At 40.8% G+C, this 247,385-nt stretch overlaps 5 protein-coding genes across 10 annotated transcripts; 3 read left to right on the top strand and 2 right to left on the bottom strand.

The window, feature by feature from the left end:
• Positions 1-16,486: 16,486 nt before the first annotated feature.
• LOC127434237 (uncharacterized) lies at positions 16,487-25,110 on the bottom strand. Of its 2 annotated transcripts, none has more exons than XM_051686815.1 (5): positions 25,001-25,110; positions 24,199-24,800; positions 19,735-20,288; positions 19,245-19,311; positions 16,487-19,148 (listed from the first exon to the last, which is right to left on the bottom strand). In XM_051686815.1, the coding sequence occupies exons 2-5, from the start codon at positions 24,779-24,781 to the stop codon at positions 17,629-17,631; spliced, it is 2,724 nt and encodes a 907-aa protein (XP_051542775.1). In that variant the 5' UTR covers positions 24,782-24,800; positions 25,001-25,110; the 3' UTR covers positions 16,487-17,628. The 2 variants fall into 2 exon arrangements, with proteins under 2 accessions (XP_051542775.1, XP_051542776.1); XM_051686816.1 differs by having other exon boundaries at positions 24,934-25,099.
• A 5,991-nt stretch (positions 25,111-31,101) lies between these two features.
• LOC127434242 (amyloid beta A4 precursor protein-binding family B member 1-interacting protein-like) lies at positions 31,102-99,159 on the top strand. Of its 2 annotated transcripts, none has more exons than XM_051686831.1 (14): positions 31,102-31,264; positions 64,769-64,828; positions 65,583-65,679; positions 67,790-68,040; positions 72,127-72,204; positions 83,928-84,087; positions 85,983-86,104; positions 86,602-86,676; positions 86,922-87,065; positions 87,801-87,911; positions 94,416-94,514; positions 94,802-94,934; positions 95,061-95,107; positions 98,034-99,159. In XM_051686831.1, exons 2-14 carry the CDS (start codon positions 64,769-64,771, stop codon positions 98,565-98,567), a joined length of 1,911 nt encoding a protein of 636 aa, XP_051542791.1. In that variant the 5' UTR covers positions 31,102-31,264; the 3' UTR covers positions 98,568-99,159. The 2 variants fall into 2 exon arrangements, with proteins under 2 accessions (XP_051542791.1, XP_051542790.1); XM_051686830.1 differs by lacking the exon at positions 31,102-31,264 and adding an exon at positions 57,370-57,411.
• A 17,865-nt stretch (positions 99,160-117,024) lies between these two features.
• Positions 117,025-162,962, bottom strand: syt5b (synaptotagmin Vb). Of its 2 annotated transcripts, none has more exons than XM_051686855.1 (9): positions 162,845-162,962; positions 158,978-159,137; positions 132,772-132,953; positions 130,364-130,462; positions 127,191-127,358; positions 126,583-126,750; positions 126,334-126,448; positions 118,233-118,366; positions 117,025-118,076 (listed from the first exon to the last, which is right to left on the bottom strand). In XM_051686855.1, the coding sequence occupies exons 2-9, from the start codon at positions 159,126-159,128 to the stop codon at positions 117,867-117,869; spliced, it is 1,227 nt and encodes a 408-aa protein (XP_051542815.1). In that variant the 5' UTR covers positions 159,129-159,137; positions 162,845-162,962; the 3' UTR covers positions 117,025-117,866. The 2 variants fall into 2 exon arrangements, with proteins under 2 accessions (XP_051542815.1, XP_051542816.1); XM_051686856.1 differs by having other exon boundaries at positions 127,242-127,358.
• Positions 162,963-167,149: 4,187 nt separating this feature from the next.
• btr33 (bloodthirsty-related gene family, member 33) lies at positions 167,150-182,733 on the top strand. 3 transcript variants are annotated; one of them, XM_051686844.1, is made up of 7 exons: positions 167,150-167,202; positions 170,387-170,961; positions 175,213-175,257; positions 175,684-175,917; positions 176,192-176,339; positions 177,365-177,391; positions 181,143-182,733. In XM_051686844.1, exons 2-7 carry the CDS (start codon positions 170,389-170,391, stop codon positions 181,703-181,705), a joined length of 1,590 nt encoding a protein of 529 aa, XP_051542804.1. In that variant the 5' UTR covers positions 167,150-167,202; positions 170,387-170,388; the 3' UTR covers positions 181,706-182,733. The 3 variants fall into 3 exon arrangements, with proteins under 3 accessions (XP_051542804.1, XP_051542803.1, XP_051542805.1); XM_051686843.1 differs by having other exon boundaries at positions 175,213-175,308; XM_051686845.1 differs by lacking the exon at positions 175,213-175,257.
• A 521-nt stretch (positions 182,734-183,254) lies between these two features.
• rpgrip1 (RPGR interacting protein 1) lies at positions 183,255-241,380 on the top strand. Its single transcript, XM_051686813.1, has 27 exons — positions 183,255-183,370; positions 184,198-184,416; positions 184,554-184,610; positions 184,795-184,912; positions 192,441-192,640; positions 192,919-193,024; positions 193,546-193,689; positions 194,747-194,852; positions 197,104-197,127; positions 197,321-197,467; positions 197,548-197,621; positions 198,888-199,099; positions 199,632-199,738; positions 205,712-205,762; positions 206,429-206,608; positions 206,719-206,836; positions 218,806-219,306; positions 229,337-229,485; positions 230,250-230,598; positions 232,233-232,414; positions 233,889-234,215; positions 235,416-235,476; positions 235,565-235,662; positions 236,628-236,817; positions 237,084-237,168; positions 240,687-240,814; positions 240,923-241,380. Exons 2-27 carry the CDS (start codon positions 184,332-184,334, stop codon positions 241,129-241,131), a joined length of 4,008 nt encoding a protein of 1,335 aa, XP_051542773.1. The 5' UTR covers positions 183,255-183,370; positions 184,198-184,331; the 3' UTR covers positions 241,132-241,380.
• The last annotated feature ends 6,005 nt before the right edge of the window (positions 241,381-247,385 follow it).

The following is a 247,385-nucleotide window of genomic DNA, read 5'->3' as shown; positions in this document are numbered from 1 at the left end:
CGGGTCCTCGTGCTGGCCCATGAGGCAGGGTGCGTCAGCTTCCTGTGGGGGGCTCTACGCTGGGGCCGAGAACTGGGCTCGGGCTGAGGCAGAGCTGCCTGGGCTTTCGCTGCTGCTGGGGGACGCCCTCGGCGAGCAGACAGGATACAGGATCTTGAGCCGCACCGGGGCAAGATGTTTTGTATAGCCTCCGTCTGCTCGACGGTGTCACCGAATAGGCCAATCTGGGAGATGGGGGCATTGAGAAAGCGAACCTTGTCCGTGTTCCTCATCTCGACCAGATTCAGCCACAGGTGGCGTTCCTGGACCACGAGGGTGGACATCGCCTGCCCAAGTGCTCGCGCCGTGACCTTCGTCACCCGGAGGGTGAGGTCGGTCGCCGAGCACACCTCCTGCATCACATCAGAACTACCCATGTACAGTTCCTATAGTGCCTTGGCCTGGTATACTTGCAGGAGGGCCATGGCATGCAGAGGCGGCTTGACCAGCAGCGCTGTAGGCTTTGGCCGTCAGAGACGACGTTGTCCTACAGGCCTTGGAAGGGAGTGCCAGGTGGTCCCGCCAGGTGGCTGTGCTTTGCGGGCACAGGTGCACCGCAACCACCTTATCCACCTGAGGGACCTCCATATACCCGTGGGCCACCCCGCCATCAAGGGTAGTGAGAGCGGACATGCTGGGAAGTCGGTGTCCTCCACGACATCGTCAGCTCATCGTGCACTTCCGGGAAGAAAGGGACCGTGGGGGAGGGGGGTGTGGCTGTGAGCACCGCCCTGAACCCAGGAACCAATCATCTAGCCATGAGGGCTCAAGGGAGGGTGAAAGGTTCCACTCCGACCCAACACACGCGGCGGTCCAGGCAAGCATGGCGGTCATCTTGCCGTCAGCCTCAGACTGGGCGGGCCGACCCGAAGGTGGCAGCCCAGTCGAGTCCTCGGCATCTGACATCGCCAGTACGCTCTCCGATGCAGCGATCGATCACTCATCCCACTCCGGAGCTCCGAAAGGGACACTAAGCTGGCCCTGGGGTGAGCTGGTCTCCTCTCGAAAATTGCCGAGGGCAAACAAGCGTGCTGGGGAATGGGAGGTCCATGAGGATTTACCCGGTGGAGCCGCGCCCATTAAAGCCCCCAAATCGCCTCCAGCGCCAGCCGGGCTGGCCTTGTACCCGGAGGTAAAAGGCGAGGTGCAGGGTGCGGCTAGAGTGGCTTTCCCCCGGAAGAAGGAAAGCCGCGACCGCAACTTTGCCATGGTCATATTTTCGCAATGAGAACATGAACCATCCACGAATGCTGCCTCAGTGTGATCGCTGCCCAGACACGTGAGGCAGCGCCCGTGGCCATCAGAAGCGGAGAGATAGCAACCGCATCCAGGAATCACACAAAGACAGAAAGGCATCTTTATAAAGACGCATCTTTAAAAAGACGTTCAGCATCAATGTGTGTGCTCTAATAGAGAAAATATACTCTTTAGCTGGAATATACACTCTTTTAGCGCTGTCGAAGCTCCTAGGGTCGAATTCTGCACTCGTCGTGCAGAAGGAGAGAAAGCCGCTGGAAATGCATCATATATCCAACAGCATACGCTTCTTAAGAGGTGAATGGAACAGCAGTAGTATTCAGCTCGCTGATAGTACAACCTCTCGGCTCCGAAGAAAAAATCTGAATGAGTGGTTGCGAGCCAGCTCCTTTTATACCCGTATGTCCGGGGGAGTGGCATGGAAATTCCACTCGCCAATTTTCATTGGCCTTTTCTCAAAGATCTGAGGTGTTCGGGTCTCTCAAGAGCGACCCCTTGGGTCACTAAATCGACACAACGTCGAGTGAGTGACAGAAGGGGAATGTGATCTTAGAGGGAAAATGCAACCACCGAGACATGCCTGTGTCCCCCCACTCTGAACCTCCAAGCAAACACCTAGTAGTGCCCAAGAAACAACCCACAATACATTAGCAACCACATCATAATGTATTTAAAACCACTCTGAACACCTTGACAACACCCTGGTTACCACCAAAAACACTTTAGCATCATGGTGGCAAGTTTTGAACACGTTGGAGCAAATCACATTTTCACATTGTATATAAAAAAAATATATGTTTTTCCATACATACTTTAGTTTCAGTAATATTCAAAAATTTAATATATAAATGACACCCCATAGATGTAACATTAAACTTTTTTTATTATGAAGTGAATTATATTCCAATATTTTATCAAAAGATGGCCTCATATGCATTAACAGGGGTCTGGGATAAGCCCCGAATAGCCACTGACCCTAGAACCGCCCCTGCTGAAAGTCGTGTGGCATTCTGTGATGTTTGAAAACACTAATACATTTACCCAACGCAAGAGTTATATAATACCATGTAAAATGAATTTGCATGAATGTGAAGTAGTTTTCCAGAAAATTCTCTGAGCACAGGGAGAGCTGAGATTTTAAAAGGGCCTATAGTCAGAGATCTCATGTCTATGAAAAATTCTGTAGTGCATTTTAATGGAGAAGAGCATTTTCTACGGCCAGTATGAAAAGCACTTCAAACATGCCTCTACAGAAACACGTTTGCCTTATTGTGGCATATATTCTGTTTTTTTTAACTGCTTAATGTACTGTCCTCTTCACTTTTACTTGTCCGTGTCTACCTGCATCAGTAGAATCTATCTATCCTTGTTATCTATTCATCCATCCATCCACCCATCTTACATAATTTGGTTGTGCCTGATAATATCTTGTGGTAAAAGTCTATTTATAAACTAGAAACAGAAAATTAGATTGCCATGATTATTTGAGTCATTGGGGATGTAATTTCACATTTAATGAGTCGTGTTGTGATGTACTGTGTCTCCCAGGGGATGTGCCATGAATAATGAATTCTTCTGAGTGTACAAACAGTGACTGATATCAGCCTACAGGGGGCACTGTTACCTTAAAAGTGCTTTCCAAAGACCCATTCGTGTTTAACAGTTCACTTTTGCAGAACATCACTCAGTCGACCACTGATTCTTTGGTTCTTTTGTGCTAGTAAAATTGTGAGTGCTTATTTTGTTAATGTAGACATCCTCTCACCAGTCAGACCTCATTTCCCCAACAGAATGAAACACTTCCAGATGGCATGTCTCACTGTCTGCTTTAAATCCGGAAGTCATGTCTGCAACAGAGATTCATTTCCAAAGTTTTTTTTTTTTTTTTTTTTCTTAGCTGCTTACTTTTCTTGCAAAGGCAATCTTTCTCCTTATATAGCCTTGGACTTTAAGATATCTGCCTCAGCTATACATAGAAAACCATCAGCTCCCCTGTTATCTGTTAAGACCCATTTCTTATCACGTCACAGCAGATTAAACACATCAGCTGTGTGCATGATGTGATCGGCAACCATTCTGTCTCTGTTTCCTCTATATAAGTGATTGAACAGTGATTCATGTTTATTTCAGTATATAGTTTAAAAGGTTTATAGTCAGGGCCGGCCCGTGGGTTTGTGGGGCCCTAGGCGAAATCATAAAAATGGGCCCCCCAGTGTGAAAATTATCATAACTTTAAAACATCCATAGAACCACTGCAAACGTGATGAGCAGATTTTTTAAATAGAAAGCACTAAAAAAAGAAGCACTATACTTCATAGCTTGGTAGATGACAAATAACATGTCCAATAGCTTTTTTTCCCAACATGAAGATGAAGGTTAACAAGCATGCATAAGGGAAAATGTGTATTTTAGGTGCTGTGACAAGTCACCATTTTATCACCTTATTTTGATCGCCTTTCAACTTTTTTCTAGAAGTACAAATAAACCAGTGTCTCAATTAATATGAGGTCATGGAAACTGCAAGTATAATAATTACTGGGTAACATTGTACAATAAGGTTTGCATTAGGTATCATTATCCATGTATAATACAGTTTTCCAGCATTTATTAATCTTGGCTAATGTCAATTTATAAAAATACAATTGTTTATTGTTTGTTCATGTTTATTCATATTGTATTAACTAATGTTAACTATTACAACCATTAGTGTTACCCATTAAAGTTACACAAAATAAGAAAATGCTGTTTTAAATAGTTTTAGATAGTTTTAATTGTATAGGACATTGCTGACAATGCTTGAAATTCCATGTCAACCCACATAACTGTGTAAAAGTTTATTTAGCGCAACAAAATCAATGAAAACAAAAAGCTGGCCAGAATGTGTGCAAAAGTGAATAAAAGTTAAAACAATTACATATTTTAAATAGGGCCTATAAACACAACTTCTTGAAATATACACTGGCAGTCAAAAGTTTGGAATAATGTACAGATTTTGCTGTTTCTGAAGGAAATTGGTACTTTAATTCACCAAAGTGGCATTCAACTGATCACAAAGTATAGTCAGGACATTATTGATGTAAAAAACAGCACCATCACTATTTGAAAAAAGTATTTAAAAAAATAAAATATATAAATAAATAAATAAATTATCCCCTTTTCTCCCCAATTTTGAATGCACAATTCCCAATGAGCTCTAAGTCCTCATGGTGGCGTAGTGACTCGCCTCAATGCGGGTGGCGGAGGACGAATCTCATTTGCCTCCGCGTCTGAGACTGAAAATCCACGCATCTTATCACGTGGCTTGTTGAGCACGTTACCGCGGAGACATAGTGCTTGTGGAGGCTTTACGCTATTCTCCGTGGCATCCACGCACAACTCACCACACACCCCACCGAGAGAGAGAACCGCATTATAGCGGCCACGAGGAGGTTACCCCATGTGACTCTACCCTCCCTAGCAACCGGGCCAATTTGGTTGCTTAGGAGACCTGGCTGGAGTCACTCAGCACGCCCTGGATTTGAACTTGCAACTCTAGGGGTGGTAGTCAGCCCTTTACTCGCTGAGCTACCCAGGCCCCCCAAGAAAATAGTAATTTTTGATAAAGTCTGGATAGGCCCCGTTTCCAGCAGCCATCACTCCAACACCTTATCCTTGAGTAATCATGCTAAATTGCTAATTTGGTACTAGAAAATCACTTGCCATTATATCAACCACAGTTGAAAGCTATTTGGTTTGTTAAATGAAACTTAACATTGTCTTTGTGTTTGTTTTTGAGTTGCCACAGTATGCAATAGACTGGCATTTCTTAAGGTCAATATTAGGTCAAAAATGGCAAAAAAGAAACAGCTTTCTCTAGAAACTCATCAGTCAATCATTGTTTTGAGGAATGAAGGCTATACAATGCTTGAAATTGCCAAAAACTGAAGATTTCATACAAAGGTGTACACTACAATCTCCAAAGACAAAGAACAACTGGCTCTAACAAGGACAGAAAGAGATGTGGAAGGCCAGATGTACAACTAAACAAGAGGATAAGTACATCAGAGTCTCTAGTTTGAGAAATAGACACCTCACATGTCCTCAGCTGACAGCTTCATTGAATTCTACCCGCTCAACACCAGTTTCATGTACAACAGTAAAGAGAAGACTCAGGGGTGCAGGCCTTATGGGAAGAATTGCAAAGAAAAAGCCACTTTTGAAACAGAAAAACAAAAAGAAAAGGTTAGAGTGGGCAAAGAAACACAGACATTGAACTCTTTGAAGTAGTTAAGGAAGTACTGGTAAAAGTACCAATTTCTTTCCATAAGAGCAAAATCTGTACATTATTCCAAACTTTTGGCTGCCAGTGTATATCTGTATACAAATGTAAAGAATAAACACATACCTCTTTGAGAGCAGAGATCTTTGCAGATAGTATGGTTTTGTTATTTTCCAGATTAATTGCTCATATGTTTACTCTATGTGATTTTTTTGCGTGTTTATATCCATAGTGTCCGAATTCCTTCCCCAGCAGATTATTTTTGAGAAGACGTGAAAAGCCCTAATGATTTATCAAGCACCGTTTCTGCTATCCTTTACACAAAATAAGCCTCAAAGACTCAAATAGCCACAAAGCAATATTTTTTATTACTTATTTCCTGTGTTTCTGTCAGGCGTGGGCATTATTCAGCAAGATATGCGATCTGTGTCTAATGATACTGTTATAAGAAGCCATGCTCCAGTTCCCAGCAATGCTTTGCATTATAAATAATCTATGCAGATTAGTGTGCACTGCTTAGCTTTACTTCTTGACGATTTTAGATATATTCTGTTATTTTATTTGTTGTTTTCATTGTGAATTGTATGTTAAATGATCACGTCATTTTACAATGTCTGAAGAGTGGCGATTGCCTGTGCACACATTCTGTCAAACATCTCCTTATGTGTTCCATGGAAGTAAGGAAGTCATATGGGGTTGGAATGACATAAGGGTGAGTAAACAATGACAGAATTTTCATATTTGGGTGTTTACTATCAGGTTTAATGTATACTCTAAATCCTAGCATTTCAATGTGGACTTTGAATGGCACTGTCTCAAGTCCCTCCTGTAATGTAAGTCTTCTTCAATAGGAGAGACATCTTCTGGAGTGGCCAGGTTTCAAAAGCTTTCAGTAGTGCTATATGGCAGTTTTTGCCTGTTTTGCTGTAAGGGCCAGTCAATTCAAACCAGATGTACAAGTACAAGTTTTTCACAGGACTATCTAACAACATTCTGACACACAGACCTCTGCATGGCAGCAGTATATCTGATGTGGTGTCACCCCTGGAGTTCCTGAGGTATCGTTTGACATGCACAAAGTCTAGCCATGTGTTTAAGAGGCCAGATTTCAGAGGATACATGGAAAGCAGAGGTTATGACCTTGAGTTAGAGTGAATAGAGAGATCATGGGATATATAAATGTCAAATAACCTGTCCTCAAAGTTGATTTGAACAAAGCACTAACCATCTATATTAAACTTCGGTGTCCCACACTGTTTGTGCTATGGGCATGAATGATACCTCAAATTGTTCAGCTTAATGAGGAGAGGTGTGATTTAACTTTTTTTTAAAGTGATCAGACGTACGATTTTCACTTGGTGGAAAAAAAAAATGTCAAAACTTACATTGAAGGAGGGACCCAAGTCATATCTAGAGACTGGAATATCATAGAGACTTAATTAAGGGACGACTCTTTTGACTTGCCTGTAAGCAAGAATCCTGTAACCACCCAGAACATACTGCAAAAAATAAATAAAAATAAAAATAAAAATAATAATAATAATAATAATAATAATAATAATTTTATTACTGAGATGTTTCTTATTTTCCAATAAAAATATCTAAACATCCTTAAAACAACAACAAATTATGTGAAAAGCAGAATGACATAAGATATTAAGTCTTGTTTTCAGAGAAATCTGACAAAATTTAGTGAATTTTATGCCTTAAAAAACATAAGCATATGTAGGGTAAGTTTTTTTTTCATACCACATTGGCAAACAGCTTTTTTTTTCTTGTACATGCAGAAACTTTACTAAATGAAACAAGACAAAATATCTTGTCATTATTCATCTTTAAAGAATGTTTAGATATTTGTACTGGAAAACAAGACAAAAATACTACTGGCGGGGCCCGGGGCTGTGATCAGTTTGTCGTTTTCATGAGCCCGACTGAACAGGGTAACACCATGACTAGGTGAATTCAGTTTGTTTTCTTTCTCACCCAACATTGTTTGAAAGAAATATGATTCTTTGAGGAACTGAAGTTAAGAAGATTAAGTTATAAAATAGTGTGTGGAAATTATACATATATAGAGAGGCAGACAACAGACCCTCTTTAAAAATCCAGTTCTCTTGAAATGTGTTTTACTTTCATGGGACAATACCAATAAATGTTACTGACAAACACTTGTGTCTGGGGATTTACATAATAACATCATTGACTCTTTGACCAGCATAATATTCTCATTTCCTCTTTCAGTATTAATTTCTTCAAGATTCTGTTCAATGTTCAGTTCCTCGTTTTTCCGCTTGTGATAAGAAACATAACCTTGTTTTACCTTTGAATTAAGTTTTTGTTTTTTCTTTTCATATCACATTGGCAAACAGCTTTTTTTTTTTTTTTTTTGTTCATGCATAAACTTCATTAAATTAAAACAAGACAAAATATCTTGACATTATTCATCTTGTTTAAATAATGTTTAGATATTTGTACTGGAAAACAAGACAAAAATACTCAATTAGAAAATAGTTTTCCCCTGGTGCACCATAGCAACCACCTAAAAATGCCTTTACAACCACCCAGAACACTCAAGCATCAACAACTACTTAGAACACTTTAGTAAATGCATAGCAATGCCCTGGCAACCAGCCACAACACCCTAGCACCACTTACATTTTCTTAAGAAAATCTAATATTCTAGCTATATTGTACCTATATATACTTTATTTATACATTATTTACAGACAGACAGACAGACAGATAGATAGATAGATAGATAGATAGATAGATAGATAGATAGATAGATAGATAATTAAATGGTAAAGCAATAAATAAATGATGAAAGAATTTTCAAATCTTTTATTTTATAAATAAAGCCTTAGGTAAAGTAATAGAATGCATGAGAGTGACATCTACCATACGGACCAACAGCAACATTTTGGTGATGCAGGCAAAAGGTCCCCTCAATGACGTTTCTTGATGAGATTGTGTTGTCCAGGCCACTGATTTGTTGCTAAGATTTTCTGAGTGGTTTTAGCACATTGCAATGCGGTTGGTAAGGTGTTCAGGCTGCTTACTGGCACAAGTCAAAAGAGCCCACCCCTTAGTCTCTATGATATTCTGGGATGCGTTCCACTTCAAATTTTTACCCCCTCCCCTCGCTAACTTCCCTCCATCTCGTTGACTTGGATGGACGTCATTGCTTACGTTGCGCAAGTGCCCACTACTGCCGGAACCCGTGCAGTGGATTGAAATGGAACAGCCTAATCCCTTGATCACTTGGAGCTTGTTATCGCCCTTGCAATAGGGCTTATTTTATTTTGTGGAATTATTTGGTGAATTTTGCTCCTAAGAATACAATGTCTTCAGAGATTGATACAATCCCAGATTCAGGTAAAGTTTAGTTGTGATTTCAAAGTCTTATATATCAAATTTTGTCATGTACAGTATAAATTAACTTTTTATTAGAGTTATTGTTAGAAATTATTAATCATGTTTTACACAAATGAAAATGGTAACATTACAATGAACACAGGTTATGACTGTATCGGTTTAAGGTAGCTGCAAGTATTTTGCTGTTAAATCTCAATATAACTCCTCCAAACTGCTTATTTGACCTAACTTCACTTACATCATAATTAGAGTTGAGTGGGGATTGGGTTGGTGAGGCATGATCTGCTGTGATGTCACAATCATGTTGCATTGTGGGATGTGGAGCTGCCTAAAGCGTACATCTGTGTAGGCTCGCTCCATCGGTCAGTCAGCAGAAACTTCCCTCGCCCACTTAACGAAGTGGACCAGACTTCAAAAATGGCGGTGGGGATTCCCCTGAGGGAAGTGCTTAGGGAAGTTAGCGAGGGGATTTGTGCAGAGATCTTGTGCAGAGAAGATCACAAGATCCTCGGCCAACTTTATTGAAGATCCAGGACACGGCACCAGTGTGACCTGCTTTATTGTACATGGTCTGTCCCACACTTCGTCAGCACACACCGACTCAAATTGTGGATGATGTTGATATTTATTTAGGACCTGCACACAGGGTCAGGGAAACTCAAAGCTTGTAAGTTCAGGTATACAACTGGTGCACCCACAGCAGTTCTCCGTGACTCTGCTCAAATGGATAGAGTGGTGGACATTACTGGTCAACATGACATGTGTGAATAACACAATTTAAAAAAGTGTATAAAACATGAATCAAGTGTGCACTATTCTTCGGGTAAGTTAGAAAGACCTTGAAACAATTCAATGTGTTTACGTAAGTACATTAAAAGTATGAAATTGTTATAATTATTGTGATCATATAGTATTTTTTTCATTAACTAGGTCAGATATGAATAAATATGACATAAATGTGAAATAATATATTGACAGTGGAATGACAGGAAGAAATGTATAGACTACGCCATCCATTTTATTTGTATGTGAACTCATTTGCAAATAATATATGAATCTTTAAAAAAAAAAAGGGAATATGATAAACATCATGAAATTACCTGCACACAGGGTCAATGAAACACAAGGTACAGTGGCTATGGTGGCAGCGCCACATACAGTACAAAGCAAAAATCCATTTATGCAGGATTTAACTTTAGAAAATGTTAGGGAAAGAGAGAGTGTGCAAGTTGATTGGCTTCCTGATTATATATAAAATGACCTATCACACCATGTGTTCCGACTGGCTTGACATGTCACATTTAAGATTGGCTAACAGACAACAAGTTCAAGAACCTATCAGCTTGAGCCATTCAGAGTTTCATGCCTGAACTTAGTAATTTCAGTCATGACAACTCTCTGAAAGATTTAGCATGTTAATGTAGGTATGACATATTGATAGTATATTGGTCTTGGCGGACTAGATCTGCAATGCTGCTGCTGCTTCTGCTGCTGCAGAGCAGGTATGGAGACTTGCTACTGCTAGAACATATAAAGTCATACTGAGTTAAGCATGTGGACATGCTGCTGCTGCTGCACAGTTAGAAAAACACAAAACATGCTGCATCGAGCATGTATGGCATGCTGCTGCTGCTTAATTTGACTTGCAAACAATCCCCAAACAAAGCAGGAAAGCTGCACAAATTCATAACACAAAACACAACCCCCCAAATAAGCAGTTCTATCCCCAAGACTTGTGCTGTGCTGCTGCTCTGAAGAGCAATGTGTACCAAGTGTATGCAAGCTAGTTACTGTATGCCTTTGCCTGCTTGGCAGAATGGCATCATGCTAATTAACTAAATCTGTATGTGTGCCATGGCCTGCTTGCTAGAAACGCTTAAACGGCTAGTGACCTGACTCATAATGTGTACCTGGACCTGGAAAGCCCATAGCTTACTTAACTAGTAACTTAACCTAGCTATGTGAGGATTTCTTTAAACTAATGACCTAAGATAGCGATGTGTGCCAGTGTCTGATTTGCTATGGCTGACCTTGATTAAGATGTGCTTCTACAGTATGTGTCACAGCCAAATGCAGACCTTACCATGCAAGCTAATAGAAGAAAAAGACCGAGGAACCACCTGAGCAAACAGCATTTTCAGAGAAAACTCTTACAGCATGCTGCAATGTAACTGGCTTGCAAACTGAACACATTTAAATGTTAGGCAAAGAGAGAGTATGCAAGTTGATTGGCTACCCAATAACACGTTGAGCAGAGATTATTTTAATTACTGAGATTACAACCTCCGCGGCTTTATCATAGGAGAGAGCATAACTGCCAACTAAGGTGTTACGATAGTATGTCACCATTTGCGGATACCATTCAGATAAATGGGAGAGCCGTAAACTGACACCTACAGTACCTATCGCCGAATTGTTTGTGTCTTCTCTTATAAAACAGCAATGTTACCATAGTAAACTCCACATATAATTCATTCCAAAAGGATTGTTTAGTGTAAAACATGTTGAAGATTAGCGGACAGGCAGTCAATTCATTAAGTGATGAGCTGTTTCTTCATAAAAGCAGTTTATTTAGCACACTGAAGCATCTCCTCCATAGACATCCATAAAAAAAGGCCTCTTGTCTCCTTTGCAGTTTACCTCCCATAGAATGTCTATGGGACTGCCGGGTTATGCTATTTTATGCTGAGCTTGTAGGCTCCCCTTAGAAGGGCTCTGAAGTCGAAGGACCTATCAGCTTACACCATGTGAGCCGATTGGCTTGACATATCACATGTGAGCGAGCTGATTAGCCAACAGATAACAAGTTCAAGAACCTATAAGCTTGCACCATTCAGAGTATCATGCCTGAACTTAGTCATTTAGGCTTAAAACATTTCTTGGAACAAATCACTAAGTTTAAGCAATAGTAATATTAACTCTTGCCTTAGCAAACACTACTAAAAATCAGCCAAGAAATGTGAAGTCACAGTCGTGGCAGTGACAATAATTGCAGCTTATCAAACTCACTTATTAACCCTTAACCTCATTCCACCCCCTGTACCTCATCCATTTTTTTTTTTAAGTTGTGCCCACACCTCTTTAGTATTCCTCAATCTACAGTATCTCTTATAAATAGTGTAACACACACACACACACACACACACACACACACACACACACAAAGCCAAACTTGCAACAAAAATAAATAAATTAATAATTATAATAATAATTATAATGCTTAAGTACCAAAAGTGTATAGGGTCATTAGAGACCCTTGTTATGTAAGAGAGTTTTTTTGTTAAATTATTTTTTTTAATTTTCTATTTTTTTTATTTTTATGTTTTCTACTTTTATTATAATTTCATATCTATATAAGTTTACTATCACATAATATCTATTTCTTTATTTAAAACACAAGAAATGAGTACTATATTCATAAAAATAAATACTATATCACAATGATTTTCTGTGCAACAAGGAATTATCAACAATGGTGAATTATCATTTATATTTACATTTAGTCATTTAGCAGACACTTTTGTCCAAAGCGACTTACAAATGAGACACATAGCAAGCAATTTGTCATACAAATTTTAACAACATTTGCAGTATAGGACTGCCAAGTTTTCACAGTGGCTGGAGTAGTAAAGATGCTAGCACAGAAGAAAAAGACAGAAGAGTATTTTATTTTTATTTTTTAAAAATTTGTGTACATTACGCGCATGTTAAGTGCAGTAGTAAGTGCAATTAGTGTTGGTTGGTTAAGTGTTAGCGGAACAGATGTGTTTTCAGCTGGTTTTTGAATTTCGGAAGGTAACAGCAGATTGTGTGGAGGTTGGAAGCTCATTCCACTACCGAGGAGCAGAGAAAGTAAATGATCGTGAAATAGACTTTGAGCCTCTTTGTGATGGAACCACCAGGCGTCGCTCGTTCATAGACCGCAGAGTGCGAGTTGGAGCATAGACCTGAAGAAGTGAATTTAAGTAAGAGGGTGTGGTTCCATTGGCTGTCTTGAAAGCCAGAGTCAAAGCCTTGAATTTGATGCGGGCAGCTACTGGCAGCCAGTGGAGTGAAATCAAGAGTGGGGTAACGTGAGCTTTTTGGCTGATTGAAGACCAGATGCACTGCAGCATTCTGGACCATCTGCAGTGGCTTAATTGTGTTAGCTGGAAGGCCAGCCAACAGAGCATTGCAGTAGTCCAGTCTTGAAATTACCAGAGCTTAGACCAGGAGCTGTGTAGCATATTCAGACAGGAAAGGTCTGATTTTCCTGATGTTGTAAAGCACGAATCTGCAAGACCAGGAGGTTGATGAGATGCGGGCAGTGAAATTAAGCAGGTCATCTACCACCACTCCCAGGTTCCAGGCTGTTCTTGTTGGTGTTAGTGTAGAATAACCAAGATGAATAGTGAGGTTGCTGGGATCATGAGGAGTTCTGTCATTGCAAGGTTGAGCTGAAGGTGTCATTCCTTCGTCCAGGCTGAAATGTTTGAGTATTCCAGTTATCAGTATTCTGTATGCGTGTAAGCATACATGCTGTTTGCTGATGTTTCAGTGACTGATTTATTTACATTTGACATTGTTATCTGATGAAGAAACAACAAAGAAGAAAACTCATGAATAGGATGATGTCTATTGTCATTTAGTTGTACTATTGAAATGATGTAAATTGTGCATATATTTGGACTCAAGAAGTGCCTGACAAATATACATACATACTGACTACATATGTGTAACCTATGTGTGACTTATGTGTATCTTATGTGCAGATTGTTTGTTATGTGTAACTCAACACGTGTTTGACAGCCAGTTGCATCTCATGAAATTTGAGAGTGAAAATAATGAATCCTGTTCTAGATTTGTTCTGAGTTGCATTATCTCTTTAATTTATGAAAATTAAAACATCAAAATATTTCAATATATATTTTATTTTATTATTTTATTATTGACTTGAAAGTATTTTGAAAATGTTACACTATCTGGGCATTTTGTACATTAATTTTTTTTATAGATAAGTGCCGGGTCTCTAAAGACCCAAATAAGTAAGAGTGTTTGGGAAAAATACCATGCATTTAAGGGCTAATCTAGACTAAATTAATTGTATAAACTTTTGCCAATGTTCTAAAAGTAAGACAAACATGGCATGAAAGACATGCTATGACATTATATCTGAGTAGTGATTATAGGACTACATATGGACACATGATGCATCATAGGAAACATGATTCATCTCTGTGAGTTTATTGGGAAATGTTGAGGAAAATGTCTTTATGGTTGGTTGAGATTGAAAATGCTTTTATGAGCCGTGGACTGTGAAGTTCTCTGTGTTTGTGTGTAGTGACCTGATGACCTTCATTAACAGGCCTCAGTAAACAGCTTAATGAGCAAACACAGAGGGGGATGGAGGAGAGGAGAGAAACTGAGGATGAAAAGAAAGATATGCAAGAGAAAGAGATACAACAGTGACAAGAAAACTCAAAGCAAAGCTTGTCACGTGATATTTCTGAGAAGTGGACATGTCCCTCTTACACAGTCTCAGCCAGAGGGATCCTTCTAAAATGTATTAGAAAATCTGAATCGCATTTGTTAATTTAACAAATTTTTGCCACAAAATTAAACGCATGAGAACAAACCAATGTCATGCAAGTTGTTTTAATTAAATGGGTTTTCTTTTAAAGGAATTATCCAGATTGAATAGGTCAATATCACAGAATCTGTTAAGAACCTGGTAAATGTGCCATTTTTTTGCACATGCACATGGAATGTGTCAGGAATGAGGACCCAATTGCAGGAATGAGGCAAAATAAAGACTGTATTAAATAAAACAATACAAACAGGGAAAACAAACTCTCACCTGAAAAGCAAAACAATAACAAACTTCTAAACTGAAACACAAAATGACAAACTGGACTGGAGGCTTAGCAAACAAACCACAGACTTAACATGCAAAACAACAACCTGACAAACACAAGAGGAAAGGGAGCACAATATATACAGACTGAGCAAATGAGGAACAGGTGAAGATAATCAACATATCAAGGACTAGACTAGAGAGTGAGGCCAGAGGGAATGAGGAGGCGTGGTCGGGATAGCACATGGCAAACCACAACACTGACTAAGACACGTGCAAATGCACAACACAAACACACACAGAAAATAAACAGACAAAGAACATAGGGCAGACTGAGTGGGACTGTGACAGTACCCCCCCATCAACACCAGGCCGGACGTGGGGTCAGGCTGGGCGATGGCCGCTGGCGTGGGGTCAGACTGGGCAACAGCCACTGTTGTGAGGTCAGACTGGGTGGTGGCCACTGGCGTGGAGTCAGTGTGGGCTTCAGCTGGAATGGGGTCAGGCTGGGTGGTAGACCCTGGCGTGGGATCAGTTTGGGCAGTGGCCGCTGGTGTGGGGTCAGCTTGGGTGACTGCAGAAAACTGGACTGACTGACCAGTGGCCACTGGGTAGGGGTCAGTCTGGGTGGCAGCCGCTGGACAGGGGTAAGGTAGGACGGTGGCAGCTGGACATGCGTCAGGTAGGGCGGAGGCCACTGGACAGGGGTCAGGTAGGGTGGCGGCTGCTGAACAGGTGTCAGGTAGGGTGCTGGACAGACTGGACTTACAGACTGAGTGGGACCGTGACACGCTGTCTGCGCTGGTTTAGCACCCGATTCACTAAAGGAATTATGCAGATCAGACAACAGCACAAACATGCCAAAAAAAAATTTAAGCGCAGATTGTGTCTGCTTAAACTAGATTGCGGGTGGTTAGTGAATAAGACCCAGCTTTTTGCGTTAAATTAACACGTGCAAAAGTGTCACAACTGTTCAGAGAATTCACACACACACACACACACAACCTGCTGAAATATTTTTGTATTTCTCATAATCACTAGAGTTTCCATGCTAATTTAAGCAATATTAGTCATGTTTAGACAGACGCTTAATTGTTTATTACTTTTGTTAAATTACATAAATGTTAATGTTTGCTAGAGCTTACAATAAATCTCAGACACTATTACATCTCTGACATTTGTTCTGATGAAAGTGGTGTTCTTAATAATCTTTTGTCACAATTTGTTAAGACATTGTAAAGAAACATTTACTTTTACTTACTCTACACATTTACATTTACTTTCTCATGTGAGCCATATGAGGTTTCACCAAAATGCTGCGCTCTTGAGGTTAGTGCCCAATAGGAAGTGGTCTGCTGCCCACCTGGAACCAACTATGGTTGGACTCCTCAATCTGGAATGTATGGATGAGCAAAAATATCTAATCTTCTGGTTAATATGTTTAAATTAGTTTACTTTCCAGGTAAAAAAATACTTTTCGGATAAAATTTCTACAGAGTTGTATTTTTAGATGTAAATTATGTTCTTCATTCAACAGCAACAAATATTTTATTAACTCTACCCCATAAACCAAACCCCAACCCTAAACCTAAAATGCAATCTATGAGTCACGCTCACCATTGTTTAAGTGAATGCAATATACTTCCTCCTTTCCATGGGACCGAAACCCATATCTCAGTGGTTGTTGTTTTACAGTAAAACTATTACAAACATTTTGTTATCTGGTAAAATAGATATGACTTTTATTTGCGATTTAAGATTACAATGATTTAAAGATTACAATGTATTATTTAGACAGTACTTGGGTAAGTGAATAACCAGTTAATGTATCAAAAGTACAAAGCCAAGGATTTTGAATGACATTAATGCTGCCAAATATTTGTTCTCTTCACTGTTTGTAATTTGTAGTTCAAGGCAGCATTTTCCCATGGCAACAGTATTTCGAGTAATACAAGACATATGACACACTTTATAGATGTTACACTAAGCATGAATGAGCAAATGTTGTGCCTTATGTGGTCTATGTATTTTTCCATATAAAATACAATGGGAGAACATTATGGTCAGCAGTATTCATTCATACAGTAATTGTACTGAATATAAATATTCATAACCTGAAAGCTGTATAAGGATTTCATTAATTGTTTCCCAAAAAAGTGTAAAACAAAAATACAGTTCAATAATGTTAACACTTTATCTTTCATATAGATTAATTTCCAAAATTATTTGAATCCCAGTTGTCTTCATAAAACAAACTCAGTTATTTACTATACAACACTGCACTTCAATGTGATAAAGTGCAAGACACACACACATAAAAAAAATATCACATCAGCGCACCAATACACACAAAAAAAAAACCTCATACTTCCTCAGTCTCTCTCTCTCTCTCTCTCTCTCTCTCTCTCTCTCTCTCACACACACACACACACACACACACACACACGTAAATACAGTTTACACACATTTTAATTGATTCTAAAGCAAAGAGAGATGGAAAACATTTCCTCCCTTGGGAAAAATTGGTCGCTGCTCAACCAGCCAAAGTACTTAAAAGTACTTTTTTAAAAGTTTGTTCATTGTTCCAGCCAAGAAAAATAACATGTATTTTTATTTCTATCACTGGATTGTTACACCACAATATATCACCCCACCCCCTTTGTAAAATTCCAATGAACACAGAATATGAGCACCAGAAAATATTAATATCGCCTGTGCAATTGGGTCATTATAAAAGAAACAAAGTTGATCAGTACTTAGCAAATGTTTTCTCAGATGTGTGACTGAATCTTATGGAAGCACCAGTTCCATTAAAGCAATCTGTTAAAGCAATCATTAAAGCAATTGCCGAAAGATATATTTGAGATCATGAAGCCAGCCAGAGAATGGAGATGTTGGTTCCGCCTTCATGGGTGATCTGATTGATTCGCCCACGAATGCAGTCCAGAGAAACATAGATAGCAGTGCCATTCAGGACATCAAATGAAGTTCTCAGCCCAATGCTGGCCCACTCACTTCCTTCAGGCATATGTCCACCAACCTGCTGGGCCAGAGCATGACCTCCTTTACCTTGCCGGTGAAGGGTCAACTTCACCACATTACATGAGTGAATCAGCTTTAGGTTGATGGCTACACTGGCCATCCCAGCCTCAGAAAACACAAAGTTCCTCTGGGCATGTGGCTCACTTGAACCAGCAATCCGTATCTGGTCTGTGTTTGGACTCATCTGCCTGAAGAGCAGGGGTTTATTCCTTACAGCCCCAGAGGGTAGGCCTGTCCTGGAGACAGTGGCCATGAGAGTTGAGGAAACAGCAGTAGGGATCCAGATCAAACTCAGCATACTAATTCCAGAACTATCGCCAAAGTAGCGGACACTACACTGAGAAGGTGCAACAATCTCGAAATTCAGCCAGTCTCCATTGTCCACCCTTGTGGCCCCAGAAAGGGTGATGGAGGTATCCCTGTAGTTGACACCAGACTTGAAGGAGCGCATCACCTCCTGGTTGGTGCCATTTCGGTTGACGTACGCAATCAGAAAGAAACCCTCACGAACGCAGGGGTGGCCCATGGAATAGATGGCCTGCTGGAGCACAAATTTCACCACACCATTCTCCATGAAACGCACCCCACGGCTGTCATGGGTCAGTGCCACTATGTAGGGGTCAGAGACAGTAGCCATTCGGAAGGTCGGGCGATAGTTACTCTGGTAGTGGGCTGCTGTAGACATCTGAGCTGTCATGGCCACAGCACCAGTGTCATGGGACAGCCAGAGCAAGCTGAAGGAAGAATCTCCAAGATCATACATTTGCAGATCTTTACTCTGGTTGCAGTGTTGGTTGGGACTCTTTAAAACAATTGCCAGAGTATGATTGGGCTCCACCTCAACTGCAGCACTAACAGTCACACCCTGGAAGAACTTCCTCTCAGGTTGATCTATGCGAACACCGCTCAGGTCATGGCCCTCCTCTTCACTGCCGTTGAGCCGCATCCCAACCTGGAGAAAGTTCCTGCAGCTGTGCTTCAGAGCAAAGTTATGGTCTATCCAGAGCAGTCCATGTAGTTGGAGGTTAAGGTAACCATCATGGTTGGTCAGCAAGTTGCTTCTTTCTTTGCCACGGATATTGAGCTGTATTCCCGGGTAGATGGACATACTCTTCAGTTTTGTTGGCATTACAGCAATCGAAGCAGCCCAAGACCTTGTGAGCGTGTTCTCAGACAGGGTACCGCATACACTATCACTGCTGACAGTGCAGGGGATGGCAACAGGTTCGCCATCACAGCCTGAACAAGCCTGGCACTCCTGAAGTTCCAGATTGTAGAAGTACTCAAGGCCACACAGCCCTGCGGAAATCTCCCTCTCAGACACACCCAGACAACGAAACCCTCCTGATCAACAAAATAAAAAGAAGCTTGTGAATCCAAAGTGATCAGTCTAGAGGCCAAATTTTGGATTGGTCAAGTTTCTTCTTGTATTTCGCTTACCTGGTGTATTGAGACATTTAACTCGCTCTCCGCACAGGCTCGGTAATTCCAGGCATTCATCCCTGTCCTGTTGACAGATATTTATTATTCAATGACATGTTATACATTGGGAAATATAACTTTGTCTGCTTTGTTGTGAAAGGAGAAGCGAGTAATTTTTTGCTCTGCCATTAACATCTCTAAACAAAAGTACAAAAAGTTTTCAAAGATTGTTTCCCATACAATCCTCTTGTCTTAACACAGGGCTGATCAGGTCACTCAAACAAATAGAGCAATGTGATGATAGTACCACATTGTTTACACACTTTTTGGAGAAATCAACATACAGACAGTTGACTCTGCATATTAAACTGGGACAGGAGAATGTATTTCAACATCAACAAATACTAGAGATGTTAAATCTAGAATTGTGCGTGAATTACATAATGTAATTGGTGTGATAAATATTTTATCTTCAGTTTAACAGATAAAGCAAATGCCACACTGTCACCTGGCACATCCTATCAGCGGTGGGGGAGCACTGTGACACAAGAAAGAATCCAGGGGGACACATGGTGCACCTCTCGCACTGCAGTGGATCCTTCTGGAAGTTACAGTATTCTTCAGGTCCACAAGCAACCTGGCATCCTAGCAATGGGTGCCCAGCATCCCCAACCACATCCATCAATTTGGCGTCCACATCCACCTTATGCACAGCATAAGACTTTTGCAGGTGGCTACGTGCCTGATTCTGAAGCCCAGCCAGGTGGCTTTCAAAATAGTTCTGCAGCTCTCCCTGCAGGCCTTGGAAGGAGACCTGCTTGACAGTCTCTGAAAGCAGACCATACTGAGCCTTCACCACATCCATCTGCTCATACATGCGGTGCTGCTGGTCGAGTATCTCACGCTGCTGGGACAGAAGCGCCCCCTGCTGTTCCACCAGTCTCTGCTGCAGATCACGGATCACCACCTGTTGAGCTCTCAAGGTCTCCACCAGCTTCTCTTGACCCTTTGTCAGCTGCAGGTGTAAGATAAGTGCATCTTCTGCAGGGACCTCATTCTCTCCTGCGAAAAGACCCATACAGAAGAAAAAATAGCTTCTTATATATATAAAATGTTTCCCCTAGAAATAAATTAGATTGAATGGAAAGCAAATGGAGACTTTGGTGAAGTATGTTTCTCCAATAAAAGATAATCGAATAATTGCACATGTGAGCATCAGAGTCTGCCCTGGAGTTTCCAAAGGGATCTCAACAATGTCTCAAACTGTGCTTTGATTTGCCAAGACCACAAAGTTTTCAGTCAAAACTCCAAAATCTGAATATGAACTCAATAAGTGTGGACAGCATAGCTCAGATAATTTGGTCTCAGAAGAATTTGATAAGAAATGTTTATTGCAACTAACAATTGACTAATTTGTGTATATTTATATTTCTCCCAAGCAATTTTAAGAGAAACATCTGAGACAAAGTTGAAACTTAAAATAAGTATAAATAAGAACTCTAAGTCTTCTGAGCTATGAAAGAGCAATATTTGAGCAACAGATTTTTCATCTGTGGAAGGAAACAGACAGTACTAAGTGGCTAAGGCCAAACAAGCCTTTAATTAGCTCTAACAAGGCAATTAACATTTCAATTAATGGGAAAACAGATCCCACCAATTTTACTAAGAATGTTCAAAGATGGATAATTTGGGAGTTAATCATTTGCATCAAGATGAATAGTTCAACATGCCCTAGCTGTTATGTATGTTGCTCAAACTGAGGAAATGATTATCCAAATCAGTAATGCTTTTACTGGTAAGTTGTACAGGTTTACACAGCACTCTGACATGTGAAGGTCAAAGAGGTTGAATCACATATTTTTAAAACCTACAGCTATTTTTCTTTTAAGTTCATGTGCTAGGACTATTTCAGTGGTATGGAAATGGGACAAATTAGTCTGTAATTTCTAGACATTGACTGCAAGGGGTTCTGCAGCTCTATAGCCCTCTGTGCAGCCAAGCAGATGTGTATAATTGTAGTAATAGTTCTTGGGCCAGCTGTCAAGATCCTCTACTATTTTATGTATGGAGATTCCAGTACTGATGTGAAAGAGCTTTAGAAGCCTGACAGTTTGTGTACACTCCCCTCCCTGTGACATGCATCTTAAATTGTTAAAGGGATAGTTCACCCAAAAATGAAAATTATCTTATTTACTCATTCTTATGCCATCCCAGATGTGTATGACTTTCTCCAAGAACAAAAATGAAGATTTTTTTTTAGAAGATTATCTCGGCTCTGTTGGTCCTCACAATGCAATGAAGTCCTTTTTCACTTTCAGTCTCCACTAGGGCTGCAACTAATGATTATTTTGATAAGACTAATCTAATGATTATTAGAACTTGCGATTTATAATGATTTCTTGACTATTTGGGTGATTATTGCAACAATTAATCATTAGCTCTTAACCGACTATTCAGCTTGTGCCCCGACTTAAAAGGTTGTATTAAATGTGCTTACTAACAACAAAGAGGACAAAATTATCTTTTAAAAATACCTCTAAATGACATTCACTGAATTAAAGGAAAAAAATACTATTATTAAGTTTAATTCAGTAAAAAATTCACTGCAAAAAATCCTGTCATCAAGTGTTTTTGTCTTGTTTTCCATTTAAAATTGTCTAAAAATTATTAACAAGATGCATTTACTTGAGAAGCAACGTATAATATATTTAGACTTGCTTTAAGAGAATGCATCTTAAATATAAGTGTATTTTGTATATAAGTGTATTTTTTTACTTGGTTATACTTCTGTGAGTGCAGTAAAGACAAAATATACTTATTCAAGATCTATTCTCTAAAAGCAAATCTAAATATCTTATATGCTGCTTCTCAGGTGAATGCATCTTTTAAGGATTTTTAGGTATTTTAAAATATTTGTATTTTTAATATTATATTCAACACTCTCAGATATTTTTTTTTCTTCTGCAGTATAGCTGCTAAAGAAAATTAATGTTGTTTTAAAGGAGTTTTAGATATTTATATTGGAAAACAAGCCAAAACAAAAACAAAATCAAAAACATATTTTGTTTCAGTGTATAATGGGGCGAAGACTACCCTCTCTCACCATTCTGTTCACTTCAATCCATCTTTAACTCAATCCATCTTTTTTAACTCCGTCCATTGGTGTATTGCCAATTTTCTTCATGATAAGAAATGCACAGTGACATATTATGATTCAATAAGTCGCGAGCCATCACATTATAATCTAGCTGCAGCAAGCGCGCCGGGTGCAGTTTCAATCTCTCCCCCTTAGATCGGGACACTTCGTGCAACTCATAGAAGAGGTGCTGACCACACAGAGAAATGCCAGTTTTGGAGTTTGTAGTAATTTATATGATCTGCTTATTATTTTAAATGTAATAAAGCTATAACGCATAAATATAACTGCATTAAAGATGTATCACCGGGGTGTTTCCTTTAAAGACGCTCGACATGCAAGTTATGCTTCAGCGGAGTGGCAGCTCCGGCTCCGCTTATTCCACAACTAGAGTGCTTCTGTATCATTCCATTATTAGAGTTTTGTAAGATCTCATGTTACGTTAAATGATATAAAACGACTATTTGACAATGAAAATTTCTGTAGACAATAAAAAAAATTGTCAATAACGGCGACTAATCGTTTCAGCCCTAATCTCTACCTTTGACCAGCCTCGACCAGTGGGTGACTGGATGTGAAAGTGTGTAGATTTTCAGTAGAAAAGGACTTAAATATTGATCTGTTTCTCAACCACACTTATCAAATAGCTTCAGGAGATATGGATTTAACCTGGAGTCTTATGGGATACTTTTATACTGCCTTTATGTCCTTTTTGGGCCTTCTTAGTTGTGTTCACCATTCACTTGCATTATGAGGACCAACAGAGCTGAAATATTCTTCCAAAAATCTTTGTGTTCAGCAGAAGAAAGTCATACTTTTCATTTTTTTGGTAAACTATCCCTTGAAGGGCCACAGTGAGAATTCCTCTTTGATGTCTGTAAATTTAGATAAATATCTTGCACAGGCAAAACTGGGTACTGCATACCTGAAATAATTTTTAATCAAAAGTAGTGTAATAGATTACATTTTCAATTCTTGTAATCAGATTAGTTACTAATTTTAGATTAAGTTAATTACTTGGGTAACAAATAATGTTATTTATGTAGAATACATGTAAAACATGAATTGTTAACTTTACGTCTGTTTGCATTTCTGTGACAGCTGAAGGGTATGCATTCCCTAATGAGTTATTGTAAGGGAGAAATGCAAGGTTATTATATGACTTGCGTGCAGTTTTAAACTAGGAAATATAGACATTATTTTGAAATTTGTTGAGCGGAAAAAACTTGTGTGAAAAGTGTTTTAGAAAACAACTTTTAAGTAAAGTAATTAGTATATGATTACTTTTTTTTTTTTTTTTTTGGTTGAGTAATCAGTAAAGTACTATGATTACAATGTTAGAGAAGTAATTATTTATTTGTATTGGATTACTTTTTTTGGAGTAACTTACCAACACTGGCCATGGCAATGTATAACTACCATAGTCTTTTACCACAGCATTGACATATTTCAAATGTGGACATTTTTTTTAACTTTCCACACTTCAGACTTACAAATGACACTATCACATGACAGTGCAGCTAAAATATGGTAAGGTTAGCATAGACTTGCTTGTGATCCCCAATGTCCCAGATTACTTTAATTTATCATACTTCAACATATACCATTACCGACATGGAAATGTCCAAAAAAAAACATGACATTGGCACAGTACCATGTCTGAAATACCATGGCAATACCATTATACTGTTTATAGGTGGAATATGTAATATAATAATTTGTTTTGCATGCCCCTTTTTAAAATAAACACTGGTAATTATATAGCCTACTCTGTACTCGGTTTGCTGAAGTGTTGCACCCGTCTTAAAATGAGCTAGAACCACTGTTTCAACTCGCCTGGTTTGATGTCACATGTGAGCTGCACTCCCAAAGGAGCCCCCTGCTCCGATGCAGGATATCCAATGTCCGGAAATTCCCCCAGAAACTGAGCGGCTCTGTCGGCCACATGCATGAGGGGAGGCTGGCTGGTCCCTGGAACACACCCGTCTCCCGCACAGGGTCTCGGCGGGGGCTTCGGACGTATCCTAAGAGGCAGGCGGCACTCAATTCCTTTACATTCTCTGGTGTCGTTAGTAATTTGAGCTGCTCTTTGAGGCGTAACGCAATCGGCGCAGACAGAGCCAAAGACTTCAGCGACGCGCGTCTGGAGCGTTTCTCTCGCCTGGTCTCCAGACCGCCCGCGCTGGGATGATGGTGAAAGCGCTGCGTGATGTTCAGAATGAAAGCTGGAGTGAGCATGCTGATTTATTGATCTGCTCTGTGTTGTCGGGTTGTATTGCCGCGGTGGTCTTGAAGTTCTGCTCCCCAGGCAGTGTGATCCAGAGCAGGGTCTGGCGTCTCCAATGTCGCCCGAGCACGCAGAGGGGAACGCGCATAAAACGTAAACCAGAGGCAATAGCGTCCTTATAGATGATGGCATTGTTTAATCAACTATCCACCTAAACAACGAAAGAAAAACCATTAAGACACATGCAAAACACTATTATCCGCACGGACAACCAGTTTAAGGACCCTGCCAACCATTTTATTTGTAAAAAAAAAAAAAAAAAAAAAAAATCAGTCCAGACATACCCAGAACATGATGTTTTGATCGTGTTCTTGTCTGTTTAAATCCGCTGATAAATGTTGAGTATTTTACCTGCAGTTCTCTTCTGTTGGAATGTCAGTGAAAATATATACAGCAGGAGGTGAGCATCTCAACTCCACTGATTGTGAGTGTGAGCCACTCGGAACACTTCTGAAGAAGAATGTCAAGGGCTGTGTTTCAAAACCTAGTGAGCTGTCCTTATATACAGCATTTTTTTTTGGGGGGGGGGGGGGGATCACTAGCACGTGCAGCTAAGATTCCCAAAACTGTTGTATATGTATTGATGCTGCATGTGTCTATGATGCCAAAAATTCTGTATGCACATGTGATGCAAAAAACTGCTGAACGTGACTTTGGTGCCAAAACACCTATGATGCACAAATATTATTGCTCATATAAACTGTTGCATGTGCACCTATGATGCCCAAAGATGCTAAATGTACAACTGATGCCCAAAAATGCTACACACACTTTTAATGCCCAGAAATGCTGCACTCACATTTGATACCTAAACGTTTTCATGTGCACATATGATGCCTAAAAATGTTGAGTGCCCCTAAAATGTAAAAAATACTGCACATACCTACAATGGCAAAACATGTGCATGTGCCTATCATTTCCAAAAATGTTGCATGTATGCCTATGGTGTCCAAAAAATACAAAATAAAAGCAGCAGGCGCTTATGACACAGAAAAACGCTGTCTAGGTAGCGAACTCACTAGGTTTTGAGACACAGCCAGTATGTGGCATTCCAAAGACTTAATTAGCATCAGGTTTCCCCAGCCTGAGTTTAACCCCTCACTTTCCCCCTCTCATCTGTTGTTTCTCCTCTTCTGTTAATGTGCAATATTGAGCCAGACATAAATATATATATATATATACTTTTTTTTTTCTTTTTTTTTTTTTTTTTTTTGCAGAATTGTCCAACACACTGAGTTAAACATAAGGGGCTATTACTAAAAAGGGCAGTCCAGACCAAAAAAAAAAAAAAAAACGTTTAATTTATCCTCCAGTATAAGAATTTGAACACAGACAAAAATTCAGTGCCATCTTAATGGGTGTTGGAAAGTTGACAAGCAGTGTCACCCTTGTTTTTTTATGTTTTTTGTTTTGTTTTTTTCTACAGACAGACAGGTTTTTGATTTGTTTAAACAGCTGTTGTCTCTGATTCAGAAGCTGTCACGCAGAAGAAAAAGTCTTAAAGGGTCAAAGTTTATTTGTTAGAGTTCAGTCGGCCATCCTAGACACACATTTGAGCCAGAGACCTCTGAAGAGAGGAATCTGAAGGTTGTTTGATGATTGAAGAGCTTTTATTTGAAGCTGCAGTACTACATGGCTTTACAATCCTCTGCGGGTTGTTTGCTTTTCAAAGTAATTATTTAAAGGCAAGATGAGTTTTTTCATTTTTTTTTTCATTCTTTAATCTTGACTATAACGACGTGTGCAATATATCTGTTCAGCAATTTAAATAATCTACAAATAAGATTTGTAATGGTAACAAATAATATACCTACATTTTTTACTTTAAGATGTTTAAATGGGCTGTTCAAAGACAATAACTGACAATCTACGTCATAAAGGTTTATTATTATTTTTTTACTCATTGTGATGACGAGGAGGAGGGCGGGGTCGTGAGGACAGCCCTGGATCGGGCTAATCAGCCGGGAGGGGGATAAATATGAGCCGGAGGCGCCAGTTCGAGAGAGAGAGAGAGACGCACGCAGCCACATTGCATGTGTAACTGTGTTTGTTTATTTTTGTTTTATTTTGGTTTAAGTTTACCATTAAACATTGTTTACTGTTCAGCCAGTTCCCGCCTCCTCCTTACCCATCCATTATACTGTTACAGTGGTACCAAAATCCGGGAGAGAGGAGGGATGCGCTGTCGCGGAGTCCTCACCGCTGCCATCCGACAGTCTACCTGGGGATGGAGGGGTCGCTGCCGGGCGCCGTGGGAGGAGCAAGCTGGAATTGGGGACCGGGCGACAGCTCATCAGGGAGCTGGCAAGCAAGTTCTTCTCTCTCTCCTCTCCTCTCCTCTCCTCTCTCTTTCTCAAATGTCAAGTCAAGAAAGCAGTAGTGGAGTCTACGGCAGTGGTTCTCAACCAGGGGGCCGGGACCCACTATGGGGGCCTCAGCACACTTCCAAGGGGGCCTCAAGATGACTTAAAATTAATATAAAATAAGAAATATTAAAATAATTAAAATTATCCAACTTAATTAAAATGCTAAAAAATACTTTAAGATGTATGCCCACAAATTATAAACAGACTCTTTGTGAAACTTCTAGAATCAAAAATTATCCATGATTAATTATTTTAATCAGACACGTCTAGTTTCTGGTGAGGGGGCCGTCAAATATTGTCTTGGACAGTTAAAAAGGTTGTGAACCACTGGTCTAGGGCATATGCTGGCATATCCCGTATGCCCACCTATCTTTCAAAGGATTTTGCATATGCAGCGCTGGAGTCACCATAATTATTTTGCGCTGTATATTCACCTCACTGTTAAAAGTGAAAGTATTAATGCATTTAAATAAAAACGTATGCTATTAAACATTGGGAAAATACTGAGAGTCACTGCACCTGTGCTAGTTTTGTATGCTCTTCTTCGCAGATGACGAGTTGTCCTGTAATTGTATCAAATGCAATTTTTTTTCCTGTCTTTTACTGCTGTCAATGGTGCATTTTATTCCTCGTGATATCAAATCATCTTAATTTATATTTCTTAATAGGAAAGCTATTTCACTATACACAGAAAATTGAATTTTTGTACACAAATAAAACAAATAACCTGATCATTAATTCTTATGTACTGTAGGCCTATATCGTAACATGTTAACGTGAACATTACTACACTCATTAGTCATTACCTATACAATGGCTATCAGTTTATTATGCATAAGGTAATGTATGTATTAGTTTATTAAAGTATAAAGTGCTACCCATTTTACTGTTAATTAAAAGAACACTTATCAAACCTATTAATTTAAATACATATTAATATCAAGTTTTAGTAGTGTACTGTACACCATGCCAGCAAGAAACTGTCTTCCCCTGAAGTTCAAATGAGACTATGAACCAACGGACCATAAATTGTTATTATTTAAGTAATGAAAAATCTAAATATCCCTGAAATAAGACACATTTATGCTTACAATTTAGAAGAAAAATTACAAGATATTATGTCTTGTTTAGCAAGACATCTAACAAAGTTTTGTAAGGTATATATTTGAACAAAAATTGCTTATGGGGAAAGAAAACACACACACACACACACAGGGTAAAAGGAATAACATGTTTGATTGGCTAAGACATTTTAATTAGGCTAAAATTATGGTTTAAGCTGTGAAAAGCTGTTTTTTCCATTTTAATGGCTGCCATGAAAGGCCAAAGTGTTTGACAGTCTTGTGTAGTTCAGACCCGTGTAAAACCAGAATAATGAGTCACCTGTGCACTAATGGTTTTTAAAGACTGTATCCCCTCACACCTCACCATATGGGCTTTTGAGCCAATTGAGACAGAATGTATTTTCTTTGAGAAGAGCTGAATGCCTGTTCATCGTCAGACCAGGCCGTGACCCTGATATGAGCTAAGCCTTCACTTTGTGCCAAATGTGCTCACTTCTAAAGCTGTTTTGGTAAAAGTCTGCTTATAAACATATTCAGTGATTGTATCAGAGAGGATATTGTCTGTTAGATGAACATGTGTGCCTTTGTGATTGGAGTCACACAATCAGTAAGAACAGTTTATTCTAAAGGAAATGACAGAGATTTAAGCCAGAGCTCAACAGCTGAAAATGTCCATGCCTTTGGCAGACAGATATCTCCATCAGTTCCACACATTACAGAAATGAACAGATATTAAATGTGCATACAGTACTTGCTGAATTGCACTGGATTAACATATTCAACACTGTAACTGTCATCATTGTTTTCATGTTTTCATTTTCAGAATTGACCCTATTTCTCTCATAGTGGACATTCGTGGTCTTGTGAATGACTAATGCATGTTATGCCAAAGAAAACTAATGTTTGAAACATCATAATCTTTCAGTAAATTGTAATAACTTGTGGAGTAGTGGCGTTTACAATATACTGCAAACTCACAACGTCTGGTATGAAATGCACACTTTTCACAATTTAATCAATTCCAGATAAAATCAAGTCCTGTCCAACATTTTTTTTTTTTTTTTCCTCTCATCGAATATCCTGTTTCAGGAAATCAACAGTTTCAGTTACCAATGTCAGTACAAAGTAGAATTAAACTTGTGTAAATGTACATGATTTCTGAAAATATCATTAAAATGACTAAGTACAGCACATACTTTAAAATGGGTCACCAAAATGTGTATGATCATAAAATATGTGTGATTAAAAAGTGTATGTTCTGTATCTTGTCAGTGTAAACGGTGTTTGGTTGTAATGGATTATGCTACATGTAATCTGGATTATGTAATGGATAATGTACATTTTTCATTTTATTTTAAAATATGCCTCATCAGATTATGGGTACTTTTTAAGGATTACAAGGTTAGATTTTTGATTACATTGCTAATCAGACAACGTGAATAACTATTGCATAATTTACTGATTACTGCATGTTGCAAAAAAAAAAAAAACACATTTTAAAAGTGTTGGTCACATGCAATTTAGTTATTTTTCACCATGCAAATGCACTTGCAAAACTGTATACTTGACAGCTGTCTCACTTCCAGGCAAACAATGTGTTCGTTTCATGTCTCATATCACTCTGCAGTCTCTTTCTTTATTATAACACAAATGAATATTTCATGTCCATTTATGTATATATTTGTCAAGAAGCTGTGTAATAAGCAATATAATGTACAGTTTGGTGCCTACAAAGCAAGGTCTTTTTCTATTATTATTCTTTTTAATTATTTATACTAAAAGCTGCAAGACTCAGGCAGCTGTGATGACTCAATTAGACAGTTATTGGGGTCCCCCTTGTGGCCCGAGAGGGAAGGGAGAATGTAACTGCAAGGAGAGCATTGTAGCTAGATGTGACAGGCACACGCATGCTCAAAGGGTTTTTCATCCTCTGAATTGCACCTACAAAAAAAAACAAAGGAAGAGGAGGAGAAACGCAGCCAGACCACTGGTAAGGAATGATGTTGCCTTCATGTGCTATCGTAATTATCCTACTTCCCACTTCTGAAGTGGTAATTGAGAGTGCGTTGTCAGAAAGGACAGGAAACACGACGCCATGTTCATTCATGTATATTTCTTGAGGAACTTTTGTTTTGACATCATAACACATATTACTCAGTTAGCTTACTGACGATAATTTTTTCATGGTGTTAAAATCTACAACATGGTTGCTGATATATGGCCAAAACGGCAAGCACCAACAATTAGCCGCATTTAGAAAAATGAACAAAACCTGTCATTCAGTACAGACACTGTACCCTTCTCCGCATTATTTAAAGTTTAGGACTCCTCCCATCTCGGAAACTTAGGTATCAAAATTATCTCAAAGTTTCCCAGTTGTAATTACGACTTGTGCAACTTCTGTGCGGGAAACTCGTATTTACGATAATTCCAATAGCACGTGAAGGCAGCATGAATGAAAGCTAGCTACCTGGCTAGATGGAATTTGTTTGTTGTCATGAAACATGCAACTTAAATGGCAACAGTTAGTTAGTTGGGGGTTCATTTAGGGCCCCCATATGCTTAAAAATGGCCCTGGTTACAACCTTATGCAACATATAAACCAAAACCAAATCAGCAGAGTCCATTGGTAGGTTTGATGTGTGACTGATTGCCTCCAAACAGTCAAATATCCTGTCACTCTTTATCCCCCATCTCAACATTAATGATTTTCATATTCTTTCTGCCAATTGTTTTCACAAGAAAGGCATCAATTTGCTCTAAAAACAGCCCAGCTTTGTAAAATGCTTTTAACTTTTACTTTCATTCTGATTTGAAGCATGTACCATCGATGATACATTAACAGACATTACTAATCATTGACCAATATTTATTCAAAGGAGAAATAATCAACTATCCTGGGTTGGCGTGTCATATATGTTCAATCTCAGTTGTGCACTTGAGCACTGCATGCTTTCATTGTCAGCTGTGGAATGCACAGAACAGGTTGAGACCTGAACTTCCGCATCAGGCAGGAAGTAAGCGAACTGTTAGTGACAAATGCTCAGCATTACAGCGCAGCACCCTGCTACATGTGGGTTGGGTGGTGTCCACCGTTAGACAGGAAAGAGGCATTTTACATAAAAATATTTATGACGCGATCACCTAGTAATTAAACCTTGGACCTTTTTTAAAAAAAAAAAAAGGTAAGTGATGTTTCTCCTCAAACAAACAGTGTGATTATAAGTATCAGTACAGTGTGAAAATAAGTATTTTGTGGTATTATTATGTCTAAGGCATATACCTCCAGAGTTTTACTTAATAATTTCATTAATTGTTAATTTGACTGACTTTATTGATTGCTTTTCATGAGAAACAGAAGTAAACACCATGTCAGGATGTTGTACCTGTATTCATCTGTACTGATATGTTAGCGTCACTACATTGTGTTTTTGAATCAAGAGACATTAATATGAAATGGATAGATTTGGTGGTGGATGTTGTCTTAATGGGGATGGATACTGATTTGTAATGCCTTAGGAATAAGTTTTCCCTTCATTCTGCAGAAATGCAGAAATGCGGATTAATGGTGTTGTCTGAACGGATGTAATGGTGTATACACACTTTATTAGGCAAGCACAGTAACACAACAAATGACGCAACACACAGCTCATATAAGCACTGATATTATCACTGAATAAATTAGACACTACTGGCTAGTTTTCAACCAGTTTGAAAGCTGGCGATAGTTTAATTATACTTTCATTTATGATTAACAACAAAAAAATATAACAAGCATTTAATCCACAAAAGTTTTAAGTGATGCACAGGTTGTTTTGCCCAAAAAGGAATTATTATATCAACTTATTTATCAGTGATATTTATAATTTATAAGTTAGTTTATAAGTTTTTAATTGTATTTTTTGGATTTTTGACTACTGTATATTTTCTAATACAGTAGAGTGTTGATAGGAAAGTAGGTAATTATGGCCTAGGTAACTTTATACCTAAAAAAGTAGAAAAAAGTAAAAAGCATTTGGAAATGACACATGTGGGTGATTCTCACGAAACCTGTCAAGGAAATGTCCTGGTCATGTTTAACCCCAGATCAATACAAAAAACAAATAATAATAATAATAAAATAAAGTATAAAATCCTATGATGTCTACATTTCGAACCATTTACATTTTTGCATTGTGACATCACGAACATTAATATATCTCAACAAACTGACTTTTACGTGCCGCATTCTACGTTTCACCACAGTTTCCTGGTGAAATTAACTCTAGAAGAGCTACAACAACTGTGTGCTTTATTCACTTTCACACAAATCACGACTACAGTGGCTGATTATGACTTTATAATCACTTGTTTTTTGCACTATTACTCACACACTGCTATGTTATGATATCAAAACACTTTTACTATAACACATCATTTAAAAAACAACACATTTTAACACTTTTATTACAGACTGACCTACATTAACACTTATTCCAACATGATTAACTTGCTTGGCCGCTCCCCTGATAGAGTGCTGGACTTTAGACTTGAAGACTGTGGTTTGAGCCCAGCCAAGAATGTGAGTTGACACGTGAGATGAAAGTGTCACTGAAGTGTCACAAAATTATGTCGTTGCTTCAGAAAATATGCTTTTCATTTCGCATTTGCTCTTAGGACACTATCGGTTAGGTTTAGGGTAGGGAGGTACATTTTACTCATTAAAACCTCCATCTAATAAAAAAAAAAAAAAAAAAAAAACTTCTGACTGATTACGACACCATTTCACTCACTTTTACTTTTTCTATTGTTCTCAATGATGATTCTTATTACCGCAACATAGACATGTCTTTTACTTTATTGCAGTTAAAAGATGTTATTGTACAATCATTTTTGTTTTTATAATTTAAAATCGGCATAAGAGAAAGGCAGTATTAAGCAAGTACTATGATGTATAAATACTTTACAGTTTAAACAATGTGTTATTTTTGCACATGGTAATGAGAACTGGGGAGAAAACGTCATGGTTACTGGTGTAACCTCTGTTCCCTGATGGAGGGTACGAGACGTTGGTGTCGATGTAGTGACACTAGGGGTCACTCTTGGGAGCCCGAGACACCTCTGATCTTTTATAAAAGGCCAATGAAAATTGGCAAGTGGTATTTGCATGCCACTCCCCTGGACATACGGGTATAAAAGGAGCTGGTATGCAACCACTCATTCAGGTTTTACGCTGAGGAGCCGATATAAGGTCCGGCCATTTCAGTGGGTAGTTCAGCGTTGAGGCAGGAGGGACCAACGTCTCGTTCCCTCCATCAGGGAACGGAGGTTACACCAGTAACCATGACGTTCCCTATCTGTCACTCACTCGACGTTGGTGTCGATGTAGTGACTCTAGGGGTCCCTATACAAAACACCACAAGGCTGAACGGTGTTACGTGAACTGGCGGTGTGTGGTGGGCAGACTTGCTGTGTGCCTCATAGCCAGCACACCAGGTTGACACGTAACTTCCCCCAACACAGTTACGAGTGTCGAACGGCCCTTTTTGGGGACAAATCGACTACCCAAAGATAGAGACAGGCTTAACCCAGTCGTAGCCTCTTTTCCCCTTCTCGTTTTCCACTCCCTAAAAAAGAAGGGGGATTATCCGACTGGGCCGCCAGGTCTAGTCGGGGGGTGTCCCTCCCAAGGGGAGGACACCACGGAGACCACACCTCACCCCAAGAGAGGGGGGGATATTTAAGTGGAAAAATACGTCACATGGTCTTTCCAACCATGTGGAGAGCCTTCAAGGTAGATCCTGCCCAATGGGGGAGTTACTACAAACATGGAGACGGGCTTTGCCCAAGGAAGATGCAGATTGCCAGCAGGGAAACGAACTAGCGGAAGATATAGATCGCATGGGGTTTAGCCTTACAGGGAACCACCACATGCGGAGCACCTACCCCAGAACAGGGCTCTTAGTTAGCGCGTGTACTGGGCCGGCAGTGAGTCTCTCCGAAAACTCGAATGCCACAGGGCTCGGAGGAAGTCAACCAGGGAACAAATTTTTTGAACACTACTGGGAATTAACGGCGGGCGAGTTGTGATAAACAGTGAGAGCGCAGACCACCTTGGCGGTTGACATATGCTACCGCTGCCATGCTGTCCGTTTGAACTAGCACATGCTTGCCCTGGATCAACGGCCGTAACCTCTGCAGGGCGAGCAGAATTGCCAGTAACTCGAGGCAGTTGATGTGCCAACGCAGTCGCGGACCCGTCCAGAGGCCGGCGGCTGTGTGCCCATTGCTAACAGCGCCCCAGCCCGTTTTGGAGGCATCTGTCGTGACCACGATGCGCCTGGAGACCAGTTCTAGGGGAACACCTGCTCGTAGAAATGAGAGGTCGGTCCAAGGGCTGAAAAGACGGTGACAGACCGACGTAATGGCCATGCGGTGTGTCCCGTGGCACCATGCCCGTCTCGGGACTCGAGTCTGGAGCCAGTGCTGAAGCGGCCTCATATGCATCAACCCGAGCGGGGTGGCCACCGCCGAGGATGCCATATGCCCCAGGAGCCTCTGAAAAAGTTTCAGTGGAACCGCTGTTTTCTGTTTGAATGCCTTCAAACAGGCCAGCACTGACTGGGCATGCTCGTTCATAAGGCACGCCGTCAAGGAGACTGAGTCCAACTCCAAACCGAGAAAAGAGATGCTCTGAACCGGGAGGAGCTTGCTCTTTTCCCAGTTGACCCGAAGCCCTAGTCGGCTGAGGTATGAGAGCACCAGGTCCCTGTGTGCGCATAACACATCTCGAGAGTGAGCTAAGATTAGCCAGTCGTCGAGATAGTTGAGAATGCGAATGCCCACCTCCCTTAACGGGGCAAGGGCAGCCTCTGCGATCTTCGTAAAGACGCGAGGAGACAGGGACAGGCCGAAAGGGAGGACTTTGTACTGATACGCCTGACCCTCGAACACAAACCGCAGGAAGGGTCTGTGTCGAGGAAGGATCGAGACGTGAAGAACGCATCCTTCAGGTCTACCGCCACGAACCAATCTTGATGCCGGACGCTCGCTAGAATGCGTCTTTGTGTCAGCATCTTGAACAGGAGTCTGTGTAAAGCCCGGTTCAGTACTCGCAGGTCCAAGATTGGCCGCAACCCACCGTCTTTTTTCGGTACGATGAAGTTGGGGCTGTAAAACCCTTTCTTCATCTCAGCTGGAGGGACAGGTTCTATCACACCCTTCCGTAGGAGGGTAGCGATCTCCGCGCGCAGGGTGACAGCGTTTTCGCCCTTGACCAAGGTGAAGTGAATACCGCTGAACCTGGGCGGGCGCCTGGCGAACTGAATCGTGTAGCCGAGTCGGACGGTCCGGACCAGTCACCGCGCTGGATTGGAAAGCGCAAGCCATGCATCCAAATTCCGTGTGAGGGGGACCAAGGGGACAACATCGTCGGACGTACTGGCAGGTGGGGCCTCGCGGCGGGGTGGAGCGCGAGGTGCCACAGCACGTCGTGGCCGTGCTGAGTCTAGGGACATCGAAGTACTTACCTGGCTCCTTGTGATCACCCCCGGAACAGCCTGAGACGGGGGAGGAAGAGGCCTGTCCTCGTAACCCGTGGAGGCTGCCACATCGGGGGTGGCTGTGTGCCACAGCTGGGTGCTCAGGGGTGGAAAGGGCACTGCTGGAGCGCCAATCCTGCAAGAAAAAGCCCGTGGACAGTAGTCGTGGTGACGACCGTACACACCGGGTATGTGACCCAGGGAGGAAGGAAGCCACTCTTTTGCTGAACTGTTGGGTACCGCAGCCACTTGGGCGTGCGGTGAAATCAAACAAAAAGGCAACAAAAGATTTTCCACCCGGCCCTCCACCGGGGGATGGAGTGGTCTTTCTACCAGCTCCACGTGAGTGGGTTCCCTCGTCCCTGGGTTGCCCGTCTCAGGGGCGCTTCGAGGACATCCGTGGGTTCTTCGGTGCCGGCTTTGATTGCTTCCGTCTGCTGCTTTACCGTCCAGAACTGCTGGGCAAAGTCCTCAACGGTGTCGCCAAATTGGCCCGCCTGGGAAATGGGGGCAGCAAGGAACCGTGTCTTGTCGGCATCGCCCATCTCGACCAGGTTGAGCCACAGGTGGCGCTCCTGGACCACTAGTGTGGCCATCGTCCACCCGAGAGACCGCGCCGTGACCTTCGTCACCCGGAGGGCGAGGGCAGTCGCCGAGCGCAGTTCCTGCATCAAATCTGGGGCGGAACTACCCTCGTGCAGTTCTTTCAGTGCTTTGGCTTGGTGGACCTGCAGGAGAGCCATGGCATGCAGGGCAGAGACGGCTTGTCCAGCAGCACTGTAGGCCTTAGCCATCAGGGATGACGTGAGCCTACAGGGCTTGGACGGAAGCTTAGGGCATCCATGCCAGGTGGCGGCACTCTGTGGGCATAAGTGCACCGCGAGCGCCTTATCCACCGGGGGAATCGCCATATAGCCCCTGGCCGCCCCGCCATCGAGGGTAGTGAGAGCGGGGGAACTGAGGGTAGTGAGAGTCGGGGCCGGGCAGTAAAAGGTGCCTCCCATGACTTCGTCAGCTCCTCATGCACCTCCGGGAAGAATGGCACTGGAGTGGGGCGCGGATGTTTTGAGCGGCCCCGCGAACCCAGAAACCAATCATCAAGCCGCGAGGGTTCAGGGGAGAGTGGAGGGTTCCGGGAAAGCATGTCCATTATTTCGGTATCGGCCTGTTACTGGGCGACCATCCCCGAAGGGGGAAGTCCAGCTGAGGCTTCTGCATCCGACTGGACAAGCCCGCTCTCCGATGCTGCGCTCGAGAGCTCATCATCTTCGCGGGCCCTGAACAAGAAGCCAGACTCGCCGTGCGACAAGCCGGCGAACTCATCCGGAAGCCCGATTGGGGCAGACGAGCGTGCTTACGAAAGCAAGCTGCGACCGCAATGTTGCCATGGTCATGTTAAACGCTGCCTCCATGTGGGTCGCGCCCAGACATGAAGGACAGCAATCATGACCATCCGAAGTTGAGAGAAAACAACCGCAACCAGGAATAACACACAATCGGAAAGGCATCTTTAGAAAGACGCGTCTTTAAAAAGACGTTCCGTGTGTGCGCTCTTTTAGAGAAATATACTCTTTTAGAGGGGAAAAACGCTCTTTCAGAAAATATACTCTCTAGTTTTTCTGCCGAAGCGCCCAGGGGCGTTCTCTGCAGTGCTCCAGTGCAGAGGAGGGAGAAGCCGCTGAAATGCGCCATCAGATCTAGCAGAGGTGAATGAACAGCTCTATTCAGCTCAATGAGCATGACCGTTCGGCTCCAAAGAGAAAATCTGAATGAGTGGTTGCATACCAGCTCCTTTTATACCCGTATGTCCGGGGGAGTGGCATGCAAATACCACTCGCCAATTTTCATTGGCCTTTTATCAAAGACCAGAGGTGTCTCGGGCTCCCAAGAGTGACCCCTAGTGTCACTACATCGACACCAACATCGAGTGAGTGACAGATAGGGAAATGTGCATAAATGATATGAAAATAATGACACAATGTAAAAAATCTTAATGGCCTTAAAAATAGAGTGCATTGGGAATTGGGCATTCCAAATTGGGGAGAAAAAAAATGGCCTTAAAAATAGGATTCATTTGCTATATGTAAGATGTAATTTCTTATTGCTTTCTTTGATTTTAGAGTAAAATAGATCCAGAACATTTTCTTGAAAAAAAAAAAAAAAAACATATTATACAGTGCATCTGGAAAGTATTCACAGCGTTTCACTTTTTCCACATTTTGTTATGTTACAGCCTTATTCCACAATGGATTAAATTCATTATTTTCCTCAAAATTCTACAAACAATACCCCATAATGACAACGTGAAAGAAGTTTGTTTGAAATCTTTGCAAATTTATAAAAAATAAAAAACAGAAAAAAAAAATCACATGTACATAAGTATTCACAGCCTTTGCCATGACTCTCAAAATTGAGCTCAGGTGCATCCTGTTTCCACTGTTCATCCTTGAGATGTTTCTACAACTTGATTGGAGTCCACCTGTGGTAAATTCAGTTGATTGGACATGATTTGGCACACACCTGTCTATATAAGGTCCCACAGTTAACAGTGCATGTCAGAGCACAAACCAAGCCATGAAGTCCAAGGAATTGTCTGTAGACCTCCGAGACAGGATTGTATCCAGGCACAGATATGGGGAAGGGTACAGAAAAATGTCTGCAGCATTGAAGGTCCCAATTAGCACAGTGGCCTCCATCATCCATAAATGGAAGAAGTTTGGAACCACCAGGACTCTTCCTAGAGCTGGCCGCCCGTCCAAACTGAGCTATCGGGGGAGAAGGGCCTTAGTCAGGAAGGTGACCAAGAACCCGATGGTCACTCTGACAGAGCTCCAGCATTTCTCTGTGGAGAGAGGAGAAACTTCCAGAAGAACAACCATCTCTGCAGCACTCCACCAATCAGGCCTGTATGGTAGAGTGGCCAGACGGAAGTCTCTCCTCAGTAAAAGGCACATGACAGCCCACCTGGAGTTTACCAAAAGGCACCTGAAGGACTCTCAGACCATGAGAAACAAAGATTGAACTCTTTGGCCTGAATGACGAGCGTCATGTCTGGAGGAAACCAGGTACCGCTCATCACCTGGCCAATATCATCCCTACAGTGAAGCATGGTGGTGGCAGCATCATGCTGTGGGGATGTTTTTCAGCGGCAGGAACTGGGAGACTAGTCAGGATCGAGGGAAAGATGAATGCAGCAATGTACAGAGACATCCTTGATGAAAACCTGCTCCAGAGCGCTCTGGACCTCAGACTGGGGCGAAGGTTCATTTTCCAACAGGACAACGACCCTAAACACACAGCCAAGATAACAAAGGAGTGGCTCCGGGACAACTCTGTGAATGTCCTTGAGTGGCCCAGCCAGAGCCCAGACTTGAACCTGATTGAACATCTCTGGAGAGATCTGAAAATGGCTGTGCACTGACGCTCCCCATCCAACCTGATGGAGCTTGAGAGGTCCTGCAAACAAGAATGGGAGAAACTGCCCAAAAATAGGTGTGCCAAGCTTGTAGCATCATACACAAAAAAGACTTGAGGCTGTAATTGGTGCCAAAGGTGCTTCAACAAAGTATTGAGCAAAGGCTGTGAATACTTATGTACATGTGATTTTTTTTTCATTTTTTATTTTTAATAAATTTGCAAAGATTTCAAACAAACTTCTTTCACATTGTCATTATGGGGTATTGTTTGTAGAATTTTGAGGAAAATAATGAATTTAATCCATTTTGGAATAAGGCTGCAACATAACAAAATGTGGAAAAAGTGAAGTGCTGTGAATACTTTCCAGATGCACTGTAGGGATGTCTGAAATACATGATTCTGATTGGTCCATTGTTGCATTCTGTGGTCAGATATTTATGTATTATGACCTCTATACTGTATAACTGAACATTGTCCCAGGCAATCGTTGTCTTACAGTATATAACCGTGTGTCATTTCTCTTGTATCAGTCCCTGCTTTGCATTTTCCAAAATAATAAAATAATTTCAACTCCGATAATTTTTTCCTGTCAGTTTATTTCTTTATTTGATAGGTAGCATTGTAATAAGCAGGATTGTGTACAGTCAGCCGGTCATTATCACAAAATAAACCCCTTCATGGTGATGCAAGATCCCTCCACTTTGCGATAATGACCAACTGACTGTGTGTTATCCTTCACATAACAAATACAAATAATTTGTGCAGTGGTCACTGGTTGTCTTGGCATGGGCTTGGCAGAACCTCATGGTTTCTCAATGCTTGTGAAGGTTCTGTAGGGGTTTGACAATCAGTAACATCTACAGAAAGTGATCCCACCTCCAAAACTCAATGGAAGTGGAAACAATGGATGTGAACTCCTGCATACGCAAAGTTTTTGCCTCAACAAATCCAAGAAGGAAGCATTTTTGTCCTCTTAGGCCATACTCTTTTATGATTAAGAGGTTTAGTATTTCAAGCATAACCAGCACTGTGACAAAACTCACAGAAAGACACACCAGCTGAGCTAAAAACACAGTTCAAGTGTTTGATGAAGCAACAAGCAGGAGACTGATTTTCTATAAGGTTCCCCCAAAGTCAACAATCTGTCTGGACCTGTAATGACTGTTTTCTTCAGACTGAAATAACTACCAAGGAATGATAGCATCTGAGCGACGTTTAAAAGCATTACTGCAACAACATTCTAGCGGCTAGGCTACAGACTCAAAGAACTGTGAAAATCAGCTTTTAACATATTATTTTATTCTTTTCTGGATTTTTTCTTCTTCTATGTCTTAATCTTCAGGATTAAGCTAATCTTTGATGAATTGTTAAAAGTGGTTGAAATGCCATAATGTTCAATATTGTGGTCAATTTAGACTGAAGCATCACCAATGACATTTAAAGGCCTAATGACAAATACATTCTTTTTAAATATGAACTGACCAAAAGTTCATTGTTCAACTCTAACTGCAAAGGCAAAATCACTATTACTATTGCTCATTCTTATTCATAAGGATAAAGTATTAGACCAGGCCAATGCATTGTCAAAGCGCTGTCCGGTTGAGGAAGCGGTGACAAAAATCAGTACTTAAGGAGGCAACAGAGTTTTGTTCAAAAGTCTTTACCATCCAACTAGATCTTTTTTTATCTTCTTATTTTTTTTTTTTTTTTTACAATTTAGGTAAGTTGCTATGTATATATTGACTTTAACTTACTTGCTCAGCAATATTCTCTTCAAACTGCTGCTCCGCCATGACAGTAATTGTCATGAAGAAAACGTCATGGATACTTTCATAACCTCCGTTCCCTGATGGAGGGAACGAGACATTGTGTCGATGTATTGACACTAGGGGTCACTCTTGGGAGCCCGAAACACCTCTGATTTTTTGAAAAAAGGCCAATGAGAATTGGCGAGTGGAATTTGCATGCCACTCCCCTGGACATACGGGTATAAAAGGAGCTGGTATGCAACCACTCATTCAGGTTTTGTGCTGAGGAGCCGAGATAAGGTCCGGGCCATTTCAGCGGGTAGTTCAGCGTTGTGGCAAGAGGGACACAATGTCTTATTCACTCCATCAGGGAACAGAGGTTACGAAAGTAACCATGATGTTCCCTATCTGTCACTAACTCAACGTTGTGTCGATGTAGTGACACTAAGGGTCCCTATACAGAATGCTACAACTAGCTGAACCGTGTTACGAGGACTAGTGATGCGAGACGGGCAGACTTTTGTGTGCCTCATAGCCAGCGCATCAGGCTGTCACATAACCTCCCCCAACGCTGCTATGAGCATCAAACGGTCCTTCAGGAACAAGTTGTCTGCTCAACAAATAGGGACAGGGCCTCTTTCCCCTCTTTTTCTCCCCAAAAAGAGCGGAATTTTGTTAAAAGACTGGGATCCATGAGTGTCCACGTTGGGGAAAACACCGTGGAGACCACACCCTGCCCAGAGAAGGTGGGGGGGGGGGTATTTTGAGTGGAAATACGTCACATGGTCTTTACCGAGCCTTGTCGGAAGTATGTCATGTGGAGAGGTCCCATGGTAGGTCCTACCCAAAGGGGGAGGAGTTTCTACAAAGCATGGCGACTGGAGCAGAGGGCCATCTGCTCAAGGAAGATGTAGTTTACCAAGAGGGAAACGATTTTATGGAAGATAAAACACATGGGGTTACCTATGGGGAACCACTGCATGCGGAGCACCTATCTCAGTACAGAGCCTTACCAGTGCACTTACTGAGCCAGCAGCTGGGAGTCAAGAGTGCACATCTTCCCCTCAAGGGAGGGGAAAGGTGCTATGCACAAGCGGTACACCCGGCCAGCTGTCCCGGAACTTACCTGCTTGTGCCTGCCACAACATGGGACGAAACCTACTCAACCCGGAGATTGAAGAACCTCGCAAAGGTGTTGCCCAGCCCGCTGCTCTGCAGATGTCTGCCAAAGAGGCGCCACTGGCCAAGGCCCAGGAGGCCGCCACACTCCTGGTAGAGTGGGCTCGTAACCCCGCAGGGGGTGGCACATCCTAAGCTTGATCTGGATCAATGACCCAGTGGGTGAACCTCTGTTTGGAGACAGCGCTTCCTTTCCGCTGTCCACCAAAGCATACAAAGAGCTGCTCGGAGCTTCTAAAGCTCTGCGTGCAATACAAATAGATGCATAAAGCTCGCACCGGGAGAGCTTGCTCTTTTCCCAATTGACCCGAAGCCCCAGTCGGCTGAGGTGTCAAAGCACGAGGTCCCTGTGTGCATATAGCAACTCTCGAGAGTGAGCTAAGATCAGACAGTCGTTGAGATAGTTGAGAATGCAGATGCCCACTTCCCTTAGCGGGGCAAGGGCTGCCTCCGCAACCTTCGTGAAGACATGAGGGGACAAGGACAGGCCAAAGGGGAGGACCTTGTACTGGTACGCCTGGCCCTTGAAGGCAAACCGCAGGAAGGGTCTGTGTCGAGGTAGGACCGAGACGTGGAAGTACGCGTCCTTCAGGTCTACTGCCGCGAACCAATCTAGATGTCGGAAGCTCGCTAGAATGCGTTTTTGCATCAGCATCTTGAACGGGAGTCTGTGCAAGGCCTGGTTCAGTACTCGCAGGTCCAAGATTGGTTGTAACCCACCTTACAGGGCTGTAGAACCCTTTCCTCATCTCGGCTGGAGGGACAGGCTCTATCACGCCCTTGCTCAGGAGGGTCGCGATCTCCACACGCAAGGTAGCGGCGTTCTTGCCCTTCACCAAGGTGAAGCGGATGCCGCTGAACCTGGGCAGGCGCCTGGCGAACTGAATCGCGTAGCCGAGTTGGATGGTCCGGTTCAGCCATCGTGACGGGTTGGAAAGCACAAGTCACGTGTCCAAACTCCGGGCGAGGGGGACCAAGGGGATAAACGTGTCGGACTTACTGGCGGGTGGGGCCTCGCGGCGGGGTGGAGCTCGAGGTGCCATGTCGAAGGGACTCGAGCCCCGTGGCCGTGCTGAGTCGAGGGACATCAAAGCACTTAACTGGCTCCTGCCGTCCACCATGAGATTGGCCGAGGAGGGGGGAGGAGTCTCGTCCCTGAGGTCCATCGGCACTAATGCCGTGTGGGGGTATTCATGCCACAGCTGGGCGCCCAGGGGCGGGGGGTCAGCCGCTGGAATGCCAACCCTGCCTAAAAGGAATGGTGGACGGCGGTCATGACGATGGCCATGCACACCGGACATGTGACCCAGGAAACAAGGAAACTGCTCTTTTGCTGAACCTTTGGGTACCGCAGCCTCTGGGGCATGCAGTGAAAAAGAAACAAAATATTCTCCTCCCGGCCTTCCACTGGGGGATGGAGTGGTCTCTGCACCAGCTCCAGAGAGATGGGTCTCCTTGCCCCTGGGTCACCTGTCTCAGGGGCGCTTTGAAGCCTTCTTCGGGTTCTTGGCAGCCAGCCGTGAGATGGGGGGTGTCTGCTTCCTGTGATGGGCTGCACGCTGGGGCCGGGCCACAGGGACAGGCTGCGGCGGAGCCGGAGATGTTGCTGCAGGGAGACGCTCTTGGCAACGAGCAGACAGGGTGCGGGATCTTGAACCGTGACGGGGCAGGATGTGCTTTATAGCCTTCGTCTGCTTCTTCACCATCGAGAACTGCTGGGCAAAGTCCTCAACGGTGTCGCCAAACAGGCCAACCTGGGAGATGGGGGTGTCAAGGAACCATGCTTTGTCAGCCTCTCGCATCTCTACCAAGTTGAGCGAGAGGTGGCGCTCCTGGACCATGAGAGTGGACATCGTCTGCCCGAGAGACCATGACCTTCACTGCCCGGAGAGCGAGGTTGGTCGCCGAGCACAGTTCCTGCATCAATCCCGGGTCAGAACTACCCTCGTGCAGTTCTTTTAGCACCTTGGCTTGGTGTAATTGCAGGAGAGCCATGGCGTGCAGGGCGGAGGCGGCTTGTCCAGCGGCACTGTAGGCCTTAGCCATCAGAGACGACATAAACCTACAGGCCTTGGACGGGAGCTTCGGGTGCCCACGCCAGGTGGCGGTGCTCTGTGGACACAAGTGCACCACAAGCGCCTTTTCCACCTGGGGATCACCAAATACCCCTGGCCACTCCACCATCAAGGGTAGCGAGAGGGGGGGAGCTGAATGATCGGGACCGGGTAGTAAAAGGTGCCTCCCACGACCTTGTCAGCTCCTCATGCACTTCCTGGAAGAAAGGAACAGGGGCGAGGTGCGGCTGTGAAAGCATGTCCATCATTTCAGCATCGGCCTGAGACTGGGCTACTGTTTCTAAAGGAGGAAGCCCAGCCGAAGCCTCGGCGTCAGACCGGACGAACCCGCTCTCCGATGCTGCGCTTGATAACTCATCATCTTCCGGGGCACCAGACGAGATGTCGAACCTACCCTGAGATGAGCCGGCGATCTCGTCCGGGCGTGCTGGGGAATGGGAGGTCCGTGGGGGGATACCCGGCAGAGGTGGTCCCATTGAGGTCCCCAAATCGCCCCCAGTGCTAACCGGCACGGCCTCATACCCATAGGTAGAAGGACCGAGGCGGGGAGCCGCTGGGGTGGCTTCCTTTCTTACAGATGCAAGCCGTGACCACAGCATTGCCATGGTCATGTTCTCGCAATGAGGAAATGATCCATCCACAAACGATGTCTCCGCGTGGGCAGCGCCCACACACGTAAGACAGTGATCGTGGCCATCAGAAGCGGAGAGATAGCGACCACAACCAGGAATAACACACAAACAGAAAGGCATCTTTGAAAAGACGTTCCGTGTGTGCCACTCTTTTATGAATAGAAAATATACTCTTTTCAGAATATACTCTTTTTTTGCTCTGCCGAAGCGCCCAGGGGCGTTCTCTGCTCTGCACAGGCACAGAGGGGGAGAAGCCGCTGAAATGCGCCGTCAAATCCAGCAGTCTTTAGCGAGGTGAGTTTTCTAGGGGAATTGTATTCAGTGCACTGAATGCAACCGCTCGGCTCCGAAGAGAAAATCTGAATGAGTGGTTGCATACCAGCTCCTTTTATACCCATGTCTGGGGGAGTTGCATGCAAATTCCACTTGCCAATTCCCATTAGCCTTTTTTCAAAAGATCATAGGTGTTTCGGGCTCCCAATAGTGACCCCTAGTGTCACTACATCAACACAACGTCGAGTGAGTGACAGATAGGGAACTCACTGTTGAAACAGTTCAACTAATGTCTGATATTGTTCCCCTTGTGGCAATTCTGAGAATGTAATGCTTATGTTGTGTTATGAAATATGGTCTGACACATTTTGGAATGCAACAATGCGTAAAATCTAGCTTGCGTAGTTTGAAGTGTCAGCGTTCATGTACTTGCGTACTTGAGTATGTTTCGGCCTTTAAAATTCTGCGTGTAACTTGTCTTGCACAATATCTCTTACAAAAATCTAGAGTTCTGGCAAACTTGCGACAAATTTGCCATTCATTATTTTCACACACAAATGAGTAAATTACCGCAAATATTGCCATAAGTTCACCAGCAGAGGTGAACCTGCAACAAGCATTTGGCGACAATGGACAATTTGCCCCTGCTGGCAAACACTTCCATGGAAAACCTGTGGCAAAAATGAAGAGTTTGTCGCAAAGCTCATTTGCATGTGAAGGTAATGCGTGCCAAATTTGCAGCAATTTTGCCACTGGAGTTTGTCAGAACTCTCTGTTTTTTTTAAGAGTTGTGCTGTGTGAATGACACCTCAAATTGTGAGGAGGGTCCTGAGCCATGACTAGGGGTGGGCTCTTTGGACTTGGGCCAGTAAGCAACCACCAATGGCCCTGCAACCACCCACAACACTTTAGCAACCACATAGCAACCACCTAGCAAGCAACCAGAACAAATTAGCAACCACTTACAATGCCCATGAAATTGCATAGCAAAGCACTAAAAACTCAGAACACCTTCGCAACCACGTAGCAAAGTTTTGGCAAATATTCAGAACACCGTAGAATAGCAGTGACTTTAATTTTTCCCTGATCATGGAATGCTGCAAAATCCAGGGAGATTTGTTTGCAGTTTTGTTTATTTTCTCTGATTTGACCAACAGTTGTTAAAGTTGTTGAAATACCACAGCATTCAGTCCTGTGATCATTACTAGCATCTAGAATTTAGCATCACAAATATATAGCATCATAAATATTTAGTCTGTTTAAAATGAGTTTAAATTAGAATGGGCCAAAAGTCTTGTTCAAATCTGATTCTTGCTGGCTTTCATTTGTAAGAGAAAGCTTTCATGAAAATGCTTTCATTATGCAAATTTAAAACTTTAGTCACAATTTTTTACAGTGTGACTAAATTACTTCCTCAATATTTAATTCAGAACGTGCAATTGTGAAACAAATGGAAATTTTGAACTCATTTATTTTCCAGACCTGAAATCCTTCAAAGATGCTCTTGATACAGAATATTGTAGTTGCCATAATACTAAGCAAAACAAAAAATAAATAATTCTTTAAGTTACAAAGAGAGGGATATTGCACACTATAGAATTCTTTTTTTTTTTTTTTTTTTTAACTGTGTCTGACCTTCTCACCAAAAACTGGTCAGATATATAAAGAGTTGTTTTTAAACAAGGTGCCAACACAAAAACCACTAACATTTCTTTGGTGATGCATCTATGTAGCATAAATCTACCACAATATCTTTGCTTTTATTGATAAACTATTCAGAAATTATGTAAAACTATAGTTCATATATTTAAGCATATACTGTATTGTGGCATGGGGGGCGTGGTCATGTGTCTGTCTGTGGGAGAGGGAGAGCGCTAAGGCTCGTAACCTGGGTTTCGGCACCACTGTGATAGTTTCTGAGTTCGTGGGTAATGGAGGGGTCAGGAGACAGCAAACAGTCAATGTGAGTATGTTTAGTACTCTTTCAGCGTCACACAGAATTTATACAAAAAGGGCTCTTGGTGGCCAAAATGAGTCATTGAGGTTTCAAACTGTAAAGGCACATGCAGCCAACTTTCACTGGTCTCTCTCTCCACTCTGACGCTCTGGCATGCCTTATCAGGTTTCCCTCAACCTTCACTATAATGAGAGACAGGTTTTAGAGTAATTACAGCCCAGGGTAGGGTTGCACCAGCTGTGCGTAAGGTCTCATTTAAGTTGAGATGTAAAGTTCACACTCCGGGCTTAGTAACTACTAGTTAGTTTGTAACTAAGTCAGTGCTCAGTTTGGTTGCACCACCTGTTCTTAAGGCAAGACTTAACTAGTAGGTCATAAGCTCTCCTGTAAGTAATGTGTTGTCACAAAATATGACGTTTACCTGTAACCAATAAACAGCCTTAAAATTTGTACACAGTGTTAAACAGCCATGAATTTCAATTGGATCTTGTTACGGTTGATGGTCAAACCTTGATTGTGCATGTAACTGTCAGCTGTAATAATTTATATCCCCATTAAAATACGATTCATAATTAAAGCAGATTTGATAAATAGTATATTTGCCCTGTGTAAATAACAATATATAGGAACTGTATCTAAAATAAATAAGGGGTGATAAATAAATACTAATACAACAAGCTGGAAATATAGACATTTATTCATTTTAATATCCTATATATATTTTGAATGTGTTGAAACTTGACACCGGGTGACACACCCTGAAAACTGCACCGTTAGATCGGTTTCATACTGAAGAGCCGCTTAAAAGTACATTTTTGTTTTCCCTCTCGTAAATGTAAACGAGTGTAAATGTCAACATCATATTGTATGTCAAAATGATTGATGCCTGTCATGCAAAACATGAGCTCATTGATGTCATAAATTATCAGTCTGTTTTTTTATTCCATCCATTTCTCCTGGTCGGAGGCTGCTGTATATATTTAGTTTATACGTAAGGTTACGTCCTACATAAATTTAATGGTGCAATGCTCAAATATTTAGTGGTGCATAAATTGTGACTTAGTGCCCATTTACCCCACAACTAGGCTAAGTTGTAACTTACGTATAGCTGGTGCAACCGGCCCCAGGTGACAAGCCTTACCGCTCTCCCTCTTTCACAGACAGACACATGACCACGCCCCCTATGCCACAGGTATGTTCATATGTAAAATTTTCTAGTATTTGGGGAAACAGGTTACATATATGAAAACAATTTAGTATTTTGAAATATATGTTCCATATACTGAATATGTTCCAAGTAAAAAAAAAAAAAGAAAAAGAAAAAAGGTGTTGTGATAGTTGCAGAGATATAATATGTGTCATCTGTTTCCTGCTGCAAACTTAGATGCTTTCAACACTGAGTGAGAGGAAGTTGCTGCAACCACTTCCCCATGTGAAGCACACACACACGCCCCTCTGATTGGCTGTATGCTAGTGCTTCCTTTAAACAAGAGGATGCTGTATTGTTTGTACTCACATTTGCTGCTAGTAGAGACCCAGACAGTTTGACTTGACACAGTATCAAAAGAGAACTTTAGTTTGTTTTTGTTGTAGTATTGCTGCACTGCTCATGTTATTGTCTGTGTATATTAAAGATAGCTTGTTTTGTAATGTTGTTTGTTGGTCCAAATGCTTATTTATAATTTAGAGAGTAAAAATTAAAATAAAATAAACATTCTTATTTTACAAAAGTTGCAAACACACAATGACAAGTTAAGAACCAAGATATGGACAGATACTAAATGACTGGTGCTTGCCCATGGAAAACTCAGTGTCACAATGCATTATGGGTGGTTGTCAAGGAATTGCTATGTGATTGCTAAGGTGTTTGAATGGTTTTAGCTTGTTGCGAATGTGACGCGGTTGTAGGGATTTGCGGGTGATTGCCAGAGCGTTGCTATGAAATTGCAAAAATGTACCTGAGGTGTTTGGATTTAGTGTGTGGCTATGCAGTTACTAAGGTGTTGTGGTGGTTGCTAGGGTGTTGCTTGTTGGCTGCTACAGTGTTTAAATTAGTTTAGTGTGTTGCTATGTGGTTATAGGGTGTTGTGGGTGGTTTTCAGGGCTTTGCTAAGCAGTTGCTAAGGTATTTGAATGGTTTTAGTAGTATGTTCCTATGCAGTTGCTAAGGTGTTGTGGTGTGGGTGGTAGCCAGGGCATTGGTATGCAGTTGCTATGGTGTTGTGGTGGTTGCTGGGGTATTGATAGTTGGCTAGTTGGTTAAATGATTTTAGTGTGTTGCTATGTGGTTACAGGGTGTTGTGGGAGGTTTTAAGGGCTTTGCTATGCAGTTGCTAAGGTATTTGAATGGTTTTAGTAGTATGTTCCTGTGCAGTTGCTAAGGTGTTGTGGTGTGGGTAGTAGTCAGGGCATTGGTATGCGGTTGCTATGGTGTTGTGGTTTTAGCATGTTAATATGCAGTTGCAAAGCTGTTGTGGTGGTTGCTAGGGTGTTGCTAAGGTGTTTGAGTGGTTTAAGTATTTTGCTATGTGGTTACTGGGTGTTGTGGGTGGTTGCCAGGGCATTGCTATGAGATTGCGAAGGTGTTGTGGTGGTTGCTAGGGTGTTTTTAGGTGGTTATAGGGTGTCATGGGTGGTTATCAGGGCATTTATATGCTTTTACTAAGTCAAGTCAGTTTTATTTGTATAGTGCTTTTAACAAGACACATCGTTTCAATGCAGCTGTACAGAAAATCATGCTTTAACAGTAAATTATGCTGTGATGTCTTAAAGTCTTAACTGAGCAGTTAAAATAAAAAATAAAAATAAAAAAATTAATTGTAAATCATGCCTTAAAAATATATATATTTGTCTTTAGGCCCCCAGTGAGCAAGCCAAAGGCGACTGTGGGAAGGAACACAAAACTCCATAAGATGAAAATTAACCTTGGGAGAAACCAGGCTCACTGGAGGAGCCAGTTCCCCTCTGGCTAAACAGCATGAATATAATGCCAATATTAGTTATCTATGTGTAGGATAAGTCTTGTTTAATGTTAGTAAACTGAGTAGATGTTGGTGGGAAATGTTTAAAGAAAAGGACTGGGTATGAACTGTAAGATTCACTTTTATGATTTTCATTTTTGTTCTTTTTATTTGGCTGATGAAGACTTAAGTTGGTATTAATTTATGGTCTATGTATTCCATTTAGTGAGAATGTAGTCTATACTGTGACCAAGATGATGGAAAGGTGTTGGAATGGTTTTAGCGTGTTGCTATGCGGTTATATGGTGTTGTGGGCTAGTGGGTTTTTACGATACCGATAACTAAAACAGGTCAATAGCTGTTAGTTTTAAAAATCTTTAATATGAATGTACATTTTTCACTCAATGAAAAATAATGCTACGTTTATTACAAAATGGTCATGCCCCCATGCTGATTATTTTATAACAGATGTGACATTGTGCTTTTACTGGCTATACTTCAATAAAGTACTCCTGCACTGGTGCCATCTTCAAACCCTTTGAATGAAAATATTAATTAAAATATTACAGGTCAAATGTGTTTGTTCAACAATCACATAACATACTGCCTTACAAAGACAAATAGCTACTGTATGCTTCAGCACAATTGAGAATATATATTAAATTTTATTGTCATGCTGTCATGATTCACTCTTGTTTGCCTTGTGTTTCTCTCGTCATCTGATCCTCCCGGACTACATTTCCCATAATTCCGTGCCCTCATCACTGCCAGCTGTCCTTGATTGATTTCACCTGTCTTCCATTAAGTCATTATCCATTGTGTATATAATGCCCTGTTGTTTGCTTGTTCTTTGTCAGTTGTTATGTGTTTTGACCTTCTGTTTATTGACCAGTTCCCATCGTGGATGTTTCTTTTGTTCCTTTGTTTACCCCATTATTATGTACTTGTTTATTTTATTAAATACTGTTTCACCACACCTAGATCCAGCTCTCGGGACTTCCTTCCAAACGTTACACATGCAAAAAATTATATGATTATTATATAATCATATGAATGATGTACAAGAAAGGGAGAGAGAAAAAGGGATAGAAATAAAATCAACTCCAGTCTATTATTTTAAGTGGAATTTTAGAATAGAATTGTATACTGTATATAATATGCCTATATTATGTGCCTTCATGGGAACACATTGGATATATTGTCAATGTGCTCCTTCATGAATACCAGATTTATATTTCAGTTTTCAGATTAATATATTTTCCCATGTGCTTTCATTTATTTTGCACATAACTATGTCATAACATAGGAAGCTTGAACAGAAGTTTATTTTGTCAAAATGGAGAAAAAACTGGAAAACTTTATAGTCAAAAAACTGATAAAATGGAAAACAGGCTGTTCGTGTGCGATTGGATTTACGCAATGCACTGTGATCTGAAGCAAGTGATCAGCCAAGCAAATGCAAAAACAGCAATTGATTAACTACTGATTCATTAATCTACTTAGCAACAAAACCTTTTCAGAGCACTCATGTTTATAGCCTGACTGTGACAAATTGGATGCCATTGGATCTGCACACATTCAGAAGTGACTTTATTTTATTATAATGTTTTATTCAAAATTGCATATTAAAATGAAAGGTAAGCAGTTTCCATCCATGACTTTGTAACATAACCATTTCAACCACACCTTGTCTGCAATGCAGTTCTCCAGTGCAGCAATTAGTCATTAATAAATTAATTATCAAACCATCTGTGATTGTCTTAAATTAATGATTTATTGTACAATGACTATACTGTAATAATAACCTGTACTGTATACATACCTTGGCTTTTCTCTGTGAAGTGTCTGCAAGTTTTAGTCACATGGCACACAACAAACTCAAGGCAGAGTCAGTGATTGTTTTTATTTAACCTCTAGAGGGCGCTATTATACTGTAGAACACTCCAGCACCGGCCACTGAGGAATAAAATTTTAATTGGTAAAACCAATATATCTGGGGACCTCCAGTTGTGGATGGTTGTCAGGGCATTGCTACTGTATATGGTTGCTTAGTCTATTGATTGGTTTTAGCATATTGCTGTGTGGTTACAGGGTGTTGTTGGTGGTTGTCAGGGCATTGCTATGAGGTTGCTAACGTGGTTGAATGGTTTAACCAGGTTGCTATGCAGTTACTAAGGTGTTCTTGGTGGTTGGCAGGGCATTGCCATATAGTTACTAATGTGTTTGAATGGTTTAAGCATGTTGCTGTGTGGTTGTAGGGTATCATGGGTGGTTACCAGGTCATTGCTATGACATTGCTATGAAACCCCTGCCACATTAATTTCAGTTCACTTTAAACAAACAGAAAAAGTGACAACATGTGCATTAATTCAAAGCTGTTGCACAAAAGATTTTCTGAATGCGAGAAACTAAAATGAGAAATTGGCGAGTTTGGGGAGTTTTTTGGACCAGATTTAGAGATATTGTATGAGCTGAGATGTCTTATGGGACATTACAGTACATTTTCATGTCCAACTAATCCATGTCTTAATTTATGGGATAAAATTAAAAACTCATCTAAAATTTAAAAAATTAGAATCTTATTAGTTTTATCACAATTCATTGAATATAGGGTGAATTTTGAATATTTTTACCACTATTTTGAGTGTTTGTTGCCATTTAAGCTCACTATCTTTTTACTAACTTCCAATATGAAAAACTGGCAATTATTGAGAAATATGTTTTCTTCAGAAAGAAGAATTGATTTTTTAATTGATTTAATTTAATTTGATTTCTGTGTTCCCAATATCACTCGTGTTAGTCTTCCTCAAAATAGAGTCTTAAGTAATATCCCTTTAAAGAGCAAAAGCCAGTTTCCTTAATGAAACCGTCCTTCAGGAAATGGCATCATGTTTTGCAGGAAAACAACAGCACTAATATGAGCAAATACAAGCAGTCTTTTTTATGGTATTAATTGATTCATCTCACTTTAAAACTTTACATCCCATTAGATAAAATCACATAAATCAGTATATATATATACAGTTGTGCTCAAAAGTTTGCATACCCTGGCAGAAATTGTGAAATTGTGGCATTGATTTTGAAAATATGACTGATCATGCAAAAAAAAAAAAAAATGTCTTTTATTTAATGATAGTGATCATATGAAGCCATTTATTATCACACAGTTGTTTGGCTCCTTTTTAAATCATAATGATAACAGAAATCACCCAAATGGCCCTGATCAAAAGTTTACATTCCCTTGAATGTTTGGCCTTGTTACAGACACATAAGATGACACACACGGGTTTAAATGGCAATTAAAGGTAAATTTCCCACACCTATGGCTTTTTAAATTGCAGTTATTGTCTGTGTATAAATAGTCAATGAGTTTGTTAGCTCTCACGTGGATGCACTGAGCCGGCTAGATACTGAGCCATGGGGAGCAGAAAAGAACTATCAAAAGACCTGCGTAACAAGGTAATGGATCTTTATAAAGATGGAAAAGGATATAACAATATATCCAAAGCCTTGAAAATGCCAGTCAGTACTGTTCAATCACTTATTAAGAAGTGGAAAATTAGGGGATCTCTTGACACCAAGCCAAGGACAGGTAGACCAAGAAAGATTTCAACCACAACTGCCAGAAGAATTGTTCGGGATTCAAAGAAAAACCCACAGGTAACCTCAGGAGAAATGCAGGCCACTCTGGAAAAAGACGGTGTGGTTGTTTCAAGGAGCACAATACAACGATACTTGAACAAAAATGAGCTGCATGGTCGAGTTGCCAAAAAGAAGCCTTTACTGTGTCAATGCCACAAAAAAGCTTGGTTACAATATGCCCAGCAACACCTTGACACACTTCACACACTGTAATTTGGAGTGACGTGACCAAAATAGAGCTTTATGGTCACAACCGTAAGCGCTATGTTTGGAGAGGGGTCAACAAGGCCTATAGTGAAAAGAATACCATCCCCACTGTGAAGCATGGTGGTGGTTCACTGATGTTTTGGGGGGTGTGAGCTCTAAAGGCACGGGGAATCTTGTGAAAATTGATGGCAAGATGAATGCAGCATGTTATCAGAAAATACTGGCAGGCAATTTGCATTCTTCTGCCCGACAGCTGCGCATGGGACACTTTTGAACATTCCAGCATGAAAATGACCCTAAGCACAAGGCCAAGTTGACCCTCCAGTGGTTAGAGCAGAAAAAGGTGAAGGTTCTGGAGTGGCCATCACAGTCTCCTGACCTTAATATCATCGAGCCACTCCGGGGAGATCTCAAACATTCAAGATGACCAAAGACTTTGCATGACCTGGAGGCATTTTGCCAAGACGAATGGGCAGCTTTACCATCTGCAAGAATTTGGGGCCTCATAGACAGCTATTACAAAAGACTGCATGCTGTCATTGATGCTAAAGGTGGCAATACACAGTATTAAGAACTAAGGGTATACAGACTTTTGAACAGGGGTCATTTCATTTTTTTCTTTGTTGCCATGTTTTGTTTTATGATTGTGCCATTCTGTTATAACCTACAGTTGAATATGAATCCCACAAGAAATAAAAGAAATGTGTTTTGCCTGCTCACTCATGTTTTCTTTAAAAATGGAACATATATTAGCAATTCTCCAAGGGTATGCAAACTTTTGAGCACAACTGTGTGTATATATATATATATATATATATATATATATATATACATACAGGGTTGGAAGGGTTACTTTTGACACTACAGGTTACAGAATACATGCTGTAAAATGTAATTTGTAACGTATTTCGTTAGATTACTCAAGGTCAGTAACATATTCTAAATACTTTGGATTACTTCTTCAGCACTAGTAGATTGTTTCACTTGTTTTGACAATAAAAACTCTGCCAGTACAGTAAGACAAAATACACATGTTAAAAATACATTCTCTGAAAAACCTAAATATCTTATGCAGTGTTGTTTCTAAAACAAGATATCAAATTGATCTTAAGGATTTTTTTGATAATTTTACAGGAAATCAATACAAAAATTATCAAGAATATGATTTTTGCCCTAATATCAAAGGTCTTACTAGAAAAAAGAAATTATGATCCAACATGAATTTTCTAGATAAAAAAATATGATCATTCTGTAACGATTAAGACAATGTATTTACATGCATTCTATTAGTATGCAGGGTACCTTTAAGATGCTGACCATCTCATTTACATATGCTTGTGCTGTGTGATTAGAGAGTTAGTCTGTGTGCAGATGCAGGAGGATGATGACCGATCTGCTCTCCCTGACCTTTATTATACTTTTATGTTTTGTGACACTAATGCGTGGTGGTGGCATAGTGGGCTAAAGCACATAACTGGTAATCAGAAGGTTGTTGGTTTAATCCCCACAGCCACCACCATTGTGTCCTTGAGCAAGGCACTTAACTCCAGGTAGCTCCAGGGGTATTGTCCCTGTAATAATTACACTGTATGTCACTTTGGATAAAAGCATCTGCTAAATGTAAGGGTTTGTTAATTTTCTCATGTATGAAAAGAGCGTGCAGCCTGTGTGTCTGCCATTAAATGTGTGGAATACAGACTTCTGCTGTTTGGCTCCATGATTTGTCAGACTAAACCATTTATCTAAGGGTAAAAGCATTACAGTGCCTGGTAACGTGCATGTAAAATGGCTAGAAATAGCATTTTAGCTTAGCGTAAAGCTGACAATTTAAACAAGGTTTATTAGGGCCTGTGAACCGGAGGTGCTAAAGCCCTGTTGTTTTTGGAATGTTTTTTCACAATTATTATTATTTTTAATTTTATTTTTAATGCATTCACCCATTTATAAGGCATTCATCATGCTTGAAAACTCAAGAAACTTGGCACACACATCAGACCTGTGTAAAATCTAAAAGTTATGTCGTGTTTAGGCTTGAGTGTGGTCGAGGAGCTCTACAGCGCCTCCAAACGCAGGCAATGGTTGAGATGAAGTTGCTCAGATGTGTACAAGACTTGGTATGGTTACTGCTCTTATCATGTTAGACAAAGTTCACTTGGTTGTATTTGACTCCGCCCAACAGGAAGTCAGCCATGTTGGATGGAATGTGGGATTTTCACATTTTCCCGTGGTGTTTTGAGGGGCTTACGCTGGCTGAAAACAAATTAAAGTTTACACATACATTTGTCTTAGGACATCTTTGGATTTGATATTGCAATTCAGCATAGATGTGCCTCATCGGTTCCACAGCGCCCTCTAGTTCGTAAATGCTTATTACTTTTTTCAAAACTCAAAGATTTTAGATTTTTTTTCTTTTGTCATTTGTCTTGGGTGTGGCCAGTGGACTCCATAGCACCCCCTAACATTTTCAGTGAGTTTATTGCTGTGGATGCTACAGAGTTTGTCTGATATTCACAAGTTTTGGTGAGGACATTGTTCTCACCATGACAGACATATTTCCCATTGGCTTGTATTAGCTCCGCCAAACAGGAAGTCGGCCATTTTGGTTTGTTTGAAAAATGCATGCTCTGGAATTCGAAACACTTCTCCTAGGGATTTCATGTTACGGGTACAAAATGTGTGGACATCATGCCAAGACATTGACGATGCTAAATTGTGAAAGGATTTTTGATATATCGAACGGTGTTGCCATGGCAATGCGATAAAATAACATCAAAAATTGGAATAAGGAAATGTCTCATATCTTCTGCGTGCAGAAAATTAAAAACATCAAAATTGAGCCAAATGTTTGTTCTTGCAGGCTGATTGCATTGATGTGGCTATTGTGGGTCATGGTCGTAGCGCCACCAACTGACGGAAGGAAGTGTGTCAATTTTAACAGACTTTGAAATATCCCTCTTATTTTTTTACCTGAATTGCTTCAAAAAAAAAAAAAATTTAATAATGTCAAGACAGTGCAGATTTAAAATTCTGAAGGGATCCTTGATATCTTAAATACTGTTGCCATGGCAGTGCATTAAATGTCATCATTCTTTTTTGTGTATATTCACGTTTTGAGGTATTTGCCATGCTTTAATTTTCATGTTTATTGTTAATAAACATATTTATTATCTTTTATATAAATAAAATATAATAAAAATATCAAATTAAATTCTAGAAAATACTGCCATTTGTCTCTGCTCAGCTCTGAGTGGCAATTACAAGAAATGTCCAATAGAGGTCAGACAAGCTCCATTGTTGAATGAACATTTTTTATTAGATCTTTCATTTATCTGGCTTTGGGACCTATCATGCATCCACAAGCTTGTAATATGCTCAGGGTTTCCAGATAACAGATGAATCACCCCAAGCAGAGATTTATACTTGCACAAATAGGAAATATTTCGCCTTTGGTCATACTTAATTTATGCAATCTGGCAACCTTGCATGCGAGTGGGCACTCTCTCTCCTCTTCGAAAAATAAATAAATAAAATACTTAGCCCTCAATAGTGCAATATTATGCTCAAAGAAAAGTGTGATACAGCCACTCCATGTCCATTCATGAGGCTGCGTGTGCTGTTTAGTGCCAAGTCTGCGAGCAAACCTTTTCAGTGACGAACTTTAGTAAAATCCCAATAGATCTTTGCATCATTCGCACATGGAGGGGACACGCAAGCAAAACCAAGTGAGAGGAATACGTTTGTTCTTTGTGTTATTTGTGAAATTCTGACATCCTTCACACCTGTATGCGAATGTTACTCTGGCAGTAATCATTTATCAGTGTCATGCAGCCTGTTTTATTCAGTTGTGTAGTAGGCTATTCAGCTCTAAATACGTTTATTAATTTTAATTCTGCTAGAAGCTGGCTTAACTTGTATTGACGGTGTTTGTGTAATAGCATAGTCCTAAATATTAGCTAATATTCAAAATATTTCTTTGAAATTTCAGCACAACGATTGAAATCATGTTATGTACTATTCACATGATTGAATGCATTTGTTTTTGCACTAAAATTACAGGCAGCACCATAAAAGAGCAAAACTTATGTGTCTCAACTCAAGACGTTTAACAGTTTATGTTCTTTTTAACTTGACATGGTGTCTAAAAACACGAACAAGCCGTCAAAGATGTAATCGTTTATAAAACAGTGCAGATGGACAAATAAACGCACCCAATGTGAACGGCCCCTCAGTGTAAGACTAGAACTCTGTAGAAAAGTTTGATCACACTTGTCTATTCTTTATTATTTGTTACTGCACATTTGAGATTTTAGAGTATAACATCATCAAACTAAGAAGTAACACAAAAGTATGGAAATTATGCCGTGACCAAAACATTAAATCAGAAACATCTTCTGTTTGAACAGTGTAGCCTTTCGTCTATTCCAGCTCTGCACACAGTTCATTTTCTCAATCAACTTCAGGTAGAGATGTGTTTGAGTTTGATGTGGTGAAGATTAAATCTTTGCCAAATATTCATGCTTCAATTGTACCAAACACAGCACAAACCAGAAGCGAGCACAAATGATGAAGACAGGTGAGAGTGATTTACATGGGGTTTAAATACTTGTTAAATACAAAGAAAGGAATATGTTATGATGTTTGTATCATCTCCATAGTAACAGTGTAGCGTCTCCTCCACATTGTGTGTTCACTATCAAAATCCTTTTAAACTTTCACAGACTGCAGACAGCACACATACATCACAGCTCACGTTTAATCTTCACCCTGCATGCTGAGAATGAGACACAAAACCTACATTTATTCAAAGAATCCCTAACATTCACTTAAAATCCCCATTAATTGTGTAATAAAATGTGATTAGAATATGAAGTGTTATTAATACAGTAAGCTATGAATCTGAAAATGGCAATATATGCTGAACACTTGTATGCTGAATGTAAGTGTTCAGAAATGTTTTTACTGCTATAAAAATGTAAATTATATACAGTACATATATGCAATATACAGAATATGACAATATGACAAAAATTACCATTTTCATATATGTAGCATGTTTTTTATACACTTAAATAAATAAATATACATTATATTTTTACAATATACAATAAATTAATTTGTGATTTGTGCTGTTAAAAGAAACATCATAACACATTCATTTCTTTGTATTTAACAAGATAGCTTTTGGGGTCCGTGTACTTTTGCGTCCATTCCTTTTTAACCCAAAAATGAAACATTAAAATGTGTGTTTTTCTTTATTGGTTTTAACACTGATTAATAAAATAAGCAGAAACAAACTTTTCTGTTGACCATTTCATTTTCTATTTAAAAAGGAATAAAGAGATTGGGGAAAAAAGGCTTAAAAAAAAAACAATTCCTTCAGTGTTTAAAAATTAGTTTACGCCTTGAATATTTGATATGCACATGTGAGCGACACTGAAACGTCCCTTTCATCTGATTGGTCAACTTGCCCCGTCGTCTGTAACCTACTGCCTTAATCCCATCAACTAGAATTAGATTTAGGATCGCCCTGCAACTTTGTCTAATTTTTTCTTAAATATTGTCCGAACCACTACTAAATGTAAATTAGAATATTGCTGCTTGGCACATCATGGTGTTGCTGCGAGGTGTTGCCTCTAATGGACGACGCGTGAGAGATCGCAAGCCACTGCTGCTGCAGGCATGCTGACTGGGAGTTGGTCTATTATATTTTATTTTTAATAACATTGTATGATTTTGTAGTGACTGTAGTGCCGCGTCCCATTGATAAATATAATTTAAAAAAAGTTGCATCACTTTGTATAAAAGCTCCACGAGTTAATATGAATTAACACAAGTTTATTTTTGACATTTAATAATATATTTACTAAATGTTCATCCAGACTGAGGAAATTACATTGGCAGCACACTCTATCAGCAATCTACGGCTTGCAGAAATTAACATAGCACCTATGGAGATAGGGTGACTAGACGTCCCAATAACAGGGACAGTCCTGATTTTACACGCTGTGTCCCACGTCCCGAGTCGGGACGCCTTGTGTCCAAATCTTAGCTATTCAAATTTTATGTCCACTCCTATCCATGTTCATGATGCCTAAACATTAATTTATCATTCGCTTTTATCCAAAGCAACAGAACTCTTTTTTACATTACATTTATCAATGGGACACGAATACACAGGTACTATAAAATTGTACAATGTTAATAAAAATAAAAATAATATATAATAGACCACACCATGATGTGCCAAGCAGCAATATACTAATCTATATGGCATGCAAAGTTTACAGTTAGTGGTAGTTCGGGACAATATTTAATGAAAATGTAGACAAATTTGCTGAGTGATCCCAACTCTAATTCTAGCTGATGGGATTAAGGCAGTAAATTACAGATGACGGGGCAAGTTGACCAATCAATCAAATGAAAGGGGCTTTTCAGTGTTGCTCACGTGCATATCAAATATTCAAGCCGTAAATAAAAAATGTTAAACAATGAAAGAAAATGAAAATTGAGCCATTTCCCCCTTTCCCTTTATTCCATTTTAAATAGAAAATGAAATGATCAGCAGAAATTGAGTTTGTATCTGCTTATTCTATTTATCAGTGTTAAAATCAATAAGGAAGAAACCGCATTTTTCGTTTTTCATTTTTGGGTTTAAAAAGTTAAAAAAATGGACGCAAAAGTACACGGACCTTTTGGGAGCCGTGAAATTATTCCAAGTTTTTTCGTAAGTGATTAGCTACAGTATTCAGATCTTAATACGTTTATTAGTTTTAATTCTGCTAGAAGCTGGCGCGACTTGTGTTGACGGTGTTTGTGTAATTGCATAGTCCTATATATTAGATAATATTCAAAATATTTGTTTGAAATTTCACATGCATGAATGCATTTGTTGTTGCACTAAAATTACACGCAGCACCACATAAGAGCAAAACTTAGGTGTCTTGACTCGAGACGATTAACAGTTTATGTTCTTTTTAACTTGACGTGGCGTCTAAAAACATGAACAAGCCGTCAAAGACATCTATCTAGCGCACGTTTACATTGAAATCATTTATAACTTGTGCAGTGGTTGTATATTTAGATGACATTTTCTTGTACACATGATCAATCAATGTTCCATTTTCAGTGGTAGGTCCTTTGACACACTGAACATAGCCTAGGATTGCCATGAATGTAGACATTGTGTGTGTTTTCAGTTCATCATGGTTCCAATCACCAATTAAAAAGATATTATTATCTGACATATTGTTTAATGTATTGCAGAGATTGGTAATATATTTTTGAAACAAAGATAAGCAATATTGTGGTGGCCTGTAAATAACAACTATGATTATATCAAGTTTGTTGAGTTGACATATTATGCACTCTGTGTTAACACAGGGAATGTCCCAAATATTGTAATCATTATTAGTTGCCAACATCACAATGTTTTTGTGTCGAATTGAGTTTAATAGTGGGTTGTCTGTACTGTAAGCAAAACAACGTGGAGCACTGTGAATGTGGTAGCCTTCAATGCAAGTGGATTCACTTGATATGTTTGCAGGCAGCCATGTCTCTGTTACAGATATACAGCTATAATTATAGGATTGGGTTGAAGCCGTTAAATCTAGCAAATGACAGTTTAAACCTTGAACATTCATTAGGAAAATTGAAAAAGATTTGTTGGTGTTATGTAGTGAAATATTATAAAGTTCAAACTGTGGCATTGTGTTGACACATTTTTGGATGTTGTTTTTGCAAAAAATTGCTTTATCAGCAAAATCTTTAATGATCAACCCACTTAAAGTCTTGACTCGACTTAAAGCAACATATGCCTGTCCAGCTGCAAAATTCTTTTTTAGTGATATGACTGCTTCATTGACAGTTAATCCTTGCATTTTGTGTACAGTGCAAGCCCATGCCAACTTTAATGGGAACTGCTTACGCAACCCACCCTTGCTGTTAACTCGCTCTTCCTCTAAAGTAATTGGAGTGGAATTCATGATGTTTCTATGTGGTTGTATACGCTTTCTAATGGTATTCCCAATTTTATCATCATCAAACTGAACAAATACTACATTCACAATTGTGTTATTTGTATTAAGGGCCATGTCTGTTACAATACCACAGACACCATTTACAAGCCCATCAGCGATGTCAATATTCTTAATTAACATGACACACACATTTTTACCTAATAGAAACGTTTCCATTTCCCTACTTTTGAGCATATTTAAGTCATTAAGTGATAGTGGGGAACTCTTGCTACGTGTACACAATCTAATCAATATTTCTGTCAAATCCGAGTCTTTTTGTCTAACAATGATTTTTAATTCTGACAGTGCAAATGTGCTGTTCCACAAATCCAATGGAGCATTTTGCAAATACAATGGTTTTCCTGTCACAGGTGGCAATTGGAAAAAATCTCCCACAGCAATTATACTACCTTACCAAATGGAGAGTAGTCACCTGTCTGCTTTATTTGTCTAAGCCTACCATGGACATAGGCTAGTAGGCTGTGGTTTACTATAGAAATTTCATCTATAATCAGTATATGCAAGTCACTAAATACCACACGCATTGTATTTATTTTTCTTCTCCTAAAGGTGTGTAAGGCAATTTTTGATTGAAAATTACTATATATGATCTTGGCACCCAAGTTGAAAGCAGCAATTCCAGTAGGTGCTGTCAATAGAACAGAAACTTTGTCTGGTGCAGTTGCAATTTGGGATAATAATCTGGTCGCTTCATAATTAATGGTTCTGATTAAATGTGACTTTCCTGTTCCTGCACCTCCAGTAACAAATACATGGAAAGGCTCTGGCTTTTTACCTCTAACTTTCCCTAAGCACCACTGTCTTACTTGATAGAAAATATCTTTTTGTTTGGATTTCAGAGACCTAAGTAGATTGAGAGCATCTGATCTACACAAGACATTCAAACTAGATTCAGATTGATTGCTTTTTTCATTTTGAATGGATAGATCAGGTATTATATCAACATGCTCATCAAGTTCTTTTGATGAATCTCTAATTTCTTGTTGACATTCCAAGCACTCTGACTCCTGCTCAGGACACATCTCAAACGTTTGCCAGTTTGCTCTGGCTACATTTTGCGAGGGCCCTACGTCCCCCTGTGACAGGGGGACCCCTCATTTCTATTTCGTCTGCTCCAAACTTACTTCAAACTTACTTCTCTGTCTGCTCGTATAAATGTTTTCCATCTGAAAGGACTAAATATGAAATGAAACAAATGACAATAAAATGCAAAGTAATCTCTTCAGTAATCAAAATATTTTTTGAATGTAACTGTATTCTAATTACCAATGATTTAAATTGTAACTGTAGTGGAATACAGTTACTTATATTTTGTATTTTAAATAAGTAATCCCGTTACATGTATTCCGTTACTCCCCAACACTGTATATGTGTGTGTGTGTGTGTGTGTGTGTGTGTAAAATTCTCAGAATTTGAAGAGATTATAATGGTATAAAATCTAAAAAAAATTATTCACACACTCATGTAAGCTAATTCTCAGTTTCCTCACTGAGAAATGGCTAAATTTTTAGCTCTGTATTTGTCATTCTGTTCATTTTCTTGTGTAAATAATCAAGTTATAATTGTTAAAGTTTAAGTGAGCTTGGCTAGGGCATATTTCTGAAAATATCCTTTTATAAAAACTCTTAAATTACAACACAAGCGTATTATTCTTTTTAAGTTACGGAGCTCTAAAGATACTGCATAACAGGAATAACCCTTTTGGTAGAGCTGTAGACAGCTGAAATGGCCAATGGTGAGGGTAGCTGTTAATCAGTAAGTACTATTTATCAGTGGTTCTGGTGAATGGATCAGAAAGTAGCAACCTACAATTGTTAATCATATATAAGTAAACAAAAACATCCTCAACATGAAACATTAAAGTGTATTATTATCACAATGCATGAATTGCATATGCCCATTAATATGCAAAATTATTAGCATTGATTTACTGTAGGCTAAATAGGAAATGTATCAATGTATTTTTCTAAAAATCTCTTTTGAATTTCTGTGGTTTCATGCTATTGGCAGCAATAATTCACAACACAAAACACATTGTGGTCAGCACAAACTGTTTATCCATGCTGCATGTCAACCCTGTCTGGATCATATTTTCTTGTACCTTGCCTATATTAGTTCAGTGTTTTAGTTCATGGTTTCCGAGGATGAGGGTACATCACACAGCCTGTCCATGTTGACATCTGACTAATTTGGCTAGCTTCTACAAAGTGACTGATGAATTTGTGCCAAAATACCATAGAGTTTGAGTGGAAACACAGCATTTTACATGTTTAAAACAAAAGATATGGAAAGCGTTTTCACTCCCTCCTCCCTTTTAAAATTTATTAGCTGATTTATTTGACTTATTAAGCATGATTTTATGGTCAGTTGAACTTAGCATTGGTTTATTTCCTGCTGTGTGTGACCCTATCAGAACAGACCTGCAACCCAGTTGTGGGTCAAGAATCGTGATCCACCATTTAATAACCACTACTGCGCATAGTTTAGTCTAAAATGTTAATTGATTTATGAAGTTATACTGGCTACACTAGAATGAGATCAAATGTTCAGAATGATCTCTTTGCTAAGTGATTTTGCGTTTAACTCAGGCTTTGTTTAATATCCTACACTCAGTCTGTACTGAGTATTCATGGGCAGGATTCTGCATGTCTTGGCAAAGAATGAATGTGTGAGAGAGTTATGCAAACCATGCTTTTATCTCTAGCTACATGATGGATATTGTGCAATTCCTAGCCCTGGGTTATGTATTTTTTTTCACATGTGCACAAGCATTGCATACTCTGCTGTTTCTGCTATATTGCCAAACAAAAACACTTGGGTGAAGCTTAACCACCCAAAATGACAGGAAAGAAAAATGAAGCCACCCAAAATGACCAACATATTATTAAGAAGCTTTCATGCTTAAAAAAACAAATTTGCTAAAACCAGGGCTGTGCCCATACCTGGTGTTTAGTTTCTGTGCTATATGTCGTAAAGTAATATTTGTGTAGTGTAGTCTTTTTAAACTGCAATAATTAGTAAACTTTAAAACTTCCTGTTTCAGATGGACGACATTGATGCCATGTTCAGCGATATGCTACAGGAGATGGATCTCCTGACACAGGTATGTTTATTGCAGGTCTCAGGTTGTACTAGGTCTTGTAAAAAAAAAAAAATAAAATAAAAAAAGACAAAAGCAGACAACCTTTAAACAACTTTTAAAACTGCTTTAAATGAAGGTTGACAACATGAGTTTTTTGTTTTTTTTTTCTAAGAAATTTAAAGAACTGCTGTTGTTTTAACATGACACTGACCAAGATTTTTGTAAAGGTACATGTTGTGATTCCAAGCGTATCAATGTTTTTACTAAGAAGTGGTTTAATTTCCAGTAATCCCCTGTACAGTGTGCCTTATTTTTCTAATCTTTCTAGTGTCCTTAGTAGTGGTCAGGGTACATATAAACCAGCCATACATGCTGCAAGACTAAAAGCCTAAACAAATGGTTTTGTTGACTCAAAGTTCTACTTTGACAGAAGAGCATAACTGTTATCTCCCAATCAGACAACCACAATGAAAAATTTCATTTGATCCAAGTAATGAGACATACAGTAGATGTCATACAGGGTACATTGTCTCTGTTGGTTAAATGTGTGTGTAGTCCTGCATACTCTCAATATAAGTTGCTAAGTTACTGAAGTGCTATTTGAGCTGGCAGCTATATACAGTAAGCACAACATATCATATAAACAAGAAGCTGTATATTATATGCAGTGATATAGTGGTATTTTCGTCACTGTTAATGTTAATTCTGTATTTCAAAAGTAGCCTCCAGATACGTTATCATTCAGTCAGCTCGTTCCTCATTTGTCTTTTTACAGAGTTTGGGGCCAGAAGAGTCGGAGCCTTTGCCTAAACCTCCCTCCATTTCTGTATCTCGGGAAATTAACTTCTCCATTGGTTTTGCAGATATGAATGGTAAATAATATTTTAAACCATGTTTTTATTCTTAACTTTTTTTTACTTCTTTTTTCCAGCCCTGGTACATTGGGATCCAATTTTGGGCAAATATAATTTCTTGAAAATGTAGTTCAAGTGAATTTAAATAATAATAATAATAATAATAATAATAATAATAATAATAATAAATTATTATTTAAATTATTATTATTATTATTATATTTGTAATAATGAAAATCTATTTGTTAAAAGTATAGTATAATATTGTATAATATAAATAATATAATATAAATAAAATATAATTAATAATAATAATAATAATAATAATAATAATAATAATTATTATTATTATTATTATTATTATCATTATAAATTTGCATAGCATTAATGGCACAATTTCTTGAGAATGACCCAGGATGTATTTAAAAGGAGCTCTACACCAGGGGTTTTCAAACCTCCAAGGACCCCCAGATATGATGTCCCCCCAATCTGTCTGAGAAAATTTTAAGTGTGGTAGTATTTTAATTCATATAAGGCAGATGCTATTTGCATCTTGGCACCCCAACCCTGGTGCAAATAATGGTGGATACTAATTGCATCCTGGTGCGCATAGTGTCAGATAATATTTGCACTCATATTTGAATGCTAACATAGAGTATATGTGTTTATTGTGCTTATTTAGAGTCCCACAGACACACTACAGTAACCCCTACCTTAAACCTAACCTTAACCTTACCTTAGAAAAAAATAACCTTGGTTTTACTACAGTAACCATGGTTTCACCATGGTATTTTGTTGTCAATTTACAGTAACTCAAAATTATCCATGGTTACTATATTAACAACATATTACTGTAGGAACACCATGGTTAATTGCATTAAAACTATGGTTTCTACCAAAAAAAAACATGGTTACTACAATATTACTAAAGTAAGTGATGCAATCTACACACAAGCTATGCCAAGCCTCGAGAATGAGTGCAATCAGCAAACCCCGTCTCTGGATCAAACTCTTCTCTGCATTCTCCGACATCCAACGTGACGAAATCACTACATTAAAATCAACATTTATATTCATTTTTATCTATTATTTTAAGAAGTATTAAAGGAAACATTAAGTGTGGAAACAGGAAATCGGATGGGAAAAAGAGTGGGACAAAACTCAGATTCGAATCAAGGTCGCTAAGACAACAGTACGCATTCGTACACCATCTTTACACCCCACGCTACTGCAGTGACTAATTGTCTAGTTTGTTATATATTCCTGTGGTTTCACGAGAGTTAGTGAGCTTAAATGGCAACATCCGGTCAAAATAGTGGTAAAAATATTCAAAATTCACCCTATGTTCAATTAATTGTGGCAGGTGCTGTTTACACCATGGTGCAAAAAGACACTCCTTTTATATAACTGGCTTTTATATTGTTAATTTTCAAAAGCAAAAAAAAAAAAAAAAAAAAAAAATCTTAAATATTTTGCCAATTTTATATTAAAAATAATAACTTTCTTTTTATAGCAACTTTTAGTGCTTCACAAAACATGTATTCAAAACACACACAGTAAAACACAATGCATTCACATAGTAATAAAAGCAAGTCTATACAAATGAGTTAAAATGAGACTTAAAAACAGATGCAGATCCAGCAGATCTAATATCCCAGGGCAGGCTGTTCCATAATCATGGGGCCTTCACTACAAATACTCTACCACCTTTAGTTTTGTATCGGGAACAGCCAACAGTTCATGACAAAAAGATCTAAGTTGTCTAACTGTTTCGTAAGTCTTAAAAGTTATGCTAAATAATCTGGCTATGTTGAAAGCGTACCTTTTTTTTACCCTATATTTGAGTAATGTTCAATGTATAAACCTAAAGAGAAACCTTTTGATAAACTGAAATGGCAATCATGTCAAATTCAGTATATATCGATTTTTTACTTTCTTTTTTTATTTTTATTGATGTACACTTTTTTTCTCCTGTGAAATTTCCTACGGACCCTCTAGAACCTCCTCACGGTCCCCTGGGGGTTCTGGGACACCAGTTTGAAAACCCCTGTTCTTCACAGTTCACTCTGTATAACTTGTCAACCAAATCAGGTTGGTATTTCCATATATTGACTCCATATTTCCATAGAGTCCCTAAATGATCTGGAGGACAATGATTTAGATGCCCTGATGGCTGACCTGGTGGCAGATATCAGTGCCACAGAGGAAAAGTTTGTCTCAGAAAGAGAGAGCTCAACGGGGCCTGCTCCATTCGCCCCACCACCCGTACAGTCTCAGAGTAACTTTTGCCTCCCCCCGTCCACTGATGCTAACAGACCTGCAACTAACTCCACCTCCATTTCAGCTCCACCTCCACCACCCACTGCCAAACCATCAAAAGTAAGTATAATTTTGAGTCCACACACCCACATCGTCAGCCGAAGTGTTACAGAGTTTATATTAACTCAAACCCGGCCGAACAATGGATGTTTATGAATATAATAAAATTTTATTGCAGGAAACACTGTACAATAACAATCATTTTATGAGCTCTATGAATGTCTATTATCCATTTCATGTCTGCTTAGCGTGGAGAAAAGCCTAACAATAAAACGTATTTATTCTCAAATTGAAATGTTAGCTCCAGAGATGTAGGCCTAATATAGTGGTCATTTTTATTTGTATAGCACTTTTCACAACATACAAAGCAGCTTTTTAAAGCAGCTTTACAGAAAATTATGCTTTAACAAAAAATGAAACTGTAATATCTATAAAGTCTTAGAGTCATCATTGTGTAGTTTGATAAATATATGATTGTTAAGATGTGTATAAAAATAAATAATTAAGTAAATAAGTAAATAATAATTATATTTATAACCCCAGTGAGCAAGACGAAGGCGACTGTGGCAAGAAACACAAAACTCCATAAGATGTAGGTTAATGGCAACAAATACAGTGCTTGAAGTGGGCGGGTACTCACTGGTACAACTGCACATCTCTAATTTAGTTAACAGAGTACCGGCAGTTTTTCTTGCATAACACCACTTATTAGATTCTCCCAGTACAATGTAATTTCTTTAATTAATGTAATACAGTGGATGAATATTATTAACCCTAACCCACCAATTAATTGACCCTTCGATGGATTTTGCTAAAATTGCACCACAGAAGCTTCGCCAGCTGCTAAATTCGTCATTATTTACAACAGTTTTTTAGACCAGCAGCACAGCCAGGTAACTCTGCCTCTTCCGCAATGTACGGCAAGCCGTGTGTGTTGAGTGCATGAAGTGTCCAACATACCACACACAGTTTTGACGGTTGAAAAAGTGCATCATCTGGATACTTAAAGTACACTTATTTTTGTTGCATTTTCAGTGTAAACGTACTACTCGCACTACTTACACTACAAAATGGCGTAGAATAGTGCAGAAGTGTGCGGTTTGGGACGCACCAAAAGTCTTTCTAGCAAGCCAGTCCACTGGTGGCCATCTTTGGAATGCTCTCGGGAGGTTATTTCTTGTCATGCCAGTGCAGCTCTTATCTACTTGAATAGAGAAAGTCCAAAATCTCAAAAACGTTTGGTCAAGATTACGATCAAAGAACATATTTCAAATCAACAATGAAATCTGACAACACTGAAATCATAAATTGTGATTTTTCTTTCTTTTTTTTTTTTTTTACCTCATATTACGCTAAAAAATGCAATTTTCCTAGCTTGTATAGCTAATGAGCATGTGCATTCTAAAGTTGATGGACAGGTGATGTCTGTATCTAAAAGGTGATTGGCTCTTTTAACTGTAAGGCGGGACTTTCTTTCTTCATCCGTTGATCATTGGGTGCTCAGAGCTCCTTGGTTGAGCATTCCAATTTCTCCCATTCATTTTAATAGAAGTGGCCCGTCTCTGCTAAATAGTCTCTGACTTAGTTCAGTTACACTGCTCTTTAAAACATGAACTTGCAACTTTAGGTGAGCACATTTTATCGCATCTTATTCAATCAAAATGTATTCATGCAAATTGCGTAGCAGGTGCAGTCAAAACTACTGACTTAAAAAATTATTAACAGCTGTTACAGAATTAACGTCAGTTCATATCCATATCCAACTCTTTTCAACAAAAGTTAAATCGATGATGAAAAGTGAACCATGAAAGAAAATACACATAAACGTTTGCTTTTTTTGTCCATTCTTCAAGCGTTAAATTGGCATGTCTCATCTGTTCATGGTCAGCCGTGCTCGTCAAATGTGATAACGTGAAGTGTCTTTAAACCTGCATACATATCCTGATTGTGTTTGGTTCAATAATCAAACGTGTGTCAGAGTTCATCAAACATCATCAAAAGTAACAAAAATGTTTGGAGAAACTCCATACAAGAGTAAAAGTATTCATTTTATCTTCAAAATGCGGTGAAGTAAAAGTGAATGTCTCGACACAAAAAGTGGATGACTTTTTAATAAAGAAAGAATCTTAAGACAAGCAGTGACTTCTCTTACGAGTGCTTAAACATTTGCTGAAGTTTGCCAGAAATCAATACACTGCTGAATCCTTGGATGAATGTTCAGGTACAACATTAATGACCAAATTTACATTTATTGTTTAGTGAGTTGAATCATGCTCAGTATTTAACACGTTACTTTTTAGAAATTGATCATCTGGTTGTTTCTCACAAGGTGATTACAATACTTATTGAAAAATAACACTGCGTTAAAATGAAATAAGATAATGTAACACATTGGATGGTGTTTTGCTTATTCCTTTGTCTTGCGGGAGCCTAAAGGAACACTTTGAGAACCAGGAGGGACATCAGCAGCCAGGAACCAGCAAACAGACAATCTGAAGTTTTTATGTTGTGATGGACAAGAAACTGTTGAATATCATTGTTGGCACTGATTTTGTTGATAAGATGCCAGTGTTTAAGATTGTTTGCATATTTCTGACAAAAAGATTAACTTTATTGTTTCACAAATGGAGACCACATTTGTAGAGCACTTTCATGCTTTTTATGTTGAAAAACAAGAGCTCAACTTTTCAATTATGCCTGGTCCATTTCGGTTCTATAGGCCCTTTGAAATTAAGAAGTTGTATGGAACAGATTCACTTTTCTGTGTAGTACCAGACATTTGCTTTGGATAAGGCAGCTACTTGTTACATGCAATCAAATACTGTGTGTTTTGAGTTGCCTGTAAAAATTGTAAGCATGTAGAAGAAACAATACTTAATAGTTTTTGTATTATGGAGCGGTTTGTGGAGTGGTGATGGTTTGGTGGCAAATATAAACTATTACACGGAATACCTACCATGCTATAGTGTATAGTCAACACTATTTGAGAATACATTTTAAATTTAAAATTGAACATGAACTGCTACTATTCAGTGTTACTTTAACTCTGGTTCGGTGTTAAATTAGAAGCTCATATCAACTCCAATTCAATGTCCTTATTGTCCGTACTGTAGTTAAAATGTTACACTCTAGGAGTTTGTCATTTAATACTGTTGCATTGTTCAAAAATTCAACACTTTAGAAAGTGTTAATTTAATACTTTAACGGTGGTTTCCATATAAACACAGTGTTCATTTTAAATCTGTGGGTGTTAAATTTACAATTTCAAATGTGCAGTGCACTTGTCAGTCTGTCCTTTAAACTTCCCATTCCATAAATATGACAGATAATGATTATTTGTTGTGAAACCCCTCAAAGGCACCACATTGATTTTAGAACTAAATGACTGATCACACAATCTTTATAGCGCATAGTGGCTGGAGTTACAGCAAATAATGGTGCATAAACACATAACAAAAATACCATAAGGCATGGATTCTAAGAGAAATAGGCCTAACTGACTCATCCTTCAAACGGGCCAGATTAGGCCTGTGGGCCGGAAGTTGAATAAGCCTGGTCTAGTGTATAGTTGGCTCTGTTCCAAAACCTAGTGAACTTCCTACCTAGATAACATTTTAAGGCATCATATGTGCACTCCCAACAAGAAGGCTGTACGCAAAGAATACCTTGCTTTGGCCAAAATCTAATGCAGCATCACTTGTAATTTTATTTTTTGTATTATTTTTATTTTTTTGGCAGAGAATGCAGGGCGATAAGCTCATTAAATAAAGATTGTGGATGAGATGAGAGATAAATGACAACGATAAACATACTTTTAATATTAATATATTTTCATTTAATCCTGAAAGTTTTTTTTTTTTTTTTTTTAATAGTTCAGTCTAATTTCAAAATGACAGTGTTACCCTATATTTGTGTGTACTGTATATTTTTGTGCTTATAGAGTATCACATCATTAGCTTTGCAACATGCTAAAGTCTAACTATTTTGGAATTAAATGTTAGTCTAGTCAATTGTGCACTTCATGTTAAAAGTGTCCTTTGTATGACGCACAAAGCTGACTCAGTGAAAACTAAATATATCGAGTCAATAAATGGCTCATCTATACTGTTGTGTCTGTTAGCTAACAGTGTATTTTCATCTACCCAGGAAGAACTAGAGGAACAGATCAAAGCAGACAAAATCAAACTCGCCTTGGAGAAGCTGAAGGAAGCCAAAGTGAAAAAGGTAAGCGATGCAGTTGGATAAATAATTTTTCTGTCTTCAATGATTTCAAGATTATTATTCAGTGGGTCAAAAACACCTCAAAATGATTCATTCTAGCTTTGGCTGCCCCGAATCTGTTGCTGTAGAGCTTTCTTGAAATCCATTTATCAAAAAATGTCATTCATTGAACAGCAAAAATGTAGGTGTTTTTCATGACATAGCCTAGTTCTCGTCATTTCAAATCAAATCACTTTTATTGTCACACAAACGTATACACAAGTGCAATAGTGTGTGAAATTCTTGGGTCATTTGATGTCATATGGTTGAAACCGCTGGATCTGTTAGGTGGTCTGGATGAGAGGACATCTGCCACTGTAACGATGCTGCTGGCACTGGCAATGACGAAGATGAAGACGATGAATTGAAGAACCCAAGTGCAGTTTTATTAGCTAAAGTGAGAACCAATAAACCCTAACTATAAACATGAAAGAAACATAAAACATGAACTTGACTAGACTTGGCTTGACATAAACTTAGCTTGACATAGCATGACAATGTTACCAAACACACACAAAGTTACATTCAACAATACCTGACAATGGACAAAGGAGAACATGAGGCTTAAATACATGAACATGGGAGCACACATGACAAAGATAACCAATAAACACTGATAACTCTAAACAAGATAAGGAGACAATAAACCAGTGAAAACGTCCTGGTTTCTTGCGTAACCTCCATTCCCCAATAAAGGGAACGTGACCTTATGTCGATGTAGTGACACTAGGGGTCACTCTTGTGAGCCTGAAACACCTCTGGTATTTGATAAAAGGCCAATGAAAATTGGCAAGTGGTATTTGCATGCCACTCTCCCGGACATATGGGTATAAAAGGAGCTGGTATGCAACCACTCATTCAGGTTTTATGCTGAGGATCCGACACAAGGTCCGGCCATTTCAGCGGGTTGTGGCAGGAGGGACATCAGGGAACGGAGGTTACGCAAGTAACCAGGACATTCCCTATCTGTCACTCACTCGACGTTGTGTCTATGTAGTGACACTAGGGGTCCCAATACGAAATGCCGCAACTGGCTGAACTGTGTTACATGAACTGGCGGTGTGTGATGGGCAGACCACTATGTGCCTTGTAGCCAGCGCACCAGGCCGACACGTAACCTCCCCCAACATAGTTATGAGTGTCGAATGGCCCTTTGGGGACAAGTCGACTACCCAAAAGATAGAGACAGGCTAACCCAGTCGTGGCCTCTTATCCGACTGGGCCGCCAGGTCTAGTCGGGGGGTGTCCCTCCCAAGGGGAGGACACCGCGGAGACCACACCTCGCCCAAAGAGAGGGGGGGATATTTAAGTGGAAAAATATGTCACATGGTCTTGCCGACCATGTGGAGAGTCTCATGGTAGATCCTACCCAACGGGGAGGAGTTGCTACAAACATGGAGACTGTGGCAGAGGGGGCTCTGCCCAAGGAAGACGCAGTTTACCAACCGGGAAACGAATTAGCGGAAGATATACATCGCATGGGGTTACCTTACAGGGAACCGCCACATGCGAGCACCTACACCAGAACAGGGCTCTTAGTTAGCATGTGTACTGGGCTGGCAGTGAGTCTCTCCGAAAACTCGACTGCCACAGGGCTCAAAGGAAGTCAACCAGGGAACATAGTTTGTGAACACTACTGGGAATTATGGCGCACGTCTTCAGCTCAGAGGAGGTAAAAGGCGCTATGTGCAAGCGATACACCCGGCCGGCTATCCCAGGCTTATCCGTTTGTATTGCGTGCCACTACCCGGGATGAAACCGGTTTAAATCAAATAAAATCAAATCACTTTTATTGTCACACAGCCATATACACAAATGCAATGGTGTGTGAAATTCTTGGGTACAGTTCCGATCAACATAGCAGTCGTGACAGTGATGAGACATATACCAATTTACTATAACATCAAATTAACACAACACAATTTAAAGTCTAATAAACACATAATTACACACAACACAATATACAAATAATAATATACACTGTACAGTATACAATACACACAATATAGATACACATTATTCAATAAAAAAGTATATATAGTATATATAGAATGTACAGTAGGTTGTATTGTACTGAATTGACATTCAGGCTGTCGGTTGATAGTAAGTTGTTAAGAGAGAATATATATAATAATAATATAATTATGACAGTCCGGTGTGAGATATAAGAGTAATAAAGTGCAGTGCTGATGTCCGCTACAGAGACGGAGAGTGAACTAGCCTCTGTAGCTTCGGCCGCGAGAGCTCTCTCCGCGAGAGCGGTGTTATTTCCCTCAAAACGAGCATAAAAAGTGTTTAGCTCATCCGGGAGAGAGGCAGCGGTGTTCATGGCGGAGTTTTTATTCCCTTTAAAGTCTGTGATGATGTTAATTTCCTGCCACATGCTTCTAGAGTTGGTGGTGTTAAACTGTCCTTCAGTCTTGTTCTTGTACTGGCGTTTTGCTGTTCTGATAGTTTTTCGGAGGGCATAACTGGCTTGTTTATGCTCTTCCACGTTCCCGGAATTAAAAGCAGAGGTCCGCACATTAAGTGCCGTGCGAACATCGCTATTTATCCATGGCTTCTGGTTCAGATAGATCCGTGTTGTTCTGGTTGGAACAACGTCCTCTACGCACTTTCTGATGAAACACATTACGCTATCAGCGTAAAGCTCGATGTCGTCATCAGAGGCGGACCAGAACATCTCCCAGTCTGTGTGATCAAAACAGTCTTGTAGCATAGAGTCTGATTGGTCCGACCAGCACTGGATCGTTCTGAGGGTGGGTGCTTCCTGTTTCAGATTCAAGCAGAATGGAAGAGTGGTCCGATTTGCTAAATGGTGGGCGGGGGAGGGATTTGTAGCCATCCCGGAAGACAGAGTAACAACGGTCCAAAACCCGGTCCCCTCGTATATTGAAACTAATGTGCTGGTGGTATTTTGGTGTGACTGATTTGAAACTGGCTTTATTACAGTCCCCGGTCACAATGAACGCAGCCTCAGGGTGCACGGTTTCCTGCTTGCTTATAATCCCATACAGTTCCTCTTGAGTGCCCGGTCTGTGTCGGCTTGTGGCGGGATGTACACAGCAGTGATAATGACTGATGTGAATTCCCTCAGTAGACAGAATGGTCGACACAGAAGCATGAGAAATTCCAGATCAGGAGAGCAGAAAGACAGTAGAATGCTGGGTAGCGGGGTCGATTTGCGCGGCGTCTTACTCTGATGAGAATGCTGGCTCTGTTTCCTCATTTCCTCCTGCATTTCCGTGGCCGTGCAGCACAGACAAAGAGCTCCGCTTGCGTGTTTGTAAACAGCAAGTCGGCATTGAGGAATTTGAAGTCCGGGTTATGGTGTGTAATTGCTGAACCAATGTCCAAAAGTGTTTGTCTGTCATAGACAATAAGGCAGACAACATCCGAGACAAAAAACATAAGAATTGTAAACAAAATAAACAAAACACCACCATGTTGTGTCGGAGATCGCAACGCAGCAGCCATACTCAGCGCCATCTTGAGCACTGTGGCAACTACCTGGAGGCTGTAGAACCTTGCAAAGGTGTTGGGTGTTGCTCAGCCTGCTGCTCTGCAAATGTCTGTTAGAGAGACACCCCTAGCCAGGGCCCAAGAGGCCGCTACACCCCTGATAGAATGGGCTCATGGCCCTAACGGGGGCAGCACGTCCTGAACGTGATATGCCATAGCTATGGCGTCAATCAGCCAGTGGGCGATCCTCTGCTTGGAGACAGCGCTTCCTGTCTGCTGTGCACCAAAGCAGACAAAGAGCTGCTCAGAGATCCTAAAGCTCTGTGTGCGATCCAAATAGATGCGTAAAGTGCGCACCGGAGACAGCAACGACAGGGCTAGGTCTGCCTCCTCCTGGGGCAGCGCTCGCAGGTTCACCACCTGGTCCCTAAAAGGGGTCGTGGGAACCTTGGGCACATAGCCCGGTCGGGGTCTCAGGGTCACATGAGAGTAGCCCGGACCAAACTCCAGGCATGTTTCGCTGATACAGAACGCTTGCAGGTCTCCTACCCTCTTGATGGAAGTGAGTGCAGTCAGGAGGGCAGTCTTCAAGGAGAGTGCCTTAAGCTCAGCTGACTGCAAAGGCTCAAAGGGGGCTCTCTGTAGACCCTGAAGAACTACAGAGAGGTCTCATGAGGGAACGAGGTGTGGTCTGGAGGGGTTCAGCCTCCTAGCACCCCTCGGGAACCTGATGATCAGGTCGTGCTTCCCTAAGGACTTATCGTCCACTGTGTTGTGTTTTGCTGCTATAGCAGCAACATAAACCTTCAAGGTGGAAGGGGACAGCCGCCCTTCCAACCTCTCCTGCAGGAAGGAAAGCACTGATCCGACTGCGTATCTCTGGAGGTCTTCCCATTGGGAAGAATACCACTTAGCGAACAGATGCCACTTAAAGGCATACAGGCACCTCATAGAGGGGGCCCTAGCCTGAGTGATTGTGTCTTCCACGTCCCGTCCAGGGGCCAGACATGGAGATTCCAGAGGTCTGGTCACAGGTGCCAGATGGTGCCCCGTCCCTGAGAAAGAAGGTCCTTCCTCCAGGCATGTTTCGCTGATACAGAACGCTTGCAGGTCTCCTACCCTCTTGATGGAAGTGAGTGAGTGAATTCGCCGGGGGGCTGTCACGAGGAGCGTGAGATCCGAGAACCACGTCTGGGTGGGCCAGTAGGGTGCTACCAGGACGACCTGTTCCTCATCCTCCCTGACCTTGCACAGAGTCTGTGCAAGTAGGCTCACTGGGGGAAACGCATATTTGCGTAGGCCAGGAGGCCAGCTGTGTGCCAGTGCATCTATGCTGAGGGGTGCCTCGGTCAGGGCGTACCAGAGCGGGCAGTGGGAGGATTCTTGGGAGGTGAAAAGGTCTACCTGTGCCTGTCCGAATCGACTCCAAATCAGCTGGACCACCTGAGGTTGGAGTCTCCACTCTCCCCTGAGGGTAACCTGCCGTGACAGCGCGTCTGCTGTAGTAATGAGGTCACCTGGGATGTGAGTGGCTCACAGCAACTTGAAGTGCTGCTGACTCCAGAGGAGGAGATGGCGGGCGAGTTGTGACATACAATGAGAGCGCAGACCGCCTTGGCAGTTGACATATGCTACCGTTGCCGTGTTGTCTGTCCGAACTAACACGTGCTTGCCCTGGATTAACGGCCGAAACCTCCGCAGTGCGAGCAGAATTGCCAACAATCCGAGGCAGTTGATGTGCCAATGCAGTCACGGGCCCGTCCATAAGCTGGCAGCTGCTTTCCAGTTGCAAACAGCGCCCCAGCCCGTTTTGGAGGCATCTGTCGTGACCACGACATGCCTGGACACCTGCTCTAGGGGAAAACCTGCCTGTAGAAATGAGAGGTCGGTCCAAGGGCTGAAAAGATGGTGACAGACCGGCGTGATGACCACGCGATGTGTCCCACGGCACCATGCCCATCTCGGGACTCGAGTCTGAAGCCAGTGCTAAAGTGGTCTCATATGTATCAACCCGAGCGGGGTGGCCACCGCTGAGGATGCTATATGCCCCAGGAGCCTCTGAAAGAGTTTCAGTGGAACCACTGTTTTCTGTTTGAACGCCTTCAAACAGGCCAGCACTGACTGTGCGTGCTCGTTCATGAGGCGCGCTGTCAAAGAGACTGAGTCCAACTCCAAACCGAGGAAAGAGATGCTCTGAACCAGGAGGAGCTTGCTCTTTTCCCAGCTGACCCGAAACTCTAGTCGGCTGAGGTGTGAGAGCACCAAGTCCCTGTGTGCATGCAACATGTCCCGAAAGTGAGCTAGGATTAGCCAATCATCGAGATAGTTGAGAATACGAATGCCCACTTCCCTTAACGGGGCAAGGGGTGCCTCTGCGACCTTCATGAAGATGCGAGGGGACAAGGACAGGCCGAAAGGGAGGAACTTGTACTGATACGCCTGACCCTCGAATGCAAACCGCAGGAAGGGTCCGTGTCGAGAAAGAATCGAGACGTGGAAGTACGCGTCCTTCAGGTCTACCGCCGCGAACCAATCTTGATGACGGACGCTCACCAGAATGCGTTTTTGCATCAGCATCTTGAACAGGAGTCTGTGTAAAGCCCAGTTCAGTACTCATAGGTCCATGATTGGCCGCAACCCACTGCCTTTTTTCGGTACGATGAAGTAGGGGCTGTAAAACCCCTTCTTCATCTCGGCCAGAGGGACAGGTTCTATCGTACCCTTCCATAGGAGGGTAGCGATCTCTGCATGCAAGGTAGCAGCATTTTCGTCCTTCACCAAGGTGAAGTGGATACCGCTGAACCTGGGCTGACGCCTGGTGAACTGAATCGAGTAGCCGAGTTGGGACCAGCCATCGCGACAGATTGGAAAAATCAAGCCACGCATCCAAGTTCCGCGCAAGTGGAATTAAAGGGACAACTTTGTCGGACGTACCGGCAGGTGGGGCCTCGTGGCGGGGTGGAGCTTGAGGTGCCACACCATGTCGTGGCCGTGCTGAGTCTAGGGACATCGAAGCACTTACCTGGCTCCTTGCGACCACCCTCGAAACAGCCTGGGATGGGGGAGGAAGAGGCCTGTCCTCGCAACCCGTGGAGACTGTCACTTCGGGGGCAGATGTGTGCCACAGCTGGGTGAACAGGGGCGGGGAGACCACCGCTGGAGCACCAGTCCTGCAAGAAAAAACCAGTGGACGGTGGTCGTGATGACAACCGTGCACACCGAGTATGTGACCCAGGGAAGGAGGAAACCGCTCTTTTGCTGAACTGTTGGATACCGCAGCCACTTGGGCATGTGGCAAAATCAAATAAAAAGGCAACAAAAGATTCTCCACCCGGCCCTCCACTGGGGGATGGAGTGATCTTACTACCATCTCCAGTGCAGTGGGTTTCATCGACCCTGGGTTGCCCATCTCAGGGGTGCTTTGACAACCTTCATAGGTTCTTAGCGGCCGACCGTGAGATGGGTGGCATCTGCTTCCTGCGTTGGTCTCTACGCTGGGGCCGGGCCGAAGGGGCGGGCTGTGGTGGAGCCAGTGCAGTCACCGCAGGGGGACGCCCTTGGCGATGAGCAGATGGGGTGCGGGATCTTGAGCCGCGCCGGGGGAGGATATGCCAGATAGCCTCCGTCTGCTGCTTCACTGTCGAGAAATGCTGGGCAAAGTCCTCGACGGTGTCGCCGAATAGGCCAGCCTGGGAGATGGGAGCAGCAAGAAACCGTGTCTTGTCAGCCTCACCCATCTCGAAAAGGTTGAGCCAAAGGTGGCGCTCCTGGACCACTAATGTGGACATCGTCTGCCCGAGAGATCGCGCCCTGACCTTCGTTGCTTGGAGAGCGAGGTCAGTCACCGAGCGCAGTTCCTGCATCAGATCTGGGGCGTAACTACCCAAGCGCCTTGGCTTGGTGGACCTGCAGGAGAGCCATGGCATGCAGGGCAGAGGCGGCTTGTCCAGCAGCACTGTAGGCTTTGGCAATCAGAGACAACGTGAACCTACAGGGCTTGGACGGGCTTGGACAGGGCTCTGTGGGCATAGGTGCACCAGGGGAGAGCGGAGGGTTCCACTGTAGCCTGACCCTCGTGGCCACCCGGGAAAGCATGTCCGTCATCTCTGCATCAGCCTGTGACTGGGCAATCGACCCCAAGGGGGGAGCCCAGCTGAGGCTTCTGCGTCCGACTGGACAAGCCCGTTCTCTGATGCTGCGTTCGAGAGCTCATCAGCTTCGCGGGCTCCAAACAAGAGGTCGAACTCACCATGAGACGAGCTGGTGGACTCATCCGGAAGCCCGATCGGGGCAGACGAGCTTGCTGGGGAATGGGAGGTCCGCGGGGGGATACCCAGCGGAGGTGATCCCATTGGAGTCCCTAAATCGCCCCCAGTGCTAGCCGCGCTGGCCTCAAATCCATAGGTAGAAGGACCGAGGCGGGGAGCAGCTGGGGTGGCATAGGTGCACATAGGCTTTCTTTCTTACAAAAGCAAGCCGCGACCACAACGTTGCCATGGTCATGTTCTCGCAGTGAGAACATGAACCATCCATGAACGCTGCCTCTGTGTGGGTCGCGCCCAGACACGAAAGACAGCGATCATGACCATCTGAAGTTGAGAGGTAACGACCGCAACCAGGAATAACACATAATCGGAAATGCATCTTTAAAAAGACGTGTCTTTAAAAAGATGTTCTGTGTGTGCCACTCTTTTAGAGAAATATACTCTTTCAGAAAATATACTCTCTTTTTTCTGCCGAAGCACCCAGTGGCGTTCTCTGCAGTGCACCAGTGCAGAGGAGGGAGAAGCCGCTGAAATGCGCCGTCAGATCCAGCAGAGGTGAATGAACAGTCGTGAGAATTCAGCTCAATGAGCTTGACCATTTGGCTCCGAAGGCAAAATCTGAATGAGTGGTTGCATACCAGCTCCTTTTATACCCGTATGTCCGGGGGAGTGGCATGCTAATAGCACTCGCCAATTTTCATTGGCCTTTTATCAAAGACCAGAGGTGTCTCGGGCTCCCAAGAGTGACCCCTAGTGTCACTATATCGACACAACATCGAGTGAGTGACAGATAGGGAACAAGACACATGAACATGGAGGGAAAACATTAAATAACATGACAAGGGAACACATGACATGAAACAGGAGCTAAACTTTTCAAAATAAAAGACATGAAGTACATGAACATACACATTAAACATTACAGCCACATTGATCCATTTCTGAAAGTGTATGTCAGTTAGATGTTGTCATCTCTAAAGCATACCTGCACCCTGCTGCACAGTCAGAAATGTGTTCATGCACAACTTTGTGGAAGCCAAAAGAGGCCTCCAGTAGGACATCCATTAGGAAACAAAGATCTCTTTAATATTTCTCTAATACCTCTTCTATATCTCTGAGATGATTAAATAGAGGAATTGAGACTTAAGTCTCCTTCTCGGATGTTCCTGATCAAGAGATTCAGAAGGGATCTCAGCAATTTCTCAAACTATAGATTTGCCAAGATACCAAAGTCTGGAATCAAAAGTATGGGCTTGTATGATCAATCGACAAGTCAAGTGTACGTTGGAGGTGAGCTGTCAGAACCTTTCATCATCACAACAGGAGTCCTACAAGGAGACATTCTAGAACTGTTTCTCTTAATAATAGTCAGATTATGTCTCCAAACTATCCACAGGCGATTTTGGATACCTAACACACAAAGAAACATCTCTACTAAAAAGTCAACAACCGCAGCGATCTTGCGCAAAGAAAATGGAAGAAACGCCTGAACGAAAGCTGAACGATCTTTCATTCACGGACGACATTGCACTTTTTGAAAACGATAAAACTCGGGCACAACAACAACTTTCTACCAACCAGCAAAACACTGCCGCGGTGGGGCTTGAGATAAATGTAGAAAAGACCGTCCAAATTCAATTTAACGACAAATCCTGAACTCAAACACAACTAGTCATCGATGGAAACAAAATCGCGATTGTCAATGACTTCAAGTATCTGGGGTCTTATATAGTATCAACCGAGAAAGATGTCGAGAATCGAATCTCCCTCGCCTGTGTTGCCTTCACCAAACTCAAAACCATCCTGAGATCACCCAGACTGAAAGTGAAGTTTAAGATGCGGCTTTTCAATGCAGCTTGCAAATCTCTGCTGCTTTATGGATGCGAGTCTTGGGCGCTCACTGAGGCACTGGAGCACAAACTCCACATCTTCACCAGAAAGTGTTATTGGATCATGCTGGGCATCAATCAAGCTGAAGCTCATATGACTAATCAAGAACTTTACAAGAAAACTGGCCAAATTCCAATCAGCTCAACTATAAGATTGAGACAGCTGCAGTTTATTGGACACTGTTTACGAATGAACAAGTGCGAACTGGCGAACATCTATGCCCTCTACAAGTCAGAAGTAACATCGTACCCACGTGGTAGACAGCAATTTTCTTATTGAGAAAAAGTGTATAAAGATATTAAACACTTAGGCCTGGAATTGGAAAAAGAACATCCAATGCAAGAGGTCACCAGATTGGCAGAAGATAGAAAGTTGTGGAAGTTGTGGAGTATTGTCGCGCCTAACAAGCCCGCCCGATGATGATGATGATGATGGACCTACAGAGCTGAAATAGTCTTCTAAAAATCATTGATTGTGTTCTGCAGAAGAAAGAAAGTCAAACACATCTGGGATGGCATGAGGTTGAGTAAATGATGAGCGAATTTTCATTTTTGGGTGAACTATCCCTTTAATTTCCCTACATTTATGCGTCTCATCTACACTAAAATGGCATTTTCCTGCACTGAAAATTAAGCATTTTGAAAACACTCTCCATTACTTATATACTTTAGAAAATGGTGACATTTTAAAACAGATTAAATGATAATAGATTAGGGTGGATGTGGCCTAAGTGTCTCAAACAAAACTCTAAATATCTTTCAAGGATTAATGCTACAAACCTTACAAAGATTGGTCAGTCCAGTGCTTCATTCTATCTGAAAAGCAACCAGGTACCTTGTAAAAATGTTTCCTGGTTGACTGATAAACACCTGTTTGCCCTTACTCCCAAGAGCATAGCGGATCAGATTGGAGCTGGTGATTTCAGACTGCTCTTGACATTTTTGTGTGCAGAATGCATCAGACAGTCAGTGAATGAACCGTGGGTGGTCCATAAGCAAGACTAAAGAGCACAACAGTGCCCCGCCCATTAAGCCATCTAGGTACTTGAAAGTATTTTTCCCATTCATTATTTCCATAGGAATTTCACAAAACCTGTCATTAAAAAGTTATAAGCCATGAACCAAACCAACCAGCTCCGAGATGAATCACAATATTACAAATTTTTATTTGAAGCAAAAAATTATTTAAAAATTGGACAAATAGACAAAGGCACAAAAAGTTTGAGAGTGAAGAGTGAATAAATTGAATCATTCACAGTGCATCATGGGAGTGGACGGTCTCTGCAGAGCTCTTTTGGTGCACTTTGTTGGCTGCGACTATCTGATTGGTGGAATGTTTCTCTTCAGGTTCATGGGTAGTGTAGTTCTTCAACAGGAATTCACAAGGGAAATAAATATTAACACTTTACAATAAGGTTCCATTTGTTAACATTAGTTAACAACATTAGTTAACATTAACTATGAACAAAACTTTTACAACATTGATTAATCTTAGTTCATATTAATTTCAACATATACTAATACATTTTTTAAATCATTGTATTTGATCAAATTAGTTAATGCACCATGAATAGCATGATCTAACAATAAACAGTTGTTTATTAAGAACAAACTTTAACAAAGATTAACAAATGCTGTTAAAAATATATTGTTAATTGTTTGTTCATGATACCTAATGCATTAACTAATGTTAATGAATGAAACCTTATTGTAAAGTGTTACCAAAAAAAAAAAAAAAAAAAAAAAGAAGAAGAAGAAGATTGAAGTAATGCAGACTGATGGTTTCAGCAGAATCATACCATCGATTAACAACCTCGAAGCTTTATAATTTCAAATGAATTTGCCCATGGAAAAAAATGAATGGGAGTTTTACTTCTGGAAACAGACTGTTGCACTCTATTGGTCAACCAGCTTCTCCAGAAAGACCATGCTGGTCAAAGGTGACCCTTGTTTTGTAGTATAGATGTAAATGAATTGTCAAAATTGAATGCAGATCTCTCTTTTAAAAGCAAAACAACAAAGTGTGGCTATCCTACTAATTGCATATATACTTATTTATTATTTGTGACAGCTGGTTGTGAAGGTGGAGATTACGGATGGAGGCTCGAAGACCCTGATGGTAGATGAGAGACAAACGGTCAGAGAAGTGACGGACAACCTGTTTGAGAAGACACACTGCGACTGCAACGTAGACTGGTGCGTGTGTGAGACCAACCCTGATTTACAGACTGGTGCGTATCATCCATTCAGTGTTCATCATGTTTATAGTACTGGATTTCTCAAGATGATGGAGTGTGTTTTTATTGGCGTGATGACAGCCAGGCTCCAGTGAGCTCACGGTACAGCACTGACGTACCACCTTCCATACACATTCACTCTCACACACCAAATGACAGGTGGGTTTCATTTACTACCCCAGACACCGTCAGTCAACCTCCATATCATGAGGAAATACAGTTCTTATGATCAAAATCCCCCATTTCAATCTCTCCATCTGCTCTGAGTCTTTTTCTACAGCCATTACCATCTGTTTGCTTTATGGCTGCCAAATTTTAGATTGAAAGAGACTGGTTTTATCTTTTGTTATTCCATTTGTTCTTCAGGGATTGCAAAGACAAAGATTTTAACCTTCAGTAACAACTTCTACAATGCTTACAGTGTCCTTAAAGAATAATGAAATAAGAATTAAACTACTAAAATTAGACTAAACTGTGCAGACGGCGAGATAACTCACTGGGGTTTGGAACAGAGTTATTGTTAAAGCTCTGGAAATGTATTACACCCAAGTTAATTTAAGAGAAGCATGGTGAGATAATACAAAAATGCACTCATATGATGATGTTTCCTACTGTGAGTGACTTATAACCATGAGAAAAGGGCTGATGATGGATGATCTAAACAATCTTGAGTTTGACACAGAAACAAATACAGTACACTCACATGCTTGTGCGTTGTTTCCTCCTGTACGGATAAACAGTTCCTCACCAACATCTGCTCACATTGGGAAATTGTGCATATGCTTAATGTGAAAATAGCTTCCATTTACTGTCTTTGAGACAGACTCAAACCATGCCAGAACCACATAAAACCACGACCACCCATCATCTCTTCTCATTCCGGAATTTAATCAGAAGATGTGGTCTGTGAACCTAAGATATGGCAGCCAACATAGTACATACTGCATAAGAGACTCTCACTACAGTGTCTGGGTGGGCAATGAGAGGTTCAACCATTAAAGGACTAACAATACCTGAAACAAGTTTTATTAGACATAAGAACAACCAGTGTAGGGGAGATTACTTCTTAACTTTAGTCCAATACGGATTACAGATTACGTGACTAAAATTTTAATCAGTTTTGTAAGCTTTTACATTACATGTTTTGTAATCTAATCTGATAACTTTTGGGTTAGGCCTACTTATTGCAAATAAGGAACGGGACAGCATTGTCTTCAGTGTATATATGTGGTGTCTTGCCTATGTATTTCAGGTTCTGGTTTAGACCACTTTTCTTTTTTTCTTCTATTTTTTATATAGTAGTAAATTATGCTCTAGTTATTACTGTTGACTGATAGGTAATGTAATGAAATATGTAATCATGTAACCTATAAAAAGTAACTTTGATTGAATATGCACATTTTAAAATGTAATCTAATTTCAAGTTATGTGTATTTGTGATCTGATTACATAATAAAATTACAAATGTAATCTATTACTACCTTGCACTGATAACAACATATTCAAATAGATTTCCACTGTAAGCTTGTAGTTCTTTTGAAATATATTTTAAAAACATTTGCTTCCTCACAAGTATTTTCAGATGCTGTATTTATGACTGTTTTGCTGTTTTATTATGTTTTACCAATGGTCCATTTTTTTAGTTTCATAGATGAGGGTCACAGTGTCATATTTAGATTTTTTTTCAGACAACTGTATTTAAAAATATCTCCTTTTCCCCGCTTTTGATTCTTTATTTGCAATTATTATTCTTTTTTAAAGAAAGAAATCAGTATTCTCACAATCTGTGATGTGATATTATCAATATTTAGTTAGGAATGTTTAGGTCATCCAGAATGAACAAAAACAGTCTAAATGAGATTGAGAATTTGAGTTTGAACTTTCCACAGAACGAGGTTTTGAGGACCATGAGAACCTGGTGGAACCTCTGTCTACATGGCAGAGAGACAGTGAAAACAAAGTGCTTTTTCAAGTGAAAAAAGACAAGTATGAAGTCTTTAAAAACCCTCAGGCAAGTGCTTTTATACAGTCACAATATCTGTGCTTTCTATTAATACCCATTAAATGAATGCTTATGACATCATTACATTCAGTAAATTGCAGTATGTGGTTGCTGTTAGTTTAAGGACTATGTCAATTCCCAAACAAATACAATTCAGTGAAAAACTTCTGTTTTTCTTGCATACAGTTTGTAAGCTCACTGAAAATGGAACAGAAAACAAAGATAAATGTAGAGTTTAACACTTTATTTCTATAATGGTAGAAGTGTGTTTGCTGATGTTAAGATTTCTGTGTACAATCGTAAGTGTATCTTGACCGCTCGACCACTGGGGGAAAACTGAGTCATCCAAATCCATGGCCTTATGACGGACATGATGTTGAAAATTACTGTCATGAATGTTACGTAATTACGCACAAAGTTGAAGCATGCTTCCAAAAGATAGTTTTGATGAACAGTCTGATCAAGAAAGGCTGTTGAATGGTGATGCAATCAATCCTCTTTTCCAGGTTTTTTATTTATGGAAAAAGGATAAGAAGTCTCTCAAGGACATGAAAGAAAAAGATAAAAAGCAACTGCTGGAGGTGGGTCTGGCTTTGACTTTGATATAATCAAGAGATTTCATGGTTTGTTAGAGATGAAGACATATTCCAGGATGTAATAATATAAATTTAACAGAGCCAGATGTAACATCATCTGGATTTGAAGCTTCTTGAAGTTGATGCAAAGGCCTAAACAATTACGAGAAATGTTACATTAGCCTAAGTCTAGATTTGCTGGGTCCGAAATATGAGACAGGTTCTCCTAAACTCTTCATTCCTGGGTGTAGGAGAACTTCTGTGGACCCTCCGTCATTGTGCCTGACCTGGAGGGGGTTCTGTATCTGAAGGAGGATGGGAAGAAATCTTGGAAACAGCGTTACTTCCTTCTGCGGGCCTCTGGATTGTATTACTCACCCAAAGGCAAGACCAAGGTCAGGCAGCCCAAACAGTACAACATACTCTGCATTTATTTTGACTAGATATGGAGTTTAGACAAATACTCAAGCATCAAAGACACTATGAAATCCTAATTGTAGTTTTATGTCTTAGTTATGAAAGCCAAAATGAATGTGTTACAACAGACTGAAACTAACCGCATCTGGATCTGTTTCTCTGACCCAACGATGTGAGCACTCTGCGTTCGAAAGTCCAGAGCCTTTACATTCCAAACGCTATCAATCATGTACATTACCGTTTCAGTTATTTGTTGTTTGCTCTGAAGTCCTGCCCATTTGATAGCTTGCCTAATCATCATATAGAGAAGCTGGGCTTCGAGGCTGGACAAAAATACATTGATTGAAAATTCAATGTCCAATAAACAATCAGATCATTTTTCCAGTGCAAATAGCACTCACGAAGCTCACATAGACTCCCAGAGAAGCATGGCATCCGGGCAAGGACCTAAAAAGACCTGTTTGGAGCCTCTCGTCCTTTTGCGCCATTGATTTAAATTGTACAGGTATCTGCTATAGACCCCCATTAAACTAAATTTCAAGAGTAAACCCGAGGTTATATTTTTGTGATTACCCTTTACCCTCTGCTACATCCATCCGCAACTAGGCTATCATTCATCATTAATACGTCATTTTATTTATAGTATTGCATATCAGTGTTTTATGAATTAACATACTGAATTTGAGTCACTCAAGTGTGGTTTTCTCTCTCAGGCATCACGGGATCTTGTGTGCTTGGTGCAGTTTGACAATGTGAACGTATACTACTGCAAAGAATATAAAAATAAATACAAAGCACCCACAGACCACTGCTTCATCCTCAAGGTAGTTTTTCATCATAATAAACCACTCACATTATCAGATGCTATCCACACAAAACAATGAAAAAGTAACTTTGACAATTTCTGCTACTCTGTACTTTTTGGTTTGTTTTTGACATTCAGTAATATTTAAAAGCATTCTGGGTTTAAGTAAAGCACTGCATTATCTTCTGTCTAGAATATAGTAAGTTGTAATGATAAGTCAATGGAGTTTAGATCCATGTGCAGCTTTAATCATAATAGACGTAGTAATACAGACAGGCAGGGGTTCAATCACCAGCAACAGTACTATCAAAGGAAATCCAGAGTGGTAGTAAATAAACAGGCAAGAGGTCAGGGCAGGCAGCAGACAATCACAGGTTATATCCAGGAAATCAATGCAGTAATAGTAGGCAGGCAGCAACAGGTCAAGACAGGGTAAAAGGACCAGGATCATACACACAAAAAAACCTCATAGAACGCTTAGAAATGTCAGCCAGGGCAAAACAAGACTTCACAATGACAGTGAGTGAGTGTGAGACTTAAAGAGCTGAATAGATTGGAAACAGGTGAACAGGTAATCATTGCCAGGTACGGGGATTATGGGAAATGGAGTCCAGAGAGTTAAAGTCAATCCCCAGGTGATGGAGCCCTCTGGTAGTGAGTGGGAGGAACAACAAAGGCGGGATTCATGACATAAGTATATTGATATTCTTTATCTGGCAGTAGAAAAATAATCGCTTGCAAGTTGGTCAAAGGTAGGAGAGCTTGTTTCTTGAGGCTTGGGTTTCCCAAAAGCTTCAGCTGAGAATTTGATACCTTACTACCTTGAAATCAGAAGTATAAATAGCTCTCAGCATTCTGTTTGATCATCTGAATTTTAGGAAACTGAAACCCTCATGTCATTTCCCCTGCAAAATGCTCTTCAATCAGGAGTAGTCCTGGACTTGAAAGCAGACATAATGGACATGAAGATTAGAGCACCAAAAGCTGTAAATTACATGCCTTTAAAAGCATCAATTTCCCCTCAAGATAGCAAGTAGGAGTGGAGCATTGGTCTGGAGATGACCTTTTTTCAACCCAACAATATGCTGCACTGGTCCAAATCCCTAAACTAAATTCCTGTTGTAGCAAAAATGGCACAACTATTCTCAGGCCAGTGTTACAGGGCAGTCTCAGCTTTTCAAGTAATTTAGTGTAATAACAAGGGATCTTTAAGGTCCCCAGGCAGTAGGGCATGTATCTTACAATATATTAATGTACTATAAATCTAATCTGCTCCTTTTCATAAGTGTCCACTCAAAGATCATTACTCAAGGTTGTAGGTGTAACTCCCTAATCCTTGGTTGTTAAACAGAAATTGCACAATGATTATTTCAAGGTGTGAACCTCCTCTAAGCCTGTTGTATTAATATATCATGATTACCCAAATGACTACCCTCAAAGATAAAAGCGGGGCTGTTGCATTTGAACTTCCAGAATGCAGGAAGTGGTTGGGGAAGCATCTTTTCCCATTTAGCTTGCAGAGATGAGGGTTGGCATTACATGTGGCAACAAAAAACATCAAGGGGTGGGCTTTTGAAGTTTCAAGGAAGGTGAATATTTCTTTGGTAGCAATGGGCTACATTGTTTAGAATAGATCTTTATATGTCAGCAACAGTGGTAGGTGGTTTCACACAGGTAGCGTGTGAAGAGTTTATAAACTTGCTCAAATTCTGCTACAGAATTTGAAGTGAAGCTTGTCTATGGAAAAAGCAGAGCATTCAGCCAAATTACACAATCGCAATAATTTGTTAATTATGGCATTTGTTAATAATTTTGAATGCATGAGCAGAGAAAACAAGCATTATTTTGGAAACATTACTAGGGTTTCAATTGTCATGATATTAACTGTGTTTCCATCCATGCATGTTTATTCTAATTTTGGGATATTGCATAAAAAATGCTGGATGGAAAAACCAAGATGTGACTAAAATCTCCAAAAGGTGCATAAAAAAAATGTATATGCTAACTTGAAGTGGACATTTTTTTTTCTCATTAAGAAGACATAAACTTTGATGAAAACACATTTTGCAAATACAGTATATTCCTACAGAATTTATATAGTAATATACTGTAGATGTGCATCAAAAAAGTCATTATGGGGGCCTGGGTAGCTCAGCGAGTAAAGACGCTGACTACCACCCCTGGAGTCGTGAGTTCGAATCCAGGGTGTGCTGAGTGACTCCAGCCAGGTCTCCTAAGCAACCAAATTGGCCCGGCTGCTAGGGAGGGTAGAGTCATATGGGGTAACCTCCTCATGGTCACTATAATGTGGTTCGCTCTCAGTGGGGCGCCTGGTGAGTTGTGCGTGAATGCAGCGGAGAATAGCGTGAAGCCTCCACACGAGCTATGTCTCCGCAGTAATGCGCTCAACAAGCCACGTGAAAAGATGCACGGTATGATGGTCTTAGACACGGAGGCAACTGAGATTTGTCCTCTGCCAGCCGGATTGAGGCGAGTCACTACACCACCACGAGGACTTAGAAAAAGGGGAGAAAGTCATTACATTTAATAAAAGACAAAAAGTGGCTTCAACTTTCATTTTCATTTCCAATTTGTGGGCAATTTCCCCAGAATTGAAGATTTTTTCTCTTAAATATTTGGGGTGGAAGTGTATTATTCGCAAATTGTTTTTGTGATTTAAAGATTTTGCTCATAAATTAAATTTGCAACTATTGTTAATCATGAGGTTCTAAGCCCAGGGTCTTAACTGTAGATTCTGATACATCATAGCATCTAGACAAACACTACTTGCATGCAGCTTACTTACAGCCAGCCCAGTGACAAAGACATTTGTTTTTTATTAGCTAAGCACAAAAAATTACTTGTCATCCAGTAACAGTATATCCTTAATATCCATCTGGAAATAAAAAGTTGTGTGTCCTCAGCATAACAGTGAATGGCACATTACCTAATAATTCTACCAAGTAGGGGCACATAAAGGAGAACGATAGAGGACCTAAGAGTGAGCCTTGTGGCACTCCACTGCCACTTTATCTGTATTAGGTCAGTTCTTTTTTACACATTAGGTGCTAACAGTCTGGCAAGGATGACTGAATCAGGCTAGAGCTTGTAAAAAATGCTAGCATGGTTTTCAAGCCTCTCTAAAAGTAATTTTACAATCCATAGTATAAAACACAGCACTGAGGTCTAGTACAAAAATTATATAAGGCGGCAGATTTATGTTACACTATGACCTTGCGCTTCATGGACGGGTTTTCGCTGTTGTGCACCGTCTCCATGTTTATATCTGCATCTTCTGCTGAACATGTTTACATACACATCTTCACGTGAACATCGATGGGGGAAATAAGGTGGCGGGAGGCTTAAGCCCAGTAAGCCTGTGCATAATGCGGCCCTGTGTGTGGCGCATTATGAAGCTCACAATACAGCAACGAAGGCCCCGTACAACTGCACAGATGACGACCAGCAAAATAGATAAATGGGGAAATCCCCCTTTTATAAACTTAAAAAACTTGTGTCTTCAGAGCCCAAATCCTTAAAAAGTGTTATTAGAAGAAATTATGTTAAACAGTGGTAACTATTTCATTCAAAAGATAAAACATAAAATAATATGTAGTTGGTGTGTTTTCAGTAAAAGCCATGGTAAATAGAATTTACAAATCACTCCTTTTTGTTTTTATTAGCATTTTCCATACTGTCCCAACTTTTTTTTGAATTGGGGTTGTCCCCCAAAATTATAATTTTTTCCATGTACACTTCTACATTTTCCTTGCAGCTCACTTAAAGGATTAGTTCACCTAAAACGGAAAATTATGTTATAATTTAGTCAGATGTCATTTGTAACACATTTGATTTTGCTTCTTCCGTGGAACACAGGAGATATTTAGCAGAAGCATACGAACCCGGTGCAGCACATAATTTCACGTTACCAGTTAGGGTACTTTAAAGGGGTCATGCCATACAGTACCTTCCCTGAGATCCACTTATAATGTTAGTAAAGGTTTTTTTGTTTTTTTCACCAAAATAGTCATAATTTAGTAATATATGATAATTTTCCACCATCTCTGGCTCCCTGTCTGAAGTGCTCAGTTTAGGCCTCAGCATTTCTTTTTAACTTCAGTTTCAAGATTTAAACATAACTCACACCAAACACATTGTATCCAAATGTATCAAACTGTTCACTCAAGCACAACAGCACCATAAACTATAAATATCAAACAGTCATGACATATTCATGAATGGAATTGTTACTGTAATGATATGCAGAGAAGAGAGAAAGACAAGGGATCTAAACACAGGCTTGGTTTAATGAAGACGATGGGGAAGGTGATACTATAAACATAGATGAGTACAAAGAACTAAATATGCACGTTTAACATTACATCTAAACATACATAAGGACCAACGATCAACCCTAAATACAACGGAACATAAGAACATATATACAAACAGATGACTGATGAGGGAACAGGGAACAGCTAAGGAAGATGGCGGGCAGGTGAGAGTTATCAGCAGGTGCATCCCGGGAAGTGTAGTCTGTGAGCACAGGGGAAAACTAAACAGACACTGAAGTGAACTGAAAGTGAGGGTGAAAAACATGAGGCAGTTCGTGAGTTACTTAAGGTTTTGTGGTTGGGTCCAATAGTGTTTTTAACTGCACCATCTTGCAATAACAGTTCCTTTGCAAAACTTGAATCATATTGTGACTGGTTCACAAACAGTCCACATTGAAATATGCTGAAGCTGAACACACATTATTCAATCCACGGTGAAACATACTGTAATGCTCAGACATAGTCCAGTGCAACATGATGAAACATGATATGCACACATATCATCCTGCACCGATGTGATCAAGAACTTTGTTAAACTTCAGTCACTATTTCCTGATGTTGAGATGTTTCAACAGAGGCCAAAGCATAGATGCTGGTCTTCACAGGTGCGACATCTCAAATCTTCCATCGTTTATTTAAAGGGACTTTCACACAGGCAGTTTAGTCCAAAACAGAGCACGGTTTGCATGAAAAGTTGGTAATGTAAACATTGTGTACAACTGCTGAATTACAGCATGCAAAGCACAGAGGCGCAAGTGTCGTTCACTCTGGTGTGCATAATGACACAAAATGAATAACAAACACAAAAATATAGCGACCCGCGTTGTGCTTTCCATCATGTGCACATTTGTGATGATGCAAGTTGATGATGTAAAAGCACCGGGGTTCGACAGAATCATTCATGAGTCTGAAACCAGACCAACACTGCGGGGGGAGCCGGGAACAATCACGCTTTGATTCGGACCGCAGCAAATATGCCCAGTGTGAAAACCACCTAAAATAGAGGAAATCCAAACATGCCGTTTTTGCAGCTAGGTTTAAATAAATGTTTATTTATTTATTATTATTATTGTGGAGGAAGTTTTAAGTTCTGTAATTTACAGTATGTTTTTAAAGATCAATGAACTCAAATGTGTCAAATGATCAAGGAAAATTTGATTTCTCATGTCATGACCTCTTTAATGTTTTTGTAATCTTTTTGAAGCTTAACCTTCAAGGGAACACAGACAAGTAGACTGATATAAACAGTGAAACATTCCAGTGATGTTAAATGGAATATTAGCACCCTTGGTCCAATCAGATTAGTGGACCCTGACTAACTGCTGTGTAATAAAATATAATCCAAATAAACATTTCTTCTAATATTGTTCATTTTCCTAAGTCTTGGCTGTTTACAGTTTCGAAACTACATAGCAACTTGGCACATTACAAAGAATGCGCAGTCACAGATGTGGGCTTATAGTCATTTTTAAAAGAAGCTCATCAGAATTTAGAACGGAACTATCAGTTTTAAAATAACTTTATTACCAACATCAACCCTGTATGACACAATCATATCTAATGTATGATTATGGCAATAAGCGGGTATATTGAGAAGCTGAACTCAATGCTTGGCTTGTGATGCTTTTCGAAGGTGTTTCTGGTTATGAGAATGATTATGTAGGGATAAGCTGTTTTTTATGTTGATGTCAAGCAATAGGGAAGTAAAAATGCAATCACATAAAATGGAAAAGATGAAGTAGACTCAAAACAAAACTTGGCAGAGCTCAAAGTCAGACTATGCTCTAATGGAAAAAGGGAATGGGTTTGTTGTACATTTTTTGTAATATACCATATTTTTGTCTTTATCATGTTCAAGTGCAAATTTCAGTTTGGAAGAAAGAGCTACAACCTTAATTGGCTAATAGAGGTGTGTTTGCAGTCAAATTTTTGATTTTTGTGTGCCATCTTCTGTATATACTATGCAACTGCAATTAAACAACATCAGTTCTACAAGTCTCTTCAACTTAGTCAGCAAAACAGTATCATATTAAACCCACAGAACAATACTTAGTGATTAAATCATGAGAAATACTGAAATGTTACTTCTCTGGGTATCTTGGCCTTGACATGTGTTAAAACATTTGTATAGCAGTATAGGGAAACACAAGTTGCTTTATGTTGATATGGTTATTGTGACATGTTTTCAGCATCCTCAAATCCAAAAAGAATCACAATACATCAAGTATCTGTGTTGTGACGACGAGTGGTCCATGACCCTTTGGGTAACTGGGATACGTATCGCAAAGGTGAGCCAAAACCAAGCAATCATTTACAAACCCTACTTCTTTTGCACAATCTGGGTAACATTTATGAAGCGGATGCTGATTCAATGATAAAAAGGCTGACAGCATATTACTAAGTGGCTGATGAAGCAAAGTTGAAAGACTTTATATGAACATTATGCACCAAGATGTGTCATTTACTGTGGTAAATTGGAGTTGAGTTTTGTGTTGGATTCTGTTATGAGCTATTTAATCATAGCCCTTTTAATCTGTTTTTGGTTTAATCCATTATGTTGTAATTGTTTTTATAGTATGGTAAGCAGTTATATGATAACTACAAGGCCGCTGTGAGGAAAGCCGCGGGTTCAGCAACGTGGATTAATCGCACCATTCAGGATAGCCCATCCATCTCTAATGCATCAACACCATCCCCCACACCTAAAGGTAAAGATAATGGAGATTGATAAATGCATATAAGTAGATTATACTTATAATTAAGTTGTAACTTGCATCTTTGTTATTAGTAGAGGACTTTGAGGAAATTTAGAAAAGTTTGTGTTTATTTTACAGCTAAAGCTGCAAATGGACATGCTCCCCAGCCCCCAATGGAGACCAAGGTACAACAACTCTGAATCTATCAGCTCTCTTAGAGGCCTTTCACATTGGCACTACAGTCTGAATCAGAGGATGGTTTCCATGAAAAATTTGTAAAATGAAAGCTGTTTTTGGGACCGGGGAGCGGACCATGGTACAGAACCCGAGACTGCCTGTAGGAAGTCCTTAACAAAAAATCTAGTATTCTGACAAATCTGCTGCAATCTTCCCTCTCATTATTTTCACATGCAAATGAGCTTGCAATTCACCTGAAATGTTTGCCAGAAGTTTGCAGCTCTTCACCATCAGTGTTGAACCTGCAGCAAACCTTTGGCAATGACAATGCCAGTTGTACAGAAATGCATCAAGGTTTGACATAATCATAAGTGATTACCAGACCAACACTGCGGTGGGTGACAGGAAAAAAATCGCCTCCGGATTCAGACCGCTGCAAATATAACCAGTATGAAAACCATCTTAAATTAGTCATTCAGAAAACGGGCTGGGGCCATTAAGCAAACACATAGCAGCTACTCAGAATACCATAGCAACTGCTTAGCAATACACTTAAAACACCCAGAACACCTAAGTAATCACCATCCAGTACACATTAGCAACCATATAACAACATGATAAAAGCCACTGAGAACATCTTTACAATAGGGCTGGGTGATAGGACGATGTAATTGGCTATCAACGATGTCTTACAAAGATCCCGATGCCGATTGTGAAAAGACGATGATCGACAATATTGGGAAATGGCAAAACCATGGATCTGGGAAGTCGCCAAATATATTAAACAGTGGCCAGGTTGTGAAACTAGCACCCACCACCTGCAAAATGCAACAAGGCTGAATCCAGTTTGCAAGCTCCTCATCCAAATGCAGGTATTTCATGCGTGGGTAATTTATAATTTACCTGCAACAAGTGGGTGACGTCTCGGAGTGACACATGATAAGAAATTCTGTTAGTCACAAAGACATGCGGTTGAGGAAACACCCTCAATATATTTTTAAGAACAGACAAAAGAAAAGCCATCATTGTTCAGAGGCGTACAGCACGAGCCCGTCATGTGGAACACACACATGTCGGCGTGCAGCAAAAGCCTGTCTCATGGAACAAGCGCACGAGACACTCTCTGTTTCATTCATCTGAAAACTGTTTGCAAGAATAATGTCATCTATGTATGAGAATGCTGCAAACTATCACGGGAGGTGCTGTGAGTTTAGTTCACTTTATTTCCACGCGGTTAGCATGCATTGTGAACGCAACTTCGCAAGTTCAGTAATATATATCTTTCTATTAAAGAAACAAAGATGAAAGTGATTAAATCATAAAATAATACAAGACACGTTCACCTTGAACCTAAAATTGAGTTCTATTTTCTTTTCTTTAGGCAGCATTAACTGTAGGCTATTACCAACATGCAAGACAAACACAAATTCAATAAGAACACATTTGGCAGCATTATTTTGGGAACACAAGGGAATTTATTAGGCTTTATTATTATGATTATTATTGTCTTTACATTTATGATTGTCTTTAATTCTTAATCTGTAGGCTATTAGTAATTTTCCACCTGGTGTCGTTGACGGATGCTTGCGTGATGGAATATGTTAATGTTAAGGTGGTTAAACAAGATTTTATTGCTTTTTTGTTTAGTTTAAAGTGCAATTTGAATTGTCTTTTGTTTATGTTTTTCATTTCAATAAATTAATAAATATTTTAAAGCTAAATCATTAAAGCAAAAAAAAATTTACTGACCCTCGGCAGGGGGTTGTACGATGTAATAGGATATTGCAATGTTTTTTAAGACGATTATCGATAAAATCATTTTTACATATCGTCCAGCCCTACTATACAACCACATGGCAACTTTTGCATAGGCAAGTATCTAAAATGTAGTTTTATATACTGTATTTCTGGAGAGAGTTGTTTTCATGTTATTCATTTTGAGTGTGTCAGAATAAAACTTTTGGCTTCCAAAAAAAATAAAAATAAAATAAAATAAGTTTTGGGTTGTTTTAAGCATATTGCTAAGTGCAGCCCTTGAGTCAGAATGTCATTCACTGCATCAGATAAAATATCAAAGCAAGTGACATCATATGCTGCTAGAGATTTCTCAGAATTAACTTTACTTTTATGAGCCATTTTTGCAATGACTTTTAACCAACTGGAGTCAAGGGCTGAGTTCGAAATGGCATGCTACCATACTACTCCTACTATTTCTGCCAAAGTCAAACATGGGTAGTATGCCATTTCGAACTCAGCCAAGGTGATTTGTTGTGGCTGTATGAAGTCATGATGTTCACAGGTGTATTTCATCACATTAATACATGTTCCATTAACATTTGACAACCAGACAACCAGTGTCCAAAAACTTTTGTCTTCATTTTAAACATTAGGCATTAGGCTTATCTATTGTTTTATAATTTCCAGCCAGCAAAACAAACTCTCTTTTGTCAAAGTTTTGATTTATTGTGTGCTTGTGCTATCATTCTTACTAATAAATGATGCATGCTTTCATATTTTGTTTTCTAATACAATGACATTCAGACAAGTGTGACAAAAATGAACATTGTGGCATCATTTACTTGCCCTCATGTGGTTTAAAACCCATATTAATTTCTTTCTTCCATGGAACACAAAAGGAGATGTTTGGGAGTATTTAAGTTTCATTCACCATTCACTTTCAATGTATCTTTTGTCCATACAATGAAAGTGATTGAGGCTATCATTCTGTCTAAAATATCTGTTCCATGAAAGAAAAATGGGTTTGGAGCAACACATGGATTATTAAATGATGACAGAATTTTCATTTTGTGTTCAAATACTTTTGGGGCTGCTCCATCATAATTCTGGATCTATACAGAAAGCTGTTTTGCTTTGCTTCTAATATCATCATTTATTTTGAGCATGTCAGAATGACACGCCTGTTTGTTTTTGAAGGGTTCTGGAAACCAAACATCATTTCCACCAAATCGACCTTTAATGGAAATCCTTCCGCCTCCACCCCCAGACCCTGCGTTTGTTCCTCCACACCCTCCTGCCCTTCCCACCACAACCAAAGGCAACAAGTTCCCTCCTCCACCTCAGTTCGCACAGTCGTCCTTCCCTCCTCCACCCATGGATGACTTGCCACCTCCTCCTTCAGAAGACCTTGAACTGCCCCCTGACTTTCTGCCTCCTCCACCACCTAGTTTTGTATCTTGTGGTGGTGGAGCTCTCCCTCCACCTCCTCCAGACCCTTTGTCCTCCCTTCCACCCGCACCTCCAGCCCTCCAAAACTCTGCATCCGTGGGAGGAGGGCCTCCACCCCCTCCACCTCCACCACCGGCTGCTGCCAACCATCTCGCTGGCTCCATTAGGAAAGTGGCTCCTCCTCCACCAAAGAGGACTACACCTCAACCATCAGCGCCCTCTGGTGGCGACTTAATGTCAGAACTGATGTCAGCCATGCAGAAAAAGCGCAGTCATCAATGAACTTGAAAAGAGAAATACTGTAGCTAATCGACTTCAGTTCCTCAGTCCAACAATAAATAACGAAAGCTCTTTGGTGTTTAAAGTTTTTGGTGTGATGGACAGACATTCTGGTTGATTTACTTAAAGATATTTGTGTTGCACCTCTAGACTAAAAATGTGTAAATATGTTTTCCTTACATGTCTAGTTAGGTTATAAACTGCAAGCATAACACAATTGTCCTGACAATGCACGACATGACAAGCCACACAACAAAAGCAAAAATGCTGCAAGATGCGACACAGCCCCAGCCAGTCACAACATATATCATGTGAATTACGCTTTTATGTGAAGCAGAATTTTGGACCAAAGAAATTTCACAGTGGACGGGAATACTCAGTGCGAAGCTGCAGAAATAGGAGCCAGGTGATCAACAAAATGTCCTGCAGCTTGTCACTTGTTGCGGTCATGTATGTTTATGACATAAACTCAGCTTTTATAAAGAGATAGCTTTTATCGCTTGTCACTTTATTGTGTCATGCCTGGCTAAGCTGTATCATCAATATTTTTTAGCACTGGAAATGAAATGTAATGAAAATAAAGGACTTGAATTAATTGTTTTGTGTTCCATTCATTCATTATGGATTGGCGTAGGATTCTGGAAACAAACACATCACAGACACAATGTTATATGATATGACATAATACGTTATATATGTACAAGGTATGTAATCAGACAACATGCCTTCACACGTCTAGGGTGACCGGGGACATCTGTCCCAATAATTGTACCATCGCTAAGCTCCACCCCCTTGGTTACGGTTGCTCGCTCTGACAAGCTCTGCAGAACTCCCTGTTGGAATGAATGGGAGATTGCCGTGAACAATGCAGTTTTTGGCAAACTATTCTCATAAATGGAATGGATCATATTATTGCGTGGGCTGGTATTAAGAGTGACATTGTAATGCATATTTATCTTATGTTTTTTGTAAAAGAAATGGTTAAATTACTCTGTGGAGACTGTGAACCATAATCAAGGCAAATGATTATTACAGTCACTTGAAAAAGAAAAACTTCATTTAATAGAGATTACACATCTAATAACATTAGTGTAAGTGAACAGAGCTGTTTATAATGTCTCATAACACACACATTTTTATGCTTTGAACTGTTTGTTTACTATCACTTTTACTACGACTTGAATCAATGCAATAATGAATTAAAGTTCAGTTATTAGCTTTAATTTACCTTGGGGAAAAAAATGTAGGAGTCGTTGCAGGTGTTATATATTCATTTGGGAATGAGGGCTGACAGTTTAATCCAGAACATGCTCTTCTCCAGATTTATTTAAAGATTATTTAAAAAAAGAAAGAAAAACACTGTGTGTATCCTCTCTGGGTAACTCATGTCACTATTTCACATGACCCGGAAACAACGTGTTTTACATTTTCGTCATTATTTTGATAAAATCCCGCTTAAAAGTATTCAAACACATATTACTTCAATAGGCTGTCATTAGAAAATAGCAAACACATGTCAGAGTAATGGCGGCAGGGCAACATTTGCTAAGACAAGATTGGTCAGAAACACTTTTATGGCGGGGCTTAGCAAAGGGTCAATTACTCTTCTCTTTTGTTTGATTGATATAAATAAATATAAACTGACATTGCTGTGATTTGTGCTTTTTCTATCACGAGAAACCAGGAGCAGTGTCATGTGTTGACCTGAGTAACAATTGCTTGGGCTAGTTTTTTTTTGTTTTTTTGTTTTTTTAACCCATTAATAGAACAGTAAGTATTATACTACCGTTCAAAAGTTTGGGGACACTTGCCTGAAATGTTTCTCATGATCTTAAAAATCTTTTGATCTGAAGGCGTATGCTTAAATGTTTGAAATTAGTTTTGTAGACAAAAATATAATTGTGCCAACATATTAATTTATTTCATTATAAAACTAAAGTTTTATTTAAAAAAAAACAAAAAAACAAAAAACAATGGATGACTTGGACCGAATAATTAAGAAAAGCAGCCACTAAGTGCCCAACATAGATGGGAACTCCTGTTTAAAAAGCATCCCAGGGTGATACCTCAAGAAGTTGTTTGAGAAAATGTCAAGAGTACATGTCTGCAAATTCTAGGCAAAGGGTGACTACTTTGAAGATGCTAAAATATAACACAGTTTTGATTTATTTTGGATTTTGTTTAGTCACAACAAAAATCCCATATTTCCATTTCTATTATTCCATAGTTGTGATGACTTAACTATTATTCTAAAATGTGAAAAAAATAAAAAATAAAGAATACATCTGTTGCTTCCTCCTCACAATGTTGAGATGTGAAATGATCCAGTGAGCATGTGTATAATTGCGCAAATTATGAAATAAATAAATAAATAAATGCTGATATTTTAAGTAACAAAATCTGCAGTGTTAGCACTCCTTGATGTACAGATGGCTCTAACTCTACCGATATAAGAACTTGCTCTATCTACACTTTGTAGTGTTAAATGTTGAATTGCCCAAACAGTTAATGAAATAAAGCAGGTGTAATAAACTATGACTGTGCAACAGGTTCACTCAACTCAAAATTAACTATTCCCTTGCTGTCACTTCCTGTTAGATTCTACAGGTCAAATCCAACCATTAACATATGGTCTTTTTTAAGCTCTGAAACAACAACAATACCATGTTATGTATACTAATAAAATACACATTTAATTTGAAACAGTTAAGAACAACTTAATCAATGTTGATTCATTTCTCTCTTTATCCCTGAAAATGTGCATGTGTGTATGTGTGATACAAGTTTCGTCTCTCTGGGACTTTCACTGTCTGTCCTGATCACCTGAGGAGTTGTTCAGTCAGCAGGGCCTCAGGTATTTTCACAGGTAAGTTTATAGATGTAGACGGGTCCTTCGCCTAAGCACCAGTTTGTTGTGCTGTTAGAGAACAAGGTATCTTGTGTATCCTGTGTGGAGTGGCTTGGAGTTTTTAGCAACTAAGAGCGATTTCTCCTTAACACCGCACCAGCATTCATTAGCACAGTGTATGATCTCACTGCCACCACCTTAAGCACTCTCACCCGATCATGTGCAATCTGAGATGGCAGAGCTTTAGCTGTTCGTTCAGAATTACTGTTGACTATTGAACCGCCTCATTTTGTGTATTACTGAAGAAGTATTGTATTTTGGCACCATTGATACCAAAGATTGCAACTTCGTACAGATGAGAAGTTCTACAGGGGACTTCCCACATGCCAGAGGTGCTGCCCTGCATGCCAACAAAGCAAGATAAGGGTCTTCTTAATTTGCTGCTGCCTTTTTAAAAGATATCATTTGTACACCCTTTTCAGCTTTGCCATTTGCTTACGGTGACATTTTACCCTTGTGCGACCCTGCGTGTTTTGTCTTCGCTATACACTATACATAAATACATTTGAATTTAAACCAACTGATCTCAGTTCAGGACACTATGGGCTGTCAGTAAAGGGTTAAACTTTCAACGCAATGAGTCATAACAACATGGCAGCGATTTCAGCGGAGTCTGTCTTTGGAGAAACGCCAACAAAACTACATCTGGTAAGAAACCTAATTAAAGGTATAGTTCATCCAAAAATTAAAATGTCTCTCATTATTTACTCACTCTCATAATAGGTGTGTATGACTTTCTTTCTTTACCAGAACACATTTGAAAAAAAAAAAAAAAAATAGAAAAATATCTTAGCTCAGTAGGTCCTTAAAATGCAAGTGGATGGAGATTTCTCTTTTGAAGCTCCAAAAATCACAGACAGTCAGCATTTTAATTTACTCACAATGGTGCGTTTGCGTGCTTATCCCAGATGTCTCAACCGAGTGGAGAACGTGAGATTACGTCTGTATCATGGCAACGTGAATACGTCACACGAGAGACCGCTTGGACTCCACCCTCTCGTAAATCTTACCCTCACGTTGGATTATAGTTAAAAAAATTATACTTAAATATTGATCTTTTTAGCACCAGAAATGATCTTGTCGCTTTAGAAGACATTAAGTTAACCGCTGGAGTCGTATGGATGACATTTATGCTGATTGTCTGTGATTTTTGGAGTTTCTAAAGAGAAATCTCCATTCACTTGCATTTTAAGGACCTACTGAGCTAAGATATTTTTCTTCAAATGTGTTCTGGTGAAGAAATAAAGTCATACACACTTAGGATATCATGAGGGTGAATAAATGATGAGAGAATTTTCATTTCTGGGTGAACTATCCCTTTAAGTTTTTACATTGAAAGCTGTTTGAGTCAAAAGATTAGAGTCTCTAGTTTCATTCAATATGCCATTTTGAGCGATTTATTGCGAAACGGCACGCTGTTAAACACAATGACCACTATAGTGGACTATATTGCTATTTTCCCCTTAGAAATCCTATATTTACTTTGCATTATCACATTGTGAATCAATGCTTTCCTCCAAAAGCTGAGGCCAGTGCAGACAGACAGCACACTAGAGGTTAAGTCATCCACTGAATAGGGAGCAAGGGAGCATCCTATAGCTTTCCTATACAGCTAAAGCCCGAAGTATACTTCTCAGACGTGAATATCGAGCGTCTGCGTGCAGGGTGCGTGACGCAAATCTCGTCATCAGCAGAGCGCTCGATCACTGTACATGCAGTCAGATTTTTCTAATTGCACGTCTTTGAATGTGCAGAATGCCCATGTGGCTGGAATTATTTGCACAAATTAGTGGATCCACAAGGTGGCAATACTCACATTTGAGCTGTTGTTGTCACGAGGAAACGCAAGAAGAAGATGTAATCACCGGTAGATAACGCCCATTGACATAGGGGCCATGGTTTGTTCCTGGCAGGCAGCAGATATCCTAGTCCCGCCCCCACCCTAATCCTAACCATATGGAGCCTGTAAGGCAGAGTAGCTTGCCAGGAAGAATGGGTGGCACCTTTCTCCTATTGCAGTAAATAAAAAGAGATGGAGGTAATAACAACAACAGTTGTGCACGCATGCGTCAACCACCTGTGTATGCGTGCACCGTCAAATGGAATATACTTTGACAGGCTCACGTTCGACTGTACGCAGACGCTGAGTGTTTGCGTCATATTCGAAGTATACTTTGGGCTTAAGTGCATTCACTCCAAACTTCCAGTCAAAAGTTCAGTTTCAGGCTGCAGATGATGTTTGGATCACTCAACATGTTTGGCAGACATGGAACAATGATAATCACTACATAGATTCAGCATTTTATAATGTATAATTTTATTTTAACATGATTGGCTGTGATTGGACAATGCTGGCCATTACTTGTATCATAGTTAATTATGCTAATTTCTGATTGGTAAAATGCTTCAGCACTGGCTATCACTTGTTTAACAGTGCAAAGAGAGAACACTGAGATTTTGTTGCCAATGTAGAAATAAATGTTGATACATAAAAGTCATATCAAGTTAAATACATTTTATTTGTACAGTTTTTTATTTATGCCTCTCCCAATACACATTGTTCCAATGCAGCTTTACAGAAAATCAGTTATAATGTCTGTAACGTCACCCTGTAGCTCAAGACTGGATACCCACTGAAGCTAAGCAAGGGTGAGCCTGGTTAGTGCCTGGATGGAAGACCTCCTGGAGAAAACTAAGGTTTCTGCTGGAAGAGGTACTAGGGATGCCAGCAGTGGGTGCTCACCTTGTGGTCTGTGTGGTTCCCAGTGCCCCAGTATAGTGACGGGGACACTATACTGTAAAAAAGAGCATGTCTTTTGGATAAGACGTTAAACTGAGGGCCATTTTAAAAAATAGTCAATGACTAACAGATACTCTTTCCCCTGAAAGTGAAACAAATCTGTTCCCACTTTTTCCCAGAGGTGTTGGGGAATTTCAGAGATCATGGGCTCTTTTTGTTGCTTGTTTTGATGAGTAATGCCTGTTGTACAATTTGCAATCATGTTGGTAATGCCTTTATTGATGCCAGGCTAGTACACCATTTCTCTTGCTAACCTCTGTTTTTTTTTTTTTTTTTTTTTTTTAGATGTCTTTAGTGTAGATTTTTGGAGGATTTATTTTCACAATGCAGTGGGTATCACAGTTTGCTGGGCTTTAAGCAACACGCCATCCACTACTAACAACATGTCCTGAAATAATATAACTTTGGGCATTCTTGTTTTTACCAATCACTCTCTATCAATTTAATGAACAGTACTTTTTGTTTAGTTTTACAAGTAAAGGAAAGAAACTGTTTTGCATATGTCCTGAAAGTAATAATAATAATAATAATAATAATAATAATAATAATAATAAATTCAAACTTAACTATTCATGATTCAAGTTTTGTGAGAGTATAGAATTGTGAATGCAGTACCGTAAATCAAACCAAATCCTTACGCCCTTTATCGTTTCTGTTTAAAAAAATAAAAAAAATCATATTTCAATAAAATACAGGAAATAAAATGTAGGTTTTTATCAAATTAATTGAAGAAATAATCAAAGATTAATCTATTATCAAAATAATCGTTACTTGCAGTATCAAATGTCATGACAGCATATTTTGCAGTGTGCCATTTTCTTTTGCATCAGTTTAAGTGTGCTTTCCCATGGCACGACTGATAGCACATTGTGATAACAGTATCGGAGACTCATCCCACATTGCTTCGGCCCCTAGGGGCAGTGGTTTGAATTTCAGTAAACACAGACTGAGTTAAGCTTAAGTACTTTTGACCTACTGTTAATGAATTTACAGTGAGATCTGTGTGCTTTTTTAGCCTTTTTTATTTTTAGCTGAGTTCATTTTAAATATATTTTTATGGTGCTTTCCTCATTAATAAAAACTAAAACTTAAAATGGTTTGCCTCCCCTACTCTCCCTTCCATTTAGTAAAAATTTAATTGAAAAACCAAAAAAAGTGTATGTCTCCTCTTGAATTTAGCTTCAAATAATTTTTATTTTTATTTTATTTTTTTTATTTTATTTTGTACAACATTTTTGCAATGTTGTAATATTTGTAAAAGTAGTTTTCATGTAATGATGATTTGTAATGTATGGCCACTTAAGTGATCAGGGCACAAAGAAGCCCTATGCAATTCGTAAGTATATGTTGTTCAAGAATGAGATTGAAAATGGCAACCTTATGTAATCAAGTCAAGTCATTTTTATTTGTATAGCACTTTTCACAACACACACCGTTTCAAAGCAGCTTTACAGAAAATCATGCATTAACATAAAATGAAACTGTAATATCTAAAAAGTCTTAGAGTCATCATTGCATAGTTTGATTAAATATAATTGTAAATTGTGTATAAAAATAAATAATTAAATAATAATTGTATTTAGAACCCCAGTGAGCAAGCCGAAGGTGACTGTGACAAGGAACACAAAACTCCATAAGATGCTGTTTAACCCTCTGGGGTCTGAGGGTGTTTTGGGCCCTGGAGAAGTTTTGACATGCCTTGACATTTGTGCTTTTTTCAGTTGCTTAAAAACATAGTAATGGCTAAAGTCTGATAACACTGTATTCAGCACAAACTGGGCTACAATAATATGTGAACAACATGTATGTACATTTGAGAAAATAACGTGCGTGGTTTAAAAAAATAAATAAAAATTAAGTCACTGAAATAAGGCCATATAACACATAGTAAACATTTGTTCACAAGACTTTTGAGAACTGGATCTTGTAGCCTAGAGTTTTTGCAACAAAATGATGCGAAAACAATCCTGATCACTCATTCATACAAAACAATATAGTCATATAACTTTTGTAAGACACTTTTAGTGTTAGAAAGGTCATATGCGAGGAGGCGTGGATGATCTTGAATATTGATGTGATTCACACCTGAGGAGACAAAGACCCCTCCCCTGAGAGAGAATGAATGTGATGAGACTTAATGATTGAATGTATTGTTTGTAGCTTATTCACAAAATCAAGTTTAAATTAAAAGTAATCTGACTATACATTTTCTTTACATAAAGACTTTACTTAAAAACTCCATAAGATGTTGGTTAATGGAGAAAAATAACCTTGGGAGAAACCAAACTCACTGTGGAGGCCAGTTCCCCTCTGGCTAAACAACATGAATATAATGCCAATATAAGTTATTTGTGTGCAGTGCAAGTCATGGTTTAAAATTAGTAAACTAAGTAAGTCTAAGGTCCAGTGTTTAAACAAAGATTTCACATAGATGCATTGTCCTTTGTTAGTTGGCTGATGAAGGCTTTTGTTGTCAATTAATTGATAGTCTGTGTATCCCATTTTAAGAGTGTAGTCCATCAATAGACAAAGGTGATGCAGGCAGAGACCATTGAGGTGCATCGCATCATTTCGGTGAGGTTCAGTGGGGTCCATCCTAAGTCCAAGGTTCAGGCAGTGGCATATGAAGTATCCGATGTCTTACAGTTGGAGTTGGCATCAGTTCATGCTCTAAAGTCCATTGTTAATGACTGAAGTGATGTCTAGCTAGCACTGGCTATAGTTTGTCATCATCACTCAGTGACACGTAGCAGTGGAGTATTACACCAAGCAGGAACGGAGCTGGATCTGGCCTGCTCTGGTAACCTCGGTATATGCCATTCCATTTTTTGCAGAGTTATAGATCATGATAGATGTTTCTAGTACCGGCTGACCTAACTAAAGCAGACTAATTGTGAGCTGATGGATAAACTAGGTGTATGCCAGGCTAAATAGATGAGTCTTTGGTCTAGACTTAAACTGAGTGAGTGTGTCTGCATCCCAAACAGTGTTAGGGAGACTATTACATAGTTTATTAGCCAAATAGGAAATGAATCTACCTCCTTTTGTGGATTTTGATTTTTTTAGGAACAATTAACATGCCAGAATTTTGTGATTGTAATGAATGTGATGGAATATAGCATCTCAGAAGATCACTTTAGTGCTGTGGAGCTAGACTATTCAAAGCTTTGTATATAGTTTCACTGTACACGTCACTGGACTTCCTGTTCCTGACTGCATGCTGCACGAGTGTTTGTAGCCTATTTAGCATTGCTTATTCTTATTCTCATACTTTTGATCCTTTGTCATTTTACCACGTGTTTTGGGTTTTTCCGCTTTTCTACTGTTTCATCTGTGTGTATTTTACCTGTTGCTGCTGGCGTCTAGCTCGAGTCTGTGTTTGTAGCCTGCTAGCTTTTTTATCATCGCTTATCTATCTGTTTTCAGCCTTTAATCCTCAACATCTGCCAATTTTCAGCATGCATCGGGTTTTCCCCTGCATTATTCTCTTATCGTGATTCAAGTGCGTGCATTTTCCAAGTGAATCCGCTTTCTATTTTTATCACGATTAAAATGCGTGCATTTTACAGCACACACCCGTTTGTTTTTCTCCTCTGTGTTACACGGATTATTGCATCCATCTCAAAGCACCGCTTATCAAGAACAACCATAACAACAAACAATTGTGTGAGGGATTCACATCGATCTAAAACCCTCACCACTCAGGAACAACCAACAACAACAAAAAACTGTGGTAAGTCATGGCATCCGCTTATTTCTTCCTGCATTGCATGTCACATGTTTACAATAGCCTCTTCTGTCAGCAGTGAGGGATTCACATGTGATAAATGTAAGGAATTAGGCTGACGGAGAAGGTTCATGAGTTAGAGGCACGCATGCGAACGCTAGTGGAGGTCAGTGAGAAAGAGAAGCCTTATATAAAAATTTCGGATGCGGGCAGTACAGAGAGCAACACACACACTTTGGTTCCGGCTGTAGAGCCCCCGCAGTGGGACGTTTGGGTGACGTCTCAGCGGCATACTTGCTCAGCAAAGCGACACCACTCTGCCATTCCTATTAGGGTTTCCAATTGATTCTCCCCACTCTGTGATGCACCCACTGAGAATCATGTTGAAAGAGCCCTTGTTATTGGTGATTCTATTTTAAGGAACATGGAAATAGAGACTCCAGCCACTATTGTTAAATGCATTTTGGGTGCCAGAGCATCTGACATCAAATCAAACTTACAAGTGCTGGCTAATGCTAAACATAGATTTTCTAAAATTGTTATTCACGTCGGCACTAATGATGACCGGCTTCGCCAGTCGAAAATCACTAGAGATAATGTTAAAGAGGTGTGTCAATTTGCAAAAACAACGTCAGACACTGTAATATGTAATTCCCTGCTTGTCGTGGTGACGAGGTTTATAGTATATTAGTGTCACTGAATGGCTGGATGTCTGAGTGGTGTCTGGAGAATAGAATAGGATTTATAGATAATTGGAAGAGTTTTTGGGGTAGACCTGACCTGCTATAGATACACGGACTCCATCCCTCCAGAGAAGGTGCTGTTCTTCTCTCTAGTAATTTGGCTCATAGTCTTAATAATGATAGTATTTGACTAACTGGGGCCCAGGTCAGGAAGCAGACAAACTGGCTATTCTGAACGTCTGCTAGCTGCCTTGAGACGTCACACAGGTCACATAAACTACAACACATAGAGACTGTATCACCTAGATATCATATAGAGACTGTGTCTGTTCCCCAAACTACCAAACACAAAACCCTCATTAAATAATTTAGAAATAATTTGATTAAGGTCAAACTTGAACAAAACAAACAAATTAAAGATAAACACCATATACAGGTAGGGCTACTAAATATTAGATCTCTTTCTACCAAAGCACTAAATGTAAATGAAATTTACATTGTTTGGATGTGCTCTGTTTGACTGAAACCTGGCTTAAACTGGATGAATATATTAGTTTAAATGAAACTTCTCCCCCAGGTTATTGTTATAAACATGAGCCTCGTCTGAAGGGTCAAGGAGGAGGTGTTGCTACAACTTTTACACATGCTTCAGTATATAGATTATCCGGGCCTTATTCTGATTTCCTTTGGGAATTTGCAAAATTTTTATCAGATCTTGTAGTCACTGTAGATAGAGCTTTAATTGTTGGTGACTTCAACATTCACATAGATAATGAAAATGACATATTGGGATTAGCATTTATTGATATTCTCAACTCTCTTGGAGTCAGACAAAATGTAACAGGACCAACTCATCGCCATAATCACACGCTAGATTTAATTCTGTCATATGGAGTTGATGTTGATAATATAGAAATTCTGCCGCAGAGCAATGACATCTTGGATCATTACCTCGTCTCTTGTATGTTGCGATCAGCTAATGTTACTCAATCTTCACCATGCTATCATTCAGGTAGAACTATTCTTTTGACCACTAAAGATAGCTTCACTAATAATCTTCCAGATCTATCTCATACATGCAGTAAACCCCAAAGCCTAGAAGAACTTGATGAAATAACAGAAAATATAAATACAGTCATCTCTAGCACTCTTGATAGTGTCGCCCCTTTTCGATTAAAAAAAATTAAAGAAAAAAGCCCTGCACCATGGTACAATGATCACACTCATGCTCTCAAGAGAGCTGCTCGGAAAATGGAGCACAAGTGGAAGAGTACAAAATTAGTGGTATTTCACTGTGCATGGAAGGACAGTGTCTGTAGCTACAGACAGACACTAAAAGCTGCCAGGTCAGCATAGTTTAGCAAACTCATAGAAAATAACCACAACAATCCTAGGCGTTTATTCAGTACTGTGGCTAAATTGGTTAGGAAAAAAGCATTGACTGAACCAGATATTCTGTCGCAGCACAATAGTAATGACTTCATGAATTTCTTTACTGATAAAATTGAAATAATCAGAAATAACATTGGAATTATGCAATCATCTGTCACAGTACCTCAGAAAACAGTGTCTCATAATTTTCCTCACGTGCAACTTCAATCCTTCGCTGTCATAGGTCATGAAGAACTAACAAAACTTATAAAAACATCAAAAGCAGCAAACACTTTGTTTGTTAGATCCAATACCAACCAAGCTCTTAAAATAAGTATTCCCAGTAATCTCAGAACCTCTTCTTAATATTATTAACTCCTCGCTATCCTTAGGACATGTCCCAAGAAACTTTAAAATGACAGTTATCAAACCGCTTATTAAGAAGCCACAACTTGATCCTGGAGAACTGGCTAATTATAGAAAATACTAGAAAAGGTAGTATCCTCCCAAATATGTTCATTTCAGGGGGTTCATTCAGAGAAATAGTATATATGAACAGTTTCAGTCAGGATTTAGGCCTCATCACAGTACAGAGACTGCACTTATCAGAGTTACAAATGACTTGCTCTTATCATCTGATCATGGCTGGATTTCACTTCTAGTGCTTTTAGATCTTAGTGCTGTATTTGACACGATAGATCACAACATTCTCTTGAATAGGCTGGAGAATTATGTTGGCATTTGTGGAGTTGCATTAGCATGGTTTAGGTCCTATTTAGCAGACCGCTACCACTTTGTCTATGTAAATGAGGAATTGTCAAACCAAACAAAAGTAAAGTATGGAGTGCCACAGGGATCAGTTTTAGGGCCTTTGCTTTTCTCCTTGTATATGCTTCCCCTGGGAGATATTATCATGAATCGTGGAATAAGTTTCCACTGTTATGCCGACGATACCCAACTTTATATTTCTTCAAAACCTGATGAGATTTCACAATTCTCCAAATTAGCAGAGTGTATCAATGAAATAAAAGATTGGATGGCCAGAAATTTCCTTCTACTCAATTCCGACAAAACAGAGGTACTAATTATTGGACCAAAAACCTCTAAAAATAAGCCGCTAAAATATGATTTGACTCTCGATGGATGTACTGTTACATCATCATCAACAGCGAAGAACTTAGGTGTTATATTTGATACTAATCTGTCCTTTGAAAATCAAATTACAAATATTTGTAGAACAGCATTCTTCCACCTAAGAAATATTGCTAAATTATGACGCATGCTCAGTTTAAGTTTAAGTCTAGACTAAAGACTCATTGTGAAGGTTGCATGGGAAAGGACGAGCCAGGAAGCAAAGACACCGTCAAAGTAAGGCTTTTATTTTCTACCCTCTACACAGCCTGTACACTCTCTCTGTTGTTTTCCTGGGTTCACTCAGATAGCTTCACCAATAACAAAATCTCTCCATAAACATAAACTTAAAAGACATGCAGCTTTTTGACATTCAGGACACACGGCAACACTGGACTGACGTGTCGTTCTCTCCCTCCTTTCTGACGGTGGCGTGGCTGTTTTTATGCCCTCTCCCCAGCTCACTGGAATTAGAGACAGGTGTTAGACATAATTTATCTCAGGTGTAAGCGCCCTTACCTTTTTCTCTCTCTCCGGATGGGCGCTCGACCATGCCCCCGCTGCCACACTCATCTATTTAGCCAGGCATACACCTAATTTATCCTTCAACTCACAATTAGGCTGCTTTAGTTAGGTCTGCCAGAACCAGAAACAATGATCATGATCTATAACTCTGCAATAAATTGAATGGCATCTATGCTAATATTATTTTATTTGTTTCCCTGTCTCAACCTCGGGACTCCTATCGGGTCACCAGAACCAGCCAGATCCAGCTCCGTTCCTGATTGGTGTTGGACTCCACTGCTACGTGTCACTGTGTGATGATGACTAATAGCAGCAGGTGCCAGCCAAACATCACTTCAGTCTATTACGATGGACTTCAGAGGATGAACTGATGCCAACTCCAACCATAAGACATGGGATACTTCATATGCCATTGCCTGAACCTTGGACTTAGAATAGACCTCACCAAAATTACCGGCCAGGTTGAACTGCGATGCACCTAATTGATCTCTGCCTGCATCACCTCTGTCTAATGATGGACTACACTCTTGAAATGGAATACATAGACTATCATTTAATAATCAGCCAACTAACAAGGACAATTGCATCTATGTGAACGTCTGCAGTTAATGCAGGATGAACTTCAAAGACATTAGTCATTAATCTTACAGTTCTTACAAAGTCTTTGTTTTAAACACTGACCCTTAACACTTAGTTTAATAATTTTAAACCATGACTTGCACTATACATAAGTAATATTGGCAAAAAACTGGCCCCCACAGTGAGTCTGGTTTCTCCCAAGGTTATTTTTCTCCATTAACCAACATCTTATTGAGTTTTGTGTTCCTTGCCACAGTCGCCTTCGGCTTGCTTACTGGGGTTATAAATACAATTATTATTTAATTACTTATTTTTAAACAATACACAATTGTATTTTGCTTTAAAACGATGTGTGTTGTGAAAGGCGCTATACAAATAAAAATGACGACTTGACTAGTTAACAGAATTTTAAAATGAATATGAAATTTAACAGGTTATCATTGTAACGATGATAAAATGGGGCTAATATGATCATATTTCTTAGTTCAAGTCAGCACTCTGGCAGCTGCATTTTGAACCAATTGAAGTTTATTTATTGAACTTGCTGGACATCCTCCCAGAAATGCATTACAATAATCTAGTCTTGAGGTCATGAACGTATGAATTTTTTGGCATCAGCAAAAGAGAGCATGTGTCGTAACTTAGCAATATTTATGAGGTAGAAGAATGCTGTTCTACAAACTTTGGAAATTGGATTTTCAAAGGACAGATTGGTATCAAATATAACACCTAAGTTCTTCGCTGTAGAAGACAATGTAACAGTACATCCATCGAGAGTCAAATTATATTTTAGTGGCTTATTTTTATAGATTGTTGGTCCAATAATTAGTACCTTTGTTTTGTCAGAATTGAGAAGGAAATTTCTGGCCATCCAATATTTGATTTCATTGATACACACTGCTAATTTGGAGAATTGTGAATTTTCGTAGGGTTTTGAAGAAATATAAAGTTGGGTATCGTCGGTAAAACAGTGGAAACTTATTACATGATTCCTGATAATATCTCCCAGGGAAGATATTATTAGATATACATAAGGAGAAAAGCAGAGGCCCTAAAACTGATCCCTACTTAACTTTTGTTTGATTTGACAATTCCTCGTTCACACATACAAAGTGGTAGCGGTCTGATAAATAGGACCTAAACCATGCTAATGCAAGTCCACTAATGCCAACATAATTGAGAATGTTGTGATATATCGTGTCAAAGGTAGCACTAAGGTCTAAAAGCACTAGAAGAGTGCAGCTGTGATCAGATGATACGAGCAAGTCATTTGTAACTCTGATAAGTGCAGTCTCTGTACTGTGATGGGGCCTAAATCGTGACTGAAATTGTTCATATATACCATTTCTCTGTAGAAATGAACATAGTTGGGAGGACACTACTTTTACTAGTATTTTCAACATAAATGGTAGATTTGAAATCGGCCTGTAATTAGCCAATTATCCAGGATCAAGCTGTGGCTTCTTAATAAGTGGTTTGATAACTGCCATTTTAAAGTTTCTTGGGACATGTCCTAGGGATAGCAGGGAGTTAATAATATTAAAAAAAGGTTCTGAGATTACAGGAAATACCTCTTTTAAGAGCTTAGTTGTTATTGGATCTAACATACATGTTGTGGCTTTTGATTTTTTTGATAAGTTTTGTTAGCTCTTCATGACCTATGACAGCGAATAATTGAAGTTGTTTGTGAGGAAAATTATTAAATACTATTTTCTGAGGTGCTGTTACAGTTAATAGCATAATTCCAATTTTATTTCTGATTATTTCAGTTTCATCAGTAAAGAAATTCATGAAGTCATTACTGTTGTGCTGCGACGGAATATCTGGTTCAGTTAATGCTTTATTCCTAACCAATTTAGCCACAATACTGAATAAACACCTAGGATTGTTGTGGTTATTTTCTATGAGTTTGCAATAATATGCTGACCTGGCAGCTTTTAGTGTCTGTCTGTAGCTACAGACACTGTCCTTCCATGCACAGCGAAATACCTCTAATTTTGTATTCTTCCACGTGCGCTCCATTTTCCGATCTGCTGTCTTGAGAGCATGAGTGTGATCATTGTACCATGGTGCAGGGCTTTTTTCTTTAATTTTCTTTTATCGAAGAGGGGGACACTAGCAGGAGTGCTAGAGGAGACTGTATTTATATTTTCTGTTATTACATAAGTTCTTCTAGACTTTTTGGCTTATTGAGAATGTGAGACCATTCTGAAAGATTATTAGTGAAGCTATCTTTAGTGGTTCAAAGAATAGTTCTAGTTGAATGATAACATGGTGTAGACTGAATGACATTAGTTGATAGAAGCAAACAAGAGACGATGTAATGATCTGAGATGTCATCGCTCTGTGGCAGAATTTCTATAGTATCAACATCAACTCCATATGTCAGAATTAAATCTAGCGTATGATTATGGCGATGAGTTGGTCCTGTCATTCCAAAAAAGTTGAGAATATCAATAAATGCTAATCCCAATATGTCATTTTCATTATTTATGTGAATGCTGAAGTCACCAACAATTAAAGCTCTATCTACAATAACTACTAGATCTGATTGAAAATTCACCAGAGTACGGCCTGGGTGATGTACAAACTGTAGCTAGGGCAAAAGATGACAGAAGTTTTTTATTTATATCTGACCGTGTCACATTAAGCATTATTAGTTCAAAAGACTTACATTTATATCCTGTCCTCTGAGTAACACCAACAATGTCACTGTAAATTGTAGCAACTCCTCCTCCTCAACCCTTCAGATGAGGCTCTTGTTTATAACAATAAACTGGGGGAGTAGATTCATTTAAACTAATATATTCAACCTGTTTAAGCCATGTTTCAGTCAAACAGACCACATCCAAACTTTGATCTGTAATAATTTCATTTACAATTAGTGCTTTGGTTGAAAGAGATCTAATGTTTAGTAGCCCTACCTTTATATGATGTTTATCTTTAATTTGTTTAGTTTTTTCTCAAGTTTGACTTTAATAAAAATGTTCTAAATGATTTAGTGAGAGTTTCGTGTTTGGTAGCTGGTAGAACAGACACAGTCTCTATATGATATCTAGGTGATACAGTCTCTATGTGTTGTAGTTTATGTGACCTTTGTGACATCTCAAGGCAGCTAGCAGACGTTCGGATTAACCAGTTTGTCTGCTTCCTGACCTGGGCCCCAGTTAGTCAAATATTATCACTATTAAGTCTATGAGCCAAATTACTAGATAGGAGAGCGGCACCTTCCCTGGAGGGATGGAGTCTGTGTATATATAGCAGGTCAGGTCTACCCCAAAAACTCTTCCAATTGTCTACAAATCCTATGCTGTTCTCTGGACACCACACAAATATCCAGCCATTCAGTGACACTAATCTATTATAAACCCATCACCACAATGAGCAGGGAGGGGGCCAGAGCATATTACAGTGTCTGACATAATCTTTGCAAGTTCACACACCTCTTTAACATTATCTTTAGTGATCTCTGACTGGCGAAGCCGGCCATCATTAGTACAATTTTAGAAAATCTACATTTAGCATTAGCCAGCACTTATAAATTTGATCTGATGTCAGACACTCGAGCCCCGGAAATGCATTTAACAATGGTGGCTGGAGTTTCTATTTCCACGTTCCTTACAATAGAATCACCAATTATTAAGGCTCTTTCAACATGATTCTCAGTGGGTGCATCACTGAGAGTGGAGAAACGATTGGAAACCCTAACAGGAATGGGAGATTGGTGTCACTTTGCTGAGCAAGTATGCTGCCGATATGTAACCCAAACGCCCTGCTGCAGGGACTCTACAGCCGGAACCAAGAAAAGAAAAAGCGGGAAAAACCTAAAGCACGCAGTAAAATGTCAGAGGTTAAAACGATGTATGTATAAGGATAGGAATAAGCAATGCCAAGCAGGCTAGCAAGCTACAAACACCCGTGCAGTGTGACGGCAGCAACCGGAACCCAAACAAAAATCAAACAGCGACTACAAAAATAATAATTGTTATGAAGTCAAATACAACTACAAAATGCATAACTGATATTATGTTTATTCATTAATTGTTTATCATTAAAAGTTACAGTGTCTAACTTAATGAACAGTGACCCATATCAGAGGGTCAGTCCTGTTCAAAATTATAATATATTTATTTTATGTATTTTTACATATTAGGAAAGCATTTTAAACATTTGTTAGATCTAATAATTCTCAAAAAAATATTTTGTGGCCTTTTGAAGCCACTTTTTGACTAAATTAGTCGAGACACTTTTTATCATGTCTGAATTAAATCTGTCAGACAAATTGATGAAAACCTTCACAGTCTTCACAGTAATGCTAAGCGCTGCCAGAAGGCAATAAAATCGGAGACTAGAATTTTGCACAAACTTGGACATGGGATCAACCTCTCTCTCTGGACTGATCTCAACACATATTTGTCCTCATCTCAACAAATTCTAGATGTTAGCATTACAAGTAAAATATTAAGTATACGTAATTAATTAATATTATTTACACTATACATTTAGTGATGTACCTTTGATAAAAACTTTTTTTTTTTTTTTCACTTTGTTAGTATCACAGCTTTATTTCTAAGAATGTACAGGGAGAATTAATCACATTTTTGCCCACTCTCTCTACTGTCATTGACTGCATCCCTCTGCTCTTAGTGAAATGATGATAATTGTTATGGAGAGAGAAACAAAATACATTTCTATAGTGTTTAATAGAGTTCACAGAACAAACCAACAATACCAGCACCTGCTTTATTTTGGTCTTTTAAACACAAAGTGACTGTGGCATTGGGAGAATACAAAAGTGGAAAAAAATGAGTTACATTATGTGACAATTAAAATCTATTTATAACTTTTCAATCTTTTGTCATTTGCATAGCTATAATCAAATGTAGAAGAGAACATTTTATATTTTTTCTCATTTTATATTTACCAAAGTTATTAAAGATTGTAGCATTCAAACTGTTTAGCACTCACCAAAATAAGCCACAATTCAGCATCATGTCATTAACACAATATAAATACCATCTTAATGTCCACGAAGAGAGAAAACAGCCACTCAAAACGTAAAAACATGCATTTAGAAATACCCAACAAATGACAACTTTCACGTCAACACAAAATTACCTTGAAAAGTAAAAAAAAAAAGAAAAGGAAAATCTATTTCTGCACTACTAAGCTGAAACATAAAACACAAAGAGCATTCATCACTGTAGTGTAGCTGATGCATGCAATTCTATCAAGCCATTATTTAAAGGGATAGATCACCCAAAAATCAATATTCTGTCATCATTTACTCACCCTTATGTTGTTCCAAACCTCTATGACTTTCTTCCATGGAATTAAAAAAAAGTGATTTGTGACTGACACTAACATTCTTCCTCGATTTGTGTTTCACAGATGATAGAAAGTTTTAGGGGTTTGGAACTACATGAGGGGGAGTAAATCATGACAGAATTGTATTTTGTGGGTGAACTATTCCTTTTAATCTATTCCAAAGGTACTGCATATTTTTCATTATTGGCCCTTTATGTGACTGTTACAACTCTGGGTATCTTACTGTAGCAACTTGTTGCCATGACGATGGTTAGCGATGCGGCGCCTTCAGAGCAGCATCCACCTCTTCCTCTGGCTGCAGCGTGTGCCACTGGGCCACTGGACGCCTGGGATTGGCCAGCATGTCTGACCAATGGCGTAAGCCGACACCTGTGGCACCATAACCAATGAAGGTTTTGCCAATGGGGTCATTGCTGCCTAGCTTGTCGTAGTCATACACGGTGAAGAGCAGTTGGACTTTCTGTATTAGGACAAAGCAGATTGGAATTTTAGAATATGAAGAACAGAATTAAATATCAATTCTTTTCATTAATTTTAGTGATCAAAAAAATACCTATTCAAATCCCTAAGTTGTACTATTTTTCATATGTAAGGCTGATCAAACAGAGCACATCACCTGTATCTGTTCAAATGGGACCTCAAAGCTGAAGCTCTCATTGAAGTAAGGGTTTAATGTGTTCTTCTTAACTGTAGTTTTCTTCTTCTTCAGTCGTTTTCCATTATGTTGTAGCACGATCTTCACATAGGGATCTGAAATAGGAGGCAAGAGTTCAAAGTGATTCAAATTGAAAATCACAACATTTTAAGAAGAAAACTGCTGCTATCATCTATACATGTACAGTAAAGCCAATGGCTCTCAGCTACTGGTACAAGGCATGATAAGCATGAGCTGTGACTCATTTAGCTCTCATATAGTGTGCACCAGTGCCACCCACTTTTTCAGATGTCTTGGTTTCAGAAATATTTTTTCCATAGGGACTTTCCACAAAAACCTATATAACCAACCAGCTCTGAGGTGATTCGAACCATTACAAACTTTGATTTGAAGCATACAAGTATTTGAAAATTGGATAAAAAGACAAAGGTTCGAGACTGCATACTTAATGTCGTTAATAATGGAATGAACTACAATCCCATGAAGCATTGCGAATTACGTAATCAAATTATGGAAAACTATAAAACTATTGATTTCAAAGTGTTGATTATAATCTTGTAAAAAATTGATTTTGATTTTATTGCAAAATGTTCAGATATTTGCGAAGTAGTTTGAGAGCGTTGGGACAGCGTCTAGATTGTGTAATTCACAGTGCGTCACAGAGCTGTTTTGGTGTGCTTTGTTTGCCGCATTTCTTTGATTGGTGGATCTTTCTATTCAGGATTAGGGAAACAAATTTACGGAAATCGTTATCGTAATTAATGAAAATCAATCAGTCATTAACAATACCAATAATGAACAAGAATAATGTAAGTGGCGTACAGCTTGAAATTAGAAATAACAGAACACGCTTTTTTTTTCTTCAATCAAAGCTTTATTTATGTGCATGTAGCTTACTGTTTAAATATCATTTAAATAAATACACTTAAGAAATGCAAGTATTGGTATTTTCCTCTGTTTTCATTTCAGAGTATTCTTAATACATTCAGGCTGTGTTTAGTTTGAATTTGTGAATTGTTTAATATACTGTACTGTTAATGCGTTACTATTAACAATAACTTTTATAGAAGATACAGAGTTTTTAAAAATTTCACGCTGTTGATCGTGGGATATATCTGATCTTACTTTTTTTATTTAAAATGAAATCAAATAACACTCTGTGTGAAAAATTGAATAACAAAACTCTACACTGGTGAAGGTAAGATTTCAGGTGAATGTACCTGCATGCTCTCCCAGCGAGAACTGACGTGATTGTCGGTGTGAATGGTACAGGGAGACCAGCAGATCAACACTGCTTGTTGTGATGTTGTACTTGAACAGACTCTCACGGTTTATGCAGTAAATGTGCTATTCCTCTATAGAGAAACACTCCATGATAATATAGGGGCAGTGTGCCCTCTAGCGGCGGACAGACAGTCTTTTCACAGTCTGCTGGCAAGATTACTCAACACATTTGTGCTGAAATTGATTAATTGACAATCAATAAGCTTAAAATCAAATTATTAATGACAAATAATCAATCATCGATTATTCATTAACATTTCAGTTCAGGATCATGGGTAGTGCAGTTCTTCACCAGAAATTCTGCTGTTAAATGCAATTTAAAAAATAAACAAATAAATAACTTTAAAATAGCATGCACTAATGGCTTCAACAGGATCATATACCTTCGATTAACAATCTCGGAGCTTACAGTAGGTCTGTCTTTAACAGGGGTGCAAACTACTCACCTTTCAGAAGCAAATTTGCCCAATTTTTTAAATTAAAATATTCTACATTTTCCTTCCTAAAATCACTTGAAAGGGTTACTTTAAGCTTAAAGTAACCCCTCACGGACCACCCATTCCTAAGCACGCTCGCTTGCCCCGGTCGGGCTCTCGGATGAGACCGCCGGCTTGCCTATGAGCACGTCCTTTCACATCTGAGTGTCACATGGTCTGAAGCCCTTATTCAATTATGCCAATTTATTGGCTGATGGCACTTAAATGACGGCCCCTAGGGAGCTATGTCACGGGCTCCATAAAGATGCTTGTTTTTGAGCCATCGAGTCAGATTTTCTGCAAAAGGCAGGAGCCTATGCAGCTGCTAGAGGGTATGGCCAGCTATGCAGTGTCTCGTCACCCTCAGGGAACCAAGGATACGTACTTAAACGAGACGTTCCCTTTCAGAGAACTCAAGCTGCGTATGATCACTATGGGAAGGAATACATTCACGCCATGCGAACAGTAGCTGCCAACTGTCTAAGCCCATGTGGCAAGCATATAGGCATCTAAAGCATCTGAATAAAAAAGGAATTATGAATTTACTCCTGTTCCAACAGACAGAACCTGGGAAGCAGTAGTCAATACCTCGTTCAGATTATAAAATCTAACAAATGTATGTGGGAGGACCACCCTGCCGCCATTCAAATGTCCTCCAAAGATGCACCTCTAGCCAAAGCCCATGAGGATGCCATGCTCCTCGTAGAATGGGCTCGAACACCTGAAGGCGAAAGGAAACCGCGTACTTTGTAAGCACTCAAAATTGCATCAATAAGCCAATGAGACAGTTTATGCTTGGACACCGAAACACACAAACAACTGTTTTGATTTACGTCACTGGCTAGTATGGTCAACATAAACTCGCAGTGCCCGAACTGAGCAAAGCAAACAGTATGTTACCTTTCATGCTCCTCCGACTCAATTGGGGGAGGAGAGATAGCCTTAAAATTAATGGTCTGCGAGCAAAATGACGTAGAAATAACCTTGGGCAAATAGCCCAAATGAGGTCGTAACACAAATTTTGAATACCCTAGCGCAAAATACATACACAAAGGATTGACCAACAGGGCATGCAAATCATTGACTCGCTTAAACGATGCCAATGCCACTAGCAGTGCCGTCTTGAGAGTCAAAATTTTTTACCAATAACTGTTGTCAAGGGCTCGAACGGAGCACCCAAGATTGCCTCTAAAACAACAGATAAATCCCATAAAGAAACGTGGATGGGACGAAAAGTTCTAAGCCTGCGTACCCCATGCATAAATTGAAAGACAAGAGAATGTCTATTGACAGAGACTCCATTGAGAAGCGAACGTTCAGCCGCTATAGTGGCAACATAGATTTTAAGCATTGCAACCCCAACCCCGAAACCCTCCTGCAAAAAATTCAGCACTGTACCGACAGGGCAGTGAACTGGATTTTCACTTTGCGCTGTACACCAAGAAGCAAAAATACACCACTTAAATGTATAAAGCCTCCTTGGTGATGGAGCTCTAGCATTTAGAATGGTATCAACCACAGTGGGGGATAACCCATAATTCAAAAGTGTGCCCTGTTGTGGGGCCACACCCATAACTTCCACAAGTCCGGAAGGGGGTGCCAAATGCTGCCCTGCGCCTGTGACAACATCTTCAATCAGATTGGAATCTCCCAAGGTGTCTTTTCCAGGAGAGAGAAAACCATACTTGAGATGGCCAATACTGCACCACTTATAGAAACCGAACCCAATCCTCCTAAACCCTTAGCAGAACTGCGTGCAAAAGACTGATTGGTGGAAACGCGTAAAGACGCGCTCTCGGCCACTGATGCGCCAGCGCATCGATGCCCAGTGGTGCCGGAGGCAAGAGATAAAACCAGAGGGGACAGGTCCACTTCTGTTCTGCTGAACCTCCTCCAGATTTGTTCCATAATCTGATGATGTAATGTCCATTCTTCTGGTGTCAGACCCTGTCTGGACAGGAGATCCACCCCCAAGTTCAACTTGTCCACAGAAGAATGCGACATGCCAGCTTTAGCATGTGTCAGTGGTTAAAGTCCCTTCGTGGAGTTCATACAGCACTGAAAATGTCATGCATGCAAAATGCCCAAGGGAGCGCCCTGAAATGCATTTACAGCAGGGATGCTGACAGAATAAACCTTTTCTCTGGTATTTTGAATGGGGAGTATGTGAACATTGGGGGGAATGTTTATTTGAGAAAATTGGTTCGCCACAATGGCCCCAGCATCCTTTATGGGGGGACAACGTGTGGTGCTTACATTCACTGTGTGTTTTGTAAACACTTGTGCTTTATGAACATTGAATTCTGTTATGCATGTCTCGAGACTCTTAGTTATGGAGACAGAGGCTGAATTCGGGAAGCATTTTTTTTTAATCTTCGTTCGCCAGAGCAAGCTGCGCGGGAAAACGTAACCATATTCTGGTTGTCGGGCATTAGAGGCATGTACAACGGCAAACTCATCCTGATACTGACCAAAGTGCAAACAGGAGAGAAATGATGACTGATACGTTTATACAGTCCAATTTCATTCACTGAATGGGGACTCACCCTTCATTACACAGCAAGCCCGTCAAGCTCATGTGTAGATGAGCCTATTTTTATTGTACATTGAGTTATATTACGTGTGCCCCGAGACCCTTGGTCATGGAGGCAGAGGCAAAACTGAAGCTGAAAATATTCAATGCTCATTCGCCAGCGCAAATTACGGGGGAAACTGAGCTAAATTGGTGTACTGAAAAACAGGTTAGACACTAAACTGGTCCCAGCATATAATGGGGGAACAAAATGTAGTACTTGCTTTTGCACACCGGATAGCTCAACATTTTTTTTTTTTTTTGGGGGGGGGGGGCATGGTATTTATTTTGCAGATGTTATTCTGCAGAAAATGGCCACTGAGCTAGGCCTCAGAGCATGTCTGACGAGACTCATGCTTTCACTCAGGTAGAGGGCGACAAACACGAGGAGGATTCCGGTGTCCGTTCGCACTCCTATATTCTCAGAATCAAAGCCAAAATCCCAAATGGCTCTAGCACACAGAGCTCCAAATTTGGAGGCCGTAGAACTGGAACAAGTGGGGATAACACCTCGTGGTAAGAAATTGCGAGCCTGGATGAAGTACCGTTGTCCTTGTCGGTCCCTTGTAATGTTTGGAAAAAAACACATTGAAACTTCTTTGAAATTTACGCTGAGTCAATGATGTCCTTATGTGTTTGCCACTCAAAAGGGAGAAGAATAATCCTTGCTTCGACATGAGTTGCTAGAAACAAACATGGGCTTAGACAATTCGTGCACTAAAGAACAGAAAATCTTACTCGATGGCGGGAAAGCGAGCGCCTTTATGGAGCCTGTGCCGTAGCTCCCTAGGGGGCATCGCTTAAGTGCCATCAGCCAATAAATTGGCATGACTGTATAAGGGCTTCAGACCACGTGACACTTGGACGGTGTCCCATAGCGATCATATGCAGCTCGAGTGCTCCTAAAGGGAAGTAATTTTGCAAGCACAAGATTATATTTTGAGTACACAAAAATGTTTTGCATGCACGAGATGATATTTTGAGTACACAAAAATGTTTCGCACGCACAAGATGGTATTTTAAGTGCACAAAAAGTTATTTTGTATGCGCTTGAACTCAGTTTTGTAAAGCAATGTATCTTCTTGCAAAGATTAATACATTTTTTGCCTGTGCTAGATCTTACTCATTCTCTCTCATCATATAAATTATCTGCGTGCGCTCATAACTTTAGACTGCTTGTTTGCTTTTCCAACCATATTCCGACAAGTTCCGCCTCCTGCGTCAGGATTGGCTATTAGAAGCTTCTTACAAGCACTCTGCAATTGGACAGTTGAGGTAGCTACAGCAACCATGCACATCTCATTGTAAATGTAACAGAAGAGACAACAGGCACAATGCTCCAATTTCATTACACACTTTATATACTGTATGCAGTTATCATTATAAAAGATATTTACCCCATGAATTATAGACATACCAGGAATACTGTAAGGCTTAATTCACAGTAATGTAAGTTTTTCAAAATATAGTAGCCTAGGATCATGCAATGCTAAGGATTTCTTTCTATTTTTTTAAAACATTTTGCAGTCTCAAACAATTGAGGTTCAATATACTGTACATTTAATTTACACCAGACTATGACAGGAGACATAATTAGACATAATTGGTCATAAAACGTCATAAAAACAGCATACTGAACATTTCAAGATAACCCACAGCTTTGAAATGCAAACATAAACAGCTTTTCTAATTTATTATCAAGAATAGAAAGTTAATTAAGGCAATATTTATAATATTCATAATATTTATAATATACAAGTCTGTCGAAATAATGGGAGAGGACATACTAAAGAAGGTGGACAAAATAACATGTTTATTAAAGAAAATAATATTTCATATAATAATAACAAAACGAAGAAGGTTCAGTGGTTTCTGATCCATGGTAGACTGTAATCTGGTCACATTTATTTTAATAAACTGCTCTCTCAGAATATCCTGTAGGATAGATATTTAGTTCCCTCATAACTACACTATTACGTTAAAGAGTTTTACACATGTGAGAGATTAAATTAATATAATTTCAGATGAAAGTGGTTACTAACATGGCCAAGCTAGTAGATACATAAGTGTAACTTGGTAACCTAGATAACCAAATACTAGCCAAGAGAACCACACTAAAAGAGCTAGCCAGATAGTTAGCTAGCTAATAAGCCTATTGGCAGTGTACAGACTAAAAAATATATTTCATAAAGGTTAAATAAAAACAGTTGTCAAGAAAAGAACTGCTTTCATGTAGTCATAGTGTGTTACACATTTCCTTTCTTGAAAACAAACTATCCCCTTCTCCTCTTCCTCTTGTTTTTATTAGCAGTATGATCTGTGGTCTAGCCAGCCAATCAAAATTTACCACCTCATTTCTGATTGGCTGACATTCTGGCACATTATAATGCCGTGACCTTGTAGAGCAAACAAGCAGTCAAAGCTATGAGTGCATGCAGAGTGGGTAGGAGGAGAGAGCGAGTGAGATCTTGCACACGCAAAAAACAGTAGCGTTACGTAAATTTCAGAATTCTGTGCAAATTCACATTCAAATAAACTTTATTCAAGTGCAAAATTGATTTTTGTTTGCTCAAAGTGAATTCATCTTTGCAAGAAGATACATTGCTTTACAAAACTGAGTCCACGTGCTTGCAAAATACCTTTTGTGTGCTTAAAATATAATCTTACGCATGCAGAAAATTGTTGTGTGCTCAAAATAAAATCTTGCACGCTCAAAGTATAATTTTGCGCGTGCAGAATTGTGGCACACATATAACTCCATACTCATGGGGTTGCCTTGTTGAGATCACATGACCTGCCGAATACTACTCACTCTCTCTCGGGAATCCTCCTATTATCTGACACTTTCACTCACTTTATAAAGTTATTATGGCTGAGGCTGACTGTAAATAGTGCATTTCTACTTTGACATTGTTAACTAAAAGCTTTTGTGTGATGCTGCAACAAAATGAACTATGGACTTGGGGTAAAGATGCTCTGAAAGCGATAATACTGGCCAAAAAACATTTATATATGAAGTGAATTTCTCCTTTTTTGTCTGTTTTCTAACATTTGATTTACTTCTTAATATTCTACTCTAGGTCTGTCTAGTGATGGGTTTACTGTAGTTCCGCCGCAGACACTTTAGAAGTCAGATTTCTGTTTTTACTACCTAAGAAGTGTGTGTATTAAGTGATTAGCACTTAGTTACTGCACCTTTTCTTTCTAGTCACAATGTATTTTGATTTCATTTAAAAAAAAATTGTGTGAAAAGAAATGTTAAATAATTTTAGGGAAACAACTTCTGTGAATGATGTCCTGTTTCCTGTTTATTTAAATCACTTTTCATAATATCTCAATTTTTTTATAACATCATCTGTATTATTCTGCTATTACTAAATGAACGGTGTACAAAGAATTACATTTATTTTTGCCAAAATTAATTAATAGATTCACAAAAACTTTACAACTGCATAATATTCTGAAAATCCAAAGGTGAAATACTATAAATGTTTTCAAATATTTTTATTTTTATTTTTTAGAAAAAAACTGTTTTATTAAAATAACTGAAGATTTGCTTTTGTTGTGTTTGTTTAGATGTTCTTGACAATGTTACATAGCCTGTTTTCAATACCAAAACAATGTGGTATTTATAGCATTACTAAAACAAATTAAAAAAAAAGACAGTAGAGGAAATTGACTGAATTCATAATTTATGTGAGACTGTGATGTCTTGGCTCACTATTTTTACCTGATAAACCACCAACATCCATCTTCTTGAGATTTTTGGCCTCCATTATGTTAACGGTGAGTTTACCGGCAGTGGGCACATAACGCAGAGAAATACATACGTCTCCGAGTTTCTCCTGCCGAAGAGCAAGACAAGGAAAGAGAGAATAGGAACAAATAAAGATGTTAAACTAAGGTAATAAATGATGATCTGGTGATGAAGTACAATTCAAGCCTGTTATGCTAAATATAGATAGGAGATAAAATTGACCTCCTCCTTATCTCCATTTTCGAGATCCCTCCATTCGTGCAGTGGCTGCGCAAGGTCAACACTGTTTATAGGAATCGTTATCTGGCCGATGACATCATGTTTACCAAACCGGTCAAAATCAAACACCTGAAGTATTAAAGTTTTACCACCCAGCTCAGCATATGGAATCTATAACACGAAAGAAAGACAGACAACTCAAAATGACTTCAGTCAAACAACTTTTCTTTTTTTAGCTGACATCACAAATTCCTCTAAATTTTTCAATCGTCCCCTCAACAACCTGGTATAAAACCCCCACTATGCACTATCCAATCAATTCCCACTGGATACAATCACACCCTCAATATTTTTCTCACTTAATATCCTGTTTCATTGAGAAATGCATCAGTTTACATGAATATTATACATACTTTAAACCGATTCAGCATTTCTGGGGGAAACTTTGGTTGCTACATAACGAGAAACCAGATCCTTTCACAGGTCACACTTTTTTTGAAAAACACACATGAGCACAGATATATTTGCATATTCATATATAACACACATATTTAAGTTAGGTCAGAGCCTGCTTATGCACTATATCAATAAAAATTTGGAAAAAGGGAGACCTTAAAAATAAAGGTCTCATTGAAAACAGGACAGAGGTTTTTGCGCTGCACTTTGGTCTCAAACTTTTTCTTCTTGTCTGGAAGCAGGTAAACTTTCACATAAGGGTCAGACGTGCCACCGATATCCATCGCAGGAAGATCTTGAGCCTGAAGAACTCCAACTATCAACTGTTAACACAAAATAAACACACAGTAATCATTGTGTTTCCTTATCAAAACTGTGTTTGTGTCTTCAAGTATACACATACTGTATATACATAAACTCAGCAAAAAAAAGAAACGTCACTTTTTCAGGACACTGTATTTTAAAGATAATTTTGTAAAAATCCAAATAACTTTACAGATCTTCAGGGTTTGAACAATGTTTTCCATGCTTGTACAATGAACCATAAACAATTAATGAACATGCACCTGTGGAACGGTCATTAAGACACTAACAGCTTACAGACGGTAGGCAATTAAGGTCACAGTTATAAAAACTTAGGACACTAAAGAGACCTTTCTACTGACTCTGTAAAACACCAAAAGAAAGATGCCCAGGGTCTCTGCTCACCTGCGTGAACGTGCCTTAGGCATGCTGCATGAAGGCATGAGGACTGCAGATGTGGCCAGGGCAATAAATTGCAATGTCCGTACTGTGAGACACCTAAGACAGTGCTACAGTGAGACAGGAAGGAGAGCTGATCGTCCTCGCAGTGGCAGACCACGTGTAACAACACCTGCACAGGATCGGTACATCCGAATATCACACTAGCAGGACAAGTACAGGATGGCAACAACAACTGCCTGAGTTACACCAGAAACGCACAGTCCCTCCATCAGTGCTCAGACTGTCCACAATAGGCTGAGAGAGGCTGGACTGAGGGCCTGTAGGCCTTACCAGACATCACCGGCAACAACTTCACCTATGGGCACAAACCCACCTTCGCTGGAACAGACAGGACTGGCAAAAAGTGCTCTTCACTGACGAGTCACGGTTTTGTCTCACCAGGGGTGATGGTCAGACTTGCGTTTATCGTCGAAGGAATGAGCGTTACACCGAGGCCTGTACTCTGGAGCGGGATCGATTTAGAGTTGGAGGGTCCGTCATGGTCTGGGGCGGTGTGTCACAGCATCATCAGACTGAGCTTGCTGTCATTGCAGGCAATCTCAACGCTGTGCGTTACAGCAAAGACATCCTCCTCACTCATGTGGTACCCTTCTTGCAGTCTCATCCTGACATGACCCTCCAGCATGACTATGCCACCAGCCATACTGCTCGTTCTATGCATGATTTCCTGCAAGACAGGAATGTCAGTGTTCTGCCATGGCCAGCGAAGAGCCCGGATCTCAATCCCATTAAGCACGTCTGGGACCTGTTGGATCGGAGGGTGAGGGCTAGGGCCATTCCCCCCAGAAATGTCAGGGAAATTGCAAGTGCCTTGGTGGAAGAGTGGGGTAACATCTCACAGCAAGAACTGGCAAATCTGGTGCAGTCCATGAGAAGGAGATGCACTGCAGTACTTAATGCAGCTGGTGGCCACACTAGATACTGACTGTTACTTTTGATTTTGACCTCCCTTTGTTCAGGGACACATTATTCCATTTCTGTTAGTCACATGTCTGTGAAACTTGTTCAGTTTTTGTCTTAGTTGTTGAATCTTTTTATGTTCATACAAATATTTACACATGTTAAGTTTGCTGAAAATAAAAGCAGTTGAAAGTGAGAGGATGTTTCTTTTTTTGCTGAATTTATATATATAAATAATATGACATGATAATTACTTGATTGTGATTGATCAATGCCAGCATTTTATAAATATTTGTGTGTAATGACTGTACAGTACATTACAAATGGACAAACATTAGCCCTTTCCCTTGTGATGTTTTCTTGTTGAATTAAGATGGATTCAATTTACTTGAATTCCATGAAATACTCATTAAGGTACTTAAAGGTGAGTAGTATGGGCTGGTCATGTGATCTCAAAAAGAACCCCAAGACAAGCGGCAGCACAGTGCCATGTAAAATCAAATATTTTTTTATTACAATGCTGATATACTGATCAGTGTTCAACTCTTGTGAGTGTACAAAAGTACTATTCATTTATTTAGGGTTAAATATTTTTAATGGGGCAAAACTTAATGATTTCACCTTTAATATAAGTACCAAATATTCAGCCTGCTCTAATGAAAATATGGAATATGGAATAATGACTGTGGAATTTTTTTTTGTTTGCAAAATGACATTACATGGTTCATTACATATTTTGCTGCAGTTCCGAGGTGAAATGTCAACTGTGGTGCTAAAAGTGAATTAAATGTTCACCCAAACAGATGAGGTTTTTAAGACCCAAAAATAAAATTCTGTCATCATTTACGCACCCTTACCTCATCCCAGATGTGTATGACTTTCTTTCTTCTGCTGAACACAAACAAAGATTTTTAGAAGAATATAGTGAAAAATAGTTAATGGTGGCCAGAACTTTGAAACTCAAAGAAAGCACATAAAGGCAACATAAAAGTAATCTATACAACTCCAGTGGTTAAATTCATGATAGGTGTGGGTGAGAAACAGATCAATATTTAAGTCTTTTTTTTTTATTTTTAAATTTTTTTTTTATTGTACACTTTCACTTTCACATTCTTCTTATTTAGTTTTTGGTGATTTGCATTCTTCGCTCATATCACCACCTACTGGGCAGGGAGGACATTTTTTATTTTTTGTATAAAAGGACTTAAATATTGATCTGTTTCTCACCCACACCTATCATATCACTTCTGAAGACATAGATTTAACCACTGGAGTTGTATGGATTACCTTTATGCTGCCTTTATATGCCTTTTGGAGCTTCAAAGTTCTGGTCACCATTCACTTGCATTGTATGGACCAACAGAGCTGAAATATTCTTCTTAAAACCTTCATTTGTGTTCTGCAGAAGAAAGAAAGTCATACACATCTGGGATGGCATGAGGATGAGTAAATGATGAGAGAATTTTCATTTTTGGGTGAACTATCCCTTTTATGCTCTATTGAGTTTGAAATCAACAAAACATACCTCCCTCCCTAAACCTTAAACCTAAACTAACCGATATCTACAATGAGTAATGTAAAAATGATTTTGCAAAAATGTACATATTGTATAGTAACGTGATTCTATGGGACCAGGTTGCAAATATTTTAACAGAAACACTACTTGAGCATCAGTGAAGTTGTAATCCAAAGAGAATTCCAGTTTTCCCAAGTTCTCCTGCTCTTCTTTTTGTTCCTCACCCTCCTTAGTCTCTGCTTCAACCTGCAAAGATGGAGAGACCCAATTTTCAGAGACATAATGTATTTTTGATTTTGATTTGATTAAATAATTGAACAAAATATAGTTGCAATTACAGGATTAAGTATGACCTACACTGTGATAAGCACAATGTAGAAAGTAACAAACAGATCAGCTTTAAAACACCCTGGCTTTCAAACACACAATCTTACTAGCCCAGAACTACTGCTGTTGAGAGACTGTTGTTGCTGCTACAGCCAAACAGTTTTTAATACACAAAACTTCTCTTTAATAGGACAAAGCACTGCCGAGATAAAGCCTACCCTCTGTTTTTCATTGACTTGGTCAGTAACAGTAACGAAAATCAAAAATCCATTTTATAATTTTGCAACATCACTGAAAAGAAAAATGCTTTTGTTGAATGCAAAAAACTTGATTTCCATTTAAATTTGTAAAATAAACAAATCTATTTGAGTTGGGACTATGAATACTTTTTGTGGCGTTAATGTACACTGTAAAAAAAAAATTGTGTGTTTACAGTATATCGCTGGCTACTAGTTGCAGGACTTTCAGTGTATATTTTACAGTAGTATTTCAACAAATTATTACAATTAAAAGACAACTGTTTATTGTGACTTCACAGTGAACAAGACTAAGAAATGACTGTAATGTAGCAGTGCTGTATCGTAGATTCACAATGATCTATCAGTGTTTGTTAGTGTTGATATCTGTGCTAGCCTGTTTGATAACTCATGATAAAATTTCATGAGTGATAAGACCAACCATATTATAGCCTAACTTTGCAAACATCCCTTTCTCATTGTTCCTTTAAAATGATTATATTTCTTTAATTTCAATGCATCATACAGTGTTGACTTTACATCGTGGTCCGACACAAAGTCCACCAATAAATTGACTAATTTTCTCCATACATCACAGTTCAATAAATTGTATTCTTAAACACAATTGCACTGACTGGGAGAAAATTTATTAGAAATGAACTAGATAAGGTCCCATCTAAAGGGAACACTCAGGGGTGGACTTAGCACTAGGCAAAGGCAGGCATCCGCCCCCAGAATCCAAGGGCCCCGTAAAAATACAAATATTATGAGTTTCATAATACAAATATTTCAGTTTGGTTTGAATTTGTGGAGAGAAAAATTGTAAATGGAATCCAGACTTCCTAAGGTAACACTGTCTTTCCAAACGGATCAGATTGCTGCACAGCCTACACCGCCACCCGGCGCTGCTTCCACGAGCAGAACACTCACTATAGTCACCAATACACAGTGTTGATGATGATTATGATCTGTGCGTTGACACTCGTAAATAATAATAATAAATAAATACATTTTTTCTTTTTTGCCTTATTTAGCAGCGTAAATCTAGCAAACTTTTTTTATGTTTTCAAATTTAAAAGTTGATCAAAGCCTTCTGGAAACATGCAAAGTCAACTTTTAGTCTAATAATTTGGATGTAGATAATTCAAGGTCAAGTTGATGGAGGAAAAGTGCATAAAGAAAGAGGGAGAGTGAGAAAGAAAAAAGGTATTGTAGTGGTATGTATTGTAGTTCATATTAGCCAGATTGTTTTTTTTTTAATTTTTTATAATGTGCTGTCATATTATTCACTCCATTTTAGAAAGTTGGCACAACCAGGGGGAAAGACACAACCGTGGACACATTTTTGTTGGCTGTTTGCAATATTTTCTCCATACCATTCTAAATAATAATAATAATAATAATAATAATAATAACAATAATAAAAAGGCTTACAGCACCTTTAATAGAAAATTGATGTAAATGTGTGTCATTGAAGAGGGCCCCATTCCTGGATTTTGACTAGGGCACCAAAATAACTAAATCCACCCCTGGGAACACTAAACACCCTAATGGTGACTTCAAATGAAACACCATTGTCCCATAATGCAGTGCGATATTCAAATGTCTTTTTTTGACCAAAGGGTTCAAAAGTTAAAAACAGAAGAAAAGTCTGATTGTTGAGCTTATGGTGACACGAGAGGGTTTAACTGGGAGACCCTAAAATGAGTCAGGAGCCTTTCTCAATCAATGTGGCAAATTACACAAGTTTGCTCCAATAGTTCTATGAGCAGACGGAGAAAAATGTTCACTAACATAAAGCAATATAAGCTACACATTTTAGTGCTTGGGCCCTTATTCATAAACATAAAAATGAAAATGCTTTTGTACTTCTTGCCATTAATCTATCTAATGTATTGTATTGTGTCACATACTGTATAGTCTGCACAAATTACAGCTTAAAATGTTTAAACAACTTCGATGTTTTCTTTTGTTTGTTTTTTTTTCTTTCACCTTTTGTTCTCCTTCCCCCTCTCCTACAGCCCCTTCTGTTCGTTTCCGTCCCGCTCTCTTCCTCTCACGAGCTTTCTTGGATTTCTTCTTCTTGCCGAAGCATTTCTTGAACATACAGTATGTAAAACACACCACCAGAGCCAGAACCACCAGCACAATGGCTCCCACAGCCCACACCGGCACTATAGAGAGCAAAGAGCTGGTCAGTCTCCATGGAAACAAGTACAAGGCATCACAAGGACAATGTTCACTTAGTGTCTTATCAGATCAACTCAATGTGCTCAGTTTTAAACATATCACTTTTTAAAATTATCACCTGAAAATATGATAAAATATAAAGCAAAATGCTTCATTGATGTAATCTGAATTCTTAATAAGTACAGGTAATGTACAGGTAATGGTACAGCGAATAAATGAAAATCATGAATTAAAACTATCACAAACAAAATCTGTTCAACCCACAATTTATTGCTACTGTGTGCTGTCAGTTGTGGAAATTAATAGAAAAAAAAAAAGGCATGCACAGTCTTCTCTTTATTAAATTCTCATCCATTGTGCTGTTTTATTCACAGTTCAAATTATTCTTCTCACCCTCTTTCTCACTTCTCCTGGACAAAAGATGAAACACCATAATTTGTCTGCACCAATATTTACTACTACTCTATAGTTTAGTACAGTATGCTTGCTCTCAGTACAGCTTAAATGATTAAAATGAATATACTCTATTTGGTAGTAGTTTAATGCACAGGTAGTTCCAGTTATTTTTAATCACCATTCTATATTAACGTGCCTACTCTGCTGTCCTCTGTAATGAGACACTGCAAGAGTTTTATGCCTGACAATCTCTGGATGTAAATATAGTGTAGCAAGTCTGATGAGTTTCAGAGCCGGGATTAACCATCACATCACAAAACTCAACATCATCAAGTCATGCAATGCCATCTTTAAATCAACTGTGAAGCGCTACAGAAAAAAAAAAACAAAAAAAAAAACAAAGAAGAGAAACTAGTGTTATCACGCATGTTCATCAGCCCCGTATTACTGAGTCTGACCTGAAGATAAATAGTAATGCACATGCACTTTCCTTTTACACACCCATAAGGCTTGAAATCAAAGTATGGTTTGACATTCAGTTATGCTTTGCACGGAGGGGGAGAGAAGGAAACCAGGACCCATCAGAGGCATCTTTTGCTGTCTGGCAAGATAAGGCAAGATGATTTGAATTGTAACAAACACTATTTTATATTGCTGCACTGCTTTGAACACCTGTTCAAAGGTTGAGGGTGCAGCTCGATCACACATCGCTGACTGAAGCGCTGAATGCATATTTTATAAAATGCGGTTTAGTAATCACACAAGGCCATTTCACGATTTCATTCTTGATTAAATTGAATGGTTTTCCCTCATCTTATCATGTAAATGCCACTTCCCTATCTGTCACTCACTCAACGTTGGTGTCGATGTAGTGACACTAGGGGTCACTCTTGGGAGCCCGAGACACCTCTGGTCTTTGATAAAAGGCCAATGAAAATTGGCGAGTGGTATTTGCATGCCACTCCCCCGGACATATGGGTATAAAAGGAGCTGGTATGCAACCACTCATTCAGATTTTCTCTTCGGAGCCGTACGGTCATGCTCATTGAGCTGAATAATACTGTTCATTCACCTCTGCTGGATCTGACAGCGCATTTCAGTGGCTTCTCCCTCCTCTGCACTGGTGCACTGCAGAGAATGCCCCTGGGCGCTTCGGCAGAAAAATTAGAGAGTATATTTTCTGAAAGAGCATTTTTCCCCTCTAAAAGAGTATATATTTCTCTAAAAGAGCGCACACACGGAACATCTTTTTAAAGACACGTCTTTTTAAAGATGCTTTTCCGATGGTGTGTTATTCCTGGTTGCGCTCGTTATCTCTCGCCTTCTAGCGGTCACGATAACTCTTTCGTGTCTGGGCACTGCTCACGCGGAGACAGCGTTCGTGGATGCTCATGTTCTCATTGCGAGAATATGTCCATGGCAAAGTTGTGGTCGTGGCTCGCCTTCGTAAGAAAGCGAGCCACCCCAAAGGCTCCCGCCTTGGTCCTTTTACCCACGGGTATGAGGCCAGCGCGGCTAGCACTGGGGGCGATTTGGGGACCCCAATGGGACAGCCTCCGCCGGGTATCCCCCCGCGGTCCTCCCATTCCCCAGCACGCTCGTCTGCCCCGATCGTGCTTCCGGGTGAGTCCGCCAGCTCGTCTCACGGCGAGTCCGACCTCTTATTCGGAGCCCGTGAAAGTGATGAGCTCTCGAGCACAGCATCGGAGAGCGGGCTCGTCCAGTCGGAAGCCTCAGCTGGACTCCTCCCTTTGGAGTCGACTGCCCAGTCACAGGCTGATGCGGAGATGACGACATGCTTTCCCGGGCAACTGCGGGCGTCGGTTAGAGTGGATCTCACTGCTCTTCCCTGAACCTTCACGGCTCGGTGATTGGATCCTGGGCTCGCGGCGCCGCTCAAAGCCATGCCCCGCCCCCGTTCCTTTCTTCCCGGAAGTGCATGAAGAGCTGACAAGGTCGTGGGAGGCACTTTTTACTGCCCGTTCCCGATCTTTTCAGCTTCCCTGCCCTCACTACCCTCGATGGTGGGGTGGCCAAGGGCTATACGGCAATCCCCTGGTGGATAAAGGCACTCGCGGTGCACCTATGCCCGCAGAGCACTGCCACCTGGCGTGGGTGCCCAAAGCCCCCGTCCAAGGCCTGTAGGTTTACGTCGTCTCTGACAGCTAAGGCCTACAGTGCTGATGGACAAGCCGCCTCCGCCCTGCATGCCATGGCTCTCCTGCTAGTCTGCCAAGGCGCTAAAGGAACTGCACGAGGGTAGTTCCGCCCCGGGATTGATGCAGGAACTGCGCTCGGTGACCGACCTCGCTCTCCGAGCGACGGAGGTCACTGCGCGGTCTCTCGGGTGGACGATGGCCACTAGTGATCCAGGAGCGCCACCTTTGGCTCAACCTGGTCGAGATGGGTGAGGCTGACAAGACACGATTCCTTGCTGCCCCCATTTCCCAGGTGGGCCTATTCGGCGACACCGTCGAGGACTTTGCCCAGCAGTTTTTGATGGTAGAGCAGTAGATGGATGCTAGCCGGCATATCCTGCCCCGGCGCGGCTCAAGATCCCGCACCCCGTCTACTCATCACCAAGGGCGTCCCCCTGCAGTGACTGCACTGGCTCCGCCGCAGCCCGCCCCTTCGGCCCGGCTCCTGCGGTGGTAGACACGATCACTCAGGCTAGGGCCCCCTCTACGAGGCGCCTGTATGCCTTTAAGTGGCGTCTGTTCGCTAAGTGGTGTTCTTCCCGTCGGGAAGACCCCCAGAGATGTGCAGTCGGATCAGTACTTTCCTTCCTGCAAGAGAGGTTGGAAGGGAGGCTGTCCCCTTCCACCTAGTGTACGTTGCTGCCATAGCAGCACACCACGACGCAGTCGACGGTAAGTCCTTAGGGAAGCACGACCTGATCATCAGGTTCCTAAGAGGCACCAGGAGGCTGAATGCCTCCAGACCTTGCCTCGTTCCCTCATCGGACCTCTGTAGTTCTTCAGGGTCTACAGAGAGCCCCCTTTGAGCCTTTGCAGTCAGCCGAGCTTAAGGCACTCTCCTTGAAGACTGCCCTCCTGACTGCGCTCACTTCCATCAAGAGGGTAGGTGACCTGCTAGCGTTCTCTGTCAGCGAAACGTGCCTGGAGTCCGGTCCAGGTTACTCTCACATGATCCTGAGACCCTGACCGGGCTATGTGCCCAAGGTTCCCACAACCCCTTTTAGGGACCAGGCGGTGAACCTGCAAGCGCTGCCCCAGGAGGAGGCAGACCCAGCCCTGTCATCGCTGTGTCCGGTGCATGCTTTTACGCATCTATTTGGATCGCACGCAGAGCTTTAGAATCTCTGAGCAGCTCTTTGTCTGCTTTGGTGCACAGCGGAAAGGAAGCACTGTCTCCAAGCAGAGGATCGCCCACTGACTCATTGATGCCATAACTATGGCATATCTCGCCCAAAACATGCCGCCCCCGGTAGGGCTACCAGCCCATTCTACCAGGGGTATAACGGCTCCCTGGGCCCTGGCCAGGGGTGCCTCTCTAACAGACATTTGCAGAGCAGCGGGCTGGGCAACACCCAACACTTGTGCAAGGTTCTACAGCCTCCGGGTGGAACCGGTTTCGTCCCAGGTAGTGGCACGCAGCACAAGCGGATAAGCCCGGGATAGCTGGCCGTGTGTATCGCTTGCACATAGCGCCTTCCACCTCCATTGGAGCTGAAGACGTGCGCTATTAATTCCCAGTAGTGTTCACAAACTTTGTTCCCTGGTTGACTTCCTCCGAGCCCTGTGGCAGTCGAGTTTTCGGAGAGACTCACTGCCGGCACAGTACACGCGCTAACTAAGAGCCCTGTTCTGGGGTAGGTGCTCCGCATGTGGTGGTTCCCTGTAAGGTAACCCCATGCGTTGTATATCTTCCGCTAATTAGTTTCCCTGTTGGCAAACTGCGTCTTCCTTGGGCAGAGCCCCTCTGCCCCAGTCTCCATGTTTGTAGTAACTCCTCCCCCATTGGGCAGGATCTACCTTTAAGGCTCTCCACATGGTTGGAAAGACCATGTGATGTATTTTTCCACTTAAATATCCCCCCCTCTCTTTGGGCGAGGTGTGGTCTCTGCAGTGTCTTCCCCTTGGGAGGGACACCCCCCAACTAGACCTGGCGGCCCAGTCGGATAATCCCCCTTCTTTTTTAGGGAGTGGAAAAAGAGAAGAGGAAAAGAGGCCACGACTGGGTTAAGCCTGTCTCTATCTTGGGTAGTCGACTTGTCCCCAAAAAGGGCCGTTCGACACTTATAACTGTGTCGGGGGAGGTTACGTATCGACCTGGTGTGCTGGCTATAAGGCACACAGCAAGTCTGCCCACCACACACCGCCAGTTCACGTAACACCGTTCAGCCTTGTGGTGTTTTGAATAAGGACCCCTAGTGTCCTTACATCGACACCAACATCGAGTGAGTGACAGATAGGGAACGTCATGGTTACTGGTGTAACCTGCATTCCCTGATGGAGGGAACGAGACATTGTGTCCCTCCTGCCACAATGCTGAACTACCCGCTGAAATGGCCAGACCTTATATCGGCTCCTCAGCATAAAACCTGAATGAGTGGTTGCATACCAGCTCCTATTATACCCGTATGTCCGGGGGAGTGGCATGCAAATACCACTCGCCAATTTTCATTGGCCTTTTATCAAAGACCAGAGGTGTCTCGGGCTTCCAAGAGTGACCCCTAGTGTCACTACATCGACACCAACGTCTCGTTCCCTCCATCAGGGAACGGAGGTTACACCAGTAACCATGACGTTTTACAGTCATGTCTGTAACAGAGAGATGTCAAATCCGTAATGTTATTTCTCCTCATTTATGTGAAAATAAATAACAGAGTAACAGAGTGTGTGGTCTCCAAAAAACTCCAGTTTCCCAATATTTGTACAGATATTTATTTAATTCATTCCAGAGGTGTAGTCAAGACAAGACCTTCCAAGACACAGACCAAGACTAGATCCCTCGAGACCCAGATCCAGACCAAGACTAGACACTTCAAGACCCAGATCCAGACCAAGACCTGTCGGTTCCAGAACCAGGCAGTACATTTTAATGAACCAAGATGCTGAATTGATTGCAGCAATCATTTATTATATTCAAAAGTTATGTTTTAACACCTTTTCATTTATGTTACTTAATTAAACAAGGAACAACAAGTCAACAATCAAACTTCACCACATTTTGGTTTCAGGTTTTCCCCAAGACAATTAGTAAAAGAAAAGTGTAAATTAAAAAAAGTAAAGTAGATAAACTTTATGATGTTTCATATACGTTATTAATATATCACAGACATGTCTGTTTAGAGCATGAATGCAACGGCCAATCAGAGGCGTTTAAATTTCCATTGCCATGGAAAAACTCTGCTCACCCCCACTCAACACGTTAGACAGCTACTGCTTTGGGGCGTGTTTGTAATATGCAAAGCCAGTGCGTTTGGTCTATTATTGTTTTCAGAATATGATTAATAATATAATCTTATATAAGCATGATTACAGTTGGAAAGATGCCAGCTTAGTTTTCAAATGCCCACAATGCACAAACATTGTTAATTTATTACACCTTTGCTTACCCAGCCAAAGTATTGTCACAATGAATGCATGCAATCATCATTTGACATCTGTTTGAAGTCAGAAATATACATGATGATGTGATTAAAGCAGAGAATCCAGCAGAAACTCCAGCATTAAAGGCATATTTTAAGCACTTATGACAGACGTCACTGCTTCCAGCTCACAGTGATTGGAAGCCACCTGATCATTTGAATAAAGCAGAGAAATCTCAACTTTTTTATGTTCTTGAGCCCATTGTACAAAGGTGCCTCAGTTTGTTCCTGGGAGGCGGCAGATGTCCTAACCCTGCCCCCGCCCTAATCCTAACCATATGTAGCCTGTAAGGCTGAGTAGCCTGCTAGGAACAACGCGTGGCACCTTTCACCTATCGCATGCTCTCGACTGCTCTCAACACCTTCTCCGCACTGCTGTCAGTCCCACAATGCACCTCGCGAGCGTGGCACTTGACTTCCATGGAATTAATTGAAAATCTCACTCACTCAAAATGCACCAGTGGAAATGTATGGTTAGTCACCGGCGCAGAAGAAATGCGCTCAGTGCACGCTCACAGACTGAGTTCTGCTGCTGCACTCTCGCGAATGATCTCATTATAAACAACAAGGTGTATAAACGATGTAAATAAGATATTTATCGTGCAGTGTAGACAGCTTCATTGATTATAATGGGAGTTTTGTCGAGAGTGCAGAACTCAGTCAATGAGTTCATGATGAACTGAAGTGATTTAAGCTTCAGTTATTATAAAGGGAGTGTTCTTCACTGGCTTTCTGTTTGTAATTTAATCACAATTTGAATAACAGTTGTTTTTCATGCTGCTAAGAGGAACAAATGTGAAGTTGACCATTTAGTCACTGTCTTTATTTACTGATGCATAGAACAGCAATTAATTAATTCAGGAACACAGTTCTCAGATTGTTTGGGATGTGTAGCTACATAATATGGCATGCAGTAAATTTATATTAATCAATATTATTTATAGTGATTAAAATATCAAGAGAAATAATCTTCAATTATGATTTTAGTCATAATCGTGCAGCCCTACTCCTGCCAACAACTCATAGGAATACCGGCCACTCCCACCTACAACTCCCACAACATAACAATTGGGTCCCGCGGCTGCCGCAAATAAAGTCATACCCTGGCTGTGTCTCGTTTGGAAGGATACGTCCTCCGGAGGTCGCATTTGTCGGACGCATACATCATCGAGGCTGTCTCGTTTCATAAAAACAAGTAGGACACTTCGAATGCAGCCTTCGAATGCAACCTTCTTTTATGGGAATTCGGAGGATGCATGAGGTGTATCCTTCATGGGTACTCACAACCCACAATTCTTTGCTTCAATGGAAATGTCTAAAACAAATGACGCCAATATGCCCGTAAATATGATGTTCAAACGCAAGTAATGTTAATTCCCAAGTTGAAGTACCTCAGTAGATGAGTGTAAAGTGTATATAATATGTATAATTATATTAATATATAATTAAAATAAAGTATTAGACTAAAAGTACACCTGTAAAATCTATTTTCTTTTCTCTTTACATCATTATAACTCTCCTAAAATGTACCTCATACATTCCCTTCTAAAGGGACTTTGTTCCCTTCTCACTCAAAGCGCTCCCGCTTGTTAAAGAGTGGCGTGCTGTCATAGCAACCATGTTATGTTCCGTTTCAATTTGTCCTACGTAGGCCTTCTCGTTTAAATGCGACTTGTTTAAAGGAGGACGCTCGGTATACTGCAGCCTTCAAAGGACACGTCCTACCTAGCATGCAGCCTTCCAAACGAGACACAGCCCCTGTGTCTCAATCAGCTCCCTAGCTCCCTATGTCGTGAATCAGTATATCATGAACATGAATTTGGGCACTGGCAAGGTGTTCATCCACTGAACATTGGGACACTGATGACTCAATCACCCGAGACACGTTAACGAGCTCGTGCACTGAAGTGCAGCTGTTATTAATCAGCACCACTACTGTATAAATGACATTATCGTTAATTTTCGTAGAAGATACTCAAACGTACGGTGTTATTATAACAGATAAATTGCATAAATAAAGAAATAAAAATATATAGGAGTGTATTTTAAACCTTCTTTTAACAACTCAAATATTTAAAAGATTGTTTCACTTTCATGGTAATTATGAATGAAAGACATTACAAACAACATCTCTTTTTAAGAGAAAATAAGGCTTGGACTTCATAGTTTTACACTTGTGCTCATCATTTAACGACTTGAGAGACTTCAGAAGAGGAAGACGTTTCCAGTAAGGGAACATCGTGAGCAACGTCGTGCTCTCTGGTTTTTACAGTGCATTGTGGGATTTTTTTGGGAGCGAACATTTTAGGGCACTAGAATGATTTTGCAATTGAGACAGCCCTAAAAATGGCCGACTCCCTGATCAGTGCCCTTACTACTGAACTAGGGAGCTGATTGAGACACACCCACAGCCTCTACATGGCAATTATAACCATAAATCACTATTGATTGCCTTGTGTTGTTATGACCATAATTCTTGCACTTAAATTCATGTGATGAGTGAGACAGTGCTTGTACAGCATGCATGAAAACACAGAGGCAGAAGTACTTGCAAATTCACAGTAATGGTGAAGATGCCATGGCAACTAGTGGTTGAAATAATTATTGCATTTAGTGCACTGGTAATACACTGTGGTCTTGACTAAGACCATAAGCTGAGACCCAGATCCAGATGGGGGGGTCTAGAGACCAAGACCACAAGATCAAGACTCCAACCCTGATTAATTCTAATAAATGTAATCTTATCGCACTACTTTATCTCTGTGTCTGATTTAGAATGGGCAGAACTCTAGATCTGTTGACACGTAGATACAGTTAACCATTATTATTCTATTATTATATATATCTCCTCTGGCGGGGCATGTAATGTGCTGTCTGTATTTGGGCAGTTCACGTGTGAGATTTGCCTTGTTAAAATATCCAATAATAATAATAAGTGAGTCCGGGTGTTGTTGCTCCGTGTCTGTGATCTGATCAGCCAGCTGCTGCAGCACTGCGTTCATGCACACGTGTGGAGGAATATAAACACTCACAAGAATACACAAGGAAAACTCCCGCGGCAAGTAGAAAGGCTTACAGTTTATGAAGAGTGCCTCTAAATTAGGACAGCGCATCTTCTTCAGCGCTGTTACATCTGTACACCAACATTCGTTGACGTAAAAACACGTTCCACCGCCTTTCATTTTCCCCATTAACTCTGCGGTGCGATCTATTCTGAACAGCTGGAAACCCGGCAAATGTAATGCACTGTCTGGTATGGCTTCACTCAGCCAGGTTTCCGTGAAGCACAGTGCAGCAGAATTTTTTACGGGTGAGGAGAAGTAATTTGTCCGTTTTGTTAGGAAGATAGCGGAGATTCGCTAGATGAGCTTGACTAGCGTGCCGGCTCGCTTCCCACGTTTGCATCTTTTAGCGCTTGTACAGCACCGCAGCTCCTCTGACTACATGTCCAACAGAACATCTGAATAATCAAAAACCAGTAAAAGGGGGGCCTGGGTAGCTCAGCGAGTAAAGACGCTGACTACCACCCCTGGAGTCGTGAGTTCAAATCCAGGGTGTCTCCAGCCAGGTCTCCTAAGCAACCAAATTGCTAGGGAGGGTAGAGTCACATGGGGTAACCTCCTCGTGGTCGACATAATGTGGTTCTTGCTCTTGGTGGGGCATGTGGTGAGTTGTGTGTGGATGACATGGAGAATAGCGTGAAGCCTCTACACACGCTATGTCTCCGCGGTAACAGCAAAATGCGTGAAAATCCCAGGAGATCAGCAGTTACAGAAATACTCAGACCAGCTTGCCTGGCACCAACAATCATGCCACAGTCTAAATCACAGAGATCACATTTTTTCCCCATTCTGATGGTTGATGTGAACATTAACTGAAGCTCTTGACCTGTATCTAAATTCTTTTATGCATCACACTGCTGCCTCACGATTGGCTGCTTAGATAATGCATGAATAAGTAGGTGTACAGGTGTACCTCATAAAATGGTTGGTGAGTTTATGTGTATACTGTATGTTTATATCTTGGGGGGTTCTTTTATGTAAATGGGGGGACTTCAAGGAAAAAAAAGTTGGGAACCACTGAGTAAGACATTCCTTCATATCATAAAAATCGCGCCAAAATCAAACAAAGGGAGTCCAAAACAGACTACAAATCCCATGACGCCTTGCTCACTAAAGGATCGAACTCTCAACTCCTATTGGATGAGGCACACAACAGAACGCACCTCAAACCATGACATCATCAGGAGTTGAAATACCTCTGAAATGTTTGGTTCTGTTTGACAATGACTTCTCACAACTTGCCAAACATAAGCCAGTGTGGTGTGAAAGTGCTCTTATGAGTGAATTAGGGGTTGGTAAATTTACTATAGTCTGCTTAAAATCTGCTGTTGTTGTTATATTAACTCCTAACGCCTTCATCTAAATGTTACAGAGAGGTGCCAAGTCACTTCATTGACGTCCATCAAAGAGAGAACACAGTGAAATTTGCACATTACATAACAGTAGCCCGTAAGCCACAGGTCGAAGCCTCTCACCTGTGCGTTCGTGTTAGCATTATAGAAACTGTAAAACAACAAGCTATCAGAGCCACTGTGTCGCAAGAATTTTTACTGCCCAGTAAAATGAGTCACCAATCGCCCTGCGTGACTGGAGCTGAAGCTCCACAGAGGTTAGTCGACCCAGCACTGCAAGATGTGGTTGCTGCTGTCCTCCGTCTCTCCGTAGAGGAGAGAGATAACCTTAACGGCTACAATATTAGTCGTTGTGATGAAGCATTGCAGGAACTAGTTGATTATGTCAACAACCCGGTCGGGAGCCAAAGCGCACAATCCTGAACCTTGTGGGCCAAATGTTCCTTCTTCATCACAGCAAAACCCAACTGCAAACCGCAGAGCACCAGGCCCAGCTCGCCAAGCTGCAGAGCAGCTATCATGCGGTGCAGAAGGAAAATTTCAGCCTGCACCAAGACGTTAGGTGCACTCAAGCTGAGAAAGTCCAGGCACAGGAAGATAATGCCCGGATGCAGGAGGAAATGAAACCATTGCGCAGGCAACTTCAAGCTGCCCAGCTAAGAGTAGAGTCAGATCAGGTAAGTGAAGCTGAAACGCACAGCACAACATCTGACATAGAAGAGGGCACCCTCTTTAGCACTACGCGTAAAAATGTGCCCCTGAGAAACCCAGGAACACACGCTAGGAGCCAAGCTGCTCCTAGTGGTACAGTCTCTGACTTCGTACTCCAAGACACCTTTCAAAATCCTCCAGCGGCCTGCTGGTTGGATGCAGGTGCCCCTTCTTACAATTGCCCTCCTCAGTCAGTTTTCAGTCATGCCACCTTGTGTTTCGAACCGACTGATTCCACACCACGGGGGGGACAATTATTTTCAAGCCCAGAGTGGTGTAAGCGGCTCGAAGATCCCATTAGCCAGGGAGTCGAACGCAACCCGGGGTCCACCCCCACACGTCGACTGGACTCCTTCCCCACCACGAAGGGGAGGAAGTCGTCCTCATCGCTATAGCAATCTGAGTGACTATGGTGTCTCGGATGACTCGGACGACCCGTGGTTATACCGACACCAATGCTTGTGCATCTGACAACTCGAGTCCCTCGCAGGGGACATAGAACGCTTTGACCCAAGTAATCGAGATTCAAACATTGACAATTATCTTAGGGAAATTGAGCACTGCCTGTTTGACTTGCCTTACGCTTCGTCGTGTGAAAAACTCAAGCTCATATAGAAGACCACGGTAAGGAGTGTCCATGCGTTCATGGAAATGCTACCGACTGGTACATGAAACCGCTACTCAGCTCTGTGTAAAGCCCTACACGAGGAGTATTCGCTGTATATCGACAAAGCCTCTGCTGCCATAGCTGCTTTCACCATCACCCAGAAGAGGCACGAGCCTCCTTGTGAGTATTATAGACGCCAGAGAACCACGTACTTCCAAGGAAGCAACGCACCAGGTCTGGAGGAGGAACGAGCTTTCAAGTCTCTTTTCCTTCACAACCTCCACGAGTGTGTGCGATATGACATCACGATGCACTGCAGAATGGGCAACCTCACCATGCAGGAAATCAGAAGATATGCGCAACTGGCATGGGAGACACGTGTGCGCCCTGCCCGAGGGAATGAAGGCGACGCCAGAGTCCTGGGGATCCAAGCCTCAGAATATGCAGACCTAGCGCTTGAAGGCAACGAAATGCCTCGCGTTAAGATGAATGCTAGACCAGGACCCCAGAGGCGCCGATCACCCCACCAGCAGGGAAGGCAACAGAACCAGGGGGGTGGTGACCAGACACACCCTCAGGGTCACGACAGGCCTAAACCACAAAACATTCACAGGCCGAAAGGAAAGGTGCAGTTCGAACAAAAACCCAAACAAGAAGGTGAGTGGGTAGGCAAGGTTTCAAATCCCCTCAGAGAACAAGATTTGAGAAACGAAATGGAGGACATAAGGAGATGCTTGACTGAGTTAGTAACTAAGCTTGACATGCTCCGTTGTTCACCAGGTCCGTTGACCTCCTCAAAGGAACACGGCACTGAAACCCCGTCAGTATGACTAGACGATGTACCCCCTCCCGTTAATGCCAAAGTTTACTTTGTAGGAAAAGGGGAACAGTGTCCAAGTTGCTCCCCAAAACAGTCACTCCTAACATGCCACACCCTCCTTTTCTGACCTTCTTGGGCGATCTGTACCATAAGGGCAACGCCTGACATATGGGTCATTCAGCTCCCACACACTACTCGACACTGGTTCCGAAATAGTCTAATGGGTTCCAACACCTTCGCAGAGGTGGCTAGAGCAAAGCTCTCCCTTGGCAAACCGTTATAGACAGAGACCTGCAACGTAAGCATCGCAAGCTACACGCAAGATAGGTCATCTATCACAAAACGGGCCTGGATTGACACCTTTCAAGGGATGATGCTAATAGACCCTGTTTACATATGTCCCATTAATTCGGAACCACTGTTAGTTGGCCAGGACCTACTGAACTGATTGGCTCCGCTCATTGACTGCCATCGTGGACACATGGGCACAGGTTGACATACCGAGACCACTTGGTCCAGAAAACAGTTCGCCAGCTTCAGATGCACACGTCACCATTGTCCAAAAATCCAGCAGAGACGACGACTCCAATAAGAACAATTACAGGGCCTGGGTAAAACCCTTCAGGGTACTATAGTCACTGTAAATTTGCAATCCGTTCTTATCAATAACACTTTGCACGCTTTAGGGACTTTGTCAGAAAAAACAACTTATGCGTGTTTCGTTAGAGATCTAATGCAGGACCTCAGAGAAATTAGCTCCTCAGTCAACAGTCTGAGTGGTGGAAGGATTCCAGCTTACCTGGTCTCCCTAGACCTTGTCGAACAAATCCTTAGATCTGCTACTATCTCCATTGTGCAACCTTCACAGATACACCTGGTATATAGTTTTGCAATTCCAATCCATGTAAATCCTCAGAGCTTCAAAATAGAATTTATCCTCAATCTACCATCATAGGCAGAATATATACAGACTAAAGTCCGTATTTAAAGTTGGTTTTCAGAAAGGTAATGCACACATTCACCTAAAAACACCAACACTCACCTACCACGATGAGGACCCCTTGCTCTACCTTATCCCTAACCTAAACATGTGTACCAAGACAAAGTACATTCATTGGGTTTGTCAAAATGCAGCCCCTTTGTTAGAGAGGTGACTAACTACCTCCCTGAACAAGTGTCATGGTAGCATGTCCATCAAAGATGAAGGAACAGAGACAAAGGTAGAGCCAGCAGGCAGTCGCTGGCTCGTTAACACACCAGCCACCGAAGTTCCAATGTCATATGACTGCCATGATACAGCCACTAAACTAAGGCTACAAAACGAAACGGTAATGGTTCCCCAAGGAGCCACCGTGCACATTGATGATATTGTCCTCCATCATCTCATCGTTGACAAAAATGGCGCAGAAATTGAGATCATGGATGCATTTAGAGGTCACAGCCTCGCCGTTGATGACACCCTTCAACAGCAGCTTCAGGCTGAAGGGACGAAATTAGTGAAGTTCAGTCTCAAACCGACTGGCTTGACCACTATATTTCCTAGTCACATAAGCAGATCGTCATCTTACCAAGAACACCCTATCAGTTTGGTTGCCCTCTGGCTCCTCCTTAGTGGTTGGGTCATCATCGCAATTATTGCACACGCCATGAACAGGTACATTCAACACCTACAGGCCAGACTGGACTCACTTCTCATACAGCCGCGTTTTACACACCAGTCTGAGCCCATCCCACAGGTTAACCCCAATCATTTCCAAGGATAAGCCTTTTAACCTTTAACCCTCCTTTCCTCTAACATTTTGTTCCTAGTAACCAATGTCAGGTTCTACTTTGATTTTGTGTTATGACCAAAGAACAACAAAGGATTGTGTTATGGTTAATGCTGTGCCTTCCAATAACTTGAAATGTTTAGGTGTGATGAATGTAGTTTTAGATTTAGCTAGAAGTTCTATGCCCAGATGTGTCTCAATCTCTGTCCAGATGATAAAGCCTCTGTGAACTCTAATGAACTGTATGGACTGTGCAACCATTTTCTTTCCTATCAGGAATACATGGATGGCGTAACCCACAGGTTACTGTGAACCGACAAGAAATGTTCGGCCCTTCAGTTGCTCTAAAGATGCTGGACAACAACCAACTCTTCAGACCAAAGGGGAGAATGTTGGGCCTCATGTATTCAGATAGAAGACAAAGGCAGGCCTAACACAGTCGTAAAAACCTAACTCAAGCCCCACATTCCAAGTCGTAAATTATACTGATAAAAATCGCGCCAAAATCAAACAAAGGGAGTCCAAAAAAGACTACAAATCCCATGAAGCCTTGCTCACTAAAGGATCGAACTCTCAACTCCTATTGGATGAGGCACACAACAGAACGCACCCCAAACCATGACATCATCAGGAGCTGAAATACCTCTGAAATGCTTCTGGGATTTGCTTCCAGCAACTTTGTTTGCAGTGTGTAGACGCAGCTCATCGCTGCTCTCATGTGCAACCTTGTGGCACAAGGAAGTAACGTCCGACTTGAAACTGTCTCCATCTTGCTGGACGAGTTGAGATTACTCTGTGTTCAACCGAACACTCTAACGGATCCGAAGGAGACCGCTGAGCAATCCGCATTTTCATCTGTTTGCCTGCAGAAGTGAAGAGATGAAAGATTTCTCTTTAATCTTCAATCAAGTCGACATTTTCCGAGAATCAACAGCTGTACCGCCCGCCGACAGAGCGAGGAAACGGCCTCCCGCCATCACCCGAGCCTCAAGGAACCGGGTCGGAGTTAAAGGACGGAGGAAAACACATTCTACCTGTATCCTCATGCGATTCAAGTAAGAGGTTTACGTCTGGGCAGAGATAGAATATTATAGTGTGTTATTCTTGTATTTCAAGGTTTTTGCTTGTACAGTTTACGGACCGCCATGTCCGCTCATTATTAATACTCAGGGTATTAATTATCACAAATTTGTTTTGCTGTATTGTGGTCCAACCAAATTGGACTGTTGTGCAATTTCGCCATCGCGGGTGAGACAGGTAAACCGAGTTCATCCATTAAAGAGTCAAAGAACGTGGGACTGTTTACGAGCCGTCCACCGCGTCTCTGAGCGATGAACTAACAGCTGCTTTCTCTCCCACGATCGTGAAATCGGCTTCAGGGCTGTCACTTCTCTCTCTCTTTCGTACTAACCACACACACACACACACACACACACACAGGCACACGACCCCTCACAAACATTCTGGCACACATTTTTGGCTCGTAGATAACTTAATGCTAAAGCCCAGCTTTGTCCCTAAGCTATCGTACAAGCGGATACACGCGGTAACTGGTAGATGCCATTGACTGGTTTCTCTCCGCCCCCATTCACGGTCATATTCCCTGGCCGGAAGTCTCGCGTGACATACTCTCTTCGAGAGTCACGTCCGCCATTTTGTGCATGTCCCTCCTTACACACACACACACTGTCACACACACACCTTATGTGTTATAGGATTATTTTAGTTTCCATATCTAATCCTATCACTGTTTAGTTTGTAGTTGTAAGTCGGAAGTTTATTGACTGCGTTGTATTAATTATTAATTGATATTACTGCATAAATAAACTTTGTTTATATTACAAAGAGAAGTGTTTTGGTTTGTTTTGCATATGCCTGTGTCATGCTGACGGGATGTCAGTGCTCGGATTCAAGCCTTCATTCATTGTTTTTTTTCCCGAAAATCGATATTCTTCGGATGTCGATTTTCCTAAGAAAACAATCTAATATTGAGACTGTTTTACTATCTGGTTATTAGTCCCTGATTCCAGGGTGGTGCCCCATCAATGTTAATCCTTATTAATATTCTATTGATTTTTGATAATTGATAATTATCTTTGATGATTGTTGAATTTGAATGATCAATAAGCTAGTGTTAATTTTAATTAATGTTTCATCGATGTTAACAATTAACGATTATCTTTGATAATTGTAGATTTAAAGGATTAAAAAAGCTAACATTGATTCTCATCAATGTTCTATTGATTTTAATAATTAATAATTATCTTTGATAATTATTAATTATTGCTAATAACCAAACTTGCTCCTAAACGTAGCACGCTACATTTATAGGAGCCCCATATGAGGTTATAATGAGTTAGATTCAATTAATTAATTTAATTATTAATTAATAACTAAAGAAATAATTATTAATTATTTCTGATAGTAAGACTTATCTAAACAACCAGTAAAGCCCTACATAATAATTGGTGCCCCTTGTGAGGCTTTAATGAGTTAGATTCAATTAATTAATTTAAATATTAATTAATAACTAAAGACATAATTATTAATTATTTCTGATAGTAACACTGATCTAAACAACCAGTAAAGCCCTATAACAGCATATAAACAAGAACTCACTCTGTGATACAAATGGGCTGAGTCATCAAGCACTGCACTCGATGGGAGGGCGTATAGTAGGCTATATTCGAATGAAATTGATTGATGCAGAGATGCAGGCTTATGGTGAAACAGCCCGAATGTTGTCAGTCACTAGGTGGGTAATGGTTCGTTTGGTATGAGTAACATAATATGGGATGATTAAGCAGAAAAACACATCATGTTTACAGTGCCACAATGCTTAGACGCATGACCTGAAAGACATGTGGAATGGTTGCGGCACGTGAATGGCGCGTTTGTGCTGCTTCAGAAATGTATTGAGCCAGTAGCAGTGGTGCCGTGACTGTGGTGTCACTAAGCTTGAGCGCACTGCCTGAGGAGAGGATTTGCGGTGAGGTACCAGGGTGGTACTTATGAGTTAGAGGAGAAAGGGACTTGCAGATGCAAAGTTGGGGTTTGTTACAGCTGTGGTGAGGCATAGACGAAATAGACTACGGTGGAAACATGGTAAAATACAGAGGCTGCAGTGGATTGGTATTAGAGCCATTAGTGAATGTGGCTGAAGGAACCTGAAGCGTGGTCGGACATATAGCATCGGTCTGCAGCTAATGTGCAGCTAGCCGGGCTCAAGATTGGCAGGCATTTGCATTCTGCTGAGATAACGGCCGAACCCAGCACTCTGATAATGGATGTACATTGTTGGAAACATTGGAGCAACCACTACTTGCTGCTTCCTAGAGGGATGGGGTTTATGGATAATATAACATTTACAGATAATGTAAATAGTAATATGTAAAACATGCATTGCAGAAATGCCTAGCATTAAATAGCACTGGCAATTGGGGTAACAGACGAATAGTTTAGCCAGGATCGTAAAAGGGCACTTGCAGGAGCAGTTTAAAGCACTGCTCTGCAGTTGAGTGGTTGAACTGGAATGGATTTTTGATCCCTATCTGTCACTCACTCGACGTTGTGTCGATGTAGTGACACTAGGGTCACTCTTGGGAGCCCGAGACACCTCTGGTCTTTGATAAAAGGCCAATGAAAATTGGCGAGTGGTATTTGCATGCCACTCCCCCGGACATACGGGTATAAAAGGAGCTGGTATGCAACCACTCATTCAGATTTTCTCTTCGGAGCCAAATGGTCATGCTCATTGAGCTGAATATTACTGTTCATTCACCTCTGCTGGATCTGACGGCGCATTTCAGCGGCTTCTCCCTCCTCTGCACTGGTGCACTGCAGAGAATGCCCCTGGGCGCTTCGGCAGAAAAACTAGAGAGTATATTTTCTGAAAGAGCCTTTTTCCCCTCTAAAAGAGCGCACACACGGAATGTCTTTTAAAGACACGTCTTTTCAAAGATACCTTTCCGATTGTGTGTTTTTCCTGGTTGTGGTCGTTATCTCTCAACTTCGGATGGTCATGATCGCTGTCTTTCGTGTCTGGGCGCGACCCACACGGAGGCAGCTTTTGTGAATGGTTCATGTTCTCACTGCGAGAACATGACCATGGCAATGTTGTGGCTCCCCGCCTCGGTCCTTCTACCTACGGGTATGAGGCCAGCGCGGCTAGCACTGGGGGCGATTTGGGGATTGTGTGTTTTTCCTGGTTGCGGTCGTTATCTCTCAACTTCGGATGGTCATGATCGCTGTCTTTCGTGTCTGGGCGCGACCCACATGGAGGCAGCTTTTGTGAATGGTTCATGTTCTCACTGCGAGAACATGACCATGGCAATGTTGTGGCTCCCCGCCTCGGTCCTTCTACCTACGGGTATAAGGCCAGCGCGGCTAGCACTGGGGGCGATTTGGGGACTCCAATGGGATCGTCTCCGCTGGGTATCCCCCCGCAGACCTCCCATTCCCCAGCACACTCGTCTGCCCCAATCAGGCTTCCGGATGAGTTCGCCGGCTCGTCTCACGGCGAGTCTGGCTTCTTGTTAGGAGCTCACAAAGATGATGAGCTCTCGAGCGCAGCATCGGAGAGCAGACTTGTCCAGTCGGACGCAGAAGCCTCAGCTGGGCTTCCCCCTTCGGGGACGATCGCCCAGTCACAGGCCGATGCTGAAATGACAGCCATGCTTTCCCGGGCAGCCGCGAGCGTCGGGTTAGAGTGGAACCCTCAGCTCTCCCCTGAATCCTCGCGGCTTGATGATTGGTTTCTGGGCTCGCGGCGCCACTCAAAGCAGCCGCGCCCCGCTCCAGTGCCATTCTTCCCGGAAGTGCATGAGGAGCTGACGAAGTCGTGGGAGGCACCTTTCACTGCCCGGTCCTGACTCTGCAGTTCCCCAGCTCTCACGACCCTCGATGGCGGGGCGGCCAAGGGCTATACGGCGATTCCCCCGGTGGATAAGGTGCTCGCAGTGCACCTATGCCCGCAGAGCGCCGCCACCTGCCGTGGTCGCCCAAAGCTCCCGTCCAAGCCCTGTAGGCTCATGTCGTCCCTGACAGCTAAAGCCTACAGTGCTGCTGGACAAGCCGCCTCTGCCCTGCACGCCATGGCTCTCCTGCAGGTCCACCAAGCCAAGGTGCTGAAAGAAATGCATGAGGGTAGTTCCGCCCCAGATTTGATGCAGGAACTGCGCTCAGTGACAGACCTCGCCCTCCGGGCGACGAAGGTCACGGCGCAGTCTCTCGGGTGGACGATAGCCACACTAGTGGTCCAGGAGCGCCACCTTTGGCTCAACCTGGTTGAGATGAGCGAGGCCGACAAGACACGGTTCCTTGCTGCCCCCATTTCCCAGGTGGGCCTATTCGGGACACCGTCGAGGACTTTGCCCAGCAGTTCTCGAGCAGACGGAGACAATCCGTCACATCCTGCCCCAGCGCGGCTCAAGATCCTGCACCCCGTCTGCTCGTCGCCAAGGGCGTCCCCCTGCGCCGGCTCCGCCACAGCCCGCCCCTTCGGCCCGGCCCCAGCATGGAGCCCACCGCAGGAAGCCGATGCCACCAGTCTCACAGCCGGCGCCAAAGAACCCACGGAGGTCCTCGAAGCGCCCCTGAGACGGGCAACCCAGGGATGAGGGAACCCACTCACGTGGAGCTGGTAGGAAGACCACTCCATCCCCCGGTGGAGGGCCGGGTGGAAAATCTTTTGTTGCCTTTTTGTTTGATTTCACTGCATGCCCAATTGGCTGCAGTACCCAACAGTTCAGCAAAAGAGCGGCTTCCTTCCTCCCTGGGTCAAATAACCGGTGCGTACGGTCGTCACCAAGACTACCGTACACAGGCTTTTTCTTGCAGGATTGGCGCTCCAGCGGTGCCCTTTCCCCCCCTGAGTGGCACACAACCACCCCTGATGTGGCAGTCTCCATGGGTTACGAAGACAGGCCTCTTCCTCCCCCATCCCAGGCTGTTCCAGGGGTGGCCACAAGGAGCCACGTGCTGTGGCACCTCGCGCTCTGCCCCGCCGCGAGGCCCCACCTGCCGGTACATCCGATGACGTTGTCCCCTTGGTCCCCCTCGCGCAGAATTTGGATGCGTGGCTCGTGCTTTCCAATCCATCGCGGTGGCTGATCCGGACCGTCCGACTCGGCTACGCGATTCAGTTCGCCAGGCGCCCGCCCAGGTTCAGCGATATTCACTTCACCTTGGTCAAGGGCGAAAACGCTGCCACCCTGCGCGCGGAGATCGCTACCCTCCTACAGAAGGACGCGATAGAACCTGTCCCTCCAGCCGAGATGAAGAAAGGGTTTTACAGCCCCTACTTCATCGTACCGAAAAAAGGCGGTGGGTTGCAGCCAATCTTGGACCTGCGAGTACTGAACCGGGCTTTACACAGACTCCCGTTGAAGATGCTGACGCAAAGACGCATTCTGGCGAGCGTCCGGCATCAAGATTGGTTCGTGGCAGTAGACCTGAAGGATGCGTACTTCCACGTCTCGATCTTTCCTCGACACAGACCCTTATTGCGGTTCACGTTCGAGGGTCAGGCGTATCAGTACAAAGTCCTCCCTTTTGGCCTGTCCCTGTCTCCTCGCGTCTTTATGAAGATCACAGAGGCTGCCCTTGCCCTGCTAATGGACACCTCAGCCGACTAGGGCTTCGGGTCAACTGGGAATAGAGCAAGCTCCTCCCGGTTCAGAGCATCCCTTTTCTCAGTTTGGAGTTGGACTCTGTCTCCTTGATGGCGCGCCTTACAAACGAGCATGCCCAGTCGGTGCTGGCCTGTTTGAAGGCGTTCCGATTCAGCACTGGCTCCAGACTCGAGTCCCAAGATGGGCATGGCACCATGGGACACACCACGTGACCATCACGTCAGTCTGTCACCGTCTTTTCAGCCCTTGGACCGACCTCTCATTTCTACGAGCAGGTGTTCCCCTAGAACTGGTCTTCAGGCGCGTCGTGGTCACGATGGATGCCTCCAAAACGGGCTGGGGCGCTGTTTGCAACGAGCATGCAGCCGCCCGCCTCTGGACGGGCCCGCGACTGCATTGGCACATCAACTGCCTCGAGTTGCTGGCAATTCTGCTCGCCCTGCGGATGTTCCTGCCGTTGATCCAGGGCAAGTACGTGTTAGTTCGAACAGACAGCATGGCAGCGGTAGCATATGTCAACCGCCAAGGCGGTCTGCGCTCTCTTTGTATGTCACAACTCACCCGCCGTCTCCTCCTCCAGAGTCAGCAGCACTTCAAGTCGCTGCGAGCCACTCACATCCCGGGCAACCTCAACACTACAGCGGACATGCTGTCACAGCAGGTTTCCCTCCACCCTCAGGTGGTTCAGCTGATTTGGAGTCGATTCGGACGGGCACAGGTGGACCTGTTCGCCTCCCAAGAATCCTCCCACTGCCCGCTCTGGTACGCCCTCACCGAGGCTCCCCTCGGCATAGACGCGCTGGCACACAGCTGGCCCCCTGGCCTATGCAAATATGCGTTTCCCCCTGTGAGCCTACTTGCACAGACCCTGTGCAAGGTCAGGGAGGACAAGGAGCAGGTCATCCTGGTAGCACCCTACTGGCCCACCCAGATGTGGTTCTCGGACCTCACGCTCCTCGCGACAGCTCCCCCCTGGCGAATTCCCCTGAGGAAGGACCTTCTTTCTCAGGGACGGGGCACCCTCTGGCACCCGCGCCCAGACCTCTGGAATCTCCATGTCTGGCCCCAGGACGGGACGCAGAAGACCTAAGTGGTCTACCACCCGCAGTGGTAGACACGATCACTCAGGCTAGTGTATGCCTTTAAGCGGCGTCTATTCGCTAAGTGCTGTTCTTCCCGATGCGAAGACCCCCAGAGATGCACAGTCGGATCAGTGCTTTCCTTCCTGCAGAAGAGGCTGGAAGGGAGGCTGTCCCCTTCCACCTTGAAGGTGTACGTTGCCACCATAGCAGCACACCACAACGTAGTACACGGTAAGTCCTTAGGGAAGCACGACCTGATCATCTGGTTCCTAAGAGGTGCCAGGAGGCTGAATCCCTCCAGACCGCGCCTCATTCCCTTATGGGATCTCTCTGTAGTTCTTCAGGGTCTACAGAGAGCCCCCTTTGAGCCTTTGCAGTCAGCCTAGCTTAAGGCACTCTCCTTGAAGACTGCCCTCCTGACTGCGCTCACTTCCATCAAGAGGGTAGGTGACCTGCAAGCATTCTCTGTCAGCGAAATGTGCCTGGAGTTCGGTCCGGGTTACTCTCACGTGATCCTGAGACCCCGACCGGGCTATGTGCCCAAGGTTCCCACAACCCCTTTTAGGGACCAGATGGTGAACCTGCAAGCACTGCCCCAGGAGGAGGCAGACCCAGCCCTGTCGTTGCTGTGTCCGGTGCGCACTTTACGCATCTATTTGGATCGCATGCAAAGCTTTAGAATCTCTGAGCAGCTCTTTGTCTGCTTTGGTGCACAGCGGAAAGGAAGCGCTGTCTCCAAGCAGAGGATCACCCACTGGCTAATTGACACCATAACTATGGCATATCTCGCCCAGAACATGCCGCCCCCGGTAGGGCTACAAGCCCATTCGACCAGAGGTGTAGCGGCTTCCTGGGCCCTGGACAGAGGTGCCTCTCTGACAGGCATTTGCAGAGCAGCGGGCTGGGCAACACCCAACACCTTTGCAAGGTTCTACAACCTCCGGGTGGAACCGGTTTCGTCCCAGGTAGTGGCATGCAACACAAGCGGATAAGCCCGGGATAGCCGGCCGGGTGTATCGCTTGCACATAGCGCCTTCCACCTCCATTGGAGCTGAAGACATGCACCATTAATTCCCAGTAGTGTTCATAAACTTTGTTCCCTGGTTGACTTCCTCCAAACCTTGTGGCAGTCAAGTGTTCAGAGAGACTCGCTGCCGGCCCAGTAAACATGCTAATTAAGAGCCCTGTTCTGGGGTAGGTGCTCCGCATGTGGCGGTTCCCTGTAAGGCTACCCCATGCGATATATATCTTCCGCTAGTTCGTTTCCCTGCTGGCAAACTGCGTCTTCCTTGGGCAGAACCCCTCTGCCCCAGTCTCCATGTTTGTGGTAACTCCTCCCCCATTGGGCAGGATCTACCTTGATGGATCTCCACATGGTTGGAAAGACCATGTGACGTATTCTTCCACTTAAATACCCCCCCCCCTCTTTGGGCGAGGTGTGGACGCCGCGGTGTCTTCCCCTTGGGAGGGACACCTCCCGACTAGACCTGGTGGCCCAGTCGGATAATCCCCCTTCTTTTTTAGGGAGTGGAAAAAGAGAAGGGTTAAAGAGGACACGACTGGTTTAAGCCTGTCTCTATCTTTGGGTAGTCGACTTTTCTCCAAAAAGGGCCATTCGACACTCATAACTATGTTGGGGGAGGTTACGTGTCGACCTGGTGTGCTGGCTATGAGGCACACAGCAGTCTGCCCACCACACACCGGCAGTTCACGTAACACAGTTCAGCCAGTTGTGGCGTTTCGTACAGGGACCCCTAGTGTCACTACATTGACACAACGTCGAGTGAGTGACAGATAGGGAACGTCATGGTTACTTGTGTAACCTCCGTTCCCTGATGGAGGAATGAGATGTTGTGTCCCTCCTGCCACAACGCTGAACTACCCGCTGAAATGGCCGGACTTTATATCAGCTCTTCAGAATAAAACCTGAATGAGCGGTTGCATACCAGCTCCTTTTATACCTGTATGTCCGGGGGAGTGACATGCAAATACCACTCGCCAATTTTCATTGACCTTTTATCAAAGACCAGAGATGTCTCGGGCTCCCAAGAGTGACCCCTAGTGTCACTATATCGACACAACGTCTCGTTCCCTCCATCAGGGAACGGAGGTTACACAAGTAACCATGACGTTTTGCACAATTAAGTGTTGCATGACACCTGTGAACATGCTTGTTCAAATGCTTGTTGAGGCAGACATAATGAAATGTAGCGTCTGCAGACACCTTAAACGTAATTTTTTGCTAGATTAAATGTCTGGAACATTTGTGAAGCGATGTTAGGATACATGCTTGCATGTGCATATGTACAACATCATTTAAAGTTGTCATTAAATTAGAATGCACCTGAAAATAAGTACCAAGATGAATACCATGGTCTGATATTTATTTAACTTAAGCATATGGATTGGAGCTTTGTAGATTGTTCTCCAACGTAATGCGAGTAATTCAGTTAACTCTGTATTGATGGCACGGGGTGACTCATCTTGTTTTGAGGAGGACGTACAAAATCATTTGGAGTTTATGCCTTAGAGTTGGATTTAATAAATACTTTATAAGAGCACCGTTTTGCAGTAGTGTGGTTAATAAATACAACTTATTTATATTGATAACCTGTAATGGGTGGGGCCAAATGCTGGAAGAATTGTTGCAGCATGGATGTAAGCAGCTGTTTATATACACTTATTCTGGTGATTTGATTGTTGGATTAAATGAACATGCTCCTCCTGAACTTTGCTATGAAACTCCATTAAGTGCAGGACAAGGAAAGGCTTATTTTCCCTCACTGAATGAGAGGATAATAAAGAAAAATGAAGAACAGACATGATGCTCTTTTTTCAGTTTTACATTTACAGTATTTTGTGACACCCGGGTTCGTATCTACGTTGAAACCAGGAGGTAACCATAACCGTTCACTTAATCAGTGACGAGTGTGATTCAGTGGTTGCACTTTTCCCTCTATCATTTCAGTTTCACTCCACTAATGGTTAGGTTTACGTTTGGGGTTTGGGTTGGGGGGTAGAGTCCTCTTCACTGTATTACATCCTGTACAGCTGAAAGTTGAACTTAATTTATAACTAGCTTTTGGCGATGTTTCCTGGATGTAAATGGAGCTCACACGCTCATATATGCCCTATAACACTTACCACTTTGGCCACTGGGGGCAGTGTTTTAAATTTCGGTATGTATATACGATTTCTCCTAAAGAAAAGTCGAACTACTCTTTCCGATTTCACTGTGAGATCAGGCTAAAAAAGATACATTACATTAGATTGCTACTGTTTTCTAATGTGGGTTGATATTGTCAAAGATAAAGACTTCAGCAGATCTGCTAATGCTCTTGCTCAGATTTAAAAAACAATAACCCTAAATGATATGTTTTTATTTTCAAAGTAATGTTAATCAAAACCTTGTTAGTTAGGGGTGTGAGGTCATGTTTGTTTTTCAGCTAGATCTTAAAAAGGAATTTACGGCCAGACCTTAAAATGTTAATTAAATACCTCTTTTAATGTAATTAAATACTATTTTAATGTAAGTGAACACATATTATTAACAGTTTTGTTTTTCATGTTAACAAGTTAGTTACAATGAAAGTGTTGTAAGATAAGTAAGATAAGTGGTAAGATAAATTCGAAAAAGTTTTCATCTGGATAATCTGGCCCCCGCAAGAAAGTAACTGAAGAGCCCTGCCGTGTTGTATAAAACCACCAAGTTTATTGATTTTATTTTTAAATAAACATATGTTGTGAACAAAAACACTCTCACAGTATCATTTTTTTATATATATATTATTTTATCAAGTTTAATACTAACAAGGAGAGTCTCTGCACTTTTTTCTTCCACTTCAAGCACTGCATTTAATGCCACATATTATTATGATGTAACAAAGTAAACACCTTTGTTTTATTTGTCCACCAACTTTTATTTGTCATTATTTCATGCTAGGAATAAATGTAGGTACTCACATGGAAGATGTTCCAGCTCATTCATGAACTTGTTCTTCATGTTTTCATAGTCGTGACGTTTTGGAGGAGCAGGATGTGGCTCATGTTCTGGTTTTGGTTCTTCTGGTTCAGCAGTCCGCCGAACACGGTCACTCATATGTACAAACCTCATGCCAGCCGCCTGTCAAGAATCACACTATCATGAAATGCCCATACAAAAGGTGTCATGTAAACACAGTTAATATTGTCATTTACAGCTCAGCTCTCTGGAATACTTGATTCTGATTCTGGGCAATCACGGCATTTAGCAGGTTAAATATTTCATTCTGAATAAAGACCATTGTCCATGGCAACACTGTATAAATGACCACTCATCAAGGTAATCTATCGTATCTTCATACGCTGCATGTCTCCTGTTCCGCAGTGGTCTCTACATGTTAGCTTGTCAAATAATTTCAGTTCAAATAAAAATTTCATGCCCATGTTTTGATTTATTTCATAGCCATAAAATAACTGGCATAATGTAAAGTCATCGAGTCATTATCGCAAAAGAAACCCCTTTAGGTTGACCGGGTGGTCCTGGTCACCCAGGTCAACCATCAGCTAATTGTACATTATCCCTTACATAAGCCTCTCATATTGGTAATGTACACACATAATTTTAAATCTTACTGAGGCATACAAATCTTAATGAGGCAATAAAATTGAAACAAAGAAGGGACTCAAAATTAGATTCTACTTTTTATAAATTGCACACACAAAAAAAAAAAAAAATAATAATAATAATACAAAAAATAATACAAAACAAAATATTTAGGAACCATAAATCTCATTTACTCTTAAATGCATACCTTGGGTCTTTAGTGACCCGGGACCACATTTCACCGCTTTTACCACATACCTTTTTTGAGTTATGTTCCCAAATCTTTAGTATTTCTCAACCTTTCTCTTATGAATAGTGTAAAAAAAAAAAAAAAAAAAAAAAAAATTGCACAACATATATGTTTTTCTAATTGCTTACTTACCAAAAGAGTAAAGGGTTGTTAGTGACCTGAGATATGTAAGTGTTGCAGTACACTGTATATTTGCACATAAATGAGCAAATCATATTTTTATAATTATTTCATATCTATTTAAGTTTACTATCACAGGATATCTACTTTGTTTTTTACAAGACAAATTAGCTCTATATTCATACAAATAACTACAGTACATCATGTTGATTTTCTGCACAAAGATGGTGAATTATCTAATCAAAATAGAATATATTATATTCTATCATTTTCGAATTGACTTAAAAATGCACATACAATTTTACACAATCTGGCCATTTGTAGATCCATTTGTGATAGATATACATGCTGCGTTGCTAAAGACCAAATGTATGTGATAAAGTTTTGGTGAAACACCAGTGCATTTAAGGGTTACAATATAAAACGTGACTTGAAATAAGAAAGTAGGGAAGGTGATCTGAACACGACGCAGACTAAATGTAATTCTACGTGCCCAAGGGCACAACAGGTCTTTATGAGAGCATGTGCACTACCTGCTGCACCACAGCTCTGACAGATACCATAATTATTCCATACAATCTTGATTTTCACTGTAATTGGCAAAGAGAGACTAGGTTTCCATGGAAGCATATAAGTACAAGAGTTCAAGTTCAGCTAAAACCATTAGCACAAATGGTCTTATGCATAAAATTCATACTATACACTGAATATAGTCTCTTTTCACACATTCATTAGTCAAAGCTGAACATGCATATTCACAATATATATAAAAATAGTCAAAGGTGAAATCAGCCACATTGGCAAGCATGTAACAGTCTGCTATGGGAAATGGCTTGTAATAAACATACTAAATAATGTCTTTGTGAAAATGTAAAAATCGGTGAGTTAAGTTTAGGGGTAGGATTGTGAGATAGAATATATCAAAGGGACGTCCCACCATGTGTGTGTGTGTGTGTGTGTGTGTGTGTGTGTGTGTGTCTGAATGCGTGTATTTATCACTTTGGGGGGACCAAATGTCCCCATAAGAATAGTAAAACCTGAAATGTTTGAAGTTATGGGGACATTTTGTCGGTCCCCATGAGGAAAATAGCTTATAAATCACACTAAACGATGTTTTATTGAAAATGTAAAAATGCAGGTTAGGGTTAGGGGATAGAATCTATAGTTCGTACAGTATAAAAACCATTATGTCTATGGAAAGTCCCCATAAAACATGGAAACCAGTGTGAGTACATGTTTATGCTACATTGTGGGGACCAAATGTCCCCACAAGGATAATAAAACCTGAGATCACCTAACTTGTGGGGCCCAGACAAAGTCCCCACGAGGGAAATGGCTTAGTAAACATACTAAATGATGTTTTTTGAAAATGTAAAAATGCAAAAAGGTTTCTGTGAGGGTTAGGTTTTGGGGTAGGGTTATGGTTAAGGGATAGAAATTATTGTTAAATCTGTATAAAATCCATAAAACGCATGGAAGCCTATGGAGAGTCCCCACAATGATATAAAAACAAGTGTGTGTGTGTGTGTGTGTGTGTGTGTGTGTGTGTACCCCAAAGCCAGATAACAAACATGGCTGACTGTAATCCATGATGTATTTAGCCTCCTCTGCCATACAGTTCACCCACCATTAACCCCTCCCTGTCTTCTACTCTCTCTCTCTCTCTCTCTCTCTCTCTCTCTCTCTCTCTCTCATGTGAAACAAGATTATGGACAAAATGAATCTAAATCTAAAAAAAAAAACAGAAATAAATCTCAGATAAACAAGGGACCTCTTTAGCAATGGTGGCTTTCTTCCTTTCACTGATTTACTGATTGTATAAATGCTTATCTATTAAGCCCATTTGTTGCCCTATTTAACAGTTTATATGTGGGGGGGGGGGGGGGGGTATCTGTAATGTAGAGAACAAATTATGTAGCCTGAACTAGTGAATAAATAAATAAATTACATGCAGTTACTCTATTAACTCAATAAAACACAAATTTGCCTAATAATAAACATGTGTTTCATCATTACTCACCCTCATATTGTTTCAAACCCATATGAATTTATTTCTCCTGTGGCACACAAAATGAGATGCTATTGGCAGAATAACAGCTTCAGTTCAGTCACTATTCACTTGCATGGAGAAAAAAAAAGATAAGCAATGAAAATGAATGTTGACTGGGGAAGTGTGAGTTCATGCAATTTAAACTAATATAAATGATGTTTAGAGAACAATGGACATGCATATATGCAGGGCCCATTTCCAAGGTTTTATACGTGTGTGTGTGTGTGTGTGTGTGTGTGTGTGTGTGTGTGTGTGTGTGTGTGTGTGTGATTTTGTAGGTGGTATAGCCTCTATAAGTGTGAGCATTTCATGTTAGCACGAATGCAATACCTATGAGTATGTTTAATTCACATTCATTTATGCAAGTGTTTATGCTATGTATGTGTGCAAGTGAACTTGTTATGACTCACCCTACAATATATTATGAATGTGAATGCTTTATATTCGTATTTATATAAATATATTAATATAAACACATATTAAATATAAATACACTATAATAAATATACGTTATACAATTAATAACATTATAAAAATAACGTTTATTATCACTGCGTTGGTAAAGGTGGACGCGTCTTGTGCGGTGGAATGCGCGCATCATTTGCGCTGATCTTCAGCAACAGGTTACGATGCTGACGCACAGAGTTACAGGCTATTCGCATCGCCTCACATTTCACAAAACAGAAGTTTTGTGTCGTTTAACTTTAGTAATATGTAGGCCAATAATGTCGCAATTTCTCATGTATTTCCATTCAAGTCCGTAAATAGGCTAAAAACGAAAGTATTCTCTATATGAACGATTAAGGTGAACAGATCGCATCTTACCTGATTAAATTTCTTTCTCCGTATCTTTTGCTTTACAGATGACGAGGAAAACCCTTCCTAAATTAACATCAAGACGATGCCCAGAGAGCAGTCTGTCCTCAGGCAGACATGCTGATGTGTCTGTCTGCGTCTATATTGTGATAAGTGTAGTGCTGCTGGTTTAACCCCCTCCCCAACAGCTTTAAGCTCAAGTGCTTTCAAATCATGAAAGCACCACTAATCTCTCCCCCTCCCCATCACATCTGTTGCTGCAGAATATTTCTTCAGAAATTCAACAGTCATAAACCCGATTTCTGTTTGGCTTTATTTTAAACAACGTTACCATCATCTAAGTTTGTTTCTTTCTTTTCGCCAGTGATGAATACGCGTTAATCTTGCGCTCATTTTCTCTGAGATCTCTTATTTATGTAATATGCACTGCACAGCATCAACTGTCCTTCTACTAATCCACATAAAACATAGTGCTCGACATCATTGTTCCCATCTGGGGCGCGTTGTAGATGAAAATAGCCTTTCTGTCCAGTTAATCTGGTTGATCGCGGATTAAATGTACTTTTTTTCCCTTTTTTTTTTTTTTTTTTTTTTTTAATCAATAAAACAAGTTGCCATTATGCTTCCATTCCCTCAGCTGTCTCAAAAGTGAGATAGATAGATTTTAGGGGGCATTATAGATGCACTCCTAACACAAAGAATGTCACAAATCATTGGCTGGAAATTATGGTAGTGTTTGTGATAGGATCGGATTGGCCATTTAGAAGTGGCGGGACTCATCCCACTTGGCTGCTAACAGGCTGATGCACATTATGTAGGGATGCAAAAAGTACTCAGAAATTATACTTAAGTGAAAGTATAGATACTGAGTGAAAATTGTACTTAATTAAAAGTCCAAGTATCAGGGGCCTGGGTAGCTCAGCGAGTACTGACGCTGACTGCCACCCCTGGAGTCGCGAGTTTGAATCCAAGGTGTGCTGAGTGACTCCAGCCAGGTCTCCTAAGCAACCAAAATTGGCCCGGTTGCTAGGGAGGGCAGAGTCACATGGGGTAACCTCCTCGTGGTCACGATTAGTGGTTCTCCCTCTCAATGGGGCGCGTGGTAAATTGTGCGTGGATCGCGGAGGTAGCATGAGCCTCCACATGTTGGGAGTCTCCATGGTGTCATGCACAACGAGGATTGACGGTCTCAGAAGCGGAGGCAACTGAGACTTGTCCTCCGCTACCCGGATTGAGGTGAGTAACCACACCACCACAAGGACCTACTAAATAGTGGGAATTGGGCATTCCAAATTGGGGAGAAAAGGGGTTAAAAAATAAATAAATACATAAATTAAAAAAAAAAGTCCAAGTATCTAGCCAGAAACATACTTGATTGAAAGTAAAAAAGTATTCACATTAAATTGTACTTAAATATTAAAAAAGTGAAAAGTATGTTTGTTTGTTTGTTTTTTTTCATAGCTAGAATGAAATCAAGGAGATGTTGTTAAATTCGATTGGTTTAAGTTGCCTTTTTATTGTCTCTGATGACTGTCATATTTCTCCCCCAGTAGCATTCGCAACCTGGTCATAGAATAATGTTACAATAACTAAATTTTTGCTAAATGATTTTTATGTAGCTTGTTGTATACATAACACAGAAGTTTCCTGGTGGAATGAACAGTAGAGGCACTAAAACAACAATTACTTTTATCCCCTTTCACTCAAATCACGAGTAAAATGGCAGATTATCAGTTCATAAACACTTACTTTTCACCCTGTTCCTCACACAGTGCTATCTTATTGCATATAAACACTTTTGCTATAGCAGATAACTAATTTTAACGTTTGCATCACATAACCAATTACATTTACAAGCTTGTTTAAGTGTGATCAAATTGTGCGGTAGCTCAACTGATAGAATGTTGCATTGGCGATACAAAGGAGTGGGGTACGAGTCTTGAAGAGCACGTGAGATGACACGTGAGCTGAAAGTGTCATAGAAGCACCACAAAATGATGTGGTTGCTATAGAAATTGTGTTTTTCATCTCACATTTGCTTTTTCTGACACTACTGGTTAGGTTTAGGTTTAAGGTTTAGGGTAGGGAGGTCAGTTTTGTTGATTTAAATCTTGATAAAACATTAACCTTTAAAACTTCATCTGTTTGGGAGAACATTTCACTCGCTTTTAGAGCCACACAGTGGACATTTTACTTCGGAACTGCCCTGAGATGTGTAATGAACCACATAATTAAATTTTGCAACAACGTTGACACAGTCATGCAGTGTTCGTTGCATGGGAGAAGGCACTCAGGAATTGTGATGTCAGAGCACCCAGCACGTTGAGACACAGAGAAAGATAAAAAAAATAAAAATAATATGTTTTTGTTTTGAAGAAAGTTAGTAATGTTGTTGGTTTTGTGAATTGTTTTCTGAGGTTTGCTACCAAACCTTGCTGTTGAGCAGATGAGTAAATTCAATAAAATTCATAATTAATATTTGCTCAGATTCAATTATTTTTATTATCAGTATTATTTTCATCATTATCATTTCTGGTTTTATAGTTAATATTATAATTAATAGTTGCCCAGCAACAACAACAACAACAGTTCAGCATATAAGGAGTAAAAATTCAATGATATGATTTAAACATGAAGGCAGGTGTAGAGTAGCAGGTGTTTATTATAAAGTTTTGGACAAAAACCATCAGTGTTTCTCACTTTGTGCTCATAGTTTTGAATGAATACATCACACACATTCGGGCGGTCACATATGGTCTAGTCGCACAAATATTTCAACGTATCCGCAGCTCAAACCAGATCAGAAATTCCACCTTTGCAGATGGTCGGAACTTCACACAGCCGCCGTGTGACACTTCATTTGAAAATGACTGACCTCTGGTCTGTCATCTGTTGTTGGTCGGATGCAGTAAAAAGCAGCATGAGTCCAGTAAGATGAAAGAAAATGATCTGCAAAAATGTAATGAGTACTTTTCAAGTTTAAATAAAATTGTGAGGAGTAAAAAGTACTTTTTTTTCTTTGGAAATGTAATTAAGTAAAAGAACAAGTATACCATTTAAATTGTACTCGAGTAAAGTACAAATCCCCCCAAAATAATACTTAATACTTAAGTATTTTTACTCAATTACTTTACACCCCTGACATTATGATATAAAAATAAATAATTCAATACAAATTAAAATAGCCATTTTAATGAATAATTCCAATTTAAAATATTCTATTATTGTACTAATATAATATATTTATATATTTAATACATTTTTGTAATATATTAAAATTATGAACATTAAAACCCCCAACCATAATGCTTCATTCCTAAATGTTTCAGGTGCCCAGGTTGGTCATCTTGGACTTACAGTGACACCTAGTGGCGTGGATGCAGCACCATTCAAATGCAACATTTTGAAGTTACAGATGCCCATGTAGAAATTCAATATTCACAGGAAGCCATGATCGATTTAATCCATGAGTGAAAGTGTCCTATAACAGGACGGTTACTGAGATTAAGTGAGTAGTATTTGGCTGGTCATGTGATGCTAACATGGCAGCTCCCATGAGGGGACCTTCTCCATAGAATAAAACAACTTTTATAATGTTACTGATACGACTGGAGTCTTCATCTCAGGTGAGTGCTCATGATTTTAAACATATTTCAAAACTGCAATTAACTTAATGAGGAGTAAAACTTCATTAATGACACAAAAATTACCAAGTGCACCTTTAAAAACATTTGAACGAAGAAAGAGAAAGGGGCCATTCACATCGAATGTGATTTGCACTAAAAAGAGGCTAGACCAAGTGCCACGAAGAGAGCAGAACGCAGCGGTCTCGAGACAGTTGAAGTTATTTTTACCCTGACATGGCATCTAAAAAGCGTGTCATTCCTGTATGAGACGCTGAAAAAACAGTCAGATGTAGCGCATTAGCGCAATGGTCAAAGACATTTGTCTAAACTGTGGTACGTTTACATAGGAAAACGATTAAAAAAAAAACAGTGTGAAGGGATGCAAAAGCATGTTAGGGGTGAATGACTTATCCTCAAACGTTGTAAATTAATGTAAAGTACAATGAGTGCTGCTGTTACAACCTACCCTACTACCAGAGTGGATTGTACTGCGTACATGGATGTTTTGCATTTTGTGCATGAAACTGTGATGATCAAGTGCCTTTTTCTGCTGTTTTAAAAGTTAAACTCTATTTACTAGCCTACTTGTTGCTGAAAGGGTTAACCCAACAATCCAATGTGGTTGGATCCCATCCCCGCCAAAAGAGGTGGAGCTGCATCTCGCAACCATTTGCAATTGACATTCACCTGCAGGTGAAATCATCGCTTTACTGCCTCTGGACTTAAACACCTTTCTTTCAGGTAAGAGTTCTGCTACATATGATCAATCTTTTACTGTTAGACGTGTGTACTTGAAGAGATCTTATTTCATACATGATTTACTACTAGATATATAATGAAACCAACGTGTAAATAATTTCTTGGTTCACTACACAAGCTGAAAATAGCACACATGAGTACTGGACTTTGAACGCTTGGTGAATGTTCAGTGATAAGGCAACAAGACCAAACTGTGAACATGAAACATTAATGAAAGCAACTTGGATTTTTGGGCATTTTAAAAGGCTTTTCCACTCCTAATAAGTACATGATGATGACATACACAATGAACAGAATATAACACACACACCCAAATCATGAGCTAGACTCAAAGGCTTTTTATGCAGTTGGTTTAGTGTATTCATGCACACAATGCTTTGTGTGTGCACTCTTCTTTTGTTCAGTATGCAATAGGAAACTGAGTAAATAAAAATCTATAAAAAAAAATGTTTTTTAAAAAAAGTGTCATTTGTGAGTAATTTTTTGTTTCATTTTGTTCTTTCTTGAGGTCCATAATAATGTTTGTCTAAACTTTTAAATGTGCTGCGAAAACTGACTGTTAAAAATAAGTGTGAGTGCTTTTTTCTTTTTTTTTCTTTCTTTTTTTTTTTTTTTTTTTGATAAAGTCTTGAAACTTGAAGATTCTGGTACTTTCTGAGAAGAAAGCCTAGTGGTAGCTCTATTTACAATGAACCAGTGCTGTTAGGTGTACTCCTTGCTGTTTCAGTGTTTAGTTTTAGTTAGGTGGGTAACACTTTACATAAAAGGGATAATTTAACCAAAAATGAAAATTCTCTCATCATTTACTCATCCTCATGCCATCCCAGACGTGTATGACTTTCTTTCTTCAGTAGAACACAAAGATTTTTAGAAGAATATCTCAACTCTGTAGGTCCATACAATGCAAGTGAATGGTGATCAGACCTTTGTATCTCCAAAAATCACATAAAGGAAAAATAAAGTAATACATACGACTCCAGTGTTTAAATCCATGTCTTCAGAAGTGATATGATAGGTGTGGGGGAGAAACAGAACAATATTTAAGTCCTTTTTTTTACCCTAAATCTCCACTTTAACTTTCACTTTCAGATGTGTAAGTGAAACTAAACAGGCTCCAAATGTGACTTTCAGATGTAAAAGTTAAAGTGGAGATTTAGAGTAAAAAAAGGACTTAAATATTGTTCTGTTTCTCCCCCACACCTATTATATAGCTTCTGAAGATATGAATTGAACCACTGGAGTAATATGGGCTACTTCTGTGTTTCCTTCATGTGATTTTTGGAGCTACAAAGGTCTGATCACCATTCACTTGCATTGTATGGACCTACAGAGCTGAAATATTCTTCTAAAAATCTTCATTTGAGTTCAGCAGAAGAAAGAATGTCAAACACATCTGGGATGGCATGAAGGTGAGTAAATGATGAGAGAATTTTCATTTTTGAGTGAACCATCCCTTTAATGTTCCATTTGTTAAGGGTTTATAAAGGGGTTCATTAATGACAAATAGCCATTTACAAACGCATTATAAATCACTGAAATGTGGTTAAAACTACACGAGTAGAGACTTTCGTGCAATACTTGACGAATAGTAAGCATTTTAACTTGCATGTTATAAATGCTTAATAACACTTATTCTAAAAATTTACCTTAATGTAAAGTAGACACACATGAAGCATTTATTAAGGAGTTACCAATATTATAAACCTATGTACATAAAGTTCAGTATGGTTTAATGGTCATCAGGCTTTATTATATGATATCTGCTGTGAATGAACATGAAGAGCTGAAAAGTGTTCTTGCAGAGGACATTACATAACTAGGACTAGGTAAAACCATTCTTTTGACACCAACATGACAACACATACAGTAAAGTCAAGACATACAGTAATGCATATAAGCAGACTGTAGCAAAAGTGACATAAACCATGAATTAGGGCATTTTATGCTTTAATTAATATAAATGTATTTATTAAGCATTTAAAACATGGAAATTAAAATGCTCACTATTTCACAAGTATTGCATGAAAGTCACCCTTTTTATTCATGTTGTTATAACATATATCAATGATTTATAATGCATTTGTAAATTACTTACAGGTCATTAATAAATCACTTTATAAACCCCTAACAAAGGGAACATTAATGTAAAGGGTAATGCCGGGTTCACACATCCTCCGTGAGCAGGGCATGAGTGGGGCATGAGCGGCGCATTTTTATTTCGGCACCCATATTAACAGATTAAACCATTCTCACTGCAAGTGTGAGTCGCAAGTTGACGCATCCCAGAAGTGTCCCAGATGCATCCCAGACAAGTGGATGGTTTCGGCGTTGAGCCTATTTTTGCCGCGTGGCTCAAACTGAGCTCAGCAGCTCTGGGTGCAGTACAACACTAAAATAATCAGGAGATTATAGAAAAGACATATAAGCAAATCAAAATGATTCAGACTGAACCTGTAGTATACTACAATTTCTATGTCCGCATGCAAGTAAACTCAATAAAATAACTTAATAAAGGAAAGAATTAATTAACTGCCAGACCTTTTGCCATTCTGTGTATATAGGTGTACAGTTTAGACACAACATTAACCAATCACAATCAAGTGTGCTGATAAAGATGAAGTGCACATGACTGCCCACTGTTGTCCTTGAAGCATCAATAACCTCAGATTAATACAAGCTTATTAAAATAAAAATTGGGCATAGGGTTACTGACGCCACACTCATGGAGGATGTGTGAACCTGGTGTAACACTTTACAAAAAGGTTCCATTTGTTAACATCGGTTAATGCATTAGGTATCATGAACCATCAATGAACAATCTAATTTTACAGAATATACTAATCTTTGTTAATGTTAATTTATAAAAGTACAATTGTTCATTGTTAGTTCATGTTAGTTCATAATGCATTAACTAATGTTAGCAAATACAACTTTTAATTTAAAAAATGTTTATGTTCATGTTAACTAATGCAGTTAACAAATGAAACCTTATTGTATTTACCATGTAAAGTGTTACTGTTAGGTGTTATGGCACCAGCTGTAACATCTACTACCTGATTCATAATTGTTTTCACTCAATTTATTTTCTTGTATTTCCTTTGTTTTATTGGTCCTGGATGCCATGATGTCAACCATTAATTCATGATGTCACTGTGTTTTTTCTCAGTGATGTCATCCACTCCCCTGCTGTCTGAGGAACTGTTCCAGTGTTCAGTGTGTCTGGATGTGTTCACCCATCCCGTTTCCCTCCCGTGTGGTCATACGTTTTGTCAGTCATGTATTCTTGCTCACTGGACAGCATCTGGCTCCTCACACTGCCCCAAATGCTCATCAGTTTTCCAGGAAACACCGGAGTTGTGTGAAAATAATTTTGCCCGTGAGATGGCAGAGCAGATCCGTAAGCAGAGGAGTCAGAGGGCATCGGAGCATCGTCCAGTGACCTCGGACAACATTTTATGTGATATGTGCCCATTAGAGAAAGCATCACCTGCAGTAAAATCATGCCTTATGTGTGTGGCATCATACTGTGAGGAACATGTGAAATTGCACACCTCCAGGTTCTCCAGACATGCACTGGTGCAGCCGCAGCACAGAATGGACGAGAGAATTTGCAGTAAACATGAAAGACCGTTGGAGCTTTACTGCAGATATGACCAGACCTGTGTGTGTGTGCTGTGTACGAATGCAGAACACCACACACATCACACTATACCTGTGGAGCGAGAATGGGCAGAGAGAAAGGTTTGCCCAAAAAGCTGCTATTACATGTCTGTAATAACCGGTATTTATAAACAGTGTGATTATCAAAACATGCATGTTCAAATTGTGTTAGTTGTACCTTAGTTATAATTGAAGACTTCAAGGTGACATTCACCTACCTCCACCCAACCACAATGCACATTTTTGTGTGATATGAATATCACTGTAGGTGTTTTTATACTGCTGAAAGGGATAGTTCACCCAAAAATGAACACAGTGGTCATTGATTTGTGTGATGTACAGACCAAAATTTACAGCTTGGTTTCATGAAAATTAGGTGATTATGGTGACATTTTTGCAAAATGAGAATACATGGCTGTTCTGAGGTGAAATGTCCACTGTGTGTCGCTAAAAGAGAGTGAAATGTTCTCCCAAACAGATGAGGTTTTCATGGTTAATGCTCTTTCATGTTTTAAATAACAATACTGACCCCCCTACTCTAAATCAAAAATAAAAAGTCCAAATAATTTTACAAAAATGTAGGTATAGTAATGTGATTCTATGAGACCATGTTGTAAATTTAAGTTGTAATTCACTGATAATCTCTTTGTCAAAGCTCTGAAATCACTTTCACATGCACTTGCAATTCCAATTTACCACTTTTGGACACGTCACACAAAGTTTGATGGCATTGATGTGAAAAGTGCAATAACAAACAAGATTTGGGAGCTACAGTTTGAGGTGGGAGCAAGGATGTGTGTGTGTGTGTGTGTGTGTGTGTGTGTTTAACCTCAGAAAACATTTAGTGAAGCAAATCAACTATGCATACATTTTCATTGAAAAGATGCCTGCTAAATGACAATAGCTATTGTATAATAATAACTATAATTATAACACGTGTTTTAAACATCTATTTTAGAGCTGCTATGTCTTAAACAGCAGCTTGAGTAATTTATTTTATAGGGTACAACGGGGCTAAATGCCCCCGAGGGTAAAGGCACATTTTTTAGTTTTTTTACCAGAGGACCTATAAAATTTAGCTCATCCATGAGATCATTGGGTGCAATGTCTAAAGTTTGATTTTGTGGCAATTTGATCTAATATTTTTTTTCCCCTTTTCTCCCCAATTTGGAATGCCAAATTCCCAATGTGCTCTAAGTCCTCATGGTGGCATAGTGACTCACCTCAATTCGGGTGGCGGAGGACAAATCTTAGTTGCCTCCGCATCTGAGACCATCAAACCGCACATCTTATCACGTGGCTTGTTGAGCGCATTACCGTGGAGACATAGCACATGTGGAGGCTTCACGCTATTCTCCACGGCATCAACGCACAACATACCACGCGCCCCACCAAGAGCAAGAACCACATTATAGCGACCACGAGGAGGTTACCCCATGTGACTCTACCCTCCCTAGCAACCAGGCCAATTTGGTTGCTTAGGAGACCTGGCTGGAGTCACTCAGCACACCCTGGATTCGCTGAAAAGTCAATCTTTTATATTTTATCTAGATCAACCAACCAGTGGTTGTCTTGCTGTTGCAGTCGATGTAATGAACACCCCTGGTCTAGATGTAGAACATAGGCTAAGTATAGAAAATTACTCAAATGTTCATCATCGATGCTAGGACATTTTTTCAGATAAACATCGAGATCGTTTTATGACCCAGCCCTAGTGATAACATTGCCTTAATCTTTCACAGCAACCCAATAATCTCAGTGACAGATAGTTAAATTACAGGCTACATTATAGACACAGAATCTAGTAAGCAGAAATATGATATTTAGCTCTATATGTTTCTTCAAATTAGAGGCAGAATTAATGCTGATATCTGGCTTGAGCAAGATAAACTCATGACACAATCAAGCAATTGGCCTTTTTCACTGTGAAAAGCCCTTTCAGGTGTTGAACTGTGTTTGAGGCATCCACAGCTGCCATTCAAGTTTTTTACTTGTGATTTGATGGGAGGCACAAAACTCTCCCTAGTCAATCACGTTGATGGATAAAAATAAAATCAGGACTGGGAAGTAACGAACACAGACAGAGGCAAGATACAAGTACAGTTACAGCACTTAAAATGTACTCAAGTAAAAGTAAATGCATACAATTTTTAAACTACTTAAAAATGTAAAAAATCCTGGGAAAAACTCCCTTGGCGATGAGCAAACGGGGTGCGGGATCTTGAGCCGTGCCGGGGCAGGATGTGCCGGATAAACTCCATCTGCTGCTTCACCGCTGAGAACTGCTGGGCAAAGTCCTCGACGGTGTCGCCGGACTGGCCAGCCTGGGAAATGGGGGCAGCAAGGAACCGTGCCTTGTCGGCCTCTCCCATCTCGACCAGGTTGAGTTAAAGGTGGCACTCTTGGACCACCAAGGTGTATATCGCCCGCCTGAGAGACTGTGCCGTGGCCTTCGTCGCCCAGAGAGCGAGGTCGGTTGCCGAGCGCAGCTCTTGTATCACCCTTGTGCAGTTCCTTTAGTACCATGGCTTGGTGGACTTACAGGAGAGCCATGGCGTGCAGGGCGGAGGTGGCTTGTCCAGCGGCACCGTAGGCTTTGGCCATCAGGGACGACGTAAACCTACAGGCCTTGGACGGGAGCTTTGGCATAGGTGCACCGCGAGCATCTTTTCCACTGGGGGGATTGCCGAATAGCCCTTGGCCGCCCCACCATCGAGGGTAATGATGGCAGGGAAACTGAAAGATTGGGACAGGGCAGTAAAAGGTGCCTCCCGTGACCTTGTCAGCTCTTCATGCACTTCCGGGAAGAAAGGAACGTGGGCAGGGCGTGGCTGTGAGCGGCGCCGTGAGCCCAGGAACTAATCATCGAGCCGCGAGGGTTCAGGGGAGAGTGGAGGGTTCCACTCTAGCCCGACGCTCGTGGCTGCCCGGGAAAGCATGTCGTCATCTCCGCATCAGACTGTGACTGGGCTACCGCACCCGAAGGGAGGAGCCCAGCTGAGGCTTCCGCATCCGACTGGACGAGCCCACTCTCTGTTGCTGCACTCGAGAGCTCATCACCTTCGCAGGCTCTGAATAAGACGTCGAACTCGCCGTGAGACGAGCTGGCGGACTCATCCGGAAACCTGATCGGGGCAGACGAGCGTGATGGGGAGTGGGAGGTCCGTGGGGGGATACCCGGCAGAGGTGGTCCCATTGGGGTCCCCAAATCGCCCCCAGTGCAAGCCGCGCTAGCCTCATACCCGTGGGTAGAAGGACCGAGGCGGGGAGCCTCTGGGGTGGCTTGCTTTCTTACGAAGTTAAGCCGCGACCGCATCGTTGCCATGGACATGTTCTTGCAATGAGTACATGACCAATCCACGAACGCTGTCTCCATGTGAGCAGTGCCCAGACATGAAAGATAGTGATCCAGGCCATCAGAGGGCAAGAGATAATGAGCGCAACCAGGAATAACACACAAACGGAAAGGCATCTTTAAAAAGACGTGTCTTTAAAAAGACGTTCTGTGTGTGCCGCTTTTTTAGGGAAATATACTCTTTTAGAGAAATATACTCTTTTATTTCTGCCGAAGTGCCCAGGGGCGTTCTCTGCAGTGCACCAATGCAGAGGAGGGAGAAACCGCTGAAATGCACCGTCAGATCCAGCAGAGGTGAAGGAACAGTGAGAATTCAGCTCAGTGAGCATCGACCATTCGGCTCCGAAAAGAAAATCTGAATGAGTGGTTGCATACCAGCTCCTTTTATACCCGTATGTCCGGGGGAGTTGTATGCAAATACCACTCGCCAATTTTCATTGGCCTTTTATCAAAGATCTGAGGTGTCTTGGGCTCCCAAGAGTGACCCATTGTGTCACTTCATCGACACAACGTCGAGTGAGTGACAGATAGGGAACCATGGTTAATTTTCATAAGGATTAATCTTGATCTTACTACAGTAACCACAGTTGAACTATGGTATTGGTAGTAAAAACATAGTAACCACAAAGTTATGAATTTCATTACCATAGTTTTCGTTTTCCTGTATTATTACTATGGTTTCACTATGTTAAAATATGGTTACTATAGTAAAACCAAGGTTTTCTGTACAAATGCCATTGTTAATCTTTGGTTACTGCAGGTTACTGTAGAATAACCTTGGCTAATTTTTGTAAACCTAAAATCATTGTGAGAGAACACAAAACTATTGCGAGTGAATGCAAAACCATTTCAGAAGATTAATTCCCTCTATGTCCTGTAAGTGAAGCACTGTTCTGTTAGCTGCTGATTTTTCATTTCTCCCTGTCCTCCTCATGTCTCCTTTGTTTTATATTAGTATTATTATGTTTTTCATATAGACTCAGTTATTGAAGACACAGTCTGATCTGAAGCGGATGATTAAGGTGAGATGGAGTAAAGTTGATGAGCTCAAACGCTGTATCAAACTAAGCAAAGTAAGTGCCTGCAAAAGTGCCTTTTTTTATACAGAGCAACTTACACATGAATCTATTCACAACCACAGAGGAATCATGCTTCAATTACTAGTATCTATTAGAAATTCAGTTTAAAAGTGTACAGTCACCATTATGTCATCTGCACAATCTGAAGAAGATCTACTGAAAGGTGAATTGATGTTGCAATGCTCTGAGCTGCGACCTATAATTTTTGTAGAGTAATGCAGTTCACCAGAACTCTCCCCATCTTTCATGGTAAATATATCTGAAGAGAAAATAGATATTTAAAGAGTAGATTTAATATTTTAAAAAGCTGAAGCAAATCATACCTTTTACTATAAAGGCTCTTTGTTGCTTGTGTTGTTTTTGTATTAGGAGAACTCTGACAGAGAGATGGCACACAGTGTGGAGGTCTTCACTGCACTGCAGCAGTTTATAGAGAGAAGCCAGTCCGAACTGCTCAGAAACATGAAACACAAGCAGAAAACTGCAGAGAGACATGTGGAGACTCTCATTAAAGAACTGGAGGTGGAGATCATGAAACTAAATGCTAAAAACACAGAACTGGAAAACCTTTCATGCTCTGAAGATCACCTCTACCTCATACAGGTTACTCTCATGTTCTTTAACATCACTTCAAGCTCATCATGTGCAGGTTACTTATCCCTTTATTGTTATTAGTACATGCTAACAAGAGTAAATATTAATGTACTGGATCGATTTCACAACATTTGAAACATCCCACACAAATTTCATAATAATAATAATAATAAAAAAGACAATCTGTTTACATGTTCAGTGAAATAGATTGAAGTACTGAAGGCTGTGACTTAGAGTTGATGACTATAATTATAACCTACATTGTGTCTATGACTCTCGCCAGGTCTTCCCTAGCTCACATGTGGTGCCTCAGTGTAAGAGCTGGTCTCAGGTCTGTGTGCACACCACTCATGGTCTGGAGTTACTGAGAGAAACACTGACGGCTACAGAACAACTACTGAGGACTCAAATATACACTGCCACACAGAGAGGTTACTGCTATTTTGTCATTTTTATTAAGATTTCTTTTCTAAGCTGAAAAACAGAAATTTTACTACACTTTCTGTTAAAATGAAATACTTTTAAAATGTTTTTAAAAATATTGCATAATTATTATGAAATAAATAGAGCCTGAGCTTAGTTGAAATAAGTTGACTGTGGCAACTATGGCGGCAATTTTGCAAAATGATATTACAAGGTTCCTTGCATGTATTTTGGCAGTTCTGAGGTGAAATGTCCACTGTGTGGCGCTAAAAGCGAGTTTTTCTTTTTTTTCTTTCTTTTTTTTTTTTTCAGACAGATTAGGTTTTAAGGTTAATTCTGTAGCAAGTTTTAAATCAACAAAAACTTTACCTTAAACCTAACTGATATTGTTATAAAAGCAAATGTGTGTTGAAAAACACGATTGCTGAAGCAACCACATCATTTTGTGGTGCTTCTGCAACACTTTCAGGTCACGTGTTGACTTGCATGCTCTTCAGGACTCATACCCAGCTCCTTTACATCACAAGTGCAACACTTTATCAGTTGAGCACAATTTGATCACACTCGAACAAGCTTGAAAATGTAGTTGGTTATGTAATGCAAATGTTAAAATGTATCGCTTTACAAGTCATGCGCTATAAGTAAAAGAGTTTAGATGTTATAAGATAGCATTGTGTGAGGAACAGGGCAAAAAGTACGTGTTTATGAACTGATAATCTGGTGTTTTACTTGTAATTTGTGTGAAAGTGAATAATAGTCACTGTTGTTGTAGAGCCTCTAGTGTTCATTTCACCAGAAAACTGCTGCGATTCATACAGCAAGCCACATAAAAATACTTTTGCAAGGGATATTAATGTGATTCTATGAGACCAGGTGAAATAATTAAATTAAATACATTTAAAGTTAACTGTACATATTAAAATATGTTTTTGTTTAACGATGCTTGATCTGACCTAATGACTGATATTAATAAAACATCTCACAAATGTTCATATTCTGATTACAAAAGAAAAATATTTTTTCTTTCTCACAGAACTTGAGGCGATATCCCAATATGCAGGTAAATAAAGACTGTTAAATAAGATTCTATGAAATTTGTAGTCTTTCCATAACCTCTGACTAAAAACTCTATCTATTTAACATTGAATTTGGCCCCACATTTTAATTTTATTGTTTGTATGTGAAAATCTGTGAATCTTTATTTGAATCTTTGATTGATCTTCAACATTTACTTGAATCTTGAACAATTTTAAACCTTTTCTTGAATCGTTTAAGTCCCTGCTGAAAAAACAGCACAGCTGTTCACCAGCATGTTGTGCTATAAATGCTGGTGCTTCAAGGCTTTTTGACTAGTTTAGCCAGCAAGATTTCCTTGGTTAATGTCTTGGTTACTTCTGTAACCTTGGTTCTCTGAAAGGATGGAACAAGACATTCTGTCAGAAGCTAATGCCTAGGCAGAACCCGTCAGCCACTGAAAAACCCTTCTAAAATCTCCATGCTTTATATCCCATCCTTTCACATCTCACTTATACGGCCTCTCAGGAGCCGATGAGGAGCATTAGTGTGAGGAAAGGGGAGTGGCATGGGCTTTCAGAATAAAAGCGTTTGCTTAGAGCATGTTGAGTTTCATGTGTTTGCCATGAACACAATCAATCCCAGCGAGCACTGTGTCAGCAAGTCGCAGCCCACACTATATACAGCACTCACACTGTACGGGCAGCTGCTTAATACGGAGAAAAAGGAGACACGCAACGTCTGAGCCTTTGACAAACCCTCCTAAATTTTCTGTTCTATGTATCCCCTCCTCTCATGCATTAAGGCCTTTTCACACCAAATGCGAACCTTCACCGCGATTTCTTGCCGCGATTACATTTTTTTTTTACAGAAACAATGGATTCCTAATGAGCCCTTCACACCTGGAATGAATTTTCGTGCCGAATCACACACAGGCAAAGCGAAGTTTTTTTTACAGTGAGTGTATAATTTTTTTGTTCTCCCACCGAAGAAATGCCCCTACCAATAATATCTGAGCTGTGAATCACTTTTCAGAAGCTGCTGCAGTACCCAAAACCAGCTGAACAGGTGGCGCTAATGCACAAAAGCTGTTTTGACCACCGACATGTTTCATTTGCATCAAACGCCTAAAAAACAGAAAAAAATTATTTTCTCCTATGGTTTCTCTTAACATGTAAATGATATTGCTGCATCACTGTCCTGCATCCCCTTTAAAAACTCTCTGATCGTACATGGATTGTCTTCATAATGTATTCCATATTGCTGTATTTTTCCTTTGCATGAATCTTATGTGAGATCTCTAATATCTCTAATATAACATTTATGGCTGCATATTATCCTTTGTATCACCTTTTTTAATAAACAACTGTATGGATCTTAAGTGTGTTTATTCGCCAAATATTAATAAAATGAACGTTGGGACTTGCAGTACACTGTATGTCTTTAAAATGACTTTGTATACCAAAAATGTGGAAGCGTCTCAAAATCGTTATTTCTGTGCAATTGTTAATAGTCGTTAACAGCTGTCATTAGCAAGTATTAGTGTCTAATAATGGGTCAGACTGAAGATGGTTTGTTGGATGAGGTGTTTAAGTGTTGAAATCCCATCACATTTAGTTAGTAACATCTTTTGAGCCAATTTAGATACACATGCAATAAGACAAAATCAGTATAGATGAAACTGACAACATCCAACAATTATTATATGTGTGCATTACGCAGTGAATACAAAAATGTTCTTAACATCAGGACCAGTCAACCCATTAGGTGACATAGGCACCACTTTGGGGGCACTGATCTACTGAGCCAATTTTAGCATGTCCAATCTGTGTCAAACAAAATGCCACCTGTGCGTTCCGATAACATGTTGTGAAGCACCCCCCCATGGAACATACTACTCTTACTGTCTCTGTTATATCTGCATTTGGCAAAAACAGTCAGAGAAGGATGGTTAGTATGCCATTGTGAACACGGCCATAGACTCATGAGTGCAGGGTTCATGAATCGGAGTGATGCATGAAATAATTACTCTTTTGAGTTGTTCTTCTCAATTAATTTGTCTAACGTGCGGGCTGAATTGTTTGAAGCGCTTTGTCCTGCAGTAAAACAGTAACAGGATGGTTTAGAAGACAGAGAACAAAAACAACGCTGAATGAAGTGGATATTTACCTACAATTCATTGAAACAATGCCTGCAGCTGCGTTCAATCGTTTGCCAGTGATATACATGCGTGGCCGTGGCATATAATCTCTCTTATTTCAAAATGATAACATATTTTAACCGTTAATATTGTTTTTTACACACAATTCTTTCTAATCACCCCTCAGACTTTGTACACATGATAATACTGCCAGTCAACTCATCCAGCAGGTGAACTGAAATAGCTTGTGAAGTGTTATAAATGTTTTCTTTCTTGTTGAGCAACTCAACAACAAACTCTTCATCACTACTGCAGCTTGTAGAGAAATCAGTTTTATTTTTTCGATCTGCTTATAATGTCTCCATCCTTCTCATGGACCGTCATGGGTGGAGGGCAGAACAGCTGAAAGGTGCATTGAGCCACCTACCGTACTGGGTTAAAATTGCTTGACTATTAGCACCACCTATTGTAAAGGCATGAATGTGATAACGGCTGTCATTCACTTTCGATGTGCAAGGGCCATTCGTCTGAGATTTGCCTCTCATAATCGCGTCGCCTTTGGTGTGAAAAGGCCTTTACTCATTCTGTCCCTCGGGAGCTGCAGAGGAGCAAGCTGAAGGAGAGTGGAGCGGCTTCAGCCTTCAGAATGACAGCGAGCTGCTGGAGCCAAACATCATGCTTTTCATACACTCCATTAAATGCAGAAAGTCTCAATGAGCATTGTTAGGGAAAAGTGCTCAGTGTCATCCCGAAGGGATGTTCGCAAGTGAAAAACACTTGTGAAACATTTCTATCATTAAAAAGTCTGACTTTTCAGCAAGTGACTCTTTTAGTTTTCTTCAAAATACTCATTTAGGAGTGTAATGTAAACACTACAAACCTGGAAGAGTTTTAAAGGGTTGCTTTTTTGCTGGCACATGCATGGAGAAGAGTTGAACTCGTTCATGCTGACCAGTTGCAACATGCTCAGTGAAGCGTTGGTTTAGGGTTCCAGTATCACGAGGGAAGTCTACATTGACCTAAGAAAAGGAAAATTCTGAAGATGTGAGGCTGGACCACCACTTATATGCTCACGATGACATCAGTGTAGGCGGAGCGCTAAGCTTCACCAGCCAATTAAATTGGTGTGATGGTAAAGGGTTTCAAAGTCGCACCCCATGACAGGTTCTCCCTTAGAGCCAGCTTCTGACACAGCATTGAAGTTAACTTTTTGAAAGAGAACCAGCATTACCAGGAAAACCATACTGGTCAACTTGCTTTACCAGTTCTCTACCAACAAGTTTTACTAGGGATTATCATAGCTATACTGGTCAAGCAGCTAGAGCAGCACCAAACCAGCACTAACTAGCATAAACCAGCCTAGGTCACCATGGAAATTTGCATGCTGGTTAAGCCTGTCTTTTCAGCAGGAGCATCTAAGCACTTGAGATTTGACAATGCTGCAACATTTGCATCTATACTTTGTTAGTTTGTAAGTTTATAGAAATGCACTTTGCATTGTATATAAAAACCTGTTGACCGATTTCATACCTATCAAACCTTCAAGACCTGTTCTGGTCTTAAAAAAGTGCAGTTTTAGGGAACTTAAAATTATATAAAACTCTACCTATCAAAAAACACTTTGATGGACTTTAAATGCTATATACATATCTTGCAGTGAATATGACCCTTGATCCTGATACGGCAAACCCCTGGCTGGTGGTGTCTGCAGACAGGAAGTGTGTGAGTGATGGCAATGTGGAGCATAATGTCCCAAACAACGTTCAGCGTTTCGACACCGCACCCTGCGTCCTATCGAGAGAGTCTGTCTCAAGAGGAAGGAACTATTGGGAAGTGGGCGTGGCCAGTAAATCAGCATGGGATCTGGGTGTGGCCAGACAGTCAGTAAACAGGAAGGGTTTGGTGACTCTGAGCCCAGATGACGGGTACTGGGCGGTGTGTCTGAGAGAAGGCAGCAAGTACAGGGCCTGTGACCGCCAGTCAGTGCTTCTGCCGCTGCAAACACAGCCACAGAGAATAGGCATATATGTGGATTATGAAGATGGACGGGTGTCGTTTTATGATCCGAGTGCTTGTGCTCATATTTATTCCTTCACTGGACACAGCTTTCAAGAAAACTTACTGGCCTACCTCAACCCAGACATGAATGATGCAGGAAATAACAAAGCCCCATTGGTTTTACATCCTGTTAATCTTGCCAATGATACTGTCACAATATAAAGGCAAAGGACTAATAAAATTAGAAATGTTACAACAGAGGGTTGGTGATATAAGCAAAACATTTTATCGCGATATTCTTGACACTTTTATTGATAATGAAATATATATCAGGATATAATTTATTATTATAATTTAATGGAACGTGATTCAAAAACTAAAACAAACTACTAAAAAATAAATAATGAAAGTTCCTTTTTAATTTTAAACTAAGTCCAATGCAATGGTAGATCTGTCATGTTCATTGCAATGAAGCAACTATATCAATGCAAATAAACAAAACATTAATTATCTATTAACTACTCAACAGCATCATTTTCAATCCAAGCAAAAAATTAGGCTTCTCTCTATGTAGTTGCACATATTTATATGCACCCAAGGGCGTAGATTTGGCTTGAACATTGGGTGGGGACGCAGCTTGAAGCATTTACATGTTTCCATTGATCATGGTATAAATATTGCAGGGGTTGTACTTGCTTCTTTTGATTACTGGGGGTGGGGGGGGGTTACCTCTGAAGCAAACACCACCATTATGTAGCTAATTGTTTTGAATTTAGTCCTCCATTGGATACTGGATAGCTTTCTGGCAACTTTGCACCCTGCTTTATTTTACTTTTTGTTCCAAAACCAGGAAGTGTAAAAAGGTCTATTTGTAGTGCAACCTCTGATTGGAGTGTGCATACCCGAGCAGAAACTTGAAAATTCAACCAGTTGACTCATTTCTACCTGTATATCGAATTGACCAGTATATCACCCACCCCTATAACTGTATTTCAAAATTATTTCAAATTATGTCAAATGAAACTATAAAATATATGGTAAGTGTTAATTTGAGCAGATAAGCTTTTTACTTTTTAATTAACAAAACATAAGTACATGTCCAATGTGTTTAATCATGTTAAATACACAAAGAGCATACTGTATATTACCCTAGATTTGTCATAGATAATACATTTAATAAAATGGATATTTTTACTGCCAGTGTCACATGTACTTGCTCTTGTGCTACTCGCACACTTCTAGACTTTTTGCTGAATAATAAAAATATTTACATTATTTATAAAAAATTGTTGATCATTATTTACTTTATAAATTGAGATCGATTGATTGAATATGCACTTTATTTTTTGAACAAGTATCGACCCCCCCCCCAACACACACACACTAAATCTTCCTTTCATCCCAGTCTCGTAATCTGATTTACTCCACAGGCCTCCTGTTCTTTCCTTTACTACTAACACAACAGCCAATCAGATTAGATTATGAGACGGGTTACTATAACTACAACCAATCACATTACGCAGGTTAACCTCAGAATCATGTCATCTGAGTGTATAAAACAAGTTGTTCTATGTATAAGTGGAAATATTACATATTTGCATTCTTGCACACTGTATCTATACTTAAGAAATGCTGTGATATCTGTCAGTGTGGCATTAGCGAAAGAAGTGATTGACAGCAGAACTGAAGGAGGAGGTGCAGAGAGAGAGAGAAAGAGAGATTAAACAGATTAAAGGTGGATTGATGAAACAGCGTCTTTTAAAGAAAGAGAGAGAGACTTACAATCAGTGCTGAAACAGGCAGAAGTTGATGATGAGTGGACTGTGAGGAAGACAGGAGAGCATGAAGACTATATCTACACAGCTCACAGGAGACACAGACAGACAGGTATGTGTGTACACAGTTAATTTATTATGTATGTTTCATCTCATAACTTCTCTCCTGCATCGTCATTGTAATTATCCAGATTTGGCAGTTTGTGGTTATTAGTTGTATTAAGTATAAGTTGCAATAATACTCTTAAACAGGACTTGTTGTCACACGGGAAGTTGTCACAAGGCCTATCAATTGACGATACGGCTTTGAGTCCAATTACACAAAACACACACACACACACACACACACATATTTTTGTATTAAAAGTTTTTGATATATATATATATATATATATATATATATATATATATATATATATATATATATATATATATTATTTATAATTTTTTTCTTTGGTTCTATACCCTGAGAAATGTTGGATTAAAAATATGACAATTTTCTCTTTATGTAATAGTCTATTGTCAAGATTTTATCCAGTACCCTTCTTTTCAAATTTGGTTAATATATTTTAAAGCTTTATTAATGGTTTATGAAACAACCTTTGTATATCATCTGGTTGCTGCTCGGTCACTGTGTTTCCAATTGCAAAGTCCACATTATTGCAAAGAAAAATCAAGAAAATACTGCACAGATTATTTTAAATCCACCGTTCCCAGATTTTATTTACATTGTTGGTTCATTAGTTAACTATAAAGGTTGAAAATCCCTGGTTTATAAATAACAGAATATTATACAATCCACTGGTATTTTACTACTCTAAAACCCTTACAATATGCACATTTGCTTTAAATGTTTGCCGAGGATTTAATTTTAAACTTCTATTGTAAAACTGAGCACTGAAATTGAATTGTTTCGTCATTTTTTTGTGTGTGACACAGGATGAGAAGTTACAAAAATATACTATACCTTAAAAATATCTGTTGAGATCTTGGATGCCTCCTATCTGTAATGACATCACTTCCTGAATCCCTCAACTCACAAAGACGGTGATTGGTTGGAACTGTTAGTCTTTATGATGTCACTGGCGGTGGATGAGACGGCCGGTGACCTCCCCGTGAGGGACGTGGGCTTGAGAGGACTCATACCTGTTCTCACAGGTGTGAAAAATGGTGAAACTGTGTTTCTTTGGTTGAGAGAATCCATATGTATACTTGCATGGGTATTTGTGGGTTTGTTTGAATGTGTGAATATATTCAGGGTCAATGTACACTCAGTGTTTGTACGTTTATTTAAGACACAATTCAGGATACGAAGAGCTGGAGAAGACCACCACAGGTGCTCAAGATAAAGGGTAAAACATGCAGACATGGTAGTAACATGCTCAAAACACACTTAGTTCTTAATAGGTTTCATACACATTTCTGTTAAAAAAACAAAAAAAAACAGAAGTTAACTTGTTGAGAACTTACAGTAACTGAGAACTCAGTTCCACTGGCTTGTTTTGTAATTGTCTGTTTCTCTCTGTCATTCTGCAGATCGTCAGCGTTTGTTCAGAGTACCACGTGAGCAGCTTGAAGATCAGTGTCTGCGTTTGCAGGAGGAAAACACACTTCTAAAACAACACAGCCGCACACAAGAGCAAAAACTACGCAGGTGCACTGCACACTCTTTTCAAATGTTTTCAGTAGGCCAATAAATCCAGAAAACATGGATTGTGAAAAGACATTAAAATATTAAAAAGGGTTAGTTCACCTAAAAATGAAAAGTCTCTCATCATTTACTCACCCTCATGCCATCCCAGATATGTATGACTTTCTTTCTTCTGCAGAACACAAATGAAGATTTTTAGAAGAATATTTCAGCTCTGTAGGTCCATACAATACAAGTGAATGGGTGCCAAAATGTTGATACTCCAAAATCCACATAAGGGCAACAAAAAAGGAATCCATAAGACTCCAGTGGTGTAATCCATGTCTTTTGAAGTGATAGGTGTGGGTGAGAAACAGATTAATATTGAAGTCCTTTTTCCTTCACTTTCACTTTCTCATTCTTCTTCTTTTGTTTCTGGTGATTCTCATTTTTCATGCATATCATCCCCTACTGGGCAGGAGAATTTATGATAAAAAATTACTTAAATATTGATCTGTTTCTCACCCACACCTATCGTATCGTGTCTGAACACATGGATTACACTACTGGAGTCATTTGGATTAATTTTATGCTGCCTTTATGTGGATTTTGGAGCTTCAAAATATTGGCACCCATTCACTTGCATTATATGGAACTACAGAGCTGAGAAATACTTCTAAAAATCTTCATTTGTGTTCTGCAGAAGAAAGAAAGTCATGTACATCTGGGATGGCATGAGGGTGACTAAATGATGAGAGAATTAAAATTTTTGGGTGAACTATCCCTTTAAGTGCATCATACTGAACAGATTTTACATTTATGCCTCACTCAAACTTTTATTTTGCATCAAATTAAATATGGCATCTACCTTTGGTCCATAAAAGGTCCTGTTTTACACTACGTTTAAAAAGACCAGCTTAACTAGCATGCAATTTCCATGCTGGCTTAGGCTGGTTTATGCTATATAGTGCTGGTTCCCTATCTGTCAATCACTCGACGTTGTATCGATGTAGTGACACTAGGGGTCACTCTTGGGAGCCTGAAACACCTCTGGTCTTTGATAAAAGGCCAATGAAAATTGGCGAGTGGTATTTGCATGCCACTCCCCCAGACATACGGGTATAAAAGGAGCTGGTATGCAACCACTCATTCAGATTTTCTCTTCGGAGCCGAACGGTCATGCTCATTGAGCTGAATTCTCACGACTGTTCATTCACCTCTGCTGGATCTGACGGCGCATTTCAGCGGCTTCTCCCTTCTCTGCACTGGTGCACTGCAGAGAACACCCCTGGGCGCTTCGGCAGAAAAAAAAAGAAAGTATATTTTTCTGAAAGAGTATATTTCTCTAAAAGAGCGGCACACATGGAACGTCTTTTTAAAGACGCGTATTTTTAAAGATGCCTTTCCGATTGTGTTATTCCTGGTTGCGGTCGTTACCTCTCAACTTCAGATGGGCACGATCGCTGTCTTTCATGTCTGGGCGCATCCCACATGGAGGCAGCGTTCGTGGATGGTTCATGTTCTCACTGAGAGAACATGACCATGGCAACACTCGTGGTCGTGGCTTGCTTTTGTAAGAAAGCAAGCCACCCCAGCAGCTCCCCGCCTCGGTCCTTCTACCTACGGGTTTGAGGCCAGCGCGGCTAGCACTGGGGGCGATTTGGGGACTGCAATGGGATCGCCTCCGCCTGGTATCCCCCGCGGATCTCCCATTCCCCAGCACGCTCGTCTGCCCCGATTGGGCTTCCGGATAAGTCCGCTGGCTCGTCTCATGGTGAGTTCGATCTCTTGTTCGGAGCCCGCGAAGCTGATGAGCTCTCGAGTGCAGCATCGGAGAGCGAGCTTGTCCAGTCGGACACAGAAGCCTCAGCTGGGCTGCCCCCTTTGGGGTCGATTGCCCAGTCACAGGCTGATGCAGAGATGACGGACATGCTTTCCCGGGCGGCCGTGAGCGTCAGGCTAGAGTGGAACTCTCCACTCTCCCCTGAACCTTCACGGCTCGATGATTGGTTTCTGGGCTCACGGCGCCGCTCAAAGCAGCCACGCACCGCTCCAATGCCTTTCTTACCGGAAGGGCACGAGGAGCTGACAAAATCGTGGGAGGCAACTTTTACTGCCTGGTCCTAATTTCTCAGTTCCCCTGCCCTCACTACCCTCAATGGCGGGGCGGCCAGGGGCTATACGGCTATTCCCCCGGTGGATAAGGCGCTCGCGGTGCACCTATGCCCGCAGAGTGCCACCACCTGGCGCAGACACCCAAAGCTCCCGTCCAAGCCCTGTAGGTTCACGTTGTCCCTGACGGCCAAAGCCTAAAGCGCTGCTTGACAAGCCGCCTCTGCCCTGCACGCCATGGCTCTTCTGCAGGTCCACCAAGCCAAAGTGCTAAAAGAACTGCACGAGGGTTGTTCCGCCCCAGATTTGATGCAGGAACTGCACTCAGCGAACAACCTCGCTCTCCGAGTGACGAAGGTCACAGCGTGGTCTCTCGGGTGGACGATGTCCACAATAGTGGTCCAGGAGTGCCACCTGTGGTTCAACCTGGTCGAGATGGGTGAGGCCGACAAGACACGGTTCCTTGCTGCCCCCATCTCCCAGGCTGGCCTATTCGGTGACACCGTCGAGGACTTTGCTCAGCAGTTTTCGACAGTGAAGCAGCAGATGGAGGCTATCCAGCATATCCTGCCCCAGCGCGGCTCAAGATCCCACACCCTGTCTGCTCGTCGCCAAGGGCGTCCCCCTGCGGTGAATCTTTTGTTGCCTTTTTATTTGATTTTGCCGCATGCCCAAGTGGCGGCGGTACCCAACAGTTCAGCAAAAGAGCGGTTCCCTCCTTCCCTGGGTCACTTACCCAGTGTGCACGGTCATCATCATGACCACCGTCCACGGGTTTTTCCTTGCAGGATTGGTGCTCCAGCGGCGGTCTCCCCGCCCCTGCGTGCCCAGCTGTGGCACACATCCGCCCCCGATGTGACAGTCTCCATGGGTTATGAGGACAGGCCTCTTCCTCCCCCATCCCAGGCTGTTCCGGGAGTGGTCACAAAGAGCCAGGTAAGTGATTCGATGTCCCTAGACTCAGCACGACCACGACATGGTGTGGCACCTCGAGCTCCACCGCGAGGCCCCACCTGCCGGTACGTCTGACGAAGTTGTCCCTTTGGTCCCCCTTGCGCGGAACTTGGATGCGTGGTTTGCGCTTTCCAATCTGTCGCGATGGCTGGTCTGGACCGTCCAACTCAGCTACGCGATTCAGTTCGCCAGGCGTCCGCCCAGGTTCAGTGGTATCCACTTCACCTTGGTGAAGGACGAAAACGCTGCTACCTTGCACGCGGAGATCGCTACTCTCCTACGGAAGGGTGCGATAGAACCTGTCCCTCTGGCCAAGATGAAGAAGGGGTTTTACAGCCCCTACTTCATCGTACCGATAAAAGGTGGTGGGTTGCAGCCAATCTTGGACCTGCGAGTACTGAACCGGGCTTTACACAGACTCCCGTTCAAGATGCTGACGCAAAAACGCATTCTGGCAAGCGTCCAGCATCAAGATTGGTTCGCAGCGGTAGACCTGAAGGACGCATACTTTCATGTCTCGATTCTACCTCGACACAGACCCTTCCTGCGGTTTGCATTTGAGGGTCAGGCGTATCAGTACAAGGTCCTCCCTTTCGGCCTGTCCTTGTCCCCTCGCGTCTTCACGAAGGTCGCAGAGGCAGCTCTTGCCCCGTTAAGGGAAGTGGGCGTTCGCATTCTCAACTATCTCAATGATTGGCTAATCCTAGCTCACTCTCGGGACATGTTGTGTGCACAAAGGGACTTGGTGCTCTCGCACCTCAGCCGATTAGGGCTTCGGGTCAACTGGGAAAAGAGCAAGCTCCTCCAGGTTCAGAGCATCTCTTTCCTCGGTTTGGAGTTGGACTCAGTCTCTTTGACAGCGTGCCTCACGAACGAGCGCGCCCAGTCGGTGATGGCCTGTTTGAAGGCGTTCAAACAGAAAACAGCGGTTCCACTGAAACACTTTCAGAGGCTTCTGGGGCATATGGTATCCTCAGCGGTGGCCACAACGCTCGGATTGATGCATATGAGACCGCTTCAGCACTGGCTTCAGCCTCGAGTCCCAAGATGGGCGGGACACATTGCTTGGTCATCACGCCGGTGTGTCACTGTCTTTTCAGCCCTTGGACCGACCTCTTGTTTTTACAGGCAGGTGTTCCCCTAGAGCAGGTCTCCAGGCGCATTGTGGTCATAACAGATGCCTCCAAAACGGGCTGGGGCGCTGTTTGCAACGGGCACGCAGCCGCCGGCTTATGGACGGGCCCGCGACTGCATTGGCACATCAACTGCCTCGAGTCGTTGGCAATTCTGCTCACCCTGTGGAGGTTCTGGCCATTGATCTAGGGCAAGCACGTGTTAGTTCGGACAGACAACACGGAAAAAGTAGCATATGTCAACTGCCAAGGCGGTCTGCACTCTCGCTGTATGTCACAACGTGCCCACCATCCCCTCTGGAGTCAGCAGCACTTCAAGTTGCTGCGAGCCACTCACATCCCGGGCAACCTCAACACTTCAGCGGATGCGCTGTCATGGCAGGTTACCCTCAGGGGAGAGTGAAGTCTCCACCCTCAGGTGGTCCAGCTCATTTGGAGTTGATTCAGACAGGCACATGTAGACCTGTTCGCCTCCCAAGAATCCTCCCACTGCCCGCTTTGGTACGCCCTGACCGAGGCACCCCTCGGCGTAGACGTTTCTCTCAGCGAAACGTGCCTGGAGTTCGGTCCGGGCTACTCTCACGTGATCCTGAGACCCCGACCGGGCTATGTGCCCAAGGTTCCCACGACCCCTTTTAGAGACCAGGTGGTGAACCTGCGAGTGCTGCCCCAGGAGGAGGCAGACCCAGCCCTGTCGTTGCTGTGTCCGGTGCACGCTTTATGCATCTATTTGGATTGCACACAGAGCTTTAGAATCTCTGAGCAGCTCTTTGTCTGCTTTGGTGCACAGCGGAAAGGAAGCACTGTCTCCAAGCAGAGGATCGCCCACTGGCTCATTCTATCAGGGGTGTAGCGGCCTCGTGGGCCCTGGCCAGGGGTGCCTCTCTAACAGACATTTGCAGAGCAGCAGGCTGGGCAACACCCAACACCTTTGCAAGGTTCTACAACCTTCGGGTGGAATCGGTTTCGTCCCAGGTAGTGGCATGCAATACAAGCGGATAAGCCCGGGATAGCCGGCTGGGTGTATCACTTGCACATAGTGCCTTTCACCTCCTCTGAGCTGAAGACGTGCGCCAATAATTCCCAGTAATGTTCACAAACTATGTTCCCTGGTTGACTTCCTCCGAGCCCTGTGGCAGTTGAGTTTTCGGAGAGACTCACTGCCAGCCCAGTACACGTGCTAACTAAGAGCCCTGTTATGGGGTAGGTGCTCCGCATGTGGCGGTTCCCTGTAAGGTAACCCCATGCGATGTATATCTTCTGCTAATTCGTTTCCCTGTTGGCAAACTGCGTCTTCCTTGGGTAGAGCCCCCTCTCCATGTTTGTAGCAACTCCTCCCTCTTTGGGTAGGATCTACCATGAGACTCTCTACATGATCGGCAAGACCATATGATGTATTTTCCACTTAAATATCCCCCCCTCTCTTTGGGCGAGGTGTGGTCTCCGTGGTGTCCTCCCCTTGGGAGGGACACCCCCCGACTAGACCTGGCGGCTCAGTCGGATAATCCCCCTTCTTTTTTAGGGAGTGGAAAAAAAGAAGGGGAAAAGAGGCCACGACTGGGTTAGCCTGTCTCTATCTTTTGGGTAGTCGACTTGTTCCCAAAGGGCCGTTCGACACTTATAACTATGTTGGGGGAGGTTACGTGTCGACCTGGTGCACTGGCTATGAGGCACACAGTGGTCTGCCTGTCACACACCGCCAGTTCACGTAACACAGTTCAGCCATTTGCGGCGTTTTGTATAGGGACCCCTAGTGTCACTACATCGACACAACGTCGAGTGAGTGACAGGTAGGGAAAGTCCTGGTTACTTGCGTAACCTCCGTTCCCTGATGGAGGGAATGAGATGCTGTGTCCCTCCTGCTACAACACTGAACTACCCGCTGAAATGGCCGGACCTTGTCTCTGCTCCTCAGCATAAAACCTGAATGAGTGGTTGCATACCAGCTCCTTTTATACCAGTATGTCTGGGGGAGTGGCATGCAAATACCACTCGCCAATTTTCATTGGCCTTTCATCAAAGACCAGAGGTGTTTCGGGCTCCCAAGAGTAACCCCTAGTGTCACTACATCGACACAATGTCTCGTTCCCTCCATCAGGGAATGGAGGTTACGCATTTAACCAGGACGTTTGGTGCTGGCCCAGCTGATGAACCGGCACAGCCATGCTGTTCATCAAAAAAAAAAAAAAAAACTATTATGGTTCACTATTTGAAAGTAGTTAATTACACAGTGACTAACTTCAAACGCGTTCACCTAAACTGTCCTCTCTCTGTGTCATGTAGCACTGAGAAAACCAAATAATTTATCATTAACCAAATCATTAATCATTTTTTTTTTTTTGACAGATTATGTAAAAGAACTTGTTAAAATAAAATAATTCCCTTATATTTAATGTTTGGATGCTTTTAGTGAGGCGGTTCTTTTGGGCGGTACATGTAAAAGAACCACGTCACATAACTGATTCACTTGAGCCCCACACAGCCTTCAAAGGACTATGTCTTTTTCTTTGTAGCAAAATATTTAGTTAATTGTTGCTGTTTTTTTACTATATTTTGATTCAATTATATAAAATAGGGTGTTTTCTGGTTTTATTCATTTTTACTAAATATAAATTTATGCTCAAGTTAATATTGTCACCCTATTTGTTTAACCCTTACAAAATTAACCATAGCTTTACTAAACAGTAGTAATATTGTAGTAACCATGGTTAATTGTGTGGTTACTGTGGTTTTACTACAAAAACTATGGTTAAATTATGGTTACTCTAAAAAAATAAAAAATAATAAAAAAACTAAACATGATACATTTTCTTTAATTAAATTAACCCTAATTAAATATAGAACTGATTGCAGAATAAAATATTATCTGTTATGTAATTAAAAAATATGTCTTCTTTAAATAACTACAGTATAGTTAGCAACTTTTTGTTAGTTGCTTGTAGTGTAGCTTAATACTTTTTTTTAAAAGAGTAGCTTGAGTTGAACTATTTTAAGTTATGTGTAGCTTCCCCAACACTGAAATATTTTTTCAGGTAATTTTAACTAAGGACGCCTTGCAGGCCAAGCTAGTCAAAACGTCTTGTTGAAACACCAGCACACCAACATCCTGTGTTGTGGACCAACATTCAGCAGGGTTTTTCAGCAGGTATATTAATGTGCGTCATAGAGGTCAAATCACTGTAACAAATGGGGGGGTGGGGGGCATCCCAAACTATTTTCTATCTCAGCATGATACCGTCATCGCCGTATTTACGTGCAAAATTTTAATTAGAAAAAGTATCTGATTCAGTTCAAACACTGCTTGTAAACTGCTTATTTCTTTAATCTAAAAGTCTCCTGACTCTACTTTTCAGGTTCTCAACTAAACTGCTGCGATTGAAGCATGGACATCAGGCTGGTGGGAGGGATGCAGAGCTGGAGGACATGATTCAAGAGCTGGAGGCTCGTGTAGCGACTCTTGAGAGCCAGAAGGGGGCGCTGCAGAGTAAACTCAACTTAGCCAAGCAACATATCTTAGACCTAAGGGTCAGAACCCATAACAGGCCACGGACAGGTGAGTCACTACAACAAAGTGCCATAACGTTACTGTGAAACATGGAAAATTATAATACCATTGTATTCCCTTGGAGTACCATGTAAATACCATGGTACATGATTGTGGGAATCATTCAGTATAATAATACCCAAAAATGTACCATGGTATCATCACTCATGTTTTTGTGTGGTGTGTATTTGTTCTGTACTCCTAATTTCAGTTTGTTTGAGATGAATATCTACTGTCTCTCTCTTTCTCTCTCTCTCTCTCTCTCTCTTTCTGTCTGTCTCTCTTAGGACGAGGTGTGGATGGAGATGGAGGGGTCCGTCGAGCTGCTCAAACCGCTCCTGCCCGCTGTGGACTCATCTGTCTGGATGACACCAGAGGAGAGATAGACAGAGTGTAAGTATGCCAGATTTACAGAGATTCATGTAGGTAATAGCTATGGTTGATACACAATAATATATTGTCCTCAATACAAATCTCCCTCTCTCTTGCTTTTTCCTCTATATAAGCAGACTTTCATTACTCAGGTTTGTTGCCCATTTTTATGTGTACTGGGCTTTTGCTACACATTTGTAAATATGAAACCTGCCAAAACAATATACTTCTGTGCTGCATACCTGCATCTCAGCTCAGACACATACACTGTTCATGAAAAGAAAAATAAAGAACATGCTGCTTTCCCTCCAAACAACTTTACCAGTATATATCTTGCCTGATATTTAGACACTGAACTCATATGCACCTTGATGATCCATAATACTGCACTGCTAGAACACTGCTGCCCTTTTTTTTTTTTTTTTTTTTTTTTTTTTGCAATGCAATGCAATATAATACCTTGCTTATGCATCGTTGAGCTCCATATCTGGTTTTTACCTCCATGTTTCATTTGTTCTGTTTCTTTCCATCTCTCCCATCAGATCTACTATTATAGAGACACAGCATGGGAGGGTGGCAGATATGGAGTTAACTGCTCAGTCTCTTAGAGAAACACTCAGAGACAAAGAGAAAGAAATTGAAGATATCGTCAAAGACTTACGCAAACAACAAGCTGACGGACACAGGTAGGAAAACTTTTTCATAACATAGACACATACAGGGTGGGGGAGTAACGAAATACATGTAACGGGAATACGTATTTAAAATACAAAATATAAGTAACTGTATTCCACTCCAGTTACAATTTAAATAATTGGTATTTAGAATACAGTTACATTCAAAAAGTATTTTGATTACTGAAGAGATAACTTTGCATTTTATTGTCATTTGTTTCATTTAATATTTAGTCCTTTCAGATGGAAAACATTTATACATATAAATGATGCGATCCAAAGTGCATTTGAACAGCGGTGAAACACTTTCTTATGATGTGTTACATTCATACGAGCAGACAGAGAAGTAAGTTTGAAGTAAGTTTGGAGCAGAAGAAATAGAAATAAACCTTGTGTAAATTGTCAGCTTTACGCTAAGCTAAAATGCTATTTCAAGCCATTTTACATGCACGTTACCAGGCACGATCATATATATATATTTTTTTTTCAAGAAAATTCACGTTAGATCATAATTTATTTTTATCTAGTAAGACCTTTTGATATTAGGGCAAAAATCATATTCTTGATAATAATTTTTGTATTGTTTTCCTGTAAACATATCTAAAAATCCTTAAAACAAGATCAATTTGATTTATCTTGTTTTAGAAACAACACTGCATAAGATATTTAGGTTTTTCAGAGAATGTATTTTTAACATGTGTATTTTGTCTTACTGTACTGGCAGAGTTTTTATAGTCAAAACAAGTGAAAAAATCTACCAGTGCTGAAGAAGTAATCCAAAGTATTTAGAATACGTTACTGACCTCGAGTAATCTAATGGAATACGTAACAAATTAAATTTTACAGCATGTATTCTGTAATCTGTAGTGGAATACATTTCAAAAGTAACCCTCCCAACACTGGAGACTTCTACTTCTACTTCTAATGGATTGTGAAAGAGTACACTTGTTACATTATAACTTATATATATATACATATATATATATATATATATATATATATATATATATATATATATATATATATATATATTATTATTATTTTTTTTTTTTTCAATTCGGATTTACAGGCTCACCATTAAAGATAATGTAGATGTGATCAGACTGCAGAAGCAGCTCTCTGAAAAGAGCGCTGCCCTTCTGGTCATTCAGGAAAAGTTCACTGCTCTTCAGGAGGTGAGCGATAGAACGAAGCTTTGGAACATTTTAAAATATATATTGTTTAAAACTACTTATTTGTGTGTATCCCTTTGCTTTCCATTGTTTTGTGTGTCTGTTGAGAGGGCAAAGTTGTTCCCCTACATGTACTAGTGCAGTGGTCAGGAACCCTGATCATTGGGAACTATGGTACTCCATGTTTTGTATGGCTTCCTTATCTGCCAAACCAAGTTCAGGTCATGAAGCATCACACTAATGAATGATGATCAGGTGTGTTAAATAAGAGAGACATACAAAATATGCAGGACAATGGCTTCTTAGGAAACAGAGTTCCTGACTAGTGCCAGCTCCAGCACTGCCCACTTGATGGCCAATGCTTCCTGCTTTATGGTAGAATAATGTCTCTGTTTGTGGCTCGAGACATGTAGTAAGCACAAAAAACCACAGCACCTGCTAACATAAGAAAAGTACTAAGGTGACCAGATGTTCCAATAAAACCGGTACAATCCAGATTTTATGAACAACGTCCCACTATCTGATGGACTTACAGTTGGGATGCCTTTTGATAATTTGTCTTTAGCTTAAATAAATGTTTTACTGAAATTGCTGTGCTTCATGCTTTTTCAGTCATGAGACAACAGCAGCGAATAATATGAATCATCCCTTCAGTTTCAGTGACTAACTTTCTCCAATCATCTGACTGTGATACCCTTCCCTCCTCCCTTCCACCTCCTCTTACCTCTTTCATTGTCTGAAAAAAGCCCACTGACATGCTAGAAGCCAAAATTCGGGGATTGATGGGTGTTACAGTAGCATCATACAGTACAGGTCAGATAAATCAAATTGCAAATAAAAATATGCGGCTAACGCAATATATACCTCCACTGACATATAGTGAAATCACACCTTTGTACCAACAAGCCATGTGGTGTTCTTGTGTGTTCTTGTGTCATGACATTTTTTGGTATGGTCACCTGGTCCCCCTGGTCCATGTACCTATGCTTTACTTGTGGGAAGTCAAGTGGTTGCTGTATCTTAAGGCAAGGCATGGCACGTTTATTTATATAGCACATTTCATACACAATGGCAATTCAAAGTGCTTTACATATAACTGATAAAGAAAATACAAGATAAAATTAATTTTAAAACCAATTAAGAACAAGAACTACTACTTAATGTAGTATCTACAGGTAATTTATCAGCCCTTTCCGAATGGTGAGCCCTCTTTCACCCAAAAAGTGTCAAAAAGCCAAAGACAGTCCCCCTCAGCTCCTCTGACATTCTCTAGAGCAGGGGCTGACAACCTGCTCCTGGAAGGTTACCTTCCAGCAGAGTTCGGCTCCAACCCTAAACAAACACCTTAACCAGCTAATCAATGTGTTCTGGATTACTTAAAAAAATTACAAACAGGTGTCTTGAAGCTGGGTTGGAACTAAATTCTGCAGGATGGTAGCCCTTTAGCAGCAGGGTTGGCTACCCCTCTCAGAATGAACAAAAGCATCACATTGTCAGATATTGGCAAAGTGATGGTTGGATCATCACAGAATGTTTATTCATTGTTGAAATGTGGCAGGTGCTCTACATAGGCCAAACATGTGGATTAATAGCCAACTGGAATACTAAAGGCCATGCTTCTCCTTTGCTAAAGGGTCAAGCATTATCCAATGTCCCTTGATGACATCCAGAGTAGAGGTAAATGAAGGCCTACCTACATGTTCCATCAACTTGTCCATTTGTGCTCTAAAAGCAGGGAACTGCTGAGTGGGATCAACACATTTTTCCATGAGGCAGACATTGTAGAGCTGCTCCTCCTCCTTTGGCTGGGTTGGCAGGATTCTCATTGTCCTGACTTCAACTTCCCTTTGCTTGCCAGTGATGGTAGTGTTTTGGCAAGAATAAAGTGGATGTAGGTTATGGGGATCCAGCCTCTTTGTATAGGTGCCTTCTGAAGGCAGAGCCAAGCTCACCATGCCACACAGGTCTGGTACCCAACTCCAATTTATTTTAACCATATCTTCTGGCTGGGACTGGATTGTGAAGGATTAGGCACAGACACAAAATGTAATACACTTTTAATACTGCAACATTTAAAATGCTCTTTCATTTTTCTAAACTATTTTTCTATTTTCTTAGTGCTGTAGATCAATTAAAAGTGCACTGTTGTCTGTTGTACTGTTGTAGAACTGTGCACTTTATAAGCAATGCAATTGTATTTTCAAGCTGTGCATTAAAACAGATGATTCTCCTTTTCTTTGGGCTCTTCTTTGAGGCTTATGAGAACCAGCTAGAGGAGGTGAGCATTACCACTATCTTCATATTCAAAACTATCACACAAACATTCAATGACCAGTTCTGAACCAGATTAAGAAAGAATATCTGAGAAAAAACAGTATGCACACAACTAACCTTTACAGAGAAAATGTTGATACTTGCCATAAAATATGTGTGCTACTATGTTTAGTTTTCGCTTGTATGGGTAAATACAGGGCCAAAGGGCTTTAAAGGAGAGTCAAGGCACTCTGCTGGAGAAGGTGGAGGAACTGAGTGATCAGTTGAAGCAGGAGAAGCAGAGAGGATTGACACTGGAGGGCCAGCTCAACACTGCCACACTATCACTGCATGCTCTGGGGGAGGTACTGCTCAGTTGTTACAGTTGCACTTTTGCACTTTATTCAAACATTTCTTGTTTCTTATACTAATGATTGTTGCTTAGCTTCAGGAGAGAGTTTCAGACCTGGAAGGGGAGAGGAGCCTCTTAAAGAAGAGCTATGATTCACTTCTGGAGAGGTCAGTATTTCATATGTTGTAGGCAGGGCCATCCACAGATGGGGGACAACCAGAAATGTTGTCCTGGGCCATAGAATAAAAATTTAATCTTAGAGGAAAAATACAACCTCCGAGATGACTTCTTTGTTTCCACTGGACTAGAATCCATGTTTCTAAGGCTGCTCGCGAAATGGGCTATCAGTCGCACAACTGGAAAAATTGAACACTGTTGAATTGATGCAAAGATGTCTGATGGGAGATTGCTCTTGTCCGTGACTTGGATCGATGTCAGGGTACCAAAACATTCCCGAGCAACAATGTCGTGTTTCCATGTGATCATATTGCCTCTAAAACCATGAACAAAACTAGAAAAAGAAAATACAATACAGACTAGATTAAATGCATGATCACTTGCAACAAGGCTCAACATGGTTTGTGCCAACAATTTTGTTTTTTGTGCTGAAATATTGCAGCGCGTGAAACCATCAAGACATTTAGAAATCATTTACATACTAATGCATTTGCAAAACTGTCAGTTTTCCAATTGAGTCTATGTCATGTTGTTGGACCTGTGCATTTTGCCACTGTATTGGGTCCCTAGTTGGTCTCAGAGACTGTTTAGCCCGAGATGGAGCACTTGTGCTAAATAAATGGGAGAAATTGGAACACTCAATATGGCAGATGTAGAAAATGAAGTGTTGCCTTTCAGGTAAAAGAGACAATCACCTTTTAGATACAGATATCGCTCAATCAGTTAACTCAAGAATGTGCATGCACATTAACTGGTCTAGCCTGTAAAAAATAACTTTTAGCAAGATCTGAGCAAAAGAAGCACAAGTTATGATACCATTGTTGTCAGATTTTAAATACTGCTGATTTGAAATACATTATTTGATTGTAATCTTGACCAAACGTTGTGGGGATTTAAGTCTTTCCCCATTCAAGTAGATAGGAGCTGCACTTTTATGGCACTTGTATGCATAAAAATAAGCTGCCTGGTAGCATTCCCAAGATGGCCACTGCGTGCACTGACTAGCTTTGAAATAGATTTTGTAGATGTCCAATGTAAAATCTGGGTCCTGAAGTAAAATCAGCTGAGAACCACTGCACTATATTATAGCCTTCTTGTCAGACCTGGTGGACCCCATGAATTCAAGTGATGACCCTAATTGTACACTTGTATCTTTTTGACTCCAAAATCATTTTTAAATGAATAGAAAGCATTGCATGATTTCTGTAAATAAAAGCTTTTAAGCTTTAAGTTCATTTCACTGGTTTCCACCATAGCACAATGTCTGCCCAGAGCCATCAAGAAGAACACAAAGATAGGGAGGAGAGAACAAAGGAACCGTTGAGAGAGGAGAGGTGGAGAGAGGAGGTACAGAAGCTTGAAGAAAAACTGGAAGAAGAAAGGAACGTGAGGAAAATGATGGAGCAGGAGAAGGAAAAACTGAGACATGAGAATGAAGAAGTTCAGAAGGAGAAGGAGCGAGATAGAGGTAAGATTCATGCAGACTTTTGACCATAAGCATAAAGTCTGAACCACTTTACAGTTTATTTTGACCAAGAACTACTCACACAGAAAGAGTCTCTCTGACTGGCATATAAAGTAACCACCCAAAATAATATTTGTGTGACATTGAGGGGCATGTAAATCTGAAATCAATGATACAACACACTTGTTACAGTATCAGTCCAAAAGTAAGTATTGAACCATCTCATTGACTCTGCAAGCAGAGCAGAATCAGTTGTGCTTGTCGATATATTGCTTATTGTAAGTCTTCAATACATTTCAAAGATTTGATGCCCTGAACTTTGCAAATTTTGGTAAATCCAGGAACTAGTTCTTCTTCCGAAGTGCTTATGGTACCTTGTACCTTATGAACAAAACCTTGTTTCCCAGTGGACTGAAAAAAGTACACCCTACCTGAGAATCAGAATGGAACTAGAACTGTCTGTGTACATCTACACAATATACTGCATGCCCAGGGTTTTTCATCTCTTTAATAAATGTAATGTGATTTTCTTCAGACATGGTTATGTTCCTTAGAGGAAAACAAGACTGCTTGGAGCAAGAAGTCCTGCAACACCGACAGGAAGTCACATCTTTGCAAGAGAAACTGGACTCAGTTACAAAAGTAAAATTTACTATTTCCTGCTGAAATTTACTTCACAAGAAACTGCCACCAGACATTCAATTTATTAGTGTAGACTTTTTCACCCTAGCGCCATATTTGATTTTTGATGGTAATGAAAATGAGACTGTGAGGGATAGACTTAAGGCCCTAGTATACTGCATACAAAATCAAAGAGCGTATGGGTGTGACGTCATTTTGAACAAAATCTGGCCAAAACGAAGGTGTTTTTAAATGACAGATGCTATTTGCACCTTGGTGCAAATAATGGTATGTGCTATTTACACCCCAGTGCAAATAGTGTCAGAGACTATTTGCACCCATATTTAAATACTAACTTACAGTATATAGGCATCACTGCAGTGTGTTTATTGTGTTTATTAAGAGTCCCACAGACACACTACATTAACCCCTACCCTAAACCTAACCTTAACCTTACCTTAGAAAAAATAACCTTGGTTTTACTACAGTAACCATAGTTTCACCATGGCGTTTTGTAGTAAAATTGTTGTAGCCTAACCACAAAATTAACCATGGTTACTATATTACCACCATATTACACCATATTAGTAACACCATGGTTAATTGCATTAAAACTATGCTTTCTGACAAAAACATGGTTACTACAATATTGCTATAGTAATGCAGTGATGTAATCTACACACAAGCAACACCGAGCCACAGGAGTAAGAAGAAGGGAACAAGTGTAATCGACAGACCCCGCCTCCGGATTAGACCCTTTTCTGGTCTCATCACTGCGATGAAATCAACATTTATATGAATTTTTATTATTGATTATAAATTTTATCATTTATTATGATTATTATAAGTAGTATTGTATGGTTAGAAAAAATGTGGGACAAAAGGCGAACCGTGGTCGCTAGGACAACACTACACATTCACAACGTCTTTACACCCCATGCCACTGCAGCAACACCTCTTGTCTAGTTTGTCGTACATTTCTGTGGTTCTACCAGACTATTGGGGTGAAAATAGCTGCTCTGTGTGACAGATGCTATTTACACCGAACTTTGAGGAGAACTTCCTACCAGCTGCTAAACACCTTCTTCCTGCCATTGGTCCATGTCATCGGTAGGTGTGACCTGCAGCTCCACCTACTTTGAGGCCGATGACTAATTCCCATTTAGTCAGTTAAGATCAGTCAACATGACACACCAGCATGCAGAGTTATTAACAAGATGGTGCAATCTCTCTCTGTGATGAGGAGGAGGGCAGGGCCGGTTCATGACTATGCACGCCCGGCCCCCAATCGGGTTAATCAGTCGAGGAGAGGGATAAATGCAGCCGGATACGGCAGTTCGGGAGAGAGAGAGCCACACGCAGCTGCCGTGTGTGCATTTGTGTGTGTGTCTTTTTATTTAAATTAAATATTACTTTGACTTTTCAGCCGGTTCCTGCCTCCTCCTTTCCCATTTAAGCCCCTGTTACATTGGTGCTGAAACATGGGAAGGATTAGGTTGGTCGCCATGGACACCTCACCGCTGGGCAAAGTCATCTGTGCCTTGGCTAGCATCCAGGTGACTCACCGTCAAGCTGTCCTTGCTCAAGGACGCCGCTTCCAGGAGCTCCTTAAAGCACAGACCAAGGATCGGCAGGCCTTTACGGAGCAGGCTAGCTCCAGGCGGGTTCTCCGCCGCGACCCCGGAGGCAGCGATGAAGCCGCACCTCCTGTTCACAAAGATGGGGCCCCAGGATGATCTGGAGGCATTCGTGAGCCTGTTCGAACAGTCAGCCACCACCTCCGACTGGCCACGTACACAATGGGCCCTCCACCTGCTGCCGCTGCTTTCTGGGGAGGCCCAGCTCACGGCACAGCAGCAACTACCCACTGAGGACTGCCTGGACTATGCAAAGCTGAAGACAGCTGTCTTGCAAAGGGTTGGCCGCACATCGGAACAACATCGCCTGCAGTTCCGCTCCCTCACCCTGAGTGAAGCCGGCCGCCCATTCACATTTGCCCAGCAACTCCGTGATGCCTGCCAAAAGTGGGTGCTAGTTGAGGAAGGCCGCAATGTGGAGGACATCATCGAGCTGATGGTGCTGGAGCAGTTGACCATTCACCTGCCCCGAAAAACTGCGGAATCCAATGGCAAGTCACTTAGGACAAGAAAGAACACTACACCAGTTAATGGCCTGCTTTTATTGGCTGGGCATTCACGGGGATGTGTTCAGATGGTGTGCGGCATGCCGCGAATGTCAGTTGGTGAATCCACCCGTCACTCCAAGAGCGCTGTTGCGCCCGTTACCATTAATTGAGGCCCCCTTCGAAAGAATTGGTATAGACCTCGTCAGGCCATTAGAGTGTTCAGCACACAGACTTCGGTTTGTATTAGTCCTGGTGGATTATGCAACATGATATCTGGAAGCAGTGCATCTACACAACATCTCAGCATGCAGTGTTGCAGAGGCACTCTTCAAAATTATCTCCCGGGTGGGGATCCTGAAGGAGATCCTCACTGATCAAGGCACAACCTTTATGTCACGTACAATGTGCGAACTTTATGAATTGCTGGGAATTAAATCAATCCGCACCATATTTTATCACCCGCAAACTGATGAGCTGGTTGAACGATTTAATTGAACCCTGAAAAATATGATTCGTAAGTTCGTACACGATGACGCTAGAAACTGGGACAAATGACTGGAACCCTTATTGTTTGCATTCAGAGAGGTCCCACAAGCCTCCACGGGTTTTTCCCCCTTCGAGCTCCTGTAAGGACGTCAGACCCACGGGATGCTTGACATCATACAGGAGGTGTGGGAGGAAGGACCTTCAGTAGAGAATGAAATTCAGTATGTCCTTGATCTTCGAGCAAAGCTACACACACTTGGTCGGTTGTCACACGAAAATTTGCTCCAAGCTCAAGAGAGACAAAGCCGGCTCTATAATAGGGGTGCCCAGCTATGGGAATTTGCACTGGGAGACAAAGTACTTGTATCACTACCCACGTCGAGCTCTAAATTACTCGCCAAGTGGCCCTTTGAGGTTACACGGTGAGTCGGGGATCTCGATTATGAGGTTAAACGAATGGATAGAGGCGGAGCACATCAAATTTACCACCTCAACCTCCTTAAATTATGGAGAGAGGCAGTCCCCATGTCCATAGTGACAGTAGTTCTGGAGAAGGTGGAGCTCGGGCCGGAGGTGAAGATCAAAGCCGATCCATTCACCCCGGTCACTTGTGGAGACCACCTCTCACCATCCCAGCTTGCAGGGGTGGCCAAGTTGCAGAAGGAATTTGCGGATGTGTTCTCTCCTCTTCCCGGTCATATGAACCTCATACAACACCATATCGAGACCCAACCGGGAGTGGTAGTGTGGAGTCGGCCGTACCGCTTGCCCAAACACAAGAAAAAGTGATTCGGGACTATTTAGTGGCAATGCTCGAGATGGGGGTAATAGAAGAGTTGCACAGCGATTGGGCCAGCCCAGTTGTTCTTGTACCTAAGAGCAACGGGTCAGTCCGGTTCTGTGTAGATTACCGGAAAATCAACATGGTGTCTAAATTTGACGCATACCCAGTGCCCCGAATTGAAGAACTGCTCAATCGGTTGGGTGCAGCTCAATTTTATTTGACACTGGATTTGACAAAGAGGTATTGGCAGATCCCCTTAACTCCACTATCCTGAGAAAAAATGGCATTTTCCACACAGTTCGGACTACACCAATTCATCACTCTTCCATTCGGTTTGTTCAGGGCTCCAACCACATTCAATGCCTCATGGATAAGAATCTCCGGCCGCACACCGCATACGCCACTGCCTAATTAGATGACATTATTATATAAAGTAACGATTGGCAGAGGCATATGCAGCATCTAAGAGCCGTCCTGAGGTCGCTGAGGCAGGCGGGGCTCATGGCAAACCCAAAAAAGTGAACAATTGGACGGGTGGAAATACGGTATCTGGGCTTCCACTTGGGTCATGGGCAGATATGGCCCCAAATTGATAAGACCGCAGCAATAGCTGCCTGCCCACGACCCAAGACCAAAAAGGAGGTTGAAAGTTTATGGGGCTGGCTGGCTACTCCTGAAGGTTTGTGCCTAGTTTCTCTGATGTCACCAGCCCCTTGACTGATCTCACTAAAAAGGAGGCACCAGATCCAGTCCAGTGGATGGAGGCATGCCAACAGGCTTTTACAAGGGTGAAATCTGCACTCTGTGGCGGGCCGCTTTTACATGCTCCAAACTTCTCTCTCTCCTTCATTTTGCAGACGGATGCATTAGAGAGGAGGTTGGGAGCCGTGCTCTCGCAGGAGGTGGAGGGAGTGGAGCGGCCCATGCTGTACATTAGTCGTAAGCTCTCTTTGAGGTAGACTAAGTACAGCATGATTGAGAAAGAGTGTCTGGCCATCAAATGGGTGGTCCTAACCCTCCGCTATTACCTGCTGGGGTGGGCCTTCATCCTCTGCTTGGATCACGCCCTGCTTCAGTGGCTCCACCGCACGAAGGATACCAACGCACAGATTGCTCGTTGGTACCTGGCCGTTCAAATTTAGGGTGGTCCACAGGCCGGGGCCATAGATGGTTGTGGGGGGGTGGGGGCGGTGGCAGGCTGGACAGTGGGGGTATGTGGAACGGGACGTGTTCGTGTGTCAGTGGGGAGAGAGGAAGCGGTAAGGGTCATCATTTCAGTGATGGCAGAGACAGGCTTGAAAAGGCCAGCGGAGCGCCAGAGAAACAGAGCACACCCCATGTTAACCAGAGCTGAATGCTGCAAAGCTGTTTATTTAGTATTTCTGAGTTTATGTTATCTGTTATCAATGAAGCTGATGAGTATAATCTAAAGTCCTTGAGAAAAGGCAGAAGTGTGTTTGAAAACCTAAGAATAAAAGTCAACTTACATGGACTTCAACGCCGACTCCTGCATCCTCCTTTCCCCCTGTGTGTGTCTTTTTGTTTAAATTAAATATTACTTTGACTGTTCAGCCAGTTCCCGCCTCCTCCTTTCCCATTTTAACCCGTTACATTCGTGTATAGACATTTTCCAAGAGCGTTGTGCGATTTATTTATTTTTTGTTTGTTTTTTTGTTAATTAGTCTACAAAAGTAATCACATCTACTCAAATACTCTTAAGTGGCTCTGTTACACTCTGTTGTTTGATATTCTGCTTCACTTATGTGCCGTCTGCAGCAAATGACATTCACACATTTGGCCAAAGTAATAGATGCCTCTTATCATTATTTTGTCTGTATTCTACTCATTAATAATCTTTTATACACCCATCTTTGCAGTAGTATCAGTGTCATCATAAATTACAATAACAAAGTGCAATCAACACATATCATGGCGTATTAGTGCCATGAATGCAAAATATAAACATGATTAATTACACATTATATTCTGATTAATTACACATTATATACTGTATATACTGTTTATATTAAATTATCATTGAGTAGTTAAAACAGCTTCTTTTACTGATCTTGTTTTTATTCTACTCATAGAATGTGACATTTTAATGTCACAATAGTTAAGGTTTAACATGTAGTCTTTAGCGTCCCCATATTTGTACTTCTAAAGGCCTCCTCCGGTGGTGTGGCAGGTGTCTGAATATTCACAAACAGTATACTGTTGCTCGGCTGTTTCAAACTTCTTTTTGGCTCTGAGCAGAGAACGAAGTAGAACTTCACTGTGAGCATGCCAGGGCCTGTACAGTCTCTTAAATGACATGCACTGCATAAAGCTCCTAGATAACATCTAATTTTCCACAACTCATGTTTTATGGAGTTTTTTGTCTACTGATGTTTTTGAAAATATATATATTTTTTTTTTTGTTCAATGTTTCTTCAGCGGAACAATCCAAAGCACTTTAAACAAATGTACAACCCACTGATGAGACTGCAAGTCTAACCCTCACAGCCTTGTTGTCATTCCTGTCAAAAACTGAAAATAGCACTATTGTGAATAAGGTCCAATTATTTTCTGTTTTTTTTTATTTTTTATTCACTATCAGGAGTTTGATATGAGTGTGGAAGATCTGAGTGAAACTCTGTTGCAGATTAAGGTAAAATGTTTAATCTGTACGTTTAGTAAATGAATAGCTCACACAAAACAGAAATGTTGTAATTTACTCACCCTCATATCATCCCAAATCTGAAGACTTCAATTTCCATAGCTCCAAAAATTAAAATTATTGAATAAATCTTTATTCACTGGAAATCTTCCCTTTCGCTGTAGCCCACAAATGTCATTGCCTAGGTGACATATTCATGTTTGGTTAAGACACACATGAGATGATGTTTGCTGTCAATGAAACCTGCCATTTTTTTATATGCAAATGGAAATTTGATTTGAGTGCTATGTGAGATAAAAAGATTATCAGTGAATAATGACTTAAATTTGGGTTTGTTCCTCACACAAAGCTATCGTACGACTTGTCCATACATTGACAGCTGTTGTCACTATAAACTGTCATTGTATGTCAAAGAGCTACGTGAAGATTCTTCAAAATTTCTATGGGGTTTCATTGAAAAAATAACAGTGCTGTACATGGGTTTGGAATGATATGAGGGTAAATATAAATGATGACCAAATTTGGAGTTGAGTTTTTGGATACTGAGACAAGCAAAAAAAAATTTAAATGATATTTTGTCATTCTATCATTTTGTATCTCTCCATTATTTTCTCTCTACTTTTTCCTTTTTGAACCTCTTCATTCATGTTCTCATAGGCCTTCAGAATGCAGCGTGACACTCAAGAAGTGATGCGCATCTTTAACTCAGATGGAAAGTTAGAAGACACATCTCGGGACTTAACTGCCATTCAGGCCTCATATGCAGAGACTGTTCTAGAACTCCAGAAAACTAGAGACTTATTGTTACTACAGCATCGCCTAAACGCTGACCTCCAGGTACACACACACACACAAAAAAAGTGGTATATTAACTGCTGCATTATGTTTAAGATGACTGGTAGTCTTTCATACACCAAAACAACTGCTACTCCCATTTTATTTTACAGAACGAGATGAAGACAGTTATGGAGAAATCTGAAAGAGAAAGAGAGGAGAATAGAAGGAGGGCTGGTGAGAAAGACAATTTGTTGAAAAGCAGAGGCCTTCAAATCAGCAATTTACAAGGTTAGAAGAGCAATTATTGCAGCATTTATGCTATATGAAGAGACCAGGGCTAGTTGTTACATGGGGAAGGTGTACCAAGGCCTATAGTACTTTCAGTAACTATAAGGTTTTGAGTCAGAATCCAGTTACACAAATGTGTGTTTTCTCTTGCAATTTTTTTATTTATTTCAACCACCTAGCCCAAAACGTCTTGGTTACTCATGTAACCTCTGTTCCCTGATGGAGGGAACGAGATGTTGTGTCGATGTAGTGACACTATGGGTTCGATCTTGAAAGCCCCAATCACCTTTGCTTAAAACAGAAAAGGCCAATGAAAATTGGCGAGTGGAATTTGCATGCCACTCTCCGCCCCGGACATATGGGTATAAAAGGAGATGGCGTGCATCACTCATTCAGATTTATGCTGAGGAGCCGATAGAGAGTCCCGGCCATGTCAGCGGCCGGTCCAGCGCCACGGCAGGAGGGACACAACGTCTCGTTCGCTCCATCAGGGAACAGAGGTTACATCAGTAACCAAGATGTTCCCTGTCTGTCACTCACTCGATGTTGTGTGGTAAGGCACACTAAGGTAAGGTGTCTCCCTAGTCCCGTTAAGGGGGGTGGAGGCACTTACCCAAGGAGGCTACAACTGGTGTCTTAACTGATTGCTGTTAAGCAATGTCCCACCGAGCACTATTCTAGAATAGCGATGGGAAGTGCTCTTCCCTCTCCAGGAAGGAGAGCACTATGGAGACCACATTCTGCCGAAGGGAGATAGCATGTGGAGAATACCTCACATGGACTTACCAACGGGGAAGTTCACATATGGAATGATAGCGCAGGAGGACCCTATCTATAGAGAGGGTATGCAGCACAGTGGCCGAGGCAGAGAAAGCTCTGACGAGGGAAAACACAGGGTTCACCTAAGGGGAACCAAACAGTGGAAACTCATCATATGGGATTACCAAGGGGGAATCACCACGCATGGAGCACTGAGTCCGAGCACACATGCTCACCTGAAAAGGGGAATACCACGAGTACTGGGCCTGGGGTGGCATCACTCCTCCACCGAGTTCGTCACCTGGACAGTGCTAAAGAATTAAAGAGGCATCCGGAGTTCGCCGGAACGGGGAACTGTTGTGGACAAAAAGCGCACATTATCACCTTTAAAAAAGGGGAAAGGCGCAATGCAAGTGGTACACTCAACCGGCTGCCCGGTCTACCTGCTGTTACCGTGAAACACTCGGGTTGAAACTGGGTCTATGCGTAGGTTATAAAACCTCACAAAGGTATTGGGTGTAGCCCAACCCGCAGCTCTGCATATGTCTGCAAGAGAGGCCTCCCTTGCCAGTGCCCAGGAGGATGCAACACCTCTAGTGGAGTGCACCCGGACTCCCAAGGGGCACGGCAAGTCCTGAGACTGGTATGGGAGGAAAATGGCATCCACAATCCAATGGGCTAATCTCTGATTGGAGACAGCTTTCCCCTTCTGCTGTCTTCCAAAACAGACAAAGGGCTGCTCCGAGCATCTAAACCTCTGCATGCGGCCCAGATAGATGCGCAGAGCGTGAACTGGACACAGTAATGACAAGGCCAGGTCTTCCTCCTCTGAAGGGAGCACTTGTAGGTTCACCACCTGGTCCCAAAAAGGAATGGTGGTAACTTTGGGCATGTAACCGGGCCAGGGTCTCAAGATCATGTGAGAGTGTGCCGGCCCGAACTCCAGGCATTCTCTGGTAACAGAGAGCACCTGCAGATCCCCCACCCTCTTGATGGAAGTGAGTGCCATCAGGAGGGCCATCTTCAGGGACAGAGTGCTGAGCTCAGCCTGCTCCAGGGGCTCAAAGGAGGCTCTCTGTAGGGCAGGTAGGACCACAGAGAGATCCCAAGAGGGGATCAGGTGCGGTCTAGGAGGATTCAACCTCCTCACACCTTTGAGGAACCTGTTGATCAGGTCACGCTGTCGTGAGGGTCTCCCCTCCAGTGTATCGTGGTTAGCTGCTATAGCAGCTACGTACACTTTCAGGGTAGAGGGAGACAGCCATCTCTCCAGCCCTTCCTGAAGGAAAGACAGCACAGACCCAACGGTGCATCTCTGTGGGTCTTCCCCACGGGAAGAGCACCAGTTAGCGAAAAGATGCCACTTCAAGGCATACAGCCGCCTCGTAGAGGGGGCCCTGGCCTGATTGATCGTGTCTACCACCGCTGGCGGAAGACCTGCTAGGTCTTCCACGTCCCGTCCAGGAGCCAGACATGGAGATTCCAGAGGTCCAGCCGCAGGTGCTGGAGCGTGTCCTGCCCCTGAGTGAGGAGGTCCTGCCTCAGGGGAATGCACCTGGGAGGTGCAACTGTAAGGAGCATCAGATCCAAGAACCAAGTCCAGTTGGGCCAGTACGGCGCAACGAACAGGACTTGCTGCTTGTCCTCCCTGACTTTGCACAGAATCTATTAATTGAGAATGCAAATGCTCTTCTCCCTCAGCGGGGCCAGGGCAGCCTATGTGACCTTGGTAAAGACGTGAGGAGACAGGGACAGACCGAAGGGGAGGACCTTGTACTGGTATGCTCATCCCTCAAAGGCAAACCGAAGAAAGGGTCTGTGTCGAGGAAGGATCGATACGTGAAAGTACGCGTCCTTCAGGTTGATGGCCGCGAACCAATCCTGATGTCGTACTGATGCCAGGATGCGCTTCTGCGTTAACATCCTAAACGGAAGCCTGTGTAAGGCGTTGTTCAGGGCACGCAGGTCCAAGATTGGGCGCGACCCTCCCCCTCTCTTGGGCATGATAAAATAAGGGCTGTAGAAGCCTACGGAGATGGACTCTATTGCTCCCTTCGCCAAAAGGGTGTCAACTTCAGCCCAGAGGATGGAGGCACCCTCACCCTGCACCATAGTGGAGAGGATGCCACTGAACCGGGGCGGACGTTTGGCGAACTGGATCATGTAACCGAGGCGAATCATCCTGATGAGCCACCATGAGGAGCTGGAGAGCTCTAACCAGGCCTCCAGTCTCTGTGACAGTGGCACCAGGGGGACAACTGGACTTACCGTGCCCAGGCAGGGTGGTTCACGGCAAGGCAGAGCAGGAGCCCCACCTGGAAGACAGCCCAGGGGGGACGTGCTGCTCCGCAAGCCCGCAACGGTGGCCGATGACTGGGGTGGGCGAGCGGCCCCAGAGACCAGCACACTTACCTGTTCACCAACTGTCTCTTGGAGAAAGAGGGAATGGGAAGTACCCGTGTTCGCCTGATTGACCGGAAAGACTTCCAGCGCCTGGCCGTTGCGAGTGCACTGGCCCAGGGAATGAGGAAACTGCTCTTTTATTGACCATGTGGGTGCCGAGTGCCCTCTACTCACCACGCACTGGCCCAGGGGCGATGATGGAGAGATGCCAGGAGTAGTCACCTCATCCCTGGGCAGGCCATGTCAGGACCGCCTTGAAGCCCGTCTGGGGTTCTTGGGGGCCGGCTGACAGGTAGGTGGAGCCGACTTCCCGCGGGAGGATCTTTTTCTCTGAGGCCGGCGTGCGGGCTCCGATGGTACAGGAGCCGGGGCCGGCACTGTAGGGGAACGGCTCTGGCGAGAAGCAGATGAGGTGCAGGACCTCGGTGGCCTGAAGGTGGCCGGGTCGTGCCATGGCAGGATGTGTTTAATTGTCTCGGTCTGCTTCCTCTCTGTCGAGAACTGTTGGGTGAAATCCTCAACGGTGTCTCCAAAAAGCCCCCCTTGGGAGATGGGTGCATCAAGAAAACTGACATTCTCGGTGTCTCGCATCTCCGTAAGGTTGAGACACAGGTGCCACTCTTGGACCAGAAGCGTGGACATCGTCCGGCCCAGGGCGCGTGCCGTGACCTTCGTCGCACGTAAGGCAAGGCCGGTCGCAGTGCGCAGTTCCTGCATCAGCCCTGGGTCGGTCATACCCTCGTGCAGATCTTTTAGTGCCTTGGCCTGGTTGATTGATTGATTGCTTTATTAGACAAGATATTAAAAAAAATTGTATAAGGATAGATCATGCAACATTTTAAAACTGTCAAGTATAATATACACAAAAAAGCCAAAGGCTTATTTCCATTGTGGTCCTCTGTGTTTCCAAAATGGAAGAAACAGATCATTTATGGAGAGAAATCACCCTCAAGTTCAGCATCTCTACATCACCTTTAAATTAATGATAAAATAAAAACAATTAAAAAATTTTAACTTCCTTTCTAAAAACACTTTCAACTTTTATCTGCTTTATGCAACATGGTAAATCATTCCAGGCTATAGAACTAGTATATAAAAAATAATTCTTCCCCATTAAACTCTTAAATATACAAGGATAAATTTCAGTGCTTCTCTCCCTTGTAGAATGAATATGCACATCTCTCACAAATACATAATACTCTGTCAGGTACCTTGGAACACTTTTCTTTATTATTTTAAACGCCAACACCAGTTTAAGAAAAGTTACCCTTTTTTTCAACTTTTAAAAAACCAAGTTCCCTAAAATGATCATTGTTCAGATGCAACTGTGGATGTACTTCCAATATAACCCTGCATAACTTATTTTGAGCAGTCTGCAATTTTTTTTTTGGTTCGTTTTGTACTACCACTAAACCAAAATGTTGTAGTATAATCATAGTGTGACTGCACTAATGCTTCAGCTGACATTTTTAATGTTTGAGCATCTAAAAAAGCCGCCTGTCTTGCTAAAAAATTTATCCTATTACATATTTTTGAATGAACTAAAGCAGCCATATTTTCTCCTGTCAATTTATTATCTAACACACATCCCAGGTACTCAACTTCTTGTTTAGGTGTAATGATCATATCTCCAACCTTTACATCTAATCTGGAGCTTTTTTTAAATTTAGCAGCCAAACCAAATAATATAGCTTCAGTTTTCCCCAAGTGTAAAGAAAGCTTATTATGAATAAACCATATGGAGACCCTTTCAATCTCTCTACTTAACTCAGTTTCAACATTTTCTTTCCTCTCATGAGAAACAATTATTACTGCATCATCTGCATATAAAAAAAGTTTGTTAGAACAGACCATTTTTAAATAATTAATATACAATAAAAAAATAATGGACCTAAAACACTCCCCTGTGGAACTCCACATGAAATGGGCAAACAATCAGAAACCATCCCATTTAAATCCACTATTTGAAAACCTATTTACAAGGTAAGACTTGATCCATTCACAGGCCTTATCACTAAACCCCTTTGCTTTTACTTTTTGAAGCAGAATACTGTGATCAATTCTGTCAAATGCCTTTTGCAAATCCAGCAACACCAACCCACTTAATTTACCTTTATCCATTTATTTTCTTATATGATCTGTTAAAAACTATATTATTGTCTCTGTAGAGTGCATCCTCCTAAAACCATACTGGAATTCATTCAGTATATTAAAATTAGAGATATAATCTTCAACCTGATCATATATAATCTTTTCCATCACTTTTGATAACGCACTCAGGATTGAAACTGGCCTATAATTATTACACTCTAACCTACTACCTTTCTTGAAAATGGGAATAACTCTTGCTTGTTTAAATTCCCCAGGAACCTTACCTTGTGTAATTGAAAGATTTATAATATGAGTAACCACAGGGGTAATAACTTTAGCTGAATCCTTAATAAACTTCACTGGAATATTATTAAACCCTGTCGCTTTACTACTTTTGAGTTCTCTTAACTTTTTAAAAACATTACTCTCATTTACTTTAATAAACGAAAAACCACCCGGAATAACAACACATTTTGCAGAATACTCCTTGACATCATTAAAAATCCCAGTTCTGCTGGAAGCTCATTAACCAGTTTTTCAGCAACAGTAGTTAAATAAATCTATTAAAATAATCTGCTACCTTCTTCGGATCAGACATCTATCTTCCATCTACATTGAGACTTATTCTAGAACATTTAACCTTGGTCTTTTACCTATGCCTTAAATCACTCAGTACTCTCCATAGTTTTTGAGTATCCTGTTTCATTTCACTAATCTTGTCCTTAAAAAAAGTTTCTTTAGCCTCTTTTATCTTATCTCTTACCTCATTTCTTTTATATTTAAATTGCACAAAATTATAATCATTTCTTTCCCTTTTAAATACCTTAAAACTATCATTACGTTCCCTAATTACCTTTAAAATACTATCTGTCATCCAAGGTTCAGTCCTTTGCTTTATTCTTATCTCTTTATAGGGTGCCACTTTATTCAACCCATCCCAGACCATCTCCACATCTTCACACTGCATCACCTCAGTCCATTTGACCTAACTGAGTTCTTCTATAAAAATGTCTGGACTGTATTTCTTGGGAGATCTTATTTTTGCTGTATTATGATGCCTTAAAGACTCTCTCCTTAATTTTCTAATTAAATAAACTATACAGTGATCACTAATCCCAGCCTCCAAGACACCACTTCTACATATCTTAGAATTATCCGATACCAATATAACATCAATGAGAGTTTTGGTTTTAAGAGTGATCCTAGTTCGGTCCAAAATGATCTGATTCAGTGCGTATGATTTACAAAAAGAACTAAAATGTTTAAAAATTGGAGTATTATTTTTTTTCATATCAGTATTTAGATCCCCAAGAATTATTGTCTCTTGACCTATATTATAATTTGAACCACTTAAAGTCTCTTACAGTCTCTCATAAAAATCATACTGATCAGGTGAACGATAACAAACACCCACTAAAATCGGTTTACTCTTAGGTAGAAAAATATCCAACCAAACCGCTTCTACAGCAGCACTGACCAAGTCTTTTCTCTCCTTAAACATCAGATCTGATCTAATGTATATACATGCTCCTCCTCCTTTACGATTCCGGTCTCTCCTTAACAAGCAATAGTTGGCTATATCTATCTCTGCGTCCATGATTGAGCAATCCAGCCATGTTTCAATACAGCTAAACAGAGTCACATTCGAATCTTGACATAAATGCTGTATTTCACTTATCTTTAGAAGCAGACTCCTAACGTTGAGGTGGACCATGTGCAGCCCCTTCGAAGCACCAATGGATCTCATTCTGTTAACTTCCGATCCCGTTTGATCGCGTAATAACTGAGGGTCTTCCTCAGCAGCCCCAGCTCCTGTACTCCTCTGTGTCCTCAATGTCCCGCCAGCTTTCACAGATGTAGAAAAAATGTCCTCCATCCCATTTTCCATTCAAATTAAGTCTCTTGACTCATAACAAGGAAGTATTTCACTCCACTGGTCCGCTATAGAACTCCATTCCACCGCAATTTCCGAACGCCAACATTGCTCCATAGTCAACACATGAATTTTCATGACAGAATCACCCATACTAATGCCCTCAAATTCACTCAAAACAGGCCCGGGACATTGATGTATGTCTCCTGACACAAGGAGACACATCATTATAGATCTCACAGGCATGGCCATGAGTCGCGCTCCGAGCTCAGAAACCAATCATCCAGCTGTGAACACTCAGGGCAGGGTGGAGGGTTCCACTTCAGCCCAATGTTCGCAGCTGCCCGGGCAAGCACGGCTGCCATCTCAGCGTCCGCCTCATCCTGTGCTCTATCGCCCATGGGCAGGAGCTCAGAAGATTCGTCCACTTCCGACAGCAGAAGCCCACCCTCCGATGCTGCGATCGAAAGCTTATCCTTGTCACGAGCCGCAAATGACATATTAAACCCGCCCTGAAGCAGACCGCCTGCATCGCTCAACAGCTTGTCTGGACAAAACGAGCATGTTGGGGGATGGGAGGTCCGCGGGGGTCATGGGAAATGCTCCCATGTCCACATCCAGATCACCCGCGGTGCTTGCCGACCCAGCCGGCTGATCGTCAGCCCAGGACGGACCAGGTTGGGGAGCAGCCGCTGTGGCTCCTTGCTTCACTAAGAAGGAAGTGATCTGCGACCGCAACATTATCATGGGCATGTTCTCGCAATGAGAACACAACCCTTCCACGAAAGCCACCTCGGTGTGCTGGTGCCCCAGACACTCGGGGCAGATTTCATGGGTATCCGGAGGGGAGAGATAACGGCCACATCCAGTAGCGCAAATGCGGAAGGACATCTTTAAAAAGACACCAAGCATTTGCGTGAGCTCTTTTGGAAGGAAAATATACTCTTTCTTGAATATACTCTTTTAGCACCTGCAGACTCAGGCTGCCGAAGCACCCAGGGGAAGCACAGCACTCAACCGTGTGAGGGTGACTGCTGATATGTGCCGTAAAAATCCAGCAGCGTAGCAAGAGGTGAGGGGACGAACACACACACATGCATTCAGCTTCAAAGAAAAAATCTGAATGAGTGATGCATCTTTTATACCCGTATGTCCGGGGCGGAGAGTGCCATGCAAATTTCACTCGCCAATTTTCATTGGCCTTTTCTATTTTAAGGTGATTGGGGCTCTCAAGCTCGAACCCCTAGTGTCACTACATCGACACAACTTCGAGCGAGTGACAGACAGGGAATGGTCTATTTTTTTTCTGGATTCTGTCCTCCAAACTAAAATTCCAATACCATCATATTTTTAACAGCTCTTGGGTAAAAAGTGAACACAATAAAACCACACTTGCAAATATTTAGGGAAGAGTTAACTATGTAATGAAGTTCTGAGGACAAGAATATTTTTCATAAAAGTCAATTTGGGGCAAGTTGTCAGATGTAATTTTTTATGTTGTAATTTTGAATAATTCATTAATTAAAATGTTTGCCATCAGCCAGAATGATGGGTTGATATTTTTGAATGTCACCTTGACCATTTTTGCTGTTTAATGAATTGTGTTGAGTTTTATAATTGTTCTGGTGTTTAAATAACCTATAATACATATTAAATATAGATTTGCTGTGGTACTTTTTTTCTTTCTTTTTATTTTTTTTACTTTTCGATAGTTTTTTATATTTTTCAAAAAATATATTTCTCTGGAATCTCTACCAGTAAACAGCAGGTTCCCATTGTGACAACATGCCCTATAGAGTGACAACAGCTCGATAATATTGGTTGAAATAATTTTTTTGTTTTTGTGCCTATACAAAAATTTACTTTCAGAAATACACCCAAATTGAGAAATATTCAGTGGAGTAAAAATTGTAACTAGCCCCAGTCGATACATTACTATAATTAGGGGCCAGGCACTGACTGGGAATCTGTGGTAGCCCATAGATCTGTATGGTAAAAAGTTGTGAAATTTGGCACACTGGTAGGGGACAGTCGAAACATTCCTCCTGGCAAATTTGGAATCTCTAGCTCAAACCCTCTAGCTGCTAGCTCCACCAACATTTGCTTATAGCTTTTGAAGTGAAAAGCCTAGAATTTTTTTCACTCTGGTCACTTGGCTCATGTCAAGTCGAATGCATCCCATGGTTTCAATTTGATAGACCAAACCAATTAATTTGAAGGCAAGCAAGCCAAAGAGGCTGTAAAGCTATTTCTTGGCAATGCTTTTACATATTGAAACCAACCTTGCTATCATGGCCATCATGCATTGATGCTACCTGAGCAGTTTTGGCAATGCACCACCTACTAGTCAACAAATATGAAAAATGGCTATTTTTGCTATAATTTCCGAATAGCATAGCCTGTCATGAGACTGGCATCTTTTGATTCATTGGGTTATGCAGAGTTGAATGATGCTGAATGTTACCATGCAACATTTATAATACATTAGGCGTCAGCAATTTTGAATTTTGACATAAAATGCTGTATTTTACAAACACGTTTGTGTGTCATTCTGAAAATTTGTATGGGCTGCACTTTATTTTACAGTACGTGTACTTTCAGTATACTTACAGTGTACTTGCACAAGAAAGTACTCAGTAATTTTAGGTAACTACATGTATTTAATATGGGTTAAGTTTTGGGTTGGAGTTAGGTTTAGGGTTAGTATCTAGTAATTACTGTAGTTGCTGTAATTATATTGTATGTAATTGTAGAACAGTACAGTAAAATAAAGTGCTACCTTTGTATGTGTCATTGGCAACATCCCCTGAAGGCACCTTATAAGTTGGCCATTTTTCACCAACAAATGGTTAAAAATGCTTAGAACTTTTTATTAATTTGGTCTATCTATTGTCATTGGTCTGGTCTGGTCTCTTAACAATCCTTGGTTCATGCTTAGTATATTTATACCAATTTAGCCATGGTCGGCCATACTACCTGTCTGCCATTTTGAATTTCATTGAAAACGTACATTTCCAAACTACTCCTTTAGCATTCACTGGATCTTTTATTATAATTTTACTTATGGCTTTTAAACTACCTTGATTATATCATCTATGGGGCAGTGGCGGGCCGTGCATTTTAAGTCTAAGCCTTCAGTGTGATTCATGCCATTAAGAAAACACAGTTTCACAATGAATAAGACACACTATGCCTCATACATTATGTCGCTGCTAACTAATAATACCAATTGACATTTTAAAAACATGTCCACGCATGAAAGCCAGAACTTGAAATTTTAACTGCAGCATGACTGTTTCATGAAATGAACATCTCCCGAACAGACATTCAAAAATCATAATATTTCATATGACTCTACCAAGGAGGTCTATAATACCTGGAAAATCTGTCTAATAATATTTGCGATTTAAATGTTGCTTGCAATAATTTTCGTTTTGTCAGGGTACACGGTTATGCTGCGCTCCATTCAAATTGGATGAGGAATATTCCTACTTGAGATCTCCGACCATAAGTGCATTCCATTCCCCAATATTCTGAAGATGACGTTTAAGGAAACAAAACTGCAATGTTCCTGTTAGCTTAGCAGGGGTTTGACTCTCATTAGAGACATCTCCTAGCAACCCAACTGATAAACAATGCTGCAGAGCTAGCATTTGTGCTTCAGGTGTACGATTATCAAAAGAGATTATAATGTTTTATACACCTGTTTCTGCAGACGTTTGTTAAACAAGCTTTAATATCATGTAATGTGGGAACGAACTCATTTATCGATATTACTTAATAAAGTGAATGTTTATCACTTACTTTGTATATCTCCCTGAGAGTCGACATATTTGTGTGACATCATGCCCCTGCATCTCGGCGAAATCGGAGTTGAGAATTCCTGCATGAGCCTACAAGTTGTAATTCTGTCTTCAAGATGCATTTCATTGCACTTTTCCTAGTAGGAAGTTGTAAAATCTGACTTACCAAGTTGAATGGAATGCAGCACTACTTTTCAAAACTTGATCCGACACTGAATGCTCCAGCAGCCTAATTTACACTTAGAAAACTCCTGATGTTGCTATAACAATGCAAAAAGCACTTACCAATTTACTTGAAGTGAAAATCAGTCCTCCTTTCCTGTTTAATAAATTAAGCAATCACACAGTCATGCAGAACATCTCGTGATTTTAAATCCATAAGGATCTCTTTCTCAATGGCAATACCAGCAGTGATGACAGCCTTGTCAGCAAGATCTCGTGCTCTTCGCTTTCAAATTACATACATCATTTAAAGCGTGATTGCGTCACTCATTGCCAGCTAGAAGGCCTCAGCCGGGACATAGCCTAAAGATCACACCCACCAAGAACAAATAAATCAATCTGATTGGCTGATGAAACTGATAATCTGACTTTAGATGCCTATTCATTTGCACTGTTGAGGGATTCTGTGGAAATTCTGAAGGCCTGATGGGGTGGAGCTCAAACTCATGCGCTGCTTTAGCCATGCAATTTGGGAAACAGTTGTCAATTGTCAAGGAATAAATTCTGACTGGATAAACATGTTGTTTATCTCTATTTGTTTGTAGGTTAATTAAGAGTGGAACACGATTAAAAATACATAGGCAAAAAGGTGTTTGAGAATGAAAGAATGAAAAATATTTATTTATTTGGCATGTTAGGCCAGCAGAGAAGGCTTTGCTGGCCCTGAGAAATCGCCACTGTATGGCAGTCATTTTAGGCAATCAAATATTATTGCCACTGTTTCCATTGGTGTGCCTTGCTGCTTGCAGCATATTATTAAGATAGTTTCTGTTAATAATGGAAGTGTAACAATGGCATTGTTTCCTCTATTATTTTAGCTCAGCTCAAAGAGTTAGTGTACAGCCCCAAAAACTATAAACGGACCATTCCACTGCAGTACACCTGGACCGGACTGGAACAACAGTCAGTTCAACCAACTGAAGAGAGCACCATATTCACACACTTACGTGGGGGGGAATCTCTTCTGGAAATCCATCTTACTGGGGCCACCTTCACACCGCTGGGACTGAGAGTCATGGGACAAGACACAGGAGAGCACCAAGGGGTCGTGACATTTTGCACATATGGCTTCCTTGACTTTGAGACACTCTCAACTCCATTAATGTCAGGTGGACAGCCAAACTATGGCTTCACGTCGCATTATGCACTTTCTTCCTTTGACCTGGAGAAGATCGGGCTTCAGGGTGGGTCCATCACCATTGAACTGCACCAGGCGCTTGGAGGGGTGCGATTTATGACTCGTGGGGGAGCGAGAATCTATCTGATGGAGGCAATACAGCGCAGAGGTGAACGAATGAAAAACAGAGCCAACATCACTGGTAAGACAAAATTAAAGAGGACACATGAGTTTTGCAGTTAAAGGATCAGTTTACCAAAAAATTTAAATTCCATTAATATTGACATGTTGTTCCAGAACGGTTTGCCGTTATTTGGGACACAAAAGGTGAAATTTTGTAGAATCTTACAAGGCGCTACTATGGACAAAAAGGACAAAAAACTATTTGAATGCATCACATTGTAAATAGTTCAAATGACTCATGCGTTACATTCTAAATCCGAAACCATACAAAAGCTTTGTATGAGAAATGGACCAAAATGTAATTTGTTATTCACAGAGTTTTTCCTGTATTGAAAAGTTTTCGGCGACCGGCGAAGCAAATATTATTATATTCATCTTGCTTTTGCTGCTTTATAAGTGCTATATATGCTTCTCATGTGGAATGTGAATGTGTGCGGGGTGATTGAAGACTGGTTTCATGTGTCTATTGCACGATCCACCAAGAATCACTCACACAAGTGATGGGCTCTGCTCTATCCTCCTGTATCACGTGTCAACTGGGCTTCCGTCAATATGCAAGCTATAAAGGATAGTACAGAGCGGATCACATGCACGATTAAACTAGGCTTCCCTCGATATCATGGCACAGACAACAAAACATATGCGACCCATTTAAATTTTATATCAGAATTCACTGTTTTAAAGCCCTATGGAGCAATTCAACCATTCAAGACAGCTCCGACATTCTAAACAGCACTTACAAGGGAAAGCAAAAACACCAGCACCAGCAGCAATTACAAGACTTTTCACATCTACACATCAACACTAACATTTATCACAGTAAACTGTAACAGAATTTTTCATTACAGCTGTGGCAGTTGTATTAGTAAAAAATACGTTTTTAAATGTGTTTAGGCTATTATTTTTTCCATGACAAATAAACTCTTTATTTTACAAAAAAAGACTCATTACAGTGCTTAGGTAGTTAGGAGCCAGACATGTTTTTTCTTGCGATTATGGCATTACAAATGCAACTGTTGAACAATGAAAGAACAATGGTAAAAATCAAGTGCAAGTGCAATGTAGAATAAAAGTCTGGACCTTTAAAAATTATCAACAAAGTCATGTGTAATAGGCTACTGTAATACATTTTCTGTTCTTCTAATGATGTTTGAGATTAGGAAACAAACCGGCCTGGTTTGCCATCAGATATTTCTATAATCAAAATGATTACTAAATCATTAAGAGTCTGATGAAAGAAAAATAATAGCAGTTATGGAGTAGGAAACTTTCACTATAGAATCACAGTCCCAAATCAGTAAAACGGTTTACTCATGAATACTATATTTAGGCCCATAGAAATAAGGTATTTTGTTAGTTTGATTTCCCACAGCACCTTGAAGTACAAAAATTCTTCATTTCAGAAGTTTCTAGATGCTCAGATGATCAAAAATAAATATATTAATTACAAACATGAAATGCAACATCCTGGTTACTTTCGTAACCTTTGTTCCCTGATGGAGGGAACGAGACGTTGTGTCGATGTAGTGACACTAGGGGTCACTCTTGGGAGCCCCAAACACCTCTGATTTTGAAAAAAGGCCAGTGGAAATTGGCGAGTGGAATTTGCATGCCACTCCCCCGGACATACGGGTATAAAAGGAGCTGGCTCGTAACCACTCATTCAGGTTTTGTGCTGAGGAGCCGAGACAAGGTCCCGGCCATTTCAGCAGGTAGTTCAGTATTGTGGCAAGAGGGACACAACGTCTCGTTCCCTCCATCAGGGAACGGAGGTTACAAATGTAACCAGGATGTTCCCTATCTGTCACTCACTCGACGTTGTGTCGATGTAGTGACACTAGGGGTCCCTATACAAAACGCCACAATAAGCTGAACTGTGTTACGTGGACTGGCAGTGCGAGACGAGCAGACCGCTGTGTGCCTCGTAGCCAGCTCACCAGGCTGTCACGTAACCTCCCCCAACGCTCTTATGAGCGTGGAACAGTCCCTTCAGGGACAAGTCGACTGCCCAAAAAATAGGGACAGGCTAGCCGAGCCATGGCCTCTTTTCCTCTCTTTTCTCCCCAAAAAGAGTGGAATTTGTTTACCGACTGGGGGCCATAAGTGACTATGTCAGGGGGTGTCACTCCCAAGGGGAAGACACCGCAGAGACCACACCCCACCCAGAAAGGGGGGGGGGGTATTTTGAGTGGAAATATGTCACATGGTCTTACCGAGTGTTGTTGGAAGTATGTCATGTGGAGAAGTCCCATGGTAGGTCCTACCCAAAGGGGGACTACCAACAGGGAAACGATTTAGCAGAAGATATATCACATGGGGTTACTTATGGGGAACCAGTGCATGTGGAGCACCTACCCCAGTACAGGGCTTAGTTAACACATGTACTGGGCCAGCAGCGAGTTTCTTCGCAAACTCGTCTGCCACAGGGCTAAGGAGGAAAGTCATCCAGGGATCACAATTTGTGAACACACTGGGAGTCAAAAGCGCACGTCTTCACCTCATGGGAGGGGAAAGGCGCTATGCGCAAGCGGTACACTCGGCCAGCTGTCCCGGAACTTACCTGCTCGTACCTGACAATACACGGGACGAGACCGGCTCAACCCAGAGATTATAGAACCTCGCAAAGGTGTTGGGTGTTGCCCAGCCCACTGCTCTGCAGTTGTCTGCCAAAGAGGTGCCATTGGTCAGGGCCCAGGAGGCTGCCACACTACTAGTAGAGTGGGCTCGTAGCCCCATGGGGGGCAGCACGTCCTGAGCGTGATATGCCATCACGATGGTGTCAATGACCCAGTGGGCGATCCTCTGTTTGGAGACAGCGCTCCCTTTTGGCTGTCCGCCAAAGTAGACAAAGAACTGCTTGGAACTTCTAAAGCTCTGCGTGCGATCCAAATAGATGCATAAAGCACGCACCGGACACAGCAACGCCAAGGCTGGGTCTGCCTCCTCCTGGGGCAGCGCTTGCAGGTTCATCACCTGATCCCTAAACGGGGTCGTGGGAACCTTGGGCACATAGCCCGGTAGAGGTCTCAGGATCATGTGAGAGTAGCCCGGACCGAACTCCAGGCACGTTTCGCTGATAGAGAATGCCTGCAGGTCCCCTACTTTCTTGATGGAAGTGAGCGCAGTCAGGAAGGCAGTCTTCAAAGAGAGTGCCTTAAGCTCAACTGACTCTAGGGGCACGAAGGGAGCTCCCTGTAGACCCTGAAGGACTACAGAGAGGTCCCACGAGGGGATGAGGCATGGTCTGGAGGGATTCAACTTCCTAGTGCCTCTCAGGAACCTGATGATCAAGTCGTGCTTCCCCAAATACTTACCATCTACTGCATCGTGATGTGCCGAAATAGCAGCTACATACACCTTCAAGGTGGAGGGGGACAGCCACCCCTCCAGCCTCTCCTGCAGGAAGGAAAGCACTGATCCGACTGCGCATCTCTGGGGGTCTTCGCATTGGGAAGAACACCACTTAGCGAACAGACGCCACTTCAAGGCATACAGGCGCCTCGTAGAGGAAGCGCTAGCCTGAGTGATCATTTCTACCAACGCAGGTCATCTGCGTCCCGTCCAAGGGCCAGACGTGGAGATTCCAGAGGTCTGGTCACTGGTGCCAGGAGGTCCGAGAACCACGTCTGGGTGGGCCAGTAGGGTGCTACTAGGACGTCCCTTTTCCCCGTCCTCCCTGACCTTGCACAGGGTCTGCCATACCTGCCATAAAGGAACGGTGGCCGTGGTCATGATAACGACGGCCGTGAGCACCGGATATGTGACCCAGGGAATGAGGAAACTGCTCCTTTTCTGAACGAATCAAAGAAAAGGTAAAGCATTCTCCTCCCGGCCCTCCACCGGGGGATGGAGTGGTCTGCTTACCATCTCTAGGCCTGCAGCAGGTCTCCACGTGCCTGAGTCGCCCGTCTCAGAGGCGCTTTGAAGCCTTCCTCGGGTTCTTGGCAGCTGGCCATGAGAAGGGTGGCGTCTGCTTCCTGCGGGTGGTTCCATGCCGGGGGAGGCTGCGGTGGAGCCGGTGTTGTTGTGGCAGGAGGACGCCCTTGGCGACGAGCAGATGAGGTGCGAGGTCTTGAACCGCACCGATGCAGGATGTGCTGAATAGCCTTCATCTGCTGTTTCACCGGCAAGAACTGCAGGGAAAAGTCCTCGACGATGTCACCAAACAGGCTGACCTGGGAGACGGGGGCGTCAAGGAACCGTACCTTGTCAGCTTCCCACATCTCGACCAAGTTGAGCCATAGGTGGCGCTCCTGGACCACCAGGGTGGACATCGCCTGCCCAAGAGTCTGCACAGTGACCTTTGTCGCCCGGAGAGCGAGGTCGGTCACCGAGCGCAGCTCCTGAATTAATCCCGGGTCAGAACTACCCTCGTGCAGTTCTCTTAATGCCTTGGCTTGGTGCACTTGCGGAAGAGCCATGGTATGCGGGGCGGAGTCGGCCTGTTCAGCGGCACCGCAGGCTTTAGTCGCCAGAGACGACGTAACCCTACAGACGACGTAACCCTACAGGTCTCAGGCGGCCCCGCCAGGTGGCGGCGTTTTGCAGGCACAGGTGCACCGCAACCGCCTTATCCACCTGGGGAATCGCCGAGTAACCCCTGGCAGCCCCACCATTGAGGGTAGTGAGAGCGGAGGAGCTCAGAGACCAGGTCCGGGCAGTGAAAAGGTGCCCACCACTACCTCGTGAGCTCCTCATGCACCTCTGGGAAGAAAGGGACCGGGGCAGGGCGTGGCCGTGAGTGGCGCTCAGGGCCCAGGAAGTAATTATCAGGCTGCAAGGTTTCAGGGGGTGGATGGTTCCACTCCAACCCGACACACGCAGCCGCCCGAGCAAGCATGGCTGCCAGCTGCATGTTAGGCTGCGACTGGGTGACCGCACCTGAAGGTGGGAGCCCAGTTGAGTCCTCAGCGTCAGACTGGACAGCCCGCTCTCCGATGCTGCAATCAACAGCTCATCCACTTCGCGAGCGCCGAAATGAGATCGCGAACTCGCCCTGAGACGAGTCGGAGGTCTCATCCCAGCTGGGCAAACGAGTGTACTGGAGAATGGGAGGTCTGTGGGGAGTTACCCGGCGGAGTGGCTCCCATTGGGGTCCCCAAATTGCCCCCAGTGCTAACCTACACGGCCTCAAACCCATAGATAGAAGAACCGAGGCGGGGAGCCGCTGGGGTGGTCTTTCCCTCCAACGAAGGAAAAACTGCAATGTTGCCATGGTCACGCTCTCGCAGTGAGAATATGACCCATCCACAAATGCTGTCTCCGCGTGGGCAGCACCCAAGCACATAAGACCACGATTGTGGCCTTCGGAAGCAGAGAGGTAACGACCGCAACCAGGAAATACACACAAATGGAGAGGCATCTTTAAAAAGATGCTCTCCGATAATGCCACTCTTTTAGAAGGGAAAATATACTCTTTCAGTAGGAAGAATATACTCTTTTAGCTGCTGAAGTGCCCAGGGACGTTCTCTGCACTTCACCAGTGCAAGAGGGGAGAAGCCGCTGTAATGCGCTGTAAATCCAACAGCTTTTCGAGTTGAATGGATCAGCAGAGTAATTCAGCTCGCTGAACACAACCGCTCGGCTCCGAAGAGAAAATCTGAATAAGTGGTTGTGAGCCAGCTCCTTTTATACCCGTATGTCTGGGGGAGTGGCATGCAAATTCCACTCGCCTTTTTTCAAAATCAGAGGTGTTTGGGGCTCCCAAGAGTGACCCCTAGTGTCACTACATCAACACAAAGTCGAGTGAGTAACAGATAGGGAACTAAATATCTTAAATATTAATTGCAGTAATGTAAAAAAAAATAAAAACTCTGTCAAATAATTGATGACCGTGTACGTCAGCCACCACCAAAGACCGTTTTTGACCAAGGAAAAACCCTGTCTTATAATTTTCCCCTCTGCTGAAGCTCATGTCTAGATTTAAAAATGCAGTATTGGAATTGTTTTTCAAGTGTGGAATAACCAAACAGGGTATGTCATTGTTTTAATACTGGTAGCTTCCCAAGCTACAAGCCTCTCATAACTTAAAGTAGTTCAACTACAGTAAAGCTACTCTTTTGAAAAAAAGCTGGCTAAACTACAAGCTGCTAACAAAAAGAATGTGCAGAGTTCAATAATATCAACTGATAGTTATATATGTAATTAAGGTGACATTCCCTTACGAAAATTAACCATGGATTTACTACAGTAACCATAGTTTAAGGTATCTGTAGGAAATCCATGGTTTATTTTTGTAAGAGTTAAACAAATAGGGTGACAACTAGGCTTAAGATCGATGCTTTTTTCGTGCATTGATAATTAGAAAATGTTCCCGATGATTATCTATATCTACATTTTTTCAGATATAAAAAAGCTACTCGTTGCACAATAGTTTTTGTCTCTTATTTCATATATTTCTTAACACTTAACTCTTAACACAACTTTGGTAAAGTGTGAGCGACAGGGTAACTTAAAGGGGGTCGCACACTGGATAAGTCTGGTGGACAACATGGCGCTTTCTAAAATTAGAAATAATTATTTTCTATAAAGGTACGCACACCACTGTTCGTCGTCTAACGGCAGTGCCCAGCTATGACTCTGGAGGCTGCTCGAAATTCTGCAGCACCACAGACACAACTCACAATGTTTTCCATTAAATTCGACCCAAATCACTATCAAAAGGCATCGATTATTTACTCTAGCCATCACTGGATGATATATTGTGTACATGTATCTTTCATATAGCCTACACAATGTATTTTCAGATATAAGTATGTCTTTTTGTGGTTTGACAGCTTGAAGATTCCTCAAATCTCAAGGCTACATACAGAGATATTGCATAATAAACATCACCATTTTTAATCGTTCAGTTTGCGAAGTTACATCAGTTTCATACACAAACCTGTAAACAACTCAACATCATTTTGTTCTTTCTTGAAGTACAAAAACCTTCATAACTTTTGTGTTTGGTGACTAGATTCACAACTTTGGACTGCCACCTGCACAGCATCAACGCGTCCTTCAGTATTAAGTACAGTAAATGTTACATTTATATCAGCCCCTTGTGGTCTCCCAAAGCTATTACACCTGACTAAATTAAACAGAAGGCCAACGGACAGTGAATTGGAAAGCACACAAATTAGGCATCTTAGTTATTTGTTGGCTACTATTAACATATCGATTCCTCAAAAATGTATCAAGAAAATAATATATATTTTATGACATTCCTAGTGACAACATTAAATTGAATAGAACACTATTTTATATAACTGAATCAAAATCTAGTGCTAAACAGCAGCAATTGTTGCTTGTTCATTTACTGTCTTAAAGAACCGACTCACTAAAATTAATCGGCGTTCCCAATGCTAAATATAGACAATTTCAAGCACTATTCATTGGTTTAAGAAAGTGACATCTTTGTCCCTTGAACATTTCCTACTAGGTGTCGAACTCATTCAAAACAACAGCGGGAAGTGCTTCATTCATAGTGACTTAAACACAGTTAACGATACTTACATTAAAATGATTGTCATGAAATTTCATTATTAAAATTTGGTCCATGTTGTTCGGTGACTGGATGCAGTGTTGGGCAAGCTACTCAAAAAATTTAGCTAGCTAAGCTACCAACTACTCAACAGAAAAATTAGTTAAGCTAAGCTAAAAGCTACACTTCAGAGAAAGTAGCAAGTTACACTATAAGCTACATGCCAAAAGTATGTGTATATGAATATGATAGTAAACACCAGGAACAAGGCATGCTGTGGAGGTGTAGCTTTAGTCAATGCTACGCTGCTACTTAGTCAAAAATATAGCTTCGCTACTTGATTTAAAAACTAGCAAAGCTACCACCTCACTACTCAGAAATGTAGTTAAGCTAATAGCTTCGCTATTTGTAAAAAAAAAATAAAATAAATCTCTAACCAGGAAAGACAAGTAAATCACCGTCTCTAGTTTGAGAAACAGACTCATCACTGGTCCTAAACTAGCAGCTTCTAAATGCCAAAGACCTGCATTGCTGCAAGAGGATTCTTGGACAAACAGAGAATTTTAAGAATACGACATTTATTTAAAATAGAAATAGTCATTTGTAACATTCTAAATGTCTCTAAATCATCTCTAAACTACATAATGTGCATTGTGACTGAAACACATTCCTATTTCAGGTTTATTCTCATTCACGTATGTCCAAGTATTTTGGCTATTAAGTTAACATACTGTACAAAATAATGTAATGTAATATCATACAGGTGGAAATTTATCCTCTATGATATTGCAGCAATTATCCAGATATGGAATGAGATTATTAAGCAAACTGTTATCAACTCCAATATGCCAACTGAATAAGGCAAAAATAAACATTTCACACAGTGTTTATTGAGAGATATGATTGATTCAAACACTAAAAGTGAATGTTCTGTATATGTATTATTGTATTATGGTGTGAGGAACTGGATGGCGGGAAAAATAATGTTCAGTGAAAAGTCAAAAGAAGATTGCAATGTATGTAATTGTAACTATATCAGATATTATTCATAAAAAAATGGGAACTCGTTGCGTGGGCATTTTTTGCCTCCATATTTTTGAATTTTGGGGATATATTTGTCAATTTCGGTGGCATTTTTGCTCCTAGTCCCTGTTAATTTCCAACAGTATTGGCATTGTATCTTTCTAAGGTATTTAAAAGTTTGTTTTAGAGATATAGTAGCAAGTATACAAGATATCCCCACATATATGTCATACTACATTATGTTAATGTTTGACAGTTAAAACATCGCCTACCTTAAAAACAAGTGACGTTTGATCAGTGGTTAAACATGTTCAGATGGTTCCTTTGTTCCAGAATAAAATGAAATATGCAGAAAATCACAGTATTACAGTTCCTGAATAGTGACAGTGCAGAAAGTCTTGAAGAAGCTAGAGAAGAGAGGACACTGGCAGCAGTTTATGCAAGCTTCTGTGCTCATGATTCTGTAGCCTGCGGGCTTCCATTGTGCCGCGCACAGCACGTTTTAGTTTATAACCAGACTTATCGCTTATAACTTTCTCCTTCCCAAAAGTTCAGAAATATTATTTTATGAAAATATTATGTATTTATTTGTACTTTTGTAACGTATGCTGGAACTGCTGACAATGACGTGAAGATGAAGAACCCAAGTGCAGTTTATTTACAGAACGTGAACTCCAATAACCCTGACTACAAAACAAAACATGGACTTGACTTGACTTGACTTGACTTGACTTGACTTGACTTGACTTGACTTGACTTGACTTGACTTGACTTGACTTGACAAACACATACCATCACATACAATACTCGACCAATAGACAATGCAAACATGAGGGCTTAAATACAAGACATGGGAGAACATAAACCAATGAACAAACAGAACTGATAACAAGATAATTAAACAATAAACCAATGAAAACATGACACGTGAACATGGAGGGAAAACAGAAATCACATGACTAGGGAAACAGGAACACATGACATGAAACAGAAACTAGAATTTCAAAATAAAAGACATGAATCAACAGAATACACCTGACAACTTTGTAATTGTGGTGAAAACGAACTGTAGCGAAGTTGAATAAATTTTTAATTAACTCAAGTAAAAGTACTATTAGTTCTTTATACCAAAAAAAGTAGAACAAATTTAAAAATGTACTCAAGTACTGTAACAAGAGTAGTTGTAATTCCTTACTTTCCACCTCTGCTTCTTGGAGCTTGACAGATATGGTCACTATGAAATGTTATTGTATGAAAAAGAGCTGCATAAATATTCTTCAAAAATGCTGTTGTTTTCCACTGAAAAAAACAACAACAAAAAAACAGCAAAATAATAGCAGACAGGTTTGGAAGAACATAAGGGTGAGTAAATATTTAGCTTTTTATTTTTTTATTTTTTATTTTTTGCATGATCTATTACTTTAACTGCATTTGAAAGATGGTTATTTGAACATATCAGATGTCACTCTTTTCATTTCATTTTTGTGGCTCTTTATTTATAACATTTGGCACTACACCTGACATACTTTTGAATCATGTTCTATGTTGTCCTCCTCTGCAGGGGCTGAAGGAGAGGTTATTGGAATCCTTGAGTTCTGGGTGTGTTTACACCCTCAGGTGGACCTTACAGAACAACAGCTGGAAAGAGCTATAAGTAGAACAGCTGTAAGACACAGCAGAGTTTCAGAATGGACTCATTGGGAACCACAGGTAAATGCCACCACACAGTGATAGAGACAGATCACTTTTGGCCTTTAACAATGAAAATTCTGTTGTCACTTACTCCAAACCCGAATTACTTTCTTTCTTCTGTGGAACACAAGAGGAAATGTTATGGAGAATCTCCGAGCTGCTCTTTTCCATACAATGAAAGCACACAAACCTGGTCTCATAGAATCGTGTAACTAAACCTAAATGTTTGAGAAATTATTTATACAAGGCTCGTTGTACGTATCACAGCAGTTTGATGAACACAAGAGGTGTTAAAACAAGTTTTATTCCTTTTCACAGAAATCACAAATAAAATGACAGATTATCAATTCATAAACACTTTTCACCATTTCTCACAAAAATGCTGTCTTATGACATCTAAACACCTTTACTAAAACGCATTACTTGTAAGATGATACATTGTAACGTTTGCATAACCAATTACATTTACAAGCTTGTTCAAGCACAATCAAGTTCTGTGGTATCTCGACTGCACTTGCAATGTAAAGGACCAGGGTACGAGTCCACATGAGTCCACACTTTCATGACACTATTGGTTAGGATTAGGTTTAAGGTTTAGGGTAGGTTTATCGCCAAAGTCACATCATTTTCATAAGATCAGGCTGAAGTGACTAATTACATTTAGATGCCTATTTTCTGTAGTTGTACAAATGAAGCTAATTTTAGGGACTAGTCTCCTGTGACTGGTGATCAGTGTGTGTTGGTCTCGGAATTGTGTTAAATTTGTGTTGTCTGTGTTTCAGGAGATATTTGATTATGGTGGAGGGATACCCAATGAGCTTGAGGTTGTACTGGAGCGTTGTGTGGGCCTCAGTACACGCTGGCCAGGACTACTTCCTGATGCATACTTAACTTACCGCCTTTATGACCTGCCACTACATGCCACACCCATCATTCAATGCTGTGCGGACCCTGTCTTTGTAGACTCAGCGAGCTATCCATTAGCTGTAACTATGGATGTATTGGAATATCTGAATGTGGGCAGTCTGTGGGTGTATGTGTTTGATGACAGCGAAAGTCAGACTCCTCCCACTTATCTGGCAAAGACACCAATCCCACTACAGGCCCTTGCGGCAGGCCGACCAATCAGAGGTAAGCTACTCAATAAAATCACCCTGCAAGAGTATGGCTAGACTCATAATAGAGTGCAACAGTGCCCGCCCACTTTTTCAGTTGTCTTGTTTCCAGTATTTTTCCCATTCATTTCAATAGGGATTTCATGAAATCCTTCATAAGAGTTCTAAGCCATGAACCAAACCAACCAGCTCCGAGGTGAATCACAACATTGCAACTTTAATTAGAAGCAAAAAATGTAATAATCAAACAAAAAGGTGCAAGACTGTGTACTTAACATCTTTAATGAAGGAATGAACTACAGTCCCATGAAGCAATGGGAATGATGTAATCCAATGGAAAAAAATATAAAACTATTGATTTAAAGTTGTTGATTGTGAGTATAGAAACATTATATTTTCATTTTATTGCAAAATATTTCAATTTTTGCAAATATACAAGTAGTTTGAAAGTATAAGGAGAGCGACTCGACTGCATCATTCACAGTGCATCATGGTCGCTGCAAAGCTCTTTTGGTGCCCTTTGTTTGCTGCGACTCTCTGATTTATGGATCTTAACTTCCAGGATCATGGGTACTGTAGTTCTTCACTAGAAATCCCACTATTAAACACAATAATGTCTTTAAATGTTTATAGGTTATTGTTAAAAAACAATTGCTAAATGGAAAGAATGAATGGGATTTTTTACTTCCGGAACCAGACTGTTGCACTATTCAGCTATATGTTCTGGGAACTTTATTTTTTTGCATTGATTCAAATCTTTTGAATCCATTCACCAAAAACTATGTTGTTCGGATTCCTTCACTGATATCATTCAGTGACCCTTCTTGTAAGCTACAATATTACACTAATAGGTGGTGACCAGTGAGTGACACACAGTCACACTAATTAATTATTTAGCAAATTATAACTAGCTAATTCTATAACGATTCTGTGTTTGAGTGTTAGCTTTGTGCTGTTTGGTCTATAAGTCGCTCCAAATGGCATTGAGTGACAAATCTTGTGTTGAGTCTGAACACATTTATTCCCCAGTTTATGCAGTCAACAAAAGCTCGAATTATTATTATTATTTTCAGCTGGGCTTGACTTTTACCAAGCTATAGAAAATGGACAACAATAACCTAAACAAATACGTTAAGTAGGCCCTGACGGAATACGCAGATGTTTTACGAATTAAGAGAGCATCTACAGAATTCAGCAGAATGGATGTAAACATGGTCAAATTTGTTAAACAGAGCTAGATTACACTCTTATTGATAACTGAAAGCATAATCAAATTATCCAAAATATTTAATAAACAAAGATTTTGAAACCAAACATCCAAAAATCCTCCAAGAAAAATGAAACTTAAAGTGGCTAAAAGTCATATTTCTCTGGAAATCAAACTCATGAACTGAAATGGAACAGAATCTTCTGTTCACAAATGACTAAGGGGCATTCACACAGGATGCCTTTTTAAAAGTTGAACTGTTTTTGACTTACAGCATATTAAAAACACAACACACATGTGCGAGATGCTAAAATAAACTGTGAGACGTATCGCAACAGTTGAAGACATCCATCTAGCACATGTCTACATACATGTCCTGTGTGAACAGCCCCTGAGACAAAGGATAACAGGTGGGTAATGGTTACTGTGTTCCCCTTGGTCAGGTGATTATGTGCTTAGAGACCCTGCTGGCAGTCCCAAAGGAATAGTGAGGGTCACTCTCAGGTGGAAGTACCCTTTCCAGTCACCTGAGACACCCTCAAAACAAAGAGAAAGCGAAGGACCAGAGAAAGAGAGGATGATGCCCAGCGCTGAGGAACCACAGAGACCCATTGCAAAGCCCAGGGTAAGTGTCTTTGAAAGAGAAGGCAATGAAAGTAAAACAGTGAATGTACTGTAAGTAACAGTCCATTTCATCCACAGCTCAAACAAGCAAAAAAGAAATGTTATGCTTTTTTTTTTCCAATTTCACTTTATATTTTGAGAGTGAATAAATGATTTAAGAAATAAATATCAAATACAGATGAAAAATGTAAATATAAGTTACATGTAAATCCTTTTGTTAAGTACAGTGGTAAATACAAATTACCCTAATGTAAAATGATCAATCTGCAACAGTCTGTTCCAAAATCTAGTTATCTGTGTATATAGGCAGCATTTTAAGGCATTATAGGTGCTCCCAATGCAAAGGCTCTTCCAAAACGTAAGAATATGTTGCACAAATATGTTGCCCTCTAAGATACCTTCTCTTGGCCAAATTCTAAGGCAGCATTCCAAATATCTGCGACAGAGAAAGTAACCCGATAAAATTGACTATTTTACACATTATTTGCGTTTATTAGCATTTGCGTCATTAGCTTAAAACATGCTAACACTTTTGAATGCTAACAAAAATATATTGTGAGTCGAGTCTCTAGTGTGGTTTGCATGAGAAACACAGGGTCTGCTCCAGAATGTAGTGAGCTGCCTTGCTGTCCCCTACCTGCTTAGGCAGCTGTCTTCTATGGCAGCATCCTAACTGAAATGGAGTCTCATAAGAGAGCGATTTTGAACGCTCTTCATAGGTAGCGCTCCTTACACACAGCGCACCGGAGATTAGACTCACAACTGCTTTCAATACAGGTGACAGGAGAGGAACGACAATACTTTAATGAGCATAAATACATACAGCACACACACACATTTTGGATAAAATAGTCAGTTTTCTATCATATTAAACTGTTATTTGTATTATCGGTATTAAATGGATTATAAGTATACTTACAATGGAAATTTCTCTCGCTCTGTCCGCCATCTTGGATTTCTTTTTTCACCGAGCTCATCACAGTGCATTCTGGGATCGCCTACCCATGGAAGGATACATAGCATGCTTCCTTAGAATCTGTCCAACACAAGATATCTTATGAGACAGCATAATTAAGATACCTTCCTTTTGGAACAGCCTTCGCGTCAGGAGTGTACCCATGATGTCTTAAAGTGCTGCCTCTGGAGGACGCTCACTATGTTTTGGAACAGAACACTGTTTGTATGACGGATGAGTTGCTGCCTATGTAGAGCATTCCAAATCGTTCACTTATGAGGTTCCATATCAGTTAAAATGCTGCCTTGGAAAGATGCAGCTAATGTAGTCAATAGACAGCAAGGCTACTCACTAGGTTTTGGAAAAGAGCCACAGTAACAAAATCAAAATTGAATAGAATCTGCAAAATGGCAGGTAAAATATCACTAAAATATACTCTGTCAGCATTTGAGTTCATCATCTACTCTACAAACATACTTATCATACTTGCCTTATTCACTCTATGATCCAATGCTTTCAGTCTCAGCTACGGCCTCCACCAGTCCATGGACCCAAGACCACTGAGCCTCATCCATCCTCATCCATCAGAACCCCTGAGAGAGGCTCAGCCACACCCCTTCAATTGCAGTCTAGTTCAGTCCAACAATCGAAGGCCAGACGGAAACAACACTGCCCTGCAGCATTGCCCGTTCAGGACAAAGTCAAACCCACAACATCAGCTTACCCGACTCCTGCGATGTCTGTCAAGTTACCTGAGTCAGATGGAGTTATGGAGTTCAGAGCATCAGTGTCAGAGCCGAGCACCCCTCACAGCCAAAAGAGCTCTCAGAGTGACTCACAAGCACAGGTTAACACATGTGCAAGTAATGCAACAGGAATATTTAGTGCCTATGAAGTATTTAAATCATAATGAAGTTTGAATACCAGTGCTGGGGAAGATACTTTAAATTATGAGTACCTTGGCAAGATATAGTTTCAAAATCGTTAAATTACTACATTTAATTATTTTAGCATGTGCAGGATATGAATTATATATATCTACAATTTTCACTTGTTAAAATGTTAATGGTTTTCATTAGTTGCACTTTTAATGTCAATTGTAATTGTAACTGCTAGATTACAGTAAGATACTCTTCAATTTATTGATCTGAAATCAATTTCCAGATATCTGAAATATCAAATCTAACATGTTAAAATAAATTGATAGATATAAAAAAATTAGCATTTTTACCATAGTTGCAATTTAATTGTTGATATCAGGAATGGATATTTGTAATAGAAACAATGTAATTATTGATATCAAAAATCAGAATTTTTACTAGTAAGAAGTTGATAGTTGATATGTATATTTGGAATTTCAACAAGAAAGAAATGTATTAAATATCTGTAACTGCGTTTTGAACAGGAGCATTCAACATAATTCTACTAGTGAAAATATAAAGATATAACAAATTATGTTTTTTACGTGAAATTCCATTTTCGAAATCAATAATGTACGGGTTGAGATCTCATTTTTTTTACTAGTGCAAACCTTATTACTGACATTAAAAATTAGCCCTGCATGTCTCTATTAGTTATTCCATTCCTGATGTCAAGAACTGGCATTTTACCTAGTGAAAATTGAATTATATATATATATATATATATATATATAATTCATATCCTGCACATGATTAAATGTTGAAAAGGCTTTTGATAAACTACAGTCAAGTTACCCATTTAAAAAAAAGTGGTTAGCTGAACTACAGGTAACTTACCAAAACTAGTTAACTAAAATTGAAGCTATTTAAGTTCGTAGTAGCTTTTTTTTTTTTAAATGATATAATTTTATAATTCAAGGACTACTTATCTGGCATAAAAAATGTGGATCTCATTAAGTGTGACAGCATTAAATGTATAATATATATTTCTATAAAACAAATTAATAACAAAAAATAAACTTCAAATTAATTTAACTGCATTTTTAAATCTATTACACAAGACTGAATAATTCAGTAAAGATGTGTTTAAAACTGAATTTGCGATTCTCCCTCATTCTCTTTTGAAGAAAATTGAGACGGAGGAACAAGATGAAGATGAAGATGAAGAGGATGAGATAGAAGACAGAGGTAAGAACTGTTCTCAACAATCACAAATTCATTACAGAAGTTATAAATCAATGGTATAAAACCTCTTTTAACTTCCTGTCCAAAACAGCTCAAAGTGACATTGATGCTCTTCAGTCGGATGAATCAAAAGATTCAAGTGGAAGTGATGTCATCGTGATTCCTCACCTACCAAAGCCATGTAAAAAGGTGACAATCAAACAGTTCTCTAATGAAATTCTTGCTTAAAGTTGAAAACATATACAAAATAATACTAGTCATTTAGGGCAAAAAAAAATTACTGTACTGCTGTGGCGGTAACCTCAGTACTCAAGGGGCGATAGAGTTACCTTCAAATGTTTTCACTCAGGTAGCAAGCTATAAAAATGTCAAAAGTGTTTACTAACTGTAACTTTTTTCAGCAAGATTCTCTTCAGATTGCTTCACCATGACAGTAGTTGATCTGAAAAAGAAAAACTGACCACAGAAGATGACAGTTTAAGGCTAATTTATTTATGTTGCGTTATGATTTGTGGTCTGGCACATTTTGGAATAGAACAATGTGTGAAATTGAAGTTGCGTAGCTAGAAGACAGAGATTCTTTTATATACATATTGAGATAATAAACTCCGCGGCTCTATAATAGGAGAGAGCGTAACGGTCAACTAGCGTGTTATGACAGTAAGTCACTGTTTGTGGATACCATATAAATTAATTGATAGAGCCATAAAGTGATATCTACCTGTTGCAAAATCGTCCATGACTTCTCTTATAAAACTGCAATTTTATAATAGTACATTGAAAACTCCACACATAGTTCATTCCAAAATGATTTAGTGTAAAACATGTTGAAGATTAGCAGAAAGGCAGTCAGTTCATTAAGTGATGAGCTGTTTCCTCACAAAAGCAGTTTATTCAGCACAATGAAGCATCTCCTACATAGACATCCATTCAAAAAGAACGGCCTCTTATCTCCTCACCAGTGTACCACCATAGAATGTCTATGGGAGCGTCGTGTTATGCTATTTTAGGCTAAGCTTTTAGGCTCCCCTATTAGAAGGGCTCTGCTAGAAGCATTTGCATTCTCTTATTTGTGTTGAGTAATTTGTTGGCCTTAAAGAGGGAAGAGTATGTACTACAGTACATAAAATCAAACATTTGTCTTTGTGTCTCAGGGAGACAGACTCAGAGTGGAAATCCTGTCACTCTCTTTTAATCCCATCTCTAATGTTGCACGTGACCAATCAGTGCATCAAGTCTATGTAGAGTACCGCCTCCTTGGTATTCCCATGGAAACAACAGAAACCCCCATGTCTCTGCGCAAACCAACAGAGGGGGAAGAGATACACTATAACTTTACAAGAGGTGAGTACATTGAGGTGAAATTAGCCCTAGACTGTGTCCAAAAACAGGTGTGACACGATAAAAGCAACACTGCTTCGTCAGTTTCTATTTCTGTTACATTATGCTTGATAGATCCACCCCCACTGAAGTCTTACTTGTCCAAAATCACACTCCACATAGCTGTATATAAAACATCAAATATGCTGTTGAAGAATAATTGCACATTGATCCATAATTCTAAGAGGTACACTGTCCTCTCTTTTCTCACACATTTTCCCCTCTCATAGTGATCCATGTGGATTCCATGGAAGCAGCTCCTCTGAGACATTACCTGTACACCATGCTGGAAGGCACTGACCCAAACCACGGCAGGTAAAGTGAGATACTTTGGGACGGATGGAAAAACAACCAACAATGAGAGATAAAATAACAGTGAACAACAATGTTATGTTATACAATTTCAGATTTATAATGAAACTCTTCTAACTCTTTAATGCATGGGTGTTTTGCCAAACATCATTATACACCTCGGGTCTTTAGCAACCAGAACACACCTCTATAACAAATGGATCAACAAAAAGCCTGATAGTGTAAAAATTTCAAAACATTTCCAAGACAATTAGAAAATAAGTAGGGGATAATGTGCAGTAAGCCGGCCGTAATAACAAAATAAACAGGGTTCATTTTCCGATAATTAATGGCTTACTACATCATCACACTTATTAAGCAACTAACTAACAAATAAAATAAATAAATGGATACGAAATAAAGATTTGTATTGAAATTATGTTATTATGTGAGAAGAAAGAAATTTTCTCTAGAAACAGCTGATTTCCACCTCCTGTTTGCATCAGAGTTTGCTTTTGGTGTTTATTTCAGGATGCAAACTCCTCACCTTTTGGCAAAATTGGCAGTTTTGAAACTAAAATTAGTCACTTTTGCAATTAGTGCAGATCCGAAGGGGTTTCTTATAATTAAATATAACCTTATCATTTCTGAGCATCCTGAGAAACATAAACTAGTCCTCATTCCTTTCTGCAGTCAAAGGAATTGAAATTTTTTTCTCTTCAAAATACATGTATTCAATGTTTATTGGGCACACCTCCTGCTTTCTTGCACGACAAACTTTCTGCAACGCTTGTCATGTGGAGGGCACGGTCGGATGGCAAAACACTCAAGGGGTGACAGGTTGTTTTAGAAGTGTCTGTCTGCATCCTGCAAGACTACTACAAGGCACGCCCGCTACAAGTTATGCCACCTTTCGTATAACCAGTGAAATGCTTAGGGTACAATGGGGCTAAAGGCTCCGCAAGGTAAAAGGCTCCATTGATTTTATTTTCTCCCAAAACACTAAATAGCAACAAAAATTACCACAGCGCTTTCCTGAACACCTGTTTGTCACTATACACTGGAAAATGTTCCTGTTCCATGAGATCTTTGTGTGTAATGTTTAAAGGTTTATTTTAAGGCAGTTTGATCTAATTTTTATTCTTTTTTAAAATGCTGCAAATTTATGTAGCTAATAAAAAATCCCTGAAATTAACAGATTTCTTTTGAGACAAAATATTTATTAATCATTTTCAGTTTTAAGGTCATTAAATCAAACATTTTCCAATAACTGTCCAATAAGTGAAAGGATAGTATTTGGGGTAAAAAGCCCCCCTGCTGCAGGTGCTAAAGGCCCCTATTAAACACATTGTTTTTCTGAAAAATGTTCAAAGTGGGCTCACATTGACTCATCCAATCATAATAGAGATAAGTTTGTTTAAAGAATACTTGAGATGTATAAAATGTCAAATGTGTTTGAAATTAACAGGAAATGGGTGACATTTTCTGAAGTAGTTATTCTGAATAAGCATCATGTTTATTTGTTACACAAAAAAGTATCTTGCTCTCTCAAAATTATTTGCATTAGTTGTCAAATTGTGCCCTAAAACTATTATTTCTACACGATATCACTTTAACCCTGTGAGACCCAAATATAGAAACATAAAAAAAATAAAATAAAAAATTGCACCATTTATATGTTGTTGTAGGAGGCCTCTAATGCAGAAATAAATGGGTTTTTACATTGTTTACATTTTAGTAAGTTTTTAGGGAAAAGTTGTAATATTGCAACGTTGGGCTTGTTGGGTAGCAGAATTTCAGTGATTTTACTCACTGTCTGAACAAATGTAGAGAACATCTAATGGTTCATTTGCAGGGTGTACTGCTTATGTAGCCCCATAACAGTAGCCTATATATCTATACACTAATAATCACACAATAATGATAATCAGACAAGTCATATTTTTATGAAAAATTGTTTATTATAAAAGATATATGTTCAGATTGTATTTACAAAACCTGATGAACTGAATGAAAACTTTGGCATTTACTATGTTTAGCTCTGTTCATAGCCCTGACCTGAAAAATCAGTGTTGGTACTGATAAAATCCTTTTTCAGCCAACTATACCTGTCACGGGGCATGGTCTGTGTTCTTGAATGGCTTGGTTTTGTTGGCATGATGTCCACATAATCATCCGATGGGTGGTCATTGGGTTTTTTATTTTCCTTTTCCATCTCCACATTCCTCTTCATCACTTGTATCAGAGTCCTTCCCAAAGTCACTGTTCCCATTTTGGACGGCATCAACGACATCATGCACATTGTTGATAAGACGGTCTTTCCTGGCTGGTGGCATTCTGAAATGGAAAAAAAAATCACTGATTATTTTCCAGGCTAAATAATCTCAATGCAAATAAATCCCAATCATACTTGCATGTTTTAAAGAATTGACCCATTCCACAGAATTCACACAATACTGTCTGGCTAGCTTATTGTGCCCTCTACTTATCATGCTAATAGCACTTATACCCCCTACATTCCAGAACATTATCACCTGTCCCTCATGAAGCAAGCAGATATTTGGGCAAACAAGCAAAGCCCATAAAAGAAAACAGGACCAGTTAAGAATATTTTATAAATAATAAGATAAAGATAGTTTCAAATATTGCTACACAAATACTTTCAAATTCTCAAAGAAATAATTTATTCTTTAATTCAACTTGAACTTATCATTTAATAATCATTTAATTTTGATTGAAACTCAAAATGGTAACAAAGAAGACATTTTAAACTTGTGAATGATCAAAAATAGTATGTTTCTATTAGTATTTTTTTCACATGGAATAGGTGAGAAGTACAATTCATCCATGTAATGAGCAAGGTGCACAGGCAAATTTTGCTACCCCTTTCACCCAGTGTTGTAAAATTACAACATTGACATAACAAGCTCAAAATCTAATATGATCAAAGCATTCAACAGTACCTTAATATCTGCATGATCTAGACATATTATTAATCACAGAAAAAAAATATTTTAGGCATTTTACTTACTTGAATGTTGATTTATCCAGTCCAGTAAAACAAGATGATGTGCTTCAAGGCAAGTTTGCAGGTTGTGTGAGTTCATGGCCAGGAGAACAGGCCTATTTACAAAATCTACCATCCAATATCATTGCAAGGCTTAACAATAGGACCTATAAGTTGTGTAAATGTGGTCTTAGAGAGAAAAAAAACATGTGCAGGTTTATTTTAGTAGAGCTAAAATTGATGTAATATTACAACAGTGGGCATCACAGGGTTAAACCCCCTAGGGGCCTTTTACCCCAAGTGTGGGAGCCTGTGTGGGGTAAAAGACTCCCTCACCACTTTTTTTTGTTGTTGTTGTTGTTAAAACTAAATTTGAATCGAAACAACCTTCCGTTATTATTTATTTTCACACAATTTTTGTTGCTCCATTAATTTTCATTTTATATATATATATATGATATTCAGGTCACTGAAGACCCGAAGAATGCATTTAAGAGCTACTCTTAATCTGTAGGATTCTGTCCTCTCATCATAGGTTAAAGTTCACAGTGGTCAGTGAGCCAATGAACGAGCAGGATGAATGTGAGGATGTCGGCTATGCCTACTTGGATTTACGGGAACTGCTTCTAACTGGACATGATGTTACTGAACGACAAATCAATGGTGAGTTTCGATAAATTTGAAATGCTAGGAAGTATACTTTAAAGCATAAATGCATGTAGATTTCGGAAACATTCTTGAATCAGTTAATCTCGTCTGTCCTTCCATCAGTTATCAGTGTGGATGAAGAGGAGGAAGTGGTAGGAAAGCTGAAGGTATCTGTTGAGGCTGCACAGGCCCTTACTGGAATCTATCAGGAATATCATCAGACTGAGAAGAGTGATAGAAGAGTACTGAAAAACAGATCAGAGGAGGAGGAGATGAAGAAACATGATGAGATGCACGTGCTTGATTTTGATGTTGACAGTGATTTTTATTGAAAATCTTGAATCTTAAAATATACTTCAACATGTGGCAAGCGCAATCCAATAAGAAGGAAGTGAATTGAAGACTGTGCAAAGCAGAATGGTGCCGAAGTTTGATAAGGATGACTATATATATATATATTTCATTTGATAAAAGTGTGGCTGGATATATGCTAAGGTTTAATTAAAACTCTGTACTTTTGATTCCAGCTGTCTCACTCTTGTATCTTCTGAAAAAGGCTGAATAATAAACAACTCAGGTGAGCTGTTTGTGTTTGACTGATTTACTCAGCATCATTCCACTCAGACAACCAGAACCCAAGGCTTTTTATTTTCTTCATTATGAATGGAGAAAGCACTGAGCCAGCCAAAAAATGCTGCCTTCAAGTGCACCTGGGAAGCTCCAACATCCAAGTTGTGCATTTGTTATTACAACATGGTACACATTCTAGTTGGAAACAAAATACAAAGGAAGCCAAACTTAACAAATGCACAATGAATGGCAGCAAAAGCTCTTTTTTCTGTTGTACCGGTGAATAAGCATGAGCGAATACACTCGCATCGCTTTTACACAACCTTTATGGTTTATTAATGCATGGTTAATTTGCTTAAAACAAACCATGAAGGGTGAGTCATTAGTAGACTGTCATATATAACCAATTAATATTACTGAAATAAAGCACTGACCCTGAAATGTCTTTGCAAAATCATTGCTTCTATCATCTTTCATGATGACACGCCCCTTCCAACTCGGCAACATGGGTATCACCTAGAATTCCAAGTTTCCATTTGGTAGATATAACTTTGCTTGGTCATTCATGTGTTCGGAACTCATAATTACGATATTTCCGGCTCCACTCTTCTTTTAGAATAACCCACCCCCAAACCTCACATTTCTTTCTAAGTGGGTGATTCTAAAAAAGGTGCAAAGTGGACGAAACTTTATACCAATAGTCAAAAGTCTGGGGGATAATTTTGTGACTGAATAAACCAAGACTACTCATATGGCCAGCTGACTTTGTATACGAACAGGTTACATTAAAGAAATACATCTTCAAAATAAAAGTGGAAAGTCTGATACATTTAACCCTCATTTTGCATTCAGTATCTGCATACTTCTTTTGCATTCGCAGGTCAATCTTGACCCGGTGGAATTTAAGCTTATAAATCATTCATAACCCGATGGTTTTCATCTAAAACTATATTGTAAGTCATTAATAAGATCTTAACTGTTCATACATGTAAAAAGATTGATATTTTTGGCACGTTAACTGACAAATATAAAAGTTACTGATTAATATGCCTTTTTTTTTTTTAGAAATGACATTTCAAAATATGCATTTACTACATTAAAACCATTGTGATACATGGGAAGACATTTTTATCAACATTTCTGTGAAATGTTATTGAAATATAACAACAACAAAAAAATTATATTAACATCTAATGTGTGAATTACTAGTAATTTGAATGAATTTCCTATTATTTATAACTGCTCAATAAACATCATCAAAAAAATGTACAATGCAAGTATACAACATTAATATGTCTTTAATATGTTTTTAAGCTAAATCTATTCTATTTACTCTCATGAACTGCCGGATATTACTACGTGTCTGCTGTAAGCTGGTTCATCATGGTAGCAGAGTAAAATGTGGACAAAGCCCTATTCAGACTAATGTGTGCATGTACTTTTGCTCTCGCCACACCCCCTTTAGACAGTAGTACCTTTGATTTAGTTTATTTGTTATGTTTGTTACAACTGTCATGTCTGTTTTGTACAGGAATGTGTGTGACTGTGTGTGTATGTGTGTGTGCATGCTTGTATAAAAGATGCAGTCCCAGTGTGAAACAAAAAAGTATGTGTGAGAGTATGGGAAAGACAGTAAATGTAAGTAAAGGGTGTATAAGAAAAATATAGATGTACCAAAAAATCTCCATAATATTTTGTGTAAAGCCACAGTTGATGCCCAGGTCAAAATTGACCTGCAAACGCAAAAGATGTAACTTTTTTTTATTTTTTTATTTTATGGTTATATGTCAAAAACAAGTTTATTAAAAAAAATGAATAATAATACAATAAAATGTATTCACCTAAATTACCTGCCAGAAACTTTCAGCCAGACTGCGATGCTCCTCACTGAATGATACCTATATCAACTTGGTCAAAGTCGAAAAATCCTAAATTCAAATTCAGAATCTGTAATGTCAAGTGCTTTGTTGTTAGAAAGAACAGCTAGCTTGCTAACAATAATGAGATTTTTGCCCAATACATGCTCTTTTCTCCACATACAATATGCAATGTACAATATCCAATAAACTGTTACAGATATACATACAAAAATGTAAATGACTGGAACTGCAACAGCTAACAAGGTAGCTGTATTTCGATAAAAGGAATTACCTAGCATTCACTACTGAAACTGTCTCTAGGTTGAATGATTATAGGTTATCTCAACTCAGTAACTCAGGTATCAAAACAAGACAATCAGTTGTAATTATTAATAAGGGTTAGGGTTAGGTTATTTTCCAATAGGATGGGAAGGCAGAGCACAATCCCTGCATGGCACAATCTTTTTAATGCAGTATGGTGTTTTTATTTCTGGTACAATAACAGTGATATGCCTCTGAGATTCAATGCAAACAAGTCTCAGCTTCCACTTTGTTCTATGTCTTATTTTATATCTACCATTTTACAACAAATCCCTCTTGCTTTAATATGCAACTGGATAAACATTTACAGTAGCTATAATGTCTTTTTGTCTCTACACTCTTAAAAATAAAGGTTCGGAAGATGGCAGCGTGAGTAGTCCGAGAGTTATTGCTCTGCATATTTGAGTTTGCTATAATCAACTATAATCTACAGTATTGCGAAGTACTTGGTTATATTTTTACACTTAAAGTACACAAGTCTTGGGTCAACATTCACAAGAACAAAAAATGTTTGTCATGCCGAGAATGAATGCAAAAAATAATGTGGCCGAAAACAACGAGGATGCAGATTGCGCCATATGAGCAGTGGACAGCGCAGATGATATTAGGGAACTTCTTGGAGGCATCAGATTCGAAGTATCTGACTGAGAACAGAAATTCTCTCCGAATTGAAATCATCTGTCTCTGTGCTAAAGACATCTTTGCACGAGCATAAGCAAAAACTGCAAGACATAGGAGACTCTCTATTGATGTGGATAATCACGTTACTACTCTGGAAAACACATGCTCGTCGCTTTTGAAAGAGAACAAAAAAAGGCAGACGAAACTCATGACCTGGAGAATCATTCTCAAAGAAATAATATCAGAGTGTTTGGCATCCCTGAACATCCAACAACATTTATTGAATCACTCCTGCTTGAGGTATTTGGTGAGGAGAGTTTCCCCAAACCTCCACTAGTTGATAGAGCGCATCGCTCTTTGGCTCCCCCAGCGAAAGATAATCAACCTCCGAGACCTTTCGTCATCCAGATGCACCATTTACAGATTAAAGAACTGATTCTGCAACTATCGAGAGAGAAGGGGCAATTATCAAACAAAGGCACTCAGATTCATTTCTGCCCGGACATCAGCGCAGTTGTGGCCAGACAGAGGGCTGCATTTAACCCTGTCAAATCTCAACTCCGTGGAACCGGTGCCGAGATCTGCCTGCTTTTCCCCACCCAGCTGAGAATCACCTACAATGGAGCAAAGCACTTCTTCGATACCCCACAACAAGTCACAGAGTTCATTTGGGCGAATATAACCACTGGGGAGGTAAATCAAATGAGGTATCGCAAGATTACACATAAGGGTGGTTTCACATATAGTACATTTTAAGTGAACCAAACCCAGTTCGGTTAAAGTGAACCAGAAAGGGAACCAGCTGCAAATGACCTCAGTGCTTTTGGTGTTCACAATGTAAGTGGACTTAAAAGAGAACCCAGTTTCTTTTTTGGTCCTATTCACATTATTGTGGTCTCAGACCCCTTGTTGTTCACACAACAGCTCCTTAAGAACTCACACCCCATTGCACCTAGGGCTGTCACGATTATGAAATTTGGCTGACAATAATGTTTCATACATAATTGCGATTATTATGATAAGAAATTGTCATACAAATTGTCATACTTCTTAAGGTGTACGTATGCTTATGACAGATAGGCCTACACCTTAAGTAGTAATTTATTGATATTTAACTTGAAATTATATAATAAAATGGGGCTATATGATTACTTTTAAGGCTTGAAGGAATATTGAAAATTTCATTCAAAATGATTGCACAGGGATAGAATTACATAAAAAGTAATATTTTATATGTTATATCATTTATGAAACCCAGACAGCACCACCAATTACATTACATTATGCAATAGTAATAATGTATACTGTATTTCTGTCCTAAATTCTTCACTCTCTCACAGTATGTTAAGGCTCTCCGATAAAACCTACAAGCCCTTATTTCACATGAAGGAAAACATTGAAATTCTATGTGCATTTGAAAATATGTTTCTTTAGTAGCAGCGCTTCCTGACTCCTCCTCCACGTGACGCGTGACATTACCAACGAGCTTACGTCACCCCTCTCATAAGCGCACGTCACAGAGATGTACCGAAGCGAACATTTGTAGTTAAAAACTACATAAGTATTGTTTTGTTTCTCAAAATAATCAATCGTTTGCATTCAGAAGAACTTTATTTGTCAACTGAGTCGTGTGGATTGTTTTGATGCACCCTAAATATGCATTTTGGACCATCAAAAAATGGAGGACATTCACTTGCATTGTTTAGAGGAGGAGGCCTGAAATGAAATCCTAAAAGTCTTAAATTCTGTTTTGATGAAGATAGAAACTCAGATACATCTTGGATGGCCTGAGGGTGAGTAAATTATCAGCAAATTTTCATTTTTGGGTGAACTATTCCTGTTAGGCCCATATTAGAGGGCAAATGATTTCATTTTCAACTCATGCGAAAAGACTAGAAATAAGTAAGCTGAAGGAACTGTCAGACTCATTATATAGAATGGAAGAAGAATATGCAATATCGGCCAACCCTGGTTTAAACAAAGATAGTCTCCGTCTCCAAACTGAATATAACTTACTGTCTAGCTCTCAAAAAGAGCAAAGGTTACTAAAATCGTCACAAATTCTATGAGTTTGGATAAAGCCGGAAAACTCTTGGCCTTTCAGGCGTGTCATTCCAGGAATTCAAAAACGATTATTCAGATGAAATCCACATCAGGATTCATGCTATATGACCCTCAGGATATTAACTTTTTTTATTATTTTGTTTTATTATTATTCATCTTTATATACTTCAGAGAGTCCCAATGACCCATCACTTTTGGATTCCTTCTTTTCCAAATTGAACATACCCTCAGTTAAGGACCACCATAGTTCTGATCTTGGGGGTCCAATAAAGCTATCGGAAGTCATGGAGGCTATTACAGCAATGGACGGTAACAAATCTCCAGGGCTGGATGGCTTTCTGGTAGAATTTTTCAAGAAGTTGTCAAGTTCATTGTCTGCATTACTTGTATCAGTATATAACAAATAATTTTCTAAAGGCTACCTCCCTCTAACTCTAACGCAAGCTTCAATATCTCTTCTGGCCAAAGAAAATAAAGATGCCATGTTCTGCGAATCATACCGGACAATTTCTCTTTTAAATGTTGATTTTAAAATACTAGCTAAAGCACTTGCACTACGTTTAGAGCCTGTTCTACCTTAAATAATCTCTTCTTACCAAACTGGACTAATTTGTGGGCATAATCCATTTAATAATTTACGGCGATTGTTTAATATAAATATGTACACAATCTAACCCTGATACACAGGAATTTATAGTCTCCTTGGATGCCAAAAAGGCTTTTGACAGGGTGGAATTGGACTATCTTTTCTTTAGTCTTAAACATTTGGCTTCCCACCTGAATTTATTGCATGGATTAAGTTATTGTACTCCTCCCCAGTTGCCTGCACAAATAATATATACTCTGAGTACATACGTCTACAACAGAGTACAAGACAGGGGTACCATTTATCTCCTCTGCTATTTGCTATCCCATTGAACCATTGGCTGTCTCACTTCGTCAGTGTTCCAGTTTTAACAGTATTATTCGTAAGAGCTCTGAACACAAAATCTCACTATATGCAGATGATATTCTTTTGTTTGTATCTAATCCTGTTTTGTCTGTACCCTATATTCTGTCAATTATAGAGGCCTTTGGCAAGTTCCCAGGTTATAAACTTAACCTTCATAAGAGTATTCTCCATTCACTCATCCACCAACATTACCTCTTCC

Source organism: Myxocyprinus asiaticus, chromosome 44 (genome assembly GCF_019703515.2).
Source record: "Myxocyprinus asiaticus isolate MX2 ecotype Aquarium Trade chromosome 44, UBuf_Myxa_2, whole genome shotgun sequence".
In the NCBI taxonomy this organism is placed as follows: Eukaryota; Metazoa; Chordata; class Actinopteri; order Cypriniformes; family Catostomidae; genus Myxocyprinus; species Myxocyprinus asiaticus.
The sequence above is the reverse complement of the archived record's forward strand: the minus strand, read 5'-3'. Positions and strand labels throughout refer to the sequence as shown.

Bases quoted from the DNA above. Each gene is read 5' to 3' on its own strand.
- LOC127434242 (XM_051686830.1), top strand. From the start codon at position 57,385: ATGGAGGGGACACGCAAGCAAAACCAA. The intron at 65,680-67,789 runs GTAAATAATATT...ATATTTCCATAG, and splicing joins TGGTTTTGCAGATATGAATG to AGTCCCTAAATGATCTGGAG. The intron at 86,677-86,921 runs GTGGGTCTGGCT...TCCTGGGTGTAG, and splicing joins ATAAAAAGCAACTGCTGGAG to GAGAACTTCTGTGGACCCTC.
- btr33 (XM_051686843.1), top strand. From the start codon at position 170,389: ATGTCATCCACTCCCCTGCTGTCTGAGGAACTGTTCCAGTGTTCAGTG. The intron at 176,340-177,364 runs GTTACTGCTATT...TCTTTCTCACAG, and splicing joins ATACACTGCCACACAGAGAG to AACTTGAGGCGATATCCCAA. The intron at 177,392-181,142 runs GTAAATAAAGAC...CATATCTTGCAG, and splicing joins GGCGATATCCCAATATGCAG to TGAATATGACCCTTGATCCT.
- rpgrip1 (XM_051686813.1), top strand. From the start codon at position 184,332: ATGATGTCACTGGCGGTGGATGAGACGGCCGGTGACCTCCCCGTGAGG. The intron at 199,100-199,631 runs GTAAGATTCATG...GATTTTCTTCAG, and splicing joins GGAGAAGGAGCGAGATAGAG to ACATGGTTATGTTCCTTAGA. The intron at 234,216-235,415 runs GTTAACACATGT...TCTCTTTTGAAG, and splicing joins AGAGTGACTCACAAGCACAG to AAAATTGAGACGGAGGAACA.
- LOC127434237 (XM_051686815.1), bottom strand. From the start codon at position 24,781: ATGCCATCATCTATAAGGACGCTATTGCCTCTGGTTTACGTTTTATGC. The intron at 20,289-24,198 runs GCGAGTTGAAAC...GTCTTTTCGCAG, and splicing joins CACATGTGACATCAAACCAG to GAGAGAATGAGGTCCCTGCA. The intron at 19,149-19,244 runs GTAAGCGAAATA...TTTGTTGATCAG, and splicing joins TAAATGTCTCAATACACCAG to GAGGGTTTCGTTGTCTGGGT.
- syt5b (XM_051686855.1), bottom strand. From the start codon at position 159,128: ATGAGGTTTGTACATATGAGTGACCGTGTTCGGCGGACTGCTGAACCA. The intron at 130,463-132,771 runs GTGAAAGAAAAA...CCATCTTTGCAG, and splicing joins AGGGGGAAGGAGAACAAAAG to GTTGAAGCAGAGACTAAGGA. The intron at 118,367-126,333 runs GTAAAAATAGTG...CTCCTATTTCAG, and splicing joins GGATGTTGGTGGTTTATCAG to ATCCCTATGTGAAGATCGTG.